Source organism: Protopterus annectens, chromosome 12.part0 (assembly GCF_019279795.1).
Source record: "Protopterus annectens isolate FY-2018-M chromosome 12.part0, PAN1.0, whole genome shotgun sequence".
Classification (NCBI taxonomy): domain Eukaryota; kingdom Metazoa; phylum Chordata; order Ceratodontiformes; family Protopteridae; genus Protopterus; species Protopterus annectens.
In genome coordinates, this window is record NC_056746.1 from 509,743,636 (window position 1) to 510,031,993 (window position 288,358).

The 288,358-nt window shown below is 39.6% G+C and overlaps 2 protein-coding genes across 3 annotated transcripts in view; both read right to left on the minus strand.

Annotated features, from left to right (window-relative positions):
• LOC122816680 (kelch-like protein 20) overlaps nucleotides 1-1,219 on the minus strand; it is a 745,290-nt gene extending 744,071 nt beyond the window's left edge. Inside the window, exon 1 of one of the 2 annotated variants that reach the window (XM_044089646.1) lies at nucleotides 216-1,219. The gene's annotated coding sequence lies outside the window, so the exon portion shown is untranslated. The remainder of the gene's footprint in view (nucleotides 1-215) is intronic. The other variant, XM_044089647.1, reaches the window with a different exon arrangement.
• An 80,489-nt stretch (nucleotides 1,220-81,708) lies between these two features.
• ANKS4B (ankyrin repeat and sterile alpha motif domain containing 4B) lies at nucleotides 81,709-210,269 on the minus strand. The gene is made up of 2 exons (XM_044089648.1): nucleotides 209,979-210,269; nucleotides 81,709-85,227 (listed from the first exon to the last, which is right to left on the minus strand). The coding sequence occupies exons 1-2, from the start codon at nucleotides 210,140-210,142 to the stop codon at nucleotides 84,129-84,131; spliced, it is 1,263 nt and encodes a 420-aa protein (XP_043945583.1). The 5' UTR covers nucleotides 210,143-210,269; the 3' UTR covers nucleotides 81,709-84,128.
• Nucleotides 210,270-288,358: the final 78,089 nt, after the last annotated feature.

Below are 288,358 nucleotides of genomic sequence, written 5' to 3' on the forward strand. Positions count from 1 at the left end.
ACACAACTAAAATTTCGGTCTAAATCAGGAACATTTGGGAGGTACAATTCCAAGCAGCTCGAGAAAACTAACTTGGCAGAGTATTCCCCCAACACCATCAGAAAACGTAAAACGTTACGCAATTAATGACTGCTCTGTATTTTTGCACAAGATGGATAACACCGTAAATGTACAACACATCTGTCTTAACAGACTAAAACGCCCCAGCGTCATACCTTCCTGGCAAAACACGTCCAGGTACATGGAGGGTGGAACCGTCTGCATACTTCCACGTTTGTTGTTCCGGTAACGCTATGCGTTAGGAAAGATGCGGTACCCTCTTCGCTCCCGGTAATAAGACGAAACAGTGAACCTGCATAACTGGTGACCTGGGCCTCGGACCGTCCATCACTCGTGCTTGTAGAAAACACTACCTTTCTTCTTTTGCCTTCCGCGATGTCGCAATATTCTTGGATTTCATTACATTTCGGGGACTAGTCTAGAAAATTGGCAGCCGCTGGTTAATAAGCTATCGAGTGTTTCAGTTTTTGTTTCAAAATATTATCTACTTTTCTAAGTAGATTGTAAGTAGCGATGACACATAACTGGTACAAAACTGTTCATTAAAATATTAATGAAACTCGAGTTTGAACACCCGAACACAACGTCGTAGCCAAGCTGGTTGTTACGGCCTGCTCCGCCCACAAAATATTCGTTGCCCGTTGCAACAGGGCGAGAGTTCGTGGATTCCTGGCCTTCTGGCTTTGTTTAAGAATAGGCGCACAATTGCACGGACTGCGGCCGAAATTTGGGGTACAAAGAGCAGCATGGCCTTGTGTTTGGCATTTTTTGATAAGCGTCAAACCAGGTCTTGGTTTTTGTATGGTAGACCTACGTAGCAGGGAAATGTTAATGTTTTACTGATTTTAGCCCTATTTATTAAAAGCGCGCATCTAGTATAATCTTTGACCGTATTACGTTTTGCCCCTGCCCTCTCCCAAGCCAAGTACATACACCTTTATTCTGTATTTAAATGCTTAATCTTAAGAAACCCACGCCAACTTCCTCTTGCCAATAAAACCTAGATGTATCATATTAAAAAGTACTTTTGCAGCAATGTGTGCCTTATAATCCTTTCTCTTCCTCGTGCTACTGTAGTGTTTTTGTTTTTCACCACCGACAATTAATTCACGTCTGTGATACAAACGCTACTGTTTATATATACTGATAGGCGATAGCTTCAGCTAACAGCTGTAATGACTCAACGATAGTCATCGTTGTGGTGTTTGGATGGTTTAAGTTAATGACTGACTTGATGTCATTGCAAAGAGCTTTTTTGGCGATATTTTTATCACTAATCTACAGAATTGTCAAACAAGAGACAATAGATTTATACCAAAGCAGCGGTATGTCTCCAGTTTTAGGCTTATCTAGAAATACCCGAGAAAAAAAACCGCTGAACGTTATCTGATAATTCAGAAAATGTTGATAGGAGACTGTTTCTTTTTTTTTTTTTTTGGTGGGGGGGGGGCAGCATATTTCAGCTTGGATTATTGGGGATGGGAAATACGGAGACGGTGCAGAAAAGGGGGGAAGCGAACTAGTGATGGAACAGGGAAGACTGATAAGTGGTGATGTTTAGTTTGGTTTAATTAGAAATCTGGAGCCAGTGACTCCCAGAATGATTTATGAGATCCCATCCATCTATCTAACGAAAGTTTGAACATTGCTAGGATTTTTTTCTGTTTGTGTAGGTGAAGTATGTTCCATAGACGAGGGGAACTGCTGGGTGATCTTTAATCAGAGCACGATAATTTGATGTAAAACTAGGTCCTTGAAACTGGTAAAACCAGAGGAGTTTTTTTTATATAGGTTCATAGGTGGTTACTTATCTATTGGCCTGTTTTAAGCCTAAGACAAACTTACCCCAAAGGTTTTCAGGGAAAAGAAGGTTGTGGCGAGCAGAGTTTGTCATAGCTTGAGTCTTGGAAGGCAAGTTGCAGATCACTTTGCGGGAGCTTTTAAGTCACAGAAAATAGAATGGCTCTTTAAACCTTGTATTTTATTTTTTGGTTTGTGTTCTTAACTGGCAGAGTTGTTTACAGTTAAACATAGTAAACACAACATATTTTATGATGGGAAAACATGAGAGCAGAATAAAGGGATTTGGGATTTGAATGAAAACTCAGCAGATGAGATAGAGACAGAAGAATTTTCTGACAGTATTAGAGATGTGCTGAGGGAAGTACGGCTCATCTGTACAAGTTCCTAAATCCCAGGTTATGATGAGTCTTAAGATGAATTCCATTTGTGAGATTCTCTGCAGCAGCAACAATAGTTTTACCAAAGGCAAATATGCTACATTTCTTTGCATTTAGGGTGACGTGGTTAAAGCACCAGCTTTTAGTGTGATCAAGGCCATGCTGGCCTTGCAGTAGTAAATGGGAGGGGAGTGTGGATCATTTCTACCTTGCAGTTGTCTTTGAATTAAGTTAGCCAAAGGCTATCATTTTACTTTACTGAAACAGATTCCAAAGAAGGGGCCTAAGACAGAACTTTGAGGGATGACACTAGTTCTATATTTGATTTTGGAATAGGAACCATTTATTCTAATCTTGTGTGTTCATGTTGATAACCAGTTAGTAATCCAGCAAACTACAAAGATCGTGTTTAATTGGGTTAGCTTATTTATGATGTATGAGGGGTTACATCAAGTGCTTTGGTTGAGTCCAGATAAGCAGAGCAGATGGGAAGTCCTTCGGGTAGGGCTTTGGGAGCTTTTTTGAAGGAGATGAGATTAAATTGTATTAACCTCTGTCTTGACTGTATTGCCCATTGCATGATTCTAAAACCCCATTTTCAATGTAAAGAAACTGACATTTTTTTTCTATAATTTTTTTTTGTAACATTAATAGAGGTTTTCTCCCCTGGCCTGTGCTGAAAATGGGCCCGAGTGCTCAACTGGACCATCCGGGTAAGCATTAGGAAAAAAATAAATAAAAAGGCACATTCTACCCTTGATAATGCCACATTGCTAAGGATCTAGAGTCTACATATTTTGTGTGTCATAAGATAATTTGACAAAAGTTCCCTGTTAAACTCTAGAGCAGAAAAACTATTAGCATAATGATTTAGCAACAGAAAATAGAAATGGGGCATTGCTAAACTAAGGAAGGCTGTGACTAGAAAGATTACCATAGATCCTATTGAGGCTTTGGAGATATTTCAGAAATTATGTGAAAATCTGTATAGAATGGGAGGAGGAGACAAAAATGGAAATATTTATGGAAGACTTAAATAAGCTAAGATTAGAGGAAGATGAATCTTAAGAATTATAACCAAGATGAGAAAGTATGACATAAAAATTAGATGTATAATCAATTAACAGCAAAGTGTCCAGGAACAGATGGCATTCTTTAGGAAATTTGGAAGTTAAGATTAAAAAAGTAATAAAGATCAGGAATATTTTACTTAACATTTTAAAAGGAGGGACTTCCAAGATGGCTGTGTACTGATCAACACCATAACTTCAGCTCTCCTAATGTGAAAACAAACTGAGAAAAAGGAGTGCCATTGAAATATTTTTGGTAAAGTTCAGTTACTGGCTAGTAAATACACTGCATGGATATCAGAAAAGAAGAAATTTGGAAAATCTAAAAGAAAATCAACCCTTAAAGGTAAAGAGAAAATACTGTGTTGTAAAGAGTCTACAGCCGTTCAGCAAAAAGCAATTCAGGTTTCAGCTTTGGTTCAGGAGATGGCTTTCAGAAATTTAGGGGAAAAATAAATCAAATGTGCACATAGGTGATTAAAAAATTGAAACTCTGAAGGACTTTAATTTGAACAACAAAGGGCTGGAAAAATAGAAAAAGCTTTAACTAGTCATTCAGATTAACTGATTAAGCTGCAAAAATCAGAGGCTGACATGAATAAAAACTGGCTGAATATGCAGTTTCTCAAGAAGAACTGTTTGAAAAATAGTACAGTTAGAGGACAGTGCGTGCTGAGAAAATCTGAGATTTTCTTCTGTGCCAGAGAAAGGGGAAGGAACAGACTGTATTAATGTTGTGAAGGCACAAATAAACAACTGGACTGGTAATCCACAGCAAAATTTAATTGAAAGAGCACATTGAGTGTATGCTCCAAACCTGGTCATGAGAAAGCAGCCAAGACCATTATTAGTAAAGATGTAATTATGCCAGTAGAAAGAGCGGATCCTGACAAAATTGTGGCAAAAGGGCAAAGGATTAAAAATTGGAAACAGCAGAGTGTTTGTAGAAAATGAGTATTCATTCTACACCAGGCAGAAGAAAGCAACCAGGGAATGTCAACAAGAAGGTGCGAAATTCAAGCTGCTGTGTCCAGTTGTCTTTGGGGTGTCTTTTTTTTGTAGGATCAAAGTAATTTTTTTTAACTCATAACAGGTTATAGAGGAAATAAAAAAAAGTTTATCCAACAAAAAATGAGTTTGCAAGCTGAAGGGGACTCTGTTTCTCATTCTTCTGATGGTAATGTTTGTGTGTTCCAAAGGGAAATGAGAGACAGAAAAAAATAGGACTTGACTAGAAGAAGCAGCAGTACCTTGGACTTGAACCAGAGTCTATTGTTTGGAGATGGAGATAAACAGGAAGAAGACCAGCAACTGAAGTTATTGAATAAATTAAAGATTATAAAACATCTTATCACATTTGTAAAATATGGTTTTACAAAAAAAGTGCCTGAAAACCACTGGACTTTTGTTGACTTTGTTAAACTTGTGGGTGAACTATAAAGCATATAGCCCACTTTATATCCGTGTTTAGAAGGAAACTAAATGGGGGGAACGTTTTGTGTAGTCAGGGGCATTTTAAATGTGAGGAGAGTCCTTTCAGTAACTGTTGTATGTGTTAAGGATGTTAAACAAGTACTTTGTCAGTTGTTTAGAAAGCAGGTGTTGCAGTATATCAAGTTTCTTTTAACTCCAGATGGATTTTTAAGTCCTCTGTGGAAAAGTTGAACTGTCCATTTTCTGAGACTTGTACATCTCCAAGGCCAGTCTGATTGTCCCCCTGGTTGCTGGTATGTGATGCAGCTGTGACTAAGGCTGCAGTCATCACTGCTTTAGTCAGGTTGGCATGGACTAAGCTAACAAAAAATAAATAAAACTATTGGGATATGAGACTCTGAATGTTCACTGTGTGGCCGATTGAGAGTACAAGCACCTTCTTTAGTGACCACTGTTTACAGGTTGCAGAAATTCAATATCCACACCACTGAATCCTAATATGTGGATATCCCACCAATTAATATGTGATGCCCCACCACTGGCCCAATAATTAAGGAGCCTCAGTCCTCACCAGTAGCACCAGTGGAGGGCGTACACTTGGGAGGATAACAAGTACACACACAGTAAAGTGCAATTTCCCTTAAGAGCACACAGACCACAGTCAGTCTGGGGCTGGCTTCTCCCTCTATTTTCAGATCCCCAATAAGACCCCCCACTGACAGCTATAGAGTTGAGGTCTCAGCTGAGTGGCCAAGCCAACACCTCCAGCTCCCTCTCTGTCCAACCTGTGCTTCGTGTCCCTGCCCAAGAATCTGACACATACACACACTCCTGGGAAAGGCTGGCACAGGTTTACTAGCTATGCCCCCTTTTGCCCAGACTGTAAGGTAGTTATCACTACCACCAGCCAACTCTTATCAGCTACGTTTAAGGTACTTAACTAAGGGTGTCCAGTCCTACTGTGTAATGTTACTGTCAATGCAAATGGTAGTTTGACCAAGAGCAAGGCTATTAGGAGTTTTCTGCACAGTGTCACCAAATAGATATGCAAGTATTCTAAGAGCTTAAATATGTCTCACAAATATCAACCACAATGAAAAATTTAAATATATTTAATGATAAATAAAAGAGCAATAAAATACTCAGTAAATCATCACAGTAACGTCAGAGTTCAAAATCACAGGAAATATTTAAAAACATTGTAGGACAGTCTCAAATAAATACAGAAAACATCTAAGCTATACTGTATTCCTAACTGTATCTAAGAGAAATTATTGTACCCTATTTAACTTACTTACAGAGTCAGGCAAGACAGATGTGGTGAGTGTGTTTTCCCAGCTGATGCTGTCAGGTCAAAGACAAAATACAAAATGCACTGTCTCTCTCTTGGAGACTTCTTAAATTAATATCAGATATTACTGCTGGGTTAGCTTGTAGGATGACATCACTTTTTGTCATATGACTTTAGTTCCCAAGCTAAACCCCCTTTATTAGAAACTGCCAACATTTGGCATCTCCCTGTGAAAAACACATAGCCCTCGGATCTTTGCAGCTGCTGGAAGACATAAAGGAACAAAACACAAGACAATGCAGAACGCTCCCTAGTTTTAGACATCTTGTCTCCTTGCTGCATTGAAGCCATATTTTATGGCACAGTTATAAAATAATTTAATTTCAACCATTTTCTGAAGTTTTGCAAGTTAACCTTCTAGGTTCCAGTTTCCATTGTTAAACTATATACATTTACACGGTTACAATAGTGTATACACATTTCTGTTCTTTTCCAGTAGGGTACACTGTGGTACATCTTTAAGCTAAATACTTTATACACACTTCTGTACCAGCAGTTTGATATGTAGACAACATACAGTTCTAATACATTTGTAACACAAGCACATTAATCATGTTGACATTCACAAATGATATATAATTATTTACAAAATTCCAGCTAGCTGGGCTGGCAGTACCTCAGTTTGTCACACCACAGAATACAAATTCAATCGAACGGCTAAACATTGAACCATATGTATCAAAAGTTCACTTACAGAATGTTCATTTCAGCAAACAAGTGAGACGAAGAAAGTAATTAGTTGTCCAGCATTTACCCTTCTGCCCTTTTCCCATGTAGTGTGGTTTCAGAGTTGGTATATATAGTTGGGGGTGTGGGGGGCAAAGCTCCGACTTGGGTGGATCTGAAATATTTGATTGTGTGAGACAGGGAAGTCTTGGACAACTAGTCACTTTCTCTGTCTCACTTATTCACTGAAATGAACATTCACTAAGTGAACTTTCGGTGCTTGGCTTTCAGTCTTTACCCATTTGATTGAATTGTCATTCAATAGCTGAAAAGAGATGTATTTAAAAATAGGGCAGAGAAAGAGATATGGTTAAGAAGTAATATAAATTACGGGAGCCAACAAAGGTTAAATTACTGGAGAATAAGGGAAGTCTCACAGAACAAGAAGAGGGGGGCAAATGCGGAGGGCTAAAGAGAAAATCATGGAGTATCTGGATAATATGCATGAGTTTAGAAATATTGGAGTTAAGCTACTATTTTTTTTGATAAGTCCACAGCACAAAACCATTTTGCACAATGACTTTGGCAATAGAATGTTGAGAAAGGATTGCCACCAAACTTAAGGAACCTATAACAAGAAAAAAAAACTAAATATCCTGTAGAGATTTTAGAGGTATTCTGGAAATTTTATGAAAATTTGTGTTAAGGAAAGAAACATGGAAATCAAGAAATTGTACAAATGGACATATTTATGGAAGACTTAATTAAAGCCAAGGTTAGAGGTAGACTGCATCCCACAACCAACAGTTAAAATAAAAGGTGATGCAATAAAAACAGTGATGTATAATTAAACTAAAGTCTTCAGGAACAGATTGTATTCCTGTGGAAGTTTTGACATCAGAAGGGAATAAAGTGATAAAGATCTGCAAGATTTTCTTTAATAGTATTTTAAAATGAGGGGAAGCAGCAACATCTTGGAAGAAAGCTTGGTGGCTGTGTTACCTAAACATGGCAAAGACCCTTCAGACTCAGTTTCATATAGATCCATTTCAATTTTAAACCATGGTTATAAAGTGTCTGTCTGTACTAGTTAAAAGACTTCCAGAGATGTTGCCAAAATTGATAGATGTGGATCAGTGTAGTTTTGTAGAGGGGAGGCAAGCATTTGACAATATTAATAGAATAGTGAAGATCCAGAGGGAAGCAGAGTGTAAGAAAATACTGCTGTTGGTGGTGGTTCTAGATGCAGAGAAAGTTTGACAGAGTAAGCTTAGATTTTATGAGTAGGGCATTGGACGCATTTGCGTTCCCTGATACAATAATAAGGTTCATTAGAAGGATGGGTCTATATTAGAAGCACGAAAGTGCTTTTGAGCAAACACCTAAAGACTGACACATGTTCATCGAATTGCATTTAAGCGATTTGATGAGTATGTCACAGGGCAAGAAAGTAGTTGGCCAACTACATGGAGTTGCCCTTTCCTTTGCTATAGTGCAATCTCAGAGTTGGTATATTTAGTTGGGGTGTGGGGGGTGAAGCCCCCCACCTGATAATGATTTTTAATTGTATTTTTTTCCGAATGGCCACGTGATTTTTTTTTCACTATTTAAAAATTCGATTATGTGGCCATTCGCTATTTACAGGTTTTGCGTATTATGTGTTGACTTTTATGTAGTCGCACATATGCACTTTCTTTGTTCTGATATAGACCCTAGAAGGATATATGAAGGATTGGAGGCAAGACTTAAAGTGAGCAGTTCCTTTTAGATAAGCTGTGTTTGAAAAGAGGAACCAGGTAGGGGTGTCCTATTTACCCTTTGTTCTTTTCTTTATATTTAGAGCCATTGGCAAAGAAAATAAGAGATTCAGAAGTAGGATATAATTGGTATTTTAATCAAGAAATGTTGGCTTTATTTGCAGATGATATTAATTTGTATCTGATAAATCTAGAAAAAGACATCTCATTGTTGTGGAGCATTTTGAGACAGTTTCAGGTTTTTTTTCATGTTATTAAATAAATAAAGATAAAACAAAGGCTGTAGTCATGAAATATGTACCTGCACATGAATTGGTTCAATGATACCCATATTTATGAGGACATAATAAGAAGTATTTAGGAATATAGATTAAAAAGACTTCTGTTATGGCAGCTAAGGATATGTGGGAAGAGACTAAACAGATAATACAAACATTGAGAAACTGGAAACTCTTATTTATGGATAGTAAGATACAAGCAGTGAAAATGTTGTTAAGTCATTTAGTCTTGTGCATGGGTCAGGCATACTTTTATCAATCTGAGTAGAAGTTGTGGATAATAAAGAATTGAAGGAATTTATCTGTGAGGGAAAGAGGGCAAGAGTTAAGTGAGATAAGTTGATCCTTCCAATAGAACAAGGGGAGACAAACATTTCACAGACTTAACAGAATCATTATATTCCAAAGGGAAGCAGAGTACAAGAAGACCCAGTAATTGTTGGTTGGTCTTAATGCAGAGAAAGCATTTGATAAAGCTAGCTGTTATTTTATGAGTAGGGTAATGGCAGCATATACGTTTTAAGAAACAATAATTGGGTTAATTAGGAAGCTATATGAAGGTTTAGAGACAAGAATCAAGGTGGCAGGGTTCTTCTCTGACAAGCTGAGGTTGAATAGGGAACCAGGCATGGGTGTCCTCCTCATTTGCTGTTTGCTTTATATTTAGAGCTATTGGCAAAGAAAATAAGGGACTCATAAATTCAACGGTATAACTGGTATGGTACTAAAAAAATAGCCTTATTTCCAGATTATATTATTTTGCATTTGATAAAGCTGTCAAAGGATATTGCAGTGTTATGTAATATTTTGAAACAATTTAAATTTTGGGGGTTGTAAAATAAATGAGGATAAAACAAAGGCTATAGCAGTGAACTATGTTCCGTGTTTGAACTGGTTCAACGGTACCCATTTTTATGGAGACATGATAAGGTGAAGTATTTAGGTGTTTGGATTAAAAATGATTCTATTATGGCAGGCAAGGTTATCTGGGAAGCAACTAAACAAAAGATAAATACAAAAAGTGAGAAGTTGGAAGCTGTTGAAGACAGATATGGATAGTAAGATACAAGTAGTGAAAATTTTTTTAGTAGGTTTAGTATTGTGTGTAGGTCAGGCATATTTTTATCTGCCTAAGGAGAAGCTTTGGGCCATAATAAACAATTGAAATAATTTATTTGGGAGGGAAAGAGAGTAAGAGTTAAGTGGGATATGCTGTTTGTCCTCACAGAACAAGGTGATTTAGGATTACCGTATTTGAAGGAATACTTTAGAGCTATATAGTTACGGCTCATATAGCACAAGCAGAAGACTACAAATCAAAATGGAAAGAAATGATGTTGAAATTGGGGGGGTCACAAAATAAGGAGAGAGTAGGATTTTGGGTGCAGGCACTTAAGGAGAAAAGTAACAACCACACAGCATATTGTATGTACAGTGTAGCAGAAAATACTCTGAGAACTAAGCCAACAGGAATATAGACAGATTTTACCATAGGAATGACTTTAAGTAGGGTCACAGAAAATAGACAAGAGTGAACTGGAATGTAGTGGCATAAATTTGAATGGGACCTTGGTACTGGGTGCAAATAATAAGGGAAGGAAAAGTCATAGAGTTGGATTAGGCCAAGCAGAAGTTTGGAATGCAGGTTAGAGACTACCATCCCTACCAGGAATTGATAAGAGTATTGGCAAAGTGAAAGGAATAGGGGAATGCTTAGTGAAAGACCAGCTCTGGTAGAGTTTTTAGTTGAACCTAGAACAGAAGCTGCTGTTAAAAGGGGATAATTAGTAGGGCATATAAAATATTGCATAATAACTAAAGAATCTGTAATAATAGATTACAAAGGATTGAGAAGACAGAATGGAAAGGCAATTTACAGTGGAACAGTGGGAGGACATCAGTAGGCTCCCAAGTATGTAAAAAGTGCAGATGGTTAAGTTTTTGTTTTTTTTTTTATTGAAAGTATTTGCATATTTAGTTTATGCCGTAGCAGACATCAGATAGTTTTCCTTATGCAGATACTAAATGCTGGAGGTGTAATGGAAAAGATAGTTGTAACTGGGGGAGATTTTTTTTGGGGGGGGTGTTAAGAGCTGGCAGATATTTAGGAAAGAGAAGGAACATAATACATAGAAATGCATGGAATTTGTTCATAGGTTCATACTAGGCTATCTCCCCTAGGGCATTTATAAGCCTAGCCAGAGTGTGTTTGTTTTTCGCCACCCATTTTAAATTAATTTTGCTATGCCCTTTTTCGAGGTTAGTATACTGTGCCTCTGTCTAACAGTGACACAGAAGTGATACCTGGCGTAAACCTATGATCTCCCATCCACTCATCAAGATTCCTCTTGAAGAGAGTCAATGAGGGACTCTGGGATAAAATCCCAGTCCAGGTTAGGCAGAGTGAAGGGAGCCTCTGGGTTATGAATCTGTCCTTCCAGCATGTCCTATTTATTTCAGTGCTGAGGTTCAAGTCTGTCGAGCCAGAGCTCGATGGGATTTGGATTTTCTGAGGTGCAGCATGTCCATTAATTCCGGGTTGGACATGGCTTTATACGTCAGGCACAGATCGCCTCTGAGCAGGCAGTATGCCACTGAGTAGAGCTGGAGTTTCTTTAACTGGGCAGCATATGGCATCTGTTTGAGCCCTTTGATCCTCTTGGTGAGGTACTTTTGGGGTCTTTCCAGTTGCTGCAGGTGTCTGGTAAGGTACATCCCAAAAGGGGCATTGTACTGAATTATGGGCCTGATGAGGGATGAGTAAAGAGGCACGATGACCTCCCCTGATCTATATGTGAATCCCTTCATAATTAGATGGGCTATATAAAATGTTTTTCTAACCACTTTGGCCACGTGGTTGTCAAATGAGAGATTGCTATCAACTTGGGTCCCCAGGTCCCTAATTACTTCTTCCGTACCTAATGGATTACCACCTATGTGGTAATTTGTGGGCACTTTGTTTTTGCCAAAGGGGATGACTATACATTTTTTGGCGTTTAGCTTGAGGCCATGGCTCTGGCACCAGTTGTCTGTTTCTATGAAGCCCTTTTGGAAGATGCTTGTGATGGCTGGAGAGTCAATTATGGCGCCCAGTTTGCAGTCATCTGCGAACTTGGTCAGCCACAGTCCTTCCATGTTGGCCTGTACCTCCGAGAAATATATACCGAACAAGAGAGGTCCCAGGACTGAGCCTTGTGGGACACCACTTGTAACTGGTTTGGAGTCTGACATGGCTCCAGCAATTCTAACCATGTGGGTTCTGTCCTTGAGCCAGTTTGCAACCCATCTAGTGACATAGGGGTTTATATTTAAGCTGGTGAGCTTATCTATAATGCCCGAGTGGGGTATTGTATTGAAGGCTTTTGCGAGGTCCAGGTAGGCTGTGTGGACCACCTTCCCCTCGCCAATGGCCTTGGTGACTGTTTCAAAGAAATTGACCAGGTTTAAGAGGCAGGATCTGCCCTTAACAAAGCTGAACTGGGTAGGATCCAGTGTCTGTAGGTCCTCAATATCTTTATTTATGAGGTCCATGATGATCCTTTCCATAGCTTTGCAGACCAAGCTAGTCAGGCTTATGGGCGATAGTTTCCAGGATCTGTTGAGGCACCACCTTTGTGGAGAGGGACCACTGTTGCTGTACGCCACTCTTTGAGTACATATCCTGTAGTAAGGCTGAGATTGAACAGTAGTTTTATGTTTGGGTTTAGCTCTTCTTGGAGTTCATGTAGGACACAGCCCGGGACACCATCTGGTCCCATTGATGCTATGTTTTTTGGTTTGGAGAGGGCGGCTCTTACCTGAGCATCTGAGATGTCAGGGGGGCAGCACTCTGCTGGGATAGATATTTGCTCTTTTGGTGGGAGAAGTTTGCGCTGAACCTGTCAGCTAGGATGTTGGCAATGTCTGTGGGTTCGGTGTATTTTTTGTCATTTTGGACTAATTCTGAGCATATCTGGGAATTCCCACCCAGGTTCCTAACATAACTAAAGAAAGCCTTGTGATTATCCTTAGTGTCCTGTGCAGTTTTTCTCTCGAAGCTGGCCTTAGACGATTTTATGAGTGCCCGTAGTTTTTTGCTAATACTGATCAGAGATGCCTTCCCTTTTTGGGATTTTACTCTATCATGTAGTAGCTTCCTCCTTCTGTTGTATAGTTTGTTTATGGCTGGGGTCCACCAGACAGGACGCCTGCCTTTGGAGGATTGGGTCTTGGTTTTATTTGGGATTGCATGATCCATGTATTCCTGAAGGTGTTCATAGAATGCGTTTATAAAAGATTCTGCAGTGTGGGCCGTATTTTCCACAGGCCCGGGGGCTTTGAAGGATTCCACCTCGGTTTTGAGGAGTGTGAAATTTGCTTTAGAGAAGTTTTTCACTGTGGTTTTCTGGGCAGGGGGTGGGGTCGGGATGTGAATATCCAGTGAGATTAGTTTATGGTCTGATCTTTCCAGTGAGGGATACACTTCTGGTCTGGAGCATAGAGTCCCCATGTTGATGATGATCAGGTCCAGTATGTTTTCCCCTCTTGTGGGAGTGGTAACAAGTTGTTCCATAGCATTTGAGTTTATAAATTCTAGGAACCTTTGGGCTAGGGTGTTGGAGCTAGAGTAATGCTCCCAGTCTATGTTTGGGTAGTTGAAGTCGCCCAATATAATGGTGTTTGGAGAGACCTTCATATTTTCCAGTGTTCTCAGGAAGGCTGAGTGGGGTTCCTGGGTTTGGGAGGGTGGTCTGTAGCAGGCTATAAACTGGGAGGCAGTTTTACCCACTATTAGTTGCACATGGATAGTCTCTGATGCTTTGTGCTGTGCCACCAACCTGGAGGTGTGGGTATCTTTGACGAATATTGATACTCCCCCTCCTTTTGTGGTTTGGTCCAAGTTTTGGGGCCGAAAAGCATGGTATGAGGTATAACCTGGTAGTGCTGGGGTGCTCTCGGGAGCCTTGAACCAGGTTTCTGTTACTGCACAGATATCGATATTCTCCATGTTAAGGAGAGTTTCAAGTGCGTGCATCTTGAGGTTTAGACTTCTGGCGTTGAGTAGCATTACTCTTAGTTTCTTATCCATTGTGATACCTATGGAGGTGGGTTTGTCTTTTGAGCCTTGCCTAAAAAAGGCACTATGGGGGTGGCAAGAGCCTTTGCCAATATCCGAAAGCCCAGGGGTGACAGGTGCAAGTCGTCCCTAGCAAAGCATCGTGGCTTGTCGAGCATGTCATCCCAGGCTGGCAGGCATTGGATCCCCTTTGAATGACATCAATACTTAAGACAATTGTTGAAATTGATCATCTTGTCTTCATATTGTGGCATCATTCTTGGTGAGGGTAAGATGCTACTCAAGGTCAGGGTTATACCGGCCTGGGCTACATGCTCAGAGAGCTCCTCTATGTCTCTTTTCATGTAGTCCAGGGAGGTACATCTCAGGTCATTCACACCAGCATGGACAATGACTGAGTCATATTTGTACTTGCCTTGGAGTGACCTGAGTGCTTGTGTTATGTGGCGGATCCTAGCGCCTGACAGGCAGCTCACTGTGACCTTCTCCTTGTTCAGCCTGGTGAGCGGGACGTCAGTGTGCCTGACAATAGAGTCACCTATTACAAGTGTATCAGGTGTGTTGTTTAGCCTTAAGGGCTGTGACTGTTCGGCACACTGGCTTTGTGAGCTATGTGTTGCACGTGTTTTGTTTTGGGGTAGCGGTTGCTTGGGTGTCTGCTTTGGAGGTCTCTGCTGCTTAGGCAGATTTTTATTTAGAGCCTCCGAGTATGTTTTTGTGTGTTTATGTGTTTGGTTTGCTGTCATGCTAGGTCTAAGTGAGACTGGAATTGTAGTGAGTGTGGTTTCCTTCTCCTCCTGACTGGTTACGCCAGTACTGAGTTGAGAGAGCTTAGCCTCCAGTTTGGCTATATGGTTGCATCTCTCACATGTGTTGGAATTTGTTGGGTGGATGAGAGGGTTGTCTGTGTACATGAGGCAGTTGTAACATTGTGGAATGATATAAGCAGAACCATGTTAAGAAGGAAGAGTGAGGTTTAAGGGTAGATAGGAATTGATCAAGCTATGCAATGTTGGAACTGATAATGAGAAATGTTACTATGAATTGTTTTCTATTAATATATGTGTACCTACATTGTTTAAAATATGATTTAATAAAGATGTTTAAAAGAACAGTGACTAACTTTGGTGAAGATTTAAGGTCAGTCTGTTCCTTCTACTCCATTTGTTTGGATTACTTTTTCACCCTGGCCATAGAGGTCTTCTCAAATAAAACCAAAGAGTGATCTGTCAAGTGATGACAGTAACCAGATCCCTTGCATCTTTGACAGAAGAACAATAATACCTAACACCGGCTATTACTAAGGGCTGTCATCTAAGGTAATCAACCCAGTGCCTCTGTCAGTCAGCTGCTAGCCAGACAGAACTTGTGCAACCTACTAGTTGTATAACTACTGAACAAAACAGCTCAGTTTCTCGCAAAACTTTTATAATCCAAGCAAGCAATAATGCCAAGCAGTGTGTGTGTGTGTGTGTTGTTGGGGAAATTACACCTGCTCAGGGGTTTTGTGAGGCCTGTGTGGAGTGCCTCTACATGCCTGGAAGGGCATTATTTCCCCAATAACACACATTCTGGAGGGCATTATTGCACTTAGATAATGGACTACCTGTTACATTGTTTCATATTTGCGTTTTTGTTAGTATATATATATATATATTTTTTTTTTTTTTTATGTAAACTACTGCATCTAATGTTTTAAAGTAACTGTAGCATATGTAACTGTTGTTGGAGAAAGTAGTTTACATTGAAAATATAAGTTATGTAAGTATTTAATATCAACACATACACACTCACAAAAAGTCACACATCTACACACATAGAGGCAGAAACAGGCTGACAAACATGCACGCTTGAACATATGCATACACTTGTGTACACTCATGTGCCCAACAATTAGTTACTTTCTTTACTGAATGCAGCTGTTATCATCATCCTCAAATGAATGGAAATAAAATCATACAGTGCAAAGCATTAATACCACCCTCCCTGATTTTGTAGAGCATGTCTGATTTACCTCATATTCTTGAGGTCAAGAGATTTTATTTCCTGGTAAATTGCTGAGGATTACAGTTTGTTGGTAAAGCTGGACCTTATTGTTTCATATTTTTTATTGTTAAAAAATCAAATTAATAGCCCTGAAAAGGACAGTTGGAAACTACAGGTCTTAAAAAGATTAAAAAAAGGCAATATTTCTTGCTGATCTAGCCCACTTGGAGCCTCTAAAAGAGTACTATACTAATTGTATGTTACTGGCTGCTTGTCTTCTCACACTAAAGTATGGAGACCATTTATAAGTTGAAATCCAGATCCTTTATTATTAACGATGGATGAGTGCTTTTCATACAGTAACAATCCAGTGAGATGCTGACTTAAATATATTTTGGATTATTGGGGGTGGGGCTTGAAACTGGAGAAGGGCTATGATTGATCTAAACATAACCCACATTAGATTGGATGTCTGGCATTCACCTAATTAGCATGGAAACTATGATTGGCCTGAGACACCTCATCAGATTAGGTGTCCAGCTTTCATCTAATTAGCATGGAAGCCACAGCTTGTTTTTTTCAGATACATGCAGGTATCCTCCATGTTCTTGCCACCAAAATAAATGAATGAAAGAAAGAAATGTAATAGAATTGTAAAATTTTAAGTCACAGCCAAGTATTACTAAACATTGATGTACAAATTGAAAGTGCTGTTAGACATTTTCATCTGAGGCATCATTCTGAGAAAATATTTATAAAAATGAACATATACAAAAAATAAAAAATACAGCAAAATATGATTAAAAAATCTTTAAAAATGTTATATTAAGGTGCTTCCTTGCTTTTATGAGCTAATGACCCTTTCATTTAGTAAAAATTAAAATGAAAAATAAATTACAGAAATTCAACTGATATATAATATGATCGTAATACAGAATGCCTTATGCAAGTTTAGTTTAAAACATAGATGGTTGCCGTAGCATTTTATTGAGTCAGTTTGGGTGAGGGTCTTGCTGTCTGTTGGTAAACAGTATTGCTGTAGTGACCTGCATGTATCTTTAACAGGAAATTAGCCCAACCGATTCCAAAAATAATCAGTAGTATGTTTTGTGACTGAATTTCCTAGGGATTTGTCCATACATTGTATTGTTATATTCTTCCCTTTTCTCATATTAGCAAGGAGGGAGGGCTTGGACCCTCAGGTGGTCTGTAGAATGTTTCTTATTCAGGTAAGCATGTAGATGAAAAGCCTTTTGGAATCTGAATGCTTGCTTCAAAAAGTTGAGAGGTATGAGATCTCCATCTCTCACTCAAACACACGCACCTCTCTCCCAGAATTACATTATTGTATTTTTATTTTTATAAATCACTAAAGCAGCTTTTTTAAAACCACACAGAGAGGGATAACTAAAATGATAAGTACTTATAACTGCTACTACTGTAGTTATGTTTTCTAGCTGTTTTTTAAATTTACTTTTTTTTTTTAAATTACGCTTACTAAACAGCAAAATCACATTTAGTGAGTGCAAAAAAATGGTGGTCAGTTGTTTCTTTTTCCAGTTTCTGCTTCACAGCAGCTTAATATGCTTGTACTGGGCAATATTTGTATATTAACACATTGTTGATGGTTTGCTACATAATAGGAATCCAGTGTACATTTATTGCATTATCTAAACCACAGCAATGCACACATATTAGCAAGTGTTTGAGTTCTACTTTTTGCACAAGTTAATTTTTTAATCATGTGTCTCATTTTGTGTGAAAGTGAAGATTTATTCATTGCATCATAATTACTGTTGAATCAGGCCACTTAAATATGTAGATTGTATAATGTTGAGTATTTTTATTCTAAATGTTTTAAAGTTAATCTGTAAAAGTTTGATCTATGGATGAGCTCTTTGTGTGATGCAGCATTAAGTACCTTTGTCGTGTTGTGTTGCCCAGAATTTGGAAGCACAGTCATAATTTGTAAGGCTTGCACCACAAAGGAAGTCCAAAAATGGCAACATTCAGAACAGATAATCGAAGTTCCTTAAATACAGGGTGGAAAATTAATAATACCTGTTGAAAAAAACTGTTTCTAGGCTTGGACTTTAATGGGGGCAGTGTGGTCAAGTGCTGATGTCTCTGAGACATATGTTGGGCAGAGGAAATAATACAGGATTTAGATTTAGGATGTCCCAACAGAAGAGTTGACCTTTCTTGAGGTGGTATATTGTAAATGGTCAGCCTATATTACTCTGTAAAACAATTTATCCCATTTGAGAAAAAAATCTGAATCTTCTACTAGCTCTGTACTACACTACTTGTATTCTGAAGAGCTTCTAGATTTATGCCCTTACTTCTGAAGGTATGAAAGTCTGAGGTTTGGCATAAGTAGGTATTACCCAACTGTTCCACTATCTTATCTAAAACGTAATACGAATTGGAATAAAGACTATCTAAATCAACATAAAAGTCTCAAAAGGACTCCACAAATATCCTTGCTCTTGCTTTGTTCATTTTTTTACACAGTCCTGGAGGCATTACAAGTGTTGGTATGGTAGGAAACTCAGGAAGTTGAGGTGATGTACAATAATGTAAACTAGTCTGAAGATTTTTAATATTATGTATTATGAACATCATTACACTTGCTTCTTACACATGTACAACATGTTACACTAACATTTTTCCTATAGCAATAAGTATAGCATTATTTTTGTATTGTTACTCTAAGATTTTCATTGTTATTATCTTTATATTGTGTATTAAGTTTGTACCTACATTGTATTAAATGTACTAAAGTTTAATTAAATATTGTTACGACTTTTTACTTAACACGATTTCATATATACATTTTATATGTATTACTTTGCACTGTAAAGCATCCAGATTATGTACCTGTTTTGTAATTATCTGGTTGATCTATACTGTGATACACATTTTTGTATCTGTTTCATGTGTTCAGTAATAGAGTTGTTTTGTGACACAGGTCATGGCTGAAAATGGTCCCCAGACCAGCCCATGTACCCTGTTAACAAATATCAATAAATAAATAAATTGTAATGGCAGAGAATAACCCATGTAATGAATAATCATAGTCTGGAGGAGTAGAAATGGATGTGCAGTTCTGAAATTTCCCATAAGGAGTCAAAGTTCTTGTTATGTAGTATTAAGTTGTCATATGTCCTCATTTTACCCAACCAGCTCTTCAAGCTCATGCATAAACTGTATATTTTGCCCTGTGTTATGATTTATGACAACTTTACTATGGAAAATATAACAATATATATTTTTTGTATACAAATAGAGTACCTCAAGGTTAAGTCCTGGGACCTCTGTTGTTTGGCATCTACTTCTCTGTAGTACAGGCCAGCACTAAGGGACTCTGGCTAACAAAGTTCGCAGAGGACTGCAAACTGGGAGCCGTTATTGAATCCTCAAATGATGTGGATATTCTACAAAAAGGCCTTACAGAAACAGATCATTGGTGCCAGAGCCATGGGCTCAAGCTCAATGCCAAGAAATGTATAGTTATCCCCTTTAGGAAAAAACATGTACCCATGAATTACCACATAGGTGGCAGTACACTAAACACTGAAAGTGTGATAAGGGACTTAGGGACACAGGTGGCCAGTGGTCTCACCTTTGATAACCACATAGCCACAACAGTCAGGAAATCCTTCTATGTGGCACACCTCATCACTAAGGGCTTTTCGTCCAGAAAAAGGGAGGTCATTGTCCCACTGTACTCATCCCTCATTAGACCCATTATAGAGTACAACGCCCCATTTGGTAAGTACCTCACAAGACATCTGCGACAACTGGAAAGGCCACAGAAATACCTCACTAAAAGAATCACAGGCCTAAAGCAGATGCCCTACTCTGACCATCTAAAAAAACGCCAGCTATACTCTGTCACATATCGCCTACTCAAAGACGATCTCTGCTTAACATACAAGGCCATGTCAAACCTAGTACTGATGGACATGCTACACTTAAAGAAATCCCAATCCCTCAGAGCCACATGCTTCAGAGATCTAAACCTGGTCATCACAATGAACAAAACATGCTGGAGGGATAGGATCCTGACTCAGAGACTCCCCATACTCTGGAATGTGCTGCCCATACATGTCTCTTTAGCCCTCTTCAAAAGGAACCTTGATGATTGGATGGGAGATAGGATATTCACCCCAGGGATCACGTCAGTCACCCTGCTAGTCAGGGGACCAGGAAAGTAAATATTCTTGGAAGAAAGCCAGGGAATTTTTATGGCTAGGCTTGTATAGGCCCTAAGGCCGATAGCCTAGTACCAACCTATGAATCTGCTATCATTCTAGAGACAGGTTCATAGGTGTTTACTAGGTAAAGACCACAAGGGCCTTTTTAAGCCTAGCCATGCATCCCAAATCTCTGACAAGTTCTGATACCCTTAATAAGTGTAAGCAGGGGTTGGGAGATGAAACATTTACAAGACAGGGCCTGGAAGATGAATCATTTACAGGTTGCCCTGTGTCCATTATTGACATAGGTGCCAAACCAGGGATGAATTTCCTGTTCCCCATCCAATTGTCCAAGTTGCACTTGAATTGGGTTAGGGAGGAAATCTGCTTCACATGGATGGGGAACCTGTTCCAGAGAAGGAGTAGTCTCTGGGATACATACCCATCTCTCCAGCAGGTCCTATTTGTATCACAGGCAAGGTTTAAGTTTTTAGCATAGGTAATTCTGGTTCTGTTTGTTTTATGGATATGCAGGAGGTCCATCAGAGTGGGATCTGACAATGCCCTGTATGCCAGAAATAGATCTCCCCTCAAAATCTTGTAGGAGACAGAATACAGGGATAGGGCCTTGAGCCGGTCTGCATAGGACATTTTACTTACACCCTGTATTCTTTTAGCGAGGAACCTCTGTGAATGTTCCACTTGTTGGGTATGTCTGGTTAGGTACATACCAAAGGGGGCATTGTACTCAGTGATGGGTCTGATGAATGCATTGCAACAATGACTTCCTTGGACTTAGATGGCATACCTTTGTTTATAAGTTGCACAACACAGAAAGATTTCTTCACTACTGTAGACATGTGATGGCCAAATGCTAGATTACTATCTGTGTGTGTCCCTAAGTCCCTGACTACTGGATCAACTCTAAGGGGTGTGTTGCCAATATGATAGTTACCAGGGGTGGATGACTTCCCAAAGGATACTATTGTGCATTTCTTAGCATTTAGTTTTAGTCCATGGGTCTGACACCAGTTGTTTGAGTCAGCCCCTTCTGGAGAACATTTATTCCAGTGTGGGGATTCAGTGGCAGCTTCTAATTTGCAATCATCTGCAAATTTAGTCAGCTAGAGACCACTGACATTGGCCTTGAGTTCAGAGAAGTAAATGCCTAAAAGGAGTGGTCCAAGGAACGATCCCTGAGGGACTCCACTTTTGACTGGCCTCTTTGTAGAGGTGGATTCAACAATTCTAACTTCCTGGGTCCTGTCTGTGAGCCAGTTGGCTATCCACCGGGTGACATACGAGTTTGTACCTAACCTCTTGAGTTTGTCAGCAATGCCTGAGTGAAGTATTGTATCAGATGCCTAGGCCAGGTCAGGTAGGCAGCATGAACCATTTTTCCTTCATCCATTGCTTTAGATACCTTCTCAAAGAAGTCCACCAGGTTGAATAGGCATGATCTGCCCTTGATTAAACCAAACTGGGTTGGGTCCAATGTCTGGAGGTTTACTATACCTCTGTTGATCATTTCCATGACAATTCTTTCTGTGGCTTTACATATAAGACTAGTGAGTCTCATGGGTCTGTAAATGGATGACTGTAAATATTCTCCATTCATGAGGCATGAAGTCTGTTTGGAGGCTACAGTCAAATAGTAATTCCAGAGGCCCTGATATGTCATGTTTCATGCTATTTAGAAGGCATCTTGGGATATTGTCTGGGCCCATTGATGCAGTGTTCTTGGTCTTAGAGAGAGCATTAAGGACCTGTTCCCTAGTGATAGTAGGAAGAGTTATATTTGATGGTATTTCCTGAGGGAAGGTTGAGAGAGAGAGAGAGGGGTAACATTGGAGTTGAATTTATCAGCCAGGAGTTTTGCTATATCTTCTGGTTCAGTATAAGTGGCTCCATTTTCAATGAGCTCTGCACACAATTGTGTAATGGCTTTGAGGTTGTGGACATACTAAAAAATGCTTTATGGTTGTCCTTGGCCTGGGAGGCCAAACGTACCTCAAATTTGGCTTTGGTAGACTTTATTTGTCCTCTGAGTTTGTCTGGTTTGACGAGAGTGCTTTTATCCTGCTAAGTGCTGCACCTCCTAATTTTTGCCATTATTTTCTTCCTTCTGTTGTACAGCCTATTGCTTTTGGGATTCAACCAGGGTGGCTTGTTTTTTGAGTTAGTTGTGTACTTCTTCCTGGTGGGTACAGCTGCCTCTATGCAGCTATTAACATGCTTATACAGGGTTTCTGTGAATAGTTGTGCATAGGTAGCAGTGTTCTCAGGGTTTATGGGGGAATGAAACTTTTTCAGGTTATCACTTAATAGCAGGAGGTTAGCCTCAGAGTAGTTGCTGAATATTCCAGGTTTAGCTGAAGCTCCATGTTTTATTTTTACTTCAAAGGAGACCATTTTGTGGTCTGATCTTACCAGGGAAGACATTACAGTAGGGGGTGTGCAGCACTCTTCCATATTAGTAAGGACCAAATCCAGTATGATTGCACACCTGCCTGGTATATTGACTATCTGGTCCAGGGAGTTTATGTTTACAAAATCTAGGAATCTCTGTGCTTGTACGTTTGATGCAATATAGGATTCCCAGTTAATAGTGGGGTAATTAAAGTCACCCATGGATATGGTATTGGGTTGTATGTTTAGTGTTTCTAATAAGTTTAAATACATTGCATGGGTTTCCTGGGTCATAGAGGGGGACCTATAGCTTGCAAGGAAATGGTATTGGATTTTGCCTATGGTGATTTGAACATGGAGCAGCTGAAGTGGATTGTCCTGTTTGACCAGCCTTGAAGTGTATTTATTTTTTATGTAAACAGAGACACCTCCACCTTTAGTCCCTGCCTATGAAGTAGCTGGTCTAAATGTGTGGAAGGCATTGTAACCTTGCACTGTTGGTGTGTGCTCAGTGGCTTTAAACTATGTCTCATTGACTGCACAGAAGTCAGCATTCTCTAGGGTGAAGAGAGCGGAGTTTTTTGATTAGACTCAGTGGTTTCCGGTGTATTTGATAGTGAATCCCTTGACTGGAACTCTGAAAGACTTTCAGACTTAGTTAAGAGGTCATGAAATTGTTTCTGGGTTGCATCCTAACATCTATGCCTTTATCTAATGCCTTCTGCATTGATAATGTTATGCCTTTCTATCCTTGCTCCTTTTGTTTTTCAGACAGTACATTCCTCACAGAATGTTAACATTTCCTACAGATTTTAAAGAATAGTGGCACCAAGTTCTTAGCCATATATACAAGCTGTCATTCTTGAAAGAATAAGTGTACTTCAAGCTTACCTTTATTGATATAACTTGTAAATCTGTGTACTTCCTACTGAAATGTAAGCACTATAGTAAAAACTGGGCCGAGTTCAGTTACATATCAACCCATATTTATTGGTACCATTTCAGGCAGGCTTTAGATGCTGAAACAGTGCAAAATTTGATGGTGAAGAATCAAAGGTATTGCCACATTATGTGCCTTTGATCATTTTGGAGACAGTGAACCATGATATTATGATTTATGAAGCGAAATCTTATTGAGAACTATCTTTTACTCTCTTCAACAGTACTGTGGTGGTTTACATTCTGTCTCACATGCAGTCTTCAGGTGATGATCTTTGATTTTAATTTTTTGAGTTTATGCTGCCTACCTCATATGATACTGAAGCGGTGTGTTTTGGTACTTTCTTTGATTACAATATACAAGCTACCCTTAAGAGACACTGTGTAGAGATGTGGGCTGAACTATCTCTGCTGCTGAGATGATATCCCACTCTGTATTTTATCACTGAGTGCAGTGTTTCAAGTCCTGGAAACTACTTGGGGGAAATCCTTAAATGGATAGCAGGAAAGCAGTGATGGCTTATGCCAGGCAGGACAGAGGACCTAACACTTTGGGTTACTATCAGGAGTTCCATAACTTCTTGCTCTTCCCCTTTCTTAGTACTTGGAAAATAAGTACTGACTATTTCAGTATATGACCTACTTTTTTTTCCTCAGTAAGGAACAGTCAATCAAGGATGAAGTGGCTATTGTCACCGATACATCTTTTAACCATCTAAAGATTACATCAGCTCAAATGCCTTATTATAGCTTCTGAATTCTATCAGTAATCCATGTACTTGTTTCTTTTAGACATTGCCCTTCTCCTAGGAATGCCTTCATTTATTTATTTATTTTTACAGCTTGTTCCATTAGTGTGAATGCCTCTTGACCTTATCTAGTGAAAAACTCAGAAGCTAGCATACTTATGGGGATGCATCGTTGTATAGATTTTTCTTATTCTATATAACCTGTGTTGGTTGGTGAGAAGTGGTGTCACATGGAAGGAAGTATATTTTAATGTCTCAAAATATATTGGTTTAAATCATGAGCATCTAGAAAACCTGCCCCAGCCTTACTTCTTCCATGGAGTTACACTGCCCCATATGGAGATGCTGAAAGTTCCCAGCACAAGTCAACTCAACAGCAGTTATTCTTTTAAATTTCCTATTCCCATCTTGTGGCACTGTTTATCTTAGTGACTTAATGACTGTACTTTATTGTCTCAGTTTAATATCAACCTAAACCTGCACATATTTCAGAAAAAAACTTAATGTCCACTGTTGATTTTATGCATTTATTTTAAAAAAGGTGCTTATTATATACGAGTTCTATGTTCATCTTTAAATCTGTAGTGTTGTTGGATTCAAATATTGTAATGTACTTGAATTGTTTTTTCTTTGTATGGCATTTGACAAATACTAATTTCCATATGTAGTTTCCAAATTTTAAAAATGCTTCTTTTTCTTGTCATTCTACGTCTATCTATCATTTATGGATTGCTGTGGTAAGCTCACATATATCATTTACAATTCCTTAAATGCCTACATCATTTTAAGGTTTCAGCTGCCTAATTTGTGCAACTTTAAATGGTTCATATTTCTTCAACACTCCCTGGTATAGGTTCATAGGTTGGTACTAGGCTATCAGCCCTAGGGCCTATACAAGCCTAGCCCTAACAATTCCCTGGCTATTTCTTCCCACACTATTTACTTCCCTGGACCCCTGTCTAGGAGGGCAACTGATGTGATCCCCGGGGTGAATTTCCTTTCTCCCATCCAATCGTCAGGGTTCCTTTTGAAGAGGGCCAAAGAGGCGCTCTGCTTGACATGTATGGGCAGTCTATTTCAGAGTCTGAGGAGTCTCTGGGTCAGGGACTTATCCCTCCAGCATGTTTTGTTTAGTGTGATGACAAGGTTTAGATCCCTGGAACATGTGGCTCTGAGGGATTGAGATTTAAGTGTAGCATGTCCAATAGCTCTGGATTTGACATGGCCTTGTATGTTAAGCAGAGATTGCCTCTGAGTAGACAATATGGGACAGAGTATAGCTGGAGTTTTTTTAGGCGGTCAGCATAGGGCATCTGCTTTAGGCCTGTGATTCTTTTAGTAAGGTATTTCTGCTGCCTTTCCAGTTGTTGCAGATGTCTTGAGAGGTACATACCAAATGGGGCATTGTATTCTATAATGGGTCTAATGAGGAATGAGTACAGTGGGACAATGACCTCCTTTTTTCTGGATGAAAAGCCCTTAGTGATGAGGTGTGCCACATAGAAGAATTTCCTGACTGTTGTGGTGATGTGGTTATCGAAGTTGAGACCACTGTCCACCTGTGTCCCTAAGTCTCTTATCACACTTTTGGTGTTTAGTGTACTGCCACCTATGTGGTAATTCATGGATACATGTGTTTTCCCAAAGGGGATAACTATACATTTCTTGGCATTGAGCTTGAGCCCATGGCTCTGGTACCAAGCATCTGTTTCTGTAAGGCCCTTTTGTAGAGCATCCACATCATTTGGGGATTCAGTAATGGCTATCAGTTTGCAGTCATCTGCAAACTTTGTTAGCCAGAGTCCCTTAGTGTTGGCCTGCACTTCAGAGAACTAGATGCCAAACAAGAGTGGTCCCAGGACTGAACCCTGAGGTACTCCACTTGTCACTTGTCTGGAGCTGGATTTGGAGTTGGCTACTTTTACAGTGTGGGTTCTATCAGTGAGCCAGTTGGCAACCCATCGAGTGACATAGGGCTTAATGGCCAGCTTAGTAAGTTTATCTATGATTCCAGAGTGGAGGATGGTGTCAAAGGCCTTGGCGAGGTCCAGATAGGCTTTGTGGACCGCCTTACCCTCGTCCATGGCTCTGGAGACAGAGTCAAAGAAGTCAATCAGTTTCAGGAGACAAGATCGGCCCTTCACAAACCCAAACTGGGTGGGGTCCAGTGTTTGCAGGTTGTCAATGTCTTTGTTTATAAGTTCCATGATAATACATTCCATGGCCTTGCAGATTAGGCACATCAGACTGATGGGGTGGTAGCTCCCGGGATCCAAGGTGGATCCCCCCTTGTGGAGTGGGATAACTGTAGCTGTGCATCACTCAGTGGGCACAAAGCCTGAGGTGAGGCTATGATTAAACATGACACTTAGGTGAGGTACCAGTTCATTTTGTAGTTCATTTAGGGGGTGAGAGGAGGGTGAAGTTGGCACTGAATTGATCTGCCAGGATATTGGCAATATCCTTGGGATCAGTATATTTCATGCCATTCTGTTGTAGCTCAGAGCAGATCTGAGCATTGCCATTTAGATTATTGACATAGTTATAGAATGCCATGTGGTTGTCTTTGGAATCTTTGGCAATTGTATTTTCGTAACTAGTTTTGGGGGATTTTATGAGGGATCTCAGTTTCTTACTGAGGCTGGTAAGAGAGTTTTTTGCATCCTAGGATTTTCCTCTTTTCTGCAACAGTTTCTTCCTTTTGTTGTAAAGTTTGTTTATGGCAGGGGACCACCAGATTGGCTTCCTTTTTTTGGAGGAGAGCATCTTGGTTCTATTTGGGATGGCATGATTCATGCATGAGTGGATGTGCTCGTACAGTGCCTTAGTGTAGGATTCAGCAGTCAAACTTTCAGTTCCCGTCTGCATGGGCATCATGAAGTTTGTCACTTCTGACTTGAGTAGCATGAAGTTGGCTTTGGAGAATTTTTTATGGAGGTTTCCTTACTGGGGGGTGGGGGTGGGATATGGATGTTAAGGGTGATTAGCCTATGGTCATACCTGACCAATGAGGGGGTGACCATAGGTATGGAGCATCGATTTCCCATGTTGGTAATGACCAGGTCTAGGATATTGGAGCCCCTGGTTGGACTATGGATTAGTTGATCCAGGGCATTGGAATTTATGAATTCCAAGAACCATTGGGCAAAGGTGTTGGTACATGAGTAGTTTTCCCAGTTAATGGCAGGGTAGTTGAAATCACCCAGTATTAGGGTGTTTGGTTGTATCTTAATATTTTCCAGTATGTTTAGAAAGGTGTAGTGAGAATCTTAGGGCATGGTGAGGGATCTGTAGCAAGCTACAATTTGGATTGGAGTCTTACCTTGTGTTAGTTGCACCTGAAGAATTTCAGACACATTGTGTTGGGCAACTAGCCTGGTGGTGTGAATATCCTTGGTGAATATGGACACTCCTCCACCTTTAGTGTTTTAGTCCTGGTTTGGTGGCCAAAAAGTGTGGTAGGAGTTGTAGACTGGTATTGCAGGGGTGCTCTCTGGAGCCTTGAACCAGGTCTCAGTTACTGCACAGATATAGATTTTCTCCATTTTTAGGAGTGCCTTGAGAGAGTGCATTTTGAGGTTTAGACTTTTAGCACTGAGTAGCATTACCTTCAGATTTTGCATGCTTGTACCTGTTACAGTGGTGGTTTTGTCCTTTGAACTTTGCCTAAAAAAGGCACTATAGGGGTGGCAAGAGCCTTAGCCAGTAACATGAATCCCAGGGGCGACAGGTGCAGACCATCTCTGGCAAAGCATCGTGGTCTGTCAATCATGTTGTCCCAGGCAGACAGATACTGGAACCACTTTGAATGACACCAGAAACTTAGCCAATTGTTAAAGTCAATCATTTTGTCCTTATACTGTGGTATCATTCTGTGTCATGTGGGTTTCCACCAGGTGCTCTGGTTTTCTCCCACATCCCAAAGACATGCTGTTGATGGTTTGGGCACTCTAAACTGGCCCTAGGTGTGAGTGCGCGCATGTATGTGCCTTCTGTGGAAGGTTGGGTGCCGGGCTGGCAACTTGACAATGTAAAACTCTACTGCCAATTGTGAGCAGACAGGTGATCCTCTGTGGCGGCCCCTAACTGGGAAAAAGCTGAAAGAAGAAGAAGATTGTGGTATCATTCTGTGCGAAGGTAGCATGCTACTCAGGGCTAGGGTCATACCTGCCTGGGCCACATGATCCGAGAGCTCTTCCATGTCCCTTTTCATGTAGTCCAGGGAGGTACATCTCAAGTCATTCACTCCAACATGGACAATGACAGAGTCATATTTGTACTTGTTGTGGAGTGACTTGAGTGCATGCATTATGTGGTGGATCCTGGAACTTGACAGGCAGCTGACTGTAATTTTCTCCTTGTTCAGCCTGGTGAGTAGGACATCAGTGTTGTGAGCTATGTGACACTTTGGTTGTGATTGGTGTTTGCGTTTCAGCTTCAGAGGTCCTTGTTGCTTGGGCAGGTTACAGTTAAGGGACTCTGCATATGTGGATTTAGTGTTGCTATGTGTGGGTGTTTGTGGTATGGGTTTAGAAGGGCTATGTGTCACATGAGGTGTAGTGCAGGTGTTAGCCTTCTCCTCTTGACTGTCTAGCACAATCTTGGGTGGAGAGAGCTTTGCTTCCAGTTTGGCTATGTAAGTGCATCTCCCACAGGTTGTACTGTTGGGTGGTAGGAGGAGACGGTTGTCTGTGTACATGAGGCAATTGCTGCATTGTCCCAGTATGCCCAGATTCACCAGGTGGACAGGAAAAATCACCAGAAGCTGACCCTTGGACATGCCTGGTTTGGTGCTTTTTTGTAAAGTACAGGAGCTGTTTTCCCTTACCTTAGCAAGGTACTTTGCAATTATAGGTTGTTTAGTGCCTACGATTAATTTCTCCTTATTAAGAAGGAAAGTTGAGTGCTTGTAGGAGTTCAAGGCTTCCTAGTGCTTTCCAGCAGGTATTAGAGCAAGTGCTAGTCACAGGGATGCTTAAAGGTAAGATGAAAAAAAAATGGTTTATCCTAAACACCACAGTGTGCATTAGAGAAGTTAGATGTGAAAGTAGATAACTTAAGTTTTGCCTGTCTAAAAAGTTAAGTTTTAGTGGAGAGTCACTATTTTTAAAACAGCAAGATAGATTGAAAGGGGTGGTCACTTTTGTATTCTGGTACTATGGAATACAGTAGGATGACCAATAAATTTAAATAGTTGAAGGGGAGTGATTTCACAAAATGATAATTTTGTGCTTACTCACACAAGCCAGTGAAAGCAGAGAGGAAATGAGATGTATGGTCAAATTAACATAAGAGGCAGGCAACTAGAAAGACAGTGGTATTTAAGAACACAGCAGTGGGAGGGTGGGGAAAAATTCTGCCTGACTCACAAGCGACAGAGCTGTGGTCTTTTTTGAAGTTTTAATATGCAGTTAAAAGCAGAATACAAGTAAAACACAAGGTAAAGATAACAAATCACAGTATTCAGAATATAAAAAGGAAATAAAGTAATACAAAATACAACAAATCAAAAGCAAACTAACCTTTCCTTCACAGCAAAGTGTAGCAGAGTCTAGGTGAGCCTTTCTAGTAAAGCTCTGAAATGTTTTATTTTACCCCATAAATAGAAGGTTTAGTTCCTAGCTCCACCTCCTCAGTTCAGAAATGATTAACCTTAAGTGACCTCTTCTATCTTATGTATGAGTCCTTAATTGATCAGTTCTGATTTCTGCCTGACTCACAAGATTCAGAGCTGTGGTCTCTTTTGAAGATTTAATATGCAGTTAAAAGCAGAATACAAGTAAAACAGAAGGTAAAGAAAACAAATCACAGTATTCAAAATATAAAAAGGCAATAAAGTAATACAAAATACAAAAAATAAAAAGCAAACTAACCTTTCCTTCACAGCAAAGTGTAGCAGAGTCTGGGTGAGCCTTTCTAGTAAAGTATCTTTTTTCTTGGAAAATTTTAACTTCAGAAATGTTTTCACAACCATTGCAAAACTGCATTTCAGCTGAAGCTCTATATCTAGAGCTTTTTGTCTTTCTCACACCATGATAACAGTCTTAATTTCTTTTAAGGACACTTTTCTGTTTTTATTCTGAGTTGTGCAAATACTTTATTATAACATTTTCAATGTAACATACTACTATGCAATCTCCAAGCATGGTGTAAGTTGTTATTTTGACCCTGATTTATCGAGAGAAAGGAGTTCCATTGAAATTATGTTGGGGGTAAAATTCAGTAACTGGCTAATAAGTACACTGCCTGGATGTCAGTAAAGAAAACATTTGGAAAACCTGAAAGCAGATCAACCAGAAAATGTGAAGCGAATACACTGTATGGGAATGATTCTGCAGCTGTTCAGTAAAAGTGGTTCGAGCTTCAGCTTTAGTTCAGGAGATGTCTTCCAGTAATTTAGGGGAAAAATAAATCAGTTGTACTCAGAGATGATTAAATGAAACACTGAAGAAATACATCAACTCAAATAAAAGCCTAGAAAAATAGAAGAAGCTTTAACTAGCTGTTCAGATGAATTGATAAGACTGTAAAAATCAAAAACTGGAATGAAGAAAAATTGGTTGAATATAAAGCTTCTCAAAAAGAGCTGTTTAAAAACACTAGAGTTAGAAGAGAGAGCACATAAAGAAAACCTGATTTCCTGCTGTACCAGAGAAACTCGGAGGAACAGGTTGTATTCATTTTATGAAAGCTCAACTAAGCTACTGGACTAATGTTTCATAGAAGGATTTGTTAATTGAAAGGGCACATCAAGTGTATGCTCCAAACCTGGCCATGAGAAAGCAGCCAAGACCTTTGCTATTAAAGATACAATCATACCAGCAGAAAATAATTAATCTTGAAAGAAATATGCCTGAAGGGCAAAGTATTAAATATTGGACACAGAATACATACAGAAAATGATCATTCATTGTACATTAAGCAGAAGAGAAGCAAATTTATCCCAGCAATCAGGGAGTGTTGAGAGGCTGGTGTTTGATTCTAGCTGCTGTATCCGGCTGTGTTTAGAGTATTTTTTTCCTGGGAGATCAATAACATTTTTGATACAGAACAGATTATGGAGGAAAAAAAGGTTATCCAGCAAAAAGTGAGTCAGCAAGCAAAAGGGGACTCTGCTTTTCATTCTGACAGTAAAGTTCATAAAAAGACTTTGCTAGTGATTCCAGTGTTCCAATGGAAAATGCTTGAGATACAGAAAAAAAGCATAGGGCTCGACTAGAAAAATCAGGAGTACCTTGGATGTGGACCAGAGTCTGGTGTAGGAGATAGAGATGAATAGGCAGAAGACCAGCAATACTGAAATTAGTGAATAAATGGAAAACTATAAAGTCACACTCATGAAATATGGCTTTGCAAGAAAAAGTGCCTGAAAAAGATTGTACTTTTGTTGACTGTGAAGATTGGGGGAAGATGGGCGAAGGCTGCCAGCCTAGTCAAATAGAATTTGATACATAATTCTATCATTTTTAAATATAAATGTAAAATACAGCCTTGTTTCTTAAATGAAAGGAAACACTGGAAAATGTGAACTTCAAGATTTTAGCAACATTGCCAACTGCTGTAAGGAAAACTAAGCCAAGCATTTCATCTGTTCTTTTGAAGTTAAAATTATGTCTTGTATACCCTTTTGATCTAGATAGTGGTGCCGAAGAGGCTAACTGAACACATTCTTTCTATTGTCTTAACTTAAGGAATAATTACTAGAGTGTACATGTGAAATGTCTTTTATTGTTGTAGTTTCCTGAGCAGGTGTTAGATTGTTAAATAATGTAGCCTTTTGGCCTGGGATCTCCAGACTAAGTGTCAAAATGATGTAATCTGGGAGGGCCCAGCAGAGATGTTTGTTAGTGAGTTTAAAAACTATTGTTCAGAGAGAGACTGTACACATTTTGATCTTGATATCCAACTTTCAGCACTGCCTTATGCTCTCTTTATACAAGTAGTATCTTAGAAGTATGTTTTCTTGTAGAAATAGCTAGGCCTATATAGATTAGACTTAAGTGTTTTTCTGTTATATTAGAACTTTCCTACTGTATTGTTTTAAGTTTCTGTGTGATCTCTGAATTCTTAGATATTACTGTGGTGTAGTAGTATTGTCTTGTGTTTTAATAATTTATTATTAAATATTTTAAAAACCTTTTACCTGTGGCTGGTTTGTGTAGAGATAAGTAAGCTCTAGAGTACATTGTATATTTATAGAGTTTATTGTACAAGGCCACTCTAATAAGCCTTGATTGCTTAGTCACATTTACCAATTGGATGATAATATTGCACAGTAATAATTGGACACCCTTTTAAAGGCCTTTGGGTAGCTGATAAGTATTAGCTGATGGTGGCAGTAATTACTACCGTATAGTCTGGGTAAAGGGGCACAGCTGGACAATCTGTGTCAGCCTTTCCCAGGAGTGTCTGTGAAGTTGTATAAGTATGTATGGTGTGTCAGAAACCTGGGAAGGGACACGAAGCAGTGGTGAGACAGAGATGGTACTGTAGGTTAGCTTGCCAACTAGGCTGGGATCTGGACCCTATAGCTGTGCCAGTGTGGAGTCTTATTGGGGACCTGGGGTGCAAGGGAGCAACCAGCCCCATACTGACTGTGATCTCTGTGTGGACTTAAGGGAAATTGTACTTTACTGTGTGTATTTGTTATCCTTTCCTCTTATATGAGATGCCCTCCCTGGTGTTAGTGGTGAGGATTGAGGCTCCTTGATTGCTGGGCCAGGGCACAGCCATCACATTGTGGTGGCAGTGGTTGGGATAAGATATCCTCATTGTGGTTGGCAGTGGTGGGATCCACTTCATTGTGGTGGCAGTGGTTGGGATAAGATATCCTCAATTGTGGTTTGCAGTGGTGGGATCCACTTCACATACTAATTGGCTTGTAGTGGTGTGGGTAGAGTGAATCCTTTAGCTTATGTACAGTGATCTTTGAAAGTGTTTTGGACTCTAAAACAGCCATGCAGTGAATACTCAGAGTTCAGATCACAATTGTTTTATTTCTTTTGTTAGTTTAGTTAGTCAGGGTGAGCAGGCAGCATGTCAGCAGAGGAGTATGTAAAGCTGACAAGGAGCCAGCTGGTGGATATGTGCCAGGCTAGGGGACTGGTGCATGGAAACCTGACTAAGGCAGACCTGATTGCAGCCTTGGTTACAGCTGCATCAGAAAACAGCATCCAGGAGGACAATCAGACTGGCAGTGGAGATACAATATCCTCGGAAAATTGGCAGCTCAACCTTTCTGCGAAGGACAATCAGACTGGCAGTGGAGATACAATATCCTCAGAGAATGGACAGCTCATCCTTTCTGCAGTGGACTTACAAATCCAGCTGGAGCTAAAGAGACTTGAGTTGGAGGACAAGCATTTGGAGACAGAAGCCGAAGAAAAGGAGCATCAGAGGAAGCATGAGAGGGAAATGCTGACTCTTCGCCAGAGTCATGGAGGTAATGGGGAAGGGAGTAACTGGACCTCAGAAGCACAGCAGGTCAGTAAATTTCTTCCACAATTTAAAGAGGGGATAATTTTGATAGTTTCATTCATATGTTTGAGAGGGTATGCAAACAGTATAGTGTTGACCAAAGGTTCTGGATATGGTTCCTGACCCCCTTACTCCATGGGAAAGCTGTAACATGTATATCACAAATGCCTGACTCTGTTTTGATTGTACTGCTGTAAAAAATGTCTTTTAGAATGTTTTAAGCTAACACCTGAAATGTATAGAAAAACGTTTTGTGAGCATAGACACAAGGCAGATGAAAATGTATGTGAATATGTTGCTGAACTGAGCACTTATTTTCATAGCTGTGTGAGTGGGTGTCAGGTCACCACTTTTGAAGGGCTGGCAGACCTTTTGGTGAGGGAACAAGCCCTTAGCACTTTGCCTGAGAACATGAGAATCTGGTTAGCTGATAGACAATGTGCTACTTTAGATGAGTTGGGGAAGAAGGGAGACCTCTACCTGGCAAGCAGGGCAGCCTTGCAGAGGAAGGGGACCCCCAGTACTGCTCATGGGTCTAAAGGAACTCATGGTGGGCAGCACAGACTGCCCCAACAGAATCTGCCAGTAGCAGGGGAAGTCACTAGTCCAGGTACACATCCAGGAGCTAGGGTTAAATGTTTTGAATGCAAACAGTGGGGCCATGTGGCATACAGGTGTCCATGGAGGCAAGGTGGGAAACCAAAGGTGAGGGAGCCAGTAAGCGGGAAAGACAAAATGCCAATAGTAGGTTGTCTTGAGACAACAGGGGTATGGAAATACCACCCTGTAGATGTCCTGAGAGGGAAGGATTTGGATGAGGCAGTACTATGTACTTATGCAGTTACACGCAGTGAGGCTTGGAGACAAGCATGTGGGTCTGGTAGCCTGGGGGAGACTCAGACAGACTGTATACTTGCAGCCAGGACTGGTGAGGTGGTTACTTCAGGGAGTGAGCTACGCTGTAGCAGTGAGACTGAAGGTGAGCCACAGCTGCTTGTGGGTACTGATGTTCCCTTGGACAGGGTAACTGCAAAGGTAGCAGTGAGTAGTAGTACCCAGGCTGACAGTGAGGCACCACTGTCAGAGGATGCCAGATTTCCAGTGGAAGGGGAGCTGGGAAGGGTACAAGGAGAGAGCTGAGACAGGCTCAGCTCTCAGACCCTACATTGCAAGGCCTGAGGCAGGTAGCTAGGGTGGCACCTGATTCTCAAGGAAAGGGGGAATCTGTATACTGGGACAATTGGTTACTATACAGAGAGTGGACCCCTGAGGAAGGGCTAGAAGGTGAGAGAGTACAGCAGTTGGTAGTGCCTAGAGCCTACAGTCTGGTGCTTCTAGCCATAGCCCATGATATTCCCTTTGCAGGTCATATGGGCATAAAACGTACAAAGAGGCATATTATGCAGAACTTCTATTGGCCTGGAATTTCCAGAGATGTAACAGGGTACTGTAGGACCTGTGAGCAGTGCCAAAAGGTAGGCAAGGCAGGTGACAAGGTGAGAGCTCCTTTGATGCCTTTGCCTGTGATTGAAGAGCCATTTCAGAGGGTAGCTATGGATATTGTGGGTCCTCTGAGTACCCCAAGTTCCACAGGAAAAAGATATATCCTACTGGTAGTGGATTATGCTACACGATACCCTGAGGCAGTGGCTTTGTCCTCCATTGAGGCAGAGAAGGTGGCAGATGCTTTGTTAGAGATTTAAAGCAGGGTAGGTTTCCCAAAAGAAATACTGACTGACTGAGGTACCAGTTTCATGTCAGACCTGCTGGCTTGTCTGTGGAATTCATGTGGGGTGAAGCACATGAAGACCACCCCCTACCATCCCCAGACTAATGGTCTTGTTGAGAGGTTAAACTCTACAATCAAGTCCATGCTATGAGCATTTGCAGATCAGTTTAAGAGGGAGTGGGACAAATATTTGCCCCATCTGTTCTTTGCTTACAGAGAAGTTCCCCAGGAATCCACAGGTTTTTCACCCTTTGAGTTGCTGCATGGGCATAGGGTGAGGGGTCCTCTAGATTTAATTCGAGATGAGTGGGAAGGTGAGTGTGAGTCTCACAAGGAGTCTGTTGTGGCATATGTCCTAAACCTCAGGACAAGGCTCAGGGAACTCATGGGCTTGGCCCAGGAGAAGCTGGCAGAAGCCCAACAACAGAAAAAGGTGTGGTATGACAGGAATGTTCGAGCTAGAAAGTATGTTGTGGGACAGCATGTAATGGTTCTCATTCCTGTCAGACACAACAATCTGCAAGCAGTTTGGGAGGGACCCTACAAGGTGGTAAGAAAGGTAAGTGATGTTAACTACATAGTGGAAGTGCTAGGCAGACAGCAGGGGCACAAATTGTACCATGTTAACATGATGAAACCTTACCATGATAGGGAGGCCCTTGTGCTGAGCATTTGCAGTGGATTGCAGGAGGAGTCTGAGGGAGATCTGGGGACTGATCTCCTCAGTGAGGCTCGAGCTGACACCTCAGTGGAAGGGGTAGCAATGTCCCAGCAGCTATCCCCTTCCCAGGTTCGAGAAATCCAGGCAAAGTTGCAGGAATTTGGGGACATGTTCACTGGGAAACCAGGGAGCACCCATCTGGTGCAGCACCAGGTGGATACAGGACCCCAAAGGCCTATTAGGCAGGCCCCTTTTATGGTGCCTGAGAGAGTCAAATAGACTCTGAGGGAGGAGGTACATGAAATGTTGGAACTAGGGGCGATTCAAAAGTCCAACAGTCCCTGGGCCTCCCCAGTGGTGTTGGTGGCAAAGAAGGATGACAGCACCAGGTTCTGTGTGAATTACAGGAAATTAAATAGTCACACAGAGTCAGATGCTTACCCTATGCCTAGGACAGATGTGGCCCTAGAGCAGCTGGGTGGGGCTAAGTATCTTACAACCATTGATCTTACCAAGGGTTACTGGCAGGTGCCCTTGACTCCCAGTGCTAGAGAGAAGTCAGCCTTTGCGACTCCTTTTGACTTGTATGAGTTCACAATGATGCCTTTTGGGATGAAAAATGCTGCAGTGACTTTCCAGTGGCTGGTGGATAATATCCTAGCCAGAGCAGGAGAGTCTGCCCTTGCTTATCTGGATGATATTGCCATCTACAGCCATTCCTGACCAGAGCACCTTCAGCATGTCATGGAGGTGCTGTGCAGACTACAGAGGGCAGGGTTGACCATTAAGCCGAGCAAATGTCAGGTGGGTATGGCAGAGGTCTCCTACCTAAGACATAGGGTGGGGAGTGGTAAGATAAGGCCAGAACCTGCCAAAGTGGAAGCTATTCAGGCATGGCCTGCACCAGTTACCAAAAAGCATGTGAGGGCATTCTTAGGGACAGTAGTGTACTACAGAAAGTTCGTCCCCAGTTATAGTACCACAGCTGCTCCCCTCATGGACCTGACAAGGAAGAACAGGCCAGATAAGGTAGTGTGGACCCCAGCATGTGAGCAGACATTTCAGAAGCTTAAAGAAGCTTTGGGAGGACCCCCTGTGTTAGCCAGTCCAGATTACAGCAAAGAATTTGTTGTGCAAGTGGATGCTTTGAACCATGGGGTGGGGGCTGTACTTAGCCAGATTTCTTCAGAGGGGGAAGAGCATCCAGTGGTTTATCTCAGTCATAGACTCCAACTCAGGGAGGAATGCTATGCAGCCGTAGAAAAGGAATGTCTAGCCATAGTGTGGGCACTGCAAAAACTTCAGCCTTATCTGTATGGAAGGAAATTCACTGTTATGACAGATCACAACCCTCTAACATGGTTAAACACAGCCAGTCAGCAAAATGCCAAGTTGCTAAGATGGAGCCTGGGGTTGCAAACATATGATATGTCAGTGCAGCACCACAGTGGGAATAGCAATGCCAATGCAGATGGGCTCTCAAGACAGGGAATGGGGTGAGGTACACCCAGATAGACCTAACCCTCTCAAGTGGTGTTTATCAAGGGTCACTTGAAAAACTAGCTTGAGTTCTCGGGGGGGGGGTGACGATTGGGGGAAGATGGGCGAAGGCTACCAGCCTAGTCAAATAGAATTTGATACATAATTCTACTATTTGTAAATTTAAATGTAAAATACAGCCTTGTTTATTAAATGAAAGAAAACACTGGACAATGTGAACTTCAAGATTGTAGCAACATTGACATCTGCTGTAAGGAAAACTAAGCCAAGCATTTCATCTGTTCTTTTGAAGTTAAAATTATGTCTTGTATACCCTTTTGATCCAGACAGTGGTGCCGAAGAGGCTAACTGAATGCATTCTTTCTATTGTCTTAACTTAAGGAATAATTACTAGAGTGTACATGTGAAATGTCTTTTATTGTTGTAGTTGACAGAGCAGGTGTTAGATTGTTAAATAATGTAGCCTTTTGGCCTGGGAACTCCAGACTAAGTGTCAAAATGATGTAATGTGCATGCTGGGAAAACCTAAGTGTCAAAATGATGTAATCTGGGAGGGCCCAGCAGAGATGTTTGTTAGTGAGTTTAAAAACTATTGTTCAGAGAGAGACTGTAAGCATTTTGATCTTGATATCCAACTCAGCACTGCCTTATGCTCTCTTTATGTAAGTAGAATCTTAGAAGTATGTTTTCTTGTAGAAATAGCTAGGCCTATAAAGATTAGACTTAAGTGTTTTTCTGTTATATCAGAGCTTTCCTACTGTATTGCTTTACATTTCTGTGTGATCTCTGAACTCTTAGATATCACCGTGGTGTACTAGTACTGTCTTGTGTTTTAATTATTTATTATTAAATATTTTAAAAACCTTTTACCTGTGGCTGGTTTGTGTAGACATAAGTAAGCTCTAGAGTACATTGCATATTTATAGAGTTTATTGTACAATGCCACTCTAATAAGCCTTGATTGCTTAGTCACATTTACCAATTGGCTAATAATATTGCACAGTAATAATTGGACACCCTTTTAAGGGCCTTTGGGTAGCTGATAAGTATTAGCTGGTGGTGGCAGTAATTACTACCGTATAGTCTGGGTAAAGGGGCATAGCTGGAGAATCTTTGTCAGCCTTTCCCAGGAGTGTCTGTGAAGTTGTATAAATACTTATCTCAAAGTGTGTGTGGTGTGTCAGCTACCTGGACAGGGACACGAAGCACTGGTGGGACAGAGAGGGTACTGGAGGTTAGCTTACCAGCTAGGCTGAGATCTGGACCCTGTAGGTGTGCCAGTGGGGAGTCTTATTGGGGAGCAACCAGTCCCATACTGACTGTGATCTCTGTGTGCACTTAAGGGAAACTGTACTTTACTGTGTGTATTTGTTATCCTTTCCTCTTATATGAAACCCTGGTGTTAGTGGTGAGGATTGAGGCTCCTTGATTGCTGGGCCAGGGCACGGCCATCACATTGACTTTGTTAAAAGTGGGTGGACTGTAAAGCATATACCCTGTTTTCTTTCATTAATGTTTAGAATGATATTAAAATGGAGGAAAAGTAACTGTAAGTAAAACAATTTTTGTTCTTATTAGTATTGTATAAAACATTCCATGATATAATGTACTTATATATCGTAACACAGTTTTGTATAGTGTGTAGTCAAGGGTATTTTAAATGGGGGATCTTTTCATTGACTATTTTCTGTGTTAAAGATATTAAAGTAAATAAGTACATTTTTGCCATAAGAAATATAGGTTTAACAGTATAACAAGAGAGAAAGGCCAGGTAAAAGCAAGTTTAATGTTAATATGCTGTGGTCTTGAGCTGTTGGGAGGGGGTGGAATGTAAGAGTGCACTGACTGTATTATATGTAAAATGAAGATATTATGTCTTATTTTTACAACAGTAAATGTCTCAATCAATGCCCTTGGCTTAAACTGCAAACAAGTGCTTTCTGTAAGCAAATAGGCTTGAAAAATAAGAAAAAATGCTGAAAGTCATAGAAAATGATATGTTCAAATGTTCAAACAGAAACGCAACTACAAAAGTGGAAACAAGCATCCTCATGTTCAAAAAACAATAATGGAATTCAACAGACTACGTAGAGGACACAAACATGGCAACAATATAGCTAAAACGAGAAATGTTTTTAATAAATATTTTATAACTAAGTGCTTTCACACCATAAAATGGTGCTTCCTTAGATCTTTACAAAATACATTAAGATAACAGTCTAATTCATAAAAGGAAACATCCACTCACAAAAATAATAACATATCACATGACAAAACTAAAAACAACTGAATGAAACACATACAATGTGAAGCAATGTACCTAAGCCAATCATCGGAAAAGGTGGTGTGATTTAAGGTGTGGTTTGATTGGTACACATTCATTTAAGCCATACCCCTTATCTGCCCTTAACCAAATGATCCACCTCAGTTCATTCTTTTCTGTCCTGTTGATAAAATCACCCAACCTGAGGTTATACAAGGAAACTTGCAAAACAAGAAAAACAAAAGTATGTGTTGAATCAAACATCATATGTTTTGCTAGGGCACTATTCTCATTTAAAATCTTAGTATCATATACATGTTCATGAATGTGCTCTTTCAATGAACAATTTGTCTTTCCCACATAAAAACAAGGACATTTAGTGTACATAGCTAAATAAACAAGATCCCTCATTAGACAGTCTGCACAAAAAGAAAACTTATAGACTCTCCCTGTTGTAGGATGTATAAACTTATCAGCATTGACATCTATATAACTGCAAAAATTACAAGATCTACAGGCATGAGTACCTGCCCATTGTGACATCCATCTAACATAAGAGCTGGTATTATTCTTATAACAAAGCAAATGCTTTAGTGATTTTTTTATTTTTAAAAATAAACTTTGGTTCGCCCCAACTAGTTCCTTGATATGCTCATCGGCCATTAATATGTGCCAGTTCTTTCTAAAGATATCACATATGATATTTGCATCAGAAGAATAAAACAGAGGGACCTATATCTTAGGTGGGTCAGACTTAACCAAATTATTATTTACCATAGATGGAATGAGTGCTGAAAAATACAATCTCCCTCTTCCATGTCTGTCTTTGCTGTTACTAGTCAGGGATGCAATCATCTCAGAATTGGTATAGCCCCTTAATTTCAAATCTGTTCTAAAATTAGACAGTTGTTGATCAAAATCAGTATAATCACAAATAAGATAGATATCCACACCCCTTGGCCTTTAACTATGTTTCTCTCTCTCTCTCTCTCTCTCTATATATATATATATATATATATATATATACATACATACATCTTAGGTACATGCTTTTCCTATGTAAAACCTGATTTTTTCTACATAGTGTCCTATACAAACTTGATGCATGGTGGCCATCTGATGTTTTATGGATACACACATCTAGAAACTCTATTTCATGCATAGATTGCCTCATAGTAAAAAACAAGAAGGTTGTAGAAGAATTAAGAATCTGAACAAAATTCATTAATTCAGCTTGCGTGCCAGTCCATAACAAAAAAAGGGTCTATATTACAAGATGGAATGATTAGGTGATCGAACACCTAAACATAGAACTTGTAATATCAAAAGCAAAAAACAGTGAATGGCCGATTTAACGCAGAGAAAGATTTTCCTTGGCCATTTGCTGGATTTTGCCATTTTGTCTACTGCAGAGCAATCTCGGAGTTGGTATATTTAGTTAGGAGGGTGTGGGGGGCACAACCCCCCACGTCGGGGGTGTGGGGGTAAAGCCCCCCACTTAGTTTGGGTGTAAAGTTATTTTTTTTTTTCCCATGGCCGACCGATGTGTTTTACTGTGTCGTTTGATGTTTTTGAGTTCGATATTACAAGTTTGATGTTTAGGTGTTCGATCACCTAAGCATTCGATCTTGTAATATAGATGCCAAAAACCCATTATCAACCAAACATTGATAAAATTTGGCGTGTTTATAAAAAATCATTCCCCACAAGTACCTGGGTACTCTGTCAATGCACCAATACTAAACTCACATAACTGTTGGCACAGGAAGTACCCATAGTCACCCCTAGCTTCTGTATCTAATATTTATCTTCAAATAAAAACACATTGTTATTTAAAATCAATTCAATAAACAGACAAACTAGATTGATCTTCCCTAAGGAATAATCAGTATTGTTTAAAAGGAAATCCCTGACAAATTCTAACCCTATAGCATTCGGGATAACTGTAAACAATGATCTGATATCTAGGGTAACTAAAAGAACATCATCAATTGTGGAGAGCTCACAAGAACATCTATACATCTATATAAAGACTGCAGAAAATGTTTAGTATCTTTTACCACAGTTTGTGACTTGTCAAGCATGGGCCTAATCATCTTTTTTACATAAATTGATAAAAACTCTCTGTCAACTAGCCTCTTCTAGAAACAATTTGTCTTATTGGTGGAAGGGTGGGATATTTATGTATCTTCAGAAGTCCACATAGAACAGGCACCAAGGATGAATCAACCCTTAAATATTCATAAAGCTCTTGTGTAATATACCTACTCATGACACAATCATATTAACTCATTGTGTGCATTACAAATAATGCCATCTATGTCCTTTTTACTAATCACAGAATATGTATCAATATCAGATAATAGGGCAATCATACTATTTGAGTAAAAGTCACTGTCCATAAGAATGATAGCCCCGCCCTTGTCTGCTTGGTGGACGACCACACCATTCATATCTTGTATTTCTTTTAAAGCTAAATACTTTTCCTTGTTCAAATTATATAACTTCTGCTTATTCCTAGCTGTGTTATCAAAAACAGCTGCAAGGCCAGATTCACAGACCCTTATAAATGCATCCAGCATCAGATGCAATGAAGGTACAAATGTACTCATTTTTTTAAAAACTTCCCTTATAGTGTTGGCAGGGAACATCAGCTTAAGCAAAACATTTCTTGTAAAACACGTCAAATCGAGTACATCACAGAAATCTGAAGACTTGGATGGCATAAAAGAAAGTCCCTTTTCTAACAAGAGCAACTGTATATCTGCCATGGCAGTCTAGGGAACTTTTCAAATAAAAACTTCCTCTCCCATTGTAATAAAACGTACATTACAATGGGAGAGAAAGTTTTTATTTGAAAAGTTCCCTAGACTGCCATGGCAGATATATCTTTGCTATTTAGATGATCTGTTTTTTTTATTTGGGAATTGGGTGAAGATGAGATAGGATCCTTCATAGATTATTTAAATAATACCACTACATTTTTTAAGTTCAACCATACATTTAATCGTGATTCCATCAATTATTTGGATGTCCTGTTAAGTAAAAATCTTTCTATGGGAAATTTGGTCAGCTCCAGTTATAGGAAGCCTACATACTGTAACAGTCTTTTGCATTTTGATAGCTGCCACCCCATGCATCAGAAGAGGGGGTAGTTAAGGGACAATTCATCCATTTAGCGCATATGGTGGCAAACAGAGACACACTCTTAAAGGAATGTGAGACAATGGAAAATTATTACTAGAAGAGAAAATGGATATATAGTACCGCTTATTGGATCTACTTTTACATCAGTGTGTGAAATGCCTGGTGAACGGATGATTGTAAGGGACAATCATTACAAGTCCTTTATCACCAATTATTGTCTTGAGGCAAGGATGATTAAGGACATTGTGACTAAAAATTGAGCTATTTTTTCTTGCTTTAATGATATTACTCAGAAAGTTGGCCCTCAACCTCAGTTTGTATTCACACGGGGACATACCATTAAGAATTATATGGAATGTAGCAGGGAAAATATTAAGTTTCCTTGTAGCACAAAAAAAGCAGGTACGTATAAATGTGGTTTCTGTAACTATTGTAAGTATATCATAGTAGGTGAGGAAATAGCTGTAAATCAGATGGTTATCAGACCAAAATTCCACTGTACCTGCAATTCTCAGGGGCTAGTATATATACCCTTTGTCAAATATGTAGTGGTTTCTATGGGGGTAAAACCCAAAGAAAATTTAAAGATAGAATTTATTAACATGTTTCAGATATAAGGAAGAAGGACTCTGTTAATGCCTTAGTAAGACATTTAGGGCAACATCCTGAACATTATTTTTTATTTTTTGGTCTAGAACTTGTCCTTAAGGATATGCGGGGTGGACCTTGGGCAGATAAAATTAAAGAAAAAGAACTTTGTTGGCAATTAAGGTTAAATGCCACCCCCCCCCCCCGCCAGGTTTAAATGACCATGTCTCAATTGCCAGTGTCCTTAAGCTTAAGTCTTATAAAGTTTAATCTTAAAATACTTTGTGATGTCTGTTTATTTTTATTATTATTTTTATTTTATGTAGGAGTTGAATTTGTATGTAACATATTAATTATGTTGTATGTAACAGCTTTTAACATAATTTAGGATGAACTTTTAATGAGATGTGATTGGTGAACTAAATTGACAGAGTTTATAAATTAGTGTAGTCACTATATCAGGTGTGATTCTGATGAAGTTTGTTAAGAAAGTGCTCAATCATTAAAACATTTGGACTATGGAGCTGTGTTTCTGGCTTTGTTGTGGTTCCTTGTAGTTTTATAATAGAGCAGAAAAGTTTAGAAAGAGGATCATTAACCTTACCTAGAGAGTTTGAGTTGTCTCAATAAGGAATGTGTCAGAAATCATTTTGTCAGTTTTTGAGGAGCTTTGCAGCAAAAATGTTTATATAATAAATTGTTTGCAACGAATGTAAGTCAATTTTTCTCATGTATTAATGCAGCATGAAGTTTATTTCTATTGAGAGAAATGAGGTGTTTTTTTATGTCTAGTTGCTGTGTGTACTAATGTGTTGCAGTATTAGTAATATATGAACAGCTACTTAGAATGATTGGTAGACTGGTTAATGAGATTATGCATTCATATTGAGAAATTAGGTCAGATGTATTGTTTTAAACAGGTGAAGTACTATGTAAGATGAAAAGAAACAAGGAGTAGAAAGGTGTATGCCTGTTGTATTGGTGAGAAGGTAGCCAAGTATTAAATGAATGTATCTGATTTTCTGTTTTTAGTTATAGCTTTCTTACCTGCTGTCAGCACTAAAGACAGTAATGAGTTGTTTGATTTTCTCTTTTTAGTTATAGCTTTCTTAGGTTTTTTAGGTTTATGTTATAGCTTCCCTAGCCACTATCAATACTAAAGATAGTACATGTTATTTTATGCCAACTCAACATAACATCTCTATATGGAGTATAAATTATTTTCCAAGTATAAAATGCAGCATATTATTCATATCATTTTATAATAAAGAAACTCAATGCATTCACTAAATATATCTCCCCAAGAACCTATTTATGAATCATTACAAATCCAGCACATGCACCTTGTCTGTTGGAGCATTTTTTCAAGAATTATAGGTGTACAGAAATACTTGCACACACATTTCCATGCAAAATTCAAAATTTTCTTCAGTTAGTTGCATATCTTGGATTAATACATATTTCCTATTCATTAATCATTTGCAATATATTTATTTAAATGTTCACTCCATGTTATTTTTTACCTTTATACCCTATTGTCTTTTCAAATCTAATATTGCCTTATATAGTCTCTGTATTACTTTTTTCTAGTCAGCTGTTTCCGTTCTGGCTAGCTGTTTCTGTACAATCCAGCCTCTTCATATCTTAATTGAACTCTAATATTAGACCTGTATATCCACGTTGATCTGAGTTCAGTATTAAAAAAAATGTCTAGCTTCCTCCCATTTTATTACCTCATCTTCTTTTATTATCTGTTTTCAAAATCTTAGTTCTTTGTTCTCTAAATGCTTGTCATATTCCCTTCTACCTCTTTCTTTTTCAATAATTTTATGTATATAAGGTTGTAAATAATGTTTTTTATTTAATTTTCCTTGATCTGCCCAAATGTCCAGATGTGGTCATGTCATTACCTCACTGGATACTGTGCATTTCATGTGCTTCCATTTTGGCATATATTCCATATCCTGAATGAAATATATTAATCTAAGTCGTGTGTATCCTTATAGTATGCCTCCAAATCTGGAAGTCCCAACCACCTGTTCTTTTGTCAGTATTAGTTTTTTTCAATTGCAGTTTGTTTCACTTGTTGTCCTAATTAAACACCTTCATTTCCTTTTTCATATACTTCCATATTTGATCTCGGTTTGTACATATTAGCCTGACCTTCATAAAGAATCAGCAGAACTAAAAACATTTTAACTGTTTGTATCTTATTATCAGTTTCCATAAATAACCGTTTCTTTAGTCTTAACTCATTTATAATCTTTTGAGTAACTTCATCCCACAGTTCTTTAGCTGCCTGCTCAACATCCCATATCTCATTGTAAGCCAAATATCCACTGAATAGCCGATATCTGCCTAACTGCACTGAATAAAGGACTGATCCAGAATGAATTGTCTCCAGGCTTCTTTCTTTCTTTGACAAACCTAACCTGCTGGAAAATTGTGTAGCAAGCAACTTTGCTCTGTAGCAGCTGGACATGAAGAATACCTTTGCTTCACCATGGAAGCTAACGTGGCACCAGTAACTAGAACTGCGCAAAAGAAAAGGGTTCCACAGTGATACTTCTAATCAGAGAAGTGACTGGCTGCCATGGCCCTTACAGGTAACCAACCATAGCATTTTTAGATAGGTCATTGTGTCATGACCATACAAAAGGGGAAGTACTATACTAAGTAATTTGTTGGGGCATAACTTATTATGATAGCCCTTGTGTTTGCTTTGTTTACTTTATACCCTACTATGCTGTTAAGTACTTCATTTTATCAACTATAAGTTTTATATCGTGCTCTATATTAATAACATATTGTATTATATCGTCTGCAAAAAGGGCTATTTTCTCATTAATATTTCCCCATTATATCCAGTTATGCTTAATTGCCTTAAGTACCTGGCTAATGGCTGTACATATAAAACAAAGAGTAAAACATGAAAGTTAACAACCCTGTTACAGGTCCTGTTGTAAGACTAAATGCTTATCCTCGCTTCAGCTCTTGTGTGGATATTTAATATTAATGTTGTTTATGTTTGTGGAAGCTCAAATGTTTCAAGGGATCTCTTCATAAATTCCCAACACACTCTGTCAAAACGTTTTCAGTATCTAAACCTATTAACATTATTATATTATTATTGTTGTCCAAAGCATCCTTTTGAATCATAATAGTTCTATTAATATTGTCAAATGTTTGCTTACCTTTATAAGCCCTCACTGATCCATGTCTGTTATTCTCAGCAATATCTTTTGTCATTCTTTTTCCCAAATCATCATAAACACTTTGCTGTCATGGTTCAGAATCAAAATGGGTCTGCATGACCCTGGATCAAGGGGATCTTTTCCTTCTTTGGTGTTAAGTACCATTACTGCTTCTTTCCAAGTTAAAGGCACAACCCCCACTGGCAAGGGAGGAGGATTGCACTGGCATGTATTTATATTCAACCTAAAACTGATATAATGGAGCTTAGGAAAATTCTGGGAGAAATAATCAGCTTTCAGCAGAGAATATTGCTTACAGGTGGTGACTGGACTTCGATTTGCAGCAGTGAGAATGTATCTGGGAGGCTCAGAAAGGAAAATATAACAAAAGAGGAGAGATTTTTGAAGAAATTTTTAAAAATATTTGGCATGGAAGATTTGAATTCAGTAGTAGGAGTTTGGAGGAATTTACATATTCCACACAATAAAAGAACTGGACTAGGTTAGACAGAAATTATATTTCACATGAACATGTGCGTTTAATTGAAAGTTTTGATACACATCCAATAACTATTGTGAAATTGTCAGCTCACGTGATAATAATAACTAAAATAAAAATGCAAGGTAATGAAATAAAAATGACACACTGGCGCTTCCCCACCTATCTGTTAAAAAGAGAGGAATTTAAGGAATGGGTAGTGGAAATTATTCGGGAGATATTAGCGATGATAGAAACTTCTAAAATATAGCTAGCTAGGTAGTGGGATAAAATTTTAAATGAAGTTTAAAAATAGAATGGAAATAAAAGAAAAAGAGATATGGTTAAGAAGTAAGAAGAATTATTTAGAGGGATTAACTAATGTTAAAGTATTGCAGAGTGGGGAATCTCACAGAACAAGAAAAGGAGCAATTGCAGACTGCTAAACAGAAAATAATTGATTACCTTGATAATATGCATGAGTTCAGAAAGACTACTGTTAAGCAACTGTTCTTTAATAATAACTCCAGAGCACAAAAACTTTCAGCACAATGACTCAGACAACCGAAAGTAGAAAGGCTTATCGCCAAGATTAGGGAGCCTATAACAAGGAAGATAACCAGAGATCCTGTAGAGGTACTTGAAATATTTCAAAAATTTTAGGTAAATCTGCATAAAGCAGAGAAATATGGAAATCAAAAAAGGTACAAATGGAACTATTTATGAAAAAATTAAATATGCCAAGTTTAGAGTTAAATGAGGCTCAATTACTAACAGTTAGAATAGGAGAATATGAGATAAAATGGTGCTGTATAATCAATCTATAGAAAAGTCCCCAGGAACAGATGGTATTCCTGTGGAAGTTTGGAAGCTAGGAGGGAAGAAAATGACAAAGGTCTTGAAGGTTTTGTTTAGCAGTATTTAATAGGAGAAGCACCAACATCCTGGAAGGAAGCTGTGGTTGCTATAATACATTATGATGGTAAAGACCCATCAGACCCAGGTTCACATAGGCCCATTTCAATTTTAAACAATGATTATAAAGTGTTTATGTCTATAATGGCTAAAAGAATGGCAAAGATGATACAAAAATTGATAAATATGGCTCAGTGTGGTTTTGTGGAGGGGAGGCAAACATCTGACAACATAATAGAACAACCATGATTCAGAGGGAAGCAGAATGTAAGAAAATATCACCATTGTTGATGGGTCTTAATGTAGAGAAAGCATTCAACAAAGTAAGCTGGGATTTTATTGAGTAGGGCAATTGAAGTACTTGCATTCCCTGATAAAATTAAAAGGTTGATTTGGAGGCTAGATGAGGGATTGAAAGTGAAAATTAAAGTGGGTGTGTTCCTATATCAAAAATTCTGTTTGAGCAGAGGACCCAGACAGGGGTGTCCTCTTTCCCTTTGTTATTTTGATATATTTAGAACCATTAGCAAAGTAAATAAGGTACTTAGAAATTAAAACATATAATTGGTATGGTAGTCAAGAAAAGCTGGCTTTATTTGCAGATGATATTATTTTATACCAGATAGAACCAGAAAAGGACATTTCAGTGTTGTAGAATATTTTTGGACAGTTTCAAGTCTTTTCTGGATGCAAAATCAATGCAGATAAAACAAAGGCAATAGCTGTAAACTATGCACCCACACATAAATTGATACAGTAATACTTATATTTATGGGGACATGATAAAATGAAGTATTTAGGAGTATAGATTAAAAAGGATTCTGTTATGGCAGCTAAGGATATGTGGGAAGAGACTAAACAAAAAAATAATACAAAAACAAGAAACTGGAAGGTCTGTTTAATGGATATAAATAGCAAGATACAAGCAGTTAAAATGTTTTTAGTCCCTTTACTTTTATACACAGGTCAGGCATATTTGTTATCAACCAGAGGAGAAGTTGTGGATAGCAAATAAAAAAGAGTTGAAGGATTTTATCTGGGGGGGGGGGTGGCAAGTGGGATAAGCTGTTCCTTACAATAGAACAAGGTGGTTTGGGATTACCTGATTTGAATGTGTATTTCAGAGCTACACAGTTAAGGCTGTTATACATAGCACAAGCAGAAAGCTATAATTCAAGTGGAAAAGGATGATGACAAAATGGGGGGGGGACACAAGAAACAAGGAAAGACTGGAATTCTGGGTGAAGATCCTTAAGGAGAATAGCAATAGTTACATAGAATATTAAGTAGTAAGTAACAATAAGGTGCAACCACTTCACTAAAAAAGTAAAACCACAGTCCAGGAACAAGGAATAAATCACAGCTTTTAGCGTATAAATCCCTTAATCGCCACTTTCGTCAAAGACTTCATCAGAAATAAAACAAACTAAGACATTTCTACTTATATATCACAGTCAATTAAACAATTTGCCTCATTAATTAATTATCATATAAAATTCACTTGAACTCATTTGTAAATACATCTATTGAATCACATATTTGAACCATAGTACTAATATATCCAGTTCTAGTATTAATTTTTATTGTGAACTGCTTAATGTACTTCTAGACAACCATTATTTTTTGTTTAATGGACAATATTACAGACAAATAAGAGGGGTAGCGATGGGTACTCCTGTCGCCCTCTCTTTTGCTAACATCGTCATGGGATGGTGGGAACATGCTGTGTTAAAATCATTCATTATAAAATATATTATTTTGTATTACAAAAGGTTCATAGATGATTTAGTTTTTATTATAGAAGGAAATGTCACTATAGTTGAATTGTTTGTTAGTGAATAAAATGAAGCATCTGATTTTTTTAAAATTTGTTAAATGTATAGGTGGATATGTAAATTATTTAGACATCAGTCTTGAATGGGATGACTTGAATAAGAAATTTACAAGCAGAATATTTAGGAAATAAACATTCAGGAATAGTTATTTACATTCCTCGAGTTTATACCCAAAATTTGTTAAAAATAACATATCAAAAGGACAGTTCATTAGAGCCAGTAGGATGACCAGTGAGGATCACCTACTGGAAACAGAATTTGAATTTGTCATAAATCTGTTCCTTCATAGAGGGTATGATGAAAGTTTTTTGAGAGATGAAGCTAAGAAAGTATGGGAAAAGAGGGATATTTTTTATCCACCTATTTTAGTTAAGACAAGGTGTTCTGAGTTCCAAATGACCAACAACAAAGATCTTGGATGAGCACAATTAAGTTTTGATATGCAAATGACAGTAGACAACATTAGGGAATCAAGAACTAACAAAAGCCATAGGAGATAAACATAGGTTTGTATATAGAAAAGATTACAATTTGAAGGCCTTGTTTGAAAAAGGTAGAGACATTAGATCCTTCGTAATTCCTTTTATTAGTAAACCGAATGGTATGTACAAATGTCAGGATTGCAACATGTGCAGATATATTTCAGAAGGACCATATGTAGAGTTTCCACATCTCCACTACACCAGTGGGGTGCCAGGTGTATTTAATTGTAAGACACAAGGAGTAGTTTATGCGGCTATATGCAACACATGCCAACATTTTTATGTTGGCATGACCACCAGACACCTTAATACCAGAATTAGGGAACATGTATATAGTATAAAAAAGTGTGACAACAAAAATGCTTTATATAAGCATAGTCAAGACTGTTGTGGCTTCAGCAAGTTTTTATTTACAGTTTTGGAAAAAGGTAGAACAGATTTGAGAGGGGGTGATTTTAAAAATGTTTTAGAAAAGAGAGAAACTAGATGGCAAATCCATTTAAGGGCAGACCAGAAACCTGGGTTAAATGATGCAATAAATATTAAATGTTTTTTTAAAGTATCGTAGAATATATGTTAAAAAGAAGGGAGACTTAGAGTAGTAACCTTTTAGTGGATATTTTGTTACACCCCCACTTTTTTACAAACACATTTCTTTTAAATGGTAGGTGTTTTTGTAACAATGTATTTACTTTTTAAGTATATATGTGATTCAGTAGATGTATTTACAAATGAGTTCAAGTGAATTTTATATGATTAATTAATGAGGCAAATTGTTTAATTGACTGTGATATATAAGTAGAAATGTCTTTGTTTTATTTCTGATGAAGTCTTTGATGAAAGCAGCGATTAAATGATTTATACGCTAAAAGCTGTGATTTATTCCTTGTTCCTGGACTGCGGATTTACTTTTTTCATACAGAATATTATATTCATAAAGTAGCAGAAAGTATTCTAAGAACTAAACCAACAAGGGAATGGACAAAGGAGATTCTGCTGATAGGGATGCCTGCAATTAGGGATACAGACAGTAGGCAAGAGGGGGCTGGAATTTACTAGAGAAAACTAGCAATGGAACCAAGGTATTGGGAGCAAATAATTAGAGAGGGAAAGTTAATAGAATGGGAAGAGGACAAAAATTTATTTGGACTGCAGCTAGAGATTGCCTTCCCCCATCACGAACTGATATCAGTGTATAGGCAAAGAGAAAGAAACAGGGGGATCCTAAGTGAAACACCAATGCTGGGATAAATTAGTAGGGCATAAAAAAATATTGCATGATAATTATACAAATCAATCAGAGGAAGTTAGAAAGGATTAGGAGAAGAGATTGGATAAGTAATTTACAAGGAAACAATGGGGGATACATGTATACTCCCATATATACGAAAAAGTTTAGAAGATTTAGGATCTTTGCTTGGAAGTGTGTACATAGGTGTTTTTATACCCCAAGTAGATTTCAAAAAAATTTTCCTCAGGTAGATGGCAAATGGTGGAGGTGTGATGGGGAAGAAAGAGATAATTGGGAACATATTTTTGGGAGTGTAATGAAATGGCAAACTTTAAAAACTCCATGCAGACTACTGTATCAGAAATACTAGATGAGCGAATTAGTATAACTAAGGAAATGATTTTTTTTTGAGCTATGATACAGAATGGAAATTACCTAGATGTAGTAAGGCCTTGCTGAGTCTAATTATGGTGGCTGCCAAAAAAAGCAATTACTAGAAAATGGAAATCAAAGTCTAAACCAACTGTAATAGAAGTAGTGAATATAGTAACAAAGATAAAACAACTGGAAATGAGATCTGTAGAAAAGGGTAGGAGCAAATTACTTAGAAAAAATGGGAATTGCAGGAACAATACATACAGAATAATGTTTTGGAAGAGGAATGAGGATTAAAAGAAGGCAGGATGACTGGATAGATTACAAATGATGTACAATGTTGTCAAGTAAACATATATCAATATGGTTTGTTTTCATATATGTAAATGTATGATTGCCGATGTCATAAGTGATGATTTAATATAGATATTTATTGTTTAGGAAATGGAAATTTTTGAAACAATTCATGCAGAAACATGGTTTGGAGGAGGAATGAAGTTTAAAAGAAGACAGTCATTCAACAATTTATATAATGTTGTTTTGGTTATATGATATACAACAATGAATGTGATGTATAATACTTGTAAATGTAAACTTGTTAACGTGGTTTGATTGCTTTTATATAAATGTAAGTTTGGCTATGTCACAAGTGATAATGCAATAAAGGTGTTTAAAAAAGCTCAGTTATATTCCAAACCAATAAATCAGATTGTGTCACAATAACAATGATATTTTATTGTACTTAACTTACATTCTATGTTTTTCTATTACATAGTCCTTCATAGCTGTTTTACCATTTATTGTCACATATTTTTCTATAATATTGTCTCAGCTGAGCCTAATCTCATAAAAGCACACACTTCCCTTCCCATTCCATCCAAGAAACAAGCAGCATATTGACTACATGCATTTTTGCATAGCCAGAACTTATGTTTCATATAAACAGAAATGTTAAGTGTCTTCCAACATTCTCATTCAAATTATGTTTAGCAGAAAATTTACATTTTAATACTGATTCAGTTTCACAGATTTCTCTTTCCTCTTGATTTCTCTGTATACAGCAGAATAATGTATATATTTTTTTGTCTGTAGACACTGTTTAACTTGTTACACTTACTTGAGAATTCAGTCATATTTTTCTTCAGAGTTCAAATATTTTTACACTCTATAGACACCAACTTTAAAAGAGATTAATGTGCAGACATCAGGGGTAAGCCAACATTTTGGCTTTCTACCATCCTGACAAAGTTAAAGACTTCATAATTCATAAATGCTGTTAGTATGAGTGAATTCAGTTCCTGAACTCACAAAGACAGAACACCTTTTGAAGGACCCCTCAAATAGGACATTCCACTTGTTGATTGTTTGTCTTGCCATAGTTCAATTAGCTAGCAAAAACATGCTATGTTATCAAAATCAAGCCTTGCTTCATGGGCTAGTTTTAACCTGTTGATGTTTCTCTGCAGAGAATGAAAAGTACAGTTTTGTACCTACCATAAATGTAGATGTTCGAGTGTAAACACTGCTGCAGTCATTACACTTGGGTTATCCTGCCGTCAGGTGGTTCCCCAGTCGGCCTGAGTTCCAAATTCTTGGTCTGGCATCGGTTGCTGTCGCATCCTCCCTGACATCAGTGCGACAGGGGTATATAAGATGCAGCCGACGCCATTTTCTTCAGTTTTCCTTGCCCCAAAATGTCAGGTGCCCCCAAATAGGTAGGCAATTCAAATTGCTAATAAAACATACATAAGAAAAGCAAACAACAACTTTCAGTTACCAGCAAATACTCCCCATAGGTAGTAAAGGGTAGAAGGCATAGGTACGTACCAGCAAGTAAGAGGGGAAGGAGGGAGGGTAACCTGGACTGCAGCAGTGTTTACACTCGAACATCTACATTTATGGTAGGTAGAAAACTGTACTATGTTCATCGTGTTACACTGCTGCAGTCATTACACTTGGGTGGAATCCCAAAGCTGAGGTAGGGAGGCTGGAGGCTGGTTCTATAAGGCATTAGGGGTAGCTATAAGGCCCTGCAGCACAGCAGTGGCGAAGCCAGCTCTGGATTTGGAGTATAAAGGCAAATGGTAATGCTTGGTGAAGGTATGCACAGAACTCCATGTTGCTGCTTCCAAAATATCCTTGGTAGGTACTCCTTTGAGGTAGGCAGTTGAAGTGGCTGTTGCCTTGGTGGAGTGAGATCTAATGCTGCTAGGTAAAGGTTTCCCATGGTGAGAAAAGCAGAAATGTATGCAATGTCCTATCCATTTTGAAATAGTCTGTTTTGAGATGGCTTTGCCCTGTGCTCCTGCAGCATATGCTACCAATAATTGCTCAGATTTTCTGAAAGCTTTGGTTTTGTCCAAGTAGAAGCGTAACTGCCTTTGAATGTCCAAAGAATGCAGTAGTTTCTCCCCCTTGTTCTGTGGTTTTGGATAGAAAGTTGGCAAATGAATAGTTTGGTTTAGAGCCACACTTGATACCACCTTTGGCATAAATGTAGGGTTAGTTCTTAAAGACACCCTGTCCTGGTGGAAAATGAGGAAAGGTTCCACTGCCATTAGTGCCTGTAATTCTGAAACTCTTCGTGCTGATGTTATTGCCAGTAGCAGAGCAGTTTTCCAAGATATGTATTTTAATTCTGCTGTGTTAGCTGGCTCAAAAGGAGGTAAAGTTAATTTTTCCAAAACAAAGTTGAGGTCCCAAGTTGGGGTAGGTGCTCTACGGGGCGGTCTTATGTTTTTAGCCCCTCTGAGGTACTGTTTGAGCAAAGGATTAGAAAAAATTGGTGGATCCGTGTTGTAATGAGCAGAAATGGCTGAGGCGTGGATCTTGATTGATGAGTAGGAGAGGCCCTTGTCCAGCATCTCAGTTAAATATTGAAGTATCTGAGGAATGTTTGGGACAAGAGGGTCAAGGCTGTGTGCCTGGTTCCAGGCACAGAATCTTTTCTATTTATCCGAGTAGGCTTCCTGGTGCTAGGCCTTCTGGCCTCCAGAATGACATCCATAACAGCTTTGGAGAGAGGCATTGCTTGCTTGACTAAGGTATTTTCCATGCAGCTAGGTTTAAGGTCTTTAGCTAGCTGTGAAGTATCTGATTGTTGTGCTGTGTCAGCAAATGTGGGATTTGAGGCAAAATCCAGGGTGGTTCTTGTGCTAAGTTCTTTAAGATTGGGTACCAGTGCTGGCGTGGCCAGTCTGGTGCAATCAGGATCATCTTTGGCTCTTCTTGCCTGGCTTTTATGAGTACCTTTGGAAGGAGAGGTAAAGCAGGGAAAGTGTATACTTGTAGGTTTTTCCAGCTGAATGAGAGGGCATCCACTTTCCATGCTTGTGGATGGTAACTCCTTGTGCAGAATTTCTGTAGCTGGCAGTTCTTTGGGGATGCTAACAGATCTATGTCTGGGCTCCACCATTTTTGTGTTATCATTCTGAATACTTGTGGATTTAATTCCCATTCATGGGGATCCATGATGTTTCTGCTTAGGTCGTCTGCCAGTGTGTTTTTCTTTCCTGGCAGGAATTGTGCTTGCAGATGAACTTGGTAGTCTAGAGCTGTGTTCCACAAGGTCATGGCTTGTCTGCAGAGGGGGTAGGAATGCGTACCCCCTTGCTTGTTTATGTACCACATAACTGTGGTGTTGTCTGTCTTTAGTAGTAGTTGTCCTGGCTGCAGCAGGTCCTTGAAAGCTATAAGTGCATTTTGTACAGCTAGCATCTCTTTTTGATTGATGTGAAGATGCCTTTGCTCTGTGGGCCACTCGCCCTGAATACATTTTCCTGCCACGTGTGCTCCCCAGGCGTAATCCGATGCATCTGTTGTCAGTGTTTGCCTGGCTGTGGTTTGAGTAAAAGGCTGTCCCTTGTTAAGGTGACAAGCTTGAGCCCACCAGCGAAACTCCTGTTGAAGGCAAGGAATTAGTGGTGTAACTGTTTCCAAACTTTGACAGTGTTGAGACCATACACTCTTTAGGTACCATTGTAGTTTCCTCATATGCAGTCTGGCATATGAAATTAGTAGTATGTAAGATGCCATGTAGCCCAAGGCCTGCAGAATTATTCTTGCAGGGAGTTGGGTCTTTGTTGCCATCAATTGAAAGTATTGAGTCAGTTGTCCTTGCTTGTCTGGTGTGAGATAAGCCATCTGGACCGTTGTGTTCAAGCTGCACCCAGGAATATTATCTGTTGTGATGGCACTAGTTTTGATTTTATTTCATTTACTGTGTACCCCAGGCAACTTAATAACTTTTTTACGAACGCCAGATGCTTTAGAAGAATGTCCTTGCTCTCTGCTTGAATCAGGCAGTCATCCAAGTATGGATAAATTTGAATTCCTTTTTGTCTGCAAAATGCAATTACTGGTGCCAGGCACTTTGTGAAGACCCTGGGTGCAGTAGATAAGCCAAAGGGCAGTGCAGAGAATTGATAGTGCATTGAACCAGCTAGAAATCTGAGGTATCTTCTGCAGTTTTGTCTGACAGGGACATGCAGGTATGCCTCCTTGAGGTCCAAAGTCACGAGCCAAGCTTTCTTGCCCAGCATGGGAAGAAGCTGCTGTAGTGTCAACATTTTGAATTTCAGAACATCCAGGTAAGTGTTTAAAGAAGAAAGATCCAGAATGGGTCTCCAGGCTTTGTCCTTTCTGGGAACCAGAAAGAGTCTTGAATAAAATCCTTGTCTTTGTCCTGTGGTGGTACCTTTTGAATACCTCTCATGTTCATGAGTGCTGTAATTTGTTTTTGAGCCTCTGCCCATTGATTTGGTGGCAGATTTGGCATTCCTTTTAACCTTGGCAAAGTGTGAAATTGGAACCTGTAACCTTGAGATACAATGTTGAGAACCCATTTGTCTTTGGTGATGCAAAGCTAATTTTGTTAGAAAAGTGCCAGTTTTCCTCCTAACGGGGCTGCCAAGAGAGAACTGTTTGGCAGCTGTAGTGGGAAGTCATTGAGGCTTCTTTTTATAAGGTTGTGGCCTGTCTTCCCCTTCCTTCTGGCCTGGTGTACCCCATTGTCGAGGCCTGTAAGGACCTTGTGCATGACCTCTACCTCTTGGACGTCTGTATCTGCCTCTTTGAGGTCTGTCTGTGATTGGAAAGGACCAATTCTTTGTTGGCCAATTTCTGCTAAAACGAGGAGGCTGAACCTGTAAGAAATCCTTCACCGTTTGCATGGATTTTGCCTTATCCTCCATCTTCTTTAATACCTCCTCTGCCTTAACTCCAAACAACACATCACGCTGCAAAGGTGCGTCCAATAATTTTGCCTTAACATGATCTGGTAATGTATGTTCCTTTAACCAAGCATGCCTTCTAATGACAGAGCCTGTAACTGCTGCTCTACAGGAGGCCTCTAAGGAATCAAACCCACATTGCAAAGTATGTTTTCCCACTTGTTCAGTTGCATGCAATAAATCCTGCATTTCTTTAAAATTAGGAGGATCTGAATCTGGAAGCATCTTTTGTTTCAACTGAGACATCAAAAATTGCTGATATTTTAGCATGTGAAACTGGCAATTTAAGGCTCTCATTGCTAAAGTTGCAGATGTATATACTTTCTTTCCCCATCTGTCTAATGCTCTGGAATCTCTGTCAGAGGGAACTGGGTTTTTTGCTGATGAGGCCTTAATCCCTTTGGGTCCCTGAGGAAAAGTTTCAGGGTCAGCAACAGGGCTTTTATACAGAAATTTGTGAGAGTCAGGGACTCTGTAATATCTATCAGGTTTAAATGGGGCTGGAGGTAAAGAGTCAGGGTTTAAGCTGGATTCAGTGTACACATCATCCACAATATCTAACACTGGCGGAATAGCAAGGGGTCTGTGTTGAGGCAACAAAAGGAAGTCTTGGAGCCTTTTCTTGGATTCTGAGTAATCCTGGCCTTCCCAATGGAAATGCTCCCTCATGGTATGTAAGGTCTCCCCAAAGGAGTAGTCCTCAGGTGGAGAGGCTGATGGAATGGATTCCTCAGCATCTGAATCCTCATAAAGGGGTAAGGAATATCCTAGGTCTGAGGATGAATCTGAAGAAATGGACACCTGGTCGGAAGATTCGTAATCTGCATCCTGTCTGAGCCTTTTATCAGGAGGGGGATGGGACCCCCCCCGATCAGGGTGATTAGGTCTTCGGCCATTTTGAGCATTTGTTTCTTAGGCATGGAAACCTGTCCTGGAAAATGCTGTATCTGTTTCTTTGTTTTTAATGGGGCCTTAGACTTAGCAGAGGGTTTAATGGTTAACTGGGTAGGTCTGAAGACACCCTCTGAAGCTGTGGATTGCTCAGCTACTTCGGTTCCCTCAGTAGGGTTAGTTTCAGTAGGCTGAAAACAAAGAGCATCCGAAGGCCTAGTCAGCTCCACATGGGAGTCAGAGGCGGTCTGTGGTTCTGTGGATACGGTCGTCAGGGGCTGCGTAGGTGCCTCGCTGAAAACCGGAGAACCGGTGACCGGCCTAGAAGAGGCCTCATCGTCAGTTTTGTGCCTCAGATGCCTGTCCTTGTCTTTGCGCTTTTTATGTAATCCGGTCATCGGAAGTTCCGACGGCATGGTGTAATTGAATTTTCTACCAAAATAATGTCGGGCAAAATCAAACCGACGTTTAATAGTGCGTTTGTTAAACCTAGCACAAAACTGACAAACAGTGACGTCGTGGTCTGGGCCTAGGCATGGAATACAATAGGAGTGGAAATCCTTATGAGGTATTTGCTTCCCACAAGAATCCAGTTATTAACTTTTACTGACATCGGTCTGAGGCAAGAAAAAGTTTCCCCAACAGAGTACTTAGCTTTGTAGAAGACTTCGGTTCTGGATTCGGAATGAAAATCTCAGGAGTCAGCCGACCGGCACTTGCGAACTGCTTCTGCTTCGGGCACCGCGTGGCAAGAAAGACTGGAGAAAATGGCATCGGCTGCATCTTATATACCCCTGTCGCACTGACGTCAGGGAGGAGGCGACAGCAACCGACGCTGGACCAAGACTTTGGAACTCAGGCCGACTGGGGAACCGCCTGACGGCAGGATAACCCAAGTGTAATGACTGCAGCAGTGTAACACGATGAACATCTTTGTGTTCCTTCCTTGGTTTCTTATGTCATACAGCACTTCTGAACACTGTGATGCCCTGACACCTTTCGTAAGAAAATAATCTATTTTAGGTTCCAGTCCTTTTGACAAGCATTGACGATCTGTGACTTGGGTTCTGGAATGAGGTTCATTTTCTCTAACACATAGAATATACGGGTCTATATTACCAAATCGAAAAACCCTTTACGCGAATACCTAAATGTTGACACCTATAACACAAACCGCGAAAATCCCAAACACACTAAACAGCGAAAAATAAAATAATGAACTGTCATAGTCGGCCAACCCCACCACCCACTACATACTACCTACCCAAACAAAATAAATAAACCACATACATACACTAAACCCTACTTCTAACCTAAAGTAAAGCACCAAAACCCTACTTCTAACCCTACACTAAACCCCACATACACAACTAACTATGCACTACCCTTAACCCCTCCCTAACCCTAAGGTCCATAACTACCGCACACGTCTCCTACAGACATACACCCAAAAAAATAAATAATACACATACATACATTTAACAAAACCCTACTTCCAACACTATACTAAACCCCACATACACAACTATCTATGCACTATCCTTAACCCCTCCCTGACCCTAAGGTCCGTAACTACCGCACACTTCCCCTACAGGCATACACCCAAAAAAAAAATAATACACATACATACAGTTAAATAAATCCCTACTTCTAACACTACACTAAATCTTACATACATTACCTATCTATTCACTTACCTTAACCCACATCCTAACCCTAAAGTCCTATCTGTCGCACACTTACCTTACGGAGCTATACTGCAGACGGGCCAACTATTACACTTCGACATTTAAATTTTCGCTATTTTGGACGTTTGGCGTTTCCATCTTTCGCGCAATATGTGTCGCTCTTTTTGTATTCACGATTACGGTCTTTTGATCTGGTAATATGAACCCAAAAATACATAGCCTTCAATCAAATGCATTTTTTCCCTGGACTCTATATAGTATCAAGTATATATGTAAAATCCCCCTTACCTTAAAAGAAATACAGTACAAAGGATTAGATAAAATCACTTTAGCTAGCAGATCTAGGAAACTGTCTCTCTGATACCCTCCCTGTGGAAGGAATAAAGACACATTGTTGAAGTTTCTGGTAGTATATTCAATTAAGTAGGTAGATGTATGAGTGTTCTTTTTCTAATACATTACAATTAACAGGTCCGTTATTTAAAGGCAGTTACATACAATGGTGGGATGGTCCAGGGAAACTGATCAGAAGAAAATCTGAGAGATGAAAAACAAGGAGCCAATCCCAAAGCTTAGAGGTTAGTCTCTTATTTGAATATTCCTGAAAGACCCGTGAGGATTTACCAGCTCAGTGGCTTGTGGAACCTCAATCTTAGTTAATTTTTTTTTATTTTTATTTTTAAGAAACAAAGCATGATGACACACCATGAGCTGCCACTACATAACTATATTTAAGAAAACGCTTTCACCTGAGCTTCATCAGGTCCATACCTCTCAACCTCATAGCATGAAAAATCTGGATAAAGTCAAAAATACTAGGGTTACAAAGGCCTAAAAATCGGGACAGTTTTTAAATATTTATCTTTTAAACTTAGAAAGTTACTAGAATAATAGATTTTGCTTTAGCATACATTTTCTAAATGATATGAAGTCTGAAATGCAAATGACTGCCATGATTTAGTGACTTCAGTCCTCAATGATTTGCCAGAAAACCACACATTTTATGAGAAGCAGACCGAAAATATGAAGCCAAAAATCTGGACAGTGTGTGAAAATCTGGACAGTTGAGTGGTATGGGTCCATTTAATAGAGTAGTTTACATTCTGATGACTGAAAATACCTGATTTTATGAGGCTATCACCAGACTTTAACACATGTAATATGAGAAGCTGTATCAGCATATGTGAGACTCATATTCCTTGGACCACTTATGAAAGATTTATTCCAGAATTTTCTTCCAGTTTATCACATGTAATATGAGAGGCTGCACCCACTTTTATGGGACTCATATATCCTGAAATACATTATGAAAGGCTAATCTTGTCTTGTGTAGCAAAAATTTTACAGTGCTTCCTTATAAGAGGATCATATACTTGATTAATGTGACTAGTCCCCGTTCTTCTTCTTCTTCTTCCTCCTGATGATGATAGGCCTTTCTATAAGCAGGGGAGCTAGTCACTTAAAGCTACACAAAGTGACTCCCAGTTTTGAACAATACATGCATCCAGAGAAATGGCTTACAGTGGAAATAAGTACAGTGCGCATACTTTACAGAGCTCATGGATGTGCACAAGTAAGAGGAAAAATGTAAGTAAAGTTTGAGACCACATGCCCAAAAGTAGGAGGAAAATGTATGTAAAGTTTGAGACCACAGATCCTTTTGTGTAGGCTTTCTGTGCCCATGGAATAAAAATCCAGCAAGTGTTGAACAGTAAACTATATAAAACCTTAATAAAAATAAGAATCTCAGATCTTCTTTGAGCATAGGCAAATTGTGCCTAGGGTGTAAAGAATATAGCAGTGTGGAGTGATGCCCTGGGATAACAATTTTCATTGTACTGTAGATTACAGAAATGTTGTTTAATGCAGGCCAAGTGGCTAGAGTATCTATACCTGATTGCTTTGGGGCAGTTGCAGTGAGAGAGAGAATGCTCCTGGTCTCAGAACATGGTTCTATGGTGCTCCAGTCTGGGGTCCTCATTGTCAAGCTTCTTCTTGAGTCTTGGAGTTAGTGATGGCGCTTCTGTTCAGATTCATCTTCTCTCCAGGTGATGAAGTCAGGGCTTTCCTGTTATGAGCTGTTGTCATATCATGGAACCAAAAGCAAAGCACTGACTACAGATGCACTGGAACACTGTTTATTGAAACACAAATTCAGTTAAGCGCTTTCATCCCTCAAATAAGGGACTTCTTCAGAAGTGAAATAATACTCTACCCAACACTTAATATATGAAGCAACAATTAACCCTCTCAATTATTTAATTAAAATTTAAAGTGAGAGATTCACTTTATATTATTAAATATACAAGTAAAACTATGCACATAAAACCACAATAAACTATTAAAAATATGTGTGTATAATGTTATCAAAAGCTGAAAAATATAAACAGACAATAGACAAATTTTATGGCATATATTTACGTATTTTTGGATGACATATTTTTGATTTGAACTGGACCCAAAAGTGAGTTGGAATTTTTCTGGAGTATTTAAATCATACAGTGCAATGTTTTAAATTTACATATGAATATGATCACATACTTGGATGTAAATCTGAGAGTTGATAAGGTTAATAAAAATTTAGTATCTAGGATACATAGGAAGGCAACCTTTTCTAATTCGTATCTGGATTTTTGTGGAGCTTTTATGAATGTGGAGCTTTTCTCCCCAGGCCTCCACTGAAAATGGACATATATCCAGTCGGACTATCCCAGTCAACAAATGTAAAATAAAATAAAATAAATGCAAAAATAAAATAAATAAATAAATGTTTTAAGTTGCCATCTTTTTCAATAAAAAAAGTCCATTGTAAAAGGACAGTTAGTACGGGCTGCTAAAATAACAACCTTAGTGAGTTTTTGGATGAAGTTAATTTCATTATGGATATGTTTGTCAGAAGAGGTTACCCAGATGAGCTGCTTTCAAATATAAAGGATGAAGTGATTAACAAACATATACAAGGTATTTTTTTACAAATATGAGTTTTATTACCACATATAATAAGGATTGTTATAGTGTTTGCAAACTTATAGAAAAGAATGGGGAATTGCTGACATTAGATAAAAATATGTTAACAATTTTTAAAGAAAAAACAAAGTTTGTTTTTAGAAGGGACCAGTCCTTTAAGGATATTTTAGAACATGCTGGTAATGTAGAAACAAGTAATAAAAATAAAAATTGGGGACATTTTAAATGTGGGATGTGCTCTCAATGCACATATATTTTAGTTACTGGTGAAAAGTTCAATTTGAATGGAAGAAATATTTACATCAGGGGACATCCCAACTGCCAGAGTAAAAATGTTGTGTATCTTGAAAAATGTATGTCATGTCCTGTGTTCTATATAGGGAAGACTTGCAGACGTTTTAATGAGAGGATGTATGAACAACTGCTGGATATTAAACATGCAAAAACAACAAATGCACTTAGTAGCCATGTAATGGAATATACTGATCATTGATTTAAGTTTTTAGTAATACAACAGATTAGGGTGGACCAGCAGGATCAGACACTTGAATTCCTTGACATCTGTGAGTTGAGGTGGCAACTTTCTTTAGATGCCACAAGATTCCCAGGCATCAATGAAACCATCAGTATAAATTGTATATTAAAACTGAATGATCTGCTGGGATAATTTAAATATTTTAAATTCTATTCACCTCACGCCAGGAGTACTTGGCATCATTTTAGATCAAAATCTATCTTTCCTGAACCATGTTGAATCCAAGATTACCAAAGTACTACAGCAGCTCAAAGCATCCTACAAAATTGCATGTTTCTTGACTGTTGAACCTTAATGTGCTCCTTGCCAGACTTGGGTATGACCTCCCATTATTACATTACTGTCGTCACAATACACCACACTCCTACAAACTTCAGAGAAAAATATTCTAAGTTTGATCACCCTAGCTAGTAATAAAGAACACTGGTATGTTACAATCAGCTACATCCGGTGGCTCCCTGTCACTGCTAGAGCCACTCTTGTTGTTATAACACCTTAACTTACAAACTGCTGAATGACAGCTTCTGCTCACCATTACTTGGCAGGCTGCATTTGTGAGAACAAGTATATTTTCTTAGAAGTAATCAGGAAACCCTACTTCATAGATCACCTGTCACATTGTCCACCTGTGAAACAGCCTTTACAAGGGTCTATATCACATTGTCAAACTTGTATAAGTTCAAACGATGTAATATCGAACCCAAAAGTCTGAAACGCAAAAATAGAGAAGCCATGGCACATCGATTTTTTTCCCATGGAAAAAAAAACGGTGGGCCATTTTTGGGGCTTTGCTATTTCCTCCACTGTTGTGCAATCTAGGAGTTGGTATATTTAAGTAGGGGGGGTTGTGAGGGAGGCACAGCCCACCACATTGAAGAGTGTGGGGGGTGAAGCCCCCCACTTTAGTTTAAGGTTTATGTTTTTTTTTTTGTTAGGGAACAGCGATTTTTTTCCCTGGGAAAAAAAATTGCTGTTCTGTGTGATCGTTAATGTGCGGTTTCAGACTTTTGGGTTCGATATTACATCGTTCAAACTTATACAATTTCAACGATGTGATATAGACCCATCTTTGCAAAGTTAGTGGCACCTTATGGAAAGAGGTACCTGATGACATCAGGGCAATAAACAGACTTCTGCCTCTCAGGAGGGCTCTTAGAAACTACTTATTTTTGGAAAAGAAGTGTACAGATACTGGCTATCCTGTATTGATTGTCATATAGAGTCAAAAAATTCTTCATGGTCTAGTGACTACAACCAACAGTTACAACTGCTTTAGAACTAATCCTATATATTAAATATTATTTTTCCTTTTGGGAAGTTCCTTGATCATCTTTGGGCATTTACTGCTAACTGTACGTTTTGCATGGTCTATGACCTTTCATATTTATTGTTTGTCTAAGTTCAGAGTTTTTTTTAACTATTTGACTAGAATACCATGTTATTGCAGCACTGTGAATTGTCATACACTTAGATTGTAGTTCAGTCTCACAAGATTGCTGTGACAGTTATTATACATTTACTTTGTTCAGTATTATATCTAGGTGTTGATGTTCTTGTTACTCTAGTACAGGTTTGCCTTGTCTTCTTTCTGCTTCATGATCTGATGGTGTATTTTCTGCCCACCTCAACCTTTTGTTCTTCAGATCTGATTGGATCCAACAGCTATAACAAGTATTTTACTCCACAGGTTTTAAAGTCTTTTGATTGTGTTTTCAAGCTTTCAGTCTACTGGCCTTCAAGAAGCTTGATTGGCATTCTCCATCATATGACTTTTTTAATACCCACTTATATGTCAACTTTTTAAGTGGTTAGAGAACTAGTTTATTCAGCACTTGTAAGAAGTTTGTTGCAAAGTTTGGGTGGTTGAGCAAAGTAGCTGTATCTTCTCTTAGAATTGTTTATGTGGGAGTTCAGTAAGATATAACTTGTCCTAGTGTTTGCACCTGATGTTATATGTTTCTGACATAGACTTTTAAACAGGCCTACATCATGAAATTGTTTTAAGGCAAGCTAGAGGTTAGTGTTTTTACATGTGCATTTTCTTCATTAGTAATCTGTGGACCCTGTTTAACTGAGTTATGTTTTTCATTTTGAAGCTGCAGAAAGTGACATTATGTTCACTCATAGCATGAGTTAATGAGATGTACAGGGCAGTAGTAACTTCCCTATTTCAACTATATGACTTTGAGTATCATATAGGTAACTTCATGAATGTTATGGGTCAGTAGGGCTACACTTTGATCAAGACTGAGTTTATTAGTATTATTGCTCCATAGTATGTAATTGGGCAGTCTATACTTAGTGGTTGTCTTAACTTGCAGACACAATTTGCAACCTTTTTCCATATCTAGTTATGTTGCCTGTCTTGATTTTGAGAGACAAGACATTGTTTCAACACCAGGTATGTATTTTATCTAACCATTCTTATAGCAGTTATGTATTTATATGCAATTTTACTGTTTTGTCAGGTTTGCAGTTATTTGCCTTTTTAGTAATGTAAAGTTTGTTTCCTAACTTCAGATCAGAGAAAATATCCAACATAGTAGAAATCTAGCATGTAGTCCACTGGGACATTGCTAGTTATTCTCAAATGGTATAATAGATAGTCTCCCATACAGATATGCTACATTCTACTTTAAATCCTTTATCTGACCCACTGAGTAATGCGCCCATTTACATATAGCAATTCTGAACTTATTAACAATACATTTAAGTGGAATTGTGTTGAAGGCCTCTGTGACAGTATGAGGTATTGCCAGCTATGCCAGGAGAAGTAGGGCAGTGGATGTGTAACATATGCCAGCATAGCTAGCTGGGATTTTGTAAAGAATTGTATGTCATGTGTATACCAAACTGATTTGTACAGGTGCTTGTGTTGAAAATGTATTTGAAAAGCTGCTTGCGTTAAGGAAATGTACCAACAGTGGGTCCTGCTGGACAGAAAAAAGAAATACACCTGTATGTCAGACTGTATTATAACTGCTGAAATTAATATTGTAACAAAGGATACTGGAAGAGAAGAGGTTATGCTCAGCCCCAGCTTCTTCTTCTTCTTTCGGATTTTTCCTGGTTAGGGGTCACCACAACGGATCACCTTGTCTGCTCATGATTGGCAGTGGAGTTTTACGGTGTCGAGTTGCCAGCCCGGTGCCCAACCTTCCACAGAAGGCACACACACACGCACACCTAGGGCCAATTTAGAGTGTCCAATCCACCTGTAGCATGTCTTTGGGATGTGGGAGGAAACCGGAGCACCCAGAGGAAACCCATGCGACCACAGGGAGGACATGCAGACTCTGCACAGAAGGCACCCCAGCCGAGGATCGAACCGGAGAACCTCTTGCTGTGAGGCAGCAATGCTAACCACTGCACCACTGTGGCTGCCCTATGCTCAGTCCCAGCTACCTTTTAGAAAAATATCCTGAAATTAAATTACTTACTTTAGGCCATAAATATTATATCTCACAGGTCTCAATGCAGCCAGAGACAAAAGGTCTGAACTAGGAAGCCTTCTGTATTATCCTTGGGGGTGAACTAATTGCTACTCTGGAAGGGTGGAAGTTTGAAATTGTTTTATGACTTCCAGAAGCTGCAACACATCTTAGCAAACTGCTATCTGTGTGTATGGTAACACATATGTGTGAGATTCTGGTTCTCTAGTAAAGAGGGGTAGTATGGGAACCAAAGTCAGATGAACAGGTGTATGTGATGTCATTCTGTAATCCAGGACTAAAATGATGTTTTAATACCAGATGAGACAGAAGTCTCAGAGCAGTCTGTTTTTTGGAACCTGACATAGAAGGATCGCTCACCCACTTCATTTTGACTTGCTTTAGTAAGTAACCAGGTAATAGTAATTCTTTAGATCAGTCAGGAAGATATAGTGAGATTAGTTAAGTATTGTTTTTCTGTAACTGTGTGACTCTATCCATCTGTGTTATTTTTAATAATTCTTGTGAGTGAAACTCTGGTGTTTATTGTAAATAGATAGTATTTTCATGATCTTTTATTATTTATTATTACATATATTTAAACATTTCATTGTGGCTGGTCTTTTAGAGAATAATTTAACCTTTGAGAGCACTTATATTTATTTGGTGGCACTGTGGCTGCTCCTGAAAGCCTTGCTGTTTGGTCAGCATTACCATTGGTATTGGTATTAATTTCACTCAGTACAATTTGGTACACTTGTAAGAGCCTTAGAGTAGCTGGCTTTGGAGTGTATGGTGGCAGTAGCTATGTTACAGCCTGGCCAAAGGGTAGCAGAGCAAGTAAATATCTGCCAGCCTTTCCCAGGTGTGTGTGTACAAATCAAATCTCAAAGAGTGTGTGTATTTCAGCTGCTTGGAGCAGGGACACAGAGCACTGGTTTCACAGAGACAACGGTGGAGGACTTGGCTTGGACACTCGCTAAGGACTCAATTCTACAGCTATGCCAGTGGGGAGTCTTACTGGGGGCCTGGAGAGAGAGGGGAGGGACCCAGCCCCTGGACTGTGTTCCCTGTGTGCTCTTAAGGGAAATTGTGTTTAATGCAGAGAGCTGCATATGGAAATAGTGTGTGCATCTATTTTTGTTACAAGTGAATGTCCCTCACTGGCGTCGGTGGTGAGGATTTTGGCTCCTTGATTATTGGCCTAGAGGAGGGGATGTCACAGCCTCCACCAAATCCATCTAGGCCTTCATGCAGTGCTGTTGTAATAAATAAAGGCACCATGTTTTACCTGTTAAGAATAATGCACAGAGGTTTAACCAGGTTATTATTGACTTTGTTATAGGAACTACAAGCAGTATTTAACAGATCTGTTACTAAAGTCTAGGTAGAAGAACTGGTGGAGTAGTTGTAGTCCTACTGAAACAAAAAATAATCTCTGGCAGCAATGTACTTTGTTCTCACAGATTATGACATTAAATGTTGATTATTGTAGTCTTAATCAGAGGACATCTCCAGTTAAGGACTGCTGTTGTTTATTACTCCCTCAAAACAAGGGGTTGTTAACAATATATGTTACCCTACCTAACAACTGTAATAACGTCTTTATAGCAATTTCATTTCGGTGAGGTATGTGAAAGTAAATGTACCCTTCAATGATTTACTAATCATGGAGTCTTTAGCATAGATGGTCTTCTAATCCACCAGACCATACCCACACACAGGAAGGCAAATAACTATCAAATGTACTACATGAAGAAAGACATAATGAAGCTCTCAAGACTATGTGTTCAAGGCAGGTATGAGCCTAACATTGAGCAATATTCTACCTGCTCCAAGGATAATGCCACAATATGAGCAAAAAATAATTGACTTCAATAATTGGCTTAGTTTTTGGTGTCATTTAAAGGGGGTCCAATATTTGTCAGCCTGGAAGGATATGATCGATATATCACTCTGCTTCACAGGGAATGGCCTGCATATGTTCCCACCAGGGTTTCAATTATTGTCCAAGACATTGTCCACCCCTCCTTGTGGCATTCATAGGCAATGTCAACCTGATAAACCTACCAACATAACAAAACAGGCAATGGAAATTTTGATGGTGTTATTCAGCAATTCTAGGAGCCCAAAACAGGAAACACCACTCCCTACAAGCCCTTCTTACCCTGGAGGACACTGACATCTGTGTAGAGACTGAAACATGGTTTAAAACAGCAGAGAACACTCCAGCTGTGCAGGGCTATAACATCTTCCACAAGCTTAGACCAGCTCCTGCACAAGAAGGTAAAAAAGTTGGAGGTGTTTCAGTCTTTATCCAGAAGAGACTCACATCAAGGCTGGTAAAGCAGCATGATGCACTAGAGCTTTTTCATGTTCAAATGACCATCAGAAAGGTCCCATACCATATATTAGCTAGCTAGGACACAAGAAAGCTACAAAGCCTATTTACAGGAATTAGAATCGGTCAGTATTAAACCCAATACCATTTTCCTAGGTGAGCTAAACTATCCAACTATAGACTGGGAAACCTATACCACCACTAGTGCACAAGCACAGAGATTCCTGGACTTTTTCAATACAAATGGCCTGGAACAATTATTCAGAGTACCTGCTAGGAGGAATAACATCTTGGATCTTGTCCTTACTAATATGGGATCATTTTGTACCATCCCTTGCACACCTTCATCACTTGTTAGATACAACGATAAAGCAGTCTCCTTTGAAATAAAATTAAAACTAGAGATCTCTTCCACCCAAGTTACCTTTGGAAATTTCATTAAGACAAACTACCTACTACTAAGTGAAACATTGTTAAGCTTCAAATCCCCTTCAAACCCAGTTAACCACTGAATACACAGAAACATACACCACCACAGTATACTATCATGTAAACAGCTGCATAGATGCAGCTGTACCCAGTAGGCAGAAGTGCAGGTCAGGGCAAAGTCCAGAAACAAACCCACATGATGAAACCATATCAACATGCTTTATATTATAAAGAAAATAATTTTGACCAAAAGTAAGAAGAGTAATTCTCAGAATGTTAGAACCATTGTCACTGAAATAAACAACTCAGGGGTTTAATAAAATCCACCAAAGCCTAGTTTGTGACTAAAATAGCTACCCAAGGCAAAGACAATCACAAGGTATTTTCAGTTATGTTCATAATCTCAAAAAAGCACAGTACAACAATGCACTGAGCTGATTGTGAACAATGTTATCTACACTGAGACTGAAGATATAGTGAACCTATTGTAAAATAAAATTATCTCTAACTTTACCATTCTCTCTCCCCTTTGTCTGTCCCTCAAGATATACCTGAAATTGGCTCACCTCCAGGAATCACACAAGACCAGGTCCTAAAAGTGCTATCAAAAGCTAAAAATACTCAATCGATGGCTCTTGGCAATGTCCCTAAATGCATCTAAAACAGCATGAAGCATGAGTTAGCCATACTTCTAATAGCACTGTTCAGTCTCAGCTGCCATACAGGTGTTATACCAAGTGAATGGAGAACTGCTACAGTCATTCCCCTGCATAAGGGAGGACCTTCCACAGACTCAGGCAATTACAGACCCATAAGTTTGACCAGCCTCATATACAAAACCAAGCAACTATTAATTCATCAAATGGCCACATTATCAAATGGCATTTCATCGGAAATGCCATTCGTTGAACCTTTCTGACTGAGATCGCATCAGGGTAGGGATCAGGAAATTTGCCCTTTCCCCACTGTAGTGTGATCTTGGAGTTGGTATATATAATTAGGGGGGATGTCGAGGTTTGATGGATTAATATAGACCCACAAAACCATGAAAAGACTTATTATGGAACTAATCATTCAGGACAAATGGAACCTCCAAACACTGGATCCAGCTCAGTTTGGATTTGTCATGGGCAGGCCATGCTTAGTCAACCTGGTGTATTTGTTTAAAAGGTCTCTACAGCAATTGATGAAGGCAAAACAGTACACACCACATACCTTGACCTTACCAAAGCTTTTTATATAATGCTCCATTCATGCATAGCAAAAAAGCTAAATAAACTGGAAATAAACCCCTGTGTCACTGCTGGATTGCCAAGCTCATAGATAGGATACAAGAAATCAAAATAGGGGAAGTTACCACCACAAAGAGACCAGTCACCAGTGGAGTCCTCCAGGGTTCTGTGCTGGAACCCCTTTTGTTTGGCATCTACTTTTCTGAAGTAAAAGCTAATATCAAAGAGCTGTTGTTAACTAGGAGCAGTCCTTCAATCTATTTATTTTATTTTTATTTTATTTATTTTACATTTGTTAACCGGGCTAGTCCAACTGGATATATTTCCATTTTCAGCAGAGGCCCGGGGAGAAAAGCTCCACAGTAACATTTAAAAAAGTTATAATGCACAATTGTAAGAGAAAAAAAAAGTAAAAATGTAAAAAATGTAAGACAAAAAAAAAATGAGAGAACAGTAGTTACAGGGTCATACTATATACATAAACACCATATTCAAAAAAAGAATTATTTATAGAAATATAAAGAAATACATTTGTTAGAAATAATTAGAGATCCCTAGCTAAAGAAAAGTGTGCTAATTAAGAAATGCAAAAAGAAACTTTGAAAGGAAATTAGATACTCTTACAGTGAAATGTATGAGGTTGTTTACAATATGTTAACAGTTATTTCATATCCTATTTGCAACAATAATTTAAAACAGTTTCCGCTACCCAGGGGTAGGTAGTGTTAAAAAAGGTGAGGGGAGACGGGATAGACAAAAATGACAAAAGAGAATGCAGACAATTAGTCAGGGTAACAGCAAGGGCATAACCAGTGTGTTTTAAGATGTTGCTTCAGCCTTTGCGTAAAGAGTGGGAAAGAGGGAAGTACCGTTAGATCTGATGGCAACATGTTCCAATATTTTCCAGCTGTATTGAAAACAAGGAGTCACCTGCTAAGTTATTAGACTTAGTAGTGCAAGCCAGTAGTTTAGTAGAAGAGCTTAAGGAATTGAGGTTAGCATAGGGGGTAATAAGGTTGGAGAGTATCGGTGTGTTGTTAGGTTGGTAGAATATCCTATGAACAATGGTAAGTTGGGAAAGTTTCAGTAAATTTTTTAGTTCAAGCCAGTCAAGCTGCTTTAGGTTCAGACAGTGGTGTGTTCTAAATGGGTTCCCAGTGGCAAACCTGGTAATATTATTATAGGAATTAGTTAGTTTAGTGAGATTCTTTTTCTTTAGGTTAGTATATATAGGGGAAGCATAGAGAAGAGTGGAGATTAGATGGGAGTGGGCAATTGAAGTTCTGGCTGTTGGTGTTAAGAAGTGTTTTATTCTATATAGGGAGCCCACTTTTCTATTTACGGTTTTTATAATGTTATTTATATGATTGTCAAATGAAAGGTTATTGTCAATTAAGACTCCTAATAATTTGGTGGTAGAGTCTGGGGTTATGATGGTACCATTATTTGATTTGATTGAGAAATTGATTGGGGGAGACTTACTGTTAGGTGTGAAGAGTTAGAGCTTGTTTTTTTTTTGGCATTCAAAAGGAGGCAACGTTTTAGGAACCAAGCCTCAACTGAGTTGAATACTGTTTGAGTTAGGGATTGAAGTTTAGATGTGGAGTTGGCAGTGCATATGAGTGTGGAATCATCTGCATATTGTATGCAGGTAGCTTGAGGGATTGCTAAGAAAAGGTCGTTGATGAATACTGAGAATAGAAGTGGACCGACAATGGAGCCCTGAGGGCCTCCAAGGGAGATTGGCAGGTGGGAAGATAGTTGATTCTCCCAAAGGACTGCTTGTTGTCTATTGTTAAGGTAGGACTTAAACCAGAGAATGGCCTTGGTGTCAAGAGCAAGGGATTCAAGAGTTTTTAGGAGTAGGGGGTGGTTGACCATGTCAAAGGCTTTTGACAGATCAGTAAAGAGTGCAGATGAGAGGAGGTTGTTGTTACATTTTTTATTGATAGAGTCAGTGAAAGATAGGAGGGCTGTGGTAGTACTATGAAATGGCCTGAATCCATGCTGACACTTAGCTAATATATTATGTTGGGTTAGGTGGTTAATTAGTTGATGGTGAATACATTTTTCCATAATTTTTGCTAAGGGTGATAAGAGAGCTATAGGCCTGTAGTTGGAATACTCATTGGAGTTTCCACCTTTATGTAGAGGAATGATGTGGGAGATTTTCCAGATGTCTGGGATGGTTTCTTCATTTATGGTTCTGTTTATAAGGATGGATACAGGATAAGCAACTGCTTTGGCTGCTTTTTGCAGGTATTCAGATGGTATTTGGTCTGCAGAGGGGGTACATGGCTTAATTTATGTATAAGTTTTTGGATGTATGAGGTAGCAATGGGTTTAATTTGGAAAGTTGGGAGAGTATTAGGTAAAGATGTTTGGAGATTAATGTTGTTTGTGGACAGTTGACAGGCAAGAGATTTTATGGTGTCAGTGAAGAAGGTATTGAAGGCATTGGCAGTTTGAAGGGAGGTATTGTTATCTGCCCCTAGAGGGGGTGGTGTACTGGAGTGCCCTGGGTGAAGGAGTCTATTAATGCTAGACAAGAATTTTTGTGGATTGTTATGGTGTGATTGCTGAAGCTTACAATAGTAGTTTTTTTGTCAGTCAGTATAGCTTTTTAGTAGTATTCCTTAGCTGTTTAAATGTTTGTCGCTCTGAGATATTTTTGGATGCTGTCCACTTGGTCCACGATTTATTCCTACGCAATATGAGTTGGTGTGTTTCTTTTGAAAGCCAGGGAGCAGGTTTGGACTTCATTCTGATAGAACATTTAGGAGCATGCCTATCAAGGATAGTTAAGAATTTAGAGTTGAAATATTTAGCTGCCTGCTCAAGAGGGAGAGTTTTTAGTGGGGTACCAGTTACAGGCATTAAGTTCATTTTGGAATAATACAGGGTTAAAATGTTTGTTGGTTCGAGAGATCTTGTAAGTAGGGGTGTTAGGGATGTCATTCTTTTGTCTTACAATGTAAGTTAACATGTGATCACTTAAGTCATCTGGTAGAGTACCTACCTTGTAACTTTGTTGTTGCTTATTAATGAGTATGCAGTCCAAGATACTCTCTTTGTTGTTGGGTTTGTTAAGTCTAGTGGTGGTGGTAATAGTTTGACTAAAGCCATGAAGATTAATATGTGATGAGGGATTATCTGTGTTAACACATTTCCAATCAGTATTAAAATCGCCAAGTATAATGGTTTCTTGTGGGTAAGAAGTTAATACCCAGCTTAGAATGTCTTCTATTGCAGTGGTATTATTACCAGGGGGTAGGTAGATGCAGATAATATATAGGGCTTTGGAAGCATTTAGTTGAAGTTGGGAGATAAGAACTTCAGCCTTTATATCCTGAGGTGTGTTATAAAATATGGAGGAGATCTGTAGGTTGGATTTATACAGTAGTGCTACTCCCCCCACCCCTATGTTTTGTGCGGTCTAGTCTCAATATGTTGTAACCTGGGGGGATTATTTCATTATCTTTAGTTACAGGTTTTAGCTGGGTTTCTGTGAGGCAGAGGATATGAAAGGAATGAGTATCAAGGAGGGCATGGAGATGGGCAATTTTATTATTTATACTGTGGATATTAAGATGACCTAAAAGTAAAGAATTTGAGAGACAGGTTTGGGTAGTTAGGGTGGGGGAACTGGTAGAAGGAGTTGTAAAATTTGGGATGTTTGTTGGGCCTGGGTTAGGGTGGATGTCACCATATTTTAAGGTAGGAGTTTTTAGGGCAGAACATGGGTAGTTGAGGAAGTTAGTTAGGAATTTTACTTTTTTTACAGTAGTGTTATTGAATTTAATATGAGTAAGTTGATGATACTTGGCTAGCAGGTAGCAGGGTGTGGATGTGGTGTTTATTTGAAAATGGGTAAAGGTGTAGTTGTGAATAGCTGTTTGTTTAGGAGAGTAGTTGAAGTAGTCATGATTAACTTTATTAATGGAGGTGAAGAGATAGGCAGAGGTTAGAATGGATAAGAGAGTAAGTAGTATTAAACTTTTGGTTAGGATAGGTTTAGTTGTTGAAGACATATTTTTAAAGAGTGTTTTATATAGCTATAGTAGGAAACTGGGTAAGAAATATAAAGGAAAGTGTGGGTTTTGTAAAATTCTTAGTGAGGGAGCAGTGATAGGTAGTAAATAGCCTTAAGAGGTTTTGGAGGCGGTACTAGATGTTGGAGGTAAGGGAAAGGTAACATAGGTGGGGTGTAGTTAAATTAAATAAATTGGTTGAAGTATTAAATTGGATGGTTGGAAGACAGGGTGTGGTTAAGGAAGTATAAGTTTAGGACCCCTGGGGGTGGGTGGGAATTGAGGGTAGGGTGAGCCCACAGGGCGAATGGAGCGGGAAGAGCCAAAGGAAGGTAGAAGGCAGGTCTGCCTGGAAACAATCAGAAGAGTAGAGAGCAAGTTAGAAGGTGAGTATATAGTATTGCTGAGAGAATAGTTAGCATACAAATAAGAGCAGAGAGGTTTGGAGGATCACACAGGGCACAATTTACATAGACAGCTATACTTACAGAAAGTCAGAGAGGAAAGGCTGAGATGGACTAGACAGTGAGAGAAAAGGAGGGAGAGAGAAGATATACTAGCAGTGAGGAGCAGGAGAAAAACAAAGTTGAGATAGTACTATATTCAAGGTAGTAAGTGGGAGACTTCAGTCAGTAAGAAAAGGCAGAAATGCAGTTGAGAGAGGGTTTGGACTTAAGGACCGGGAAGGAGAAAAGTTAGAATGGTAGAAAAGCACAGAAACAGTTACAGGCTGAGGGTAGCTATAGAGATAGAACAGAGGCTGCTGGCATCAGCTTTATGTGGCAACTAGCAGGAGAACACTATAATAGCTATTATATCATTCACTCTAACATTAACCAAGACACTAGTTCATCGTATAGCACATTCTACAGGGACACATACTTCCGAGGGACTTTTTTGTTTAAGCTTTTGTTGCCTCCTAGACCAATGGTTAGAGGTGCAGAAGTTAGGATACACAACGCACTGTTGCTGTTACTTTGGCCACAAGAAAAACCACAGTGGAGGGTCCTGTAGGGTTCCGAGGGACTTTTTTGTTTAAGCTTTTGTTGGCTCTTGGACCGATGGTTAGAGGTGCAGAAGTTAGGATACACAACACACTGTTGCTGTTACTGTGGCCACAAGAAAAACCGCAGGGGAGGGTCCTGTAAGGTTCCGAGGGACTTTTTTGTTTAAGATTTTGTTGGCTCCTAGACCGATGGTTAGAGGTGCAGAAGCTAGGATACACAACGCACTGTTGCTGTTACTGTGGCCACAAGAAAAAACTGCAGGGGAGGGTCCTGTAGGGTTCCGAGGGACTTTTTTGTTTAATCTTTTGTTGGCTCCTAGACCAATGGTTAGAGGTGCAGAAGTTAGGATACACAATGCACTGTTGCTGTTACTGTGGCCACAAGAAAAAATGCAGGGGAGGGTCCTGTAGGCACAGTGCGTAGTTGCTTGGAGAGACGCTCAGCAGCAATGATCTCCAAATGACTTAGCCATCCTGCAGGGAGGTTTGTCCAACATAAATAACTGGTGCCAAAATCATGGACTGAAATTTAATGCAAATAATTGCATTATTATATCTTTTGGGAAGTCATCTATCCCAAGCAACTACTGCATTGACAATATGCCTCTAAGAGTTGACCCAGTTGTTCCGGATTTGGGAACTTATGTGGACAGTGACCTAACTTTTGATCAACATGTGTTTATTTTCAGTAGTATAGCTAGAGCAGGGCAAGAGAGGAAACCTCCCCAGGCACAAAGTGTTGGGGAGTGTGGTCAGCCAATCCAGATCTCTTTTTAATGTAATACCAAATTTTAAAAGTTGTTATTGCATTTGTCGTCAAACCTGAGTGCTGTAGTGCTTTTTGTGCAGTCTAAACTGTAGCAAGTAGTTTGTTACAGTTTAAAAGATGAATTTCTTTAATACAAAAACTACAGAAGGAGGGTTGTGGGCAGGGCACAAAAATGGGACCTGAATAGCTGGGGCAGGAGGGAGGGGGGGGGGTGTGCCAGTAGAAGGAATGGCCTTTTTTTTTTCTTTTTATTTTTCAATGGAAGAGCCGCGTAGACTTGGATCTAAATTTAAAAAGCAAATCGCTAAAATGTAGTTATCAGAGCACTACAGTGAAATGCTTTCTTCTTTTTTTTTCTTTTTCTTTTTTGTTGTTCTGAAATGGAAAAGCTTGGGGGGTGGCTCTATCTGTAATAAGCTGATCAATACAATGTAGAGATTGGCTTACTACAGTCTTCTTCTTCTTCTTCTTCTTTCGGCTTTTCCCGGTTAGGGGTCACCACAGCGGATCATCTGTCCGCTCATGATTGTCAGTGGAGTTTTACAGTGTCAAATTGCCAGCCCAGCGCCCAACCTTCCACAGAAGGCACACACATGCATACACTCACACCTAGGGCCAATTTAGAGTGTCCAATCCACCTACTGCATGTCTTTGGGATGTGGGAGGAAACTGGAGCACCCGGAGGAAACCCATGCGACCACAGGGAGGACATGCAGACTCCGCACGGAAGGCACCCCAGCCGAGAATCGTACCGGAGAAAAAGTACTTTTTTTTTTTTATTACAGTAATTTTTTTTTTTTTGCTCATCAGTGGAAGAGCAGGAGGGTCGTGGATCTAACTGTAATACAGTGAAGTCCTTTTGTTTTCCTCTTCACTTGAAGAGCTGAGGGGTTGAGCCAGTTAAGTTTCTGTCCATTGTTGTAAGAAAGTCCTACTATATTGCACAGCATATAAATTGTGCCTAGATTTAGGGATGTCATTGTCCCCCTTTACTCAGCCCTCATCAGGCCATTCATTGAATATAATGACCCGTTGGCATGTATTTGCCCAGGCACATGCAACAGCTGGAATGCACACCATACCTCTCAACAACTGTCCAGATTTTTGCAGAATATCCAAATTTATGCTTCATATTTTTCATCTGTTTCTCATAAAATTTTAAATTTTCTTGACTTTTGTGGCAAATCAGTGATAACTGAATTCACTAAATAATAACAGGCATTTCAGATACAGACTTCACATCCTTCAGACAATGCACGGTAACACAAAACATTTTATTCTAGCAACTTTCTAAGATTATAAGTGCACTATTTAAAATTTGTCCCTATTTTGGAGCTTTGTCCCATATTATTTTCGGCTTTGTCCAGATTTTTCATGCTAAGAGGCTGAGAGCTTTGATGCCTACACAAATATCTTACTAAAAGGAAACAAGGCATAAACAAAATATCTTACATGGACTGACTCAAAGCCCTGTCACTAAACTCAGTATCCTACAGACTGATAACAGGTGACCTGTGTCTGACATACAAAGCATCCTCCTAACAAACACTGACAGATTTACTGCACATCAGCAAGTCCAGTGGCATCAGAAATACTTAGTGTAGGGATCTAAACCTCTTCTGAAACATCACTAGAACAGCTTGGAGGGACAAGTATACCTCACAGAGTATACTGCTGCTCTGGAACAGACTCACTATCCACACTAAACAAAGTTCATCCCTGTCCATATTCAACAGCAACTTAGATCTATAGATGGGAAACGGAAAATTTACTCCAGTACTGCCCCCTGTACTACTAATGGACAGAGGCAGCTCCTAAATGCTTTATTCCATGCATGGGTCCCCCTCAAATTATCCATGGTATGATACCAGTTATTCACATTAGGGGTAATACATAATTATCATCCATGGGACTGGTAAGGCCAATCTCTAACCAAATGGGATAGGTTAATTTGAGTACAAAAAAGGGAAACTGATGACTTAAAGTGGCCCACGAGGACAGCTAGCTTAGTACTTAGGCATGAACCTAAATGGGTTATAATCAATCAGACCACACTCACACACAGGAAAGCACATGGCCATAAAATGTATTCTAACCAACAGGCTGTACAAACTCATTTGCCCAAACAACTGATACCTGTCTTAAAGGACCACTTTGTCAGTTACCCTTGTCTTTTCTGCAAGGAAGTCCATATATTACTGGCACCTCATTAACCTTTAAAGCGTTTAAAAAGAATTGTCACCACTTCGTTTTTACTGGATATCTGACTGCAGATGGGGAGCACATTCTCAAATGAGCTGATTATAACAGCACTCCTGAGTACTCGTCAACATCTTGCTGCCTGTGCACGATACATTTTGCCTGGAACCAGGTGGTGGTTTAGATGCTGGACAGCTTCCGGGATCACACCAAAACTAAAAATGACATTAAAGACACAAGACTCAAGGCCAGTTGGGGAGTCACTACAAAGCAACTAGTTTTCTGACTAAAACTCCTTCTGGGCTGCTAGAAATAAGTGCAAAGAAATGACATCTGAAGCTAAAGTTACTCATTTGAAAAATAGGCAGATCTTTGTTCTGAGAAACCCTTGTACGTTCGGGAAGAAAATCATCTATGTAGCAGGGAAATTAAAACTAAATGCGTATCTGTGCAGTCACAAGAATGAACAGTCATTGTTATCATCAAGTGCCATGGCAGGTGTATTCTGCATCTCTTACAAATAGCACTTTGGATGAATTCCAGAACATTCCTTCTCACACAATTATTTAACTTTGAACTAATACTTGCATCTGACTCATTTGCTGTTATGTTACTGATCAGAAATCTAAGGAAAGTGTCAAACTATGCCAAGCAAAGTACAGATGGTCTGTATCCAAAATGTGTTAAAGCCTGATATCTTTTTACCTGCTTCTCTGGTAGATACTATTAACACCTTCTTAACTTCTGGAATTCAAGAAAAACATAAGTCTGCCATAGTACATATCACTAAAATGGGATCTGACAGCTCAGTGGAAGTGTTTAGGCCCATATCCAATAGGTGTTGAAACATTGTATATTCACCCCAGATTACCCAACATGGGAATTCTCATGGGTTGTTCTGTGAACAACAAAGCTTTAGATTTGGTGCCAGTACAACCTCTGCAATATTTACTCCTGCCAGCAAAATCTTCTTAAAAATTGATGAGGTAACTGACTGGGTAATATCACAAACTTGATGAAAGCATTTGATAATGTGTCTCATGCATTGCCACTCGAGGAGCTCTGTCTTTTTGCCTTAAACTTTCTTTACCTGATACAAAAAGTCTATGGAGAACAGGCCCAGCAATGTCCTTAATATGCTGCAAACCACAAATTACTTCAGAGAATACTCAAGGGATGGTCATTGCCTCTTTCTGCACTCTGTACACTAAGAACCTCACTTTCTGACACCCCTGCATTCATATGGTTTTATATACAGATGATCTGGCGATACCACAGTAGAGTACTTTGCATGCTCTAATCAGCAGACACCTTAATACTGACATGACCTCTGTCTATAGACAGTAAAGCAAAAGCCATGAACTCCAGAATATCAAACAGCCTTGGAAAGGCCCTTGTTAGCTGGGCCATCAGTCTTCATTGGGTGGCACAGCTAAAGCAGATTGGAAATGTAGGTATCTTGAGCTTTGACTCAACAAAGCTTAGCAAAAACTTTCTTCTCTAGTATATACCTGCTTCAAAATCTGCAATTTTAAAAGCTAAGGCCAGGCTACCTATGGTCAAAGCTGCACTAAGTCCATTAATCTAATAAGCCCCTACAGTAAATACTGCTACCTTCCTTTGTGATGTTCGAAGTCTATAGTGCTCTGAGAAAGACTAATGGATTTATTACAGTCAGCAGCGATCAGAATTGCATCAATTTTTTCCAAGATGGTCAGGTTTCCTGTAGCTTTTGGAAATATTTTTTACTATTTTAAGATTTTAATGTTCAAACTTCCCATGCCTGTTGAATACCCCATCTCCAGTTCTCAGCTGGGCATGGAATTAAAAGTACACACTTGGATCAGAACTATACTTTTCTGAAACTTGCCAACATACATTACACTGTGCACCCACAGATATGCTCACAGATGGCCCTGCAGTGTAGATCTTAATGGCTCATAATAATAGAGCATTACCTATTCTGTCACAATTCAGCCGTATACTGAAAATACTCTTTATAAGCAAAACATGATATAAACATCCACGATATAATATCCACGATATATTAGCATGATATAACTGAAGGTGCCACAAGAACAGCTTACTTGTTTACTCTGTAAAGCATGTACTTAATGCAGTTTCACATATGGTATGCAGATATAAAGAGCTACATCTATATCTGGCAGTTAGCACAGAAGATTAAGGCTCTTACAGGTTAACAAGCTGCTTCTTATGTCCCAGAGTTAAAGGGTTTGAGTCTTTCTACTTCTATTTGTCTATTGTGTGGTTCTGATCGAGTCACTTAACCAGAGACAAATGCACACACACACTCTTAAACCCATAAGTATATGATTGTTCCTGGTCTGGATGTGTGAATTACAATCTCCTGTTTACCTCTTATTAATAGCTGAACAGTAAGATGTGTGTAATTTGTCTAACTTTAATTATCTTATGTTTGTGTAGTGATAATCTATCATGTTTATGTAAGCTTGGGTTGTGTTAAGTGTTATATGTAGCTGAGCCATGTTTTCTATAAATAGGCTATGAATGAAAAGGAACCTTGCTGGTCTGATCCACTTATGATCAATTAACTCAATTACATGTTTAAGAGAGTGAGAGGACATGATGAAGTACAAATACATAAAGGCTTGTTTCTTTCAGAGTTTCGGCAACATTTATTTTTGAGTATTACAAATTTTCTGGCAGCAACTTCCCTTTTAACTCTTTAACACAAGTATTTTGTTGTCAAGTATGATATGATATGATAAACCTGCATTCTATAACCACATTCTCTCCTGACTGGTACTTTTTGCTCTTCAATATTCCTTTTTTGCTTCACTACTGTTTTGGCCAAGGACTGTAATGAAATAACCTGGCAAAATATCAGCAAGCAGAGTCATTCATATACTGGCAGAAATCTAAGCATTTCCTTCCTCTTCTGAAGAAAGTGTGTGTGTGTGTGTGTGTGTGTGGGGGGGGGGGGGGGGTTGGGGGGGCAAATGCAGTATGAAGTGTAAAGACAAGTTTGATGATACTATAATGCCAGTCATGGAGCCTAGAGCTTAGAGAGGACGGTCTGGCAGACTAGTAAATACCTGAATACTGAAACACTTACTTGTGGTTATTTCAGCCTGAAGTCAGCACTAGCCCAGGGTCATTAAGCAAGTAGCAGTGTGAGAAGTCCTAAAGCTTACACAAGATGAAATTACGTCAGATTTATTTTCTGTGCTGAGGCACCTGCTATGTATAAAAGCTAGGTTTGTTTATCAGCTGTCATGTTACTGAAGGAAGGATCAGGTCTCTGCAGATGCATTAAAGACCACTACCCACTACACACAAAGTACAACTACAACTTTCTGTCATTCTGAAATGTATTTCTTCTATGCAAAAAATTGTTCCAAAATTGTTACATAGAAAAACATGACTTAGCTGATTCAATTTTCTGTGGCATGTCTGTGCTGTTCATCCACTTCAGGGTTTGTTGTGTAAAGATTGTATAAATTTGCACATTATTTTCTTTAAGACTGTTTTCTCATTGGATCTATTGCTCATTACATTTCAGATTTTGTTTTTGCTCAGGAAATGTCTACACAACAACTTGTTTGCAGAACTAGTAGCTTTTCCTCTCACTATTGCTATAAACCAAGTTTTGCAGGTCAAAAAGCATAGAAACTACTCTTGCACATCTGTTAATAAGACATTTCTATCACATTTGTGGAAGCATCTCAGACATGAAAGACACGACTCAACACCTGTGAGTGAGTGAGTGAGTGAGTGAGTGAGTGAGTATTACTGCAGATAAGAAACTCACTTTTTATAAAAATGGATGATGTAGTCAGTGATTACAGCTAGCACAGGAAATGGTCCAAAAGATCTGCACACAACCCAGATGACCAGAGTTCAAGTAGGGGTTCAGTCACTGGAAGAATTTGTGGGGGGGGTAGCTATGGCACACCCATCCTATGGGAGGATATGGTATCTCTCATCTACCACTTTTGCTATTTCAGTGCAAAGGGAGGAGGCCTATGAGTTTATCTGGAGGAATGTGTGCTGTGGCTACCCAATCCAGTAATTATAAACCTTTTCTTTTCATGCACACTTCATGTGCAACTATTGCAGTAACGGTAGTCCCTGTGATAGTGTAGGTGCACGTCATCACAAGGATTGGGGTTAGGGCTTAATGTAAACATATCCTTATTGCAGGAAATGGGTTCAAGTCCAAATGGGGGAGGATTGATGGTTTGTAGATGTGGAGGAAGAAAATTATAAACACTCACTCACTCACTCACTCACTCACAGGTGTTGAGTCGTGTCTTTCAAGGATTGGGGTTAGGGCTTAATGTAAACATATCCTTATTGCAGGAAATGGGGTCAAGTCCAAATGGGGGAGGATTGATGGTTTGTAGATGTGGAGGAAAAAAATCTGCTTCAATGGTGAAGAAAATGGATCAGGGGGAGTGGGGTTAGGGCTTAATGTAAACATATCCTCATTACTGGAAATGGGGTCAAGTCCAAATGGGGGAGGGTTGATGACTTGTAGATGCAGAGCCAAAAAAAATCTGCATCAGTGGTAAATAAAATGGATCAGAGGGAGTGGTTTAAAATGATGTATGGATGGATACCTTCTACACAGATTCTCCAATGAAGCAGGGATTCATATTACTGCAGTTCTAAGTGAACACAGCTACAGCCTGAAGAAAATTTATGGTAATAAAATGTCATGTTGAAGATTCTCAGGCTATATTGTCGAAGAATGAACTTCTGAGCTGAAAAACAAAGGCATGTCAGCATAGGAACCCTTCATACCATTATAAATGTGTGGAGTAAAAAATTCTTATTAAGCTCACTTCACAAAATGTGAGCCAATCAATAGAGCTTATGCTATGACAGCAATGCTTGATTTGTGTTGGTAATGTGAAATACTAAACTGGGAATGCTAAGTGAAGTACTAGCTTTCCTATTCCACCCACTGCATTTATATGCAAAGTTTCTTATAAACACACAGGAAAATGCTACTCAAACATACTAAAGGAAACATTTCAAAAATTCTTAACAGTTACCAGACATTTTCTTTGTAAATAGCTTTTTAAACTAACAGTTTTCATGCACAAGTTATTTCATTTGCATATTTAGTTTATTATTTCTTTCTTTAATGATGTTTAACTTCATGTTTTACTCCCTCCTAATACTACTATTTGTCCATAAAACCCATACTATCCGCTTGAGTTCTTATTGGTCACTTTAATGTATTTGTTTAAATAATGACCAGCAGATTTACAATAGTGGTGTGTGAGGCCCACATTCATTTTGAACTGCAGAGAGGAAACAATATATATATTTTTTTCAGGAGCTCTTTTCAGGACTTGCTTTTGACTTTCATCATTTCATAAAGAAGTGTCAGATATTTTTCCAGGACTCTTTAAAACTTTCTTCCTTTTTTCAGTAGCATCCAGGATTTTCTTCCGTGGGCCAAGCTGTATGTATATATTCCTTAGATCTTCATCTGAACAAAGCAGAAGTGTACTTAAATCTATCTCCTCTTTTCGAAGTTGTGGAATCATATCTAACAGGCTCAATGATGCCAGAAAAGCTTCAAGCGGGGTAGTCTCATGTTCTTCATCCTCTAAACCTATCTCATCTTCTTTCCAGGGCAGATCAGAATCTTCACCCTCTAAATCCCCTTTGCTTTCCCCTCCTTCAAGCTGCAGCAGTTCAGATGGGATTCTGGACCCTATGTCATGATACCCATTAGAAGATAAGGATTCCTCGTGTTCTGGGTTGATCTCTAGGGCCAAGTGTCTTTTGAAAACCATATTGCCCAGACCAGGTCGCTTGAAAACAGATTCTTCACTTGGTGGGCTACCACCTTCCAGTGCTAGCTCATCTTTTTCATTAAACACATTAGACACATTCATTCGCCCAGCACTGCCATTTTCCTCCTGAACAAAAAAGACATCATTCCCAGCTTGGTTACTAACAGAACTCATATCCTTCTTTCCTAATTTCTTTTGAAGGGTCCCTTTCAAACGTCCTGCAATACTGCCTGATACACTGGAAGGAAATGTGCGTGAACTGTACGTACTTATATCAGATACATCCTGTACTGAAGAAATGGTAGGTATGTTGCTGTAACTCTTTGTTTCTTGACTGACCTGCTTTTTGCTCATTTTTGATTCATGTCTTTTCTTGACTCTTTCACATTCTTTGACATGTCTGATTGCATCTTTCTCTGCCTGTTCCTTTTGTCTAGCAACCTTTTTTGGATTTTTTATGTTCTGGCTGCTAGCAGCCTTGTCCAGAAGAGTGATGCATTCCATTTGACCCTTAGCAGAAGCAACATCCAGTGGCGAATGGAAGTCATTATCTAAAGCAAAAATGTTTGCACCTACATTCACCAGGAATGTAATGCAGTGAATGTGGCCATTTGCTGCAGCATGGTGCAGTGCAGTATTTCCCCAGATATCATGCTTGTCTGGATCACCCCTGAAAACAAAAAAAAAGAAAAAAGATCAACTGATAAATTACAGTACAGTACACTGAAAGTATATTTATATTATTACAGTAATCGCAGTAATCTAATCAGCACAAGAGTGAAATGCAATGTGCAGAAACAGTTCTGCAATCTTATTCTATTCTTGTACAGTTTACTAGCTGATAACGATCTCTCTGATTTGAAACATAATCTATTATTGAGCACAACTGAAAATAAATGAAAAATCGCAAGGAAAGCAAATCTCTGGAGCAGCAAATTTATTTAAGCATTCACATTTTAATTCTCCACAAATAAATTAACCCTGTTTTTCAATAAAGGGCCTTTGTCAGAAGGCAGTTGGACAGATGAGAAAATATTTTATATTTCACAGGTAAATTGTATTTTTTTAGATGAAATAAAAATAGTTAAACCATTTTAAAAGTAATGTCAGTACTACAACTTTATGTGATTTACCATTATTTTTACTTGTAATTTTGCACTACATTACACAGTGCTTGCAGTTCTGTGATGTATTTTTCCTCCACTGATTTTGGTGATCTGTGCTTCTGTTGTTTATAATTTTCTTCATTAAGGTATATTTTTCCTGCTGATGTCACAAAGGATTTACTTAACCATTACCCTGTAATGTTAGTGTCAGTGCAGGACATAGGTTCATAGGTGTGTACTAGGCTAATGGCCCTGGAGCCTTTACAAGCCTAGCTCATAGGATTACCTTGGCATCGTGCCACCCAACCTTAGTTCCCAGTGCCTCTGTCAAGTAGAGCCCCTGGAGTGATCCCTGGGGTGAAGTTTCTATTTCCCATCCACTCATCAAGATTTCTCTTGAAGAGGGACAGTGAGGTGCTCTGTTTGACATGTATGGGAAGTCTATTCCATAGCATGGGCAGTCTCTGGGTTATGAACCTGTCCCTCCAGCATGTTCTGTTGATTGTGGTAATGAGGTTGAGGTCTCTGGAGCATGTGGTGCGGAGGGATTGGGATTTCTTTAGATGTAGCATTTCTAACAGACCTGGTCAGACATGGTTTTGTAAGTCAAGCAGAGATCGCCTCTAAGTAGGCGATATGAGACAGAGAATAGTTAAGTTTTTTGAGTCTGTCTATATAGGGCAAGTGTTTAAGGCCTATGATCCTCTTTGTGAGGTACTTTTGTGGCCTCTCCAGTTGTTACAGGTGTCTAGGGAAGTACATGCCAAATGGGGCATTGTACATGATGACTGGCCTAACGAGGGAAGAGTAGACGGAAACAATGACCTCTTTCTTCCTGGATGCAAAACCCTTAGTAATGAGATGTGCCACATAGAAGGACTTTCTGACCACAGTGGCAATGTGGTGGTCAAAACAGAGGTTGCTGTAAACCTGTGTTCCCAGATCTCTTATAACGCCTTCTGTGTTCAGTGGACTACCTTCGATGTGGTAATTCATGGGAACCGGGTTTTTCCCAAGGGGGATGATGACACATTTTTTGGCATTGAGCTTAAGGCGATGGTTCTGACAGCAGTCATTGGTCTCAGTGAGGCCTTTCTGTAGGATGTCAACATCACTTGGGGAGTTAATAATAGCTCCTAACTTGCAATCGTCTGTGAACGTTGTCAGCCAGAGTCTCTTCGTGTTGGCCTGGACTTCAGAGAAGTAGATACCAAACAGGAGAGGATCCAGGACCGAACCCTGTGGGACTCCACTTGTGACTGGTTGGCAGTCTAACTTGGAGTCATTTACTTTCACACTGTGGGTTCTATCTGTGAGCCAGTTTGCAACGGGTTTATATCAAAAGTTCAAAGTTTGAAAACTTTGAATCTCATTTGGTCGACATCATATGAGCAAAGTTTTCAAACATCGAACATTACATCGGAGATCATCGTGCATCACCCCCCCCCCCCCCCCCGTATGGAGCATTCAGGTAGGTTTTTTTATTTTTATTTTGTTTATATTGTACGTTCAAAGTTTGAAAACTTCACTCATATGGAGTCGACCATATGAGATTCGAAGCTTTCGGATTTCGAACATGTAATATAGACCCTTTGCAACCCACATAGTGATATAGGGGTTGATGCCTAGCTTAGTGAGATTTTCTATGATTCCTGAGTGTGGGCTGGTATTAAAGGCCTTAGCTAGATCAAGGTAGGCTCAGCAGATCCTGCCCAGGTGTCCTGCAGAGACCTACAATGCCAGAAAGGCAAAAGGAGAGACTTTGAAGTGTTTAAATACCATTTCTTGGTTTTTCTTGTTGTTTACTGCTATTTCCGCCTAAACGCTCATTTTTTGGCATTTATTGCTTCTCAAAACACTCATTTTATACTGAAAATTGCATTTACTTGTGCCTGCACTTTAAACAAGTAGTTTTTGCCGTAAATTGTATTTTTTAATTGTCTCTGGCTTCCCACTCACGTGCGACAGCCATTACTGCACTGTAAAAGTTGTTTGTTACCTGTTTCTACTGTATTTACTGAAAAAAAAAAAAAACAAAATCTTGGTATTTTGATGCCTTACTAAGCTAGAAACGTTCAGTTTCAGATACCTGTTGATACCTGAACTGTCTTTAAGCTTCTGTGTTGGCCATACCTTACTTGGGCAAAAAGGAAGTTTCTTTGTTCACCAGTGAGAGTGGGGAGCTCTGAACAGCCTACCTGTCCTTGGAGGAGTGGTTTCTGCCCAGAAACTGTAGTTTTATTGGCTGTTTTGGGTTAATTTCTATCTCTTTAATCTTTCTGATATAAAAAACGCATTTGCACGGTTTTTGCATCTGTATAAGCTCAGCAGATCCTGCCCAGGTGTCCTGCAGAGACCTACAACACCAGAAAGGCAAAAGGAGAGACTTTGGAGGGTTTAAGTACCATTTCTTGGTTTTTCTTGTTGTTTACTGCTATTTCCGCCTAAACGCTAGTTTTCTGGCACTTATTGCTTCTCAAAATGCTCATTTTACACTGAAAATTGCATTTACTTGTGCCTGCACTTTAAACAAGTCATTTTTGCTGTAAATTGTATTTTTTTAATTGTCTCTGGCTTCCCACTCACGTGCGACAGCCATTACTGCATTGTAAAAGTTGTTTGTTACCTGTTTCTACTGTATTTACTGAAAGAACAAAACAAAAAAATCTTGCTATTTTGATGCCTTACTAAGCTAGAAAAGTCCAGTTTCAGATACCTGCTGATACCTGGACTGTGTTTAAGCTTCTGTGTTGGCCATATCTTACTTGGGCAAAAAGGAAGTTTCTTTGTTCACCAGTGAGAGCGTGGAGATCTGAACGGCCTACTTGTCTTTGGAGGAGTGGTTTCTGCCCAGAAACTGTAGTTTTATTGGCTATTTTGGGCTAATTTCTATCTCTTTAATTTTTCTGATATAAAAAACGCATTTGCGCGGTTTAGCGCACCGGGAAGCGCCAGTTAGCTAGGGTTAAACTATTCCCGGCTCCACAAAGTCTACTCTTCAGTTTTTCCCCTGAAACTAGACAAACCTTCAACTCTAGCACTCAAACCATTAATTTTACAGCCCAGCACTTGCTTAAAACCCATAACAAGCACTAACTACCCCTAGCACTAGCCCCCCTTATACTGTCCAGAAGGACAAGGCTCTCTAATCGTCCCCACCAGTCAGCCAGGAAAACAGATCACTCTACCTATTCAGGCATGTCCAAAGGGCAGTTTCCGGTGTACTCTCCAGTCCAACTGGTGAATGTGGGCATTTTGAGGCAATGTTACAACTGCCTCATGTACACAGACAACCCTCTCCTCCTACCACCAAACACTAGTATATGTGAGAGATGCAATTATAAATCCAGACTGGAGGCAAAGCTCTCTCAACCAAAGACTGGAACTGACAGTCAAGAGGAGAAGGGTAATACTTGCAACACACAACCAGTCTCACATAGACCTAACAAACCAACACAGGCAAATATCACACATAATACACAAAAACATACTTGGAGGCTCTAAATAAAAATTTGAAAAGCAACAGAGACCTCCAAAACAAACATCCAAGCAATCTCCACAAATCATCACCAACCATGAAACACATACTTCACATAAACAGTGTGTCACGCAATCATAGCCCTTAAGGCAAAATAACATACCCAGCACACTAGTAATAGGTGACTCTATAGTCAGGCACACTGATGTCCTACTAACTAGGCTGGACAAGGAGAAGGTTACAGTTAGCTGCTTGTCGGGTGTCAGGATCCACCACATAACACAAGCACTCAGGTCACTCCAGAACAAGTACAAATACGACTCTGTCATTGTACTTGGTGTGAATGACCTGAGATGTACCTCCCTAGACTACATGAAAAGAGACATGGAAGAGCTCTCTGATCATGTAGCTCAGGCAGGTATGACCCTGACCTTGAGTAGAATCCTGCCCTCACCACGAATGATGCCACGGTATAAAGAAAAAATGATCAATTTCAACAATTGGCTAAGTTTTTGGTGTCATTCATAGGGGATCTAGTGTCTGTCTGCCTGGGATGACATGCTCGACAAGCCACGTTGCTTCACTAGAGATGGCTTGCACCTGTCACCCTTAGGCTTTCAAATACTGGCAAAGGCTCTTGCCGCCCCCATAGTGCCTTTTTTAGGTAAGGCTCAAAAGACAAACCCACCACCGTAAATAGCACAAGAAACCAAAAACTGAGGGTAATGCTACTCAACGCCAGAAGTCTAAACCTCAAAATGCACGCACTCGAGGCACTCCTCAGTTTGGAGAACATTGATATCTGTGCAGTAACAGAAACCTGGTTTAAGGCTCCAGAGAGCACCCCAGCACTACCAGGCTATAACTCATACCATACCTTTTGGCCAGAGAACCCGGACTAAAACACAAACGGCGGGGGTGTATCCATTTTCATCAAGGATACCCACACCTCCAGGTTAGTGGCGCAGCACGATGCATCAGAGATCATCCAAGTGCAACTAACAATGGGCAAAACTGCAATCCAAATTGTAGCTTGCTACAGATCACCCACCTTTACCCAGGACCCCCATTCCGCATTTCTGGAGACACTGGGAAATATGAAGGTCCTACTAAACACCCTAATACTGGGTGATTTCAACTACCCAAACATTAACTGGGAGAACTACTCAAGTACTAACTCCCTTACCCAATGCTTCCTAGAATTTATAAACTCGAATGCCCTGGATCAACTGGTCAATGCCCCCACCAGAGGGAACAACATATTGGACCTGGTTATCACCAGCATGGGCGACCGGTGTTTCACACTTGACGTCAACCCCTCGCTGGGTAGATTAGACCATAGACTAATCACTCTGGATATCCACATTCTGCCCCCAACCCCAATCAAGGAAACCACCATGAAAAACTATTCAAAAGCAAACTTCAAGTTACTTAAGAGTGAGGTGGAAAGGTTCACAGCCCCCACGCCAATGGACAATGCTGTCCAAGCTGCTGAAACCTATGCAAAGGCACTCTATGACCATCTGCAAGAATGCATGGATCGTGCTATCCCAAGTAAAACCAAGACTCACACCTCCAAGAAAAGTAAACCAGTCTGGTGGATCCCTGCCATAAACATTCTCTGCAATAGAAGGAGGAAACTAGTACAGATAAGAGCAAAATCCCTAGAAGGAAAGGCATCCCTGATCAGTATCAGCAAAAAACTACAATCCCTCATTAAATCATCCAAGGCTAGCTTCGAAATAAAAATTGCCAAGGACTCCAAAGATAACCACAAAGTGTTCTTTAGCTATGTCAAGAACCTAAGTGGAAACTCTCAGATCTGCTCTGAGCTGGTGCAGAATGGCACAAAATACACTGAACCAACTGATATTGCCAACATTTTGGCAGACAGGTTTAGTGCAAACTTTACACCTCTCTCACCCCCTAAAGAGCCCATAACCATACCAGAAGAATGTAAGGCCCCGGCAATCACCGACACACAGGTTAAAACAGCCCTATCCAAAGCCAAAAACACAGCCTCAATGGGACCGGACGGTGTCCCAGGCTGCGTCCTACAAGAGCTCCAAAATGAACTAACCCTCCACCTAAACACACTATTCAAACTCAGCCTTTCTACAGGCTACGTACCCACAGAGTGGCACACAGCAACAGTTATCCCACTCCACAAAGGTGGAACCACAACGGACCCCAGGAACTATCACCCTATAAGCCTGACTAGCCTGGTCTGCAAGGCTATGGAGCACATCATCATGGAACTCATTAATAGAGACATTGGGAACCTCCAAACTTTAGACCCCACCCAGTTTGGCTTTGTTAAGGACAGATTATGCCTCCTAAACCTGCTGGATGTCTTCAAGACAGTTACCAAGGCATTAGATGAGGATAAGGAGGTTCACACAGCCTATCTAGACCTCACAAAGGCTTTCGACACCACTCCCCACTCTGATATTATAGACAAGCTCACCAACCTGAACATTAACCCCTACATCATGAGATGGGTTGCAAATTGGCTCATGGACAGAACCCACAATGTGAGAGTTGCAGACTCTAAGTCCGACTCCAAACTGGTTACAAGTGGTGTCCTCCAGGGCTCAGTCCTAGGACCCCTCCTGTTCGGTATATACTTCTCAGAGGTACAGGCAAGCACATGAGGACTTTGGCTGACTGAGTTCACAGACGACTCCAAACTATGGGGCCATAATTGATTCTCCGGCTGATACAGATACCCTCCAGAAGGGTCTCCACTGAGATGGATACCTGGTGTCAAAATCATGGCCTTAAGCTGAATGCCAAAAAGTGCACAGTCATCCCCTTTGGAAAAAATAAAGTACTCACAAACTACCACATAGGTGGTAGTCCCCTAAATACAGAAAAAGTAATAAGGGAGCTGGGGACCCAAGTAGATAGTAATCTCTCCTTTGATAATCATATTGCCAAGGTGGTTAGAAAATCCTTCTATGTGGCCCACGTAATCTCAAAAGGGTTTGCATCCAGATCAAAGGAAGTCATTGTGCCTCTCTACTCATCACTTATTAGACCCATTATAGAATACAATGCCCCATTTGGGATGTACCTTACAAGACACCTGCAACAGCTGGAAAGACCACACAAGTACCTCAACAAGAGGATTACTGGTCTCATACAGATGACCTATGCAGCTCGACTAAAGAAACTCCAGCTGTACTCGGTTGCATACCGCTTACTCAGAGGTGAACTCTGCCTGACATACAAGGCCATGTCCAACCCAGAATTGATGGATATGCTCCACCTAAAAAAACCCAATCTCAGAGAGCTACACGCTCTAAGAATATAAACCTTACCACAATGTTAAATTGGACATGCTGGAGGAATAGATTCCTGACCCAGAGACTCCCCATGCTTTGGAACAAAATTCCAGTATACATCAGGCAGAGTCCCTCACTAGCAGAAAAACTTTGATGGGTGGATGGGAAACAGAAAATTTACCCCGGGGATCACTGCAGTGGCTCTACTGGACAGAGGCACAGGGAACTAATGGCTCTGCTGGTCAGAGTCACAGAAAACTAATCTAAGGGGGTGGTGAAAGCCAACACACTCTGGCTAGGCTTATAAATGCCCTTGGGCAGATAGCCTAGTACTTACCTATGAACCTATGAACCACCTTGCCTTCATTCACAGCTCTGTTGACTGACTCAAAGAAGTTGACCAAGTTGAGCAGGCATGATCTACCCTTCACAAAACCAAATTGTGCGGGATCCAGTGTTTGGAGATTTCCTATATCCTTGTTTATTAGGTCCATGATGATGTGTTCCATAGCTTTGCTTATCAGATTCATCAGGCTAATGGGGTGATAGTTCCCAGGGTCTGTAGTTGCTCCTCTTTTGTGGAGAGGGATGACTGTAGCAGTGCACAATTTGGTAGGGACAAAGCCTGAGGTGAAGCTGTGACTGAACAGGGCACACAGGTGAGGTGTCAGTTCACTCTGTAGTTCATGTAGAACACAGCTAGGGATATTGTCAGGTCCCATTGAACCTGTATTCTTGGCCTTGGACAGTGCTGTCTTAACCTGTGCAACAGTAATAATACTGGGTGCCTGGCAATCTGCTGGTATTGTGATTGGTCCTTTGGGGGGGAGATGGATAAAGCTGGCATTGAATCTGTCAGCCAGTATATTGGCAATATCTGTTGGCTCAGTATAGGGGGTAACATTGTGCCGTAGCTCAGAGCAAATCTAGGTATTGCTGTGGAGATTCTTTACATAACTATAGAAGGCCTTGTGGCTGTCTTTACTATCTGCTGCAATTCTGTTTTCATGGCTAGCTTTAGAGGGTTTGAGTGATCTCAACTTTTTGGTGAGGCTGATAAGGGAGTTTTTCCAGTCTTGGGACTTCACCTTATTCCGCATCAGTTTCCTCCTTCTGTTGTAGAGTTTGTTTATGGCAGGGAACCACCAGATTGGCTTCCTTTTTTTGGAGGAGAGCATCTTGCTTCTATTGGGTATGGCGAGATCCATGCATTTGTGTACGTGTTCATACAGTGCATTGGTGTATCATTCAGCGGTCATGCAAGTATTCTCCATTTAAATGGGTGCCATGAAGTTAGCCACCTCTGTTTTTAGGAGCCCAAAGTTAACTTTGGAGAAGTTTTTCATGGTGGTTACCTTTGCAGGGGTGGGAGGGATGTGGATTTCCAAGGTGATTAGTTTGTGGTCGGATCTAACCAGGGAGGAGTTGACTATTGGTGTAAAAGAATGGTCACCCATGTTAGTAATGGCCAGGTCAAGGATGTTGCTACCTCTAGTGGGGGTAAGAACGACCTGGTCTAGGGTATTGGAATTAATGAATTCCAGGAAACTCTGGGCAAGTGTATTGGTACAAGAGTAGTTTTCCCAGTTAATGGAGGGGTAGTTGAAGTCACCCAGTATGAGAAGGTTGGGTTGAACTCTAATATTCTCCAGGGTGCTTAGGAATGTGGAGTGTGTGTCTTTGGACATGGTTGGGGACCTATAGCAGGCTACAGTGTTAGCTGCACCTGAAGTATCTCTGATGCGTTATGTTGGGCTACCAGTTTGGAGGTGTGTGCATCCTTTATGAATATGGAAACACCACCACCTTTGGAGCTTTGGTCCAGGTTCTGGGGCTGAAAGGTGTGGAAAAGTCATCGCTTCCAAGACTTGAACCCAGGACCCTGTACACCACAGTCACAGCAAACTACCTCTACACCATCTGAGCTGTTTTGGGGCTACACCACAGACTTTAATGGGCACAATACTGCACATGCATAGGTACCTATCCATTAAAGTTTATAGATGCATCCCATTCTAGGGTGATGTCAGGGGTACAAGAAACTTATTTGATCCATACTATAATAAAAATGTTTGTGCATCTTTTTATTAAAAAAGCAGCCCAAATATATAAGGAATGACAAGGACAGAAATGCATGGAGATATATAGCTCACCAGATGCAGGAGTACACAAAGGAATAGCAGAAAAAATCAAAAGAGAATAGATACATTATTTGTCCAGTACAGTTTGAGAGTCTGTCATGTAGCTTGTTTGAGCTTAAACTATAAATTATTTAAGCCTTATGTTGTAAAGCACATCTGTTGTAGTCATACCAAATTATCACAAGAAAGATATACCCCAGGATTCAATAAAGTCCATGTAGGTTTTGCTTGGAGCCTACACGTAGTGTTTTTGTGTAAGCAATGTTGCTCATCGCGTGGTATCTCGCAAGGCATATTAATAAGGCTCGGCGTGCATAAGCAAGGTTTTGTGGCTTAAATCAGTGTTGCTGGCAGTGAAACCTCTAATATGAATGCGGATCATACCTCTCAACCTTTTAGTGCAAGAAATCTAGACAAAGACTAAAATAATGGGGGGGGGGGACAAAGACCCAAAAACAGGGAAAGAGTTTAAATACTGTTCTTATAAATTAGAAAGTAGCTAGAGTAATATGATTTGTGTTAGCATGCATTTTCTGAAGGATATGAAGTCAAATGTATATGCATGTCATTATTTACTGACTTCAATCTTCAATGATTTTCCAGAAAACCACAAGTTTTACAATTAATAACCCAAAAATATGAGGCAAAAAATCTGGACATTCTGCAAAATTCTGGACAGTTGGGAGGTATGAGGAAGATAGCATTTCCCTGTAAGGTCACTGGCTTCAAAAGTGGATTGTATTACAGCATGGTAATTGCTTTTCTCTTTCTTGAGTTTTCTTCATTAAAATTTGTTAGGGGCACTGCCAAAGATTCAGGACCGGCCTTCGGTCAACTGGCACCCAAGGCAAAAGGTCTCCACAGCACCCCTCCCAACAATATTCTGTGCCCCTATCCTGGTCTACCTACACCATACAAATTACTGGAAAAACACCCCTGCTAGAGCAGCCCCCTAGGCAACTGCCTAGTTGTTTTATGCCTAAGGCTAGCTATGCATTGATTGTTTTTCCTCATCTCAACTATTTCTCCATTTTTGTTTTTTTCTGGGCCAGTGTTTGCATGATGCACCAGTTAACACAAACACATTTGGCTGTTCTAATCTGGTTTGAGCGAAGCGCGGCAGTGCACAAACTTGATGACTGTACCATCCAGGTTGCAGACAGGACCCAGACAGCCACAAACATAAACCGCATGCATTCAGTTAATACTATTGGCCATCGCACAAACATATTAAGCGGCATTGCGCTGTGATTAACAGACAGAACTTTATAATGAATACTAAGATAGGGAATGTCATATAAGTAATCCTGTGGCAGCAGGTGTAAAGTGTAGGTCTGGGGAGCAGATGATCCTGGGTTCTAGTACTGGATGTGCAAACTTTGTTTTACTATTGTGACATTGAAGATTATAACAATGAAGTGCAACATACATAGCTGTTTTCTCACCCTTCTTGTGGCAACAGCTGTAAGTGTAGGACTACTATACACATGGTCCAGAGTCCAAATACAGCATATTCCATGCATTTTTAATGTTGCTCCTCTTCATATTATAGTCATTCTCACTTATAACACTTGACATACTGTAGTTGATATTAATATTTACATTTGTGAGGGCTGAGACACTAATATTGTGTCAATCATGTATTTATTTTTCTATGTATTTCCCATTTATTATCAAAATTATGACTGTGGGTATACTGCCTACTATATTCATGCAAGTATATTTCTGCTAATCTATACTGCCATGGCCTCACCATTTGACTGACACAGTTACACAAGTGCCTGTATATCAAATAACCTTGAAATTGCAGTACTTGCCACTGTTGCACATAGCTTACTAATGTGTAAACACATTGCCTGGCAGTGCACACCCTTGACTACTATGTTTGCATGATGGTATGCAATGCACAACTTTTTCAAATATTGCTAAACCAAGAAGTGCGCACTCTCAGTAAGCACGATACATGCAATTGGTGGGAAAACATCAGGATACAAAATGCAATTGGCAGGAGATGCTCATTCTACATTGGCCTTGATCTATGGTAGTCATGTCTGGTGTTTGTTGTGAGGTAGTGCACTTCCAAGCACAAAGGTGGGGTGTTCAGGAGTCCAAAGTATTTATTGGACTCCCAGTTAAGGAACATGGGCCCCGGTTAATGCAGTGGGACTATTCAGGCTGAGAATACAAGTCTGAAGTCTGGAATAGTTTTGCAGGGCTTTGAGCAGTGCTACAAGAATCCCCTATACTGGTGAACAATGCCAACATCATATTGATGACCTCTGGAGGAAGAAGTAGAATACCCTTGACCATTGGATCAGGGAATTTAGTTCGGGGGACACCCCACAATGTGTAAGTATCAATTACTTATTTATTTATTTTTTTTATTTATTTTACATTTGTTGACCGGGCTAGTCCAGCTGGATTAATGTCCATTTTCAGTGGAGGCCCGGGGAGAAAAGCTCCTCAGGTTAGATACAATATTGGAAATACATAAGAAGACATAGTACAAGTGTGATTATACAAAGGAAAAATGAACTTACAAATATTATAGATTTTAATTAATACAGAACAATCCTAGTAAGAACAATATAATAAGGTATGAGATCATCATTTTTTTTTTTTTTTTTTTTTTTTTAAGATATGTAATATTTACAATAAATAGGGGTAATAAAATTACAGTGACTAATTGTAAGAATTAAAAGCTGAATATGGTCAAGACTGGTATTCATAATGGTATTCTGTTCTGTTTTTTTCCACAGCTGCCATGGAATGAGCATCGAATGTGAGATTCCATGCCTCGTGATTGGTAAAGATGCGAGAAACATGTGGTATGTATGCATCAGATTAGTACTGTTACTGTAGCGATAAAAATTTAAAACAGCTTAGTTGGTATTTAATACAGTTGTATCAAACTGAGCGTGCATATCTCAACTGTAAAAGAAAGTATGCATGCCTTAGTCTATAGCACAAAGCAGTAGTTCCATATTCTCAGATAACAGTGAGCATGCATCTCTAAACTGTAAAAGGAAAGTATGCATGCAGTAGTCTGTAAGACAAAATAACAGTACAGTATTAGAGAATAGTCATTGATTGTGGGACACAGATATGTCTGGGTCAGGTAAGTTGGGTAGGTGGCAGACAGACAGGACATACAAGACAAGACACGGGGATGGTGAAGGACACAAGGGGGGTGAACACCATGGTTGGGGAAAGGGTGGGGAAATCAAGGTCCCACTCACATCAATAGGGTGACAGTGAGAATCAAGTCCTCACCCACTGGACTGTCATCACTGTCACCTCACTGCACCAATGGCTGTAATGTCTGATGTCTGCATCTCCTCGTGTTATTCAGTACAATGATGGAGAGCAGTGTCACCATCCAGCATAGGCATGCACCAACTGTGTAGCGTACAATCCTACGCACCAACCATGGCAGTTCATTGCAGGTGATAAAATCACCACCTCTGCCACTGCTCCCAGAGGGAACCACTTGCCTGTACTGTGGGGCATAACTACTTGAGGGACCATATAGTGCAGGGGCAGCAGAGGGGGTGCTACCAGGTTGTGTCCCAGACGTGCTGGGCCTTGATGTCGTAGCCGGTGGAGTGGGGGCAGGTGGATCCTGTGGGGCAGGCCTACCCTGCTGTGCTGTTGAAAAAAAAATTAAAACAAAAAAATAAAAAAAAACAGAAAATAAGGGTTGGGGTGAGAGAAAAACAAGGGAGAACATTAGTAGCTTCATATGTGACATACAACGCATCGATACAATTATTTGACTCTATTCTGTGACCTTTACTTTTAAGACTACCAACTAACAAATAACTTTTTTACTGTTAAGACTACTCAGTTCCTAACAGATGCACACTATACTGTAGATTGCAGCAAGCAATCTTTGATGTGTGCATATATTGTACATATGCATGTTCCAGTTATACAGATTACAGTTTACAGCAGGCTGTTGGTGCCTCTGCTTTACAGGTCTGAAGTTACATTGCAATACTGATGAAAATGTAACAGTATTGTGTATTGGGGAAGTGTGGTTTTTGAGGTTGGCAGAGGTCACATAGTTCCTGTAGTGTGTAATGTGTTCCTGTCCACCCTGTAGCACTCTACAATGTCTATGTAATGTATGTTGTGATAAGTTAAATATAGCATAACAAGTCTTCTCCATCTTGACCTAGGTGTACTGGCAGCAGCAGCAACATTGCCTGAAGCCTCTAGCACACACAAATGGATTATACCAGCACCAGCTCCTACCATTCTGTCTGTGGAGACTTTCTGTGTCTGTACTGCACAACTTTTGAAATCCGCAGGATAAAACATATACAGTCTACATGGATGCTTTATAACTTGTTAAATAGCTCCACCAGATTGGTTGATTATCATGCAGTTCAGCTGCTTATGTTGTAATTAGCATCTCTAAAACACAGGCTAAGACAGATGCAATCCATTAATAATGTAAACCATTATAAAAAGGAAAATCTGTAGCTACCCAAACTGATAGTGAGGACACTTGCTACATGTTTTCAGGACTTCACAGAAGCGTATTTCTCCACATATCTTTATAGAGGAGTATTGAACTCCAGCAGGTATGCTGCCATTTTGTTACCTACATAATGCATATGCTGAAATATATTTATGAATAATGTGAAGCAAAGGCTTTTACACTTTTATTGTATGCATTAGTTAGAAATGTACTGATGGCATGGCCTCGTTTGTCAAGTCATTTCAGAGGTACACATGACTGACAATACACAAAAATAGAATGTCGTGCGATAAATATATACAAATGTTTCAGGGACTGGTCCTTTGAAAACACTTTTACCATTTCAAAGATGTTTTATTAGCAAAATGGTTCATTTGCCTGTTCTTTTGTGGGTGGGGGGAGCAATGAAGCATTACTGTTATGTCACAAACTAGAATGGACTGTTTTTTTGGGGGGAGCACAGGTGAGTTACTGCTACGGCACAAACAAGGATATGTTGCTCTTGCTACTCTCCTTGTTTTGCATCTTGCCTGTTGTTAGTATTTTGCATCTGTAGATTGTTTTTATGTTTTTCCAGTGGGTAGTACTGACAGGCTAACTTTCCTGTTTTATCTGGAAACAGTTACTTGTAGTTACGTGATACTTATGTGTATTATCATTCTGTTGTATTTTAGGACACAGACAATGTCAGTGAGGTGGAGACCCTCATTCAGCGATGCAGAAAACAACATCATTGTTGACACTGTCTTCCAACATGGGACATTTCTGCTGGGAAAGGGTCAGCCCAATGTGGCACACAGGCTACAATGATGGCAACACATTATTGAGAACATCAACTATATGGCCAGCCACAGCCAAACCTATGAACAGGTGCACCACAGGGCCACTAACATGATATTCACTGCACGGAGGACAGCAGCAGTGGTTGCCTGAGACCAAAGATAACCAGGGGAGGGCCTGCTACAGAACCACCTCTTACCCCCAATGAAGAGTTCCTATATCCAATATTCTCCTTCATGAAAACTGACAGCAGAGTAGACCTCAGCATGTCCTTGATGTGGGCACCACTTCTTCTGAGTCCAAGAGCAGCTTCCAGGTAGGGTTTGTTATATGACTAGTTGAATGCTGTTGAATAGTAAAACAATTGATATAAATGTTACTTCTGTGACACAGGTCTTTTTTTTGGGGGGGGGGTTGAAGATTGCTGCAGTTATAAGCTTAGTTTGGAGTTGTCAGCCACATTATTGTTGAAAGTAGAGTTAATGCAGATCTAGAGGATTACATTTATTACCCCCTGTCTTACTGTTAAATGTGAGGATGTTACCCTTACCTCTTGCTTAATGGCATAATTGTTAGTTGTTTAGTATATAATGCACAATAGTAGTACAGGCATTAATGTAGTCCTGTGTGTCTTCCTTTTTATCACATGTGATCATGACAGTGGGATTGTGGGCCCTGTGCCATCTGATGTCAGTGTCTCAGCACACACTGATGATGATGGTGGCCAAACTGAGGCACAGTTGTGAAGATAAGAGGTTGAATCTGACACAGAGGTTGACATCCAGCCACCCTCTTCATTCTTCCCAGACACAGGCAGTAGGTCTACACCTTCCCAGTTCACTAAGCCCACATATACTGGACAGGTGGAGGATGAGGACATTGATCAGGGAAGGGTGGCTACTGCGGCTTCAGTGCCTGTTGACTCCGGCCATAGCCAAAGTGTGGGCAAGGTGCCATGCAGGAGGGTTGATAAGGGTGTTAGGAGGGGGCCCTGATGTCCCATCTCCACCTCTTGCAGGTGTCTCTTCCCATGTCACTCAACATATGTTTAGGGTCATCATGCAGGCACAGGCACATTCAGAAAGGAACTCCAGAAAAATGCTCTGGGTTGCAGATGTGGAACAGTCTTGACATGTGACTCCCTCTACCATGTTGATGACTCAATGGATCGGATTAATGATATGTTGGAATGGGTGGTGTCTGTGATGGAACATCTGCTGGGAGGGGGATGGCATCCATGTGACTGTAGGCCAGCCACATCATCTGATGTTAGCCTGATGTGGCCATGCCTGATCTTTCTCCCATAATGGCAGTACTTCCACTGTCCATTTATGAGTGTGCTGTTCACACCCAGACGTGGAAGGCCAATGGGTTGTGGCCCTGGGCATTCCCATGAAGGGAGCACATACAGCAGACATCAGTCACATTCAGGTAGCTGCACTGCATCTGACCTTGTAAGTGGAGGTGCCAGTGCAACTCCAGTTCTCTTAGTTGGGCGTGACAACAATGAACTGCCAACTGTACCATGTACAGCTCACACCTAACCAACATGACAAGACATAGAGCTGGCACTGAACTTGACTGTGTTCATGCAGGCTCTCACCCATCACTTTCACATGGAGGATGCCTACAGACACACACACACAACAGTTACATGGTTCAGCCTGCCTGCTTCCCTTTCTTACTCACACACACTCACTGACATTTTGTGTCAGCCTAGCCCTCCTGCCCACCCCACACACACACACACAACACCCTGGTCAAGTGATGATAACTGTGCCATATCCCTGTTTTCTCTCTTTTTTATTCAGGGATACAAAAGCCTTGTGTCTGATGCACAAGGAGCATAGCTACATTAGTATTTATTATATCTGTATTTTAGTTGTTTAACCAATAATTGTACCTGTCACTTATATTTGCCTAGCCAAGTTAAGCAGTGGATAGCATCATCATTTCACTAATTTAGAGTGTATTCTCTTGTAAGGGTTGTGAAGTTAGAAACTGCAATGCATCTCATTACTTTCTAATTTTTTTCTTTAATGATTTTCTAGTACAAACGTATGGTGCACATCATAAGTCACTCCATTACATTCACATCTCAGGATTGTATGACAGCACTGTAGTCAAATCTCATCAGAACAGTAATAGAGTATAATGCTCTCTTTTGCATTTACCTCATCAGACACATGCAGCTGGACAGAACACAGGGCTTTCTCATCAAGATAACACAGGGCCTACAAACCATGTCATGATGTATGTGGATAGATTGAAGACATGTCACTGAAATCTGTCTGGTATTGGATGAGGTGACATCTGCCTGTCCTCCAGGCCAGTGTCTGATCATGCCTTGGTGGGATGACTGCATATGCAGTAATCCTATGTAGCCAATGACATCAGTATTATCTGTTGAGGATATGGTAATACCAGTATCCCACATGCTGGTGTAAAATATCATCTGTAACATCAAGTAACAGCTCACATATGCACACAAACAAATGCAGTTTGCTGCAGTGAAAATAGAACCCCTACCTATCTAAGTGTACAGACTACAGAACACAATACTTAATGCAATCCCCACAACACAAGTCTGATTTATAGAGAAATGCAGGAGAACTTACAATAGATGAAAATGACATCAGCAGGCCATGTGTGAGACAAGAGGCTATGAGGGCTGCATGAAATGGATGTGTAGGCTTGTGCAAGTATCATAATATTGGCAAGCCATACCACTGGAGAAGTAACTGTAGGATAGCATGTCTACTCTGCTGACTAGACACACACACACACACACACACACACACACACACACACACACACACACACACACACACACACACACACACCAAATTAACTGCAGTGAGAACAGCACTGCTACCTATCTAAGTGCACAGACTACAGAACACAGTACTTAATGCAAGCGCCATGACACAAGTCTGACTTTTTCATGATTGCAGGCCAATTTACAGTGGATGACATCGGCAGTGCATGTTGGAGAGAAGAAGTTGGGAGGCCTGCCTGAAATAGATCTGTAGGCAGGTGCTAATATCAAAATACTGGCAAGCCATGCCACTGGAAAATTAACTGTAGGATAGCATGTCTACTCTACTGACTAGAGACACACACACACACACACACACACACACACACACACACCAAGTTGACTGCAGTGAGAACAGAACTTCTAAGTGCATAGACTACAGAACACAGTGCTTAATACAAGCACCATGACACAAGTCTGACTTTTACATGGCTGCAGGCCAGTTTACAGTGGATGACATCAACAGTGCATGTTGGAGAGAAAAGGTGGGAGGCTTGCATGAAATGGATCTATAGGTAGGTGGAAGTATCAAAATACTGTCAATTTATGGGATTGGGGAAGTAATTACAGAATACACACTTGCTCTTCTGGCTATACACACATACAGACACACACACACACACACACACACACACACACAGCACATGCACACATGCACACACACACACACACACACACACACACACACACACACACACACACACACACACACACGTGCACACACATATACACAGTTGAATGCAGTGAGAACAGAACCCCTACCTATGTAAGTACACAGACTACAGAACTCAGTACTTTATGCAAGCAGTATGGCATAAGTCTGATTTATACAAGAAAGACTGCAGGTGAACTTACAGTAGATGACATCAGCAGGCCATGTGGGAGACAACAGGTTGGGAAGCCTGCATAGGCACATAAATTCATAGGTTCATATGATGCCAGTAGCCTAACAGCACTAGGGTGTGTAGAAGCCTAACTATGTAAAAATACACGTATCCTTACTGAGCATAGATGGATGTTTGAGTTTAGCAGAGTGAGGTTGTGAGCACCACAAACTGGCCCTGTCCATGAGGAAGCACACAACATTATATATTACACATGTCAGTGTGGTTGATATATGTGTGGAAAAAATACTATGACCCCAGGGTTGCACTTCTTGGTGGGTGGGCAACACATGGGTGTATTGTAAATATATATGACATATAGTTAGATCGTGCCCTTAGTTTGCAATGCTTCCACATGTAGTTTTACATCATACAAAGGAAATAATAAAAAATAATAAGAAAGCATCATATATACAGTTGCACAGCACAATGAGCAGCAGATTTGTGCGAAGGTTAACAAAGTCTACACACATGCGATTTACACCTGTTTGTGCATAGGTAGGCTGTTTGCAAACGCAAGCCACATTGCTAACATCTGACAAACAGAATACAACAGTGGCAAGCAACTGCATGTATAGGCAGTTGTATATGTGTTTTTCACAAAAGTTAAGCCATGCTGGTCTAGATAGAAGAAATACATTTACAGATGGTCCTGGGTTCTAGTACAGGGTATGCAGTACATAGTACACAGTATACCCACAGTCATACATTTACTCATAAAATCGATAACACATTGATTACTCCATCAGTAAAAGTAATATTGAATGGAATATGCTGTATTCAAAACCAGAACCATGTGTATGACAGTCCTACTCTTACACCTGTTGCCACAAGAATGTTGAGGAAACAGTTGTCTATGTTGCACTTCATTGCTATGAACTGCAATATCACAGCAGTAAAACAAAGGTTGCACACTCTGTAGTAGATCCCAGTAACATCTGTACTCCAGGCTGGGTTTTCACAATGGACAAGGGCATTAATTGAATGTATCCGGTTTATATTTTTGGCTGTCTGCTTCCTAGGTGCTCTGCCACTCATTGTGCAAACCACATAAACACAGCCAAACCTACAATTTATCTGTTCCCTGCTTCCACTGTTTGTGCTATGTGGCACATCATGCAAAAGGTGCAATTAAAAGCAAGAAGAATAAGAAAAAAAATAGTAATGGACACATATAAATAAAATAAGTGTCTGCTGTCACATGTTAATGTACTTTCTGTACAACTCCATGACTATTTACTTGATTACTGCACCAAGTTAAGAAATACAAGGATATGCCATAATATTATTAAATAATACATTCTAGGTTCAAGACTTACCTTGCAAATGCAGCAGTTGACACAACTTTATTTTGCGGTTAACATTGCCTTGTCTCTGGTATTGAAGTATGCAGGAAAAACAAGAAATGTAGGCTACATGGATGCTTTATAACTTGTTGAATAACTCCACCATGCTGAAAATCACCTACTTGTATGCTGTAATTAACACCAATGAAAAACACCCGCTGCTTAACTCAGTATGTTAACTCTGATGGTGCTCATTAGTGTGTGATGTGCACCTCTGCACCACTGGGTGCACCTATCTCACAAACATGCACCTCAAAAATGAAGGAAAGGTTGTAGACCCTGTACTAGAACCCAGAACTATCTGTACTCTAGCCCGAAACATACACGTGCTACCACTGGAATAGGTATATAACAAACACTGAGAAACCTGCCATTCATTCCATGACAAAAAAATTACTTAAAGCAGACAGAGATGACACATTTTAACAAATAATAAAGAGGATATAACAGAACTTGTGAACTGTGCACTGCTTACATGCAGTTTCACATGACACAGACCTACATGTACACCTCTGTAAGTGTAACCTGACACACACCCCTGATGTCATCATTCACTGTTGCCATCTATTGAAACAAACACTTAATGAAGTGCCTACACAAAGTGAACATACCTACATGGTTACACTTTTTTTGGATTCAGGAATTCTAATGAGTTTTGACCTCATTTGCATCTTCACCATGCTAACAACCATCAGTCTACATGGTTGGTAATAGTGTAGGCAGAGAAACTGAAGGGGAACCCAATGCTGTCCACACAAGGAAGGGTACTACTTTTTTAAAACAGTGTAAGAAACTTCTCTCTGTGGAAGATTTTCAGTCCATATATCTGTGATAATCACTGTATATTAATCAGATCAGACAATAGTAGTAGAAGTAGTAAACTTAAACTCGTCTTAAGTAAAAAAAAAAAAAAAATATATATATATATATATATATATATATATATATATATATATATAATATGAAATATTGTACAGAATTACTAAGTATTCGGAAGTAATCCAAGCAAGGCTGGCAGTTTGTTTCCAGTCAAAAATAGTTTATTAATAATTGTACAGAATTACTAAGTATTCGAAAGTAATCCAAGCAAGGCAGGCAGTCTGTTTCCAGTCAAAAATCCTTTATTAATAATTAATAATATTTATTAATAAAGGATTTTCGACTGGAAACAGACTGCCTGCCTTGCTTGGATTACTTTTGAATACTTAGTAATTCTGTACAATATTTCATATATATATATATATATATATATATATATATATATATATATATATATATATATATTTTTTTTTTTATTACTTAAGACGAATTTAAGTTCGCTACTTCTACTACTACTGTCTGACCTGATTAATATACAGTGATTAACTAGAGATATATAGACAGAAAATCTTCCACACAGAGAAGTTTCGTATACTGTTTTGTTTTTGGACCCACTATACTTGTTTAGTGGTTGTTTGAGACTTCGGGGATACCATGGAGATTACTTGTTTTTTTTTCGTATTACTTTTCTAAAAATTTATTTTAACATTTATTTACCAGGAAAGTCCGACTTGGAACAAAGCCAATTTTCAGTGGAGGCCTGGGGAGAAATGCTACAGAAGCATGTCTTTGTAATGTGGGAGGAAACCGGAGTACCCAAAGAAAACCCACACGAATACATTGAGAACATGTAGACTCTGCACAGAAGGCACTCCAGCTGAGACTCGAACGGGAGAACCTTTTGCTGTGAGGTGACAACGTTACCACTGCACCACTGTGCCATCCCACTTTGCTATATATCTACACAGAGGAATACAAGTTGATAAAATTTGACTGTATTCTGTCAGATACATACTGCATATGCTTACATGACAATGCGAATAGTCTGTTCCTTGGGGTTTACACTTTTAGCTGTCTACATTAGCTACAAGTATATTCTTCATCTGGGAGTGGGGGAGCAAAGCTGCATTTATGTCATGGCACTTAAAAAAAGGATTGTTGCTAATGTTACTATAATTATGTAGCATCCACTCTGTCTAATAATGTCAGAATTTGTCTGCTGTTACATGTTAAGGTCAGTTCTGCTCAAATCTAATCAATTTTACTTGCTCTTGTTTCCATGTAGACTCCTTTCCGTGACTTTATTTGAAGTTTTCAAACACATGGTCAACACGAGCACAGAGTCTGCACAACTGCTTTACAGCTTGTTGAATTGCTCCACCATGTTGGTTTGCTTCATTAGCATACAATTCAGCTACTTATGCTGTAATTTGCATGCCACGGAAACTGCCAAGTTTGACCATGAGTGCGCACTGGTACACGAAGTTTACTGAATCTAAAGATATTCACAGCCGTGTGCACATTGTGCCTTGACATGCACAAGGTCAAAAATGATTGTGTAGATTTTATTAAATCCCCCATTTTTTGCCCTTATGAACTTTGACAATGGTGGACAACAATTACGATATATGACAAAATATCCCACATTACATGGCCATTTTACTGTTTTATAAAACCACTTCATGTTGCCGGATTCTGATTTTAAGAACACATACTTCTCTTTTTACATTAATTTATTTATATGAATCAAAGTTCAAAAAGTACAGGATAGTTCATAGGTGTTTACTAGGCTAATGACCACAAGGACCTTTTTAAACCTAGCCATGCATCACAAATCTCTAACAAGTTCTGATACCCTTGATAAGTGTAAGCATGGGCCTGGGAGATTAACCATTTACAGGTTACCTGTGTCCATTAGAGACATAGGTGCCAAACCAGGGATGAATTTCCAGTTTCCCATTCAATTGTCCAAGTTGCACTTGAATTGGGTTAGGGAGGAACTCTGCTTTACATGGATGGGGAGCCTGTTCCATAGATGGGGTAGTCTCTGGGATACATACCTATCTCTCCAGCAGGTACTATTTATATCACAGGCAAGGTTTAAGTCTTTAGAATGGTAAGTCAGGTGCTGTTTGTTTTATGGATATGCAGGAGGTCCATCAGAGTGGGGTCTGACAATGCTCTGTATGCCAGGCATAGATCTCCCCTCAAAAGCCTGTAGGAAACAGAATACAGGGATAGGGCCTTGAGGTGGTCTGCATAGAACATTTTACTTACGCCTTGTATTCTTTTAGTGAGGAGGCTCTGTAGACATTCCAATTGCTGTATATGCCTAGTAGGTACATACCAAAGGGGGCATTGTACTCAATGATAGGTCTGATGAATGCCGAATACAGTGGAACAGTGATTTCCTTGGACTTAGATGCCATACCTTTGTTTATAAGTTGCACAACATAGAATGACTTTCTCACCACTGTAGACACATGATGGTCAAAGGCTAGATTACTATCTATGTGTGTCCCTAAGTCCCTGACTACTGGGTCAACTCTAACGGGTGTGTTGTCAATATGATAGTTACTAGGGATGAATGGCTTTCCAAAGGATACTATTATACATTTCTTGGCATTTAGTTTTAGTCCATGGGTCTGACACCAGTTGTTTGTCTGTGTCAGCCCCTCCTGGAGAACATTTCTGTCAGTATGAGATTCAATGACAGCTCCTAATTTGCTCCCAATTAATATTGTGGAGAGTCTCTACCTTCCTGAACCATTACCATCTAGTAAATTAAAACAATGTTCCCTGGTATGTATGCATGTTTGCATATATGTCTATATGTATTTACTTATTACATTTGTTGGCTGAGGTAATCTGACTGGGCACTGAACACTTTTTCAGAGGAAGCCTGAAAAGCTCTAAGACGATAACAGTTTTGATGATAAATAAAAACTTTTTAAGTATAGATAACACAACATGTCTGGAATAATCAGAAGCACTAAAAATCACAGGATAAATATATATAAAAACAGTAGAATATCACCAATTAAGGTAAATACATAATATTAAACTTATAAGCCGAGGTGGTACAGTGGTAGTGTTGTTGCCTCACGGCAAAAGGTTCTCCTGTTTTATTCTTGGCTGGAGTGCCTTCTGTGTGGAGTCTGCATGTCCTCCTTGCAGTCGAGTGGCCTCCGAAAGATATGCGTGAATGGGCGTGCCTTCGCTGAAGGTTGGGCGTCGGGCTGGCAACTCGTAACCATAAAAAAAAAATCTACTGCCAATCATTAGCGGACAAGAGTTCCGCTGTGGCGACCCCTAACCGGGAAAAGCCAAAAAGGCAAACAACAACATAATATTAAACATACATACGTATTTACATTGGTTACATCTGAGTGGCTATAATTTTAATATCATGACACACAAGGAACAGGTGCGAAAGGCAAAGGTGGGGAAGAAAGAGCATTGGGAATGGTATAGGCTGGTATAATGTCTAAGACATTGCTGAGGATTGAATAGAATGGAAAGTGATTTAGAGACATATACTTAGAAATTCAGAAACTGGGATGTGACTAAGTAGTGATAAAGTTTGAAATATCAGCCTAAAAGTATTGCTTAAAATTCTGTCATGTATTACAAGAATATTCCTGGTTCTATATACCTTTTTCATTTTAGGGTGGGAGGAGTTCATAGGATCATAGGACCATATGAGATTACTAGGCTAATGGCCCTGGGGCCCTTACAAGCCTAGACAAGAGTTTATCCCCCAAAAAGAAACCTCATTCAGCACTTGTATCCTATGTCAGTGAGGGACACAGGTGGAACCCCCCGGGACTAATTTGTGGTTTCCCATCCACTCATCAGGGTTGCGCTTGAAGAAGGTCAGCAACGTACATTGTTTGATGTGCAAGGGAAGTCTATTCCAGAGACAGGGCAGCTTCTGGGAGACAATCTTGTCTCTCCAGCAGGTTTTGTTAATGTCACATATTAGATTTAGGCCTTTTGATTGGGTGATGTGCGAGGAGTCAGACTTACGGATAAGAAGCACTTCTAGTAGAGCAGGGCCTGAAATAGCCTTGTAGGCGAGACACAGGTCATCTCTAAGCAATCTGTATGATACCAAGTAGAGTGATAGGGATTTGAGCCTGTTCACATAGGACAAGTGTTGGAGGCCATGGATTCTCTTTGTGAGGTATTTCTGTGAACTTTCCAGTAGGTGCAAGTGTTTGGAGAGGTACATACCAAACGGGCGTTGTACACAATTATTGGCCTAATGCTGGAGGAGTACAGAGATGTAATAACCTCCTTTTTTCTGGATGCAATCTCTTTACTTATGAGATGAACCAAGTAAAAGGCTTTTCTGACCACTGCCGCTATATGATGGTCAAATGTGAGATTGTTGTCAACTTGTGTACCCAGGTCTCTCACCACAGGTTGTGTCCTTAGGGGGTTGCCGTTGATGTGGTAATCAGTAGGGCCCATGTTTTTGCTGAATGGTATGATAATACATTTTTCTGCATTTAACTTAAGCCAATTTGTTACTGTGAGACCCTCTTGTAGCATGTTAACATCATTTGGGAAGTCAATGACAGCATCCAACTTACAGTCATCTGCAGACTTGGTCAGCCACAGGCCTTTTGTCTTTAACTGGACCTCTTGATTAGTAGATGCCAAACAGTAGGGGTCCCAGGACAGATCTCTGGGCAGCACCACTACTGACAGGTCTGCTGTTGGAGATGGAGGCTCTTATTTTGACCTTGTGGTTCCTATTGGTGAGCCAGTTGGCCACCCACCTGATGAGACAGGAATTTATGCCAAGTTGTGTTAGCTTTTTGATGATGCCCGAGTGGGGGATTGTGTCAAAGGCTTTGGTCAAGTCAAGGAAAGCTGTATGTACTGACTTTCCCTCATCCACTGCCTTGGTGACAGTCTCAAAAAAGTCAACGAGGTTCAACAGGCAAGATCTGCCCTTGATGAATCGGAACTGGGTGGGGTCAAGTGCTTGGAAATTGCCTATGTCCTTGTTTATGAGGTCCACAATAATACACTTCATGGCCTTGCAGATCAGACTTGTCAAGCTAATGGGGTGATAGTTTCAAGGGTCAGTAGTGGCACAACCTTTGTGCAAAGGGATGACAATGGCAGTTCTCCACTCTGCTGGAATGAAGCCTGTACTTAGGCTATGGTTTTATAGGGTGCTCAATAGTGAGGCTAGTTCTTGCTGGAAATGGTGCAGAATACAGCCTGGGATACTATCAGGTCCCACATAAGCTGTGTTTTTTTGCCTTGGATAGGGACTTTAACACTTGATCTATGGAGATGTGAGGTGTGGGACAAGTATCGGGGATGTTGAATGGGCATTTGGGGGGGACAGGGTGTGAAATTTGCACTGAACCTATCTGCTAGCAGGTTGGCTAAGTCAACAGGATCAGTGTAAGTGGTACTATTATGTCTCAGTATGCCCATGTCAACCAGGCTGGCAGGAGAAACTGATGGGAATTGTCCATACATAGTGTTCTGAAACTTGCACGGACTTACAGATAGAGGGTTTTGATAAGGGCTTGTCCACAAGTGTGTAGGCCACAAAAACTTTCTTAAATGTAAAATAACCTGCCTGAAGCCCAAGTGCTAAAAGCAAAACTAAGAGGGTTAGAATAATAGACAAATTTAATAAGGCTACTAAGAAGCAGTAATACATACAGGAGAATAAAACTCGTTAACACTTAAGAGCAAGCTGCAAGGCAAAATAAGGTGATAAAGTAGGAAGAAAGTACAGTTGTGTACACTTACCATAAATGTAGATGTTTGAGTGTATTCACTGTTGCACTCATTACATTAGGGTAATCTGCTGGCAGGTTGCCCTCAGTCGGCCTGATTAACAAAGTCTTGGGTCCTGCATCGGTTGCTGTCCCTTCTTCCATGATGTCAGGTCGTCAGGGGTATAAAACATGCAGCCGACACCATTACATCAGTTTTTCTTGCCCCAGATGTCAGGTGCCCCCCAAATGGGGAGCAATATATATATATATATATATATATATATATATATATATATATATATATATGTGTGTGTGTGTGTGTGTGTGTGTGTGTGTGTATAATGTAAAACGCACAAAAAAAAATTTATATATATATATATATATATATATATATATATATATATATATATATATATATATATATATATATATATATATATATATATATATATATATATATATATATACCTCCAAACAAAAGGAAATGCACCAAAAAGGCTTTTATGCACAGTAAACGAAAGGAGAGGTATAGTAAGAGAAAAAACAGGGAGCTGGAGGTTGGGTAACCAGGACTGCAACAGTGAATACACTCGAACATCTACATTTATGGTAAGTGTACACAACTGTACTATGTTCTTCATGTTTCACTGTTGCAGTCATTACATTTGGGTAGAATCCCAAAGCTATGGTTGGGAGGATGGAATTATACAGCATGAGGAGCAGCTATAAGGCCCTGCAGGACAGCAGTGGCAAAGCCAGCTCTGGATTTGGAGAAGAGAGGTAAATGGTAATGTTTGGTGAATGTATGAACTGAGCTCCAGGTAGCAGCTTCCAGAATGTCTCTGGTAGGAATCCCTCTAAGAAAGGCTGCAGAGGAAGATGCAGCCCTCGTGGAATTAGATCTGACCCCCCTTGGGGATAGGTTTATCATGGTGTATATAGCAGAAACAAATACAATGGCTTATCCATTTGGAAACAGTCTGCTTTGAAATAGCCTTTCCCTCTGCCCCTGCAGCAAATGCCACCCAAAGTTGCTCAGTTTTTCTTACAGATTTCGTCATGTTTAAGTAGAATCTAAGTTGTCTGTGTACATTCAATGAATGCAGAATCCGCTCACCCTTGTTCTGTGGATTGGGGAAGAAAGTTGGCAGATGAATGGTCTGATTAAGAGCCACACTGGATACCACCTTGGGCATGAAAGATGGATTGGTCCTGACAGCCACCCTGTCCGGATGAAAAATAATGAAAGGCTCCACTGCCATAAGAGCCTGTAATTCTGAAATCCTTCTAGCTGAAGTGACTGCTAAAAGGAAATCTGTTTTTCAGGAGAGAAATGTTAGGTCTGCAGTAGCAGCTGGCTCAAAAGGTGGGAGAGTGAGTTTTTCCAAAACAAAATTGAGGTCCCTTGCAGGAGTTGGTGCTCTCCTGGGAGGTCTTAAATTTTTGGCCCCTCTGAGATACTGCTTTAGCAGAGGATGCGAGAAGAGGGGAGGTTCTGTGTTGTAATGAGCCGATATGGCAGAGGCATGGATTTTTATGGAAGAAAAAGATAGGCCCTTGTGAAGCATCTCAGTTAAGTATTGCAAAATCTGAGGAATATTGGGCATTGCTGAGCTTATTCCTTGTGATTGGTTCCAGGCACAGAATCTTTTCCATTTGTCAGCATAAGATTTTCTAGTACTAGGCCTTCTAGCCTCCAAAATGACATCCATCACAGGTTTGCTGAGGGATGCCAAGGGTGAAATTAGTTGATTAGCCGTGCTGCAAGATTCCGAGTTTGGAGCTGAGTGTGCAGAATTTGGTAGTTCTGCTGAGACAGTAGGTAAGGTGTCTGAGGCAGGTGCCACGGAGGACGGTGTGACACATTGTACAGGAGTGGGTACCAGTGTTGGTGAGGCCAGTCTGGAGCAATCAGAATCATTTTTGGTTTGTCCATTTTGACTTTTAGTAGAACTTTGGAGAGCAGAGGCAGAGGGGGGAAAAGCATAGACTGACAGGTTTTTCCAGCTGAATGATAGTGCATCCACTTTCCAAGCTTTTTTGTGATGAATTCTTGTGCAGAATTTGTCCAACTGAAAGTTCTGGGGCGAGGCAAAAAGATCTATGTCTGGGCTCCCCCATTTGCATGTCAACATGTTGAAAACTTGTTCCAGTTTCCATTTGTGTGGGTCCATAAGATTTCTGCTTAGTTCGTCTGCCAGAGTATTTACCTTTCCTGGCAGGAATTGAGCTTGTAGTTGTATTTGATAGGTCAAGGCCGTGTTCCACAATGCCATGGTTAGTCTGCAAAGGGGGTAGGAATGTGTACCCCCCTGCTTGTTTATGTACCACATAACTGTGGTGTTGTCTGTCTTTATCATTAGTTGTCCTGGATGTTGTAGTCCTTGAAGGCTGTCAGAGCATTCTGTACAGCTAGCATCTCTTTTTGATTGATATGTAGGTGCATTTGATTTGGGCTCCATTTGCCCTGAATGCACTTCCCTGCCAGATGAGCCCCCCAAGCATAGTCTGATGTGTCTGCAGTCAGGGTTTGGGTGGCAGGGGGTGGAGTGAATGGCAGTCCCTTGTTTTGGTGGCAGGCCTCTACCCACCATAGGAACTCTAGTTGCAGGCCAGGCATTATAGGAATCATTGTTTCCAGGCTGTGACAATGTTGACTCCATAAACTTTTTAAGTACCACTGAAGTTTCCTCATATGCAGTCTTGCATATGGAATTAGAAGAATGCAGGAGGTCATGAACCCCAAGACTTGCAGAATTTGTCTTGCAGATAGCAGGGTTTTTGTGGCCACCTGTTTGAAGTAAGTCATCAATTGAATTTGCTTTTCTGGCATAAGGTAAGTCATCTGGGCAGTTGTATTCAAGCTTGCACCCAGGAATGTAATTTTTTGAGAGAGTACCAATTGTGATTTCCTTTCATTTATGGTGTACCCTAGACAAGTTAGAACCCTTTTTACAAATGCCAGATGCTGTAGAAGAATGTCCTTGTTTTCTGCCTGAATTAGGCAATCGTCCAGGTATGGATATATTTTAATATTTCTTTGCCTGCAAAATGCAATTACTGGTGCCAGGCACTTTTGGGAAGACCCTGGGCTCAGTAGTTAAGCCAAAGGGCAGTGCAGAGAACTGGTAATGCAAGTAGCCTCCTTTGAAGCTGAGGTATCTTCTGCAAGATTCCCTGATTGGGATATGCAGGTAAGCCTCTTTTAAGTCTAGAGTTACCAACCAGGCATCTTTGCCTAGCATAGGTAGTAACTGTTGAAGAGTCAGCATCTTAAATTTTGGAATGTCCAGAAATGTGTTTAGAGTGGATAAGTCCAGAATTGGACACCATGACTTGTCTTTTCTGGGTACCAGGAAAAGTCTGGAATAGAAACCTTGTCCCTTTTCCTCTTCTGGTACTGGTTGAATAGCCCCCATGTTCATGAGGGACAGAACTTATTTCTGGACCTCTGGCCACTGATTTGGGGGCAGATCTGGCCATCCGTTTGGGATTGGCAACATGTGGAAATGAAATCTATGTCCCTGGGATACTATATTTAAAACCCACTCCTGGGTAATAAGTTGCCAGTTTCGTGCATGAAGTGCCAGCTTTCCCTCCAAAGGGGCGGCTAAAAGGTAAGTGCTTGGTTATTGTAGAGGGAAGTCATTGAGACTGTGTACAATAGGGAGGTGCCTTTTTGCTTCCAGATTTGGAGGTGGAGGCACCCCATTGTTTTGTTCTAAAAGTTCCTTGTGACTGAAACCTGGAGCCTATGGAATGTCTTGATTTGACTTGAGCGGCTCTCGAGGGGACTGGAAAGGACCAGTTCTTAGGAGGCCAATGCCTACTAAATCTTGGAGGTTGCATTTGTAAGAAATCTTTCACAGTTTGCATAGATTTAGCTTTATATTCCATCTTTTTTAACACTTCTTCAGCCTTATTACCAAAGAGATGGTCCTGTTGTAAAGGAGCATCCAAAATTTTGCTTTAACATGGTCAGGCAGAGTTTGCTCTTTGAGCCAAGCATGCCATCTTAGCACAGATCCAGTTACAGCAGCCCTGCAAGAGGCCTCCAAGGAATCAAAACCACATTGTAAAGTATGTTTTCTAACTTGTTCAGCTGAATGTAATAAATCCTGCAAATCTTTATTTTCCACACAGTCAAAGATTAACATAATTTTCTGTTTAAGTAGTCCCATGATATGCTGTTGATATTTAAGCATATGAAATTGACAGTTTAAAACCCTGATTGCTAAGGTTGCAGACATGTAAACCTTCTTATCCCATCTATCCAGCATCCTGGAATCCCTATCAGAAGGGGTAGGATTTTTAGCAGTAGAGGCCTTAATGCCCTTGGGACCCTGAGAAATGGTTTCAAGATCAGCAATAGGATTTTTGAAAAGGAATTTGTGGGAGTCAGGAACCCTGTAGTATCTGTCTGGCTTATAAGGAGCCAGAGGCAGAGAATCAGGAGTCAAACTAGATTCTGAAAAAACATCATCAGCAATGTCTAGAACAGCAGGTATAGCCAAAGGCCTATGCTGAGGAAGAAGAAGAAAATCCCTAACTCTCTTTTTAGATTCAAAGAAATCCTGACTTTCGCAGTGGAAATGTTCCCTTAAGGCATGTAACGTTTCCCCAAAAGAAAAATCCTCAGGGGGAGAAGCAGAAGGAATGTAATCCTCTGCATCAGAGTCCTCATAAGTAGGAATAGACAAAACCTGTTCATTAGAAGAGTCAGAAGAAATAGAATCCTGTTCAGAAGATTCATAATCAATGTCTTGCCTAGGCCTCTTAGAAGGAGGGGGTTGGCTACCCCTGATCAGAGTAATTAAATCTTCAGCCATTTTGATCATTTGTTTTTTAGGCATAGGGGCCTGCACATGTGGCCCAGGCATCGGTTTTTAGACATAGATTTAGATTTTGGCCTTAGTTTTGAAGATGGCGTTGGTCTAATATACAAATATGTAGGCCTGAAAACACCCTCAGAAGCCGGTGCCTGCACAGTGGCTCTGGAACCATCTAAGGTAGAGACATCCGCAGGTTCCATAATTGAAGCATCTCGTGGCATACCGGAATGGGTCTCAGTAGAGGCCTGCGAATCAGAAGTAGCGGGTATCAGGGGCTACGAAAGCGCCTCACTGAGTACCGGCAACTGGCTTAGGAGAAGCGTCGGCATCGGTTTTGGACCTCAACGGTCTGTCTTTTTCTTTGCATTTTTTAGGTATTCTGGTAGTCGAATTGCTAACAAACAACATTTCTAGATAATTAAATCTTGAGCCAAAATATTTAGAAGCAAAAATATACCGACGTTTAATCGTGCGTTGATTAAATTTAGCACAAAACCGACAGCAAGGCACGTTGTGGTCAGGGCCTAGGCAACGAATACAGTACAAATGAAAATCTTTATGAGGTATTTGCTTCCCACAAGTAATACAATTATTAACTTTTACTGACATCGGTAAGGAGCAAGAAAAAGTTTCCCCAACGGGGTACTTAGCTTTTAGTTGAAGACTTTGGTTCTGAAACTCGAAAACGAAAATTTCAAGAGTTGGCCGACCGGCACTTGCAAACTGCTTCTGCTTCAGGCACCGCGCGGCAAGAAAGACTGATGTAAAGGCGTCAGCTGCATGTTTTATACCCCTAACGACCTGACGTCATGGAAGAAGGGACAGTAACCGACGCAGGACCCAAGACTTTGTTAATCAGGCCGACTGAGGGAAACCTGCCAGCAGATTACCCTAATGTACTGACTGCAACAGTGAAACACAAAGAACATCTCAATTACAGTAAAGCAGCTGAATAAAAAGTGTAATTTTTTTTCTTTTTTAGTGGAGAGGGAATAAACAGACTATAACTCAAGATTAAGATACTAAGAGGGTTGGCCTTCTCAAATGCTCTCGCTGTACACAGTTGAATGGGCTGATGATATGGGACTGGGAGAAGTGTTCAAAATCAAAAAAGCAAGGGGGGGAGTCCTTCCCAAATGATCACACTGTACTCAGTACAGTAAGCAAATGAGATGGGAATGGAAGGAGTGTCCAAAATCAAATTTACAGCAGGGACGGGCAATTCCAAAGCCACCAAGTAGAATACAACAAGACTTGGGTGGGAGGTTAGGGAAAAAACAAAATGTAACTCCTTACTATGAAGGAAAACTTAAGATCCTCAGGGAATCAGATAACACAAAAAGCTGTGCTCACACTTTGAATAGGCTGGCTTCAACATTAAGTAAACCAACCCCCACTATGAAACTAGTTGAACAGAATCCAGCCAGTGACCAGAAATATCAAGCAAATAAATAAATGTAATACAGTTTTGTTAACTATCGGTAAAACAGAAAAACAAAATGCAGACACAGAGAAAAGCAATCTCAATCAAATAAATAAATGCAGCACAGTTTTGTTAACTATGACTAAAACAGAAAAACAAAATGCAGACACAGAGACCGACAATATCAAGTAAATAAATAAATGCATCACAGTTCTGTTAACTATCACTGAAACAGATTAAGTGCAAAAAAGTACACTTATAGAAGCTTTCTGTATCCAGATGGCTACCGAATCAGTCACAGCCAGTCCACAAGGAGCAGCTAAGATACTGACACAGTCTCACAGAAATGTAACTCCTTATACCAGTTGGTCAAGAATTGTAGAAAGAGTACTCCGTCTACTATATGACTCTGTGCCAGTGCTGCAGATGTGTGCAACACCCACTAATAAAGATCAGGTCATGAGATTGATTAATTTTTCTGTATTAATGATTCTCATTGCTAATTCTTCACATAATCCTGCAAGTATCAAGTGTGCTGCATAGTTGACTTCTCCCAAAGTCTGCTGTTACCACAGCTCCACCCATATGTCAGTATTAGTAGTGAAGGTATTTTACCTGCTTGCAGTACCAGTACTGCTGGCATACAGATGGAGGTGCAAGTCCCCAAAGCTGTGTGGTACCACAATGTCACCTGTATGTTTGACCTGAGATTGCATTCATGATGAGTTTAAACTCTTATCTTTCAAGAATTTCTCATGTACTACATTACAGGGAGATTATGGTGTAGGGCTGTGCTAATGAAGCACTGAAGATTTTATATTTCAGTTGTCCCAGACACTGAACTATAAAGTCCCCAATAAAACATCTGCCAAGCATGCATGTGGTTCCCCTCCATGGCTTCCAGTAGCCTGTAGTACAGCGCTATGTGCATGTGGGAACTGCTACTGCAGGCCACCAGGTGTACTACCATGTATTACTTGCAGTAGCAGTTCGGAAGAAAGGGACGAACACTAACTACACCACAACTTTGAATTGGCTTGCATCAGCTACAGCAGTACTTTGAAATTTTAATTGGCATTTGTGTTGATATCAGATCAATGTGCTAATTAGTGCAATTGGTGTTGGACTGATTGTGCTTGTGTAAAACCTAAAGAGGCTTTTTTACCATATAGCATGGAGCAGTATTGAAGCTAATAACCACTTCTGAGTTAACTGTGAACCTGAAGAAATGTACATGTTACTATGGTATATGTGTTTGTGTATGTGTACGTGTGCATATGCGGGTGTGTGTATATGTGCGTGTGCACATGCACATGTGTAACTGGTATGGAAGATAAATGCAATATGCTTATATATATATATATATATATATATATATATATATATATATATATATATATATATATGTATATATACAACAAATTCTGGTCTCTTGAGTGTCTGGTGTCCTGGAATATGGCATGAGCTTGACATCATGTCAGAACAGGATCAAATTAAAACAAAATGCCACTAATCCCATGAGGAAACCAGCAAATGTTCAGACTGGTGAGAAATTGAGCAATAATGCAATGAGAAGTTCACCAATGATTTTACTGACATTTGGCATGGTACTGACTCAGGTAAATTGCCAATAATCAAAAAAGAAGGTGGAAAATTACATTAATAGTGAAAAATTCAGTCTACCAGAACCATTTGACTAGTGATTATAACATAACTATTAGAATAGTGATTATGGAAGAAAAGGTTTGCACGTTATAGAATAACAGCCAGGTTAGATAAAGAGGGCCTTCAAGGTAAATCCCTTTCTTTGTGGTATGGGCATATATGTTGAAGCTATTGTTAAAGCTTTCATGTTTGCTGAGGGACACTCCTTATCTTTTGAGGCAGCTGTGACAAAGACAGATGAACATTTTGTGCTTAAAATAAATGTTATAAATGAAAGAGCAAGGTTTCATAAATGTGTTCAGAAAAGGGGCAAGTCTGTAGAAACACTTTTGAGACATTTACATAAACTACTGGCAGAGTACTATTTTTTGACACTGAAGATTGGCGAACAAGAGACAGTTGTCATGGGCACTGCAGGCTATGACATTTCACAAACGTAACAATTGGAACCAAAGTGAATTTTACAGAAAGCTGTATAAACTGCTTGTCAGTTACAGCAAAGTAAAACACAAAGTGTAGATAATGAGAGATGTGAGTGAAATTAAACAAAAGAAAACATGCAAAAAGTGGAGCAGAATGCATGCAGATGTCAGGGTAAACAACCAAATGAAAATAATAATAATGACTGCAAGTCCGAAAAATATATTAGTGCAACTATGTGCATAATGAACCAGAGCTGTGTTTGTCATGAAGTAGACAATGTTGGAAATGCAATAAAATGAGATATTTCACTGCTGTGTGCAAACCTGAAGTGATCAATTATCAATAGATGCTGAAAGTGATGAAAATGCAAAGGAAAGTTTATTTTTACGTTCTGACAGTATGTAGTCAGACCCAGATGAAGAATGCCATATCAGACTTCCAATTCATGGCATCCCAATAAAGTGTAAGACAGATGCTGGAGCAGACATAATGGTAATACTACATGAAGCATAGAAAAGCATCTCAACATGTCTGCAGCTGGTCAAAGCGCAAAGAGAAGTAAACTAAGACTTGAGGGGAAGTTCTCTTCCATGACTGAGTGGAAAAGGAATAAATATGAGTTTTGGCTCTATGTGTTGTTAGGTTGTTATGTGAATGATATGCTGAGTACAGCCACTGCATGTAAATTAGGTTTGGTTGCCAGAACTGAACAAATAAGTGCTGATTGTTATTGGTAATACTGGACTCCTTAAATATGAGACAGTAAGGATTTTTTTTAAATCTGGTGTAGTTCCTTATTCTCTCACTATACCATGAGGAATACTGTTCCCCTTTCTGTCTCACATAGGGGCTGGGCTAAATTGAATTCAGTCTTTGAGGGTCATTGAAAAGGTTATACAACTTACAAACTGGCGTGTTCCACAGATATCACTAACAAAGAAAAATGGTAGTATGAGAATTTGTGTTGATCTAAATTGTGTAAATGATGCAGTCCAGCAGGAGTTGGACAGGTTTATTCTGACTGGAATAGCTGGGGCAAGAACGTTCACTACATTAGATGCATTGATTAGGTTTTGGCTAATACCCCTTGACCAAGCAGTACATTAACCATATTTAGTATACGACTGGCAAGATTCTGCATTTGATGATTCCATTTTAGAATTACCTCAGCACCTGAAATCTATCAGCATCAAAAAATACCGTCCTCAAAGACTATGAGGGCACTATGGTCATGGTGAATGATATTTTGTTAACTGGGCCAAAAATGCAATCACATAACAAGATGAAGGCTATGCTTCAGATCACTGAAAAGTCAGGGATCACGTGACTCAAGTACAATAAAGAAAACTACTATTTTAGCTAGAGTAAAATTCTGTATTTTGGGCATTGTATTAGTGGAGATGGCATTAAGCTATATCCAAGTAAAGTGAAATCTGTGACTGAGTTGCCTAGTCTAAGTAATGTTATAGAACTTAAAGAAAAGCTTGGCATGGTAAACATACTGGGCAATTTTGTGCCAGATGCTTCATCCTCTAATAAAGCTCCTAAGGAAAGATGTAGCATAGACATTGAGTGATGCTCAAGAACAAACTTTCAAAAATGTTAGTTGTATGTTAGTGTCACTGCCAGATCTTGTGTTTTATGGTGTTAGTTAACTGACACTGGTCAGTACATATGCCAGCTGTTATCGACCTGGAGCAGCTTTACTACAGAAATTGACAGCAAACTAAATAATTTAGCTTTATGTTCCAAAACATTAACAGAGACAGAGAGTCAGACAAGGTGAGAGAATAGTCCCAAACTGAAAAGGAATGCCTAGTACGAATATGGCCATGTAGGCACTTCTCTCATTTTCTATTGGTCCTGGAGGTATTAGGCAGTTAGTTTGGAATCTCTTGACCAGGTGTTTATGCACCCATTGGATATGCAAATGTACAGTAGGTCTGACAGGATAGGGTCTGTTGAGGCTCTGTATGCAAAGTAGTTTTTACCCATCCGAAGCCTGTGTGACACAGAGAAGATGAGCAAAGTTTTGAGACAGTCTGCATAGTTTTCAAAGTCCCAGGTTGATCATTCATGACACTTTACATAGTAAAGTAATGTCTTTGGTATCAGATTCAATGCAATCAGTCATTGAGGTTCAGGCTAGGGTATCAGCCAATACTAGTTGCCTTCCTGGCAGATGCACAGCTTTTGTATTGAAATGCCCAAGTCAAAGTCGTAGTGTCTGACATATCAGTGGCACTTTATCCAAGTCATATGAATTAATAAGCAAAACTAGTGGTTTATGGTCCGTTTGCTGTTGGAAATAGTCCAGTCCCAATAAATATATAGAGAATTATTCACATACCCATACTCCTGCTGGACATTCCTTTTCAAATTGGAACTATTCCTCTCTGTACTGGTCAGCATTCTAAAAAAGAAAGGCTTAGGTTTCCCTCATCTATTTACAGCAAAGCAGCAGCCAATTCATACCTGCTAGCATCAGCAATGATTACATGAGGTAGAATGACATCATAACATGCCAGCACTGGTGCAGACATTTGCATGGACTTTACCCTTTTGAAAGCATGTTCCTGGGAATCTTCCCTTGTTCATTCAGCATCTTTTTTGCAGTAGGGCTGTCATAGGATGAAACACTGTTGATAGTTCTAGCACAAATTTGCCCATGTAATTGATCATGCCAGGCACTTTTTGCACTTCTGCCACACTGGTAGGACTCTGCAAGTCAGCTTTAGCCTTAACTTTGCTTCCATCTGATCTGATGCTATCAACACTGATGTAACTTCCAAAATACTTGATTCCAGGTTTGCTGAAGCTGCATTTTCCTTTACTTAGCTTGTGCCCTCATGTCTTAATTCTGTGAAACACAGTCTTCAACATTTTGTTATGCCCCCTTAGCATTCCGAACACACTAAAATGTCATCCATTATAATCACAACACCCTCATGGTCTCTTAACAAGGTACTCATTTTATGCTGGAAAAGTTCAGGAGTGGACATGATCCCAAAATGTAGCCATCTGAAATAAAATTTCCCCAGTGGAATGGTAAATATTGTCAACTCTCTGCCTGGATAGATGCATTCCATGTTAGCAGGAGCCTGGAATCCCCAGATGAGACAAGAGCCTTACAGACCATTTGTTCACGGTTGGGAATCGCCAGTCATCTCATCTGGTTTACCATGAAAATGAGGTGATAAGGAGCAGGCCAGTTTGTTGGTCCTATGGGACAGCCTAATCTCTCTGTCCTGGAAGAACACACCCTTCCTGCAGTGGCTCTTCCAAACTCCACTAAATGCTGTTCTCCATGGGGAAGCATGCCTGCACATATTAAATTCCCCCTTGACTCGCCACAAGACTTGTACACAGGGCTAGTAGACTCTGTCTGAGGGAGTTAAGTAGATGAAATTACTGGCATTGATAGTTTATTATATTCTTTCCTTTTTGTATAAGCATACAGGGAAATGGGAACTTTGTTATTATTAACCAAAGACACACACATGCTAGGCACCTGCAGGGAAACAAAACATATAAGAAAGTTTGATGATTAGTATAACATCTTAAGTGATGAACAAGGGCCCCACACTTACTGGCTATGAGTAAGACATCCCATTTGCATGGTAGATGGAGGCTTTATAACAATTGGTCATAAATGATGTAAGAGATAAAAAGTTAAAAAAAATGACTAGAGGGTATCTTTAAACATTTGTATAGCCTATTAAACACTGCTGCTGAAAATGCTCTATAGTAGTTTTCTGCTTTATGCATTGTATGTAAGAGTAGTGCCAGTTCTCAGTGGTTTAAATTCGCTTGTTAATGTTTTGCAGGCTTTTGCTGCTGTACATTGTTCATGAATGAAATCTGTTTATTGTAACAAGCCTTTGAAACAAGAAGATATTCCTTCATATTAACAGTGGTGAGCCAGCCACCTCAGCAGGGAGCTTCAGGACATGTGATCTCATGAAAAGTAGGTTGATTTCATGGTAGCTTCTGTGAAGGGGATCAGCAAAGGTGACATATTTCAGAGTAATACTTCTTCGCTGAGAACCAGAAGACTGTGTGACCTGACAGAAAGGGTTATTTTGTTGTAGCAGGGAAGAACATAGATGGATCTGGATGAGTGACTCCCGAACCAACCAACTCAGCTAACAGGACCCTCAAGAGTGCTCAAGGAATCAGCAGGGATGGCATTGCCATTCAGTGGGTGACTTTGAGCAGCTGGACTTCACTTACAACAGTGTGTTTTTCACAGGAAGAAGACACCAAAAATAAGGTGCTACTTCATAGTTCCAGACCCTTTAGGAAAAAAAAACAGACTGTAAGACTGATTTTTTTTGTAATTATATATATGCAAAGGAATATACAAAAAAGCTTACTCAAAAGTTCATGGGGGATTTCCTTTGACCTTAAACATAATATGAATGCTTTTCAGGTTTGGAATACTTTAATGTCACACATGTTTGAAAATTTTCAAGTAATAGATAAGCATACCTTAGGTACTAGCGAAGATAAGGCTAATTTCACGGCTATGTTTGTTTGTATAATTGTGCAACAAATGCATAAAGCTCTTTTTCCTATCTCACTTGAAACAAGCAATCATCTACATTCTGCAGAAACAGTATCTAATGTGTCAGATTTCGTGGATGCACTAAAAATGTTAAAATATTACTGGAAGAGGATAAAGCCACAAATAAAGTTACAGTGGTAGAGGATAAAATAGAAAAGGGTTTAGCAGTCATGAGTGTACTTTTTAAGGATTTTACAAAACAATATAAAGAGATGAGAATATACATGCAAAGTGCTTTTAAAGGGTTAAGGCAAATCTTGAATTAGCCATGCAAAAGGAGAGCAGGGGTGAGGAAAAACCAGCAAATGAGAAAGACTCAACCCATGTTGCATTTATCGCTCATTGGCTACTACTAAGTAGTTGGGAAGGCAAAACTGTTTAAAATCATGACTTCATGGGATAAACAGAGGCCAGCATTTCAGACTATGGTGTCATTAAGACAATGGATTACAAAAATGGGGAAACCAGTGACGGTAGTATTAGGGGAATGTTTCTATGCATTTATTCCAAAGATCAGAAGCACATATCAAGACAATGATGAACGTAGACTATTGAAAAAAAACCTCCTTGGGACCTGAATGAACCCAGAACCCTATAGCTAGGGTAGGGGTGAAGGTAATAGCTGCCTTAGGTGCAAGCTGCTGGGAGAATCAATCTGGTCAGCAATACAGAAGTGAGGTATCAGCAATGCACTGCCAGCATTCACTGAGGATCACAAGTCATCATTGTATTCATTCACTTATACAGTCATTGTGTGGCTGTTTCAATGAAATAATTGTGTGATACTGTGAAAATGAAGATCAAGAGGAGGTTTTAAGGGAAGTAGCCTGGTAACTGCCCAGGGCACCAACTTAGCTAGCTACTACTCTAAGAGAACTATGGGGTAGATTGCAGTTATAAAAGTACACACAGGTAAAAATGCTGTAACATTAAGCTACTAGATGGGTTTAAGATAACATCCTTAAATGGCTTGGTGTATATCGTTGACTAGTTTGTTTCAGCATGGTGCTTGGTTCCTGGTACCAGAGAAGACAAATTGATGCAGAACAGCATAAAAGGATGGCTCAGGATTTTATTTAGCAAAGCTAGACAAATTAGATAATGCCATTAAGATTCATGCATATGAAAATGCTTAAGATGAGCAGAAAGTCACCAAATTGGTGTTGCAAGATTGACATGAAAAGAGACATGGAGAAGCTCTCCGATCTTGTATCCCAGACAGGTATGACCCTAACCCTGAGAAGCATCCTGCCATCACCCAGAATGATACCACAGTGCAAGGACAAAATGACTGACTTCAACAATTGGCTAAGCTTCTGGTGTCATTCTAAGGGGATCCAGTATTTGTCTGCCTGGGACGACATGATCGACAGTCCACGATGCTTTGCCAGAGATGGCCTGCACCTGTTGCCGGTTACTGGCTAAGGCTCTTGCCACCCCTATAGTGCCTTTTTTAGGCAAGCTTCAAATGACAAATTCACCACCGTAACAGGTACAAGCAAGCAAACTCTGAGGGTAATGCTACTCAATGCTAGAAGTCTAAACCTCAAAATGCACTCACTCGAGGCACTCCTTAAAATGGAGAATATTGACATCTGTGCAGTGACAGAGACCTGGTTCAAAGCTCCAGAGAGCACTCCTGCATTACCAGGCTTCAATTCATACCACACCTTTCGGCCACCTAACCCAGAAAGAAGCACTAAAGGCGGAGGCGTGTCCATATTCATTAAGGATATCCACACCTCCAGGCTAGTTGCACAGCATAATGCATCCGAGATTATCCAAGTGCAACTAACTCTGGGCAAGACCGCAATCGAAATTGTAGCTTGCTACAGACCCCCCCACCATGCCCCAGGATTCACACTCCTCATTTCTTGATACACTGGAAAGTATTAGGATACAACCCAACACCCTAATAATGGGTGATTTCAACTACCCCATCATTAACTGGGAAAACTACTCATGTACCAACTCTTTTGCTCAACGTTTTCTAGAATTCATAAATTCCAATGCCTTGGATCAACTTATTCACACCCCCACCAGGGGCAGCAATATCCTAGACCTGGTCATTACCAACATGGGAAACTGGTATTCCACACCAGAGGTCAATTCCTCGGTGGTCAGATCCGACCACAAGCTAATCAGCCTAGACATCCACATCCCACCCCCAGCCCCAATTTGGGAAACCATCGTAAAAAACTTCTCCAAAGCCAACTTCACACTTCTTAAGACAGAAGTGCCAAACTTCATGCCACCCATGCAGACGGACAATAGAAGTATGACTGCCGAATCCTACACAAATGCACTTTATAAGCACTTACACGAGTGCATGGATCATGCTATCCCTAATAGAACCAAGATGTTATCCTCCAAAAAAAAGGAAGCCAATCTGGTGGTCCTCTGCCATGAACAAACTCTACAAGAAGAAAGAAACTGTTGCAAAAAAGAATAAAATCCCATGACTGGAGGAACTCCCTGGTCAACCTCAGTAAGAAGCTGAGATCCCTCATAAAATCCTCCAAAGCTAGTTACGAAAACAAAATTGCCACTGACTCTAAAGACAACCACAAAGCATTCTATAGCTATGTCAAGAATCTAAATGGGAACACTCAGATCTGCTGTGAGTTACAGGACAATGGCACTAAATATACAGAACCAACTGATATTGCCAACATCCTAGCAGATAGGTTCAGTGCTAACTTTACCCCCCTCTCACCCCCTAGAGGGCCCATCTCTATACTGGAAGAATGCAAAGTTCCTATAATCACGGCAGCACAGGTAAAAAACACACTCTCCAAAGCCAAGAACACAGCATCCATGGGACCTGACAATATCCCAGGCTGCGTTCTACACGAACTACAGAATGAACTGGCACCCTACCTAAGTACCATGTTCAGTCATTGCCTCACCTACCACTCCACAAAGGGGGAGCCACGACGGACCCCGGAAACTACTGCCCCATTAGCCTGATGAGCCTGGTCTGCAAGGCAATGGAATGTATCATCGTGGAACTCATAAACAAAGACATTGGTAATCTCCAAACTCTGAACCCTACCCAGTATGAATTTGTAAAAGGCAGATCATGTCTCCTAAACCTGATTGACTTCTTTGAAGCAGTCACCAAAGCCATAGATGAGGGTAAAATGGTTCACACAGCTTATCTAGATCTCGCCAAGGCTTTTGACACCATCCCCCACTCTGGAATTATAGATAAGCTCACTAAAGTAGGTATAAATCCCTATGTCACAAGATGGGTTGCCAACTGGCTCATGGACAGAACCCACACTGTGAAAGTAGCGGATTCCAAATCCGACATCAGACCAGTGACAAGTGGAGTACCACAGGGTTCAGTCCTGGGTCCTCTCCTGTTTGGTATCTACTTCTCTGAAGTGCAGGCCAACATAGACGGTCTTTGGCTAACAAAGTTTGCAGATGACTGCAAACTACGAGCCATAATCGAAACTCCTAACGATGTGGACAAACTACAAAAGGGCCTCACTGAGACAGATACCTGGTGTCAAAGCCATGGCCTGAAGCTCAATGCCAAAAAGTGTATTGTCATCCCCTTTGGTAAAAACTCTGTACCCATGAACTACCACATAGCTGGTAGTCTACTTAATGCCAAAAATGTGACAAGAGACCTCCGGACACAGGTGGACAGTAGTCTCTCCTTTGATAATCACATCGCCACAGTGGTCAGGAAATCCTTCTACGTGGCTCATCTCATCACAAAAGGATTCTCATCCAGAAAAAAAGAGGTCATTGTTCCCCTCTACTCATCACTCATTAAACCCATTATAGAGTACAATGCCCCTTTTGGTATGTACCTCACAAGACATCTACAACAACTGGAAAGACCACAGAAATACCTCACAAAGAGGATTACTGGCCTCAAACAGATGCCCTATGCAGACCGTCTCAAAAAACGACAGCTTTACTCCATCGCATATCGCCTACTCAGGGGTGATCTCTGCCTAACATACAAGGCTATGTCAAACCCAGAGCTGTTGGACATGCTCCACTTAAAGAAATCACAATCCCTCTGAGCTACACGCTCTAGGGACCTAAACCTTGTCACCACAATAAACAGAACATGCTGGAGGGATAGGTTCCTGTCCCAGAGACTTCCCATACTCTGGAACAGACTACCTATCTATGTCAAACAGAGTTCCTCATTAGCACTCTTCAAGAAAAATCTTGATGATTGGATGGGAAATGGGAAATTCACCCTGGGGATCACTTCTGTGGCTCTGCTCGACAGGGGCACAGGAAAATTAATTTCTTGGGTGGCGAAATCCAGGGTACATTTTTTGGCTAGGCTTGTATGGGCCCTAGGGCCGATAGCCTAGTACCTACCTATGAACCTATGAACCTGCTCTCCAGTAAGCCAGTTGCTTTAAAACTTTTTTTATCACCTCTTCAAAAAAGGGACAGGGAAGAGGGGGCATTAAGGAAAATATACCTTTTAAATACTTCTTCTGCCACTGGGAAGGGTACTTCAAGAAGGAGTGTTTATGGTGTTACACTGATAGGTTAAAAAAAAGAAATCTGAAACAATAGAAGAGACAGAATAGAGCTAAGCCAACTCATGGTAGGAATAAGCAAAAAGGGAATAAGAAGCAGTTAGGATACCCAGCTCAGGGAGGCAGCAGGTCAAGACAGCAGAGGATAACTGCTGTACAGGGAGATGGTACACTTACAGGCTATTGTGAGGAATACCCTAAGTATTGTGCACATCAGATGTACACTGCCCTTGGCTCTTCAGCTTCTGAACATGAAGATGATGAATGGATGAGTCAGGTAGATTCCACAGTACAAAACAGTGTAAGCAGGGTAGAACTGAGGACAACATCAAAAGCCAGTTACTCTGACTTGTTTGAAGTGCAAACTCCCACAGCACTGACAGCCATGGAGAATACAGATAAGGTGATTCAGTTATCACAAGGGGCAAAATACAGGAAGATGGTCAGTAGTTTATGGCCAAAAATGACATTGCTCAAATAAGTCCCTCATGATGGGGTAAACCCTCCTGCCCTGATTTCTCATTTAGAACCTTTGTCCATGGGAATGGATGGAAGACCATTTGTATGGGCCATAGTAGAAGGTAAAGACTGTGAAAATATCTCATTGATACAGGGACGCCAGTATCAGTTATCTCTCATTTATTCCATGAAGAAAAGGGGTGGTGGAAGAACTACACTACTGGAATTTAATGGATGCCAGTTACCTGTCTACAACAGTAAATCTGTCAGCGTTATATTCAAACAACCAGAAGGGGGAGGAGTAAATAAAAACATCACGTGTTCCTTCTTTACGAATCCCTAGTGCACCATGACCATGTTTTAGAAGTGGATGTCTTAAAAGCTTTAGGAATATCTATTGTCACTAACAAGAGACACTGACACATGTACAGTTAATGACATCCCAGAATGTGGAGCGGAAACAGAAATCTTACAAGTATCTATGACTTAAAGCAACAGAGGGGCAATGCCTAGTTTCAAGAAGGCTTTATTTTATGATAAAGTCTCCCTCTTTCAATATAAAATTAGCACCTTCCAGTGCAGCATCAGACACACTCAGTTCCTCCACCGTCTGATCTCTTTTACTTCCAGGACTTTGTATTACAGTCATGTAGTTATGTATGCTATTTAGATAATAATTTCCTTGCGTTTGTGTGTTGCAGGCTAACAGAGACTCTAAAATATCTTCTTAAGTCAATAGCCACACTTTGTACAGTAGTGTATGTACACTGAATAAATTGCTACAGCATGAAATGAATTGTTAGCTTTTTCTTGTTATGTGAAAAAAAAAACTTTGGAATTCCCTTTGATAAAAGACTTATAAGCAGAAGTAAGTATTTTAAATATTGCACCACAAATCACTTAAATGCAGAAGTAATTCTACACAAAATATTGCCTTGTAAAAATCATTCTTTAGCATAAATTGTATTGCACAACTCAACTTTGTATGTATTGTCAGTAATTAACCCCTTTGAAAAATTGTGTATTGCTTTAGAATAAATTGCTTGCACTGAAGTTATTCCATAGAACCAGCTTCCAAAAATAATTACTGAACAGTTCCTTTATTATACAAAAATGCTTCTTTAATGGTATTAATGCATATTTCAAAGTACTAATGCAAACATTGCCCATTTTTATGCCAGCATGATGCCTTCATCTCACTTGTTGTGTGATTTTATTTTTATCCCGACCCACTGTCACTAAAACTTCAACCTGTAGCCAGAAAAAGTTGCTGCACATATGAACTGGACTTGCTGCCAGTTTATTATGCCTGAGCTAAGCTACTTCATTCTGTAAAATAATAAAAAGAAATATGAAGGGCCAAACTTAAGAGATGACTGCTACTTTTCTTGCTTTAAGAATGCTGCAAAAAACATTCTTACCTAGATGTGCACACACATATGCTATTATATGTATCGTAACATCAGTGTCCCCTACAGTATGTGTGATCCTGAAGTACTTTTGACTGGCATTACAGTAGGAATTAAAGCAGGGGCCTGGACTGAATTCAGGCTTAAAGTTTGGGATTACCCCTGCACGTATTCTTATTTCTGTTGCAATCAAATAATATGTCATTTGTCATTGTTATTTTGAAATTGCATCCTCTTGTATACAGGAATCCCCACATAATAAACTTGCTGATGAAGACTTTGTGTATAAAATTTATGAAGTATGACTAATTGTTTCATAACTGACAACGACCTACTCATAACATAAAATAAGTAAATAACATAAATCATTTTATGCTACAAAACTGGCCCTAACAAGACAAACATTCCTTCTCACACCATATTTGTGAAATGCTATAAGCAGCTTAAACTTTGTTTACCTATCTTGAGGGTCTAGAGTGTGTGTGTGTGTGTGTGTGTGTGTGTGTGTGTGTGTGTGTGTGTGTGTGTGTATGCGCATGTTTTATACATATATTTGTCTTAGCAATACCTGCTAATAATAATTTAGGGAGTGTGATAAAAATGTTTATCTGAACCAGAGTACAGATGTTTTATCAATGAATTATGTTCTGTTTTGGTATAGGTAATGTGGGTTTTAGTTGTAGCTGATATGTTTTGATCATGAGGGTAAAACTTACCTCTGAACTACTGTAGAAAATAACCAATGATTCAGCTCATTCATAAAAAAATGTATCCTATTTAAAGCCATATTTAACAGTCAAAGTATCCATTTACTAATTCTATTGTTTAATAGTAATCCAGATGAAAAAAAAACTTATACAGAAAATAATGGATAAATGACATTTGTGGGGTTTCATGTGATATCTTGAAATGCATGATTATAAGATTATGGAATATATTTCCACCTAGAGTAAAAGATATTTAATTTATCATACAGCAGATTCCACACATTCCATACATCTGTTTGACAAAACTTGAAATTGATGAAACTGGACTTGCAATAAGTACACAATTGTATGGGTGAAGAACTGGTTATATAACAGAAGCTGCAGGGTCAGAATTACTAATGAGTTCTTTGACTTCATAGTAATAAACAGTGGTGTCCTACAGGGGTCAGTTTGGTACATTTTTATTAAATAAATTTGTTAACATTTGCAGGTAATAAACAAATTAGATTAGAAAAATTGATATTCACAGAAACATTTGTAGCATTGTTACTAACATTAGTGAACAAGTACAACTACAAACACTTCCTTGGCTATTTAGTTGAATGGTCGAAGGAAAACATGGTTTCTTATAATGCCAAAAAGTGCAGTGTCTTGCATTATGAGTGACTGACCAAGTATCCATATCCACTGGATAATAACATATTTATTATTTATTTATTTTACATTTGTTGGCCAGGATAGTCTGACTTGATACATGTCCATTTTCAGTGGAGGCCCAGGGAGAAAAGCTCCAAACTTACAAACAGATAAAGACAAGCAAGTTGCAGTATATGCGCAAACATATTGCATTAACATACAAGTTACAGTCTCAAATTTCAAGCCTAAGAAGAATACAGTTTATATTCAGAAATATATACAAATATGTTACAGTTTCTCTTATCAAACCTATAGGTGCAGGCGTGCAGCTTATATACATAGTATCTGCAAAAATGTTACAGTTTCTCTTTTCAAACCTTTTAGTGTAAGAGGTTAGTCGCTGTGAATAAAAAATTGCAGGGATATGGAAGTATATGAGGCTTTAGTCAGGGTTAGAGCAAGGACATAACCAGTGAGTTTTAAAATACCGGGTTAGATTTTTTTTGAACAGATTAAGGGAGGGGTTCAGTCTAAGGTCAAATGGGAGCGAATTCCAGGTTTTGCCTACTGAATTTGCAAACAAATATTCTCCAGATAGGTTGTTAGCTTTAACTGATTGAACCAAAAGTTTTGTAGTGGAACAAAGTGGCCTAGCATTTTTGTAGGGATGGATAATGTTTTTAAGGGAGGGCGTTATTTCTGGATGGTTAATAACCTTGAATGCTACAGTAAGTTGATTATATTGAATTAGCCTGGGGAGTTCTAGCCATCCTAAGAGGTTTAGGTTTTGACAATGGTGTGTTCTGTACAGAGTTCTTGTGACAAACCTGGCAATTTGATTGTAGCAGCTAGAGAGTTTTCTGAGATCAGTTTTGTTAAAGTTAGTGAGTATTGGCAAGGCATAGAGTAGAGTTAAAAGCAGATGGGTATGGGCAATGGCATTCCTAGCTAGAGGGGTGAGAAAAGGTTTGTTTTTGTACAGGGAGCCAAGTTTTGTATTAACGGTTTTAATAGTTTGGTTTACGTGCATATCATATTTGAGGTTGTTGTCTATTATAACACCCAGGAGTTTGATATACATATTTGGTGAGATTATGGTCCCATTGTTAGATGTTATAGTAAATGAAGTTTGAGAGGATTTGCAAGTGGGGGAGAAGAGCAATGGCTTTGTTTTATTAAGGTTTAATATCAGCTGTTGATTAGAGATCCAGTTTTCCACTCTATTAAAGGTTTTCTGGGTTAAACTAAGGAGATCTGTAGGGGTAGAGGCTGAGCAAATCAAGGTGGAGTCATCAGCATATTGTATACAGGCTGCATCTAGAATTACAGTGTGGAGGTCACTGATAAAGAGGGAGAAAAGAAGGAGACCTAATATGGAGCCTTGAGGGACACCAAGGGTAATGGGGAAAAAGGTAGAGAGTTTGTCCTGCCATAGGACAGCCTGCTGTCTTCCACTAAGATAAGATTGAAACCATTGTATGGCATGATTTTTAGGGATATTTTATTTAGGGTAAGTAAGAGTAGCTGGTGGTTAACCATGTTGAAGGTCTTGGAAAGATTAAGAAACAGGGCAGAAGATAGTTTGCTGTTACAATTGGAATTTATGACATTAGAAAAGGACAGGAGGGTTGAGGTGGTACTGTGCTGTGGTCTAAATTCATGCTGGGAGTTGGCAAGATGATTATGTTGAATAAGGTAGTGTAAGAGTTGCTTATGGATACACTTTTCCATAATTTTAGCGAGAGGAGAAAGGATAGCTATTGGTCTATAGTTTGACAGCTCAATGGAGCGGCCTCCTTTGTGGAGTGGTATGACGTGATATTTTCCAGATAGAGGGGATAGAGGCTTCAGTTATGCTTCTGTTTATCAAATTAGAGACAGGGTATGCTATAACATCAGCAGTTTTTTGCAGGTAGTCTGCAGGGAGGAGGTCATCTGAAAGGGCGGTTGGTTTGAATTTTTAATTAGGGGTCTAATGAGTGAAGTCGGAACTTTTTGGAAGCTAAAGGAGAGAATGTCACTGGGTTTAGGGGTTTCAGTGTTAGGACAAGTGGGTTTAAGTTTGCCAGCAAGGGCCTGGATGGTTTCTGTAAAGAAACTGTTGAAGTTGGTGGCAATGGACTCTGTCGATTTTTGGGTTGGGGCTGAGGGGGTTGGAGTTGTGGATTTCCCTGGGTGGAGGAGTTTGTTAATACCTGCCCAGAACTTCTGTGGCTTGTTGTAGTGTTTCTGCTGTAGATGGCAGAAATATATTTTTTGTCTAGTAATATGGATTTTTTTGTACTATTCCTATATTGTCAAAATTTGAGTTGATCTTGTGGAGCTTTAGAGCAGCGCCAGGTGTTCCAGGCATTATTTCTTTGGATGATCTTCAATTTGGTTTGTTTAGTGACATACATAACAAACAGTAGGCAGCTTATTTATTTTTGACAATAATGTTATGTGATTATTAGATGCTATGCTATACTATATCAGGGACCTGCTTTGTATGATAATTAGCAGAAAGAAAGAAATCTTAATCCCACTTTATAAATCACCAATAAGGCCAATTATCAAATACTGTGGTTCTGTCTATATATACAGTCAATCGAAATGAAATCAATTGGAGAGAATACAGAAAATGCTTACAAAACAAATAGCAATTATGAGACATCTGATTCATAGGTTCATAGGTTCATAGGTTCATACTAGGCTATCTGCCCGAGGGCATTTACAAGCCTAGCCCATCGTTTTGTGGCTTACGCCACCCCTTTAGTATGGGGAACTATACCCATTATTTTGCTGTGCCTCTGTCGAGCAGTGACACTGAGGTTATCCCTGGGGTATATCTGTGATCTCCCATCCATTGGTCAAGATTTCTCTTGAACAAGGCCAGCGAGGTACTCTGCCTCACATGTACCGGGATTTTGTTCCACAGCATAGGGAGTCTTTGGGTGATGAATCTATCCCTCCAGCACGTCCTATTAATAGCCGTGTCAAGGTTTAAGTCTCCGCCCTTGTGGCTCTGATGGATCTAGATTTTTGAGGTGAAGCATATTCATCAAATCTGGGTTTGACATGGCCTTGTATGTTAGGCAAAGGTCACCTCTGAGCAAGCGTAGCGACTGAATAGAGCTGGAGTTCTTTCAGTCGGGCAGCATAGGACAGATTTTTGAGACCCTTTATCCTTTTGGTGAGGAACTTTTGTGGCCTCTCCAGCTGCTGCAAGTGTCGGGTCAGATACATTCCGAATGGGGCATTGTACTCAATCATTGGCCTGATGAGTGATGAGTAAAGGGAGACTATGACCTCCCTTGATCTAGATGAGAATCCCTTCATGATAAGGTGGGCAATGTAGAAGGTCTTCCTAACTACTTTAGCTACATGGGTGTCGAATGACAGACTACTATCAACCTGGGTCCCCAGGTCCCTGATAACTTCTTCTGTGCTCAGTGGATTGCCACCTATTTGGTAGCTAGGGGTAACCTTGTTTTTCCCGAAGGGTATGACTATGCATTTTTTGGCATTTAACTTTAGGCCGTGGCTCTGGCACCAGTTATCCGTTTCTGTGAGACCCTTCTGAAGGATATCTGTATCAGATGTGTTTTCTACTATGGCCCAGTTTGCAGTCATCTGCAAACTTTGTCAGCCATAACCCTCCTGCGTTTGCTTGTACTGGGCCCAGGACTGAGCCCTGTGGGACACCACTTGTGACAGGCTTTGAGTCTGACATGGCGCCAGCAACTCTGACCCTGTGGGTTCTGTCACTCAGCCAGTTTGCAACCCATCTTGTGATGTATGGGTTGACATTTAAGCTGATGAGTTTTTCAATGATACCCGAGTGGGGTATTGTATCGAAGGCCTTAGCCAGATCGAGGTAGGCTGTATGGACTGCCTTTCCTCATCAATGGCTTTGGTGACTGTTTGAAAAAGTCAACCAAGTTTAAAAGGCATGATCTGCCTTTGACAAAGCCAAACTGGGTTGGATCCAAAGTCTGCAAATTCCCTATGTCTTTATTTATGAGGTCCATTATGATCCTCTCCATGGCTTTGCAGATAAGGCTTGTCAAGCTAATGGGCGGTAATTTCCAGGGTCGGTGGAGGCACCGCCTTTGTGAAGTGGTACCACAGTTGCAGTGCGCCACTCCTGGTGCGTATCCAGAGGTAAGACTTTGATTAAACAGCTGTCCTAGCTGTGGGTTTAATTCCTCATTGAGTTCATGGAGCACACAGCCGGGGACACCATCAGGTCCCATGGATGCTGTGTTTTTGCTTTGGAGAGAGCAGTTCTCACTTGGGCGCTGGAGATGTTTGGGGGCTGCAATCGTTTGGTATAGATATCTCTCCTTTTGGGGAGGGGAGAAGTTTGCACTGAACCTGTCAGCCAGTATGTTGGCAATGTCTGTAGGATCAGTAATCTTCACATCATTTTGAACTAGCTCTGAGCATATCTGGGAGTTTCCTCCCAGGTTTCTAACATAGCTAAAGAAGGCCTTATGATTGTCTTTTGAGTCTTTAGCTATTTTTCTCTCGAAATTTGCTTTGGATGATTTTATGAGAGCTCTTAGTTTTTACTTATAGTGATCAAGGGTGTCTTACCTTTTAAGGATTTTGCTCTATCTTGTAGTAGCTTCCTCCTTTTGTTGTAGAGTTTGTTTATGGCTGGGGTCCACCAGACTGGACGCTTGCCTTTGGTACAAAGAGTCTTTGTTTTGCTTGGGATTGCCTTATCCATGCAGTCCTGCAGGTGCTGGTAGAAGGCATTTGTAAGTGATTCAGCGGCTTGAGTACTGTTTTCTGCCGGCTCGGGGCCTTAAAGGAGACCACACTAGTCTTTAGAAGTGTGAAGTCGGCTTTTGAGAAGTTCTTTACTGTGGTCTTTTTATTTCAGGTGGGGTGGGATGAGGACCTCCAGCGAGATTAGTTTGTGGTCTGATCTCACCAGTGAGGGTACACCTCCGGTTTTGAACATTGTGCTCCCATGTTCGTGATGATGAGATCAAGTATGTTATCTCCTCTTGTGGGGATGGTGACTAGTTGTTCCATGGCATTTGAGTTTATGAATTCCAGGAACTTTTGGGCTAGGGTGTTTGGGCTTGAGTAGTGTTCCCAGTCTATATTAGGGTAATTGAAGTCACCTAGTATGATGGTGTTTGGTGATACATTTATCCCTCTAGTGTTTTCAGGAAGGCCATATGAGGTTCCTGAGTTTGTGAGGGTGGCCTGTAACATGCTACAATTTGCAGAGCAGTCTTGCCTATGGTTAATTGCACCTGGATGGTCTCCGATGCATCGTGCGTTGCCACCAGTCTTGAGGTGTGGGTGTCCTTGATGAATATGGATACCCCTCCTTTCTTGGTATTGTCCGGATTTTGGGGCGGAACGCATGATATGAGGTAAAACCTGATAGCTGGGGTGCTCTCAGGAGCCTTGAACCAGGTTTCTGTCACAGCACAGACATCGATGTTCTCCATACTGAGAAGGGCCTCGAGTGCGTGCATTTTGAGATTTAGACTTCTGGCATTGAGCAGCATTACCCTTAGTTTTTTTCCTTTTTGTGTTCTAGGGTGGTAGGTTTAGAATTTGAGCCTTGCCTAAAAAGGCACTATGGGGTGGCAAGAGCCTTTGCCAATATCCGGAATCCCAGGGTGACAGGTGCAAGCCGTCCCTTAGCAGCGTGGCTTGTCCAGCATGTCATCCCAGGCAGACAGACACTGGATCCCCTTTGAATGACACCAGTGTTTAAGCCAATTGTTAAAGCTGATCATCTTATCTCTGTATTGTGGCATCATTCTTGGTGAAGGTAGGATACTGCTCAAGGTCAGGGTCATACCTGCCTGGGCTACATAATCAGAGAGCTCCTCAATGTCTCTTTTCATGTAGTCCAAGGAGGTACGTCTCAGGTCGTTTACACCAGCATGGACAATGACTGAGTCATATTTGTACCTGCTGTTGAGAGACCTGAGTGCTTGCGTTATGTGGCGGATTCTAGCGCCCGACAGGCAGCTTACTGTGACCTTCTCCTTACTCAGTCTGGTGAGCGGACGTCAGTGTGTCTGACTATGGAGTCACCAATGACTAGTGTGTCTGGCATTGTGTTTGGCCTTAAGGGCTGTGACTGTTTGACACTCTGACTGTGAGGTCTATGTGTTGCAGGTGTTGTGTTCTGAGGTGGTGGTTGTTTGGGTGTCTGCTTTGGTGGCCTCTGCTGTTTTGGTAGATTTTTGATCAGAGCCTCGAGTATGTCTTTGTGTGTTTATGTGTATGATTTGAGGTTGTAATGGTACTATGTGAGACTGGGTCTATAGTGTGTGTGGTAACCTTCTCCTCCTGACTGGTCTTGCCAGTCCTATGTTGAGAGAGCTCAGCCTCCAGTTTGGCCGTATAGTTGCATCTCTCGCATGTATTTGTGTTTTGTGGGAGGAGGAGAGGGTTGTCTGTGTACATGACTCAATTGTAACATTGCCTCAATATTCCAGGTTAACCAGCTGAGCAGGAGAGGACACTAGCAACTGATCCCTCGACATGCTAGAAGGAATAGACAAAAAACTTTAAAAAGATTCCGGGGACGTGGGTGACCGAGAAATGGGGGTTGCCTTTTGGGGTACTATCTATGACAAGAGTGCCGTATCAAGGTAATAAGTACTGTAGGAGCAAGTGCTACGTTTAACAGATAGAGAATAGTCTACTTGGAGTCAAGTAGAGATGATCTTTTTAATTATAGGATAAGCTGATTAGATCAGTAGTATAGTTCGAGGAAGGTAGTTTTAAGGGAAAATTTGAAGAGTGGACTTTAGGTAGCCCGAATAGTTTAAACCTGCTTAACCGGCGCTGCCCTAGTGTGCAACGGTAGCAACTAATCGGGCTAAATCGCGCTAAAGCGTGCTTTATAGCAGGGGGCTGGAAAAGACAGGAAATGACCCAAAATGGCCAATAAACTACAAGTTATAACCTTAAACCACTCCTCTGAGGACAAATGAAGGAGTTATGGAAATGACCCCTAGTGGCCAATAAAACTACAGTTTCAAGTCAGTAACCACCTCTCCGGGGGGCAGGGAAGCTGCTCAATGTTAGTCACTGCCACTGATGAACACAGAGACCCTCCTTCAGCCCAAGCAAAAATGGCCTCACAGAAACTTTCAAACAGTTCAGGAACAGCAAGCCTGTAACTGAACTTTTTTAACTCTCAGAAAAGTGGGAAAAAGCAAGATTTTTTTTTTGTTGTTTTTTTTTTACAGAGATAGCAGAGGTTCACAAGTAATATCAAGTTATAACAGTGCAGTAAATGACCCCACACAAGAGTGCTAGGTCAAGGACAGAAAATATGCAAGTTTTAAGAAAAAACGATTTAAAATTAAGTGCAAACAGGAAATTCAGCAAACAGCTTTTGGTTGTGCTCTAAATACAGCTACTAATACAGAAATCAAGTTTAACAAGCCAGAAAATGCTCAAGCTAGGCAGCTATGCAGAAAAACTTAGCAAATAAACAGAGAAAAATACTTAAAATCTCAAAAGTGGCTCCTTTCTTCTCTCAGCGTTTTTTCCTCTTGGAGGGTGCTTCACCAACAGCCAACAAGCCTGAAAAGACGCTCAAACCACGAGGCAACTAGGTTTTAAGAGAGGAAGATGAAGGAGTTAAGGAAATGACCCCTAGTGGCCAATAAAACTACAGTTTCAAGTCAGTAACCACCTCTCAGGGGGGCAGGGAAGCTGCTCAATGTTAGTCACTGCCACTGATGAACACAGAGACCCTCCTTCAGCCCAAGCAAAAATGGCCTCACAGAAACTTTCAAACAGTTCAGGAACAGCAAGCCTGTAACTGAACTTTTTTAACTCTCAGAAAAGTGGGAAAAAAGCAAGATTTTTTTTGTTGTTTTTGTTTTTTACAGAGATAGCAGAGGTTCACAAGTAATATCAAGTTATAACAGTGCAGTAAATGACCCCACACAAGAGTGCTAGGTCAAGGACAGAAAATATGCAAGTTTTAAGAAAAAACGATTTAAAATTAAGTGCAAACAGGAAATTCAGCAAACAGCTTTTGGTTGTGCTCTAAATACAGCTACTAATACAGAAATCAAGTTTAACAAGCCAGAAAATGCTCAAGCTAGGCAGCTATGCAGAAAAACTTAGCAAATAAACAGAGAAAAAATACTTAAAATCTCAAAAGTGGCTCCCTTCTTCTCTCAGCGTTTTTTCCTCTTGGAGGGTGCTTCACCAACAGCCAACAAGCCTGAAAAGACGCTCAAACCACGAGGCAACTAGGTTTTAAGAGAGGAAGATGAAGGAGTTATGGAAATGACCCCTAGTGGCCAATAAAACTACAGTTTCAAGTCAGTAACCACCTCTCCGGGGGGCAGGGAAGCTGCTCAATGTTAGTCACTGCCACTGATGAACACAGAGACCCTCCTTCAGCCCAAGCAATATACAAAGAAAGACTCAAGGTTATGAAACGTCACTCAATCAGCTACAGGCTCCTTATAGGCAGTCATCTTAATATATAAATGTTTCAAGAATGGCCTATTGGCATCCAGCAAAGGGTTGTCTTTGATGTTGTATAATGTAACCAAAAATTCCACACAAGTTAAAAAAAAAACAGCTTTCTTGTCGGAGCAGGAAGATTATGGAATATGTCCCATTTAACAATTAAGATGGCTCTAAACCTAGGTAGTTTTAAAAAAGAGTTTTATATTTGGGCTGATGAATTGGCATACAGACCAGGCATAAATGAATGTAAGCTCCTCAGTGACCTTACCTGAGGATATGAGCTTGTGAAACCAAATAAAGTGTAACACTATAAAACTGATAGCTGTGTCAATTACTTGACATACAACCATACACACACACACACACACACACACACACACACACACACACACACCCCATCCACCCACACAGACAAACACCTTACATTTATACATTACGTACATAAAATAAAGTAGAACTACAACATACTCAATATCATAAAGGTGAATCCATAATGACACAAAATGAAATCACCAAACTGAGCATCGACAAAACATTGAAATGACAAAAATTTAGAATCATCAAAATATTTAGCAATTTGTGAAACTGAACATTATAGTAAAAAATCACCAGCACAAATATAAAACAAAAGAAATTAAAGTACTTACGTATTATCACAACCAGATTCCAAACAGTATGAAATGCTAACACATGGCACTGTTGACTGACTGCAATTAATATCCAAAATACACGTTAACCACTATTTCTCTTACTGTTAAAATGGTGAATTATATCACCTAGTTTGAAGTGATCATAGGGCTGCATCTGTGGTTCTTATTTATGCCGCGGAGATTTACTGCCATTATTATGTCGTTAATATGTGTTATAGTGGGTGAGGAAAGTGCTATTTTAACTTTTTACTGGTATATTGTTTGACTACACCCTGTATTCTCGTAAGCTTACACACATTTCATAATCTTGCCGTTTCTTTTCTGTTTGTAACAATCTGTAGTCGGGCCGTAGTAGGAGTTGGATGCCGCATACTCCTACTTGTACTTGTTGGACTGTGAGTTGGAGGTCTGTAATGGTTGATAGTACTCGGTTTACTTACTTTTGACTTCATATTTTGTGGAGCTCAGCATAAATTTGAGGGGTGATGGTGCGTTTAGGCAGTTATTCTTCTCCCATGGCTTGTTTGTATCACTGCAAAATCCTATCATTGAAAAGGGAAGCTCCCCATTCTGCACAATGACCTGACATGGGTTGGGGATTGTGGGCCTCAATTCCAATGTTAAGATACTAAAGCTGGAAAAAGTACATGAAATATATTTTTCCTAAATCCTTGAGGATTGCAGTCGGTACTTCAGTACAGATAAACTCATTCTGCGATAACATTATGAATTATACCACGTTAGAAATCTGGTTGCGATAATATGTAAGTACCGAAATTAATACTTTTCAATGGGTCTGTGTCCCCTGCACCTTGTTAGTGAGGCTTTGCCCCATAAACCCACTATCAAAAGATGCAGATTCCAAGGTCACACTAACACAGAGAAAACATTGAGCAATATCTAGCTGGAAGTTGTGACTGTTTTTTCAGTAGGTCTTATACAAGTGGTATTTTCAGTTAAGGCTTGTTAAAAAACCTGCATAGCCAGTGATCAGTGGGGGTAGTTTACCTCATTGTTATTCGGTTTCTGTCTTATACAAGTGGTACAGTGAATTGTTTTCTGTTTAAACTGTGAGCTTTGGCCAACTGAGACCTGCATGAGTGGAGTTAAGTAGATTTTTATCTGCACTTTTATCAAATAATACACGATTTAAAGTAATTTGTTTGTGTTGCATTGAGCAATATCTAGTTGGAAGTTGTGACTGTTTTTTCAGTAGGACCCCACACACCCTCACTGTTTTTGTCTTGGTGTTAATCTTGGTGGCTTTGAAACTGCCTGCCCCTCTTGTAAATTTGCACTTGGATACTCCTCCTGGGCCCATCTCATTTGCTCACTCAAAAAAAAAAAAAAAATAAATGTAACTTTTTGTATTTGTGTTTCTTCCTACTTTATTTTGCTTTTGCGTCATCTTAAAAGTACTCAGTTGTATTTATTACTGCTTGGTGTAACTCATTCTAAGCCTTTTAGTTTAAGCACTTGGGCTTCAGACCAGTTGTTTTACATTAAGAAGGTTTGTGGTCTGCACTGTAGTGGCAGGACAGGTAGCTTACATCCTTCTAAGTTGGGAACTGCTGATTGAGGGCTCAGTGTCTGTTATTCTAAAAGTGTATTAATTCTGGTTTAAGCACTTGGGCTTCAGGCCAGTTATTTTACATTAAGAGGGTTCGTGGTCTGCACTCTTGTGGGAGGAGAGGCTGGACTCTGCCTTTCTGAGCTGGGAATTTCTGGTTAAAGGCTTATAGTGCCTGCATATTTGAACTGCTTCTTACTGAAACTGGTACACCTTGTTTGCTGTAGCATAGACGAGATCCAGGCCTGCTGAATCTAGCTTTGTTTGTATAACTTGAGCACTAATCCAGGCATTCTTTAAAGTATTCAATTGTATTTATTACTGCTTGGTAGTAACTTGATTAAAGTGTAGCTATCATTCTAAGTCTTTTGGATTAAGCACTTGGGCTTCAGACCAGATGTTTTGATTAGGAAGGTTTGTGGCCTGCACTGTGGTGGCAGGACAGGTAGCTTACATCCTTCTAAGTTGGGAACTGCTGATTGAGAGCTCAGTGTCTGTTATTCTAAAAGTGTATTAATTCTGGTTTAAGCACTTGGGCTTCAGGCCAGTTATTTTACATTAAGAGGGTTCGTGGTCTGCACTCTTGTGGGAGGAGAGGCTGGACTCTGCCCTTCTGAGCTGGGAATTTCTGGTTAAAGGCTTATAGAGCCTGCATATTTGAACTGCTTCTTACTGAAATTGGTACACCTTGTTTGCTGTAGCATAGACTAGATCCAGGCCTGCTGAATCTAGCTTTGTTTGTATGCTTGTTGTTTGTTTGCTTGTTATTTCCCTGAAATGCTAATTCCACCTAAAATGCGGCTTTTCAGCACTTCTGTGGATCTCTAGTGATATCTGCGTTGCTTACTGTACTTATTTCCTTGTTTCACTTGAATGAAAGTTACTGTTTGTCGTTTTTGCATTTAAGTTACCTGTAGCACATTGCATTTAAGTTACCTGGCACTTGCTCACTAAAGCAATTATATAAGTCAGCACTAAAAAATTAAAAGCACTACACCCTCACAAACTCCCCTTGAGTACCTTGTTCCCCATTGGCCCTTTTTTTCAATTATAAAGGAATTCCCAATACTATTCTAGCATGTCCAAAGGTCAGTTGTCAATCTCCTCTCCGGTCCAGCTGGTGAATCTGGGAATCTTGAGGCAATGTTACAACTGCCTCATGTACACAGACAACCCTCTCCTCCTCTCAACAAATTCCAACACATGTGAGAGATGCAACCATATAGCCAAACTGGAGGCTAAGCTCTCTCAACTCAGTACTGGTGTAATCAGTCAGGAGGAAAAGGAAACCACACTCACTACAATTCCAGTCTCACATAGACCTACCACGACAGCAAACCAAACACATAAACACACAAAAACATACTCGGAGGCTCTAAATAAAAATCTACCTAAGCAGCAGAGACCTCCAAAGCAGACACCCAAGCAACCGCTACCCCAAAACAAAACACATGCAACACATAGCTCACAAAGCCAGTGTGCCGAACAGTCACAGCCCTTAAGGCTAAACAACACACCTGATACACTTGTAATAGGTGACTCTATCGTCAGGCACACTGATGTCCCGCTCACCAGGCTGAACAAGGAGAAGGTCACAGTGAGCTGCCTGTCGGGCACTAGGATCCTCCACATAACACAAGCACTAAGGTCACTCCAAAGCAAGTACAAATATGACTCAGTCATTGTCCATGCTGGTGTGAATGACCTGAGACGTACCTACCTGGACTACATGAAAAGAGACATAGAGGAGCTCTCTGAGCATGTAGCCCAGGCCGGTATGACCCATACCTTGAGTAGCATCTTATCCTCACCAAGAATGATGCCACAATATGAAGACAAGATGATCAATTTCAACAATTGGCTTAAGCATTGGTGTCATTCAAAGGGGATCCAATGCCTGTCAATCTGGGATGACATTCTCGACAAGCCACGATGCTTCGCTAGGGACGGCTTGCACCTATCACCCCTGGGCTTTCAGATATTGGCAAAGGCTCTTGCTACCCCCATAGTGCCTTTTTTAGGCAAGGCTCAAAAGACAAACCCACCTCCATAGGTATCACAAGGGATAAGAAACTAAGAATAGTGCTACTCAACGCCAGAAGTCTAAACCTCAAGATGCATGCACTCAAAACTCTCCTTAGCATGGAGAACATCGATATCTGTGCAGTAACAGAAACCTGGTTCAAGGCTCCTGAGAGCACCCCAGCACTACCAGGTTATACCTCATACCATGCTTTTTGGCCCCAAAACTTGGACCGAACCACAAAAGGAGGGGGAGTATCAATATTTGTCAAAGATACCCACACCTCTAGGTTGGTGGCACAGCACGAAGCATCAGAGACTATCCATGTGCAACTAATAGTGTGTAAAACTGCCTTCCAGTTTATAGCCTGCTACAGACCACCCTCCCAAACCCAGGAACCCCACTCAGCCTTCCTGAGAACACTGGAAAATATGAAGGTCTCTCCAAACACCATTATATTGGGCGACTTCAACTACCCAAACATAGACTGGGAGCATTACTCTAGCTCCAACACCCCAGCCCAAAGGTTCCTAGAATTTATAAACTCAAATGCTATGGAACAACTTGTTACCACTCCCACAAGAGGGGAAAACATACTGGACCTGATCATCACCAACATGGGGACTCTATGCTCCAGACCAGAAGTGTATCCCTCACTGGTAAGATCAGACCATAAACTAATCTCACTGGATATTCACATCCCGACCCCACCCCTGCCCAGAAAACCACAGTGAAAAACTTCTCTAAAGCAAATTTCACACTCCTCAAAACCGAGGTGGAATCCTTCAAAGCCCCGGGCCTGTGGAAAATCGGCCCAGACCGCAGAATCCTTTATAAACACATTCTATGAACACCTTCAGGAATGCATGGATCATGCAATCCCAAATAAAACCAAGACCCAATCCTCCAAAGGCAGACATCCTGTCTGGTGGACCCCATCCATAAACAAACTATACAATAGAAGGAGGAAGCTACTACATGATAGAGCAAAATCCCAAAAAGGGAAGGCATCTCTGATCAGTATTAGCAAAAAACTACGGGCACTCATAAAATCATCTAAGGCCAGCTTTGAGAGAAAAATTGCACAGGATACTAAGGATAATCACAAGGCTTTCTTTAGTTATGTTAGGAACCTGGGTGGAAATTCCCAGATATGCTCAGAATTAGTCCAAAATGACAAAAAATACACCGAACCCACAGACATTGCCAACATCCTAGCTGACAGGTTCAGCGCAAACTTTTACCCCCCCTCCCCACCAAAAGGGCAAATATCTATCCCAGCAGAGTGCTACCCCCCTGACATCTCAGATGTTCAGGTAAGAGCCACCCTCTCCAAAGCAAAAAACACTGCATTAATGGGACCATACGGTGTCCCGGGCTGCGTCCTACATGAACTCCAAGAAGAGCTAAACCCAAATATAAAACTACTGTTCAATCTCAGCCTTACTACAGGATATGTACCCAAAGAGTGGCGTACAGCAACGGTGGTCCCTCTCCACAAAGGTGGTGCCTCAACGGATCCTGGAAACTATCGCCCCATAAGCCTGACTAGCTTGGTCTGCAAAGCTATGGAAAGGATCATCATGGACCTTATAAATAAAGATATTGGGGACCTACAGACACTGGATCCTACCCAGTTCGGCTTTGTTAAGGGCAGATCCTGCCTCTTAAACCTGGTCGATTTATTTGAAACAGTCACCAAGGCCATTGACGAGGGGAAGGTGGTCCACACAGCCTACCTGGATCTCGCAAAAGCCTTCGATACAATACCCCACTCAGGCATTATAGATAAGCTCACCAGCTTAAATATAAACCCCTATGTCACTAGATGGGTTGCAAACTGGCTCAAGGACAGAACCCACATGGTTAGAATTGCTGGAGCCATGTCAGACTCCAAACCAGTTACACATGGCATCCCACTAGGCTCAGTCCTGGGACCTCTCTTGTTTGGTATATATTTCTCAGAGGTATAGGCCAACATGGAAGGACTGTGGCTGACCAAGTTCACAGATGACTGCAAACTGGGCGCCATAATCGACTCTCCAGCCGACACAAGCATCCTCCAATAGGGCCTCATAGAAACAGACAACTGGTGCCAGAGCCATGGCCTCAAGCTAAACGCCAAAAAGTGTATAGTCATCCCCTTTGGCAAAAACAAAGTGCCCACAAATTACCACATAAGTGGTAATCCATTAAGTATGGAAGAAGTAATTAGGGACCTGGGGACACAAGTTGATAGCAATCTCTCATTTGACAACCACGTGGCCAAAGTGGTTAGAAAAACATTTTATATAGCCCACCTAATCATGAAGGGATTCACATCTAGATCAGGGGAGGTCATTGTGTCTCTTTACTCATCCCTCATCAGGCCCATAATTGAGTATAATGCCCCTTTTGGGATGTACCTTACCAGACACCTGCAGCAACTGGAAATACCCCAAAAGTACCTCACCAAGAGGATCAAAGGGCTCAAACAGATGCCCTATGCTGCCCGGTTAAAGAAACTCCAGCTCTACTCAGTGGCATACCGCCTGCTCAGAGGCGATCTGTGCCTGACGTATAAAGCCATGTCCAACCTGGAATTAATGGACATGCTGCACCTCAGAAAATCCAAATCCCATCGAGCTACGCCCTCGAGAGACTTGAACCTCAGCACTGAAATAAATAGGACATGCTGGAGGGACAGATTCATAACCCAGAGGCTCCCTTCACTCTGGAATAAAATCCCAGTCCAGGTTAGGCAGAGTCACTCACTGACTCTCTTCAAGAGGAATCTTGATGAGTGGATAGGGATCGTAGGTTTACCCCGGGTATCACTTCTGTGTCATTGTTAGACAGAGGCACAGTATACTAACCTCGAAAAAGGGCATAGCAAAATTAATTTAAAATGGGTGGCGAAAGCCAAACACACTCTGGCTAGGCTTATAAATGCCCTAGGGCAGATAGCCTAGTATGAATCTATGAACCTATGAAGTGATTTTGCTAAATAATTGATTATTCATTTTACTCTAAGGTATTGTAATGTTATAGTTAGTATATTGAGTATAGAGGTAGTCATCGGGGGGGGGGGGGAGCTGCAATAAAGAAATATCCTTTTGTTTAAACTGGCATACTTCTAGTTTTCTTTGTATTTAAGTTATGGAAATGTGATTGTATGCTACATATTCATTAAAATGGAAATTCTACATTTTGAACAGATTGGTATTTTTGATTTGACTGTATAATATTCAGTTAAACATTTTGGGCCAGATTGAACAAAGCCTACACTAATTGCACACTGAGTGTACACTAAGTGTTCACGATATGTATTCAGGAACATTCTTATCAAATTTTTGTGCTTTCTAGTCACTCAGAAAGATTACACTAAGTGTATGTGTAGTCTACACTTTGTGGTAACCTTTATGAATCCCCCTCAGTATTTAAAGCTGCAAGAATATCAGTAGGAAAACTAAAATTAGGAGGAAGAAGGTTTGAGTTATGTCTGTGTTGTCTGTTCACTCAGAACAGTGTACACTTTGTGTAGGTGTTATTGAATCCCAGGGTTTGTCATGACTGTATGCACACACACACACACACACACACACACACACACACACACACACACACACACACACACACACACACACACACACACACACACAAAAACATATATACACATATTATAGATACATACAGGTAATCGGATAGACAATCTAAACTGCAACTGCAGAATATAGTGAAGGTACACGACTGCTGTACTGATTGTAGGTTCAAGAATAAGGTCTGTCAAAGAAAGAATATGGCTCAGAATCTGTTGACAAGCTACTAGACTGTAACAGTGGTTTTCTGTTTATTAACTGCCTTCTTGTACATTTCCTGAGTGATATTAATTTACATCCTTTGGACAAACACTACAGAGGTTGTGTTTGCATCCAGATACAAACTGGAAATCTCATGCTGATGGAATTAGTGGGAGGTGGGATGTGACAGAATAACAAAGCTGTGAAAGGGAATGGCTGGAAGAAAAGAATTGGAAATATGACCGCTTGGCTATCTGAAATTTCTTCAGGCTGTCTGAAACATGTAGAATAAATTATAAAATGTGACTCCTTGGAGCAAGTTACTACAGCAATGGTGATGTTTTAGTACATTGCAGGTAGTATGGATTCTTAATTGTGAGTACTTTGCTGCTTTCGTGTGTGTGTGTGTGTGTGTGTGTGTGTGTATGTGTGTGTGTGTGTGTGTGTGTAAGTCTAGTAAGTATGGCATGAATAGCAGCTATGTCTGGATGATAAAGTCCGATAAACTTTGCCAATAATAAAGGCTTTTTGCCACAAACTAATATATCTTAGGAGGATAACGTGTTAATAGAGTATAGCAAACATAAAATGCTGTTCATACTAGGGTTACATGGAGACTCCACTGGAGTGAAACCTTAGGTGGACAGTATGAGGCCAACATGGATTCATGGTCTCTTTTTCCTGAAGATAGAGGATGGGAGGTTAAAATTTACAGACTTGAGCTGTGGAGTTGATGGTAAGATGATTTGTTATGGCAAACTGAAATTCTACTTTCTTTGTAATGCCCTAGCATAAAGGCAATTACCTACCATTCTTAATGCTGTGATTTGTTTCTTAGTATTTTGCAGGAAGCAGGAAGTTGTGAAACATCTGAATAATAGGATTACATGAAAATGTCATCACAGATGCAGTATTAAGGAGCTGATTAGGGAGAAGTACTTTTCAGGCTTTCACTAGAATCAGAGCTAATTTAGAGGAAATATGTGAAAGAGCTCAAATGAGAGGACAACTGACTGAATATGATAAGCAAGAGACAGTAATAAAAGAGTATAAACGAGTGCAGAACAAGTTCAGGAAGTCACCAGATAAACTGAACATCGAGACAGTTGCATGTCATGGTAAAATTAGGTATAATACAGAGTGATCCTGGCATAGTGAGGAAGGAGAGAAGGTGGCACCAAGGAGAGCACCCAACACTGAGGGAGGGTACTGGAGAGGAATATAAAAGTGGAAGAAGAAATAAAAATGTATTATGTCAGACAAAGGAGAGCTGAGAAATCACAGAGAAAGACAGGCTTCATGAAACAACTGGGATTTTTGTCTCTGTCTTCTTATGGCTCCAAAACAGCCAGCTATTAATTTTACTAAGACCCCCCAAAAAAACTTTAATTCCTTCACTTTGCCTACTGGAACATCTTGCAATAATATCTCTCGATGGGGCAAATTTTCTTTACTGTTATCTGCACATTACACAGATCAGGGGACACAAGCTATGTAGCCATTACCCATGGATGTTTCAGCATTTTTTACCCCAAATTACCTCCTTAGTTTTTAACAAACCCCCTGCAGTGATATAACTTGCATGGGTAAACCATTCAGTATGTGCTTTAGATAATCTCCATCTACAGAGTTTCTCTATGGCTTGGTAGACCTTGCAGACATTCCAAACCTTGCTGTTCACATCACCACCCTGATTTTTGCTGTTCACATCACCACCCTGATTTCCGTAGAGGGCACTGGTGTAGATGGCCTAGCTACTCCTCATCCCCAGATGGTAGTGCTGATATCAGCCACTCTACCTGATCCAATGTAGACCGTTTTCAATAATGACATGAGCCAAAGACAAACTATAAACAACAGACTAAAAAAAAAAACAGAAATCATAAGCTACCCATTAACAGGATAGACAGTTCAGTATGGTTACTTTATAGTAAGTGGACACAGGTCATGGTAGTATTTGATAAAGAAGTGTATAATGTTACTTTGTAAAAGCATTATAACCATTCATTGCATACATCTAAATTCAGCCAACACTTAAGTACTGCCTTTGATGAGTTTCTGAAAAGAAGCACGGCAGCGTTTCTTGAGTTAGGTTTTATGGGGGGGGCTTTGGGATACCATATGTGGAAAGTCAGGAGCAGAAGGGGTAAAACTTATAATGAATGATGGACAGGTTGTAGCTGGTTATGCTGAAACAGTACCAGTAGGTTCAGAGGCTTATAAGTGTATGCTAAGGTAATGACTAATGGGGCTTTATAAGCATCCCAGATGTATCCCACAAGTTTATGTATGTGCTTTTGAGGTTATTTTAAGCAAGTATATGTAAGCTAGGGCAAGATTTACATGGTTCCTCTGTCCATTAGAGACACAGGTGCTAGACCCAGGGAGTATTTATGATTTTCCATTCACTGACCCAGGTTTCTCTTAACAGGGTTAGGAAAGAGCTCTGCTGCACATGGATGGGAAGCCTGTTCCAGGGAAGAGGAATTCTCTAGGGGACATACACATGTTACTCCAATATGCCTACTTATATCAGAAACTTTAAATCCCTAGATTGAGTAATTCTGATGCTCTTCATTTTGTGGATTTGTACAATGTGCATCAAAGTGGGATCCAAGGATGCCTTGTATGCCAGGCATAGATCACCTCTCAACAGTCTGTAGGAAACAGAATATAGAGATATGGCTTTGAGATGATCTGCACAAGGACATGCTGTTTATTCCCTCTACTCTTTTTGTGAGGAACATCTGCGGATGTTCCAGTTGTAGGGGCATTGTACTCATTGATGGGCCTGATGATTTTCTTGGACCTGGATGCCATGCTCTTGCTTATAAGTTGAGCAACACTGAATGATTTCCTTACTACCTTAGACACCTGTTGGTCAAAAGCCGGGTTACTATCTACATGTATACCCAAATTCCCAACTACTGATTCTTCTCCTAGGGGTGTGTTATCAATGAGGTAATTTCCTAGGAAGGCCAACTTCCTAAAAGGTACAATTATGCATTTCTTGACCATGAGTTTTAAGTTGTGGCTTTGGCACCAGTCATTTGTCTGTGCTAGTCCTAATTGTAAGATGTTACTGCCTTGGGGGGATTCTATGACTGCTCTTAGTTTGCAATCATCTAAATATTTGGTCAGCCAGAGGTCCTTCACATTGGCCTTGACTTCCAAGAAGTAGATGCCAAAAAGGAGTGGACCCAGCACAGAGCCTGAGGGACTCTGATAGTGACCAACCTCTTTGCAGATGTGGAATCCCCTATCCCAACTTTCTGGGTCCTATCTGAGAGCCAGCATAATATAGAGGGCTATGCCTATATCCGTGAGTTTGTTGTTTACAATGTCTGAGTGTGGTACTGTATAAAATGCCTTGGCCAGGTTAAAGTAGGCAGTGTGCACTATTTTCCCCTCATCCATTGCCTTGGTGACCTTCTCAGAGAAGTGCACCAGGTTAAGTGAGCATGATCTGCCTATAAGTCTGACTAGTCTCAAATACAAAGCCATGAAAATAATTATCATATTAATGATTAATAAGGACATAGAAACCCTTTAAACACTGGGTTGGATCCAGTGTTTGAAGGCTTTCTATGTCCTTATTAATTATTTCCATGATAATTATTTTCATGGCTTTGTATATGAGACTAGTTAGACTTATAGATCTGTAGTTCCTGGGATCCATTGATGGCTCACCCTTGCGTAGAGGGATAACTGTTTCAGTTCTCCATTTGCATAACACAAAGCCTGTCTGGAGGTTATGGTTAAACAATGACTCTAGTGGTCCGAATAGGTCATGTTTGAAGTTATTTAGGAGCATTCTGGGGTATTAGTGGGACCCATCGATGCAGTATTTTTGGCTTTGGAGAGCCCATCTAGGACCTGCTCCCTAGTGATAGCCGAGTGGAATTTGTTTGATGTTATTTCCTGGAGGGTGGCCAGTGGAGAGCAGGGAAGTAAAACTAGAACTGAATTTGTTAGCTGGCAGATTTGCTGTATCTTTTGGCGCCATGTAGATGGCTCCATTTGCAGTCAGTTCTGCACACTGCTGTGTGCTGCTTTTGATGTTTCGGATGTAGCTAAAGAAAGACTTGTGGTTGTCCTTTGCCTGGGAGGCTATCTTTACATCAAATTTGACTTTAGTAGACTTAATTTGTCCCTTAGTTGTCTGTTTAGATTGATGAGAGTGTTTTAATCATGCGGGACATAGCTCTTCCTAATCTTGGCTATGACTTTTTTTCTTTTGTTGTACAACCTTTTTATGTTTGGATTCCACCAGTGTGGTTTGCCTTTTGAATTAGTTCTGGGCTTATTTCTGGTAGGCACCACTTTCTCTATGCATTTATTGACATGACTGTATCAGTGGCGGTGCTAGGGTGGCATATGCCCCCTCCCCCTGTGAATGCCTCAGTCACCTGGATCATGAACATTACTGTCCAAGCTCATTATGCTTCCCCAGCTTTATGCTAACTCTCAAGCTTTTCCAAATATATATGACAGTATGGCATTAACCTACACAAAACCGCACAGGTTTTTGAAATCCTCAATACAAGCATGTATGGAGTTAAGTGACAAAGGTTTTTTTTGTTGCTGGAGTTGGCAAGCTTTTTGAAATGGATAACAACCTGAAACAACAACAAAGTAGGAGGGGTGTGTATGTGTGTGTGTAATGCCCAACATCAGTCCGAGCAATTTGCTCAGAGTCACACAGCAGACAAATGTGGAGACAGAAAGAATCAAATTTTGTGTCCTGTTCATTAAGAGCCTGGAGCCTTAATCATCTACACCAACTGCCAGACCTTCGTACTTTTTGTTGTGGTTATGTTTTTTTTTTTATTTAAATCACTAGAGTATTTCATAATTCTGATTGTTCAGAAAATGCACATTTATGCAAAACCTGCATAGCTGTCATTGTTCTGTTAACCTTTTAAGTGACATAGAGTTGTCTGGAACTTAAGGTTCTGAGCTTTAACAGACTGCTTCCTATAGTTAAAAATATAAGGTTTGAACCCTCCCACCCTCAGTTGTCCCACTCCAGATAGTACTCTTAGTTTACCCCTGGAAAGGGACACTTTCTCCAGTGGGTTTAACTAGTTAACAAACAAATTAAAAAAATATAGCACTTAAAATGTGTCCCTTTTGGGGTCTTTGCCCCCCCCCCCAAATTATTTTTGGCTTTGTCCAGAATTCCTGAGCAAAGAAATTGAAGATTATTTTGTTCTGTTCCTTGTGAAACGTGTGGCTTTTTGGCAAATTGTTGCAGACTACAATAATTAAATAATGGCAGGTATGTCAATTTCAGATTTTAAGATATTCTATCCATCAGAAAACATTTGATAATGCAAAGCTTGTTATTCTGCTGTATCCTCTAAGTATATGAGAAATATTTAAAAACTGTTCCTGATTTTGATCCATGTTTCTGATTCTTGAGCTAAGAAATCAAGAGGGCAGAGGGGTGTTCCACTGTATGATTCTGACATCAGCAAGTTGAGATACTTTTCTGGCCATTATTTATGAATTCATTCATTCATTCACTTCATCTCAAGCAAATATTTGAAGTACCTATAACTGATGTGTGCATATGTGTGAGTGTGTGTGTACATGCACACAAGCTTGTGTGTGGGTTAAAGATCAAAATATTAGCAGTCATGGGTAGCATGAAGAAATAATAACCGAGACGGGGAGAAAGCCTAAGTTGTTTATCACTGAAAATGTGTAACTAGTGATGCTAAGAGAGAATATGAGAATAATTTGCTTATTTTGTGCGCGCGCGCGTGTGTGTGTGTGTGTGTGTGTGTGTGTGTGTGTGTGTAGGGGGATTGTGGACTTTTTCAACTTATGTTCAAGTCTCTAATGTTTGAAGAGCTGGGTGTGTGGTAAAAAACAATACATTACAACTGATGAATAATTTTTTGTCTTATTAATAGCATAAAAGGAAAATTTTGCATAGTAACCACATGACTATTCTGTTAAGCAAAGAGAGACCGAAGTGTTGAAGAACTTGAAGTATAAAATCTACAGTTTAACTATGGTGTGAGCTTCCTTCCTAGTTGTTAGTATATAAGTGTTACATTTTACTCATCTGTTCCATCTTGTGCTAGATATTGTGATGCTAGATATTGTGATATTCCTGATTTTGAAGATGGAAAGTTGACTGTGGCGGCAGTTTCTTTAATTCTTTTGCTTTTTGTTGTTTTGGTATGTTATGGTATTGTATGGTATAGTATTCACGATGCTGTAATCCTGCTCTTACCTGTATTGCTTGATGCTGATTGAAGTGATTGTGTTTTTTTTTTTGGGGGGGAGGGATACTTGGCTTGCCCATCTAGAGTTTAGGGATTTGGAGTTTTGTAAGTTCAGCTGTTTCTCCTGAGAGTCTCTAATTTTGAAGGACTGGATATGTGGTTAAACAACTGTAAAATAATATTTTGACCATGCTGTGAGCTCCCTCCCTAGTTGTTAATAAATGTTCCACATTTTGCCCAACTGTTCCACATTATGAGAGGTAGTGTGGTGTTCCATATTTTGAAGATGGTAACTTGACTATGGCTGCAGTTTCTTTAATTTTTTACTTGATGCTATATTATGGCAATGTCAAACCATACTAAACTGCCTGAAAATGAAGAAGCGTCAGCATAAGAATTTAAGGATGAGTAATTTTAATTATCTTAATCATTAAAACTACAAATTCTTAAAAGTCATCTGCTGACACTTGTTCATTGACAGGATAACATTTAGAAAATCATGACTGAATCATTTAAAATCCCACACATCCAAAAACTAAATTCTGGAATGGGTTATTGTGAACACACATTCTCATTTGAGTGCCACCTCTATCTCAACTGTCTTTATTTTTGCAAAATGTTCCTGATTTTGCTTCAAATGTTTGTCCTATCCCTCATAATATTTTTGAATTTCTAGGAACCGAATACACCACAAGGAACAAAACCAAAACTCCAAACCAAAGAAAGAAGCGAGAGAAGGCTCTCCATTTACTTTGTTTTATTCCAAAGATGATAAAAATACCATTTAAAACCAATAATGTTTGTAAAAATAAATCTCATTAAAAACTCATTGAGTGCTTAAATCCGCGTTGATGAGACTTCATCAGAATTACTGCTTACACCTTTCCTGTCCTTAAATAACCTTGTCTTCACCCATCTCGTTCATCTTAAAGGACAATCACCTGAAAACCCACTCAGATACATGCACTTTATGTTGAATAAGCATTTTGATTTCAAAAATTTAAAAAGCTACAGTTATAAAACCAAACCTGTTGTTTTTTTTAAGTATTAATCTTTAAAAAAAACTACCAGGAATCCTGGATATCACACACTAAATAACACAGCATGTCAGTGAACATAATTATTGAACATATATGTTACAAAAAGTGGTATAAACACTCCCTTCCAATAAATATTATTAAAATCCACAATTTTATAATGTTGCCTTCCATCTTAAAACACTGCTGATAGAAACCATCTAATTTAACCATATTTACCAGTAGCATTGGTCTTTGGTGGTGCTGCGGTAACGTTGTCGCCTCACAGTTAGACGTTGCCCATTCGATTCTCAGTTAGAGCGTCTTCTGTGTGGCGACATGCGTGAATGGGCGTTCCTTCGTTGAAGGTTGTGCGTTAGGCCTGGCAAGCCAGCACGTCAAAATCTACTGCCAATCATTAGCGGACCGGAGTTCCGTTGTGGTGACCCCTAACCGGGAAAAGCCAAAAGAAACAAACATACATTGGTCTTTAATTGCCATTTCAGTTCTTTTACCTCAAGCCAGTCCTTCCATGGTCCCCCTTTTTCATCTATGAATACATTATCTATTACACAGAATTTAAACATATGTTTAGACCACTTTTTGCATATGTTCAAGAATCACATTCATAGGCATGCTGTGTTATTTAGTGTGCAATATCCAGGGTTCCTGGTAGTTTAAAAAAAAAGATTAATACTTTAAGAAACAATAGGTTTGGTTTTATAACTGTAGTTTTTAAAGTTTTTGAAGTAAAAAAAATGCTTATTCAACATAAAGTGCAAGTACCTGAGTGGGTTTTCAGGTGGTTGTCACTTTAAGTGAAAGAGATGGGTGAAGATGAGGTTATTTAAGGAAAGGGATGGCGTAAGCAGTTATTCCAATGAAGCCCCAACAACAGGGATGGAAGCGCTTGATGAATTTTCAATGAGATTTATTTTTACAAACGTTCTTGGTTTTAAATTGTGTTTTTATCATCCCTGGAATAAAACAAAGGAACTGGAGAGCCATCTGTCGCTTGTTTCTTTGGTTTGGATTTTTGATTTTCTGGTAAATCAATCATTGTTGATGCAAAACATGTTCTATTAACTTTTTAAGTGAATTAGAGTAATATTTAAAAATTGTTCCCAATTTCACCCCCCCCCCCCATTTTGGCATTGTCCAGAATTCTTGACCAAATGAGTTGACAGGTATTGTGCTACATCAAAAACAAAAACATTAACATCTAAATGACTTATATTAGTGTTATTTCAGCAACACAGAAAAAGAGTACTAGAAGGTTCCTATTATTATATTTGCTTTGTCTTTCTGTAGTGTTTTCCTTGGAGGGAGCTGCAAAACTGACATGTTTATTTGCAGTCTCAGTAGCTCACCAGGTTCATGCTGTACTTTGGTGCAGAAAGCTGTGGGTTCTATTCACATGCCAAGTGCTTGGATTAATTTTGTTTAGAATATTAACACTGCAGAGCAGCATAAGGGGGGGTGGGGTCGCTGCACTCCTGGGTATGCTGCCCTTCAGATGAGACATTAAAATGAGGCCCCATCTGCCTGAGTTGGTGGTAGCTCAGGTTGATGTAAAAACTCCCATGGCACTTATATTTGCTATCCACCAGTGTCTACAGTGGGCAGATGTGTACTGGTAAACTGTGCTGTAATTGTTTAAAAATATTTTCCTTACAATGCAGCACAGAACAAAATAAGTCTGACTTTTTTTGTTCCTGATCTGGGTTAATGATACTTTTTCTCTTTCTACTGAGGTGCAAATGTGTTTGTGCATGACATTTTCCTGCCTGTTTTGCTTTGGTAGCTACAAACTTGACTTGCTGCACTGTAGCAAACCGAAACTTCATCCAGACAGTGATCCTTGATTATGACAAATCAATAGTTTTTCTGTGTTGTGAACTTTGCCAGGATTCGTAAGATTATGGCATTCAATGTATTTTTTTTCATACAGAAATGGTCTTTCATTTTTAACTGTGGATTATGGATGAGTTAACGTGTCATACGTATGGTACTTCTGTGTTTTTTTTTTGCATGCCTTATGTGCCCCTCCAGCTAGCTACTGTTCCTATGTGCCCTGGCAAGAAAAGGAGCCTGGAGCCACTAATGTGGATTGTACAGGGTTTCTGTGAATAATTCTGTGTAGACAGTTGTGTTCTCCATCTAAAACCTATAACTGTAATCCACAGAACACCTGGACTCAACTATATTCTGAGAAAATGTATACTAATTCTGAGGCTGCAATACTGTGGGAGTATTCACCCTACTAATCCCATTGTTAGTAAATATCAGTAGCAAGGACTGTGAGTGAAACTTCCCAACATGTAATGATGCTTTAAAAATGTAATCTCACAGCTTGGAATCTAATTCAGTAAGTCAGATTGTGCAATGACAGTATCCATCTCATTTAAGAATGCAGCTTCAGAAATTGTTAAGTTACTGATTTAAGGGTTTAAGTTCAAATACCAATGCACAGAACATGAACGATATTCTTGTTCTAAAATAAGTACAGGCACTCTATTCTTTTGCATTCCTGTTCTCTTTCATCACTATGCTAAGGATGTCTCCCATATGTTTAGTTCTAAGGAAGCCCTGGCTTATTAAATGTCCATCTTAGTTCTTGGGGTACCTCTGTTAGTAGTACTATATCCAAGTAGATTTGATAAAATCACATGTTATTTAAAAAGGTAGAGATGGTCTGGGAGCAATGATGCCAAAAGCAGTTGTAGAAGCAGATTGAATGCCATCAGAATAAAGATCTACTGGGCATGACATTTACAACAGAAGTGTTAGCTGACTGACCGAATGAAACTGCCTCCTACTGTAGGACGAACAAGTTTTGAAAGATTTAGTGCATTTCACACTGAGTCATGATACAGCAGAGAAATTCTGAATTCATTTTCTGGATGATTTCTTTCTCAGTGGTCAAGAGTGACCTTTACAGCAAGAGCAGGTACAGCAGTCATTTCAGAGCATCTGAAAAAATGATGTAGAAATGTGGCTGCTCCAAATGTCACAGACTGATTGGCTATGTGATATTAGCGATCAATTTGTTTTGTAGTTAACAGGGTTATTGGTGACCTTGCTAATACTTATTCTGTAGTACTACAAGCTCTTCCCTTTCTGCTTATGTTATCACCTTGGCTTGCCATGGGAAGACTGACTGATATATTGCTATCTGGGCTTTGTGCCTGAGGAACAGTTGTGTATGTTTGCTTCATGGAATGAGTTTTAAGACCTGAGCAGCAGTTAAAATCAAAGTGTAACTGTTTTTGTTACTTTGGCCATAACTTAAGTAGAACAAGTTTTTCACCATGGGAATTCATGTGAATTCTGTCTAAGACTATCATTAGGAGAGACAGACCATTTTCTTAATTGCTTGCTTTATAAAGTGTTATAGTGCCTTGCTCTGGGTCTACATTATGTAGTGGAAGGAACTAAAAGTCGACTACCCTTTCATTGACACATATGTGTCGAATCTGCACTTGAGTGAACGGCCACATCATTGATTCTTTTTCAAGGGAAAAAATCAGTAGGCCAGCTATGCATGACACAATATAACAAACACTATGAAGTGGGGGGCTTTGCCCCCCACACCCTCTAAGTAAATATACTATCTCCGAGATCGCACTACAGAGGGGAAAAGGGCAGATTTAAAACAATGGCCAACCGATTTTTTTCCCTTGATGATTAGGTGTGTCGTTTTACTCCAGTCAATAAGTAAATGATTAATATAAGACTTTGTTCTGTAACTGTAACAAGACAGCAGCAACTGCAAGGTCAATATCTAGCTTGGTGAGCAGTTTCACTTGTAATCAACACATTATGATGTTTTAGGAGCACAAAACAATTTAAAACACAAGTGTTGTTTGTTATTACAGGAAAGCTATCTGTAACATACGATTAAATCTGTCAGTTGAATCCAGTGACAAAATCTCCTCTAGAAAGTAACATAGTGCTGTCTGATGCTGGTTTTGCAAATTACAAGCATTTCACACAATATTACATAGACAGAAAGGAACATGCAAGCTTCTTTCTGTAGAAGCACCATATGGACCTTGGACATATATTTTCTATCATTTCAGCCTTACACTGTTTTATTTTTATGCACTTACAGAGTCAAACACAAGTCAGACTAACTGGCTATATTGGCATAGGCAAATAAAGCCCTGACTATGATCCAGGTAACCTCTGTTTGATTAGTAGCTTGGGCAACTCTGGGAGCTGATGTGTGTAAGAAGAGGACTAGCAAGACTTAGTCTGCTTATCTCATCTCAAGGGGAGGGGCAGGGAGCATATGGATAAAGTCCAGGTGGAGACTGAGGCTCACCCAGAGGTTGCAGCCTATGAGGTGACACATCCAATTGATTACATCACACATGGAGGCGTGGATGTACATCACTAAAGCTCATTGCATGGCAACCCCTTGGCCATGACTCGTCATGTGCAGGAAAAGCTAGATGCTAACATAAAAATCACGATCTTACACGGTGTGGGTGATGGCTGTCTCTACTGGCTATGGTAACTTTCAACCCCAAGAACAAAAGGACTTGGGGAGGTGGATTCATAGTCCAGTCATGAGAGGAGGGCTTGATGTTCTGCTCAGCATACTGGACTTAGAAAAAAAGTCAGAAAATACATATATCAACCTTAACTCCAAGCAAAGTGAAAACTTTCCAGACTACATTACATATTCTGTCTCTGTACTTACCTAATTCATTCTAGGGTGGTGGATCATCTTACTAGCTTAAGTGATCCTTGGCAAAAGAACATTGAAACACGACTCCACTTAGCACTGCTTAGACCTATAAAACTTGCCCTTTGTTTTGGACTTATGGTTTCACAACTAGTATTCTTCTTCTTCTCACCCTGACCTTGTGGTCCTATATATTTCCAACAGACCCCATTTGATCTCAAGCTGGCCTCAGCTCCTAAATGAAGACTCCTAAGTTGTCATAGCATACTGTCCTGAATAAAATCTATGGGCCCAGAACTGGTTTACACATCATCTCAGAATCCATCAGAGAACCACAGTATTAATCATCTTCAGACTGACGATACCTATACACCTACCTGCAGCTGAGACTCAGAGTGTTTGTTGTGCTTGTTTTAATCCATGTTTTATGTCCACAGGTTTATATTTACATGTATTAATGCAAAGTACTATTTGCACTTACCGTTCACAGAGCATTTTTCCTGTCTTATGTCTAAAACCATCTCAACACCATTTTTATTTCTCTCCACGTTATTTGTCCAATATATTTAAGTTTTAATTTATTATCTGATGTGTAAAACAAGGTCTGAGCCAAACAAAATGAAGATGATTAGACACAGAAAAGAAGCACTCCTTTTATAGAAGGTAAAGAAGATAACAGTGACTCATACAAATCCCATTATATGTCAATGGCATGGGAATTCAGTTACATTCTTATGTCAGGCATGAGTCATACAAAGCATTATGGGAAAGAGAAAGGGTTTAGGGAGAACAAGATCACGTTGACACATCAAGCCCTGTTGGTAGTCATGTTGTGGAAAATAGGCTAAAATTACAAATAAAGGAAAAAACAGATTTTTTTTTGTTCTAGGGTGGAGTTTTCTTTTAATGTTACCCAAGTTCAAGCACCCCAGTATAATAAACCATTCAACCATAAACACTGACGACCTACAACACAATACTGGCATCTTCATTTTATTTGGTGCTCCTTTTTATTTGCTCTATAGGCCTTATTGAACACTCAGTAAATACATACCTGGCCTGCTCCAGTACGGCAACTTAATTCTAACAAATTCACAATTTGTTCTTATGCTTTGCTCCAACATTGTCATTTCCTACTCATACACCAAAGCAAGTCTCAAAATCACCCCTACCATCCTATTGCTAGAAAACTAGACCAATCACAACAGCAATAACTGTACAACTACAAATCTTATCTTCTTGTGTTACTGATACTTCAAATATGATCCATTTGAAGTCACAACAAACATCTACAACAGTGGATCATTCACCATCGAAACACTCTTGAAAAGAATCATCATATTCAGCATCCTTCAGAAATCACTCAAGGAGCAAATTATTAATTCCCATCTTTGATCACAACCAGTCACTAGGTACTCAAACTCCTCTGAAAGAGTCCAACCAACCCATAATAATAACCAGTTGGTGGCCACTCTACAACCTCTTTAGTGTCATCAGCTACCTTTCTTTTTTACAACGTAAGGACAACCATACTCTTTTATATCTTTAAACTTACAGCCTCACAAACTCATATTGAAAGTAAAAAGCCTTAAACCTGAATGGCACCAGGATGCAGTCAGTGTCTCATTTTCAGACTACAGTTGTCTCATTAATTCATTTTTAATATCCATTGCAATTAATACACAAACTATATTTAGAGGGTATGGAAATCTGTATTGCTGTCTGCATATTTGATCTGGCAAAAATTTTACACTGGATGCCCTTTCCGACATAACTCTCCCAATTTATCTGGGCTTGGGACCAGCATAAAGAAATAGACTGGCTTGTGCATCCAGAAGAAGAAGAGGAGAGTGAGGACAGTGCCAAAGATCAAATGGTGGAAGATGAAAATTAATGACTGTAAGGTAGAGTTCAGGAAAGAGTTAAGATAAGCACTAGGTGGCAGTGAAGAGTTACCAGATAGCTGGGCAGCTACAGCAGAGGTGGTACTGGAGACAGCTAGAAAGGTTCTTGGCATGACAGCCGGACAAAGGAAGGAGGAAATGGAGACCTCATTGTGGAGTGAGGAAGTACAAGAGAGTGTACAGAGGAATAATGTTGGGAAGAAGAAGTGGGATTGCCAGAGAGATGAAGAAAGTTGACAGGAGTACAAGGAGATGAGGCATATGGTGAAGAAAGAGGTGATGAAGACTAAGGATAAGGCATATAGCGAGTTGTATGAAAGGTTGGACACTAAGGAAGGAGAAAAGGACCTGTACCAATTGGCTAAACAGAGGGACTGAGCTGGGAAAGATGTGCAGCAGGTTAGGGTGATAAAGGATAACAAAGGAAATGTACTCACAAGTGACAAGAGTGTGTTGAGTAGATGGAAGAAGTACTTTGAGAGTCTGATGAATGAAGAGAATGAGAGATAGAGAGTGCTGGATAATGTGGGGATAGTGAATCAGGAAGTGCAACGAATTAGCAAGGAGGTAGTATGGAAAAGCTGTTGGTCCAGATATTATACCCACAGAAGCATGGAAACATTTAGGAGAGATGGCAGTGGAGGTTTTAACCAGATTGTTTAAAGAAGTCTTGGAAAGTGAGAGGATGCCTGAGGAGTATAGAAGTGTTTTGGTACCAATTTTTAAGAATAAGGGTGATGTGCAGAGCTGTATTAACTAGAGAGGGATAAAATTGATCAGCCACTGCATGAAGTTATGGGAAAGAGTAGTGGAAGCTAATTTAAGAAGGGAGGTGATAATCAGTGAGCAGCAGTATGGTTTCATGCCAGGAAAGAGCACAAGAGATGTGATGTTTGCTCTAAGGGTGTTGATGGAGAAGTATAGAGAAGGTTAGAAGGAGCTGCATTGTGTCTTTGTGGACTTAGAGAAAGCATATGAAAGAGTGCCTAGAGAGGAGTTGTGGTATTGTATGAGGAAAGTGGGAGTGGCAAAGAAGTATGTAAGAGTAGTACAGAATATGTACGAAGGCAGTGTGACAGTGGTGAGTTCTGCAGTACGAGTTATGGATGCATTCAAGACAGAGGTAGGATTACATCAAGGATCAACTCTGAGCCCTTTCTTATTTGCAACGGTAATGGACAGGTTGACCGACGAGATCAGGCAGGAGTCCACGTAGACTATGATGTTTGCAGATGACATTGCAATCTGTAGTAAGAGTAGGAAGCAGGTTGAGAAGACCCTGGAGAGGTGGAAATATGCTTTAGAGAGGAATGAAGATCAGCAGGACTAAGACAGAATATATCTGTGTGAATGAGGGGGAGAACAGAAGAATGGTGAGGATGCAGGGAGTAAAGTTGGTGAATGTGGATAAGTTTAAATACTTGGGATCAACAGTTCAGAGTAATGGTGAGTGTGGAAGAGAGGTGAAGAAGACAGTACAGGCAGGGTGGAGTGGGTGGAACAGAATGTCAGGAGGGATTTGTGACAGATGGGTACCAGTAAGATTGAAAGGGAAGGTCTACAAGATGGTAGTGAGACCAGCTATGGGTTGGAGATGGTGGCACTGATGGAAAGACAGGAGTCAGAGCTGGAGGTGGCAGAGTTAAAGATGTTAAGACTTGCATTGCATGTGATGAGGTATGACAGGATTAGAAATGAGTATATTAGAGGGTCATCTCAGGTTGGACAGTTTGGAGACAAAGCCAGAGAGGTGAGATTGCATTGGTTTGGACATGTGCTGAAGAGAGATGCTGGGTATAATGGGAGAAGGATGCTAAGGATGGAGCTGCCTAGTAAGAGGAAAAGAGGAAGGCCTAAGATAAGGTTTATGGATGTGATGAGAGAGGACATGCAGGTGGCTGATGTGACAAAGCAAGATGCAGAGGACAGAAAGAAATGGAAACAGATGATCCACTGTGGCAACCCCTAATGGCTGAAAGAAAAAGAAGAAAGAAGAAGATTTAGAGGGTATCCCCCTGGAAGATCTCCAGCATCCTTTTTTTTTAATTTAAAACAGTCAAATTTTCTAGACACTTGGATCTGTCACACAATATGTTAATAATCCCCTGACACATCTTGAATGATTAATAATGGTAATTATTTTTCCACTCATTGTCATAAGGAATACCCAGGGCTGAAACATAATATCATGGATAATGCAGGAATGCACATAATCTTTAACTTTTTAAATGTAGAATCCCCCTTCAAATCATCCACAAGCGAACACTACTCCTTGAAATAAACCAACTTAATCATCATAACACTGAAGACTATGTAGCAAAATATGATAAAACTATACAAATTAAGCATGTTTTCCAAAAACATTTTAATTTTGTTTTCATTATAAACATACGCAAATGTACATATAACAAATAGAATAAAACAATAACAAAACTATTTACAATATTTACATTCATCCATGATAAACAATCATTTTATCCATGAGAAGTTATCAGCATTTGTTCAAAAGGTTTTCCAATTTTTGCCATGCTGTTTTTTTATGAGTAATGTTGTGAGTTCTATAACAAATGATTTGCAGTTCTTTTTTACAAACAACTTTTGCTAAATTAATAAATTCTTTAAACGTCAAATCTTGTTTACTTTCCCAGTTCAAAGTAATAACTTTTCTGGCAACTGCAAGAATTGACCAGAGTAACTGAATCTGAGATTTAGGTATTACACTAGGTATAGGAACATTGAATAGGATTAGTGAGTTAGAAATATGACAGTTATCAGACCATAAAGCCTTTACAAAATATCTGAAGTATTTCCAGTATTGAACATTTCTACATTCAATGAACATGTGAACCCATTTGGTCTCTAGTAATTCATCACATTTCCAATATTTACTTTCATTGTTTTTGAGCATAAGATTTATTTTATGTGCAGTATAGAAACTCCTATTCATAAATTTCCATGTATACAATCTCCAATATAAGGAAGAAGAGGTACCATACATAGATTTCAATAACAGTTTTTGGATTCATCAGATATTTGTTCTCCATTAACCTTTACATAGTAATTCTAAACATTTGAGTCAAACTTTAGAGTCTTTTCTTAGTATCTTATAGATAGGTGAGATGCTTAATTTTGATCATCTCTCTTTTCAAGACACCTAATAAAAAGCTGAATCAAACTAGGTATAGATTCAATCTCTAGGTTGATTGATACTCTCATTTTGTTTTCTATAAACTGTCGTAATAAGTGTATAAACAACCAAGTGTCTTGACTATTATCAAAACTACATAGAAGAGAGTTTAGTGGTTTAATACTCTTATTTTTAATAAACTGATGCCAGAATATCAAGTTATTTTCCTTTAATTTTTGCATCACATTGATGTTGAAGGAATCAGGGGTGTATGCTATAGGGAATATAAGAAATAGGAATTGTTTAATGTGGTATTTAAAATTAATTATATTTTTAACGTTATTAAATATTTGATTAATACCATAAGAAAAATGATCAAACTTCTTATTAAATAAACAAAAGTCACGTAAAAGCCAATGACCTCTACTTATTCCGTATTGTTCTTTAAATTGATTTTCTATAGTTCTGACATCAATTATATGAATCTCATGTATTATTGTCCAGTCATATATATAGGTAGGTGAGATCCAATGTAATATTACATTAATTATAACTGATTTGAAATAAATATCTAAGCTAGGGAATTTTATCCCATTACTTTTCCAAGCTCTAATGTCCCATTTATATGCAATCCTAGGTTTTAAAGGGGACCATAAAAATTTAAGTAGCATGGAATTTTTTTAAATAAGTTTTTGGGAGGGGGTAGTATCAATGACTGTATATAAAACAAAATTTTAGGTAACATTATCATTTCAATTAAAGAGAGCCTATCCTCCATTGTGAAGAACATTTTATTCCATCTTTTGATTAGTTCACTAATGGTGGTTATTAAATTATTGTAGTTTAGTTTAACAGACTCTTTCCATGTATTCTTTATACTGACACCAAAAATGTTCTAATACATTATTCTCCCAATTAAACAGTGTATTCTCTCTTAGGTTTTTGTTGATCTTTTTGTTAATTGGTAATGTTTTGGATTTATTATGATTAAATTTAAGCCCTGAAATTCTTTCAAACTTGCTTAAGGTATTTATAACATCATGCAAAGAATCATCAACATCACCCAACATTAACAAAATATCATCAGCAAATAATTGTATCTTAGGACAATAGTACTTATTAACTTAAACGCCTTTTATATTTTGCTTGTTTCTGATATATGTAGCAAAAGGTTCAATTGAAAGAGCAAACAATAATGGTGACAAAGGACAACCTTGTCTACTTCCCTTGAGGATTTCTAGTGGTGAGGATAGACATGATCTGATTTTCACATAAGCTTGTGCCCCACTATAAATTTTCATTAATAAGTTGACAAAATCTGAGGAGAATTCAAAACTAATCAGAATTCTTTGTAGATAAGACTAACTAATAGAATCAAAAGCCTTTTCTATGTCTAGGCTGATAATAGTTGTTTTTTGTATTTGCATGCTATGTCTATTAATGATAGTAATTTAATAATGTTATCTTGTACTTGTCTATGAAGAATGAACCCTGTCGGATCATTATGTATTAGATTAGGTATTATTTTCTTTATCCTATTAATTAATATTGCCACAAACATTTTATAATCAGTGTTTAGTAATGAAATTGACCTATATGAATCACAAGATTTGGGGTCCTTACCTTCTTTTAAAATGGGGGAAATAATTGAATATTTCCACGATGGGGGTGTTATACATTTTTGCTTAACCATAGTAAAGGCACTCATCAATTTCTTTATTATATATTCAGGAAAAATCTTATACAATTCAGGAATTATTCCATCCAGTCCTTGACCTTTATTATCTTTTAATTTTTTTTATTTGCTCTTTCACTTCTGTTAGTGTTATTTGTTTATTTAATATGTTATTTTTGTTTCATTGACACCTTAGTAGTTATATTTTCTTGAATAAAAGTATTTATTATATTATCTGTCTCCAAAAGTGGTGTGTTATTATTTATATCTTTATAGTAGTTTTTGAACACTTCTAATATGCCCATTAAGTTAGATGTACTCTTAACTGAACCATCACTTTTATATTTAATCTCATTAATATGATTTTGATTGTTTATTTTTTGGATCTTACCACTATTTTATGTAGATAGTCGGGATTTACAGCATAAGATTGTAATTTAAATTTTCCAGGTACATTGCTACCTTATGATTCAGAACTTCTAAGTATTTTTGATTTAACTTAGTAATTTCATTATGTGCTACTTTGTTATTTGGTTTTGTGTCCATTTTTATCTTGTCTATGTTTTTTGTAAGTCTAAAAGTTCTTTGTCCCACTCTCTCCTTTTTTTGGGGGGTACCAAAATTTTATTCTGCCATATATATAAACTTTACTTAAGTTTTACTATGTAATTTTTATTTTTCACTTTTGCATTTTTGTGTAGACATTTTTAATGTTGTGTTTCATTACAGAATATTATTTAAGTACATTATTATAGCTGTTACATCATTTCCTGTAATTAAGTATTTAATGAAGGGGTAGGTAGTTGTTTGGTGTTTCTGATGAAGTTCACGTCATTAAAGTGGATGAAAGCGCTAAGTTGATTGTGTCCGAGAGTGGTCATTGGATTGGTTCCTACGTTTTTTTCCATTTTTTTCATTCAGTGGAGTGGATTTACAGTTTATTTGTTTGTTAGTTTAACCTGTATGGAATTAAGTTCCATGGCCTCTGAGGTCTCTTCACAAGATGATTTGTTAAATTTTTCAACCTACCCAGTTAATGAAAGAGGTGATGATTTTTCCACAACACCTGATTTTCAACAAAGACTATCGAATACCATAACGAAGATAGTCAAAAATTGCTTACAGGGGCAATTACAAATTCCACACAATAAGAAGGAAGCGGACTCTAAATTTTCGAACCTGTGATGAGTCATGCCCACTTAACAATGTTGCTGATGCCAGTAGTAGCGTTGATCCTGTGGACCAAAATGGTGAAGGAAGAGAGCAGCAGAATTTAGCAGAGAACGATGTGTGGAATTATGTATGCAGAGTCAAAGAAAATCCGTTTACCACCTTGGTAGAGGTTTCGGTAACGAAACTGTAAGTAAACAGCTAAATGACATTAATGTTTGTAGAAAACAAATTTTTGAAATGGAAAGACTGGTCTTCAAACACGTCACGCTAGTTTTGGAGACACAATATTTGGGGGAATGTATACAGCGTAAAATAGTCCCGCAGGGTCTAAGGACAGCAAAGTTCCCTAACTGTGTATCACCTGGGGATGAATTGTGTAATACTTTGATAGAACTATACAATGAAACAGGACTGGCCATGATGCGGGTGTTAGTTGCTCACTATGAAAAAGAGATAGTTAAAATCAAGAACAACATTAAACATTTGGATGAAAACATCAAAAATTATAGTTGCTTCAATAATCTTTTGACATTATACAACAGTGTTGAAGCAAAGGCTGATAGACATAGAGCAACCATAATTGCCAGAAAGCAGTCCAAGTTAAAAAGGGACATCAATGCATATAAGCTGAATCAAGCTTACATATGCAATATGGAAGTTGAGGAGACTTCAAATTTGGTCTCTAATAACACAAACATGAAAGATAAAGTGAGTAACATGGGTCAGGGGATGACAACTATTTCAAAAGATACTACTTCTACGTCAAGTGAAGTTGAAGTAATGCCTCCTAGTAAGGAATCATCCAACAATAAGGATGAATCAACAAACATCACAGTTGAGGCCGGGACTAGTTATGCTGAAGTGGTGGGCTCTTCGAATGGACAAAATACTGGCCCTTTTCAGAAATTGGGGCCTTTCAAAAAACGGACTACCAAATAGTACAATTCGACACAGCAGAAGGGGAAGATGAAAGGGAAGAACAAACGGAGGTGGTAACCTCATTTTCCACCAACAATTTCAATATTGACATTTTAAATTTGTCTAGTTTATCTTTTTCTGCAGCAACAAATAATGTATTAAGAAAAGGATTCTCTTTCATCCCCACTTGTGGGGTTAACACAGGCAAATTAATGGTGGATTTCAGACCCTTTTTGCGCAAGCTTAATCTTAAATACATTATGCAGGATGTCAATAGCAATAGGCAATTGACTTCGCTAACACCTTGCAAACCAAGTGTTTTTAATCCACCATTGATTAACACTTTGCAGGTTTTTCAGAACATGTGTGAAAAAGAGTTTAGGGAGATAAAATGTTACAATGATAGATGTAATTTACCTGAAGAGGAATTGTTTGCACTGAAAGAATTGATTAAAAACTCTGACAGAACTATGAAAGCTGACAAGGGGGGCAAAATTGTGGTCATGAATACTAGTGATTATGACAAATCAATGAGGTTGTTATTGGAAGATTCCAAAACATATAAGAAAGTTTCTCTAGATTTTATAAGGCATAGTTTTAGAAGAATGGACACTTTATTGTTCGATATGCTTTGTCAGGGAGAAATTGAAAGCAGGGCATATGATTTCTTATTGGTGGAATACCCCAAGATGGCCACATTTTTGGTATTCCGAAAATTCAAAACGACGAAAGGAATCCACCTTTTAGACCTATTGTTTCTGCTAGGCAATCTAAAACCGAAAATATTTCTATATGGTTAGATATAGTGTTCTTAATCCAGTTGTCCAGGAGTCAGATTATTATCTAAGGGATTCTTGGCATTTATTGGAAATCTTAGGAAAATACAGAATACCTGACAAGACCATATTTTTTGGCACACTTGATGTCAGAAGTTTGTATACCTCTATCAATCAAGAAAAGGGTTTGGATTCTATGAGAGAATACCTCACACATAATACGGATTTTTCTGCTGAGAAAGTGAATACCATTTGTACTTTAATGGAGTTGGTGCTTGACAATAACTTTTTCAGCTTCAATAAGGTATTTTATAAACAATTGTCAGGTGTTGCTATGGGGGCAAGAGTTGCACCAGCTTTTGCCAACATAGTCATGGCAAATTGGGAGCATAAGTTTCTCAGGTTACATCCTAGTTTCAGTATGGTTGAATTATATTTTAGATATATAGATGATTTGTTTTTTCTGTGGTCAGGGGATTATTTAGAATTTGTAGACTTGGTCACAGATCTTAACAATACTACAGATTTTTTATTTTTTAAAATAGGAGGATTTGGCAAAGACATCAATTTTTTGGATTTGGCTTTAAGCATAGACCACACTACTAGACGATTTAGTAGTAGAATATACAGGAAGTCCTGTTTTGCTAATCACTATTTACACAAGGACAGTTTGCACCCAGGTCATATGAAAAAGGGAGTCATCAATGGGCAAATGATTAGATTGAGCAGACTTACTTCTGAAGATAATATCTTTTTGGATGAACTGTCTTTTCTTAGACAGTTGTTCATCCAAAGGGGTTATGATTTAGGATGGTTACAGGTAATAGAAAATGAGGTTTCAAACCAATTCTGACTTTTAGTGATATAGTGGTGGGACCCCCGGTAAGTTTAAGTAAAAATGGTGATCAGAACACTCAAGAATTTCAAACTGCTTTTCCTTTGCCTATTGTAAAGGAAATGTGGTTTATTAAAGAGGTTATTGAGAAGAACTGGAGAATTATTCTTGGGAACAAAGATTTGTCTTCAGCTTTGGGTTTGTTACCAAAGTTCACATATAAGAAGGTTACAAACATTAAGCAGATGTTAGAATCACCCAAGATAGTAGAAAAGGATAATATAAGGATGTGTTCCATGGAAAAAGGAACTTTTGCATGTATGAACTGCAAACAATGCAGGTTCATCAGCAATTCATCCTTTATCACAGTGGAACATTTGAGACAGACTTTTTGGGCCAACAAGTATTTCAATTGCAATAGTGAAAGTATAGTTTATATAGCTACTTGTTCCACATGTAAAAATTATTATATTGGAAAGACTAAAAGAGTTTTAAAACATAGGATATATGAGCATGTCTTGGCAATAAAGAAAAAAGATAAAAATAATTCATTGTCCAGACACGCACTGTCCTGTATAAATTTTAAGAAGTTTGAATTTTTTGTTTTAGACAGTGTAGAGAAAGGAATATTTGTTGGGGATACCAACAACAAACTTATCAGAACTAATTATTTACCATTTAAAGTATCTAAGTGAAGGATGACAGAATTTCAAGGGAAAAGAATTCTAAATACATCCATTCAACAAGTTCAAAAGGTCAAGTGATGTCATCACTGTTGTTTCCTCAAGCTGCAGCTTCATAAACATGTTAAAAAGTATCTAAATAGGCTCAGGCACAGCAGAGGCTGTTGCAGGAAAAATAATTTGAGCTTTAATATTGGCTTTTTTCAAGGACTTAATTAGAGGAACACACTGCTTTCTTCTGGATATGACTGTAGAGGTGTAGTCATTATCAAAACAAATAACTTTTTCACCCATCTTGAGGGGAATTAGTCCAAGCTGATTACAGCACTAAGTCCTTGTCTTGTGAGGAAAGAAATTTAACTATTATAGACCAGTGGTTAGATAAACTCAGAGACAAAGCTGGATTTGCCAGGGACCGATGAGGCCTCTCATTTCCAAAAGAGAGGGATTCAGGCATGTTTAGTGCTGATGAAAACTACTTATTGAGGAACTGAACCATGTTAGCACCCTCTTCTTTCTCAGAAATTCCATATATTCTTATTATTCCTTCTTGATCTAATTTCAAGGTCTTCCAGTTTCTTAGTCAGCCTGGTGTTTTGTTTCAGAAGAAATTCATTGTGATGTTCATTCTCTGTCACTTTAGTATCCAGGTCAGTTACTGTTTCCTCTAAGGCAAGAATCTGTTCAGATTGTTTTTTTACTATTCCATTTAGAAGTTCCAGTTGTTTATTGCATTCTTGTTTGATAATATCCATTTTGTTTTCAAATTTGTCCATTTTTAGTGACAGTTCTTGGATGTTTGTTATTATAAGATGCAGTTCTTTCTTCACTGCAGTCTCCTGGTGTGGGTTCTTCGAGTTGCTCATTTTGAGATCTCCAGTAGAAAATCTCTTGACAGGAATAATTAAAAAATTCTCTTGACTATGTATTAATTTTTAGAAAATAATAAAGCGTCTATATTAATCTATCTTATAGTATACTTTTACTTAGATTTTTCTAAAAATTAAAGTATATTTCCTGTCAGGATATTAAAATCTAAGCAGAGCTATGGATTTCTGCTGCTATCAGACTGGCAAATTGGCCACGCCCCGATTAAGCATGTTTTTCATTCCTGTATTGCTGCCTGCAAGAGCAAACACATTGTGAATTGATTTTCCCACCTGCAAAGAAAGAGAACTGGTGCTCCTTTGGATTACCACACTCAAAGAGAAAGACAGAGTGTGATATTACAGACTACTCCTGATGTTGCATCTTATACATGCTGTGTCCCTTGTAACTCATGGACCATTGTAATCACAAGTATTGCTAGATATTAAGAGTTTCAAACTTTTTATTATATACAAATACTCCCTTATATTAACGCCTTTGTTAGTGTAGGGGTTAATGTTCCTACTTGTTATAGCAATAATGTAGTGTTTGAATATCCCCCCCTTTTATATTATTTTTTGTTTGTTTGTTAAAAAAAAATAAGGTAATACGTAAGGTTTATCTCTCATGACTATTGCTGACACAGAGAGCTAACTTTCTGCTAAAGAGATGTGAGTGAGTGCCAAGGCTACAGAATTTGAATTTTTGTAAGTGCCTTTAAGGTAATGTGAAAACTTATCCCTGGTGTCTAATGTTTCCCCTGCCCTACATCTTTTATGCCAAAAAATGTCTTTCTGATATATTTTTGCGTGTGTCTAAGACAAAATATGAACATTTATCCCTGGAGACTAGTGTTCTTCCCCCCTAAATCTTTATGTTGTAAAAGGTTGTTATATTACACTTTTAAATGCCTTTAAGGTACAAAATAAAGTGAGCATCTCTGGTGTCTAGTGTTCCTCATAATGTTGCAGGATTTACTCATTAGTCCAGGGGAGTGTGACAGCATGACAGTCCCCCACATCACAGATTCACATATTCATGCATATACTATGCACACACAGACACATTCCCCCTCCTGACCTCACTCACAGACACACTCACCTATTCAACCCCCCAGATATACACAATACCTATCCCATAACTACTCCTTACTGTGACTTCCCTCACTGATACACACACACACACACACACACACACACACACACACACACACACACACACACACACACACACACACACACACACACACTACACTGCTCTTACCTCTAAATACATTCACACATGCAGCCATACACATATACACATGCAAGTACCCCCCAACACTACCTTTCCACTAAGCTCCTGTAGCACTTACTTGTAACACGATCAGGTGAATGGGAGCTTTGGACCATGTTCATTAACATGGGCCACTGAGGTAACCTATGCAGACAAAAAGTGTTTTTCTAAATTTCTTGGCTGCATAAATGCCTTACCACAGGCATTTCCGGAGGAAGAATACGTGGCTAATAGCACAAACACATTCCCCAGAATGCATTGTTACCATTTATGGTAGGCTTTACAGACATCCCACCCCAGTTCTACACATTGTAGGGTTTCATCTGAATCATAAATGGTTATCATACAGTGTACAACCACCTTACACTTTGTGGTAGCCTTTCTAAAATTCATCCTAGTGTTTGGTAGAAACTATTTTGCTGAGAACCAGGTGTGTGTGTAAGTCAAGTTTATCGGAAAGTAAAAGCAAAAGGACAAAAGAAATGTGCAGTGTGCACAAAGCACATAGAAATGGCTGGGCTTCTTAAAACACTCAGTCTTCTGAGGTAGTGTGTGTACTTACCTCTTAGGAAACAGTAGTAAGAAGCACATGGCAAGGTATATGGGAAGCATAAAACAAATCTTCAGTATAAAATGAGTCTTCTTGAGTAACAAATTGTAATGAAATGTTATACCTGTAAGAAAGTTTGTCCTGTGGCCATACTGAGACATCTGCCAGCAATAAAAACAAGTCTTTACAGCAGTTTTAACTGTGGTGGCTGGAAAATAATATTCTCTGGAAGCATTATACTAGATACCTGCCAATGATGTGTCTGTAATAAACATGGTAAAATTGCTTTAACAAAACTCATGAAGTATTTTGTGAAACCACAGTTTGTGGCATGTGCTGCTTCTAAAAGTTAAATCTTCTGGAGGGAGTAGGGGGTTCATTGCTGTGTACTGCAACATCCAGTGCAACAAAGAAATTGTGTGCCAACTATGAATTGTACATACCAAAAAATGAGAGTCAAAAGAGATAGCAAACAAAACAGTACTTGTGCTGCTATCATAGAAGGGAGCAGATGTTAAGCTTTGCTGATAAACAGCAACATGGCTTCACAAAAGAAAGTGACACTGGCCAACTAAGTCTGGCAACAAACAGTGTTGTGGTGTAGAGAAAAATAAAGAGAATGCTTTACTTAAAAATATTTTTGGTAGGCAGGAGCAAATGGGTGTTTTACAGTTCAGTGTTACAGCTGTACAAAGTGAAACCTTATTTGAGAGTAATGACTCTGATCCTAAAGGTGGTAAGGAAGATGTTCTAAATAATGCTGAAGATCAGAACTTGGTTTTACTAAATAATGTTGAAGATCAGAACTTGTTTTTTAAATCAGACAGTGTTAATAAGAAATAACAACTTGTAGAAGACCATGGAGTGCATTGCAGGAGATCTGGTTACAGAACAAAGGAACAATGGAACACGAGAGTAAATGAGGTTATCTCCCAAAATTGTATCACTCAGTGCTTGTAAGAAGAAATCAGAGCATTAAATGAGAGTGTAGAAGTGCAATTATAGCAAAAGGGAATTGTCTCTAAGCAGAAAAAAGTCAATAACAGTGTTAACCAATGATTTCTGAAAATTAAAATAAAAGGACAGAACGTTTTATAAAGTTTTTGGTTGACTTTAGCAAGCAAAACAGATACCAAAATAAAATAAATAAAAAGACCCTCTGAAGATTCTGCACAAGCTGAAACACTGAAACATAACAGTAACCATGGAAATGCTAAGCTAAGCAACATCACAAGTAACTTGAAAATAGGGCAAAACGACCTAGTAATTTAATTGGAAAGACAAAAGAGAAGTTGGTTTCAAACCCAAGCTGACATACATAGTATGTCTGTAGATTGAGAAGTAAGAACTGTGGCAGAAGCTACAATTAGTTAATAATGCTCTGACTGATCTAAAAAGTAAAGTGACAGAATATGTAAGCTGTGACTTACTAAAGGCACAACTTCAAGAGGACAGAATAAAGTCAAGAACTATACACTACACAATCTCATGCTCACAAAAATGAAGTGACCCAAAAGAAATCTGAAAGTGTAAATAAAAGTAAACATTTGGCATTGAATTGTCAGAAACTCAAAAAAAGGGTTGATGTAAACAGACAAAGAGATGCAATAACAGTGACTTACATGTACTTAACACATCCAAGAGCTGGAACAAAATGCAGTAACAATAAAAGCATTGTCAGTATGATGCAGGGAGAAAAGATAAAGTTGTACTGTAAGATGGATGAAAAGTATAATGCTATTCTTGAGCTAACCACTAACTGAAGAATCTGGAAGATTAAAAAAAATCCAAAGCAAATCTCTTCAGGAAGCAAATGGCAAATCAAAACCATGTTTTTCCACACTTACATTAAGTTGATATGAGAAGGTCCTACTTGTTGTAACAACCTGCAAAAGGAAAATAATTCCCTCAAACAGAAGGAAGGGACACATACTCAACTTCTGAAGCTGCAAGAAGGGACAACCATGGAGAGCAACATCATAACAGTGCTGTGCTGTACTGTACAGAAAACCAGACTAGTGTGCCTGGTGTAATCATAGAACAAACAGTTACAGAACCTGAAGCTGCAGAAACAAACCCAAGTGAAAGCGAGAGTGTACATAAAGCCTCAGATAGAGTTAATGGTGAATATAGTCCAATCATGAAGTCTAAACCAACAGACTTTGTCAACTCTGTCTGATCTTCTCAGAAAGATCTATAGATATAAAAGTTTCAGAATAAAAAAGTAAACACAACAAAATAACTGAGGTTCTCCTACGATTTTCCAACAAGAAAAGGAAAGTATTGCTGTGAAAGAAGACTCAGTAAATGAGTCAGTGATTGAGATACAGCTTGTGGAACAAAATGGTGGTACCAAACAGCCTGATGTCATGGAAACTGTACCTCTGTATAATAAAGTACTAAGAAACATAGCCAAGCACGCAGCTGCTGTGGAAGGTCTGATGTTGCAGCAGAGACGGTGCCATATTGAAGTTTGAATTACAAAATAAAAATGCACATCTGAGCTCTAAACTGGAAAAGAAAGAGCTACACAGCAGAAAATTTGAATCAGAATTAATGCCAGCATAAAACATAGAGGTCAAGCAATGGAAACTAACTGCACACAGAAACAGGTAAAAAAAGGAACAAGTAAACTTCTGTATTATATGGTGATCACTTAAAAATGGGATCAATTGTTTCAGACTCTTATGACTACATATGAATTTGTGACATGGATTAAAAAAAACAAAGAGTTTCTAGTTGCAAATAGCCTAAGTCTGCCATTTACTTCATGATATATTATTGAAGAAAGACGTAAAAACAGAAGCAAAAAACTGATCTGAATCTGCTGATAACAGAGATGAAAAAGTTCAATGCAATTGCTTTTTAACAGGGCACACATATTTAATTGCTGACAGTTCTGAGACCAACTCTCTGTCCTATCTTCCTGACTCTACTCTTAAAGCTTTCTGCTTACACTTCTCCCTGCATCTTGTGTATCGTTTATTTTCAGCTTCTCTCATACTATTCTACTTCCTGTAGATCCCTGTGTATAATTACACTTCATCTTTCAATGTTCCCTCTGGGCTTTATGTGATCTTTTTTTCCCTACCATCCTCCCATTCCCCTCACTGAATCACTAACGCAGATAAATTGCCCCAACTCCATGGATAATCTACCCCATTCTGATATCCTCATTACCTCTCACATTTCCTTCTTACCTCTCACTGTGGCTTTAAACTTACCTGCCAATTTTCCTGTGCTAGTCCTTGTTCTAATAAGTTATTAATCCAAATATTATGCATAAAATGACTGCATCAAGCACTGTTACTGTTTATGGGAGTATCTGGAGCAGTTTATTAACCTGCGACTCACATTTGCTCTTAGTAAACTTAGATAACAGGCTAATCCATACCTCTCAACTTCTTAGAGCAAGAAATCTAGACAAAGCCATTAATAAAAGTTGGGCAAAGGTATAAAAAAGGGACAATTTGTTAAATACTGCATGCTCTTACAAACTTAGAAAATTGATAGAATAAGAGGTTTTGCATTAGCATGAATTTTCTGAAGGATATGAAGTCTGAAACTAAAATTCCTGTCATTATCTTCTAAATTCAGTTTCTAATTATTTGCCACTAATTTGCCAGAAAACCACAATTTTATGAAAAATGGACCAAGAATATGAAGCAAAAATCTGGCATATGGCATATAATAACCTAATGGACAATGACCGTTCTCCAACAGAGTAATAATATACAGATATTGGCAGGTAAAAAAAAACAAGTGCACCGCTTCACAGCAGCACATTAAACTGCTGTGAGCTCAGACAGAAAAAAGCAAATGGACAACATTTTTATTGCACTTGCTAAAGTGTGTTTGCTGATTAGTATGCATAAATTAAAATAAATAAACAAAACAAAAAAGTAACAGGTGTGTGTAGATTTGTACGTGTGTGTGTGTGTGTGTGTGTGAAGGAGAGAGAGACACACACACACACACACACACACACATACACACACACACATGCTTTTCAACTTCTTTGTTTATGAATTCACAATAAAGCCAGATATACTGAGAGGGCGGAAGGGAGGCTGCTCAATTTCTTTACTTGAGACTTCAGGATAAAACCAACAATGTGTGTGGGGGGGTAGCACTATAAGTAGAACCAAGCTGTATAAAGTCTGAATTCAGTGACTGACAGTAATCATTGATTTACCAGAAAATCATTGTTGGGGGAAAAGACTAAATTTATAGACAGTTAGGAATTATGGTTGGGGGATTGCAGTATCTTACAATGTATGATTGTTTTACTTACATTTAATAACAGTGAAACAGCTGACATGCATTCAGTCAGGAAGAAGTAGTAGTAAATGCTGGGTACATTTGCATGTATGTGTGCTAGTATAAGTGTGTTTTGTTGTGTGTGTGTGTGTGTGTGTGTGTGTGTGTGTGTGTGTGTGTGTGTGTGTGTGTGAACATTAAATACTTATATAACTTATATTTTAGATGTGAAATGTTGTTCCAACTTCAATTATACATGCTATAGGAAGTTTGAAACTTTAGGAGGAGGAGGAACTATTTTACATCAAAAATATTAAAAATTGATATACTAAGAAAAAAAACAATATAACTGATAGCCCATTATCTAAGTGCCATAATGCCCTCCAGAGTGGGTATTATAAGAGAAACAGTGGACCTTCCAGGAGTGGGGAAGCTCTCTGCTTGTATTGCTAGGCTTCATAACACCACTGCTTCAGTAATATGTATTTATTTTATCATGGTTTACTTTGTATCCTTTTTATATTCTCCTTTTTTATTGAGCTGTGCCTGAAACTGGTCAGTTGTGATCAGTGCAGTACCTCAGTAAACAAATATAAATAAATGAATAATGCTTCAACCAAACTGGTGACCCATGCAGAAGAGTCCATGGAAAAGATAGTTGTATGTGGACTAAAGTGTCTGTAATGTTAAACTTGTTCCCAGACTGAATATTTTGCTAGACGGTATTCCAACTGGAAGAATTCATGGAGAGAAAGTAACCCTGTGCCATTGAATTTGTGCACCAGCCAGGGTGGAATCTCGCTGGCTGGCTGATGTTGCTCATACTAACCAGTCTGAGTGTATGTGTGTGTGTGTGTGGGGGGGGGGCATGTAGTAAAATGCCCATTAGCAATCACTGTGGGGTATCTGGAACTGTGTAACTGGGACATTCCGGGTGTAGTGTCCCACTTGCTTGCACTAAATAGAAAAAAACTATGCAACCTTCTTGTGTAAAGGAAAGACGAGAATTAGAAAGGATGAAAATTGGCCTCTCTTTCAGAGGAATTTGAAAATCAAGAGAGAGAGAGAGAATGCTCCTGGAGGAAGCCATACAAGAAGAAGCTGTTGATTTATCTGTGGAGTAGCTACTTAAATGTGGAGTACTAGAAACTTTGAGCTTACTTTGTGGAGTACCAGTTTGCTTGTACATTTACTAGGAGTCTAAACTATGGATGTACTTGGAGGTTATACACAATTTATTCTGAGCTATTTTGGGCATCAAGAAAATGAACTAAATGGATTGTTTAATTTCTGAGAGACTTTAAAAACTGTACTGTACATGACCTGGGCAGTGTGCTTCTGTTTTCTTTTCTTTCTTTTTTTTTTTGAAATAGGCATTAGTTTACGTTGTTGAACTATATAGCAACTATACTTCATACTGTGCTTAAACCCTAAAGTCAGTGTCTAATGTGTTAAATGTTCCACTGTATATAGTAGCACGTGTGTGTGTGTGTGTGTGTGTGTGTGTGTGTGTGTGTGTGTGTGTGTGTGTGTGTGTGTGTGTGTGTGTGTGTGTGTTTAAACCTTTGCTGGTTATACAGCTTACATATTCATATATATCTGACTGATAGCACAGTTTACTAATCAATAATACATACTTTGGAATACCAGAATTTCTTTCCGTCTATAATCAGTACAGCGACTAATTTGATAAGTCCTCATAATTAGCGATGATTCTATTCAGCTTGCAGATGAACAGCTAATTATTAGAATCAACCAGCATTTTAAGCTGGGTACATTTTGAGTATTTTTACTTTGACAAAGTCCTGTCAAACACAGAGTATATATAGCATTGTTCACATTTCAAGGGGACAGTTAAGTGACAAAGACACAAATGGTATTCCAACTTAACTTCTTTAAAGTCTTTAAAGAGACATCTAACTATTGGTTCACACAGTGATAAATTAGATACACACACACACACACACACACACACACACACACACACACACACACACACACACACACACACACACACACTTATTGGTCCTTGCAATGTCACAGAAGCACACTCTTATCGAGTGCACATTATTCCAATCAAAGTGATCAAATTGCATGCACATCAATGGAAGAGTAGGTTAGTAGAATGCTGACAGTGGCGAAATTGTAGAATATAGTGTTAAGGTAGTCTCACCTTTGGGCTGGTATTGTGTGATCTGCAAGCTAGTATATTTAAATTAGAGGGGGTGTAGTGGACACAGACCCCCCCACACTTGGGGGATGTGGGGGAGGGGTTTGCCACCCTGCAAAAAACATTTAAACAGAAGTATTGTACTTTTTTTCAGTAACTTCATTTTTCTATGTATTTTTATTTGAAAGATGGAGTTTAATGAAAATGCTTTTCAGAGGGTAGCCATAAACCCTTGCATCAACATTCAAACGTCTAACAAGTATTACATTTATAATTATTCAAGAATACATACATTGGAATACCAGCATTTCTTTTAACTCTTGTGCAGTGCAGTGCAGTGAAAGTTTAACAAATCTTTATATTTAACAGTGGTTTAGTCCAGTTACATTGTTCAGTTTATAGTTAGATGACTGATTATTAGAATCAGCCAACATTTCAGATTAGGTTTATCATCCTTGAAATTTTTAACATTTAATCTAACTACCTTATATGAAATTTAATGTAAACATGTTGCATCTGGCTTTTAAATCACATAACACCTCACCAACTGCTTTATCCTCAAAGGAGTTAACTGATCTCGCGAACAGAAGAAACTATGTGCAATCACACTTAAAACACTTAAAGCAAGTGGCAGAATGCACAGCTTTTATTATTAATATTTTTAAAAAAATAATGGGGTTTAAAATGTTTTAAATGGGGGTATCATTATGTGGACACCCTGATTGTTTCGTTAATGAACAGAAAGCTGGAGACAGGAAATACTGAAAAAGAAGAGACACAGCAAAGAAGGGAACACAGAAGGAAAACGTCAAGAGGATTGTGCTGGAGAAGGTGGGAGAGGACGGGCATGATGTTTTCACTGGGGGATAGACCCCCGCTATTTTATTAATTTATTTTGTATGACAGGGTAGTTTGGGTGGGAAATAGGTAAGAGGGTGTAGGTGAAAGAATAAGGGAAGAGGGGCTGAAGAAATATCAGCAGGAGTCCCAGCCCATACAGCCTCAAAGGTTTCCACTGGCAGATGGTGGGGCAGTGGAGGACTCTGATCTTGAGGGGGGTAGGAACCTGTGGTTGTGCAGTGGTCAGCACCAGCTGGGACAATGTGTCTTGAACACATTGAAGCAAGGTTTCGACAGGCTGAATCCATCTGTCAACTACCTCTTCCAGCACATCCTCAACCAAGTTCCAAAGCCCAAGTTCAGTGAGGCTTGCAGGCTGCCAGGTACCAATGTTTCTGCAGGGCTGGTGCCATTACCCTGATCAATGTTCCTAGATGTACAAAGGGTGAGCATTTCCTAACCTGCCTGTGTTGCTCCAAGGGATTTTGAATCTGTAAAAAAAAAAACATAAATAAAATCGAAATAAAATAATAACGGATAAAGGAATGCATAATAACAATCAGAGAAAAAAAGAAAGGAGAGAGAAAAGAGAAAATACACACAGTAAATTCACATATCATTTTACACAGCATTAAAACAGAATGTATGGGAAGTGCTTATGCAGCCCCTGGCATGAAAATGTAGAGAAAGTGCTTATGCTTGCCTTGCAGGATAGTATTTTATCAAGTAATAGTGGGGTTTGCACATTGCAGTCTGCTACACCAACATAATAATCATATTCATGCTTGGTATGCATTTCTTTGCGATATTGCACCGAGTACACACTTTATAAATACTTACATCTTACAAAATCAGTTAAGGAAAGAGTACTATACTTATATACTGACATATCCCTCACTCTTGCTTGCAGTAATGCTCTCAATACACTCTAGTACTTTAGTTACTATTCTGTATTAATTATATTTCTTTAAGTACAGTAATATAATGAGTTAAAGAGGGAAATACTGCACTTACATACTGACATATCTCTCACTTTTGCTGGAGTAATGTACTGAATGTATTCTAGCTCTTTAGATACAGTTCTGTATGAATTATTATTGCTTATTTCTCTCCATCTCTCTCTCTCTCTCTCTATATATATATATATATATATATATATATATATATATATATACCTTCCACTCACCATTGTATTGCTCTTCATAAACTGAACTGGCTACAGCTGCCCCACTATCTCACTTATATCCAACTCATCCAAGCTCACAAACTTATTTTCACTCCCTCACTCTGCCCCTCTCTAGCTTCCACCTTCAAAATACACATACCTCATAGACTCTTAAGATCAAACAGAAAAATCTTATTGAATTATACAAACCTGCCCGCCCACCAGGTAAACATATATTATTGTTTTTTTTAGCACGCCTCTGGAACTCACTGCCACCCCTGATCTGTTCCACTAGCAGTCTCTCCTCCTTTAAAACCATGCTTCACTCACACCTAACATCCCACTGGGAATGCTACTGTACTACTCCTCTTACATAAACCAAATCTGAAACCCAGCCTCTTTCGCAGTACCAGTTCACTTACTTCTAAAGTAACTAAAAACTGTATTTCTTTTCTCTTATCACTGTAAGAAGCTACTTTCACAAATAATACTTATGCTTATTCTTCCTTTAAATTGTATCTAAAATCATGCATGTAGTTGTACTTGTAATACTGTACAAAATTGTTTATTATATTCTGTGTATTCTGCTGCATGTTTATTATCAAAAATATTTGAATATTTGTATGTTTTGGAGCTTTTCTCCCCAAAACTCCATTGAAAACGGGCTATCTTAGCCCAATGGACCATCCTGGTAAACCAACTGCAAATAAATAAATAATATCTATCTATGTTAATATATATATATATATATATATATATCTACTTTAGAAATTCGACAGCTCACAGGATCGACAGCTAGTACAATGAGACCACAAGAACGACAACTCATTAAAATGAAAATACACTTGAACGACACCTGAGAACAACGAAAAGTACAACTGGTACAAGCTAATATGCAGTATAAATTAGTCAGCTAATCATGACAACGCTGTGCTATGCACCACATCATTGCCGTTAGAGTAGTAGTAAACATGGAAGCCCCAGGAGTTGTAGGTAGTTCATACAAAACTATTACTTCCCAGAAAGGGAAAGAGTTACTGGTAGTAGATAATTACATATACTATCTTGAAAGGTATCGGCAAGACAGAAGATACTGGGGGTGTAGGTATAAAATAACAGAAAGTTGCAGAGGTGGGGCTACAACAGTATTAATGTCTACTGGTGATGTTTTAATGAAGTCTGTACCTCACAATCATACAGCTGAGCCAGATGAAGTAGACTGATATAAAGTGTGTCATGAGGTTAAAACACGAGCAATGTATAGCTGTGATACTCCGTGTTTAATTCTGTCAGATGCTGTGGCCTCCAAGTCTCTAGAGTCAATTTGTCATATACCTCGTAGGAAAGCCTTATTACAACAAGTTGGACGTTTTCGCCGTAAGCAAATTCTCTATCATGGAGGTGAAGAACTGACTCTAGACAATATTGATCTCTCAAAGTTCCCACTGAAAGATGGTGCTTTTGTTAGTAGGACAATGTTTGATAATAGCTCTGACACGAAAGTAATAGCATTCAGTACAGTAAGTAATTTACAAGATTTGAGCTGTGCCACTATCTGGATGATGGATGGCACGTTCTTTGGTAAAGGTGTAAATATACGGCAGCTGTACTCTGTTCACGGATTTGTTAAGTATGGGAGTCATAGCCAGGCTATTCCTTTACTTTATGCTTTCTTATCTAAGTCCTTAAAATGTTACAATTTTCTGTGGCATTGTGTGTTTAATTTATTTGAACAATGGAAAGCTAGCAAGTACGGCTGATGCAAGGCAACCAAACTAGTATGCATCAAAATCAAAACACCAGCACCAAAGATGAGCTGAAATGAATTTATTTTTAGAACAAGTGAACTAGACCGGTTTCAGCATATAGTTTTCTTCAGTAGTATGGAAAAGAACCATGGCAAAAGCCAGTAATTTATACACATGTTCCAATGAAAACAATGACATCACTTCCTGTCCTAGGAAGAAAACAAGTTGTTAACAAGAAATTAAAATATAATCAATGAATGACTGATGGTAACTCAAAACTCAAACTAGCTGCAAAGAATGTATGGTATAATTTAGAACATGGAAAACGTACAATTTATCATTTAGTCCTGGGGAAAAAAGACCCCCTAGTTTTATGATCCATTTTCTTTCTTTATTGTTAAGTATATCATGCCATCCTGTTTTGAATGACCGATTGCCAGTGATGTGATCAATAATAATAATAAATGAGAATTTGGCCGTGGGATGATTAATTATATGTCTGTACAAGGCATTGGTCATACGTGCATTTCTAATATCGCCTAAGTGTTCAGACATTCTGATCCTGAGCTGTCTAGATGTCTGACCTACATAAAAGGCTTGGCAAGTGCAGGTAGCAAGGTAGACTACCCAGTCCGTACTGCAGTTGCCAAATCCATATATATTGTATAATTGTCCAGTGTTCCTACTGGTGAATGTTTTGGTTTTGAACATGTAATTGCAGAAACTGCAGTGCCCACAAGGGTATGATCCTATTAATTTTTCCTGAGCTAAGGTCTGCTGATGAATAACAATATCCATGGATATTTTTTTCTTGAAATAGGAAAAATGGGACCCCAATGTCTTGCCCTTTCTGTATGAGAATGAACATCTATTACCCAAACAATCACCCAAATCAATATGAGACTTAAGTATATTCCAGTGTTTATTTTCTATCTCAGAAAATTGAGAGGTATTTCTCCCATATGTGGTTACAAATCTCAAGATATCCTGATGTTTTTTTCTTGAATGCTGTTGGTATTGTAACAGACTATCCCTCGACTGGTTTTGGGTCCAACGTATGGCTGAACTAACATTATTTCTAGTGTACCCCCTGGCTAAAAATCTGTTGGCCAGATCATCATGATACTGGGATAATTCTTGTTGAGAGGAACATATCCATTTGAGACGTAAGAATTGAGATTTGGGAATGTTGTTAATTGTATGTCTTGGATGAAGACTGTTGGCATGTAACAGAGTATTGTACTGAGGAAATTTACGGTATACAGATGTTTTCAAGGTATTATCCGCCTGGCGATGTAAGGAAACATCCAAAAAATGCATCTCATTATGATGATAGTCCACAGTAAATTCCACTCCCCAAATGTTACTATTGAGGTGTTCCACAAACTCATGTAGATATTCACTTCCTCCTTTCCAAATGAGCCAACAGTCATCCAGATATCTTCTCCAAATGTCAATTTTGGAAATATATAAATTGTGAAGCTCATCATAAATGATATGTTCCTCCACATACCCCATATAAAGGTCAGCATAAATGGGTGCAAACAAGGCACCCATGGCTGTACCCTGTATCTGCCAGTAGCAATCTTGATTGAAATAAAAAACATTTTTGGACAAAACATGTTCAGCCATACAAATAAGCAATGTGTTAGTACCAGGAGGGTAAATGCCGGCTTTGTTTTACCAGTATTCAAGTGCAGTTAATCCAGCCCAGTGTGGAATATTCGTGTATAATGATTTGACATCAAGAGTACACATTAACCAGTGTGGTTCTAATTGGGAGTCTGATACTATTTGTAAAAATTCTGTTGTATCCTTAAGTCTCGCCCTGACTAGTGATAACAATGGTTTAAGTTTCTCAGTAAGAAATGCTGACAGGGGTTCCGTAAGTGATCCTATCCCTGACACTATTGGTCTACCTGGTGGTTTATCAATAGATTTATGAATTTTTGGTAACAGATATAAATATTGTTTGGCAGGATCCGAAACTGTAAGATGAGAAAGAGTGTTAGCTGTGATAATGCCTTGTTCAACTGCCTCTTCTAAGAATTGATCTATTTCTTTTTTGAAGTTTGAAGTGGGGTCAGTGGGCATCCTCATGTAATGATGAGGGTTAGACAACTGTCTATTTCCCTCATCCCAATAATAATCGGAGTCCATGATGACCACCGCACCGCCCTTATCAGCCGGAAGTATAACAATATTCATATTGTTTTTGAGGTCAGTTAAGGCTTGTTGTTCTGTTGGAGATAAGTTGTGTTTGGTGATATTGTCTGAACCCATATAAAAATGTAAGTCCTTGATCACGGCTTGCTGAAAAACAGCCACATGTTTGTCCATCGGTGGATGGAAGGTCGACCGATGGAATTTGAATTCAGAAGATCTTTGAGATGAAATCTGAGGATCTTGTTGCCTGAAAAACAATTTTAGATTAATTTTTCTGCAAAATGCTATAGTATCAGATACAAAAGAACTTTCATCAACAAAGAAGCCAGGGATGAATCCACGACCTTTATTGAGTAATGTTAGCTCATCAGATATTAAAACATGTTGGGAAATGTGTATGTTAATAAATGCAGGATCTATTTCATTATTGAAAGAAAAAGATCTTCCAAGCTTTTTACCCTTGTGTTTACGTCCTCCCCTGTGCTGTTTGTTCCTAAAGGGTCTGTGGATGTATGCCCTCTTTTAGAGTCAGTGAATTGCAATTGACTGTGGATTCTGTGTCTGTTGTGGAGGACTCCTCACCAGAAGTAGTGTAGGAAGAGACCCCTTTTTTGAGTATAGATCTTGGTCTCTTTTTACGAACAGAAGAAAAGTTCTTAGTGCCTTCAGCAAATCTGACTCCCCTATGAGACTCAAACTGTCTGCCTTTGTCATAATCTTCCCTATCACGGGAAAATTTGTGTAATTTTTTGGTCTTTAAATTATTTTCAAAAGCTATGAGTTCTTTAGACAATTTGCTCAGATTGTCCCTAAAACTGGTCTGTTCTTCAAATTTTTTCAAATCATTGCATATTTTTTCAACTTCTCCAATATTGGTTTGAACTGTTCTATCATAAAAAGAAGCCAGTATATTGACAAATGACATTGATGTCTCCTGCTGGGCTTGTTGCCAATCTCTAAGTAAAATATCGTCAGGTGTACTGACTAATGGTTGTACCTTGGACCTAAGGCCTCTAGGTGAGATATTTTGGTTTTGGTAAGCTTTAAATAATTTAGAATGCCATATATTTGTCCGTAAGGTTTTGACTTTTTTACCCAACTGGCTGAACAGTAAATTGCAACCGTCAACTGGATCCAAATTCTGGCATTCAGTAGAACCAGCTTGTGCTGTTTTAATGCCAAACACCTGGATGTCATCCTTGCCTGCACATAAGCCAGACAAAAGTTTGTGTAGATCCACGACAATAAGTTGCTAAAAAATAATAAATGCAGTCAAACCTAATTAGTAAATCTTTTTGAATAGAAGAACCACAAAATCCAATATAGGACAATGCTGAGCAGAGAATCCAAGAGAAGCCTATTCATAGTTTCAGTCTGAGCCCAAATAGGGGAATAAAAAAGCCTCTGGCAATATAGCCTTAATCACAGATCTGGCTAGAGTAAGTCTGATGTTCACATGAGCTGTAATAATTAGCTCATGTAAAAAAACAAAAAAACAGTGTGTGGTCCTCGATAGTGTACCAATGCAAAAAGGATGTTGATCCAACCAACCTGATAACACTAAACTTATTGTGATGTAACTGAATACAATATTAGTAAATGTGAAAAAAATGGTAAATCTGTCAAGGTTAATCACTGATAAATGAAACTAGCTGCCTGGGGTCAAAGAATAGGGTGTATACCAAAACACCAAGTTCTGCTCAAAATTCAGTGATGCTTCTATCTTAAACTATATATGTTGCCCAACAAACAAGGTATTAAAGAAAATCCTAACTATGTTTAGGATGTAAAAGGCACAACAGGAGCTATATAAAGCATGAGATAAATCTCAATCAACACCCTGATAATTATTGTCCTACCAATAAATTCGCAGAACTATGAAAAAAACCCAAATGATACTGAAAAACACCCCTAGCTAATGCTGTCTGGAGCATAAAACCCTAAACATCAGTGAACCATTGGTATAAATCTGCATTATAAAAAACCCCTGATGAGAAATACAAATAAAGTCCCTAAAATTACACATATATATCTGTCCAATCTCAAAACAGGGGCTGTATGCCAAATTAGTGCAAACAAGATGATGGAAATATATATGTATATGAAAAAACTCTATGAATATATTCTTTTCAGAAATCAAACTGTCACCAGTAATGAAAATGCCAGTTGCATAGTGATGTTCGTATAAACATGAGGAAGTCCTGGCAAACACAATGGTGATTAATGTCCAGCCACCAAAATTTTGACAATAGATGTTAATCCAAGCAAAAATGAAGACTCTACTAGCTCGTACAAATTAGACCATCAAAAATACATACAAAATGCCTGTAGGTGATTGGTACAATTCTGCACCACATGGAGTGAAAACATAAGTAAAGGCATATATAAAAAATCCAAATGGTGTAATTACACTTCTTTAAATGTTCAATCTCAAAATGATACTGATTGTCAAATAAAATGCGAACAAAGTATTAATAAAAATCATATTAATAGATGAAAAAGTCAAACTTCCACCAGTAAGGGAATACCAGTTCAGCAATTGTGTTGATGTAGACGAAAACAAAGTCAAAATGAAAACAAGTCGTCGCCAACGACTGGAAAAATGATAATGTACCTGTAAGTCAGTCTGACAAGCCGTATGAGCTTCCCTCGGTTTGAATAAAAAAAAGAGACAAATCTCGCCCAAGGAACAGTCAAACTCCTAATGTATAAGGTCCGAAAAAGCGTTGATGAAAGAAAAATAGTAAAGCAAGACCGACAATTCCTTAATTGACTGTACACATCCCAAAACGGCCAATGAACATAATCCTGGGTTGAATAAACATCAAAATTTCCAATCTGGTCACCCAACGACAGTAGGCACTGGAAACCAATCTCATCCAATAATGGTATGTCTAAGACAGGAAGCTGATGTAAAGATATACAACCGAAATACCGATGCTAGCTTTCCATTGTTCCAGTTCCTGTTTCGTGCTAGCTGTTGGCGTTTAGAGGGCTGTAGATTGACGCCATTGTTGTGGTGTTCTGTGTTTGTGAAGGAGGACTCCTCATCGGTATTTCGGTTGTTTTGATTTTGATGCATACGTGTTTAATTTATTGTTAGACCATAACCACGATGTCAGTGTGAAATTCGTGCTGTGTGACTTTGAAGTTGCAGCCCTTAAAAGCATTAGACTGAATGTTAGACTGAATGTTCCTAATGCCAATTCTAAGGGCAGTCTCTTCCATTTCTCTCAGAATATCTGGTGAAAGGTTCAAGGGTTGGGTTTAACTCGGCACTATAACACATCCCAGACATTTCAACTAGCAGTAAAGAGCCTAGTAGCTCTGTCATTTTTACATGAAAATGAAGTGGAGTCGACATTTGATTCATTAAAAGAGGGCTTCCCACAGCAGGGACAAGAACTAATAAAGTACTTTTCTGATTGGTACATTCATGGTAGAGCACGGAAGTTTCTTACCAGGAGTACCTGCAAACACCGATTCCCCCCACTATTTCCAATACCATTTTGGAATGTTAGTGAGCTTAATGACCTGTGTTTGCCATGGACACAGGATACAGTTGAAGCGTGGCATAGAAGACTAAAGTGTCTCGTCGGGGACAGAGGTAAAAACTTGCATTTAATCCTTTCCTGTCTTGTTGGCAAACAAAACAGGGTGGATGAGCTGCAGGTTAGGTTTTCTCCGGGTTATGTGCCTTCTCTGAAAAAGAGGAAGCTCATAGAGAGGCACAATAAGTTTCAGACAGTTATTTCCAACAGAGAAGAGTATACGGCTGTTGAATTTGTGAGAGCCGTTGCTAAACTACTAAAAGTGTAATATAGTGAATGTTACTTTACAGGTTTCAAGTCATGTTAGTGGCTAATATTGCATGTGTATTGCATGTCACATTTTCGTTGTTCTGAAGTTTCGTTCAAGTGTATTTTCGTTTAAATGAGTTGTCGTTCTTGTGGTCTCGTTTTAGCTGTCGATCTTGTGAGCTGTCAAATATCTAAAGTAGATCCATATATATATATATATATATATATATATATATATATATATATATATATATACATATATATATATATACACACACACACACATATATATATATATATATATATACATATGTATATATATATATATATATATATATATATATATATATATATATATATATATATATATATATATATATATATACACACACACACACACACACACACACACACACACACACACACACACACACACACACATATATATATATATATACACACACACACACACACACATATATATATATATATATATATATATATATATATATATATATATATATATATTAAAGAAATCAGTAACACATACTACTACTTAGTACTTTATTCAGGCATACCAGTGGACTGAAATAGTCACTTTATGTGCCTCTGCTACTTTCTGTTGTAGGAGATCTGCTCTTCGTCTGTAAAGAGAAGACATAAGACAATTCTTGTATAACTGTATTTCACTTTTTTCCCTTAATATTAATTATAATTATTATTGCTAAGCCATTCCATTCGCTGCAGTACTTGCTTACCATGCATTTGTTCAAATATATATTAGTATCTGAATTATCATACTTTGCTAATCTTCCATTTACTTTAACTTATAAACACAAACAGTTTTGGTAGAATGTTTTTTTAAATATTATGCTTTTCATGCAATAGTCTCTGCATTTTGTTCAGCCAGAATGTGCAGAAACACAGAACAATTTAGAAAATCGTGGAAATTTTCATTTCCTAAGCTGTACAGAATTGTTTGCTTGATAGTTGTCTTCCTTAACAATTCTAAGCATATAAGGGGATGTTTTTAAAAAGTGTGCATAAATAATAGAGAAATAATAATACTGGTTATTTCTCACTTAAGTATGTACTGGACCTTCACTTGACACTACAACAAAGCCTCTGCCTCCCCAACTTCCACTCTGGCTAGGATATGGTTCCTGACTTCCTTCAGCCACCTTGCATGTGCAGTTATAATTGTTGAATAAATTACTTTCTTATACAACTAATATGCTAATAAATATTTCCTAGCCTACACAAACTGCATGTAATTTAACTACTACATAATTTTAAGAAATACTAAATGAAAACATGGAAATGCAAACTTTTTTAAATACATGAACAAGTAGTTAAAAGTGTATTCATGCAAATCTATATCAGTAATTTTCAGACACATATATGCAAATTTGTATTCTATACATACATATCTTATATTTGCATTTATACAATTATGTTATCACTTAAACATTTAATATGTTTGCATTCAGATGCAGTTCTGTGTACAGATATGTTTATGCTTTCTTTTCCATTATTACAATAACATTTCAGATACATTTCTGCAGGTAAACATATTTCTTCTAGCAAATACCTTCAATTATGCAACCTTCTTTCATTTTAAACTTATGTTTAAGCTATGTTAAATACAACCCAAACAAAAAATAATAATTTTATACTTGCTATATAACTCTGGTCTTCTTCCCTCTATCTGGTCAACTCACTCAGCCAGCTGGTATGGCCTACACTTCTGTAGGTCATCGTACTTGTGATGGCATTGCTGGTTGGAATGAATAATCCCTTTCAAGGTTTCCAGGTGTTCATTCGACTCCTGTCAGATATTGATCTTTTTCCAATCTGAACCTCTAGTGCATGCCTCAGTCTTTTGCAGATATGACTCCCAGAGAAGGTAGACCATTATTTTGGTCTACTTGTTAGACCAGCTTGGAGAGCGGCCTCATAACTTAACAGGTGCTGCCAGGTTTGGAAGGGCCAGAACCAGAATGACGAAAGTATGAGCAGGGTTGTGTTTCACAAGTTTAGAACCACTCATTCTGGGGAGTGACATCACCTTAACCAAATCCAGTTAACCAGCAGAGGCATTAGAGCAGGTAGTGTTATAACTGGTAAGTTTGGTTTAACCAAAAATGCTTTGTCACATACATGTTTTTTAAAGGAAAACATTCTAATTTCATTTATATGATGCAGAAAAAACAGAACACAATAATCATTTTTATTTCTTATTATTTGTAATTGCTGTGTTGCTGTACCTTACCTTAGCTATCCTTTTGGAAGTATTACTACTGAATGCCATTTATTCCATCATTGCAGCAGCAGTAATATTTATTTATTTGTTTGTTTGTTTGTTTGTTTTGGGGGTGCATACATAAATACATAAATACATATTCCTATGTGTATGATAACCACCTTTTATTAAGTACTGAGTGTTTTGAAGTGAGAAGATGTGCCAGATGATATTAGATGGCCAGGGATTACACTTTATGGTTCTGGAAACTGTAATATATATGACTTCATTTTCTTTTTTTGTTCTAAATATTTTCAGATTTGAGCATATCTGCATACTCCTGCAGCATGCTGGGGAATGCTAAGGTGTGCTGCAGACTCCGCTGCTTTCCTCAGCACATTCAAGAAAACCTGAAGTTGCATTCATGAACAGACGTAAGTGACTTATTTGCAAAAGTGGCCTTACATGTTTGCTTATTACTGTGATTCATAGAAATTAGCATAAAAAGAGCCTAGTTGGAATGCAAAACGTGTAAATGGACTTGAATTTTACCCGAGTAAGGTGGCAAATGTCTTAAGGAACCACGTACTTCTTAAAGTAAGGAAAAAATAATGATAATATTAAAATTTAGTATGAAACAGAAAATATGTACAAAATAGTGAGTTACATCAAAGACATGCTTATTTTACTGATATCATGGGCATATTATTATGGCTATAGTGAATAGTGTAAAGCTGTCATTTATAACTGGGAAATCATTACAGAAGCAGTGGGAAATAATTGGTGATCACTGATAAAATCAGTAGTTTAGTGTCATGTAGTGATTGTGAATGGATATATGTGTTTTAATTGTGAAGTACTGAAGTAGTAAGAATGTGTTCTTGTCTGAACATACATGTGTCCTTACTTGAAGATTTCCGAGTATCACTGAAGAATGAAAAATTACAGTGCTTTGAATACATGAAATGAAAGTGGCTAGGGGAAGAAATGTGTTAAAAAGTGACTGCTTTACTGTTGTGAATGATGCTGCAGACTTTGCATGTGTATAGAATTATGTGCTTTGTGTTAACTTTTTTATATGAGGACTGAAGGCACACATGATCATTGTTGTGTTGCTTGACTGATGATTACACCTTTTTTTGTGTATGACTGTGGCCTTTGTTTTTTTTATATGCAGTAACTATGCAAAACAAGGGATCATGCCTGAGGAAGGACAAGTTCAGCCATGAGGAAAATCAGATCCACATGGTAGCTATCAGGACATATGGGAAACATCTCTTTGGTAAAGCAGGGTCCAGACAAGCTGAGAGGACAAAAGTTTGTAATCAAGTTGTCCTGGACATTAATGCAATGAGTGGCAAAAGCTGTATATTAACACAGTGCAAAAAGGGCAAATGATATGGTAGGACATGCCAGTGGCAGGCTGGGGTAGGATGTAATTAGAATTGCCCGTACCAGTACTGGGGAGGGCCACCAACAATTATCTCATTAACACCATTAACACCTCCTCTCCATCCATGAGGATAACTATGACGCAGGCAATAATGGCACTGGAATAATCAGAGGTGGTATGGACACTGGCTATTACCAATGTCTGCAACAGCAACAACCATCTGCTTAGGAAGGTCGGTTTAAAAGCATTACCATCTGTTTATACAGAGAACTGAATGTATTCATGGAATGATTACATTTATCCTATGGCAATTACTATTAATAGGTGAACCTTCCACTTCTATAAAAAATGACAATGAAGGCAGTGTGCATGTTAAGGGTCCTCCCCAACTCCTTTATAAGCATACGATAGTGTATGCTATTTCTTGAACAGGACTGTAGTCCATTTATTTTTACAGGGTTAGAAGCAGAAACAGTTCCACTATACCAATTAATGTTGGGGAGATCAACAGCAGAGTGACTGTTGGTGATGATGATAAAATAGTTATATCTGTGAGCAACCTGAGGAAAGTGGCATGCAGTCCCCAGTCTTAATGGCAGGATCTCACACCTCACAATTTGTTAATACCTCTGCAGGAAGTGACAGTGCATCATAATATCAAGCCACTCAGTCTTGTACAGGAGGAATACCCCTGCACCTCTACACCAGTATTAATGAGTTATCCTCTGCCTATATCTCCACTTTCTTGGCTAGTGAGCACTACTGGGCACAGGTGGTTTGGGCTATAAAAGACAAGCAACTCACACCTTAAAATAGCAAGGATAGCAGCAAGTAACACCATTTTCATGGATTGTAAAGGTGATACGATTGGCAAGTCTCCTCTTTATATAGCCTATCTACGGAAAAGCGGTAAATTTCCACTATGAATTGCAAATATAGTTCATTAGCATACACTGTTTTAGATAATTTCTCATTTACATTTCATTATAGCTTCATTTCCATATGCTCATTCATGGCCATCAAGCGTTAGCTTAAGTGTCCTCTATGAATCATGGATTAGCTACTCTCATTTGTGGACAGCAAGGATAGCCTTTATGCCTCCACTTAATGACTACAAATACTACCCATAAGCTTAACACTGACCTTTAACAATTTTGTCCATTTACTAGCAAGCACTGAACAGTAACAAATATTTGCTAGCATTACAAATAGTTTAAACTGTACCTGCATAGCCGCATTAACCAAAATGTTGTATACTGAAATAAATCCTTTTGACATATAAGTTATTTGTTTCCAGCCACTGGAAGCCATCTTGTAGACAAATAATCATTTTGGCCTTGTATCCTCACCTCTTTTTTCTCATTTATCAAATACCACCTCAGGCAAGGGATCTACATCTCTCACTACAGCAGATTGTTCAGTCTCTCCAACATCTATCTCATTATCTCATTCTGCCATGATGACTCTTGTAACCTTGCTAATGCTGACTGGGTGTTCATGAATACTTATGCATCATTTGGAAAAAATATCTTCAATACAGATGGAAATTCAACTTGTACCTGTCTTTTCCTCTTAATTCTTTTATCACAGCCAAAAATTATTGCTGCCTTTGCTGAAGGGCAATAACTAAAAATCATAACATCTCTTGATCACTCATTTCTTACCTGCCTGTGCCACAAAGCCCATTTCTTTCTCATACCATGAAACAGATGGAATCAGCGGGATATCTGGTTCATCAAATAACCTTTACTCTCAAACAACAACAGCATGTATGACTTTTCCATGCCCAGAGCTCAGTTTGCAAATCCAATCCACAGTGCCATATTGGATTTCAGAACACCTAAACAATTTAAATTGTCTTCCCTTTCTAATACACTACTCGCTCACAAGCTCATCTTTCTTGCTTCAGTCTCTCCAGCTGTCTCTCCATCTTGTGTTTTATATAGGTTCAAATGGTTTATTATTAAAATAATTTGGAAAACATTTTTGCAATAATTACTTACTCGAAAAACATTACTGAAATTAACAATAACGACCAATCAAAATAATAAAACAAAAAAATGTCAACAATTTGAAATCAAATTGTTGACATTTTTCAAACTTACCTTAACAACTGGTGATGTTCAACACACATTTTGCAGGGGGGCAAGGCCCTGAGTATCCCCCATGTGGGAGGCTGTGCCCACCACACTCTCTGCTACTTATGTATTACAACTGTGAGATCACACTACAATGAGGAAAAGGGTAAAGTTCCAGATCCCCACTGTAGTGCAATCTCCAATCAATATGTTGATCTCACAACAGAGAATGCACACTCACATTTGCTGTTGCAAGTTCAAAATTTTCGAATTGCCATTATGAAACTTTGATAAACTGACTTTCAACAATCAAAGTTCGCATAACGGCATTCAAAATTTTGATAGTAAGCCTGTCCAAACATGTCTAAGGTCTAATCTCTTGACTTCCCTAGTAAATTTTTCAGTGGTAGCAAAATGCCATGATGCTGCTTCATTATATCACCATCATTCACTTCAAACTACTCTAATTACCTGCTATCGCATTTCAGATGACCAGCTAAAAGTCTCAAATTATGCATTATTCTTTCCACAGCCATACTAATATCTGTTGGTGACAGTCCCTTTATCACCACTGTTTGTTCTGCACCATTACCAGGCTGAGGGTGCATCTTAAGTTCTTTACTACTATTCACTTTCTCCATAAATATTCATTGTCTCTATCAAATCTACTTCATCTTCAGGCCAGCTCCATGGCATACAGCAGTAAAGCTCTAACTATGTCGCAGGCAACCTGAAATTAAATAGTAGTTCAGGCAAGTGTAAGAACTGATGGGGAAGACGGGAGAGTGAGCAGTCATTGCCCTGCTCACCAGTTCTTGGGGAAAGGAAGCAAATCTTGCTTGCCACATGGATTACCCTAGCAGAATCACTAGGACTCTTTGCCTTACAGAGCTCAAGCCTGGTGAGCCTGCACTGCATTGTGCAACTCACATAGTAAGCCAAGGGGCATTCAGCATTCAGAGTCATGCTTCCACTTGAAGGGCAGCTACAGCGTAGTTCAGAAGAGCCAACATAGAGGAGTGGGGTGCGTCACCCGAGGAGAGGGTAGGTTATCCCACAAGACCAGTAAGCTGTCCACTCCCTAACACCTGGCTCTAGGTACAAGTGGATGAGCTCACTGGGGAATCCTGGGTGGGAATGAAAGGGCTGTAGTTTTCTTGCTTCACCCTGGGATTCCTGGCTCCCATGACCGCATAATGAATGGATTAATTGTGTGCAAGTAGATGATCCTTTGAGCTTAGTCATATGTGTGTGTGTGTATGTGTGTGTGTGTGTGTGTGTGTGTGTGTGGGGGGGGGGGTTAAAATACTTCATCTTGGATTTTCTTGTGTTCCATCACCATCATCTTAAAACGAAAACCTTAAATTTGTAATACCCCCAGTTTCACATCCAAAAATAACTTTAGCTGGTACTTTTTATCAAATTTCAGACTTTATAACACAGAACAAATTCATGGAGACAACCATCTCCTCAGCACTGTGCAAGTGCCACACCACACCACTTTTTAAAAGAGGGCTGGGCAATAGAGATGGAACATTCGCATGTCTCACATTTACCTAAGGATGTGAGCAGTCAAGGAGAGTGAGTTCCATTTTTCAAATTTGATGTCTACTAGGATCATAGGATCTTAGGATCATAGGAAGTTACTAGGCTATTGGCACTGAGGCCCTTATAAGCCTAGCCAAGAGTTTAGCCCATGCGTAGACAAATCAGCACCTGATACCCCTGTCCAGCAGTGATACGGGTGGAATCCCAGGGATGTAGTTTCTATTTCTCATCCAGTTATCCAGGTTGCGCTTAAAAAGGGGTAAAGAGGTACTCTGCTTGACATGGAGAGGGAGTCTGTTCCATAGATAGGGGAGTCTCTATGACACAAATCTGTCCCGCCAACATGTCTTATTGATGTCACAGACCAGGTTGAGGCCATGTGTTCAGGTTATTTGAGTGGAGCTTGACTTGCGGATATGCAGCAGTCCCATCAAGGCGGGGCCCGAGATCGCCTTGTATGCCAGACAGAGGTCACCTCTGAGGAGTCTGTATGAAACAGAGTAGAGGGATAGGACTTTTAGCTTATCTGCGTATGGTAGATTTTTGAGTCCCTGGATTCTCCTGGTGAGGAACCTCTGTGGTTTCTCCAGCTGCTGCATGTGCTTTGTGAGGTACATGTTGAATGGGGTGTTGTACTCAATAATGGGCCTTATAAGGGAAGAATACAGGGATGTTATGACCTCCTTGTCCCTGGATGAGATACCCTTACTTATGAGGTGGGCCATGTAGAAAGTTTTCCATACAATGGAACTTTGGAAGCAACATGGTGGTCAAAAGTCAGGTTGCTATCAATCTGGGTGCCCAAATCCCTCACGACCGACTGCATGCTTAGGACATTGTTATTAATGTGATGATTTATGGGGACATCAGTCTCCCCAAAGGGGATGACGGTGGATTATTTTGTTTCAGCTTGAGGCCATGTTTCTGGCACCAGTGATTTGTTTGGGTGAGACCCTCTTGGAGAATGTCCACGTCACTAGGAGAATTGATGACAGCTCCAGCTTGCAATCATCTGCAAACTTGGTCAGCCATAGCCCACTGGTTTTGGCCTGCACCTCAGAAAAGTATATCCAAATAACAATGGCCTCAAGATCGAACCCTGGGGTACGCCACTTGATACGGTTCTACTGCTTGAGGCGGCTTCCTCTATTTTGACTAGGTGGGTTCTATCAGTGAGCTAGTTAGCTACCCATCTGGTAACATACAGATTGATGCCCATTTGAGAGAGTTTATCTAGTATTCCCAAGTGGGGGATAGTGTTGAAGGCTTTGGCCAGGTCAAGGTAGGCAGTGTGCACTGTCTTCCACTCATCCATGGCTTTGATGGCTGTTGACTGTGACTGTCGACCAGACGTGACCTCCCCTTGATGAAGCCAAACTGTGTGGGATCGAGTGTTTGGAGGTTGCCAATGTCCTTGTTAATGAGGTCCATGATAATCCGTTCCATGGCCTTGCAGATCAGGCTAGTTAGGCTGAAGGGTCTATAATTTCCTGGATTGGTGGATGCTCCACCTTTGTGTAAAGGGATGACAGTGGCTGTCCTCCACTCAGCTGGGACAAAGCCGGTACTCAGGCTTTGGTTGAATAGTGCACCTAATGGTGCTGCAAGTTCCTGCCTGAGTTCATGTAGGATGCAGCCTGGGATGTTATCAGGTCCCATGGAGGCCGTATTTTTTGCCTTTGAGAGAGCAGTGATGACCTGATCCCTAGATATAAGTGGAAGGGGGCAAGTACTGGGAATGTCCTGATTTACTGATGGGGGACAGAGGGGTGAAATTTTCAGTGAATCTGTCAGCCAGCAAGTTTGCTATATCTACGGCATTTGTATATGTGGTGTCCATGACCACCAGTTCTGAACAGATCTGAGTGCTACCTTTGAGATTGCAGACATATGTAAAGAAGGCCTTATGATTGTCTCTAGTAGATGTGGCCAATTTGGACTCGAAGTATGCTTTGAAGGATTTCACTAGTGCTCTTATTTGCTTGTTTAGGCTATGAAGAGATTGCTTCCAATTGGCCACCTGCTCCTTCTTGGTCCTGGACAGCAATTTTTTTCTTTTGTTATAGAGTTTATTTATTGCAGATGTCCACCAGATAGGTTTACTCTTCCTTGCAGAGGATGATTTAGTCCTGTCAGGTATTTCTGATTCCATGCATCCATATAAATGTTCATATAGTAATTTGGTATAGTTTTGGATACTGGTGCCAGTTCCTAGAGAGGGGGAGAGGGCTGTGAAGCTGTTTATAGCATTCCTCAGGAGGCTGTAATCAGCTTTGGAAAAGTTTTTTGTTTGACCCTAGCTAGAGGGGGGTCGGGGGAGATGGTGACTTCGAACATGACCGCTTTATGGTCTAATCTTACAAGGGAGGATGTCACTGCAGGGATGCTGCAGTGGTTACTTATGTTGGTTAATACCAAGTCCAAGATATTATCACCTCTTGTGGGGGTACTGATTAGCTGTTCCAAAGCATTTGCATTGACAAAATCAAGGAATCTCTGGACATTTGTGTTCTGGCATGAGTAGTTCTTCCAGTAAAAGGGTTGAATCTTGATAGATTCAAAGAGGTCTAGATAGGCAGTTTGGGCATCCTGGGTCAGATTTGGGGGCTGGTAGCTAGCTATGATTTGTATAGGGGTCTTGTCAATATTTAACTGCACCTGGGGTGTCTCCTATGTGTCATACTATTTGACCAGCCTAGAGGTGTGTATGTCTTTAATATATATTGAAACTCCACCTCCTTTGGCTTTAGTATTCACAGTTTGGGGTCTGACTGTATGATAAGATGAGTAACCAAGCATGGCTAGGGTGCTCTCTGCAGCTTTGAACCAGGTTTCTGTGACTGCACAGATGTCAGCGTTTTCCAGGGTTAAGAATGCTTGTAATGAGTGCAGTTTCATGTTTAGACTCCTAGCATTTAGCAGCATGACATTTAATTTGGGTTTTGTTGAAATGTTTATGTTGGTAGTTTTAACCTCATCACTTTTTCAAAAAAAAAGACACTATGGGGGAGGCAAGTGCCTTTGCCAGATCCCTGAAGCCCAAGTGAGACAGATCCAGGCCATCTCTGGCAAAGCATCGTGGTCTGTCAATCCTATCTTCCAAGGCTGCCAAGTACTGGATCCCCCTGGAATGACACCAGAAACTAAGCCAATTGTTAAAGTCAATCATTTTCTGTTTGTACTGAGGCATCATTCTTGGTGATGGTAAAATGCTGCTTAAGGCTAGGGACATACCTGCCTGTGACATATACATCAGCGAGTTCAATCATGTCTCTCTTCATATAGTCCAGGGAGGTACGTCTCAAGTCATTCACACCAACATGGACTATGACAGTCATAACAGTACCTGTTGTTGAGAGACTTGAGTGCGTGTGTGATATGGTGGATTCTGGCCCCTGACAGACAACTAACTGTGACTTTCTCCTTATCCAGCCTGGTTAGAGGCACATCTGTGTGTCTCACAATGGAGTCTCCTAAGACTAATATGTTGGGTTTATGGTTAAGCCTTAGTGGTTGTGAGACACAGGTGTGTGAACTATGCATGGTATGTGATGTGGAGGGCTGTGGAGATCTTGTGTGTTTTTGCCTCGGAGGTTTTTGCCTCGGAGGTCTCCTTTGTTTGGGTATGTTTTTGTTGAGGACCTCCACATATGTGGGTGTGTGTTGTGTAGGTGTGAGTGGTGTTCAAGGTGTAGTGATTGTGTTGACAACCTTCTCAGTGCCAGATATACTGGCTTGTGAGGGAGAGTGCATAGACTCTAGGTTCCTAATGTAATTGCATCTCTCACAAATTGTGTTCCTAGGTGGTAGTAGTAGGTGGTTGTCTGTGTGCATAAGGCAGTTGTTACACTGTCTCAGGATGCTCATATCAACCAGACTGGCAGGAGAAACTGTAGGAAATTGTCCATCCATATTTTTCAGAATCTGAGAGAGAAGGCCAGGGAGAGCTAAGGGGTTAGCCTAAAGCCCAAGTGCTTTAACCAAAACTAAGAGGCTTAGAATAACACTTACAATTTAAACAGGCTATAAACAAGCAGTAACAAATGTAATATAAAATATGCAATTGAACACTTTAGAGAACAAGCTGCAGCAAGTAGCAGAAGAAGCAAGATAAAGTAATGGAGCAGGAGGAGGAAACACAAATACAGTAAAAGAAGCTGAATAAAGTGTTTTTTTTTCATTAGTAAAGTGGAAAGGGAGAGAGGAGGAACAGAAGAAAATTCAAGGTTAAGGAACTAAGGGGTCTGACCTTCCCAAATGGCCTCTGTATTAGGTAGAATGAGCTAATGAGATGGGACTGGGAGGAGTGTCCCTTATCAAATTTACAGTAGGTGCGGGCAACAGCAAAAGCCACAAACTATAAGAACACAACGCCTTTAGGCCCCAGAATCCACACCTTTCAGCCCCAGAAACTGGACCAAAGCTCCAAAGGTGGTGGTGTTTCAATATTCATAAAGGATGTGCACTCTTCCAGACTGGTAGCCCAATATAACACATCAGAGATACTTCAGGTGCAGTTAACATTGGGTAAGACTGCAATTCAGGTCGTAGCCTGCTACAGGTCCCCAACCATGTCCCAAGACTCACACTCCACATTCCTAAGCACCCTGGAGAATATTAGGGTCCAACCTAACACTGTCATACTAGGTGACTTCAACTACCCCCCCCCCCCCATTAACTGGGAAAACTACACATGTACCAATACACTTGCCCAACATTTCCTGGAATTCATTAATTCCAATGCCCTGGACCAGCTCATTCTTACCCTCACTACAGGTAGCAACATCCTTGACCGGGTCATTACTAACATGGGCGACCGTTGCTCTACACCAATAGTCAACTCCTCCCTGGTTAGATCCGACCACAAACTAATCACTTTGGAAATCCACATCCCTCCCACCCTACCACCCCCCCCCCCCCCCACAAAGGTAACCACCATGAAAAACTTCTCCAAAGCTAACTTTGGACTCCTAAAAACAGAGATGGCTAACTTCACAGCACCCATGCAAATGGAGAACAGTTGCATGACCACCAGATCATGCACCAATGCACAGTGCTATACGAACATGTACACAAATGCATGGATCTCGCCATACCCAATAGAACCAAGACGCTCTCCTCCAAAAAAAGGAAGCCAATCTGGTGGTCCCCTGCCATAAACAAACTCTACAACAGAAGGAGGAAACTGATGCAGAATAAGGTGAAGTCCCAAAACTGGAAAAACTCTCTTATCAGCCTCAACAAAAAGTTGATATTCCTCATCAAATCCTCTAAAGCTAGCTATGAAAACAGAATTGCAGGAGATAGTAAAGACAACCACAAGGCCTTCTATAGTTTTTGTAAAGAATCTCCACGGCAATACCCAGATTTGCTCTGAGCTACTGCACAATGTTACCTCCTATACTGAGCCAACAAATATTGCCAATATACTGGCAGACAGATTCAGTGCCAACTTTACCCCCCAAGGGACCAATCACAATAACAGTAGATTGCCAGGCACCCAGTATTACTGCTGCACAGGTTAAAACAGCACTGTCCAAGGCAGGAGTGCAGGTGTATCATCTGCAGCAAGGAGCCTAGCATGTCCATACTCTATAGTGCTGTGTCTTTGAGGCAAGAGATTGCACATGCAGGGTACTTTGAATGCACCCCCCCAAAAGCAGCAACTGTAGACTGTGCAAACTGTCAAAGGTGGGGTTAGAAATAGGACAGTCCCCAGGACTGGCAGACTTGCCTACACCCTAATACCTAAGTCTCATCTGCATGGGGAAAAATGGACCATAGAACTATTTTCCTAATGTAGGAACAAACAGGTCCACTGGCTGCAGGGTAAGGAAGCCACTAGCCAGAGTCTACAGAACGCAGAAATAAAAATTCTGTCATGAGAGTCAAAGAATTATAAATAATCACCAAACATGATTTCTCAATTTAAAATGCACACTTCTTGAACTGCTGAATAATAACTATATTAATGGACACCAATAAAAACTGAAATGAGTAGTTTTAGTAACACATTGCTGAATGCCAAGTTTAGCTGCCTGCCTGCCTGCCTGCCTACAGAGCCAGCCACTGCTTTTTAAAGTTACCTCTAATAAGCCATTTTTCAATTTTATGTAACTTTTATTTGGAATTTTTTGATTTCCATGTAGTGGACCATCAGCTGATCCCAGTGCCTTTCCTTGACTGTCTTCCAAGCATTCCTACCTCCAACCAAATTTAGTGCTGGAGAAGAGAGAGAGAGAGTCATTCCAAGGCAGTGTTTAAGGGGTGCTTCACCTATTTGCTCTCCTCACCTCTGCACACTCCCAGTAATACCTCAAGCACCAGTGCTGAAGCACTCCCACCCCCGGGCAGGCACAACCATCCACCTGTGTCACCTGGGCCATAGTCAGAGCTTTATCTCTCTATGCCACCAGAGCTGGCTTTTGATTCATCTTTTTATGAATTTCTGATACAAAGAAAACCATCAAGTAATCACTTTATAAAAAAATGTGTAAAACTTTTAGCACCGAAAAAAGTTTGCCATGTTTTAATAAGATAGTCCCTCCCAACTCCAGAAAAATGAGCAACATTTCTTAAATAATTGAGTGCATGAATTATTAACCTTGACAGCTTAGACTGTTTACATCAGGATTATGCCAATACAAAATCATCACCAGTAATTTGAGCTCAAATCCAGAAATATATTATCTTTAATATGTAAACTCTAAATAAAGTTGTAAGTTGAAAATTACCCATTAAAATCAAACATATTAAAATTATAATTGTACTGACTAACTAAAATTACTCATTAAACACAAACATGTACAAAAGATGAAAGGTGATTGTACTGATCAAGGTTTACCAAAAAACAAAAAATCTCTTCCAAGTGGAAGGCATGCTAACTGTGTTCCCACCACTAATACTCATGCCATGAGCACTCTCATCATGGGGGGGGGAGGGGGGGCACTTAACCACGAACCCTCACCATCCACAGCCTCTTATGACCATGTTTGCTCGATGCTCATATCTCCACATCATCTCATAGCACAAGTCACTGCACTTCCTTTACTAACATTCCATTAGTATTCTGCACTGGTAACTGCTGCTACTTTAAAAGCGCAGTGTCATATGTACTTGTAACGCTGAAGAGTTAAGACATTGCAGACAAAACAGGAGCATTATACAACGACCCCCCCATTAATATTCAAAAACGTGCACGCTGATTGGTCAGCGTGGACATTGTAAATCCGAGTTATAGTAATGGAAAAAGGTCCGATCGCCCAGACTTTTTCCATTACTATAACTCTTGCAGCAACACTGTCTCGTTATGTTAAACGAGTTTAACATAGCGAGACAGCTTTAAAAAAAGCAACGGAGATTCTCTGTTGCTTTTTTTAAAGCTGTCTCGCTATGTTAAACCCATTTAACATAGCAAAACAGTTTGTAAAAAGCAACGTAGATCTTGCTTTCTCTGTTGCTTTTCTCAAAACTGTCTCGCTATGCTAAATGGGTTTAACATAGAGATACAGCTTTAAAATAAGCAATGGAGATTCACCATTGCATTTTTAAAAGCTGTCTCGCTGTGTTAAACCCATTTAACATAGCGAGCCAGTTTGTAAAAAGCAACGAAGATCTTGCTTTCTCCGTTGCTTTTTTCAAAACTGTCTCGCTATGTTAAATGGGTTTATAGCAGACAGCTTTAAAATAAGCAACGGAGATTCTCCGTTGCTTTTTTTAAAGCTGTCTCGCTATGTTAAAAAGCAACGGAGCTCTTGCTTTCTCCGTTGCTTTTGCCCACAGCTCTGATGTACTGCATAGGCATACGCATGCGCAGTACATCAGAACTGCCGCAGAATACCAGACAGCTGCGGAAGGGCAGCAAGGAGGCATTATACAATGCCATTATTTAAGAAAAGTAATTATTTTTTTTCTTAAATAGTGTCATTGTATAATAGCAATAACCCACGTCTGGGTGTGGGTAATGCTGGATTTACCCACGGTTGGCTTTGTTTGGCCACTCGGGCTTCGCACTCGTGACCAAACCACACCAACCGTGGGTAAATCCAGCATTACCCACACCCAGGTGTGGTTATTGCTATAGTAATAGCCTTCAGTTTTGTTAATTTCTGGGTCAGTGCTCCAAGAAATGATACTATGAGTGTTAGAAGGAGTTAAAAGGGTTTAAACCATGAGCTCATCAAAACACCTGTAATATGACTTGTTATATTAACTTTACATGATAAACCTGCATTGGTAACTCTGTTTCAAAAGCTGTGACTTGCTAACTAATCATTTACTGAACAGAGATTATTGTGTACTGATGTTTATCTTTGTCCAATAAGTAATTGTGTTGGTTGCTTATCTTCAAATTCTTCTGACTTTATTACTTTTTGCCTGGGTCCCGGGTCAAAGCTGAAATGTGTCTGGAACAGATTACCTCATTAACCCTGTTATCATACAATAAATAAAAGAAAATAAACCACAGATTAAATAAAACAGAATAAATAAAGTTCAGTGGGAAGCAGCACTGGCAAGTGATTGATGTAGTTAACAGAATCAAGTAAACCTGGGTTTGACTCTGACCATCTCCATTTATGCATTCTCTAATTCTAAGCAAACCACGTACTGACATGTACTTATCAACTTCTCCTGAAAACAGACATGGTGCATCTTTGGCCTTATCTGTTTACCAAAACAAACAAACAAACAAATAAAAATGTAATCACTATTAAATAAAAAGCACTGCTGACTTTGTGAAATATTAGAAAACACGAGTCATTAAGGGAATGGTACCGTAGAGCTATCCAGTGACATACTTATTTATTTTTTCAGTGATTACACTTGTGGATGGAAGGAAAGGGTTGGGGTAGAGAGAACGGATGTTGGTGTACCTGTGTACTTCGTTAAGACCTCTGAGCTGATTGCTTGTGATGAGTGTATAAAGCAAAAGAGAATGTGGAAGTATGTCACAAGATAATAACAAAAGTTTAGCCAGAAGAAAAAGGAACAACAGACAGTTGCCATTATGTAATTCTCCTTAATCCAGTTATAAATAACACTGTATAGGTTTTGGCAGGAAAACTGTGCTTCTTTGAGAAGACAAAACATGAAAATAGGACTGGTGTTCCAGAAGGGGTGTAAAAAAATGAAAATGTACATAGATAAACATAAGAATTAGACAAGATTTCTGGAGGGCTTTATTTATTTGTTTGTTTATTGTTGGTTAACCACGGTAGGATTGATCCCAAAAAAAAAAAAACACTTCACCTACATCATGGGAGAACATCAGTACAACACAGAATTGGAAGAGATATTCAAAGCAATAAGCAATACAGAATCTACCAGATACATAACTTAAATAGAAAATAGATAAACTTACATTTAGCATATGTTTCTGATCCTTATTAAAACATTTTAAAAACATATTTGTAACAATAACAAAAGAAAAATGTTGATATATTTTACAAAAAACAGAAGCTATGGAAAAACATTACATTACATTACAGTAAACAATCTTCCCCTTTGGCTTTCTTATATTCCACTTAAATTCCTTCTGTTGAATTAGCAAGTATGACTATGTCAGAGAGTTGGTCCCTACTGCAAGCAATAAGATTGTAGTGCTTAAGATGGATGCTCAATGATTAAACAGGTTTAAGCAATGGTGGGATAGGGAAAGACGAACAAGCTAATCTTTATTTAAGGTAAAGCATGAGTCAAGTCTGAACTTCTGTAATTGTCCCACTGCTCATAATACTGAGGGGAAACTGGCATGATGCACTACCATTACCTATGGGGAGCACAGGTGCTTGGTAAAGAATACTATTGACTGTGGACATGTGCATGACTCCAACAAAGTCTCATTAACAAGGTAGCCTTCATTGCATGTACACATGACTCATGAGAGTTCAGGCACACAAAAAGAAGTGATCCTAGGGTCTTCTTATTTTTATGAGGTACCTGTCAGATACAAGAGGAGGGGAGGGGGATGAGGGCATAAAAGGAAAAATCCTTAATGACTGCCTGTCTGAAGACTTTCCTTCTTTAAATCACCTCTCACTCCTGTCAGAGAGAACAAATGGATGCAGTCGCGGGGGGAGCAGAGGAGAGCTTCATGTTCAGCAGGTGTGGGAAGAGGAAAAAGGCTGCAGGTAGGATCAGAAGGATACAGGGATGCAGAGAAATGTGTGCAATCAGCAGAAATAGATGTATAATGCCACTGTACTAATCTCTCAGGAAAACTCATTTGGAATTATATGTCTAGTTCTGTAGGCTTCAACCACTAAGTGCAAATACATGATAGAACTGAATCAAAGAACAAAAAGTGGTGAGGATCTTCTGGCCAAAGCCTAAGGAAATATCATAAGGAACCTCAATATCTACACATAGCAGAAAGGAAATGAAAAGAGGGGGACAACAAGAGAATGAATAAAATGCTTCAAAGGCATAAATAGTAGACAGGAGGCTAACATCTCCCAAAAACAAACACTTAGGGAACAATGGCATGCAATGAGACTATAAGAAGTAGGTACACAGTGATGTGAGGAATCAAATCTTCACAGAAAGGGTGGTGAAACAGACTCACTGAAATGGTAGAGCCAAGCACACTAAACATTAAAGCAGTTCAGTAAGGCATGGGGTAGACATAGAAGAAAAATAACAGTACACATGGTAAAGCCAAAATAAGGATGGAACTGGAGTTTATGGCAAGTAGTCCCAAGTAGACTGAATAAGACCTAAAAGTCCTTGAAACCTATAGGATTACCTTTTAAACCATTTACCCTGTGCTACACCAACTGTTTCACTTCATATTTCATTATTAAAGCTCTCTTTATTGACACCCCATTAATTTATCGCATTTTAGCATTTTGGTTTTCATGTGTTAACAGTTGTTTTGAAACAGAATAGGTAGACTGATAGCTGTGGACAAATATTTATAATGTAGCCAGTGCAAAAAACATATGTAAGCATTTAATAACCACAAAACCAGCAAGCAATTCACTACATTAACTGAATTTTGAAAAGAAAACTCTGCAAACTTATTTACCTTTTCATTATTTACTTATTTTTTGGTTATAGATCAGATTTTCTTTAAATACATTACAACTCTGCTTGGAAGAATCACATGCACTTGTAACTGAAATCTAATCAGTGACTCACACAGTCTAGTGTGTTCAGTTACTTATTTGTTTGTTAAATGGGCAAGTGATATGGTCTACAGGCTATTTTCACCCATGACCAAGGCAAAGGTATGCATACAAATGATATAGTATTTAATAAGAGAATTGATCAAATAATAATAGACAATTAAATGACAACAATGAGCTTAAAATAAGAGAAAAAACATGTTTATTGTTAGTAATACTTACTTCTGTCCGCATACTATAATGTATATTTCTTAAAATAAATAAAATGTATTGTAACATTTCAGGAGGTATTTACTTATTTATTTGATAAATGGGCATGTAAGCTGATCCCAACAGACGTTTTTCAGCCACCACCCAAGGCAAAGGCCTCAAAATACAAAGTAAAAAAAAAAACAACACAAACAATATATTTATGGTGACAGAAGACAACACAATTAAGGATTAAAATGTCTGAGACATTACATAATCAGCAACAAAACACATTTTGTTCATGAAATAAACTACCATTCAAGTAATACACAATGGCTAGAGTCAGTAAAACTGGAATAAGTGGGGCTGTGTAATAAAATAAACAAACAAAAAAGCAGCAATGATGTCCACATAAGTGCAGCAAAACATATGACCAATTGAGCGATTACAAGGATGAACAATATAAACAGCCAAGCTGCAAGAATTCCTGATGCTTTGTTACATTCAGCCTGTAATGTTTCTGATTCAGCTTATGCATCACTTTTACAAAGCAAAATGTTATGAGAAAATTTACCTCACCATGTGATGCATCAGTTTAAAATGGCTGGACAGAAAACACTGTGTTGCTAGTTTCTGTGTACAAAAAATTCTGCCTCTGTAAAAACTAACTGTAAAAATAATGTTCACTCCAAAACAATGTGCTAGGCTGGGCAATAATATCTGAGAACTGTCCATTTTCCTTTTGGTAAGAACATGCATCCCAAGGATATATTTCAAGAATAAGTGATAAAAAAATCATAAAAACCTGTACTGTCCACAAAGACGCATCAAGGTTGATGTTAATCATGAACAGTATAATTTTGTCACTCATTTAAATCTTAACAAGAGATGGATGCTTCTACAAAAATATGACATGCTTCGGACCTAGTTCTACTTACCCTCTGCTGCAGCATAACTCCAGTGCCTCAAGCTGCCCGTGGTAGCTTGCCAAAAGTGTGGGGGTCATGCCATCTTCATCTGCAGTATTCAGATCTTTTTTTGTGGCTTCCTTCAATAGCTCCAGGTAGCCATCAATGGCTGATTTGTGGTACCTGGTTGACATTTTGGAATGCTCTGTCCTCTTCAGTCAGTGGCTCTCACCAGCTGTTCTGGGTGATTGCACCTCAGCTGAAGTTGTTTCACTGATACTAGCATGTGAACAGTAAAGGTGTAAATCAGAAAGCAAAGTCCATCCTCTCATTATGTTTGTTAAGGAGGCACCAGGAATTCAATCTACAAGAAATGTGGTAATGATCAATGTTTTTTGCAACTGTGATTATTATGTATGATATTACCTTCTAGTTTATCAGGTGAGAGGAGTTATATTGAATGCTAACAGATTGCAAGTAAACTGCTAACAAAGTTCCTTTTCTCAGATGTATATATTAAACAGACAGTATAATTCTGTTTATTCTATTTTAGGAGGCTATGATATGTGGACTTGTACATAATGCAGTAAACAAGTTACAATGCAGTCTGCAATTGAAAATATCAGTCTATGGCAGCATTACACAGGAGGTACAAATTTTTATTTTACTTTAGTCTTTATTTTCCTCTGTTTATCTTCTACATTTTATATTGTAAAGAAATCTCTATAACTTTTTTCTCCTTACTCAGGTAGAAACATGCATGTTGTCTTCCCGACAATCCTTCTTTAACCTGTATTGACCCATTCACACACAAAAAAACCTCTATCATACATACATATTCTGCCAGTATTGCTGAATCAAAGAGATACCAGTACAAGAATTACACCGTCTGCTTTGGTCACCCAAAGGACTGTGCAAATCTGCAGCAAAGGTGAAGCCATATGTGCCTTTTTTATCAGTTCTGCATGCCACTTGATATACCATATGGTGAAGCACATACAAAAGCATGGGCACTAGTACTCCGCTGTTCCTCTAGCCCAATCAGGAAATATCGAATTACTACTATTTCTCAAAAGTAATATCCCCAAGGAGCTTTGACTTTCTTGAATGGCTAGGTATCCATTCATGGACAGTCATTTGTAACCCTGGGTCCAGTCCTAAATTATGATCAGTCCCTTACATTAATGTGTAAATTGCTTAATTATGAACTCCAATGTCAGGGGCAGGAACAAATTCACTGAGCTGATGGGCCACATAGGGTATTACATTTTACTGCAGCTGCATTGATAGTTAAAATTCCATACATTTCAGTAACTAGTTGATATAATTTATGGTTTCACAAGGTGGAGATTATTCTGGAAACAATGGCAGTAGAAGAACATAATATGATCATCATATTGATCACTGTCTTATATGAGTTATAACCTGCCTAGGATATAACAGCTGGCCAGCTTCCAATGCTTCAGGGCACCTGCCACACACCCAAACTATGAGGCAGCTTGAGCTGAGCTGACTAAAAGACAAGTTTGGGTGTAAAACCTTTTAGAGTTTTACTGCCGCCGAAAAGTACGCTCCTCTGGGGCTTTCGAGGATTGACTGTTGGCTTGTGCTTTCCTTTGCTGGGAAGATAAGTTCCATTTAAGGGAAAAGAACTTCCAGTTTCTTAATTTTGTTGGTGTTTCATTACTTTCCTCTTCAAGGAAGTTATTTTAAAGCTAGGAGCGTTGTAATGTAATGAACTGTCTCAAGACTGTAACACACTTTTAAATGGAGAGCTCATTTTTCTGTCAGTTTAAAGGTAGTCTAAAGTAACTGAAAACATTTTTCTGTAGAAAAAGTGTGTTTATTTTACTTTTGTGGGGCTGGTATAGTGTCCTAAAGTGGTTTTTACTGTGTTTTGTTGACTGTTAGTGTTTAGCAGAAATTGCTGCATGTCTAAGCCAGGAAAGAGGCATAATTTTCAGCTTGACCATGGAACAGACTACCGGTCCAATGGTCGGTCCTTCTTCCAGCCACAAAAATAAAACAATTAAGCGAATAACCTTTGCCATAACAGTAGGTTAGTAATTTGCCTCAGCCACAGGTGGGTTACTCTGCTGTGGTCATTTGTTGTTCTTGACTACTCATCTTTTACCCAGGATCCCTCTGGTGTAGTACCTACAGCCACTATGGACCAGGGATTAGCCATGTCCTCTGCTCTACCTCTGTGGCTGCTGGGGTCTCCTCAGTGGGCAAGGGAGAGACACTGTTGTCAGTCCTGGGGGAGGGAACAGGGAAGTTTTTCCTGCTGTGTCAGAATGCTGGGCACACCCATGAAGAAGCTGCTGCTGCCATCAGTAACACAGCTGGGCCAATTTCTTCCTGTTCAAAAGAAACAGAAAACAAAGCATGCATCTACTCCTCCTCAATTTTCTTTGGATAGGAGTAGTTTATTGGGTCTGGCTCAGGGTTTAATTCAGGTTATTGATCCTTCTTGTAAAGTATCATCTGGTGAAAGAAAGAAAGAAAGAAAGAAATAAAGAAAGAAAGAAAGAAAGAAAGAAAGAGTGATTCCTCTTTCCCTGAATAGATTCAAGATTATGAATCAGAACAGGAAGATGCAAGGACAGATACAGATTTTTTCCACAGATTTTTGATTCAGTTAGAGGAGAGCTCAGTTTCTGATTCTCCCTGTGGGGGATTCTCTTTTTCTGACACTATTGCTAGAATTTCCCGGTGTTTTCAGTAGGAGAACACTGATGTTACAGAAGCAGACATATACATCAACAGTAAGGGGTGGCCAACACTGAACTGCTGTTCATGTGTACAGCAGTTGGCAGCATAACAAACATCATAGCAACACACCCCAGATGTGTCCATGATGCGGCTATATGGAGGGAAAGTCGTCGGAGGGCCGCTTTCAAGCAAGGTGAAATACCTGAGGGAATACTACTGGGTACGTACAAGGACACAGCTAGGATGTGAGATAAGGACAACCCTCTCAACAATATCCATGCTGACAACATATGTGTTTACTCCCCACAACAGGTGAATGGGGTTATCCAATTGAGTCGTGATTAATGACCCCTGTGATGCCCCAGCACTGGCACTGTAATCAAGGAGCCTCAGTCCTCACCACTGGCGACAGTGGGAGACGTACACAGTGGGAGGATAAGTACACATACAGTAAAGTGCAATTTCCCTTAAGAGCACACAGAGACCACAATCAGTCTGGGGCTGATTTCTACCTCTTTCTCCAGATCCTCAATAAGACTCCCCACAGGCACAGCTATAGAGTTGAGATCTCAGCTGAGTCACCAAGCCAAGGCCTCCAGCACCCTCTCTGTCCAACCAGTGATTTGTGTCCCTGCCCAAGTAGCTGACACACACACACACACACACACACACACACACACACACACACACACACACACACACACACACACACACACACACACTTTGATTTATACACAAACACACAATGACACACCCACACACACACACACACACACACACACACACACACACACACACACACACCTGAGAAAGGCTGGCACAGGTCTACTAGCTATGCCCCATTCTGCCCAGACTATAAGGTAGTTTGGACTGCTACCAGACACTCCTTAATCAGCTACTTTAAGGCCCTTAGCAAAAGGTGTCCAATCTTACTGTGTAATGTTACTATTAATCCAAATGTTAGTTTAACCAAGAGCAAGGCTATTAGGAGTGGTCTGCACAGTGTCACCAAATAGATATGCAAGTACTCTGAGAGCTTAAATATGTCTCACAAATATCAGCCACAAAGATAGGTTTAAATATATTTAATAATGAATGATAAAAGAACAGGAAAATACTCAATAAATCATCACAGTAACTTCAGAGTTCAACATCACAGGATATATTTAAAACACCATTGCAGGACACTCTCAAATAAATACAGAAAACATCTAAACTAATTTTTACTATATTCCTAACTGTATCTAAGAGAAATTACTGTACCCTAGTTAACTTACAGGGCCAGGCAAGACATATGTGGTGAGTGGGTTTTCCAGCTGATGCTGCCAGGTCAAAAGACAAATACAAAATGCACTGTCTCTCTCTCCCTCTGAGAGTTCTTAAGTTAATATCTCAAATATTGCTGCTGGGATACTTGTAGGAAGGCATCACTTTTGTCATCTGACTATCCCAGGTGAAAACACCCATTGCTAGAAACTGCCAGGATTTAGCATCTCCCTGTGAAAAACACATAGTCCTCAGATCTTTGGTAAATGGTGGAAGTCGTAAGATAATTTACATTCCTCCACGTGTAAAAAAAACTTGTAGTTCTAGACATTGTGTCTACACTGAAACTGAGAGCTAACATCTTCTGATTATGGCCCAGCTATAAAGTAACATAGCCTCAACCATTCTTTTGACGTTTTGCAAGTAATCTCTTAAAATACATGCATCTAAACAATTACAATAATGTATAAAAATATCTCTTCAGCACACGTCTATACAATATGACATACAGTTCTAATACATTTGTAACACAGGAATATGAATCATGTTGCTATTCACAAATGACACACAACCACTTACAAAATTCCAGATAGCTGTGCTGGCAGTAGCTCCTTCTGTCACACTTCTATATAAATCATACTAATTTTCACAAATGACATATAATTATTTACAAAATTCCAGATAGCTGGGCTGACAGTAGCTTTTTTTGTTAAAACCCATACAGATAACCATCAAACCCTGAAGAGGAGGCCTACAATAGACCGTAAGCAACAATACGAAATAGCATTGAGCATATGTTTGGTGTACAGGAAGGTAAGTTCAAATGTCTGGACACATCCGGGGATGCACTGCAATACACACCGAGAAGGCAGTATATTTGATAACTGTGTGCACCATGCTACACAATATACTAATAACAGCACAAGGCAGTCTTTCAGCTGCAGGTGTGGGTGAACTACTCAAAGAATTGCAGATGTCTGAAGATGACATCCCACAAGAGAAGGATCAGGAGGAAACAGGGGGCAGAAGACACAGACGTGGACAACAGAGGGTGTAACCACAAGTCCAAGCCGAGGCAACACGGCAGCATCTGACACAGAGCTTTGAGCTATAACAAGCAACACATGCATAAGTACACAGATTAAACATTGATGTTCAGGTGTTGCCCCAACATAGCAGCAGAGATTGCATCTAACGGCAAGTACTCACTAAATGTGTACACTGAGCATCAGATATAACAAGAAAATCATGACATATAACATATGGACATATATAAATGTATTCCAAAAGGGATCATCAACTCAGGGCACAACAGACACAGGTATGTATAGAGACTCATATTGGTGTGTACAGCAGACAACAAGGGACACACATAGCTTCATAAGCTTGTAGGCTCATAGAAGGTTAGTAAGCTAATGGCTCTAGAACCCTTACTAGTCTAGCCATATTTATCCTGTGTTGCCCTGAATGTCAGTGGTTAGGTGAGTGACATTTGCAGAAGTAAGGGCCTATGGTAGTTAATACCAACTTCCTATGTCCAGGAGGGACATGGGCTGCACACCAGGGGGGAATTTGCGGTCGCCCATCCATTGATCTAGGTTGCGTTTGAAGAGGGTCATGGAGGTGCTCTGTTTCACATGAATTGGAAGCTTGTCTCAGAGAAGTGGCAGCTTCTGGGAGGCTTATCTATCTCTCCAGTATGACCTGTTCATGTCAGAGGCTAAGTTAAGATCTCCATCTACTATAAAAAGATGCAAACAGGAAAACAACTCAAGACATAATGCAGAACTGTTGTCAGCATCACAAGCAATGTATATCAATGTAAAGCAGGGATAAACTAATGTAATAAATGGAGTTAATTATGGTTAGTAAAAATATTGGACTCGTGTGGCATCAGAATTATCAACAAACACAGACAGATAACATTGTCAGTGGTCTGCACAGCAATCATCAACACAGGTGAGATTGACACTACCGTACAGAGTGGATAAACTGTCAATGTTACTCCAATGCAGTCTAGGGTGCCTGCGTTGATGGCTCACACTGTGGTCCAGTCTGCCCCACCACATATGGAAACACTTGGCCCAGGTTGCTCCACTGAGGAGGCTGATGGGTTCATGCCAGCACGTGGAGACACACTGTGGGAAGAATCATGAGTGCAAGTTGACTGTCTGGTCGTGACTGATGGGCCCACATCAGATGGGCCAGAATTGTAAGTGTGTGCACATTGCAGCATAGACATTGATGCCTGACAGCCAAGGTTTGGCCTGTTGAGAGAAGACCTGCTTCTCCCATGTGGCCTTCGGCTAAGCACAGTCAGGCACATAGAACCCTACATGTACTATGGCACTGTTGTAGTACTGTCATAGCCAGGGATTCTATGGACCATGTCACAGATAACATAGTTTTATTTTGGGCAACCAATGATGCCATGACCTCACCATGTCTGCACTCCTGTCCTTCATGCAGCACACACAGCTGATGTGCAATACAATCTGTAGCACGGGCAAGTGCACAGATATTAGATCCATGATGTTGCTGGGAATGTTCCTTTCCCTGTAGGAGTAGACGGATACCATCTGACACATGACCATGTACACCAGCTACATGTCTATGTCTACTGTGACAGGCAGTAGACATAGGCATGTAGTATGTGTTGTGGAGAACTGCCAACATCAGTAGCAGACTCAACATGAGGCTGTTGTCCACAGGCCTCATTCTGCCCACCATATGATGTCTCCTCATTTTCAGAATGGCTGGAAATGTTTTCCTCCACATCTGAAGCTACAGCAGCATCCACATGACTGTCACCATCTGGGATGGACTGTATCACCATGTCAGTGTCCTGTGTGCCAGGGGCCATGCTACCATACTGAGATACATCAGATTCCACATTGGGATCAGTGGATGGGCTAATGGAAGATAAACATAGTTGATGTGCTAAAAGAAGACACAGATGACACAGGTCGGGAGAATATACTTACATCACATGTTGTAAATCATTAATGACATAAGACACATATAGCTCACTGCAATGTTACGGATAATATGACTTACCATGAGGTATTGCCTGCGTATGGGCCACAAAATCTATATAACAGGGAGTTGAGAATTATGTTACATATCTGACATATGTGAGGAATACAAGCATTACACACACCTGACAAGTCCTCATGGTAAGACGGCACTGGAGGAGAGTGTGAAGTGCAACTGTTTTAGGGAAACAAAGTTATAAACATAGCATTCTTAATCACAGCATTGCCAGCATGGACCATTCCAACAGCGTTAAAACATACAGTAGGTATTACATACACATAGCAGTTGTTCGTGCATGAGATGTTGTCCTATGAATGGCTAGAAGGACACAGTATTAATGGAGGACAACATGAATAACAGCAATGACTTGTATGAAAGCGAGGTAATAGCATACCAGTGACACCCACCCGATGTGGTGAGTTTGTCTGTCATAATGGGGAACTTGCGGTGATAAAGTAAAGACAAAGCCAACACAGTCATGTATGCAGGCAATGGAGCAGTCACATGATGACATATACAACACAGTAAGAGGGTCTGCTGATACTCATGTGATGTACAGTGTACATGTTTGCCTGATGTCCCTGTGCAGAAAAACAGCAACATTAATTTCATGCAAAACAGGTCTGTTACACATTGCTGCGACCTATGAACATGTTGTGGTGACATACCTCCTTGTCTGTAGGTGCACCTGCACAGCTTATGCCCCTGAGGATGTACCTGTAGTTTACATTGTTAGGGAAATATCAATATGACAATAAACTGCATTGGCATGACATGAGGCTGAGGCAATAACAGGTAGTGGTCACAGTAACAGTGTGTGGAGATGCTCACATGGCATTTTCTTCTGTTGTGCAGAAGTAGATGGACCTGTGAAAATGAATGCAGACATCACACATGTTAATGGTGGGCCACCACTGGTGGCATCCCTCGATCGCTCATACTGTCATACCTTGCTGGCTGAACAGAGAATCATGTCAGTGCAGCTTCGGCGACAGGCCTCATGGAATTTATCATGACCTCCCACTGCATCAATCATGTTGGTGAGGTCAGTCCAGACTTCATTCCTCCATACTGTATTTCCTGCGTATCCAAGGAGACTCCATCCATGTTATCTCAGAGCTTCTATTATAATCCTGTTCTACTGTGGGGAGAAACTCTCTCCCCGAGGTCTGTTTTCCATCTGAAAGACAGTTATATGCACATGTTTAGATTCACTGTGGGGGCCCACATATGGAGATGCGTATGTGGAAGCTTATGCCACTATTAACACTATGCAATCCTGTGCAATGCACCATTCTATGAAATAGTCCCTGTGTCATATAAAACCATAAAGCAATGCCTAAATACATAACACTTGGAATTGCAAGATAACTTGTGATATCTGTAGAGGCTGTCTGTAGGATTCAAACCCCTTACAGTGGATATCCAAATAATGGAGGTCCAAACACAACAGCATCATGTCACAGGAGCCACCCAGTCTGCATCCTTTGTACATTAACATACTATACAAACATATGTGCAACAGAAAGGTGTGATGGCTGTAACTGTAATGCAACTGCAGCCTAAACAGACAACCAGTGTAAAGCAATTTGTAATATGACATGTTATGACCTTGTATCAACACAATCATTACTGAGCAGTGAATGACATCCACATTAGTAGAGAGTATATGTAAATGATCAATTAAACAACTTATGAAAAACATCAGAAAGCTTCAGGGTGGATAAACAGGTCACAGGTAGTAGCGATCCTTTTTGTATTGACTCAGTAAATCTAAAACTTGTTTTAAGAATCCTTAATGAATAAATACAGTATCCTTAACAGCATAAGGAATACATATTACATAGCAACATATGGATAATGTCAGAATCCATAGTTTTCCTTACATACACCACAAAGTGTATGGAATCACCCACAAGATACACAAAAAAATCTGTTAATCCATCTTTCTGTACTGTTCAGTTCTGTTATTTCTATCTGCCTGTTCAACTGCATATGGAAAAGTATTGCATGTTATTGATGCAGATGTCAGCACCTGTATACATACACATAAATCCCATATCACTCCAGTAAGTCACAAACATTTTTCATAAAGCACACGTTTTCCATAAATGCATCATTCTAAAGAAATACACATTTAATAAGGAGTAATGTTAACAAAGGTCTATAATGAGCTAATATTCCACAAAACAACAATGCTAGCAGGTGCCAAATTACCTTTGCAGCTACCTATGACTCAGGTATAACTGAAGGTTAGAGCAGCTACATGCATACATCTTTTAAGTACCATTTGCGCCATAAATAATTAATGAGGGTCATTAAAATTCAAGGTTTTAGAATACCATTTGTGCACATTTGTGTAAGCTTTCAAAAGTTGGAGCATAAACCAATAGCTCGAGTACTGGGAAGGTGCTCCACGCAAGTATCCAATAGGTATCATTAAATGAGACCATATGTAGCCTGCGCCTGTTATCTTCAAATGATCTGATAACATGACATAAGCACCGCTTTTAAATATTGATTTTGATACATTTACAGATCAAATCACTGCTACCTGAGAACTGAGTGGGAATTCAATGAGCAATTTTCTGAACTGTGTTTTTCTGCATTAGATTGTCAACATTATCAACATTATTAAGATGGCTACTTCCAGGAGTCTTTTGATGTGTCTGGGAGCGCAACTAGACCAAGGAGAAGACCACAGAGTTGCTGACCATTTATCCTAGAGCGGAACATCGCATGGCAGCCAGACCACAGAACTTCATGATGATCGACATTTGGAACTGGATTGCAAGGAAGCATTGACATATGGGGATCTAACAGACTAGAGTGCAGATTTACCACTGTTAAGATGACCTGCATTAGAGGGATGCACAGTATCTTTGTTGGAGGACTGCCGAGGTGCATCGACAGTCAGTGGATGCCTACAGTAAGTGTCACAATCCTGAGTATACCTGAGCATTCCTACAGAATTTAGGGATATAATTGTGTCCCAAATATATCAGATACAAGCCTTTTAAAACCATTAAGTAGTTGTTCTAACAATTTGCTCATCTGAATAATTAAGAAGACATAGTGACTGTTCTCCATATAAGTATGCTTCTATCCCCATGTTTTTTATTCAGTAATGTTTATAATGTACATAATATTGCACATTGTAGATGTAAATCTGTTTTTCAACGTATAATGACATAATTTCACACATCTACTGTAGTTGTGTATCACTGATGCCTATAGTCCCTAGGCCACTGATGACTGCATTTCTTAGTAATGCATAATACTTCAACAGTATAACCTAGTCTACCTGTGTATGTGTGAATAATAACTCATAAATAACTTTGTCAGTACATTCCTCTTAAAAAAGTGAACATTCTTGTTACAGTCTCATTTGATTAACACAAGAAGAATGTCTGTCCGGCTGGCAACACATATCTTTTCAGTTGTAATATGTATTAATAGTTATTTGTGTTGATCATGATGACCTATAGCATTTATGTGTCTGATGTTACTGTATTCATCCATTATCTGCAGGAATATGGATATACACACAAACAGTTATTAGTTTGTTCAGAAGAAATGTCTGCTGGCTGTTAGCTCAATCTGTAAAGAAACAGCATATATATATATATATATATATATATATATACATATACACATTTACATATACACATATACATATACACTTTGGTGTGGTGTGGGGTCAACTCTTCATAGGGGAAAGCTTTCATTATATTCATTGTGCCTTTTACACATTGTTGAAAATGCTGCTGTACCTACCTGCTTATTGATATTAATAGTTATTTTGTGCATGATTAAGAATAACTCGATTCTTCACCAGATTTCTATGAATATCTCTGTAATCTGTAATGTTCTGTCAACAGCACCTCTTTAACCACAGTGTTATATGCAAAGCTTGGAACAGACTATATATTTCTGCTAAAAAGTTTTGTGGAATATGCTAACAATTGCAACATTAATTTCATGTATAATTGTGTTATTCTTTATTAAATTCACTTGAACAAACTTCTCGTCCTTATATTTAGAGGGAGTCAGATGGTCAGACATACATTTGGAATACAAAACCAGGGAGATACACTGATATCACTTGTGACGCCCCACCTCTGGGCCAGTAATCAAGGAGCCTGAATCCTGGCCACTGACACTGGAGAGGGATGTTCACATGGAACCAAAATAGATACACAATTTCCCTTAAGAGCGCACAGGGAACACACTCAGTGGGGTCTGGGTTTCTCTCTCTCTCTCTCTCTCTCTCTCTCTCCAGGTCCCTAATAAGACTCCCCACTGACACAGCTGTAGAGTTGAGTCCTCAGCCAAGTGTCCAAGCCAAATCAATTTGATATACAAGTGACATATAATTCTTTACAAAATTCCAGCTAGCTGTGCTGGCATATGTTACACATCCACTGCCCTACTTCTCTTGGCATAGCTGGCAATACCTCACATCTTTACATCTCTATCCCCTTTGAAGACTCAAGCTAGTTTTTCAAGTGCCCCTCGAGAACCGTTACTTGAGAGGATTGGGCCTGTCTGGGAATACATTATCCCATACCCTGTCTTGACAGCCCAGCTGCATTGGCATTGCTAACCCCACTACAGTGCTGCACTGTCATATCATATGCCTGCAACCCTAGGCTTCACCTTAGTAACTTGGCATTTTGCTGGCTGGTTCGATGTAGCCATAGATCCCACTCAGACTCCTCCTGCCTCCTACTGCAAATACTGAGCACCAGGGCCTCCCTATCATGGCAAGGCTTCATCATGTTAACATGGTACAATCTGTGCTCCTGCCTCCTGCCTAGCAGTTTTACCATGTAGTTAACATCACTGACCTTCCTTACCTCTTTGAAGGGTCCCTCCCAAGCTGCTTGCAGCTTATTGTGTCTGACAGGAAAGAGAACCAGAACCTGCTGTCCCACAGCATACTCTTGGGCTCGAGCATTCGTGTCATACTAGACCTTTTTCCTGCTGTTGGGCTCCTGCCAGGCTCTCCTGGGCCAAGCCCATGAGCTCCCTAAGCCTTGTCCTGAGGTTTAGGATATACACAACAACAGACTCCTTGTGGGATTTACACTCACTCTCCAACGGATCACAAATCAAATTAAAGGCCCCCTCACCCTATGCCCATACAGCAACTCAAAGGGTGCAAAACCTGTGGATTCCTGGGGTACCTCTGTGTATGCAAACAGCAGATGGGTAAGATATTTGTCCCATTCTCTCTTAAACTGTTCTGCAGATGCCTGTAGCATGGTCTTTAGTGCAGAGTTTAACCTCTCCACAAGACCATTAGTCTGGAGATGGTAGGGGGTGGTCTTTAGGTGCTTTACCCCACAGCGCTCCCATAGACAAGCCAGCAGGTCTGACATGAAGGTGGCACCTCTGACAGCCAGTATTTCTCTCAGGAAACCTACCCTGCCAAATTCCCTAACAAAGCATTTGCCACTTTCTTTGTCTCGATGGAGGACAGAGCCACTGCTTCAGGGTATCTAGTAGCATACTCTATTACCACCAGGATACACTTCTTCCCTGTGGAACTTGGCATACTCAGAGGGCTTAAAAATTTCCATAGCTATCCTCTGAAACAGCTCCTCAATCACAAGCAAAGGCATCAAAGGAGCTTTGACCTTGTCTCCTGCACTTGCCTACTTTTTGGTACTGCTCACAGGTCCTGCAATACCCCTGTTACATCCCTTGCAGTCCCAAGCTAATAAAAGTTCTGCACAATATGTTTTTTGGTACGCTTTATGCCCATATGACATGCAAAAGAAATGTCATATACTATGGCCAGAAGTGCCAGATGATAGGCTATAGGCACTACCAACTTTTGTATTACCTCACCCTCTAGGCCTCCCTTAGGGACCCACTCTCTATACAGTAACCCTTTGTTCCAATACACAGACTCCTCTTTTGCTTGAGAATCAGGCACCTCCATAGCTACCTCCCTCAAGCCTCTTAGCGTAGCATCTGAGAGCTGTGCCTGTCTCAACTCTATCTTTGTAACTCTTCTCAGGTCCTCTTCCACAGAAAGTTTGACAGCAGTGCCTGACTGTCAGCCTGGGTACTACCACTCACCTCTGCCCTTGCAGTTACTCTGTCAAGGGAACATCAGTACCTACCAGCAGCTGTGGCTCACTTTCAGGCTCACTGTTACAGGGTAGCTCCCTCCCTGAAATAGTGGCCTCACCAGCCCTGGCTTCAGCCGTGGGGTCTGTCTAGGTCACCCCCAGGCTGCCAGACCTACATGCCTGTCTCCAAGCCTGAATGTATGTAACTGCATGCACACAAGGTACTGCATTATCAAAATCATTCCCTATCAAGACATCTGCAGGGATATCCTCAAACACACCTACTTGCTTGCTTCCTCTTCCACCCTCCTAGTCAAGGTGAACCCTGGCCAAAGGCATTTGGAATGGGATCCCTCCTAAAGCTCTGACTGGAGTGGACTGCCCAAGCAATTACTGCTCCTCTTTAACCACTGCAGGCTTCACAATGGTTATGTCAGAGGCTGTGCTCTCTTTTAGCAGTGGCCTGTTTTCCATCCACTAAGATAGTATATAAACTCTTGTGATTGTTTGGTACCCTTGTTGTCTCCAGACAACTTACCACTGGCATACCATTATTCCCACTTGTTGGCTCCCCTACCTTTTGTTCCCCACCTTGCCTCACTGGACATCTATATGATACATGGCCCCACTGGTTACATTTAAAACATTTAACCCTTGATCCTGGCCATGTACATGAACTAGTGTTTTCCTCTGTTACTGGTGGACTCTGTTGGGGTTGTTTAGGCTACCCCCCATGGGTTCCCTTATATCCATGTGCAGTACTGTGTATCCCCTTCTTGTGCAATGATGCCCTGCTTGCTAAGTAGAGATCCCCCTTTTTCCCCAGCTCATCTGCAGAGTTACTCTGTCTGTCTGCCAACCAGACTGTCATGTCCTCAAGCAAAGTTCTAAGGGTTTGTTCCCTCACCAAAAATGTCTGCCAGCCCTTCAAAAGTGGTGACCTGACACCCACTCACCCACCTATGAAAATAAGTGCTTAACTCAGTAATATAATAACACACACTTTCATCTGCCTTGCGTTTATGCTCACGAAACTTTTTTTTTTCTGTAAGCTTCAGGTGTTACTTTAAAACATTCAACTAAATATTTATTTACTTTATCAGAGTTTAAACAATCAATATTTGACAATTTAGAAACAGCAGTTACAGTTTTACCATGGAGTAAGAGGGTCAGGAACCATACCCAGAGCCCTTGGTCAACATTATACTGTTTACATACTCTTTCAAATATATGAGTAAAACTATCAAAATTATCACCATCTGTAAACTGTGGAAGAAATTTACTGACCTTTATTCCATTTTGGGGTTCAGTTACTTACTTCCCATTACCTCATGACCCTGGCAAAGAGTCAGCATCTCCCTCTCATGTTAGTGCTGCTTCTCATTTTCTTCAGCCTCCAAATGCCACAGTCTCTCTGCTGATTCTAATTCTCAATGTTTAGCCTCCAGTTCAAATCTCTTTAACTACAGATGGATTTTTAAGTCCTCTAAGGAAAAGGTGAACTGTCCTGTTTCTGAGGGCTGCAACTTCCTATCACCAGACTAGTTATCCTCCTGGTTGCTGGTCTGAGCTGCAACTAAGGTTGAAATACTTTCCTTTTTAATCAGGTTGGCATGCATCAGTCATTTGGCTTTACACACCTTGGCAAAATGATTCTTTGTCAGTTTGCAATAATCCTCTGCTGATATCTCTGCCTGCTTTCCCTAACTAAACTAACAAAAAATAAATAAAAAACTGTTGTACTGTTGTGAAAATGAAACTCTGTATGCTTACCTTGTGGCTGTTTAAGAGGACACACCTTTAGTGACAACTGCCTACAGTTCAATTAATATCCCACCACTGCCACCAATATATGATGTCCCATCTCTGGGCCAGTAATCAAGGAGCCTGAATCCTCACCACTGACACTGGAGAGAGATGTTCACTTGGAACAAAAATAGATACATGCAGTATTTACAGATAGAGCTCTCTGCAGCAAGCATAATTTCCCTTAAGAGCACACAGGGAACATCTTAGTCCAGTGTCTGGGTTTTTCTCTCTCTCTGTCTCCAGGTCCCCAATAAGACTCCTCCCTGGCACAGCTGTAGAGTTGAGTCCTTAGCCGAGTGTCCAAGCCAAGTCCTCCACCATTCTCTTTGTGAAACCAGTGCTCTGTGTCCCTACTCCAAGCAGCTGAAACACACACACTATTTGACATTTGATTTCACACACACACACACACACACACACACACACACACACACACACACACACACACACACACACAAACAAACAAACACACCTACCTGGGAAAGTCTGGCACAGATTTACAAGCTATGCTGCCTTCTACCCAAACTATAAGGTAAATACACTGCCACCAGACACTCCAAAGCCATCTACTCCAAGGCTCTCACAAGGGTACCCAATTATACTGAGTGAAATTAATATTAATAGAAATTATAGTGTTTGGCCAATGCAGTAAGGCTTTCAGGAGTGGCCACAGCTTCACCAAATAGATATAAGTACTCTCAAATGTTAAATTATTCTCTAAAGGACCAACCAAAATGAAAAGTTTAAGTATATTTAATAGTAAATAATAAAAGAACATGAAAATACAGAATATCTATTTACAATAAACACCAGAGTTTCAGTCACAAGAAATATTAAAACAACACAGACGGGTAGATTCACACAGATACATAAAAACAGTACTTAACTAATCTCACTATATTTTCCTGACTTATCTAAAGAATTATTATTCCCTGGTTCACTTGCTAGAGCAAGGCAAGATGAAGTAGGTGAGGAATCCTTCCTTGTCAGGTTCCAAAAAACAAAGTGCCATGAGACATCAGTCTCAGCTAGTATAAAAACATTATTTTAGTGATGGATTACAGAATGACATCACATACATCTGGTCATTTGACTTCTGGTTCCCGTGCTAGCCCTTTGGCTAGAAGCTGCCAGGATTTAGCACTGTTTTTCAAAGTTAGCTGGACTGAGATTAACCTCTTCTCTTCCAGTATCCTCTGTTAAAACATATATAATATATATATATATATATATATATATATATATATATATATATATATATATATATATATATATATAAAATCAGTTACAATACAGTCAGTCTGATATACATGTATATTTCTTTTTCTATCCAGCAGGACATACTCTTGGTACATTTTTAACACAAGCAGCTTTACAAATATTCTTTTTCAACACAAGCATCTGTACAAATCAGTTTGATATACAAATGACATATAATTCTATACAAAATTCCGGCTAGCTGTGCTGGCATATGTTACACATCCACTGCCATTTTCTGGCATAGCTGGCAATACCTCACATCATCACATTATGTATGCATTTGATTTGAGTTGTGTACTTTGCCAATGAATAACTGTAGATATGGTTCTTCCACATAAAATACATTACTGTGTCCTTGATTTACAGCACATTGTAGTTGTCTGTTAGCAGCAGCTATGTGATACATGACAGTGTTACATTCTCTGAAGAATGAAAGTTTTCATTTGCTATTGGTTGTGACCACTGTACTGATGTGCATTCATTCTTGCAACTTATTTTCCTAAATGCACAGCATGTTGTCCTTTTTGCAAAGCCTAAGCCATGATCCGTATAACTAACCCATCCCTGCACATTCATAACTCCAAGTCCTTTCACTGTATTCCCAGCATATAGTCACAGGCAAGATGGATTAGCTAGGCAGGTATGTGTCACGGTTAGAGTGTAAGTATAGCTTAGAGTTGCGGGTTCGAATCTCATGTCCTCCAGTCTGTTTGATTCTGTTTCAAGATGTAATGGACTGTGTATGTGTAAAATTACAAAATGTGTATGGTGATTCTGTGATGTACGTCAAGAGAAGCATTTTAAAAACCTGATATAAGCAATGTATATCACACATAGTTGGTCTTTTTTTTTTTTTTCAGGCGATAAGGACAGGACTTGTAAATGTGCCCTGTGCATAGAGCAGATGCACAGGCTGCCGCAGCAGTCGAGGGAGAGAGGTATGTTGACGACCTTGTCTGTTTTGTTATATAAAATATATATGTGATCCTTCTTACAGACTCCTATTTTTGACATTACTATGTGCATTACTTATAATGCAGGAATACCCATCATGCAACAATAAGGTAAGTGGAAGACACACAATACCTGCACTTACAAGTCTGATTTAACTAAAAATATGTTTACATATCATTTAGCAGCAAGCCATGTTTTCTAAAGATAGTTTTTCAAATGTAGGCCACAATCTAAATGACAGTCAGTTCTGTGTAATTGTCACACTGATTGTAGTGTGGATGTTTCACATACAAGTTTATACTTCTTTAGCTGTACTTTCTAATGTTTAAGTTAGTACATTTTTGAGTGAGTGAGTGTATGTGTGTGCGTGCATGCACATGTATGTGGCTCTCAGTGACTATCTGTTGTGCATAACCTACCTATTCACATACTGAATAGGTATCTGCTGTGTCAGTGTTCACACGGTCATTAGCAGACTGTGTGGCATACTTTTCAGTTCAATATGGGTGTCGCATCTGCCTACAACACCTTTGATAGTTTTGTTAAAACATACTTGTATCCTTTGGTTGGAGGTACTTGTGCACATGGAGATTTCTTTGCATCATTTCAAAATCAGCAAGCAGCATCAGGATGTTTGCATTTTGCAGGATAGTGATTGCTAATACATGTATGTAGGTCATTTAAACATTTTCAGACAGACAATAATGTTTGTACAACATATACTAGATTCTCATTTATCACAGGGTGTCACTGTGTTTATGACTGAACATTATTACTGTTTGGTTGTGTTGTATTCCTTAAACTGATGTGGGTTTAGACAATGACCATGCTGCCTGTTTCAGCTGTTTGTCATATGGCTGGCTCTCATATTTTCCATAGTACTGTCATCTCACTTTGTCTTCATTATAACAATTTTAATCAGTGGCTATTTATTTGACTCATTACATGCATAGGCACATGGACTACATTTTACATTCACACACAGAAATAACTGCTCCGGGAACATATATGTAAAGGAAAAATAATGGAAATAGTGATATCTTGTCAGACATTCAGACAGTTTACTGAGGCATACATCAGTATTAAACAGTGCAGGTCCCTGTACTACTGTTATGTTGTCATTTTTTTCCCAGAATCTTTTTCAAATTACAGTTATGTGAATGTTGCATGAGGCAGTGTCAGGGAATACTTCATTTCAAATGTCAGGATATGTTAAGTGTGCTTGCCTTGCATATGATTGTCATGCTTAATGCTGGCTGATGAATAACTGTTCAGGTCATGTCATGATTTCCACTGGTAAGCTATGTTATGCTTGCTATTGCACGGTCTTGAGTAAGATGCTCACATTGTGTGATATATGCAGTGTCCCTGACATGTGCCATTATCGAAAATGTCAATAAATATTGATAGTGGGACACAGGAAAGGTGTTATGTGCATGAGGAGACATCTGCTAGCAGCAATCTGTTTATTATAATTGCGCTACTTAATATTGTTTGCACCATTTTATCTGGAATGATGTTTTAAATGAGACTTTCAGTGTATGCTGATATACTTCATTCTCATATTCTAATTTGCAGAACTCTTAATGTCTCTTAGATTGCAGATGTGCACATCATTTTCAGTTTACTGTCATTTATGATTTTCACAGGAATGTATTAGCGTTGTCGCCTCACAGTAAGACGTTGCCCTGTTCGATTCTCAGCTAGACGTCTTCTGTGTGGAGACATGCATGAGTGGGCGTACTTTCGTTGAAGGTTGTGCATCAGAGCTGGCAACTCGGCACGTAAAAATCTAATGCCACTCATTAGCGGACCAGAGTTCCACTGTGGTGACCCCTAACCAGGAAAAGCCGAAAGACACAACAACAGGAATGTACAGCCTGATAAAGATTTGTTTTTCATTGTTATGGTTTTGATTACTGACATACATCACATATGGTGATACAGTGGACTATGATCATAACGTATTGTAAGGTTTTATGAGGACTGTTTTCTGCTGTTCATTATGTTACACTGGGTATGCTATGCAGACAGGTAGTATCAGGTATGCATATGTAATTTCTGTCCTTTGTCGTGATGCATCTTGACAGAGCATGGGACCTGTGGATGATCACCCATTAGACATCTGAGATAAGCACAGGCCAGGGCACTGCCAGAGTCCTTCAGTGATGACGACGACCATGATGAAGATGAGAATGACTACAAGGAAGCTGGACCTGCACATCCCATCATTCTTGCTGCATCATGGATGAGATGATGCCAGGAATAAAAGTGAGACAATTATTAGGAGCATTTATTTAGTGGCATAGTGGCTCCTTTCCTAAAAGTCATGCTGCTTGGTTAAACAGTAACATTTGTATAAGTATTAATTTTACTAAGTGTAATTGAGTACACTGGTAAGAGCCTTAAAGTAGGTGGCTTTGGGTGTTCTGGTGGCAGCAAATTTACCTTATATTCTTGGTGGACGTGGCAGAGTGGGTAAGCTGTGCCAGCCTTTCCGAGGTGTGTGTGTGTGTGTGTGTGTGTGTGTGTGTGTGTTTCAAAATCAAATCTCAGAGTGTATGTGATAGCTACTTTGAACAGCGACACTGAGACAGCGACACGAGAGAACTGATTTCACAGGGAGGGTGGTGGAGGACTTGGCTTGGAACAGCTGCTAAAGTCTCAGCTCTATAGCGGTCAGTGGGGAATTTTATTTGGGGCTTGGAGAGAAAACCCAGTCCCAGAACTGGTGTGTGAATTCTCTGTGTGCTCTTATGGGACATTGTACTTGGTACTGAGGGCTACATCTGAAAATACTGTGTATGTCTATTTTTCTCACAGTGAACGTTCCCCACCAGTGGCAGTGGTGAGGATTGAGGCTCCTTGATCACTGGCCCAGAGGAGGGATGTCACAACATGTATGTGATTCCAATACTTAGCTTGCTTACCTATGGCTGTTAATGTTACATGATTGCACAACAGTGTGTATGTGTGATTTATACTAGCCCATTTTTGTTGACTTCAGCCATGCAGTCTGCCCATGTGATATACTCAATGTATTTTGGATTGACGTCAACAGCACCCTATGTGGTGTACACATGCATTTGCAATGTGTAACTTTACTTTCTTGTCCAGCTTTATTGTTGTCTTCCTTGATGTGGGCCCACCTTGTCCACTTTCCTTCTATCTTTGTAGGTATGTAATATATCTTGCAGTTATGTTTGTTTGCCTTTGTTGGCATTCTTGTCCTTTGTCATGTATTAGTTTGTTTACAAGGTCATGTGCCACCTCTATGGCCATTACACATATGCAGGACATCTGCACATAAGTTACTGGCTAGTGCTTGCAATACATCCTTGATCTTGTTGTACTTGTGTGTTACATTTTAATCGGTGTACATTGTGGAAATTCATGTGCCTGACCTAATATTTTTATATAGCAGTACTGTTAGAATTCTGACCATATATTATTGTTGTTTCATGTCATTGGTGTGAGTGTGTATGTGTATTGACATTGCTATCATGTCACGAGTTTCTGTACATATACATCCACACCTGTGCATTGCCATTGATGTGGCATGTGTGTGTAACATATGTATTCCATTACACTTCTGTTTGGGCTGTATATACCTACTTGTGTAGGTAGCAGCCAGTCTGCTGCTTTGCTTCAGTACTGCTGTTTGGCACTGTTCTTGGTTGTTTGCCTTACATATGCATGTCTGGAGCTTCCCTTTTGTCCCCTGCCAGTTTGTTTGTGTCTTTTGGCTTTTCCCGGTTAGGGGTCGCCACAGCGGAACTCCGGTCCTCTAATGATTGGCAGTAGAGTTTTACGTGCTGGCTTGCCAGGCCTAACGCACAACCTTCAATGAAGGAATGCCCATTCACGCATGTCGCCACACAGAAGACGCTCTACTGAGAGCTGAGAATCGAACGGGCAATGTCTAACTGTGAGGTGACAACGCTACTGCAGAACAATCACCGCAGATATCTGGAATTCCAATACCTGCATTTGCTCATCTGTGATATTGGCTTGGCTTACACTTTTACTGTTGATAGACTACTTGGATACTGGATTATTTATGGATACTAGATTATTTATACAACGTGTACTGTGATACCTATTTATTACCTACAACACACATCTACTATTGGTCATACATATCCAGATATGACTGCCACATAGACTGTGACATGTTATAAAGAGATAATGCATAGGTATATATGTATTTTTGCATTTCACCATGGTTGGCATGCATCCCCCACTGTGTTTGACAACTTTCTATTGCCAGTGTTTTGCAGCATGCCGTCTGTGTAACTTATACATCCTTACTATTTTTTTCCAGCCTTTGTCTGTCTTGTGCTGTGATATTTGTTCTGTGGGTATACCTGCTGTGATGGTTTTCTCCTCCTCTTTCCCTATCTTTACCTTTCATTGTATTCTTAAAAAAAAAAAAATGGGGCCTATTCCCACCAAAAAAAAAAAACATTGTCCATGCAGCCATGCCCCTCTGATTATCCCTCAGATTTTCCTATTACAACATACCTCTTGTGTGTCCCTCTTCTTTACCCTCCCTCGACATTTGTTTTTCTGTCTCCCTATTTCTTGAGTGTATGCATTACCTGTGTTCCCACACGTGTCCCACACCCATTGTTAGCTACTGTTAGCTGTGCTGATATGGCCATGATTGCTCTTCACCTTTATTAAGCTTTTATTAAAAAATTGTAGATTCTGTCAGAATCTGTAAATGATGGCTAGCATATTTTAATAATAATGGACTTACGGAGATATTCCATAGTAGTCTATAAGCTTACTGGAGAGATTCTGTTATAAATATGTATTTATAAATATCAGGCTGCTTAGACTGTCAGATTCTTTCAGTAACTTTGTTAATGTACATTATGCTTTGAGAGTGATTTTTCATGACTTACAGAGTACTTGTGACTGATATACAGTGCACTGTTACTACTGAGATACTCCACTGTGCTCCAAGATAATATCTAAGTTCATTGTGACACATTTACATATTACATCATTATCAACAACTTTTCAACTGATATCAGCATTATGCACCAGATTCCGCAAATTTTACAGAATCCGATTATTTTATCTTTTCTCTCTTAATGGGATAATTTTCATGGAGTGATAATGTACATAAGTGCTAAACCACACATTTCTATTACAGCAAATGGATATTTACTACTAGTGGTTTTTCAACTCTGTTTCAGAAACCAATAAAATATATATACAGAATCACATAATACATTTTTTCAAAAATACAGCTATTTATTTATTTGTAAGATGTATCTATACTTTAGCAGTTTGCTACATAAATCTATAACAAAAAAACTTATTTATAATTATTTATATTTATTTATTTAGGCATAATTACTAAACAATAGTTATAAAAATATAACAGTGAAATTTATAAGCAGACTATAAATAAATATGGTAAAATAAAATATATTCCTAAAAGAAACAATATGCCCAGGATGGATTTAGGTAGTCTTCTAAAATTATGACATTTCGGGAACCTCCTGAATTATTTTATTTCATAAGTTCATAGGTCCATAGGTGTGTACTAGGCTAATAGCCCTTGAGCTTTTACAAGCCTGGCCCATAGGATTACCCTGGCATCGTGCCACCCGACCTTAGTTCCCAGTGCTTCAGTCAAGTAGAGCTACTGGAGTGATGCCCGGGGTGAATTTTCTATTTCCCATCCACTCATCAAGATTTCTCTTGAAGAGGGCCAGTGAGGTGCTCTGTTTGACATGTATGGGAAATCTATTCCATAGCATGAGCAGTCTCTGGGTTATGAACCTGTCTCTCCAGCATGTTCTGTTGATTGTGGTAATGAGGTTGAGGTCTCTGGAGCATGTGGTGTGGAGGGATTTTGATTTCTTTAGATGCAGCATTTCTAACAGAGCTGGGTCAGACATGGCTTTGTAAGTCAAGCAGCAGAGATCGCTTCTAAGTAGGCGATATGAGACAGAGAATAGTTGGAGTTTTTTGAGTCTGTCCATATAGGACAAGTGTTTGAGGCCTAGGATCCTCTTTGTGAGGTACTTTTGTGGTCTCTCCAGTTGTTGCAGGTGTCTAGTGAGGTCATTGCACTTGATGATTGGCTTAATGAGGGAAGAGTAGAGGGAGACAATGAACTCTTTCTTCCTGGAAACAAAAACCCTTAGTAATGAGATGTGCCACATAGAACGTCTTTCTGACCACAGTGGCAATGTGGTGGTCAAAAGAGAGGTTGCTGTCAACCTGTGTTCCCAGATCTCTTATAACACCTTCTGTGTTCAGTGGACTACCATCGATGTGGTAATTCGTGGGAACTGGGTTTTTCCCAAAGGGGATGACGACACATTTATGGTATTGAGCTTAAGGCCATGGTTCTGAAATCCAGTCGTTGGTCTCAGTGAGGCCTTTCTGTAGGATGTCAGCATCACTTAGAGAGTTAATAATAGCTCCCAACTTGCAATCATCTGTGAACTTTCTCAGCCAGAGTCCTTTCGTGTTGGCCTGGACTTCAGAGAAGTAGATACCAAACAGGAGAGGACCCATGACCAAACCCTGTGGGACTCCAATCATGACTGGTCGGCAGTCTGACTTGGAGTCAGCTACTTTCACACTGTGGGTTCTATCTGTGAACCAGTTTGCAACCCACCTGGTGGTATAGGGGTTGATGCCTAGCTTAATGCATTTTTCTATGATTCCTGAGTGGGGAATGGTATCAAAGACCTTGGTCAGATCAAGGTAGGCTGTATGAACCACCTTGCCTTCATCCACAGCTCTGGTGACTGACTCAAAGAAGTTGACCAGGTTGAGCAGGCATGATCTACCCTTCACAAAACCAAACTGTGTGGGATCCAGAGTTTGGAGATTTCCTATATCCTTGTTTATTAGGTCCATGATGATGTGTTCCATAACTTTGCATATCAGACATGTCAGGCTAATGGGGCAATAGTTCCAAGGGTATGTAGCCGCTCCTCCTTTGTGGAGAGGGATGACTAGCAATGCACCATTCTGTAGGAACAAAGCCTGAGGTGAGGCTGTTATTGAACAGGACACACAGGTGAGGTGCCAGTTCACTCTGTAGTTCATGTAGAACACAGCCATGGATATTGTCAGGTACCATATAAGCTGTATTCTTGGCCTTGGACAGTGCTGTTTTAACCTGTGCAGCAGTAATACTGGGTGCCTAGCAATGTACTGGTATTGTGATTGGTCCTTTGGGGGGAAGGGGTAAAGTTGGCACTGAATCTGTCGGCCAGTATATATTGGCAATATCTGTTGGCTTGGTATAGGAGGTACCATTGTGCAGTAGCTCAGAGCAAATCTGGGTATTGCCATGGAGATTCTTTACATAACTATAGAAGGCCTTGTGGTTGTTTTTACTATCTGCTGCAATTCTGTTTTCATAGCTAGACTTAGAGGATTTGATGAGGGATCTCAACTTTTTGTTGAGGCTGATAAGGGAGTTTTTCCAGTCTTCGGGCTTCACCTTATTCCGCATCAGTTTCCTCCTTCTGTTGTAGAGTTTGTTTATGGCAGGGGACCACCAGATTGGTTTCCTTTTTTTGGAGGAAAGCGTCTTGGTTCTATTGGGTATGACAAGATCCATGCATTTGTGTACGTGTTCGTACAGTGCATTGGTGTAGGATTCAGCGGTCATGCAACTATTCTCCATTTGCATAGGTGCTGTGAAGTTAGCCAACTCTGTTTTTAGGAATCCAAAGTTAGCTTTGGAGAAGTTTTTCATGGTGGTTACCTTTGCGGGGGGGGGGGTGGGAGGGATGTGGATTTCCAAGGTGGTTAGTTTGTGGTCGGATCTAACCAGGGAGGAGTTGACTATTGGTGTAGAGCAACAGTTGCCCATGTTAGTAATTTATTTATTTACTTGTTTTTATTCATTGAGATAGTGTGACTGGGCAGTGTCCCCCTTTTCAGGGGAGACCCCTTGAGAAAAGCTCCACGAGATAAAGTAAACTGAACATAGGAAGTCATAAAATTTAAGTAAAGGAGTACTGCACAGAATTTTTATATATATTTGTAGCAAAACATTTGTAGACACATTTGCCACTTATTAATATAACCACTTACAATAATGTTAAAATATACATTACAAGTTAAGATGCTATAGAGGTAAACATATAATGTAACAGCTGCAGGTATAAGGTTGAACTTCATTCAGTTAAAGCAATACTAACAACAATTATGTGAATGATGCCTTGGCATCACATGCCTGACTCAAGGAAAAAGTAGCTTAGTCTAGAGGACTGGAGAGAGACAAGTGAAAGATAATATTTCAGAATTTCCAATAAAGGGTTCTTGGATCAGTCATCCAAGCCCTCCTCTAATAATGTGAGAGATCTAGCTATGAAACAGAGCACCAGAAGCTCTTTCAGATACAAATGACCTAGATTATGTTGCACCTAGAAGGTAAAGACAAGAACATTGATCACGCCCCTATCAGTGACTAGCACTAACACAAACCCTTTAGCAACAGAGTTATGTGGCCAGACAAGATACCCCAAGTCTAAACTGTGCTGTGGAGCTTTGCAGCTGTTGATAACACACCAAATCCTTACCCAAAGTAAGAAATACTGCAGCAGACTAGAAAACAAGACACAAGTGCATAGATCACAAGTGCAAGATCCAGTGATGGAATAAGATTTTCTTCCAGAAAATATTTTTAAGTGGAAACAAGGTGTCTTAATTACAGCTGATAAGTGGTCTGTCATCAAGAATTATGCCAAGATCATGGACTTGGTTACAAATTCGAAGCTAACACCCCCATATAAAATAAAGGAGAAGAATATGTCACAGATATCCAGCTGCATAGACCACTTCAGTGTTTGCTGAAGATGAGCTTCAGCTGACTGTTGGTTATCCACTGAAGAACTAACTGCAAGCAGTCTTCTGAGGAGGTAATGTTAGGTACAGGCTCTTGAAGGAAGGAGAGGTGAAACTCATAACATCAGCATATGGCTGGTAAGCAATACCTGCACCAAATATGACATTCCTAAGGACAACATATACACCATGAACAACGGTGTGAAAATCAAGCCGTCTGATAACCCATACTCTAGAGGGTGACTTCTAGAAAAATGAACCTCTGAGACCACACACTGTGAGCAATCCAAAAGGTAAAATGCAAACCAGTTCAAATGCTACTAGAAAGATGACAATATGATTTCAGCTGCTCGATTTAGATGCCATGGTCCACAGTGTCAGAAGTGTCCAGAGATCAAGAAAGGCCAAAATAGAATATAAACTTTGATTCTGGGCCATAATTATGTCACTAGTAACCCAAATAATGGTTGTTCTATGGTTTAATCTAAAGCCAGACTACATTGGTTGAAAATGTCACGAGATGTTAAATAGGAATGTATCTGATCATAAAACTTTTTTTTTTCTGAATAACCTTACCTATAAAATAAGGTTATAAACTGAGTTGTAGTTTTCCAAAAGGTTTTGTGCCAATGATTTTTTTAAGATTGTCTATTTCCTTATTTAATACAGATAAAAAAAAATATCAGGGAGGACTATATGATCTGAAGAATAGCTTCATCTGTTGAATCAAGTCAAGATTTAACAAGCCTTGATGGATCAAGTGCCAGCTCACATTTGATACATTACAGCAGTGAAACACAAATTTATGACCTTGTCGTAGCTGAAATAACCCAACTCTGTCCAGCAAAAATCCAAACACAAGACACATCTCAATTCAACATAGAATCATGTGGTGAGGAGTCTCTAATATTGTCAAACATATCTACATAAAAGCAAGCAGCTTCCTCACATTAAGAGGGTGAAAAAATTATGAACAATAAGACAGGCCAGAGCTGCACAGACTCTCCACCTTTCAAAAGAATGCGTCCAGATTATTAGATACAGCAGAAATGAAAGTAAACAAGTAATATCCTTCCTACATTGGGTTTCTGTTTGATAGCTAAATAATAAACTTGTCTTCCAGAAGGCTCATCCTCTACCATTTACATACAGACTGTCATTATAGTGTCCAGATAAATTTGGTTATGACACATAGTTTGGATAGCAAAATCCATAATTTTCTCATGGTCAAGAACCCCAAGGTCCCAGCAATTTGGACAGTCAGCACCCATCATGGTAGAAGAGGACTTTAGTTAAGCGGCAACATTTACAAGCAGGGGCCTGGGCGATGAAACATTTACAGGTTGCCTGTGTCCATTAGAGACATAGGTGCCAAACCAGGGATGAATTTCCTGTTCCCCATCCAACTGCCCAAGTTGCAATTGAATTGGGTTAGGGAGGAACTCTGCTTCACGTGGATGGGGAGCCTGTTCCATAGACAGGGTAGTCTCTGGGATACATACCTGTCTCTCCAGCAGGTCCTATTTATATCACAGGCAAGGTTTAAGTCTTTAGAATGGGCAATTCTGGTGCTGTTTGTTTTGTGGATATGCAGGAGGTCCATCAGTGTAGGGTCTGACAATGCCCTGCATGGCAGGCATAGATCTCCCCTCAAAAGCCTGTAGGAGACAGAATATAGAAATAGGGCCTTGAGGCCATCTGCATAGGACATTTTACCTATGTCCTGTATTCTTTTAGTGGGAATATCTGTGGACGTTGCACTTGTTGGATATGCTTGGTTAGGTTCATACCAAAGGGGACATTGTACTCAGTGATAGGTCTAATCAATGCCGAATACAGTGGAACAGTGAGTTCCTTGGATTTAGATGCCATACCTTTGTTTATAAGTTGCACAACAAAGAATGATTTCCTCACTACTGTAGACATGTGATGGTTAAAGGCTAGATTACTATCTATGTGTGTCCCTAAGTCCCTGACTACTAGGTTAACTCTAAGGGTTGTTTTGTCAATATGATAGTTACCAGGGGTGGATGACTTCCCAAAGGATGCTGTTATGCATTTCTTGGCATTTACTTTTAGTCCATGGCTCTGACACCAGTTGTGTCTATGTCAGCCCCTCTTGTTATTCAGAATGCTTGTATGGGAAGATGTGGTACCTGCAGGCAATGCAGGTTTATTTTACAAGGCACATTGTTCTGTGGCAGGGTACCACAAATTATTTTCTGTAAGAGGTAAATACAATTGTGAAATGAAAGAGGTAGTTTATGTGGCTTTTTATTCTTCCAGCCAAGTATTTTATATCAGTAAGACTATTGGTCCCTTGAGAAAAAGGATTTACTACCATCTATATGAATAAAAATGAAACATACAGTGAATGCTTTGTATAAGCATTCAGCAGTGTGTAAAGAATTTAAGAAATTTATGTTTACTATTCTGGAAAAAGTTCCTGTGCCTATCAAAGGAGGAGACTGGGAGGTGAGGTTGGAGCAACGTGAACTTTATTGGCAGCTGTTCTGAATGCTGAGGTTTACACTGGCTTGAATGATTTTATTTCTATCAAACCTGCTTTGAAAGCTAAAGCCACTGTTATTTGATTTTATTATGACTTGTTTTCATATTGAAAAGACTGACATTTCAAACTGATATATATTTTTATGTAAAACAGTTTCTATATACAATGCTTTTTAAACAGAATGCATTTTTTGTCACACTTGCACTACAGCTCTTAAGCACTTTATTACGTCATGTTAAAGTTTATGCACTTTTTTTTAGCAGTGTCACTTTAAACATTGTTGTGCTTTTGAGGCTTTTTAAATGTATCCAGGAAGTAGTTGCTTTGTTTTTTGATGAAGTTCCTTTGATCTTGGAACAAAAGCACTAAAAACAAAACATACCTATTAAAAGTTTCCTGTGACATCTGGGCAGCATTTTTTTGTTTGTTTTATACAGTTTATTAGTACATTGTTTCATGGATTTTATTGTTCATTTTCACTTTGTGTCATACAGTAGTCAAAGCGACAGAGGGAATCAAACTCAGGACTATAGGATAATGTTCATTAGCAGCTCATAGACTTTTTTCTCTTCACCAAACTGCCAGACTAATAATTTTTCAGTCCACAGCAAGACAAAGTGGGGATCGAGCACAGATGGTTTAGGCTGTGTACTCAGGAAGTTGGATGAATTCCTATTTAATATCATAGCAGCCTGCTCAGTCCTTCAGATATTAGGTCCCATTTGAAAAACAGCAACACTCCGACTCCTATATGATGAATGGACTCTGCCTGTGTGGGGTCATCTCACATAATAGTAACTTATGCTGGGATAGTGTCACAGCAAAGCAACAGAATGACAGCTCATCTGGGGCACAGAAAAGTCTAGGAGGTCAGTGTGAAAGCAGCCCCCAAAAAGCTACAGTATGAAAATTTAATTTCTGAGTGTTAAAGTCTGAGCTTCTGTCAAAAATATAATTTGTATTATGTCATTTTTCCTATAAATAAATGCGTTAATGTTCTTAAGCACCAAATACATACAACCACATTAATTTCTCAGAGCAAATGTTTTCATTATGCCCTTTTGAGACTGGATTATATCAGAGTTTTTGTACTTCTTTTCTGCCTCGAGGTGTATAACCAGAAATGTCTGTTTATATTTGGATCTTATATTGTTGATCCCTCTAAACTCGGCACCATAAAAAAATCTACTGCCAATCATTAGCGGGCCGGAGTTCCGCTCTGGCGACCCCTAAAAGCCGAAAAGACAAACAAAATTGTTGATCCCTCTCACTAAACATTTAAAAAGTGTCCACATTGTTCTAAATATTGTTGCTACATACTTAAAAATATGCTCATCGTGTTCATCTGTTGCTCCAAAACCATAAAAGTGACTGTTTTTGGAGAAATATTCCTATGTTTAAACATACCATGCAGAGCTGTATGTTGCAGACATTATAATCAAATTTAAATGTTCTGGGCTCTGTAAGTCATAAATACTTCTGACTCAGACAATGTAGTTTATTAAGTACACTAGATATGCCTGGCTACACCTTTGCTTGTGTCACGGAACATGAATATATTTAGGTTATAGCACAATTAATGAGAGAACTGGTGACTAAGTAAGATGTGCAGTGGTACTAGAAATGTGTTAAATCAAAATTTTCAACATTTTTCAAGAATTTCATAAGCTGTGCTGTATTGATTGTATGTGTCCCTATTGTTCACACTTGTCTTATTTATTTGTAATCACTGTATTAGCCAGATCAAACAACAGATCTGCAGTGTAAGTTTATTTGCATAAATGGTATAGCAAGCTCTGCTTAAAAGTGAGAGATTTGCTTTTCAAACAAAGGATAACAGCCCTAGTAATACTTGGTAGAATTCTAGTCTACCTTAAAAAATAATCCTCCAGATGCAAACTGACCTTTGAGTTTGAGACAATGGGCATGACAGGCTGGTGCAATATAAATGTAGAAGCAGCTATTTATGACTTCATGCTACAAAGTTCCTGTTATGAAGCCTTGTATATTTGTAGCTATCAGTGTTGTCAGGTTCCATGTACAAACACATCTTTAAAATGGTTGTCCCATCAATTATAATAAATAGGTACACATTTATAACACAACACTGTGCTAATTCTTGTTGTAGAGTTGCAGTTTTCTGCATATAAAATTCTCAAGGATATGCCTCAGTGAATATGAAAGCACTGTAGTAATTCATTCACTCTCGCCAAAAAAAAAAAAAAAAAAAAATGCTGGAAATGAGTTTTCTTACCATCTCCCTTCACAATATTTCCCTGTCAGCAGTCACTGCTTCATAAGTCCATGGTTTAGTGCCCAATCTTGTAATGTGCTGCCTTTGTTGTGAATGACAGTGTGCATGTATATCCCACTTGCACGTGCTTGTCATTTCCTTATTGCTTGAATTCAAACAGTAGTTGTGGCATTATTCTCATATAATACATTTCATTTGCTATGAACATTCATTTTCACTTGCTACTTTCTATTTACTTGTAAAAACTCTATGTAAACATCCCAAATAATGAACCAATGTTACTTTATACGATACATTTTTTTGTGGGGGTGGGATAATCAGGAGTACTATTTGTGTTTCTTGTGACATAACTCATGACCTCCTAATTTAAGACTTTGAGTTAAAATCTTCCACATTTTGACTGTAACAAAACATCTGACTTCAGTGAAAGTTTGATGTAATGGACGGAAGCTGCAACACTCTTTCATAGACTGCCTGATTTTGTAAGGAAGACTTGTCACTCAGCAATGTTTGCCAGAACTAATAGCTGCCTGCACTTACCTCTCAACCTCTAAATGCAAGAAATCTAAACAAAGCTAAAAATAACGGGGTGACAAAGGCCCAAAAATATGGGCAATTTTTAAATACTAAAGCCAAACAGTAGATGACTGCAAACAACCCACCAGATAAATGCTCCGTCATACAAAGTAGTGAAAAAATATTTAAGATATAAGCTGCTATAACGAAGCAACCAGGCAGTCCACAAACAGTTGAAAAAAGTAAAAAAAAATGTTTTATTGCAGATATAAAGTGATGAGCGCTTTCGTTATGTAGCTTCTTCAGATCCGAAGAAGCTACTTAGCGAAAGCGCTCATCACTTTACATCTGCAATAAAACAGTTTTTTTTATGTTTTTCAACTGTTTGTGGACTGCCTGGTTGCTTCGTTATAGCAGTTTATATCTTAACTTTTTGAATACTGCTCTTATAAACTTAGTTGCTAAAATAGCATGTATTTTTGAAGGGTATGAAGTCTGAAACTCAAATGTTTGCCATTATTTGAGGGACTTCAATCTTTAATAACTTTCCAGAAAACCACAAATTTTATGAGGAAGAGACCAAAAATTTGAGGCAAAAATCTGAACACCTTGGAAAGGCTTTTTGAAATAAATTATGGTGTTAAAAGTGTCCAAGAACAAGCTCCTAATAAAAAATTGCGCTAGTGTGTGTGCGCGCGCGTGTGTGTGTGTGTGTGTGTGTGTGTGTGTGTGTGTGTGTGTGTGTGTGTGTGTGTGTGTGTGAGAGTTTGTATATATGATGGCAATTATGTGTGTATACATGACGTGAAGAACTATAAAGACTTCTTATTTGGCATCAACACTGAAGAATAATAACAGTAGCTGGATAGGACCCTGTCTCTTCACTTGTTGTTGTTGATGATTAGCCATTTAATAGAATCCAACTCTTTGTGACCTTATGGACTTTAACATGCCAGGTCTCTCTGTCAAGAACTGCTTCCTTAAGTACTTGCAAATTCATATTCATTATTTTATTAATACTGTCCCTCCACCTTTGCTTCTCTTGTCCCTTTCTTCTTTTGCATTTGATGTTTCTTAGTATCAGTGTCTTTTCTAGTGAATCCTGTTTTCACATTGTATGTTCAAACCTTCCAGTGAACAGCCTGCATTTATTTCCTAAGTATTGACTGGTTATATCTTCTTGCAACCCATGGAATTCTCAAAAGATTTCTCCACACCAGAGTTCAAAAGCATCAGTTTTCTGGTGCATAGCCTTACTTAACAGCCCAACTCTCATAGTTGCTTATTACTACTGGGAAAACTATAACTTTGACTATGCAGATCTTTTATGACAATGTGAGGTCTATGGTCTTTAAAATTTTATCCAGATTTGCCATAGATTTCCTTCCAAAAAGCAACATCTTTTAATTTCATGGCTGTAATCACCATCTGCAAAGATCTTTGAGTCCAAGACAAAAAACTCTGTCATTGCCTCCACTTCTTCCCCATGGAGTACCAAGGATTTCATAGGGTTAAATGACAGTTTTAATTTGTTTGATGCTGAGCAACAAACCAGCTTTTGCACTTTTTTACTTTCACCTTCATCAACAGGTTCTTCAGCTTTCCTCACTGTCCATGAGTGGTATCATCTACTTATCTGAAATTGTTAATATTTCTCTCACTTCACTTCTCCTCTTCATTTAGGCATTGTAAATACTAGAGTTCTTTTTTGAGGGGGGATTGGTCCTGAAAGAGATTTTTTTCCATTTACCCGACAAATCAGAAGTTTCATAAGTCCAGCTTTACTGATTATCTATGGTAAGATTGCACTATCTGAGAGAATGTCCCCACGCTACACATTGCAACATACATATAAATATGGGTTCCATACCTACTGGTCATCGAGTCACACATCACCAGATCATATTTAGTCTCATAAAATTAAACAGAATCACACTAATGGCAGGCTGTACTGATCAAAGAACTGCGCAGAGAAACTAGAACATGTCTGCTGCAGAACCCATGGGTGAGCTTGCAAAGGTGTTTCCTGGGTTGGTTTCATTCTGATTTCTTTAGTGGTATGTGATCCAATTATGTATGATGTCAACTTTGAATATTTAAGTAACGGTGAGTGTGGAAGAGAGGTGAAGAAGAGAGTACAGGCAGGATGGAGTGGGTGGAGAAGAGTGTCAGGAGTCATTTGTGACAGACGAGTACCTGTAAGAGTGAAAGGGAAGGTCTACAAGAGGGTAGTGAGACCAGCTGTGTTATATGGGTTGGAGACAGTGGCATTGACAAAAAGGCAGGAGTTTGAGCTGGATGTGGCAGAATTAAAGATGTTAAGATTTGCACTGGGTGTGACGAGGGTGGACAGGATTAGGAATAAGTATATTAGAGGGTCAGCCCAGGTTGGAAGGTTTGGAGACAAAGCCAGAGAGGCACGATTACGTTGGTTTGGACATGTGCTGAGGAGGGATGCTGAGTATATTGGGAAAAAGATGCTAAGGATGAAGCTACCAGGTAACAGGAAAAGAGGAAGGCCTAAGATAAGGTTTATGGATGTGGTGAGAGAGGACATGCAGGTGGTTGGTGTGACAGAGCAAGATGCAGAGGACAGGAAGAAATGGAAACAGGTGATCTGCTGTGGTGACCCCTAACAGGAACAGCCGAAAGAAGATGATGATGATATATATATGCACACACACTTGAACAACAATGTCTTCAAAGTCTGTTTTTTCCAAAAAAAAATGTAAAAAAAAAATGGACTTCTTGAAAAACAAAAAAAAAGTGTTTTTGTACAGTAGCAAGCCCCTCTGATCTCGTATGTGGAACTCTTACGTGGGGGGCTATACCCCATACTTCCTGCCAATTATATATACCAACTCCAAAATTGTACAATAAGACAGAAAGAGGAAACAATTCTGCAATTTCTGGTATTCTGCGATCTCACAAAAATACCAGTTCCCACTTATTCTCTTCATAATGCATTCTGTCCAATGAGTTTATTCATCCTAGAATGCATTTGACCACACAGAGTGTATACACACACACACACACACACACACACACACACACACACACACACACACGACCATTAATTACACTGATGAAGTTCTGAAAGCAAACAGAATGAAATCCCTTAGTCTTTTCAATAAAGCATGTGGCATTTGAGGGTTGGCATTTTTTTGTTTGTTTTTGTTTGATGAGTTTACTCATGCTAGAATGCATTTGACATTTGACCACACAGAGTGTACACATACACACACACACACACACACACACACACACACACACACACACACACACACACACACACACACACACTTCTATAGCCAAATAGAGTGTACCCAAATAAACACACACACACACACACACACACACACACACACACACACACACACACACACACACATATATATGTGTGTGTGTGTGTGTGTGTATTGTAAAGCAACAAAAAGGTTGCACAGCACTAAAAAGGTGCAAGAACATAAATCATACAGACAACCAAAAAGAGCCAGCACCAAAATGGCTTCAATCTATTTTAATAAAACACTTCTTTGCAACACTCTCAAAAAACAGCAGACTGCAGTTTCTCCATAAATAGCAACCTCAACAATACTTAAAGAAACATTTTATACCCCAAGTACATATTTAAAATTTCAAAAATTACATGAAATATAAATTACCCAATAAGAATCTAAAGTCAAATATTTAGAGACAAATAGTGTATAAACAGACAGCATCTACATATGTTCATTTACACCAGTTGAGTAAATGGCCTCCAATTTAATAATTTATTCTTGATCCTTTTTATCTAATAACCTGTGCCATTTACATTCATTAAACTTAAGTTTCTTTACCAGATCAATTTCAGTAAAAGTAAAAGTAAAATGATCTGAAGTGTTCTTTTACATATGTTTATATAAAGCACTACATTCTCTCTAATATCACTTAAATGCAGAGAAATATGTTGCTTCCATGGATGTTTTGTTTGCTCAGGATAAAAAGAACCACAATGGCATAGCACAAGATAAATAACCTGCTCATATGTACAAGTAATAGATTCACGAACATCAAAAACACAACTAGTTTTACAAAAGAGACATACAAAGTCATAGAAGTATCAATGAACACAAGGGGAACAACATAGCATCAAACTTGTCTGAGTAGAAGGGAGACATACAGGTAAATATTGTTTATACCCAAAAGTAATTAACCAACATTTGTACCCTTTTATAGGTCAACAAACTTTTTGACTAACCACATTAGAAAAAAATAAATTAACTGCATACAAGAGCTGCCAACGTCTGCAAATAACACGCTTCATCTGAAATATATTTGTGCCAAAAGTGATTAAATACCTCAATTCATAATCAGTAAATGTCAACAAATCCGATCTATCAGCATTACTGGCCCAGTCAGCTACCTGAGTTAATAAATCCTTTTTATTCCCACATGCATTGAATGTTAACAACAAATTTTGTTTTTCTAGTATAAAATCAGATTCAACACTGCAAATACGTTTAGCTCTAAGAAATTAGAAAAAAGGGAACATTCCTACTTATATGTGAGGGATGAAAACTAGTGGCTAGTATAGAATGACCAGCCATTAACATTCCAAAACGAGCACTCTGATTGGTCAGCCTAACCAGCTGTTTACCACCACTGTAAATCAAGCATATACCAATGGAAAAAAGTCTGGTCGCCTAGACTTTCTTCCATTAATATATGCTATTAAAAATTTACTTTTCTTTCATTTTTTTATTTTAAAAAATAAGCTTACAAAAACCGGAGACATAAAATGAACAAAGGAGATGGGACAGAGAAAAATGCAAAGGAAAATCAGGTACGTTATACAAAACTAGAAAAACATACCTGATTATCCTTATATTTTCTCTCTCTGTCTCTCTCACCCATTTGAAATCTCCAAATTTTATTGTTTTATGTATCAAAAAAAAAAAAAGCAATGGAGATCTTCCTTTCTCCATTGTTTCCTTTACACAGCACTGATCTACTGCATAAACGTGGGAATGTAAGTCCCATATTCACGCAGTACATCAGGAAACCCCCAGGATACCGGGGAAAACATGGAAGAGCACCATGGCGCAATTATACAAGGACATTATTTAAGAAAAGTAAGTAAAAATATTTTCTTAAATAATGTCATTGTATAGCAGCAATAACCCATGGCTGGGTTACTGCTACAATAAATAATTATTTCTTGTGAAAGGTTTTCTATAAATAGCAGTTGAAACAAAATTACCAAGCAGTTTTGTCATAAAAAACATGCAAAAAATAGATGTAAACTAATTACATAAAAAAATAAACCTTAAACCAATAAGATTCTGATTAATGTACAACAGATCCCTTCCATAGAATCTGAATCTGATTTTAAACAAGAATAACAAAATTTGGTGTTAAGATTCACTGACCATGGTTAAAATAAGGATGTATTAAAACTACCTTAATCAGAGCCCTTCAGCCCTCTTTAGTAATGGGTGCTAACCCTAATCTTAATGCTGGCCCTTCCTTCAACCATAACCCCTACACTGTACCTTTTTAAAAACCTTCCTGTAACACTGCCAGTATTCAGATGAATTTGAGGCTAGTGTTAGTGATAATATCAGGAGAGGAAATTGTTTTCCTTTCTCTGTATTATTGCATTTGGTGCTTTTTTGTTTTCAGTATTGTGTATGTTTGAACTTTTTTTGTCAGTTTAATTTGACATTAAAGTAGTTAAATCACACACAATAGAATCACCACCCCCACACACATATATATGGATTACCTACACATTATCAAAAGTATGTTTTGTTGAAGTGCTAAAAAGCTGGTAAAGCTAATCAAAAATCAGCTGTTTGAAAATACTGGTCTGTTTTTGTTTTTGTTTGTTTATTTGATCACAGAATAATGGGGATTGGGAAATATACCTTTCCCCACTGTAGTGGGATCTCGGTGATGGTATATGTCCTTCTCAGGTGGTATGTGGGGGTCGCGGATTGGCTCCCCCATCCTGAAGAAAATGTATCTTGTTTTTTTTCCAAATATTTGTATTTTAAACTGTTAAAAGTTTGAGTAATTCAGGTTCGATATTATGACATTTCGACAAAATGTCATAATTGCATATATATATATATATATATATATATATATATATATATATATATATATATATGTGTAGGTCTACTTCAAAACATCAAATATTCACATTATCAAATCCCACTTAATCAAGCCTAACTTTGTTGAATCTTCATTATATCGAACTCCCAGAACAATGAAAATGAACCCCGGGAAAGGAACCACTCGACCACCAGGACAAAACAACAAATAGCAAAACAAAATAAAACCCCTCCAAGTGGGGGGCTTTTCCCCCACACCCCCCCCTGATGTGGGGGCATTTGCCCTCACACCCCCCAACTAAATATACCAACTCCAAGATCTCAGGTTCACCATGGTGACCAAGTGGTTCCTCTCCCGGGGTTCATTTTTGTTGTTTGGGGAGTTCGATATAATGAAGATTCAACCAAGTCAGGCCCAATGAAGTGGGATTCAATAATGTGAGTATTCAATGTTTTGAAGGGGATCCATATATATTTATATATTTTAATGTGCTGGTGTTTGGTATTTTTCTTTAGCAGAATATATTTTACAGCATTTTCCCTTCATGTATTCAAATATTGACTGTTTATTTATTTATTTAGTTATTTATTTTGCTCAAGAAAGGATGCTCATTTATATGTTTGTTTGAAGCTGTTTTGGCATTACTTACAGAAGTTACCATATTCTTTCTTTGAATTTGTGGTGTCTTACAGAGACTGTAAATAATGTTTTTATATTCATTTTAATGAGAAAAATAAAGCAAATGAGGCATGGGGCAAACTCCCTTCTATATAGGGGATTTGCCATCCCTGCACAAAACATTTATTTGACTTCATGCTGGGTGCTGGGTGTTTGTTTGTGTTGTACTATTTCTTTTTGTACACTTGCAGTGAGCCCGATGCAATTGTGTATGCTATAGATCTTTGAGGCTATTAGGCAGAAGCAACAGTCATATGTGGCCATCACAATTATGATGAATTTTATAAGTAAGAGGAGAAAATGGTTAGAACGCCCAGCTTATGGTTTTGCTTATGGTGTAGCAATATACTTAGCACAAATAATTATATAACAAAATAAATGGGGACAGTGAAGGAATAATGTACCTAATAGGTGATTTATTTCTTTTAGTAAGGTGCATCCATTTGCCTGTGCAATGTAGTAGGAAAAATAAAACATATAATTATAGATGTGAGTTAATGAGCTTGTATTTTATTTATATGGGAGGATGCCTTGCCAAGATAGTTGTGTAAGATGTACTGTTGTGTGATTATTAACACCAGAATAAGAATAATTTGGTGTTATGATGAAATTAGAACTGTTAAAACAAATTGTTTAACTGAAGAATTAAAACAGATATTTAATCTGTAGTAGATACAGATTATGTAAACTAAAATATATATATTTTTGTAAAAACCCGAAAGAAGAATATAACTTTACCTATTGGTGGAAACAGAAGAAGAGACTCCCTAGAGTGTGACTACCAATGTGCAGTGTTGCTCCAATACAAGTGCTTTTTAATCGGAGGTTACCTTCACTACCCATCTGAAAAAATAAAATGGACCAAGTGTTCCAGGAATTAATTAATACACATAAAGGGAAGGAGCTATAAGCTATGAACTGGGCTGCTATACAGCTTTCATAGATGTGTTTGCTGTTGTTAAGTTTATCAAGCTAAGTTTGTGACTTCTGAATGAATTACTTGCTAAGACCTTGTTAGTTTATTATTTACATTTGCTGGTTTACAGTTGCTTATTACTGCTGTTTTCTAATTCATACCCTGGCACTCTGTAGACTAATTGAGTACACTGAGATTTAAATTTGTAAGACTTTGCTGATGACTGGTAGAGTGAGTGAGTGAGTGAGTGAGTGAGTGAGTGAGTGAGTGAGTGAGTGAGTGAGTGTGTGTGTGTGTGTGTGTGTGTGTGTGTGTGTGTGTGTGTGTGTGTGTGTGTGTGTGTGTGTGTGTGTGTGTGTGTGTCCTGTGACGGACTTTCTTCCAGTCCAGGTTTGCTTCCTGCCTTACATCCACTGCTTATCTGGATAGGCTCCAGCTCCCCAGAATTCTACAATGGATAAAGTATATACAGAAAAGGAAGGGATGGATAGATTTAAGGATGGGAGGGATGACAGACTTTGCAATTAATTTCCTAATTCATAATTGGTGCACATTTAAAAATATATTTAAGGTATATTAATGTAGGAATATTATTTTAACTTTTACTTATTTATTTAATTTTCACATTAATTATATTCTAAGAGCCTGTAGGTTTTCAGATCAGATTATCAGTTTATAATTCAGCATATTATTTTAAAATTATTGTTTTAATTTTAATCTTTTAACTTCAGGAGTAACAGTAATACTAGTCTTATTTTAGCTTTATTTTCCATCTTTCTTTGAGTACTCTTGTTAATTTATTTAATTAGAGTTTAAGGTTAAAAAATTGTATGTTATGTCACAATGTCTGTGTGGAAGGGTGTTGACTGCTTGTCTGTTATGTAAACAGATATGAATTTTGAAACGACTTATGTAAGACACCCCACATATAATACAGAACTAATCTCACCCACACCCCCTGCAAAGGTAACCGCCATGAAAAACTTCTCCAAAGCTGACTTTGGCTCCTAAAAACAGAGGTGGCTAACTTCATGGCACCCATGTCAATGGAAAATAGATGTATGACTGCTGAATCATACACCAATGCACTGTACGAACACATACATAAATGCATGGAACTAGCCATACCCAACAGAACCAAGACACTCTCCTCCAAAAAAGGAAGCCAATCTGGTGGTCCCCTGCCATTAATAAACTCTGCAACAGAAGGAAGAAACTGTTCCAGAAAAAGGTGAAGTCCCAAGATTGGAAAAACTCCCTTATTAGCTTCAACAAAAAGTTGAGATCCTTCATCAAAACCTCTAAAGCCAGCTATGAAGGCAGAATTGCGTCAGACACTAAAAACAACCGCAAAGACTTCTATAGTTATATCACGAATCTCCACGGCAATGCCCAGATTTGCTCTGAGTTACTGTACAATGGTACCTCCTATACTAAGCCAACAGATATTGCCACCATACTGGCCAACAAATTCAGTGCTAACGTTACCCCTCTCTCCCCCCTAAAGTATTAATCACAATACTGGAGGAATGCCGGGCAGCCAGAATTACTGCAGCACAGGTTAAAGCTGCATTGTCCAAGGCCAAGAATACAGCTTCCATGGGACCCGACAATAGCCCTGTATGTGTTCTACATGAACTACAAAGTGAACTGGCACCACATCTGTGTGCCCTGTTCAATCACAGTCTCACCTCAGGCTTTGCCTCTACCAAATGGCGTATGGCTACAGTCATCCCTCTTCATAAAGGGGGAGTGACTACAGACCCTGGGAATTATTGCCCCATTAGCCTGACAAGTCTGATATGTAAGGCTATGGAGCACATGCTCATGGACCTAATTAACAAGGATATAGAGAATCTCCAAACTCTAGATCCCAAGCAATTTGGTTTTGTGAAAGGTAGTTCATGCCTGCTCAACCTGGTTGACTTCTTTGAGTCACTCACCAGAGCTGTGGATGAGGGCAAGGCAGTTCATACAGCCTACCTCGATCTGGCCAAGGCCTTTAATACCATTCCCCACTCAGGAATTACTAATAAACTCACCAAACTAGGCATCAACCATTATATCATTAGGTGGGTTGCAAACTGGCTCACAGATAGAACCCACAGTGTGAAAGTAGCGGACACCATGTCAGACTGCCAAAAAGTCATGAGTGGAGTCCCGCAGGGATCGGTCCTGGGTCCTCTCCTATTTGGCATCTACTTTTCAGAAGTGTAGGCCAACATGGAGGGACTTTGGCTGACCAAGTCTGCAGACGACTGCAATCTGGGAACCATTATTAACTCCCCAAGTGATGTAGACATCCTATGGAAAGGCCTCAATGAGACCACTGACTGGTGTCAAAACCATGGCCTTAAGCTTAATGCCAAAAAATGTGTCGTCATCCCCTATGGGAAAAACACAGTTCCCACTAATTAATACTCTGATGGGAGTGCACTGAACACTAAAAGCGTTATAAGAGATCTGGGGACACAGGTTGGCAGCAACCTCTCCTTCGACCACCACATTGCCACTATGGTCAGAAAGTCCTTCTATGTGGCACACCTCATTACCAAGGGTTTTGTATCCAGGAAGAAAGAGGTCATCATCTCTCTCTACTCTTCCTTCATTAGGCCAATCATCGAGTTTAATGCCTCATTTGGCATGTACCTCACTAGACTCGTGCAACAGCTGGAAAGGCCACAAAAATGCCTCACAAAGAGGATCCTATGGCATAAACATATGTCTTACATGGACAGATTCAAAAAACTCCAGCTATTCTGTTTCAAATCATCTATTAAGAGGCGATCTCTGCTTGACTTACAAAGCCATGCCTGACCCAGCTCTGTTAGAAATGCTACATCTAAAGAAATCCCAATCCCTCCACACCACATGCTCCAGAGACCTCAACCTCATTTCCACAATTAACAGAACATAGTTTAGAGACAGGTTCATAACCGAGAGACTGCCCATGCTCTGGAATAGACTGCCCATACATGTCAAGCAGAGCACTTCACTGGCTCTCTTCAAGAGAAATCTTGATGAGTGGATGGAAAATAGAAAGTTCACCCCTGCGATCATTCCAGTGGCCCTACTTGATAGAGGCATTGGGAACTCACGTCGGGCTGCACGATGCCAGGGCACTTCTATGGGCTAGGCTTGTAAAGGCTCCAGGGCCATTAGCCTCATACACAACTATGAACCTATAATACTGTTTACTTTATTGTTTTGGGGGTTACATATTGCTAAAATACATTGCTTTTAGTTTTATCTGATACTTATGCACCCATTAACTTGTCTGGCATTTGCTAAGCAGGTCAGTTAAAACACATCAAATAAAAAGGTCTTGGTAATTATGAATAAATTATTAAAAAAAGAAAGATGTGTCTTGTATAGAGAACCTGCATGTCCTCGTGGTAGCTGCAGAGTTTTTTCCTAGTTGGTTCAGGTAGCTTCTCTTTAGGATCTCAGCTCCTAAGATATTGACAATGTTCAACAGCAAAATGTTTTGGGGTGTATTTATCAGAAAGACCACTTATTCTACCTTGTTTGCCTTGTTGAATTAATGTTTTTTTTTTTTTTGCTATTTTTGAAATCCATGAATCTTGGAGAAAGTGAGGCATGAATATATATGATAAACTGCATTTTTTCACTTTCTGTGAGATGCTGTGATCTCAGAGTTAGTGTATATAAGTGAGGGGGTTGGGAGGGCTTGCACCTGGAAAAAACACTTTTTGCGTGTAATTGCATTGTAAGTTCTAGCTAACTACAGATATGGGTAATTTACCTTTTGCAGTACTATTGCTGAGGTGGTCAGTTTCATTGTGTTGTATTAAATGGAGATATACTGGACCCATTCTAGTTTTGTCCCACAAATCAAAGATATGCTATATGTGAATGGCATTTCTCCAAATTGCTCAGAGGTATGTATAAGTGCATCCTGCAACAGACTGCAAGATGCAGTCTACTGCAGATCCTGCAGTCTTTTGCAAGATGCACTTACACATCCTGCAATAGACTGCTATCGTAGTGGCTTCTCTGCCTTGTACCTGCTGAGTGCTGGTATTGGATCTGGCTTTTCTACAGCCTGAAATGGATAAATCAGGTAATCAGAGAATGAAGTAATATAAATAGAAGAGATCCCAAAAAATTTGGGACAATATGAAAGGAGTATGATGGGCTGTGTAAAGGAAAGAGAAGTAAAAGAGGTGCTCTTGCTGACGGGAAGGGGATTATCTGAGGAAGCTTTGAGTAGCATAGGATTTAAAGTCTGAGGGGAAAGAGGGAGCTTCACGCAGAAGATGGGAACTAGAGATGGGGTATGCTGGCAAGTCAGGTGAAAAGGCAGCAGAATTGGAGATGAACAGCAACATTAGGTCAGGAGTGAAACATACATGGTAGGGAAAAGTTGGAAAGAGACAGGCAGAGGATAGGAGGGCATCAGCAGAACAGATCTAAGGAATACAGATAAATGGTATAGCAGAAAGCAAGGCCAAGGAAAAAGTGGAAAAAGAGATCTTAATAAGAAGGAAGGATATGTGAAGGAATAGGAGCAGACAGTAGTGAAAGGGAAGCAAACTCAGAAGTAGACATGAAAGAACCAACACCAGAGGGAGAGAAGGAAGAAAGTATGCAGTGGGGGACTTGGCCAGATGGAAGAGCTAGAGAAGGAAAGAGGCAGGAAAGTGGCAACTACTATGGACTACAGCACAGGAGGGATCAAAGAGAAGAAGATGAGGTGGGAAGTACATCAAGAGCATCAGATGACTTGAGGAGAATAACAGGAAGTTGAACCAGTAGTGAACAACAGTGAATAGGCTTCTAGGCAGAGTACAAGATGGACAGAAAAAATATCAGGCATAGCATATATGAAGAGTCGCAACCATCGATGATAATGGCTGGGGTTGATAATGGCTGGAAGAGGAAAGGTTGCAGGTAGGAGGAGAAGTGTCATGGGTCAAGAAATGAAGATGATGAGCGACACCATAGGGACAGAAAAGAAGGTTTGGTGAAAAGGGGAGTGTAAGTCTTGGCAAGTGAGGCAGGGAAGACCAGCTTACAATGAAACCAGAATGTGGGCTTAATAAGCAAGGCCAGGAGGGGAGACAAAGATGCCATGATAGTGGAGTTAAAGATAACATTTTGACAACTGTTATATCTGCTAGAAGCTAGCATGGCAAAAATAGAGAGGATTAGAGAGTACAATTACTGGATGCGGCACTGGACAAGGGAGAAAGGTTTTGCACTGATAGGGGACTTCACAGACATCTGGCAGAGAGACCAAGCTTTATGTTAGAGATGGGATCCAAAGTGGTGCTCAAAGCTGGGTGGAAACACTTTAGATCCATGATCATAACTTTAAACTATGACAGTAGGGGAGGGTTATCACTGAAGAGGAAGAATAAGGTAGGTACTTAGACACATGGGCTGAAAGAGAAAATAGGCACACAGAGCACAGATGAATAATAAACAAGGGAGCCTCTGGCCTTATGAGGGTAGTATTGATATGTAATAAAAAGTGTCTGGGAACAGGTAGTGGGATACAGATGTGCCAAAGAATAGGTTGTTTAGGAAACACACAGAGGAGAGAGGTAGAAGGGGCATAGCCATGTACTGTGGGACACAGAAGGGGTCTCTATAGTGGTATATTGTGTGCTTCATGACATATCAGTTTGGGTCTGAGCATGGAAACCCAGAACAGCTCTGCATATACATTGCAGCACAGGCACTAAGAATGACAGAATGCCATGGGTAGGGTGCATAAGAGGAAGTCTCCCTCTACCATGTGGTTGAATATAGATAGCATGGGATAGGGCATACACGACTGAGGTACTATTGTAGCACTACTTAAAAACAACAGAGACAGGCTGCTCCAAAGAGTGTGCAATCAATGTCATACTGTCTCAGTATTTACCTAATGCTGCCATATCCTCATCATGCCTGTGCTCCTGATTCTCAAGCAATACCCAGATGTGGTGTGCTACCTGCAAGTGCTAACAGTTCTGCACCATGATGGTGCTGTAACCAGTCATACGCCTGTAACACCTGGCGTACACCTTCTGAAACACATCCATGCATTGTTACCACCTGCCAACTTGCTGTCCCACAGACATCTCCTAAACACAATGGAGCTGTCTCACCACCACTTTTAGACTTATGCAGGGATAACTGACGATCTGAAGTAGGATGTTCATTTGTCAGCAACCTGTGGGTTACGGATCCGATATCGGATCCGAGCCGGCAACTTGTTTCAAGCTAATGGATCCGAGCTCCTAGCTCCTCCCTTCACCCATAATCCCCTGCTAACCCTCCATGACCTCAGATCTAGTTTGCCGTGCTTGTGATGGCTGGATCCTTGTTGAGCTCGTCAGATAAGTGAAGAAAAAGTTACCTTTTTCTAAGTACTTTTCGTCAGGAATTTCCTTTTTAGTTTAAATTAATACTTTTAAAGTGTGTCTGAGTTAGGTTCCTTTTTTTTTTTTTTTTTTGATTAGTACCCTCCCTTCGCTGGTCACTAGTGTGTGAGTGTTTGTTGTGTGTCTTTTGGGGCCTGTGTGTGTGTAGTTGTTTTTCTTTTTTAGTTTAAAAAAAAAAAAAAAAAGGGAATGGCTGAGGCCCCAAAAGCCATATTTTCTAAATGTACCGAGTGTGGCCATAAGCTCTCCCCGGCTGATGGCCACACTCTGTGCGTTTGGTGCCTTGGGGTGAACACCTCACCTCGGGCTGTACTATCTGTGCAGCGTTCAACCCCAGGGCACTGAAAGAGCGGAGGTCGAAGCTGGTCCTGGCGGGACTTTTACCCCGGATTCGGCTTCGGCCTCCGCTACCTCTGCTGCTCCCGTGGCTCCACCACAGCCTGGTGGTGGCTGCCACTCCTGCCCCCCTGCCTCTGACTGGGACTCAAACTCCCGCTAAAGTGTCGGAGGACAGGGAGGCCAGGAGGAGAAAGCGGAGGAGAAGCACCACAAGCGGCGGGCCGAGACCTCCGTTTCGGCCCCGCCAGCTAAGCGGGCTTCTCCCTCCACTGCTTCTAGGTCTCCTCCTCCTCAGCTCCAATCCCCTTCTTTCTCCCCGGGGCCCGAGGAGGAGGAGACCCGATCTCCGTCGAGGTCATCGAGGCGGCATTCCAGGCCTGCCTCGGTGGCCTCCTCGAGATCTACCTTCAGTTTATCAGATGCAGACTTGGACCGGGTGATGCGAAGATTCATCCAGGCCCAGCTGCAGATGGGAGTGCTCTTGCCTCCCCCCCCTCAGGGGGGGAGCTCGACACCATTTTTCCACCCAATTGCTCCTTCTCCGACCCGCTACCCGGGTTCGGAGCGCTCGGAGCCGAGCAGCCTTGGAGCCAGGGGTGGGTCGGCGCCAACAGTACTTGGTACTTCGGATCCGACCCTGCCCTCGAGCCTGTCGGATCCGACCTCTCAGAGCCATGGTCCGAGCTTCGGATCCGGGGGATTCAGTGTGCCTTCGGCTCCATCCAGGTCGGAGCACACTGGTCCCTCGGATCCGATGGTCTCGGCGCCGGCTCCAATCCCTTCATCGGATCCGAGTGGGAGCCGACTTTCAGATCCATTGGAGAGTGGCTCTCCCTCGGCATTCGATGTTGTGGAGCGGGCTCTGTTGAGAGCATCCGGACCCCCGGTCCTTGCATCGACTCCTCCCTGCACTCCCTCTCTGCTGGGCCAGGCTTCCATCACCCGGCCAAAGGGACAGCCTGCTTCGATGTCACAGATAGTTCCATTGGAACAAGATGTTGCTGGCGAGGCCTCCTCGGACAGTCCTCCCGAGGAAGCTCCCCACAAGCATAAGTGCAAAAGGAGGCACGTGGACTCCCCTGAGTCCTTAACCGAGGACACGGACTTGGAGGAAGGGGAAGGCTCCCCAAGATCACCCCCTGAGGATGTCTCCTTTGGAGACATCATGGAGATGCTGAGAATCAGAGGTGGGTGGTCTGCCCCTAAGTCTTCCTCTGACGAGTCCGTGTTTCTGGAGGCATTCGAGGCAGGCCCGTCTACCTCCTGGGTGTCCCCTCCAGCCGACCCCCTGGTGGACCTCATTACCACCAGGGCGTGGAAGGATCCGGACACTGTGGAGCCAATACCGAAGCGACCGGATAGGTTCTTAGCCCCCCCTCAGACCGGTCACATTGGAGTAAGGGCCCCCCTGTAGATGCCATGTTGACGGCGGCAGCCACAAAGAGGGAATTGGCTCAGGAGAGTCCCTCAGTCCATCCACCGAGCAAAGAGTCCCGTTTGATGGATCGCTTAGGGAAGCGAGTCTTTAGTTCAGCGACCTTCTCAGTAAGGTCTCTGAACTATATGGCACATGTCATCAGGATGCAGCGGGATCTTATCAAAGAATACGCTGCATCCCCCCCGAGTCCATGTCGGAGGAGGATAAACAATTGTACTCCACCCGAATGGTCACTCTGAGATCTATTTCAAACACCTCTATGCGGCTGTTGTCCCATGCCACAGAGGGAGCCGCTAGGGCTAGCGGAGCAGGCCTAGTCATGAGACGTCAGGCCTGGCTCCATCATTGCGACTTTACGGAGCCCTTTAAAGCGTCCTTCGCGAACGCCCCCTTTGATGGTTCTGCCCTATTTGGCAAAACAGTTCGCAAGACATTTGTCCAGAGTGAGAAGGACGGGAAGACGTTGTCTGCCATCGGAGTCCGCTTCTCTGCTCCCCAGCGGTCCTTTTCAAGGAACCAAAAGGGTCAGAAGAAGATGTGGTTCCGGAAATCACAATATTCCCAACCAGCTCCGGACAGCCAGTCCTACTGTGGCAGAGGTGGACAGGGAGGATGTCGCCCCAGGGGCAGAGGAGCTCCGAGAAACTTTGGGTCCAGAGAACCTTTCTCTGAGCGGCCTGCGCAGCAGCCCTGAGGGGTTGCCCAGCTGCTCCACTCTGGAGGCAGTCGGGGGGGCGTTTTTCGAAACATCTAGCGGCATGGGAGTCCATCACAACAGACCGCTGGGTGCTTCGCATCATATCCAGAGGGTACAAAATACCAATACTTCATGTCCCCCAATCCAAGAACCTCCCCTATGTACCACCCAATCAGAGGGAGGCCGCAGCCGCAGAAATACAGCAGCTGCTAAGAAAAGAGCCATCCAGCCTGTCCCCCAAGACCAGCTCGGATTAGGGTTCTACTCCAGGTTCTTTTTGGTGCCAAAAAAGACGGGGGACCTGAGACCCATCCAAGACCTTTCCCGCTTGAACCTGTCAGTAACCAAGGAAAGATTCCGAATGGTCACTCTTCAATCTATCCTCCCCTTTTGAGGGAGAACGACTGGATGTGCTCTATAGACCTCAAGGATGCGTATTACCACATCTTAATGGACAAACGATCCAGGAGGTTCCTTCGCTTCCGGCTGGGAGCCAGTCACTACCAGTTCAAGGTCCTTCCCTTTGGCCTCACCACAGCCCCCAGGGTGTTCACCAAAGTGTTAGCAGTGATTGCGGCCCACCTGAGACTCCAGGGAATTCAGGTCTTTCTGTACCTGGACGACTGGCTCCTGACCGCACCAACAAGGCATCTACTTTGCTCGGCCAGAGACTTCTTTCTCCATCTAGCCCCACAACTAGGCATTACTATCAATGTCGGCAAATCTCTACTGGCTCCAACACAGATCATAGAATTCATAGGTGCTAGAATAGACACCAGAGATTTGCAAGCCTTCCTAACTGCCGAGAGAATCAGAAACCTACAACTTCATGTGCGGGCTATCCTTCATTCAGAGGCTTCACCAGCGGAATTGATCCTGAGGGCACTAGGCTCCATGGTGGCAGTGATTACACTCCTTCCATGCACCTGTTTGAACATGCGAGTCCTGCAATGGACTCTGTTAGTGCAATGGTCCTACCTATCCCTTCCTCTCTACCATCCCATTGCTATCAGCAAGGCTTGCAGAAGGGCGCTACTATGGTGGCTCCAAGCATCAAACTTCCATATGGGCCGTCCCTTCTGCACCTCTCCCCCTATCACCACGGTGACCACGGACACTTCCCGCCTCGGGTGGGGGGGGCATTATTCAGGCAGGACAGTCCAAGGCACGTGGAACGATATAGAGACCTCACTGCATATCAACGTTCTGGAGATGAGAGCGGTGCTGTTGGCGTTGCAAGCACTTCAGAGCTTCCTCCCCGCAGGAATGATTGCAATTCACTCAGACAACATGTCAGTGGTCTGGTATATCAACAAACAGGGGGGAACCAGATCTTATCCTCTTTGCCACTAAGCCATGAGAGTGTGGGAATGGGCGATCTCCACCAACCGCTTTCTGATTGCAACGCACATTCCGGGGAGGACCAACATCCTAGCGGACAAGCTCAGTCGCACCCTTCTTACCCCTTACGAGTGGTCTCTCAATTCTCTAGTAGCGAAGCAGATATTCGCAACATGGGGGCAACCCTGCTGCGATCTTTTTGCATCTCCATCAAATGCCAAATGCGACAATTTCTTCGCTCTAATCCCCCCACCAGGGGAATCTCCAAGAGATGCTCTGGTGCATGCTTGGCCACCCGGTCTACTCTATGCCTATCCTCCTCTTCCAATGATGTTACAACTCTTACAGAAAGCCTCGAGGTTGGGGAGCAAGATGATTCTCATTGCCCCATTCTGGCCTCGACAAATTTGGTTCCCTTACCTGTGGTCTCACCTTGTGAATCACCCTTGCATTCTAGATCCCATTCCGGATCTCATCTCCCATCCATTGGACTTGCCAACTCCAAACCTGGACAATCTGAAACTGACAGCTTGGTTGCTCAAGTTCCACTCCTAGTTAGGACTCCCGGTATCTCTTCACCAGTCAAAGCCATCCTTGTGGCAGCGCATAAGCCCTCCACCAGGAAAGTGTATCACAGTAAATGGAAACGTTTTTCCATCTGGGTGGAGCGCCACGATCTAGATCCCTTTACGGCTCCTCTTCCATCCATTTTAGACTTCCTAACTGAACTCTTTCAGGAAGGCGCTAGTTGTTCAACTGTCAAAGTGCAATTGGCAGCCATTTCTAATTATCATGTGGGACATGATACAGGGCCCTTGATGTCAGCCAAATTGTGTAAAACCTTTCTCAAGGGTACCTTTTTACTTAGACCCCCTGTAAAAGAAGCCGTACCCCCATGGGATCTTACTTTAGTTCTTCAAGCCTTGACTGCTCCACCCTTTGAACTCGCTGCTTCAGTGGATCTCAAATTCTTATCATGGAAAGCAGCATTCCTTGTAGCCATTACTTCAGCGAAAAGAGTGTCGGAACTTCAGGCTCTTTCTGTGAAGCCTCCGTATCTGATTTTTCACCCTGATAGAGCATACCTCAGGATCAATCCCTCCTTTCTTCCCAAGATAGCATCAGAAACCAACATAAACCAATCCATAAATTTACCGGTTTTCTTCCCTAAATATCAAAATAAGGGTGAATACAAGCTGCACTCATTGGATGTTCATAGGCAGCTTCGTTTTTATACTCATAGGACAGCTGGCCATAGACAATCTGACCAGCTGTTCGTTTCCTTTGCCAAATTTAACTTGGGGAAAGCTATCTCTAAAGTATCTTTATCTTGCTGGATTTCCCAATGTATCCTACTGGCTTATCAAGCCTCGGGTAGACCCGCACCAGAAGGAGTTCGTGCTCATTCCACCCGCTCCATTTCTACTTCTGCGGCTTTCAAGTCTAGAGTTCCTTTGGATGATATTTGTTCTGCAGCCACTTGGGCTTCATCTCATACCTTTATCAACCACTACAAGCTAGACCTGCTTTCTAGAGGGAGAGCATCCTTTGGCTCTGCGGTGCTTCGTAATATCCTTCCATGATGGCCACCCAGGGTGCAGGTAGCTGGGGACTCTGTCCCACAGGTTGCTGACAAATGAACATCCTACTTCAGATTTAGAAGTTATGTACTCACCATAACGTTCCATCTGAGTAGGTAGTTCATTTGTCTGCAACCATCCCCCCCTCCTTCCCCCTGACCTTCTTCAGATCTATTAGTTGTTAGATATCCTTTGTTGGATATATATTGAGAGGCAAACTCGATCTGAGGTCATGGAGGGTTAGCAGGGGATTATGGGTGAAGGGAGGAGCTAGGAGCTCGGATCCATTAGCTTGAAACAAGTTGCCGGCTCGGATCCGATATCGGATCCGTAACCCACAGGTTGCAGACAAATGAACTACCTACTCAGATGGAACGTTATGGTGAGTACATAACTTCTAATTCTTCTTCGGTAGCTGATGCTCCACTACCAGCAAACTGTCCGGGCTCACTGTCTTCCCTGTTGGATGAAATATCTTGGAATAAAAGACTTTCACCACTGTAGCTAGACAAAATACACAGGTGAGGCTTTCTGTGTGTCATTGGGTGTGCTGCCTCCCTGTGCCACATCATATATTCGATCAGGATCACTGGACAAGTCTTGGGAGAAAGCAGGAAATGGATGAGCTGCAAAAACAGAAATACAAGCACATATTACACATATCCACATAAGGAGATGTATGTTAAAATAGTTTGAAAGCAAGCTACACTACAGTGCTGTACAGCAATGTACATACCCGGTTGTTGTGTATGTAGCCAAATAGCATGAGATGGCCTTGTAACACAGAACATTGAGAACATGAAGACAACAAAAAAAATATATGTATACTGATATAACAAATAGGAAAATGCTTATTTGGCATGTCATCATCTGCTGATACATGACATGCTCTACTGGAATGTGTGGCACTGGAAAGCATGATGTGCAACTTATGGTACTATATGATATATATGACCTAACATGTAAAATGTGACATAGCTCAATAAATGCCAAGTAAATCTTTCTATTCTACAGCAATGTAATCCAACACTTATATGACTGTTGTGTCTGCTGCCTTATAGTACGAGGAGAGGAGGCCCTGTAAAGTAGGACATGTGAGCATGAAGGCAGCACAGAAAATATATGTATACTGATATGACATATAGTGAAACACTTACCTGGCATGTCATATGCTGATAAATGACATGTCCTACTGGAGGATGTGACAGTAGAAAACATGTACAGAATATGTTAATCTGTGATACATATGACCTAACATGTAAAATGTGATGTAGTGTAATAAATGCCATACCTCTGTGTCAAGGTAGGTTGACCTCAATGCCACCACCTGGTATACTCCAACTCTGACAAAGGTGATACTGTGATATCAGAAACAGCTGTGTCTATGTTGGTCCTGGAATTCTAGGACCCCTAGGGCACCATGCTGGCATATGTAGCGGCTCACATGTGTAGCTGTACAAAGAATCACATTGTTGCATTGATGATGACATTCCCTGCATGTCCTCCTATTTCTGCAACACCAATGACTGGTAATACCACACAGGCTCAGTTTATCCACACTGTATTACCCATCCTTCCCAGCAGATTGCTGCTATGCTCTCAAACGGCATCCAGTATGATTTTGTTTTCACAGGCGGAGACGTTCCCCTTCAAGGAATGAGATGGACTCACCTACAGTACACAGGTGTATATGCCAAGACTGTAAGCACCATGTGTTCTACACCTATAAAGTCCATATTTTTAGGGTAAAGAAATTAATAAACACTAAAGGTGGAGGAGCATCCATATTCACCAAGGATATTCACACCACCAGGCTAGTTGCCCAACACAATGCGTCTGAAATTCTCCAGGTGCAACTAACACTAGGTAAGACTGCAATACAAATTGTAGCTTGCTACAGATCCCCCACCATGCCCCAAGATTCTCACGACACCTTTCTAAACATACTGGAAAATATTAAGATACAAACAAACACCCTAATACTGGGTGATTTCAACTACCCTGCCATTAACTGGGTAAACTACTCGTGTACCAACACCTTTGCTCAATGGTTTTTGGAATTCATAAATTCCAATGCCCTGGATCAATTAATCCATAGTCCCACCAGGGGCTCCAGTATCCTAGATCTGGTTATTACCAACATGGGAAATCGATGCACCACACCTATGGTCACCCCCCTCGTTGGTCAGGTCTGACCATAAGCTAATCACCCTTAACATCCACATCCCACCCCTCAGTAAGTAAACCTCCATAAAAACTTCTCCAAAGCCAAATTCATGCTACTCCAGCCAGAAGTGACAAACTTCATGACACCCATGCAGATTGGAACTGAAAGTTCGACTTCTGAATCCTACACTAAAGCACTGTGTGAGCACATCCACTCATGCATGAATTGTGCCATCCCAAATAGAACCAAGATGCTCTCCTCCAAAAAAAAGGAAGCCAATCTGGTGGTCCCCTGCCATAAACAAACTTTACAACAAAAGGAAGAAACTGTTGCAGAAAAGAGAAAAATCCCAGGATGCAAAAACCTCCCTTACCAGCCTCAGTAAGAAGCTGAGATCCCTCATAAAATCCTCCAAAGCTAGTTACGAAAATAAAATTGCCAAAGATTCTAAAGACGACCACAGGACATTCTATAACTATGTCACAAATCTAAATGGCAATGCTCAGATCTGCTCTGAGCTACAACAGAATGGCATTAAATATACTGATCCCAAGGATATTGCCAATATCCTGGCAGATCAATTCAATGCCAACTTCACCCCCCTCTCACCCCCTAAACAGCCCATCTCAATACCAGAAGATTGCCAACTTCCTTTAATAATGGCCACACAGGTAAAAACACACTCTCCAAAGCTAAGAATACAGCATCCATGGGACCAGATGACATCCCAGGCTGTGTACTACATGAACTACAAAATGAACTGGCACCTCACCTAAGTGTCATGTTTAATCATAGCCTCACCACAGGCTTCGTGCCCACTGAATGGCACACAGCTACAGTTATCCCACTCCACAAGGGGGATCCACCTTGGATCCCGGGAACTACCACCCCATCAGTCTGAAGAGCCTGATCTGCAAGGCCATGGAACGTATTATCATGGAACTTATAAACAAAGACATTGCCAACCTTCAAAAACTGGACCCCCCCCAGTTTGAGTTTGTGAAGGGCCGATCTTGTCTCCAGAACCTGACTGACTTCTTTGAATCAGTCTCCAGAGCCGTGGACAAGGGTAAGGCGATCCACACAGCCTATCTGGACCTCGCCAAGGCCTTTAACACCATCCCCCACTCTGGAATCATAGATAGACTTACTAAGCTGGGCATTAATCCCTACGTCACTCGATGGGTTGCCAACTGGCTTACTGACAGAACCCACACTGTAAAAGTAGCCGACACCAAATCCAGCTCCAGACAAGTGACAAGTGGAGTACCTCAGGGTTTAGTCCTGGGACCGCTCTTGTTTGGCATCTACTTCTCTGAAGTACAGGCCAACACTAAGGGACTCTGGCTAACAAAATTCGCAGATGACTGCAAACTGGGAGCCATTATTGAATCCCCAAATTATGTGGATACTCTACAAAAGGGCCTTACAGAAACAGATGCTCTGTGCCAGAGCCATGGGCTCAATCTCAATGCCAAGAAATGTATTGTTATCCCCTTTGGGAAAAAACATGTACCCGTGAATTACCACATAGGTGGCAGTACACTAAAAACTGAAAATGTGATAAGAGACTTAGGGACACAGGTGGATAGTGGTCTTACCTTCAATAACCATATTGCCACAACAGTCAGGAAATCCTTCTATGTGGCACACCTCATCACTAAGGGCTTTTCATCCAGAAAAAAGGAGGTCATTGTCCCACTGTACTCATCCCTCATTAGACCAATTATAGAATACAACGCCCTGTTTGGTATGTACCTCTCAAGACATCTGCAACAACTGGAAATGCCGCAGAAATACCTCCTAAAAGAATCACAGGCCTAAAGAAGATGCTCTACGCTTACCTCCTTAAAAAACTCCAGCTATACTCTGTCGCATATCGTCTACTCAGAGGCGATCTTTGCTTAACATACAAGGCCATGTCAAACCCAGAGCTGTTGGACATGCACCACTTAAAGAAATCCCAATCCCTCAGAGCCACACGCTCCAGGGATCTAAGCATTGTCATCACAATAAACAAAACATGCTCTGGAATAGACTGCCCATACATGTCAAGCAGAGCACCTCTTTGGCCCCCTTCAAAAGGAACCTTGACGTTTGGATGGGATAAAGAAAATTCACCCCGGGGATCACGTCAGTCGCCCTGCTAGACAGGGGCCCAGGGAAGTAAATAGTGTGGGAAGAAATAGCCAGGGAATTGTTATGGCTAGGCTTGTATAGGCCCTTGGGCCGATAGCCTAGTACCAACCTATGAACCTATGAACAAATGCACAAGACCTCAGTTATGTCACTTCATGTCAACATACCTTGAGTGGTGTAATCATAGGAATGGGCGATGTAAGTTTATTTATACTGATGATATGTAAAGGCACTGGAAAAAGCATGACATGATAAACACCATGTAAAGAATAATACAGATGTAGCTGTATAACACACTATCACACAAGCAACAGAGGTGGGGATCAAACCCCAAGCTGTGAAACCCTGCACCTCACAATCATACCTCTGCACCAACACCAATTCAGAGAAATGTATTCAAACCTGTTATCGGTATCATTAATAAGTGATTCATCTCAGAAAACCTCCATGCTTTGCGGCAATGAAGCCACTACTCCTGCAATATATGATTATCACTGATAAAGTTATGCACACACATGGAAGAATGGGCAACATGTTGATATATGGAAATAACAGGCCCAGATACTGTCCACATATGCTGCAAATACCCATATCATTTTGACAGATATCAGTTTACTTTACAGAATACTTGAGGATGTATGTAATTTTTACTCAGCTATTTCAGGTCATCAGAATGGAAACGGTCAGACAAAGAAGAGTATTGTAATGCAGTACAATGCATTAACAATTAGCATAAATCAAATCCATGTTCTAATTGCCTTATTTATGTTATTAAAATACTACATCACCCTAAACTGGAAAAATAGGATAACACTGTCATGGGAAGGGTTTAGACAAGTAGCCAGAAAGCAAATATGCACACACAAATATTTATGGTACTCCATGAAGCAGCAGCCGTTACAGAAGGAACTTTTGAAAAGCTTAATGGATCATATTTTGACATGATATTTTTGACATTGTATAAGTTTTACTCCCTCAGGATGTAGATGAGATCTGTATATAGTTTTTTGGTACTTACGTATTATCGCAACCACTTTTTCAAGGTAATACCGCTCGCTTCTCTGTGCGCAGATGTAGACGGTCATGCTGCCGTTATGTCAAGAAGTGTGTTTTCCTTCACGCTGAAAGGTTGTTTTAGGCAGGGGTATCGTGGAAAATGGTGCAGATCATGGTTTTGCTGTACTTATGCTGTTTTTTTGCGCTCGCCGCTTCTTGATCGCTAATGCACTGACAAGCCGTCGGAATGTACTCCTCCTCGCATGTCAGCGCTGATAATGGTACCAGTAAGAAGGAAAAAAAGGATATTAAGGCTTGTCACCACATTCCCTGCCATCACCTTTATTAAGAAACTATGCTGCACAACAAAGTTTGACAGCTTTGTTCCCTCCCCCCCTTTTTTGGTCTCTTCTCTTTTTTTGTAGCTGTCAAGAAGTAGTAGACAAGTGGACAACTGTCAGCGTGTGAGTCTGTTACATTAAGCGGCTTGCGGCTTGAGAGATGGAATGCGTGTTACACAAAAGTGCTGTGGGAAAATGTATCTCCAGTGACATGATGTCGGGGAAATGGCATAGCTTGAAACAAGCAGTCATTCCTCACATGTCATACCACCTTTCCTACCTAAACAATGCTTTTTAATAAAGTTAATGTTGTCAATGTGATCCTGTACATACTTACAGTTAAATCAACACAGCAGGAAGCGAGCGGTATTACCTCGAAAAAGTGGTTGCGATAATACGCAAGTACCAGTTTTTTTTGTGTTTAGTATGTTTCTATGTACAATTTGTATTTGATGTATTTGTACGTTATTTTTGGAATATTTAAACCTAATAAAAAGATGGTTAAAAAAAAAAAAAAAAAAAAAAAACAATTGTTTATAAACTCTAGCCAACAGCAGATAAATGCTCTCTCATATGCACAGATGTATGTTATGGCTTTTATTCTGAAGAACATTTGTAGAAATGCAGTAACAGTCAGTGAATACAGCTATACTTATGGATTCCAATAGAATCTGAAACATTCTGCATAAATTAGTATTACACCAGCAAGAAAATTAGAACTATCAACAGACACCCCTCTGGGAAATTTGCTACTTTCAAAGACTGCTTAGGAAGGGTCTTAACAGTCATCTTAACTCATTACATCAGAGTGACGCCTCCAGGCACATCTGCAGTTAACTCCTACTGATGCCTCTAGGCATCAACTATTGCTTGTTCATATTTGCATCAATAATTCCAAAACCATGTTATGTACAAGGTTTTAATAGTTTTCATCTTAAAGCTTACACAATACCAAACTCAACTGCATTAATATTTGACCTCTGTCTAGTGCAGGTAAATAGATATTAACTGCTGTTTTTATGGTATTAATTTATAAAGATATAATGTTCACATTTTTCTAAATATCTCAACAACCAAGTAACACAGAAAGAACTCCTTAGCCTCCAGTGAAAGCTCTCTGCTAGATAAATGAAACGCTGCTGACAGTATGTGTGTAACTTGAGTGGTTGCTGAGATATTGTAAGTTGTTTACAAAGTATTACAAATGTTATAGTTACTGTGTTTGCTGTGACTTATAAAATTTGGTTTAAGACCTATAACCTAAAGAATACTACCACTATAAAATAATAGTTTGTACTGACGAGTTTGCCATTTGTACTTCTTTAATAATCCTTATGGTTCCAGAGATATGAACATTTGTTTGAAATGTGAGGACATAATTTGATTCTGTGATAAGGCTTAGGTTCTGCCCATTGGAGGTTACAGTGCAAACTTCCTGAACATAAAATGTTTCTGAATTGCATTGGCGTGTGCCGGCATAAAAAAGCAGATTTCAGTGTAACACTTTGGAATTTGGCTGACATCAAGGATGAGTACCAATGTCATTGAAGGTGACAGGATGTATTTGATGTGTACAAATCAACTTCACCTCACTCCAGTGGGCAACATTTGAAATGAAACTCCCAAGTGTCCCAGTTCATTGCACTTCTATCTGCAAACTGAGTAGCAACAGTGAGGAATTTTTTAACATTAGAGTTTTTTTCCCAACTGCCACGACTACTGACAGATGACTGAGGCACGAGCGAGTCTATCAGGAGACTCTTCACTGTCTTCATTTGTATGTTGCACATGAAGGCATGATGTAAGCCCACCAGTAAATATTCACAATGATGCATGTGTGGAACACCATCACAAAGGAGCTTTGTGCTAAAACTGGAATTTACCAGACAGCCTTCTAGGTCCATCACTGCTACAATGACCTTAACTGGAGGACACCAAAACAGCTTCAGGAATTGATCTTGTGTCTGTGTTCCTGTTCTTCATGCAGCACATCCAGCTGGTGTGCAACACGATCCTTGGTATGGGAAGTGCATGGATGTGAGATCCATGATGTTACTGGGAACTTTTGCCTGTAGGAGTAGGCGGACACCTCTGACATATGCCCATGCACACTAGCTACCCACCTATGTCTACTGTGATGGACAGTATTGATTGGTCATGTGGAAGTGTCAACATCATCGGCAGTTTCAACATGGGTTTGTGGCCCACAGGTCTCATCCTGTCCACCATCTGATGTCCCCTCATTGTCAGCATCGCTGAACAAGTTTTACTCCACACCTGAGGCTACAGCCTCATCCATATGATTGTAACTATCTGGGCTGGTCTATATCACCAAATCTGTGTCATGTGTGCAAGGGACCATGCTACCTTACTGAGACACATCAGATCCCACATCAGGATCATTGGATGGGCTAATACAGGATAAAGGCAGTGGATGTGCTAAAAGATGAGATAGATGATGCATGTCTGGAAAATATGCTTGTATCACATGCTGTATATCATTAATGACATATGCTACATATATCTCACTACAATGTTACAGATAATAGTTACTTACCAGAAGGTCTTGTATGTGTATGGCCCACATAACCTATATAATACGGACTTGACAATTATGTTACATATGCAACATACATGACACATGTGAGGAATGCAAGCATATCACACACACTTGACATGTCCTTGTGGGTAGCCAGCACCTGAGGTGAGAGATGAAATGCAACTGTTGTAGGGAAACAAGAGGATAAACACAGCATTCTTAATCACATACTTTCCAGCAAGTAACAGTCCAGCAGAGGTAAAACACACAGTAGGTAATACATGCACATACCATTTATTTGTGGCTGAGATGCTGGAGGTGGCTGTCCTATGTAGAGGTAGAAGGACACAGTATTAATGAAAGACAATAGCAGGAGTAACAGCAATGACATGCATGACAGCTAGGTAATAGCATACCAGTGATACCATCCCAATGTGTTGAGTTTGTTTGTCATAGTGTGGATTCAACAGTGGGAAAGTACAGACAAAGCAAACACAGTCATGTATACAAGCACCGGCATAGTCGCATGATGACATATACAACACAGTAACAGGATATGGTGATACTTGTGTGATGTACAGTGCACCTGTTCATAGGTTCATGGCATGATCTACCTTTCACAAAACCAAATTGCGTGGGATCTAGAGTTTGGAAAATCCCTGTATCCTTGTTAATTAGGTCCATGATGATACGCTCCATAGCCTTACATATCAAACTCGTCAGGCTAATGGGGCAATAATTCCCAGGGTCTGTAGTCACTCCCCCTTTATGGAGAAGGATGACTGTAGCAGTGCACCATTCAGTAGGGACAAAACTTGAGGTGACGCTGTGGTTGAACAGGGCATACAGATGTGGTGCCAGTTCACTTTGTAGTTCATGTAGAACACAGCCAGGGATATTGTCAGGTCCCATGAAAGCTGTATTCTGGCCTTGGACAATGCAGCTTTAACCTGTGCTGCAGTAATGCTGGATGCCTGGTATTCCTCCAGTATTGTGATTGGTCCTTTAGGGGGTGAGAGGGTTAAAGATGGCACTGAACCTGTTGGCCAGTATATTGGCAATATCTGTTGGCTCAGTATAGGAGGTACCATTATGCAGTAACTCTGAGCAAACCTGGGTATTGCCGTGGAGATTCTTGATATAACTATAGAAGGCTTTATGGTTGTTTTTAGTGTCTGCCATAATTCTGCCTTCATAGCTGGCTTTATAGGTTTTCATGAGAGATCTCAACTTTTTGTTGAGGCTAATAAGGGAGTTTTTCCAGTCTTGGGACTTCACCTTTTTCTGCAACAGTTTCTTCCTTCTGTTGTAGAGTTTATTAATGGCAGGGACCACCAGTTTGGCTTACTTTTTTTGGAGGAGAGCGTCTTGGTTCTGTTGGGTATGGCTAGTTCCATGCATTTATGTACATGTTTGTACATGTTATTGGTGTATGATTTGGCAGTCATGCATCTATTTTCCATTGACATGGGTGCCATGAAGTTAGCCATCTCGGTTTTTAGGAGCCCAAAGTCAGCTTTGGAGAAGTTTTTCATGGTGGTTATCTTTGCAGGGACTGTGGGTGAGATGTGGATTTCCATGGTGATTAGTTTGTGGTTGGATCTAAGCAGGGAGGAATTGACTATTGGTGTAGAGCAATGGTTGCCCATGTTTGTAATAACCAGGTCAAGGATGTTGCTTCCTCTAGTGGGGGTAAGAATGAGCTGGTCCAGAGCACTGGAACCGATGAATTCCAGGAAGCATTGGACCAGTGTATTGGTGCATGAGTAGTTTTCTCAGTTGATGGAGGGGTAGTTGAAGTCACCTAGTATGAGAGTGTTGGGATGGACCCTCATAGTCTCCACGGTGCTTAGGAATGTGGAGTGAGAGTCTTGGGACATGGTTTGGGACCTATAGCAGGCTATAACCTGAATCGCCATCTTACCCAATGTTAGTTGTACCTGAAGTATCTCAGATGTGTTATGCTGGGCTACTAGACTGGAGGTATGCATATCCTTTATGAATATGGAGACACCATCGTCTTTGGAGCTTCGGTCCATGTTCTAAGGCTGAAAGGTGTGGAATGAGTTAGAGCCAGGTAGCACAGGGATGCTTTCTGCTGCTTTAAACCAGGTCTCTGTTACACCACAAATGTCATTGTTCTCCATTTTGAGGAGTGCTTCGAGCAAGTGCATCTTGAGATTTAGACTTCTAGCATTGGGCAGCATGACCCTCAGACTGCATTTATTTATAGCTGTTATGGTGGTAATTTGGTCTTTGGAACATTGCCTAAAAAAGGCACTATAGGGGTGGCAAGAGCCTTAGCCACTATCCAGAAACCTAGTGGTGACAGATGCAGGCCATCTCTGGCAAAGCATCATGGTCTGTCAATCATGTCAACTCAAGCAAACAGATACTGGATCCCCTTAGAATGACACCAGAAACTAAGGCAATTGTTGAAGTCAATCATTTTCTGCTTGCACTGCGGTATAATTCTGGGCAATGGTAGGATGCTGCAAAGGGCAAGGGTCATACTTGCCTGGGCCACATAATCTAAGAGCTCTTCCATGTCTCTTTTCATGTAGTCCAGGGAGGTGCATCTCAGGTCATTCACACCCACATGAACAGTGACAGAGTCATACTTGTACTTGTTGTGGAGTGACCTGAGTGCATGTGTTATGTGTTGGATTCTGGCACCTGACAGACAGCTGACTGTTACCTTCCCCTTATTCAGCCTAGTGAGTGGGACATCAGTGTGCCTCATTATCGAGTCACCTATGATTAGTATATTGAGCAAGCTGTTTTGCATTAGGGGCTTAGGTTGAGGAGCATACTGTGTAGGTGAGCTATGTGTCTTGTGGTTTGTGCTGTGTTGTTGTGGTCGAGCACGTTTCTGCTTTGGATGTCTCTGCTGTTTTGGTAGATTTCTATTGAGAGCCTCTGAGAAGATGGGTATGTGGTTTGTGTTTTTATGTGAGAGCTGTGATGGTTGATGTTCTGGAGGGCTCTCTGTTGCATGTGGTGTAGTGCAGGTGTTGACCTTCTTCTCTTGACTAGCTATTCTGGTCTTGGCTTGAGAGTGCAAGGCTTCCAATTTGGATATATAAGTGCATCTCTCACAAGTCTGAGTGTGGGGAGGTAAGAGGAGAGGGTTGTCTGTGTACATGAGGCAGTTGCTACACTGCCTCAGAATTCCCAAGTTCACCAGGTTAATAGGAGAAAGCACAGGGAATTGACTTTTAGACATGCCAGAAGGGATGGTCATTATTACTAAGTACTGAAGCTGTTTCCTTATATATTTCTGTTACAGGAAAAATGTCACTCAAGGTGTCTGAGTCTGTTGACCAGATGTCCCTGTGTAGAAAAACAGCAACACTAATTTCATGCAACCCAGGTCTGCTCACATTGCTACAGCCTATGAGCATATTGGGGAACTATACATAGTCTGTCTGTAGGTGCACTTGTATGACTCATGCCCCCAAAGATGTACCTGTTTTTTACAATGCGAGGGAAATATCAGTATGACAGTATACACTACTGGCATGGCAGGAGGCTGAGGCAGTAACAGGTAAAAGTCACAGTAACAGTATATGAAGACACTTACCTGTCATGTCCTGCTGCTGTGCAGAAGTGGATGAACCTGTGCAAATGAATGCAGAAAGTATTACACATGTTGGTTGCACTGTTATGTATGTACTGAAGTTGTATGGTTACATGACATTACACTTACGTTGGTCATCATCACCCTGTGTGGACCCATGCGCACAATGCAATTCTGCTGCTGCAAGACAAAATGACAATACATAAATATGCATGAAACAGCAATATCTACTGAGTTAATCTACATGCATCAATGTTATGCAAAGTAACACATTCATATGTGGCACGGAACACCTTTTTCTATCCCACCCCTGGGTATACAGAGCTCCCCACTTGCCATATGCAGTGATGCAAGAGACTGTGTGATCTCATCAGAGGGAGTCTCTGGTGGGCCACCACTGGTGACATCCCTTGACCTCTTGACCCTATTGACTGCATGAAGGATCATGTCGGAGTACAACTGGTGACAGGCCTCATGGGATCTATTGTGACCTCTCGCAGCATTAATTATGTTTGTGAGGTTTGTCCAGACTTCATTCATCCATACTGTATTTCCTGCCCATCCAAGGAGTCTGTGACCATGTTGACGCGGAGCATCAATTATAATTTAATTTATCTGTGGGGAAACATTGTCACTGCTAGGTCTGTTTTTCATCTGAAAGACAGTTACATGCACATGGCTAGATTGATGTGGGGGCCCACGTATGGAGATAATTACCTGGACAGCTTATGCCAATTTAACCTCTGTGCAGTTCTGTGCAATGCCACAATCTAGGAAATAGTTCCTGTGCCATATAGTACTGTAACATATAAAACCATGCATGATATTAAAACAATGTACAAATACATAACACTTGGAACAACAGCATAGGTTGTGACATCTGTAGAGGCTGTCTAAGAGATTTGAACACCTTACAGTGGCTATCACAGTAGTGGAGGTCCAAACACAACAGCATTGTACCACCCTAGCCAGACACTTTGCATCTAATTCACATTAACATACGGCACATAACATATATGTAAAACACAAATGTGTGATCGCTGTAATTGTAATGCAGTTTGAGTCTAAAAAGACAACGTGTGTAAAAAAAAAAAACACCAAGACCAACTCAGAAAGGTTAGAAACACGAACAAAATCTTGTTTCAGGAGTCCAAAACATCTTGTAGCTATAAAATGAATCCAATAGATCGTAAATGTTGAATAAAAACCTTTTAATGTGAGCACTTTCGTTCGCATAAATTAAATGAACTTCATTAGACAAGTAAAAGGTGTACAAACAAGCACTTAAATGCATTTCTCAGAAAATGATGTCACAAACCCACCCCAAAAAGTACCATGTGATTTTTACTTCCTTGCTAAAATCACTTATACTAATTATACTAGCTATATGTGGTATTATTCACATTAATGCAAAATAAATACATATATAAGTATATAAATAAACGCCTCACAGCAAGAGGTTCTCCGGTTCGATCCTCAGCTGGGGTGCCTTCTGTGCGGAGTCTGCATGTCCTCCCTGTGGTCGCGTGGGTTTCCTCCGGGTGCTCCGGTTTCCTCCCACATCCCAAAGACATGCTGCAGGTGGATTGGACACTCTAAATTGGCCCTAGGTGTGCGTGTGTGTGTGCCTTCTGTGGAAGGTTGGGCGCCGGGCTGGCAACTCGACACCGTAAAACTCCACTACCACTCAATGTGCGGACAAGGTGATCCGCTGTGGCGACCCCTAACCGGGAAAAAGCCGAAAGAAGAAGAAGAAGAAGAAGATAAGTATATAAATAAACAATAATGAAAAATAGCATACATATATTTTCATTTTTGTTCCATGCTCATCTCAATAATGACTTAAATTTTAAAATACATTTCAGAGAGCAGCAGTCATTTAGTCCGGGATATGAATGTGCATTTAATCTTAGTTGCCATAAAAGCTTGTGTTCTTCTCATTTTAAAGTCCACACCCCCCCCCCCCCCCCAATGTTGGGTACTACCTGCTCAATGATCAAATATTTAAACTGATGATCAGGCTCATCCGTAATATGCCTAGCCAAGGCATTTGTACTATTTTGTTTGTGCTATATTGATGTTCGTAGATTCTCTGTTTAAAGTTTCTTTCTGTTTTCCCTACATAGAAACAGATGCATGATTGACACTGCGCTAGGTAAGCTACCCCTTTAGTGTTACAATCAAATCTACCCTCCAGAGTATACTGTTCATCCAAGACAGTAAAAGTTGTTGTTGTCTGGATGAACTTGCAATAGGGGCTTCTATCACATTTCTTCATGCCTTTATAAGGTATATAGGGTTTTAATTCTTTTCAAGGATAGATTTAATATTGGGTCCTCTTTGATATGTTATTTTTGGTTTAGCCATTAGTTTAGACCTAAGGGTTACATCTTCATTAATGAGGGCCCAATTTTTGTTTAAAATGCTTGTTGTTATAAAGCTAACATTAAATTCATTTTCCACCCTAGGGTTTAAATTTATTATACTACTATTCATATCAATATTAATTTCAAATATATTCCTATTTAAAATAGGTTTGAAGTGGCTTGTCAGTGGCTTCCTCTCCACTTCCACTAGAATATTGTCCAAGAAATGAGGTGAATAGCACTGCTTAATAAACATGTTCCTCAACGTTTGACATTCACTGTCAAAATCCTGATTAAGGGAATTCATTCTGGCAGCTCTCACGAGCTGCCATTTCACCACAGCCTTCTTTTGATATGTAGGGTGGTTGCTGGTGAAATGCAGAAAATCGTTGGAATATGTAGGTTTTCTGTATATATGGGCTATGTACCTACTATTAATGCTGTCTTTATTCAATTTCACATCTAAATAGGCTATTTCATGCTTGTCAAATTGGAAAGTAAATTGTAAAAAGGGTGTCATATTCTACATTTCCTCTAACAATTTATTGACTGTCTTTAAGTTCCCTTTTATTAACAGAAACATGTCATCTAAAAATCGTGTATACCATCTCACATTGTTCTTAAAAGTGGTATTGGGAAACAGAAATTTCTTTTCCCAAAAAGCCATGACACTATTTGAGAAGCTGCCCCCATAAGGTGACCCCATGGCAACTCCACTTTTCTGCAAATAGTAATTCTTGCTAAATAGGAAAAAATTATTTTCCAAAATTAATTCTAAAAGGTCTTCTATTAAATTCAGTTCATTACCATCAACACAGACATATGTGATACTATTTCTTCCGTCCACAATGGATCTTAGTGGGGGGGTTTCCAAATTTTTATAGATTTTGGGGATTCCAAATATTACAGGTGGTTAAAGGGGCAGCCATTAATAAATAGTTACTTGTGTCAAGGCTAATACTACCTTCCAAAAACAAGTCATTGATGGTATTCTTAATTTTCAAAAATGCCCTATTTACTTCATTGATATTAACTTTTTCATATGCTTCACTATCTAGCATAGTTGACATCCTAAAATTGTAATCATTTTCTTCCATGAAAATCAAGCCCCCACCCTTGTCAGGTCGCATGACCCGTATGTTAAACAGCTTTAATTCAATGAGATCCTGTATTTGGGGATATTGCAAATTGGCATCATGCTGTTTATAAATTGCCCTAGATAAAAGATTTCTGAAATCCATTTCACAAAGTTTCTCAGAAATACCCAGAGTTTCATACAGTGGGGGGTTAAACAGACTTGAAATTCTATGTTCACTTGTTAAAGAGTTGCTATCCATTAAGAGATGCAAATTCAGTTTACGTAAATATATTTTGAAATCAATTAAAGTTCTAGAAATGTCTGCTCTTTTTGTAGATGCAAAAGAAAGCCCATGTGCTAAAACCTCTATTAATTCTGGTCTCACAGGTTTTGCAGTAAAATTGTAAATTTTAAAGTCACCTTCTTTGTTCGTATGGATGGTAACCTCTCCACCTTCATCTATATTACCTGACGTCCCTTCTGAAACTGTTATCTCCATCTCCGGGTTTATTTTCTCGATCGTTGGTTCTTCTTCATTCACTGTTGTCGGGTTTGTTGCCAACCCTGGCCATTGTGAAAACTCTGGTTGTGTGGTGATTGGTTTGAGGTGGGAAATGCTTCCCATTCCCTCAGTCTACCATTCCAATTGTAGAAAAGCACCTCGAGTCAAGTTGGAGTGACACGAACAGCTTTTAATAACAGACCCAACACAAATAACGTTTACAGTGTATAATCACGTTTTCGTCTTCAACTTCGTCAGATAAAAATGAAGTCACATCCTTCCCATTTTATATTCTAATTAATTGAAACCAATTAGAAATATAACCAATAGGAATAAAACTGTGATTACTTAATTAAAAACCTTTAAAAACATTTAAAACTTTGCCTTGAAATGTCACACTATAAATACATGTTGTAGTACCTTGTCTAAAAGTATAACTCAAAATTCAACACCAAAATATTGTTGTTGTTTATAAAATAGTGTTGTTTGTATATAAAAAACAAAATCACATTTAGTAGATGTATAAGACGTCAACTTCTAACATTAGACTACATTAAAATGTATTTAAAATACTATAAAATAATCAATTAGTCCCCTCCTGTGGCCGAAATGAAAATGACACCTAACATTTGTACAAATTGTATATCCAGTTATTATACTAAAATAGTATAAGCCCTTGGGTGTACATTATTTCTACTAGTCCAAAAAAGTATATAATATATAAAACCATTCTTTTTCCTTTCTTCCTTTCTTTTTCAATTACTTGAATATGAACTTTTGTAGTAGGAACTCACAGTTTAGATGATCTTAATTTAAGTACTGGCGCTAGTGAAATCATGTCATTAAGTCCTGGGAATCTACTAGCATCCAACACTAACCGCCAGTACAATTCTCTATACTCTACCAGAGTTTCCCACATACCACCCCTAGGGTCTATAGTAACTACTTCTAATATGAAAAACTGGAATTCAGATTTTTTTACAAGTGGTACTGTGTTTGTATAATGCATTATTTTCACATTTGGTCCTGATGTCATAAAGGTGTTCATATATTCTTTGTTTTACCATTCCAATTGGCCAACCCTCCATTGCCATCATCGGCCTCATTATTCTGCAATTGTACACCTTCAGGGTTCTCACTTATAGAATTATTATGCCCAATGGCACCTGGAGGTTCGACATTATGCCAGATTTTGTGAAGGTGGGGGAGGTGAATATGCTGTAATATTTAGATATTCTTTTCGATCTCTCTCAAGTTTCTTAATTTTCGCTTCCCTCAGTTTCTGTATAGTGTTGTCAATACTGCAAAATATGCAGCTAAATTCAAACTTATAAAGAGGGAAGTGAATAATAGACAATGTCAGTCTCCATTCTATTCAAGTAATTTTTCAAATTCTCCATTTGTACCGAATAATGTTTGATAAGAGTTTCCAAAAACTCTAGACACTGTTTGTCAAAAAGACCCAATAAGTCACGATGAAAGACTGAGTCTTTTACTAGTCCTGTAGAGTAGCATCACTGTCTCAAGCCCTTAGGGATTTGGCACCTTTGCAGACATTCCTGAAAGTAAGCAACTTCAAGTTGCAATTTTCTGTATTTCAAAAGACTGAAGTCATACTCCTTTAACTTATTTACAATGCCATTGTCATTATTTAGCGGTATTCCACTCAGCTGGTTCTTGCTGCCACTGAAAAAATCCGGGGTATTGAGCCATTCCTGTAGGTTTGGTATAACATTCGTGGCTCCCCCCTCAGTGTTGACTGGTTCATTTTCAATATTATTACTGCCATTACTACTACAGCGGCTGCTTTCACTATCACCAAACAAAGCAGCTGTATTAGAAGCCATAGTAACGTTCGAATAACTCAAGTTAGAAAGCAAGAACCTACCAGAACCCAAAAGGGGAGGTCCTGATGGTGGATTTGCTTTGCTAGCGACATCAGTGCTGATTCTTCGGGCAAGATCATTTACCCGGTTAGAAAGTTGTTCAACTAACGCTGTTAATTTCCCAATGGCGTTGGTTTCTGACTCAGTAACTCCAGATTGGGTAAATAAAGGCTGCGAGCTGCCATTTCCCTCCTGCTCCATGACGAACACACCAAGACCAACTCAGAAAGGTAAGAAACACGAACAAAATCTTGTTTCAGGAGTCCAAAACACCTCGTAGCTATAAAATGAATCCAATAGATCGTAAATGTTGAATAAAAACCTTTTAATGTGAGCGCTTTTATTCACGTAAATTAAATGAACTTCATCAGACAAGTAAAAGGTGTACAAATAAGCACTTAAATGCATTTCTCAGAAAATTACATTACAAACCCACCCTAAAAAGTACCATGTGATTTTTACTTCCTTGCTAAAATCAATTATACTAGCTATATGTGGTATTATTCACATTAATGCAAAATATATATATATATATATATATATATATATATATATATATATATATATATAAGTATATAAATAAACAATAATGAAAAATAGCATACATATATTTTCATTTTTGTTCCATGTTCATCTCAATAATGACTTCAATTTTAAAATACATTTCAGAGAGCAGTAGTCATTTAGTCCGGGATATGAATGTGCATTTAATCTTAGTTGCCATAAAAGCTTGTGTTCTTCTAATTTTAAAGTCCACGCCCCCCCCCCCCCACAATGAATCTACAAACATCAATATAGCATAAACAAACAAAATAGTACAAATGCCTTGGCTAGGCATATTATGGATGAGCCTGATCATCAGTTTAAATATTTGATCATTGAGCAGGTAGTACCCAAAATTAGGGGGGGGGGGCATGGACTTTAAAATTAGAAGAACAGGAGCTTTTATGGCAACTAAGATTAAATGCACATTCATATCCCGGACTAAATGACATGACTACTGGTGTCTGAAATGTATTTTAAAATTGAAATCATTACTGAGATGAACATGGAACAAAAATGGAAATATATGTATGCTATTTTTCATTATTGTTTATTTATATACTTATATATATATATATATTTTTTTTTTTTGCATTAATGTGAATAATACCACATATAGCTAGTTTAATTAGTATAACTGATTTTAGCAAGGAAGTAAAAATCACATGGTACTTTTTAGGGTGGGTTTGTGATGTCATTTTCTGAGAAATGCATTTAAGTGCTTATTTGTACACCTTTTACTTGTCTGATAAAGTTCATTTAATTTATGTGAATGAAAGCGCTCACATTAAAAGGTTTTTATTCAACATTTACGATCTATTGGATTAATTTTATAGCTATGAGGTGTTTTGGACTCCTGAAACAAGATTTTGTTCGTGTTTCTAACCTTTCTGAGTTGGTCTTGGTGTGTTCGTCATGGAGCAGGAGGGAAATGGCAGCTCACAGCCTTTATTTACCCAATCTGGAGTTACTGAGTCAGAAACCAGTGCCATTGGGAAATTAACAGCGTTGGTTGAACAACTTTCTAACCAGATGAATGATCTTGCCCGGAGAATCAGCACTGATGTCACTAGCAACGCAAATCCACCATCAGGACCCCCCTTTTGGGTTCTGGTAGGTCCTTGCTTTCTAACTTGTGTTATTCAAACGTTACTATGGCTTCTAATACAGCTGCTTTGTTTTGTAATGGTGATAGCAGCCGCCACAGTAGTAATGGCAGTAATAATATTGGAAATGAACCAGTCAACACTGAAGGGGGAGCCATGAATGTTATACCAAACCTACAGGAATGGCTCAATGCCCCGGCTTTTTTTAGTTGCAGCAACGACCAGCTGAGCAGAATACCGCTAAATAATGACCATGACATTGTAAATAAGTTAAAGGAGTTTGACTTCAGTCTTTTTAAATACAGGAAATTGCAACTTGAAGTTGCTTACTTTCAGGAATGTCTGCAAAGGCTCCAAATCCCTAAGGGCTTGAGACAGTGGCGCTACCGTACGGGACTAGTGAAAGACTCACTCTTTCATCTTGACTTATTGGGTCTTTTTGACAAACAAGGTCTAGAGTTTTTGGAAACTCTTATCAAACATTATTCTGTACAAATGGAGAATTTGAAAAATTACTTTAATAAAATGGAGACTGACATTGTCTAATATTCACTTCCCTCCTTATAAGTTTGTATTTAGCCGCACATGTTGCAGTATTGACAACACTATACAGAAACTGAGGGAAGTGAAAATTATTTATTTTATTTTTTTTATTTAACATTTGTTGACCGGGCTAGTCTAGCTGGATGTATGTCCATTTTCAGTAGAGGCCCGTGGAGAAAAGCTCCAATGATTATAAAAGTTTAAACATAGTCAGGCAATTCAATACAACAATAGAAACATATAGAAAAAGAGCTAGTGAATACGCATAGTAATAAAATAAGGTTAGAGCACAACTCAACAAATATAATGAACAGAATATGTTAACATTTTTTTTTTTTTTTTAGTTCTACAGTATGTGAGGGATAACATATTTCTATAAAGTTGATATATGAGGTAGACCTTACAAGGCTAAGGTAGTAGAGATGGTAAGGATTAAGGAGGTAGTAATGGATAGAGAGGAAGTGGAAGGATTAAGCTGGGTAGGTGCAGGAGCAAAGCCAGTGTTTGTTGAGATGAAATTTCAAATGTCTTTTAAAAAGAGGGAGGGATGATAGAGATGTGATATCAGAGGGTAGATTGTTCCACATTTTTCCAACAGAGTTGGAAATGAGACAGTCACCTGCAGAGTTAGAGGGTTTAGTTATATTAATCAGTAGTTTGTTGGAAGACCGTAGATGTTTCAGGTTGTTATATGGTGAAATGAGGTTAGAGAGTACAGGAATTTTAGTTGGTTGGTATAAGATCTTGTGTGCTATTAATAATTGATAAAGACTGAGTAGGTTGGGGAATTCAAGCCAACCTAGATGTTTTAAGTTCAGACAATGATGAGCTCTAAATGGGGATCCTGTGGCAAATCTAGCAATGTTATGGTAAGATGTTGCAAGTTTCTTGAGGTTGTTTTTGGAGTGATTAGTGAAGATGGAGGAAGCGTATAGGAGAGTAGAGTAAGGTGAGATCTGGCTAAGGTGGTCCTAGCTTCAGGTGTCAGGAAGGGTTTTATTCTGTAAAGGGATCCGATTTTTTTATTAACAGATTTGATAGTGTTGTTGATATGGGGGTCAAAGCTGAGATTATTGTCAATAGTTATTCCTAATAATTTAGCTGTTGAGACTGGAGAAATAAGTGTGTTGTCAGTGGAAGTAAGAGTTAAATTGAGTGGGGCAGTTTTGCGTGAAGGTGAGAACAGTAGCAGTTTGGTTTTCTTGGCGTTAAGGAGTAGGCAACGGTCGCAGAACCATTGTTCAACAGTGGTAAAAGCTTTTTGGGTGAGTGACTGAAGTTCATTTAGTGAGTTGGCAGAACAGACTATGGTAGAATCATCTGCATATTGTATGCAGGTAGATTTTGGGATAGCAGATTGTAGGTCATTGATAAAGATAGAAAATAGAAGGGGGCCTAAGATGGAGCCTTGAGGTACACCCAAAGATATAGGAAGGAGATTAGATAATGTATTTTTCCAGAGAACTGCTTGCTGGTGGTTTTCTAGGTAAGATGTGAACCAGGTTATGGATGGAGGATCAAGTGAGAGAGATTTTAGTATGTGTACAAGAAGTTTATGATTAACCATGTCAAATGCTTTAGATAAGTCAATGAAGACTGCAGATGATAGATAGTTATTGTTGCGGTTATAGTTGATTGTGTTGGTAAAGGAGAGTAGTGCAGTGGTAGTGCTGTGGAAGGGTCTGAAACCGTGCTGACAGTTGGCAAGTAGGTTATGATGTAGAAGGTGGTTAAGAAGCTGCTTGTGGATACATTTTTCCATGATTTTAGCTATAGGTGATAGAAGAGCTATAGGACAAAAGTTAGAAAGGTCATTAGATTTACCTCCTTTGTGTAGAGGGATGATGTGAGATATCTTCCAGATAGAGGGGAAAATTCCTTCATTAATGGGTCGATTTACCAGTATAGAGATGGGGTAGGAAATAGCCTTGGCTCCTATTTGTGGGAATTCAGCTGGGAGTTTGTCAGCAGAGGAGGTGGTTGGTCTTAGCGTTTTGAGCAGTGATAAGATGAAGGAGGTTGATACAGGTTGAAAATGAAAGGATGGAGATACATTTATAGCAGGTAAGAGTAGCTTAGAGGTGTCAGGAGTTAGGTGACTAGCAAGGGTTTGGATATTATTAGTGTTCATTAGGTATTTGTGTGGGGTTGTCTGGGTTAGAGTCTTGAGGGTTGGGTGTGATAGGTTGGCCTGGGGATAGGAGATTGTTCATACTGGCCCAGAACTTTTTAGGTTCCTTTTTGGAGGTTTGTTGAAATTGGAGGTAGTAGGTTTTTTTTATCTATCAGGATGGCTTTTTTTGTACTGTTTCTAAGTTGTCTGAAGTTTTGGTGGTCAGTTGGGTTCTTGGTGGAACGCCATTTCGCCCAAGATTTATTTCTTTAATTGATTTTCTGCCTAGTGTTGTAGGTTAGCCAGGGAGCAGGTTTAGCCTCGGTTCTAATAGTTTGACTTGGGGCATGGTTATCTAGGATAGATAGGAAAGTGGAGTTGAAGTATGCTACTGCTTCATTAAGTGGGAGACATTTTAGAGGGGACCAGTTATTTTGAAATAGTTCAGCTAGAAAGTGATTGGAGTTGAAATGCTTTTTTGGGCGAAGTGTTCTGTATGTGATAGGTAAGTTGAGGCTAGTTTTATGTCGGATGACATAAGAAAGTGAATGGTCACTTAGGTCTTCTGGAAGGATACCTACTTTGTAGATTAGTTGAGGAGTATTAGTAAGAATCCAGTCTAAGGTGGTTTCATTGTTGTTGGTTTTATTGGTTCTGGTAGGACTATTTATTAGTTGGGTAAAGCCATGTAGGTTTATATGGGAGCTGGGGTTTGTACTATTGCATGAATACCAACCAATGTTAAAATCGCCTAGGACTAGTGTTTCTTGTGGGAGATGGGTAGAGAGTGAACTGAGGATGCATTCAAGTGAGTTGATGTTATTTCCTGGGGGAAGATAAACACATATGATATTTATGGCTTTACTACTGTTGATGTGAAATTTGGAGAAGATAACTTCTGCCTGTTTATCAAGGCAAAGAGTATGATCTATAGTACAGATTCGGAATTGAGCCTTATAGAGAATTGCTACCCCTCCTCCCTTTTTTGCTGTGCGATCAAGTCTAAGGATGTTATACCCAGGTGGGGTAATTTCATTGTCTTTGATGGAAGGCTTTAGCCATGTTTCAGTTAGACATAGAATGTCAAATTGATGGTTATCTAGAAGGGCATGGACTTGAGTAGTTTTGTTACAAATACTACGAATATTCAGGTGAGCAATAGAGAGAGAGTTGGTGAGAGTGGTTGATGACAGAAATGTACATTTGTCTTGCTTAATGTAGTTGGTGGTGTTGGAGTGGTATGGGCCAGGGTTTGGATTAATGTCTCCATCTAATAGTAAATGGAGGAGTTTAAAATCTTTTGGGTGTAGAAGTTTGTCAAAGATATTGGTTAGTTTTTTAGATTTTGGTTTGCTTAATTTGATGAAGGCTAATTTATGGTAATTGTTTAGTATGTAGTTGGGTAAGAAACTTGAGAGAGATTGAAAAGAATATCTAAATGGTACAGCATATCCACCTCCCCCACCTTCACAAATCTGGCATAATGTCGAACCTGCAGGTGCCATTGGGCATAATAATTCTATAAGTGAGAACCCTGAAGGTGTACAATTGCAGAATAATGAGGCAGATGATGGCAACGGAGGGTCGGCCAATTGGAATGGTAGAATGAGGGAATGGGAAGCATTTCCCAACTCAAACCAATCACCACACAACCAGGGTTTTCACAATGGCCAGGGTTGGCAACAAACCCAAAAACAAGGAATGAAGAAGAACCAACGAGAACCAACGATTGAGAAAACAAACCCAGAGACAGAGATAACAGCTTCGGAAGGGACGTCGGGTAATATAGATGAAGGTGGAGGGGTTACTATCCATACGAACAAAGAAGGTGACTTTAAATTTTACAATTTTACTGTGAAACCTGTGAGACCAGAATTAATAGAGGTTTTAGCACATGGGCTCTCTTTTGTACCTACAAAAAGAGCAGACATTTCTAGAACTTTAATTAATTTAAAAATATATTTACGTAAACTAAATTTGCATCTCTTAATGGATAGCAACTCTTTAACAAGTGAACATAGAATTTCAAGTCTGTTTAACCCCCCACTGCATGAAACTCTGGGTATTTTTGAGAAACTTTGTGAAATGGATTTCAGAAATGTTTTATCTAGGGCAATTTATAAACAACAAGATGCCAATTTGCAATATTCCCAAATACAGGATCTCATTGAATTAAAGCTGTTTAACATACGGGTCATGTGACCTGACAAGGGTGGGGGCTTGATTTTCATGGAAGAAAATGATTACAATTTTAGGATGTCAACTATGCTAGATAGTGAAGCATATGAAAAAGTTACTATCAATGAAGTAAATAGGGCATTTTTGAAAATTAAGAATACCATCAATGACTTGTTTTTGGAAGGAAGGATTAGCCTTGACACAGGTAAATATTTATTAATGGCTGCCCCTTTAACACCTGTAATATTTGGAATCCCCAAAATCCACAAAAATGTGGAAACCCCCCACTAAGACCCATTGTGGATGGAAGAAATGGTATCACATATGCCTGTGCCAAAATGGTGGATGGGATGCTAAAGAAACATCTGGTTACCGAATCCCAGATTTGTAAGGATTCCTGGGTTTTTTTACAGACATTAAATGAGGTAGAATGCAATCCAGAATATGACTTCTTGACAATAGACATCAGAGACCTATATACCTCTATACCACAGGCTTTGGGTATTAGTTGGGTAAGGGAATTCCTGATGGAGAAAGGTCTTGATGGTAATGAACTGAATTTGATAGAAGACCTTTTAGAATTGATTTTGGAAAATAATTTTTTCCTATTTAACAAGAATTACTATTTGCAGAAAAGTGGAGGTGCCATGGGGTCACCTAGCTGGGGCAGCTTCGCAAATAGTGTCATGGATTTTTGGGAAAATAAATTTCTGTTTCCCAATACCACTTTTAAGAACAATGTAAGATGGTATATAGATTTTTAGATTACATATTTCTGTTAATAAAAGGGAACTTAGAGACGGTCAATAAATTGTTAGAGGAAATTTATTTATTTTATTTATTTGCAGTTGGTTTACCAGGATAGTCCATTGGGCCAAAAAGAACCCGTTTTCAATGGAGTCCTGGGGAGAAAAGCTCCAGCACAGACAAAATTAGGTACATACACAAGATTGCTAAATATTTATACAAAATAGTAGATAAAAAGTCCTGGGGAGAAAAGTTCCAGCACACACAAAATTAGGTTCATACACAAGATTGCTAATATTTATACAAAAGTGGTAGATAAATCATTTAAGCTCAAAATTCAAAAGCATTCAGAACAATACAAACAAAGGAAATGTCGAATATGACATCTTGTTACAATTTACTTTCCAATTTGACAAGCATGAAATTGCCTATTTAGATGTGAAATTGAATAAAGACAGCATTAATAGTAGGTACATAGCCAGTATATACAGAAAACCTACATATTCCAATGATTTTCTGCATTTCACCAGCAACCACCCTACATATCAAAAGAGGGCTGGGGTGAAAGGGCAGCTCATGAGAGCTGCCAGAATGAATTCCCTTAATCAGGATTTTGACAGTGAATGCCAAACATTGAGGAATATGTTTATTAAGCGGGGCTATCCACCTCATTTCTTGAACGATATCCTAGTGGAAGTGGAGAGGAAGCCACTGACAAGCCACTTCAAACCTATTTTAAATAGGAATATATTTGAAGTTAATATTGATATGAATAGTAGTATAATAAATTTAAACCCTAGGGTGGAAAATGAATTTAATGTTAACTTTATAACAACCTTTTCTAAGGATGCAAGTGCTCTAAGAAGCATTTTAAACAAAAATTGGGCCCTCATTAATGAAGATGTAACCCTTAGGTCTAAACTAATGGTTAAACCAGAAATAACATATCGAAGAGGACCCAATATTACATCTATCCTTGAAAAGAATTTAAAACCCTATATACCTAATAAAGACATGAAGAAATGTGGTAGATGCCCCTATTGCAAGTTCATCCAGACAACAACTTTTACTGTCTTGGATGAACAGTATACTCTTCAGGGCAGATTTGATTGTAACACTAAAGGGGTAGTTTACCTAGTGCAGTGTCAATCATGTATCTGTTTCTATGTAGGGAAAACAGAAAGACACTTTAAACAGAGAATCTACGAACATCAATATAGCATAAACAAACAAAATAGTACAAATGCCTTGGTTAGGCATATTATGGATGAACCTGATCATCAGTTTAAATATTTGATAATTGAGCAGGTAGTACCCAACATTAGGTGGGGGGGGGGGCTGTGGACTTTAAAATTAGAAGAATACGAGCTTTTATGGCAACTAAGATTTAATGCACATTCATATCCCGGACTAAATGACTGCTGCTCTCTGAAATGTATTTTAAAATTGAAGTCATTATTGAGATGAACATGGAACAAAAATGAAAATATATGTATGCTATTTTTTATTATTGTTTATTTATATATATATATATATATATATATATATATATATATATATATATATATACATTTTGCATTAATGTGAATAATACCACATATAGCTAGTATAATTAGTATAATTGACTTTAGCAAGGAAGTAAAAATCACATGGTACTTTTTAGGGTGGGTTTGTGATGTCATTTTCTGAGAAATGCATTTAAGTGCTTATTTGTACACCTTTTACTTGTCTGATGAAGTTCATTTAATTTATGTGAACGAAAGCGCTCACATTAAAAGGTTTTTATTCAACATTTACGATCTATTGGATTCATTTTATAGCTATGAGGTGTTTTGGACTCCTAAAACAAGATTTTGTTCATAAAAGAAAGCAGTCATATTAACATGAACTGTTATATATGATGAGCTTATATCAACACAATCGATACTGAGCAGTGAATGCCATCTGTAGTAGTGATGGTGTCTGAAAATTATCAACTGAACTTGTAGAAAGCATTGGAAAGCCTCTATATCCATAAGCAGACTACATACAGTACACTGTAAGCAGACATAAATATAGATCTTGTTTTATTGAGGCAATAGCTCTACTACATGTTTTAATAAGCATCATTGAATACTTACCCATAACAGTACTAGAAATACATACTACATAGCAACATACGGATAATGTTGGAATCTGTAGGTTTCCATATATACATACATACACCACAGAGTGTATCAAGTCACTAGCAATATATATGGAAAATCCATGAGTATGTCTTTACATACTGTTCACTTCTGCTGTTTAAATTTGTCTGTACAACTGCATATGGGAAAGTACTGCTCATTAGTGATGCAGATGTACCCACCTCCATGCATAAAAGTCAATCCCACACACCTTTAGTAAGTGACATACATTTGTCATATTGCACACAATTTTCCATAAGTGCATCAATTTAAGCATATACACGTACATTTCTAAGGAGTAATGATAACAAAGGTCTATAAGAAGAGAAACATATCCAAACACAACAATGCTAGCTGGTGCAAAATTACATTTGCGGCTACCTATGAGTCGGGTATACCTGAAAGTAATACCAGCTATGTGCATACAGCTTTTAAGTCCCATTTGCACGATACATAATGTATGAGGTTCATTAAAATTCAAGGTTCTGGAATTCAATTTGAGTACATCTTAGTAAGTTCTCAAAATTAGGCACAACAGGAAGGTGCTCTGCACAAATATTCAACAGATATCATTAAACGAGACCATACGTAGCACATTCAGATTATCTTGCAATGATCTAACAACATGCCATAAGTGCCATTTTTAAATTGTGGTTTTGATATATTTACAGATCAGACAATTGCTACATGCGAACTGA

What these genes read in the sequence shown, in the direction of transcription:
- ANKS4B (XM_044089648.1), bottom strand. Translation starts at nt 210,142, where the DNA reads ATGTCAACCAGGTACCACAAATCAGCCATTGATGGCTACCTGGAGCTA. An exon ending in GAGTTATGCTGCAGCAGAGG is followed by an intron (nt 85,228 to 209,978) that starts GTAAGTAGAACT and finishes TTTTGTTTTCAG; the next exon opens with GGGTGATCCAGACAAGCATG.